The following is a 283,473-nucleotide window of genomic DNA, read 5'->3' on the forward strand; positions in this document are numbered from 1 at the left end:
ACTGAAGCAGTTGAGCTGAGCCAAAGTATTTTGGGGTCCAGGATGGGAAACCTAAGCAGCGCTCTTTTCTCCTGGTAGTTGATATGTGATACAATCACTGAGGAAATTCTTCCATGAAAAGTGGATTGCCGGTTTCAGCAGGGCTTGTGGAGAAGTTTAATTAAATGAATGAATTAAATGAATGAATTAAATGAATTAATGAATTGCATTTATACCCCACCTTTTCCTCCAAAGAGTTCCAGGTTGAGTACGTGGTTCTCCTCCTCCTCCTTTAATCTCCACAACAATAACTTCATGGCCGAGTGGACATTTGAACCCTGGCATCCCTAGTCCTAGTCTGGCATTGCACCACGCTGAATTATACCCCCCCAGTAAGGTTGTATCTGTCCCCCTCATTCTCCTGCTCTCAATTGTACCCCAAAACCTTATGGAGAGGTTTAGGCATGGGCAAACCTGTCCATTTTAGTTTCCCTCCATTTCTTATTTTCCCTGCTCTTTAAACTTCAGTTCTTTGCATCTCCATATCAGTTTGCAATTACAGTGGTACCTCGGGTTACAGACTCTGCTAACCCAGAAATATTACCTCGGGTTAAGAACTTGGCTTCAGGATGAGAACAGAAATCGTGCTCCAGAGGTGCGGCGGCAGCAGGAGGCCCTATTAGCTAAAGTGGTGCTTCAGGTTAAGAACAGTTTCAGGTTAAGAACGGACCTCCGGAATGAATTAAGTACGTTACCAGAGGTACCACTGTATTATTTTTTCATAGTCCTTCCTTGTGAAAATGCATCAACAATTTAATGCCAAGTTCTCCTAAAACATACATGCCTGTACACAGTTTGCCAAATGCATACATTTTTGCAAAGCAATTCTTGCAAGTCATTTTCACAAGCCCCCCCCCCCCAAAAAAAAACTTTTCGCACTTCACCCCAGCATATGCATTTTTACAAACATTTCTGGGCTGGAGAACCGCATTGCAACACTCAGGGTACTTTGAAGGAGTTTCAAAGTGCCAATTTCAAAAGGTGACTGTGTTTCGGTTCACACATTGTTTCTGAAAGTGCAAATTACCATAGGTGGGTCTGCCTTTAGGTGCAAACAACTGCAAATCCACCCCCCCCCCCCATCCCAACAAAATTACAATGCCATCAATCAAATTTCCCAACTTATGTGTTGGGAGTGAGGTGGGGGGAAAGCCACCAAACACCAAATCCCCAAATCCATTCCTACATATAGACCATGGGTAGGCAAACTAAGGCCCAGGGGCCAGATCCGGCCCAATTGCCTTCTAAATCCGGCCCACGGACGGTTGGGAATCAGCATGTTTTTACATGAGTAAAATGTATCCTTTTATTTAATATGCATCTCTGGGTTATTTCTGGGGCCTGCCTGGTGTTTTTAAATGAGCAGAATGTGTGCTCTTATTTAAAATGCATCTCTGGGTTACTTGTGGGGCATAGGAATTTGTTGTTTATTATTATTATTATTATTATTATTATTATTATTATTATTATTATTTTCAAAATATAGTCCGGCCCCCCACAAGGTTTGAGGGACAGTGGACCGGCCCCCTGCTGAAAAAGCTTGCTGACCCCTGATATATACATTCACACTGAGATAGATCTGGTTTATTCAACAGGCCTTGATTTCCCATTTGGGGAACTGGGGGCTATCTCGGCACAGAACCTGATTAAAAGGAGTCAGAAGAACCTCAAAGGGGGAGCTGCAGAGCTGGCGTGGACCAGCTGGGGGCACTGCTTTTCACCTCAAATAAACATCAAAATGCACAATGCTGTGTTCTGTGGTCGGCTGGTCCTTCTGGCACCCCACAGTCTGACCCCGTCCCAGTTTCAGCTGCTGCCGCCACTGCCTGACCCTCCCTCCACAAAGACAAGCGGGTGGGTGGGAATGAACCCTCTGAGGTGGGGCAGGGGCTTGGAGAGGGAGGCACACACATCAGCCAACTATTTCCTGACACAGCTAAAAATACATTTATATCTTTTCATTTTTCATTGTCAGGGTTTGGCATGAACACATAGGCTGTCAAAAGCCCTCTCTCGCCCCCTGTGGAGCCTGCAAACCCAGGGGAGATAAATTTGCCCCACACAGCCTGAACATTGGGGGTGGGAGGTGAGCAAGAAGGAGGCAGGCCCAAGATGCCAGGAGGAAACTTTGCCTCTCCACTCACCACAGCTGCCGCCTCTATGGTATGTCATCTCCTCCCACCCCCAAATCAAGTGAGCGTTTAAAGGTTATGAGGAAAACCAAATTATTGTTATCATTATTACATTTAGAAATTCCTGCCAATGTTTTCAAAATGCTTTGCTTAGAATTATTATTGAAAATGCCGGATAGGCCGGCATTTATGTGCCAAAAGGAATTGTTCTGTTGTTGGCATTGTTCTTTGTGGGCTTCTAAACAGATTGCTGCTGTTGTTTTCCCACTTTGTATATTCTTGGAGGGCAGGGGGTATTTTCCTGCTCGGGGGCCATATTCCCTCATGGGAAACCTTCTAGGGGCCAGTGGTGGGCAGAAGTGAAAGTGGGTAGAGACGGGCAAACCAGAGGGATTTAGCCATGTTTCCTGCATTGCAGGGGGTTGGACTAGATGACCCTGGGTCCCCATCTGAAGTTCTATGATAATCCCAATCCAAGGGCATATTCCAGGCAGGCAAAAACACTTGAGGAGGGGGTGCAGCAGGGCTGGCCTCAAGAGAGTCCCAGGGGCCAGATGGAGAGAACTGGAGGGCCACATTTGGCTTCTGGTTCCAGAGTTCACTTTTATCAACGCTGCTTTTCTTTCATGGAAAGGTGAACTTATTCCAATTGGATAACAAAACCAGCTCAGTTAGGGCTGGGCTTTGGGACAGGGCTGCACTCAGCAAAATGAGCAGGCTGGGTCCCTTTGAAACCAGTTGGAATGGCTTACCCAGTTCTGAAGTAAGTGAGGGGCTGTGGCTCAGAGCACCTGCTTTGCATGCAGAAGGTCCCGGGTTCACACCTGGTATCTCCAGGTAAAGATGGGAGAGACCCTTTTCCAAAATGCCAGAGAGCTGCTGCCAGTCAGTGCAGAGAACACTGATTTAGTATAAGACAGCTTCCTATGTTCCTAAGTAATAAACATAACTGCCTAAATAGGTGTGGAGGCTCAAAAACGCCATTGTATCCCCCCAAAATATCAATGTTCTCCCTCTGTTCTCCATACACTCTTTCACCAATGTGTCTTTTTAAGGGGGCGTCCAAGGACACATCCGCACCACACACAGAGAGCACTGCGATGCCACTTTAAACAGTCATGGCTCCCCCAAAGAATTCTGGGAGATGTAGTTTAAGGGAACTGAGAGTGTTAGACAATGGGCAAATCTGTCCTTTTCGGTTTCCTTCTGTTTCTTAGCTTCACTGCTCTTGCTAAAGTTGCTAAAGTTCCCTGTGAAGAGGGAGGGGTTGTTAAGCCACTTTGGGAATTGCAGCTCTGTGAGGGGAATAGGAGGTCTTCTTCACAACTCATAGCACCTTTCACAAACTACATCTCCCAGAATTCTTTGGGAGAAGCCATGCCTTTGTAAAGTGGTATTGTAGAGCTTTATATGTATAGGGCAAATGTGGCCTAAGATTGGGAGACTTTTTTTCCTCACTCCGGGATTTTTTATTTTTTATTTTGCTTTCTAATGGTTTCTGAGTTCCATACAGACTTTTGACTCATGTTTGGCTTGTTGGGAGGCCAGGATCTTGCACCCTTGACCAGAACACAAGGCCTCCTGTGGCCTCCAAGCAAAGACATAGCCTGTCTGCCCTCCTCTCCCACAGAATTCTCCCCCACTTCCCCATGGGACACAAAGGAAGAGTGCAGGAATTTCCTGTGTCAGTTTTTTTTTTAAAAAAAAAGCCGTTTGGGGTTAGCCGCTGACTCACCAGGGACTTGGCACATGAGCTGTTCTCCGGCTGCGCTTTTGTCTGGATGCTGGGGGGAGGTCAGCAGGCCACATAAAGTGGGTTCTGGGAAGTGCTTCTTTTGCCCACAGAACCCCCCATAATGACTCACAGGGGATCCCAGATGATGACCGGCCCATTTGGGAATTGTTGGTCGATTGAACTGGGAGTTTATTTCATTTAATGCAACACCTCATCAGCCCCAACTGATGCTCCAAAGGAGTGAGTGAGCAAGCTTCCGGGTTCCTCAGAATTCTTCTTCAGACTAGATATTGTGTAAAATAAAATGAGAAATGAACTACAGTGGTACCTCGGGTTAAGTACTTAGTTCGTTCCGGAGGTCCGTTCTTAACCTGAAACTGTTCTTAACCTGAAGCACCACTTTAGCTTATGGGGCCTCCTGCTGCTGCCGCGCCACTGGAGCACAATTTCTGTTCTTATCCTGAAGCAAAATTCTTAACCTGAAGCACTATTTCTGGGTTAGCAGAGTGTGTAACCTAAAGCGTATGTAACCTGAAGCATATGTAACCTGAGGTGCCACTGTATCAGAGTTTAGATTGATTTTTAAAATTATTTTCAGGCACGCGAGTTGAACATGTGTTAAGTAGGGAGACTCATGTACCGTATATGTGTAAATAAAGCCTTATAAAACCACAGCCTCTGCTGGCTTTCCTTCCAAGGAAACAGAACCCCGAGTAAGCGCTGGAACCCATTCAGAGACTGGGGTTGCGTGTAACAGCCTACACACGGCCCTGTTTACATTGGCAGATGAGGTCAATCTCTTGGAACAATCCCGTTGGAGAAGACGATTAGCAGGCAGGGCAGTTGCGACTCTCAGCACCTTCCGGATGGAAGCCTTGTTGCACGAGCGTAGGTGCGGCAGGGATCCGGGCCAGCTCCAGCTTCAAAGAGCGCGAGGCCGGCTTTGATGCAGCGCAGCACAAAATTGCACATGGACAGGAACAGGCGACTTCCAAGTAGGAAGGAAGGGTTCTGAAATCATCTGTCCGGCTATAATGCCTGTGGTTTTTCAATGACCCTGGAATAGGAAGCGTTGGTTTCTGAAGCATCCAACTTGGCAAGCAGCGCTCAGGATGGCCGGCAGCTGCTCACGTTGCTCCTAAGCATTGGGGTCATTGTTCTTCTTCAGCTGGCAGGTCACACAGTTGCTCATAATGCATTCTGCATTCCTGGTTGCATCACCCTGCTAGGTTGGCTGCACCTGGCATTGGGCGAAATCTGAACATCTCAGGCTGCCAACGCACCGCGCAGTTAAAGCACAATTTCAAACCCCAAAGAATCTTGCGAATTGCAGTTTGTGAAAGGTGCTGGGAAGTTCTGCTGTTGGGTGGCTGGGATCTCATCAGATCACTCTATTGGGGGAAAAGGAGAGAAAGATAAAGAGATTTGGGGCTCTGGATCATCCCATGACAAGGCTCCTGTCATTATATTCAAGGCAAGTATGTAAGCCACACAGCAAAAGTCCCTTCATAGGACAAACAGAACAAATGCTGGCTGGCGCTCATTGAAACTGGTGGGGCAGTAGGTGGAGCCAGGGCCAATGATAGGTGCAGACATCCCTTTTTGCAACTTGAGGCGAAACAGGAAGTGCTGTCCTGTGCTGTTGCCGCCTGCACCCCCATACCTGCCGCTGCCACTGTTGCCTCCACTGCTGATGGAGAAGCGGTGATTTTGGGCAAGATCTTGGAGGCGTCAGGGCAGAAGGAGTGCCTGCAGGGGTGCTGCCTTGGAGGTTTCCGCTGCCTGAGGCAGCACCCTCGCCACACCCAATAGCTGGATAGAATCATAGAGTTGTAGAGTTGGAAGGATCACTTAGTCAAGCCCCCTACAATGCAGGAATCTTTTGCCCAATGTGGGGCTTGAACCCAGAACCCTGAGATTAAGAGTCTCATGTTCTGCCGCATGTGCTATCCCAGAGCCAATGACAGGCGGAGTCAACTCATACTAGTTTCCTCCTCCTCCTCCTCCTCCTCCTCCTCCTCCTTGCTGAGTTTTAGATCAAGACTAAGGAAGAAGAAGCTGACAGGCATGGATACCCCTTGGACTACTTGTAAGAAAGCAGGCAGATGGAGGGTGGCCGAGAGTAGACCGAGGTTATTGCGGCAGTGCCCCATTTGCCCTAGTGGGCCAGCCTCCACTACAAATGGATTTTTAAAAAAATACCAGTGAGATACACAGACCACAGCAGGACTGTCAGGATAAAAGCAAGTTTTATTTTGTTCCTTTAAGAGATTTCTGGGCTCCCTTCTAAGGCCATGCCCACATTTGGATGTTTCCAAGAAATAGAACACAACACCTCATTGCACTCAAACACATTAACACACCATAAAACATCAGAAAGCAGCAAGAGAATCCAGCTACAAGCACTATAGCCTTAAAATCACAAAAACTATTTTCAAGCAGCTTTTGTTTTTAAAGGAAGAATCTAAACCCCAATCATTTTAGGGAAAATCCTTGTAGATCACACCAAAAGATCCACTCAGACTGCATTTGCTCCATACATTTAAAGCACCATGATACAGGTAAAGGTAAAGGGACCCCTGACCATTAGGTCCATTCATGGATGACTCTGGGGTTGCAGCGCACATCTCCACTTTAAATAGTCATGGCTTCCCCCAAAGAATCCTGGGATCTGTCATTTGTTAAGGGTGCTGAGAGCTCCTATTCCCCTCTACAATTTTCCGAGTGGCTTAACAATCAGTTCCTCTTGAATGTAATTGGAGCTCTGGGAGGGGAATATGTAGAGCTCTCCTATCAACTCTGGGAGACCAAGATTCAAATCCCCACTTGACCAAGAAGCTGACTGGTTGACTAGTTACTGCCTAGTCTACCTCACAAGGTTGTTGTGGGAATTAAATAAGGGGGATGATGACGACTGTGTATGCCACTTTGAGCTCCTTGGAGGAAATGTAATAACAAAAAGAAGAAAATTAAGAAAGAAGCTGTGATTTGAACATGTCAGTGGCTAGATGTTCACCCTGTATGCTTCTCCCACTGGGCTACAGTCATTGAGCAGATGCCCATCTTGGAAAAACAATTTAAAGGGCTATTTTCCTAAGCGAACTGGCGGTTTGAACTTAGCACCACAACCTACCACTTTCCCCCACTGGTCTACGGATGGTGTTGCCAAACCAACACAAGGAAACCCGTGCCCAAACAATGCTTCACTACTAAGACAAGGGAATGCTCTTAAACCCAGAGAAATTTGAAGTTGCTATTGTAGGTTTTACAGCAGGGGCCCACCCTACAATTACTGCTAGAGGACACTCCAGATCTCTAATCGAGGAAGACCAATTCAAAGTGGCTTTGTGAGGGCAAACCAAACCACTAAACAGAGCTGAACCCGCAAATGTTTCCTATCTAATATATTGGCTTCTTAACCAGAAAGATGAGGACTTTGCCACCACAAAAGAAATAATTAGGGGCACTGGTGCCCATTGGGATTGATAGGGCAAAAGGCAGGGAGCCCAACTGCAAGTAGAGCCAAAGACAGTAAGAACATAAGAACAGCCTGGTGGATTAGGCCAATGGCCTATCTAGTCCAGCATCCTGTTCTCACAGTGGCCAGCCAGAGCCCTGTGGGAAACCAGCAATCAAGACCTGAGCCAAGAGCCCTCTCCCTTCCTGTGGTTTCCAGCAACTGGCATTCAGGAGCATTGCTGCCTCCAACTGTGGAGGCAGAACACCACCATCATGGCTGGTAGCCATTGATAGCATTCTCCTCCATTATAGGCAGAGCCAGCTAGTTCCAGTCCTCCTCTCTGCAGAATTCTACAAAGGCAACAAGACAGAGTCTGGTAGGCAGAGGCCTGTGTTTCATATCTAGGACCCAAAGACCTGCGACATTTTCAGCAACAAGAAGGCTATCACATACTGCCACAATCTCCACAGCAGTGTGAGATTCCCGGGGTCCAGTTGCTTGAATCCAGATCCAGGCGTTTCCTTTGGAAATGAGGAGCTGCGGAGACTGTGGTGTCTTTGCGATATATGGTTTATTTATACATATATACAACCTGAGCTTATGATTGAGAGGTTTCAAAGCATTACACTCCAAGGGGCTCCCGTTTCTCCCATGGCCACGGTCCTGGATTCAAACTCTCAGCTCTGATCCTTCTGACCATTGCAGTTTGCCGCATTTAACAAACTGCAACCTCTTTTTCCTAGGTCACATAACCAGCACTGCAATCCTAAACTCAATTGGTTTGTTTTTGCTAACACCAACCCCTTGCTGTCTGGCACTGCCTATATAGGCATATGGCAGCCCATCTCAATAGTCCAAGCATTGATTAAATTCTAGCACTTACTAAATCAAGGCGACCAAAAACTTTGGCACCCAAGAACCCATAACATCACTCTGGCCTCCTAAACTGCGCCCTAATCCCATCTGCTAGCAGTGAAGGAGTATCAGGGATTGCTTAGTCAAAGGTAGACTGATGACTCAGGGTCCATCAACACACACTGTGCGGTTGATGGGTTTTTTTGAGGGGGGCTTCCTGATCCTCAACATCCGCAAACTGTGGGGTGTCCAGTTCTCCCTCTGAAGACTCCATGCCCAGTACCAGGGCCACATTCACACCATATATTTAGGGCATGATGATACCACTTTAAGCAGTCACACAGCACCGCCCCCCAAGAATTCTGGGAGATGTAGTCTGTTAAGAATGCTGAGAGTTGTTAGGAAGCCCCTGTTCCCCCCAGATCTACAATTTCCAAAGTTCCATGGGAAGAGGGGTTGACTGTTAAACTACTCTGGAACTTGTAGCTCTGTGAGGGGAAGGTGGGGTGTGTGTGTCTCCAAACAACTCTCAGCACCTTCACAAACTGCAGCTCCCAGAATTCTTTGGGGGTGGGGAGCCATGACTCTTTAATGTGGCACCACGGTGAGAATGTGGCACAGGTCAGGGCCAGACATGACATATATAGACTATGGAATATGTCTATTTATGAATATGCCCTGTGATAATATAAGGCCACTGGAAGCAGCATATGTCCTCTGAAACGCCAGTTGTGGCCTTTTTTGTTTAGTTGATCATTCCTACATTTGTTTGCTTCCTTTTCAATAAGCAGTTAAGAAGAAGGATGAGGTGGCCACTTCTATATCACCCAAAAAAGGAGGATATGTGTCATCAAAATAACAGAGGGCAAAAGAGGAGACAGATTGGCATAAAATTTGCACGGGCTAATTTATACATAGAGGTGCAAATTTAGAAATGATTGCTATAATTTAAGGAGAATGAAGGAATCTGCCTTCTACTGCGTCAGACCACTGGCTCACCCAGCAAATAAGAAATTCAGCACTTCTTACCAGTCTGGGGAAAGCTGTTACCGAGTGAACTGTGTGGCTGCTCAGTCTTGCAGTCCTGGGGCTAACAGTGGAGGCCCCTGCCTGCTCTCCCTTCTTGGGGTCAAGAACATAACAAGAGCCCTCTGGATCACGCCAGTGGTCCACCTAGCTGGGCATCCTGCTCTCCCAGTGGCCAAATGGATGCCTGTGGGAAACCCACAAGCAGGATCTGAGCCCAAGAACACTCTAGTGGGGTAAGAGAGCTGAAAATGATGCCAATATGTTTCACATCTGGCAACCAAAACGCCAACCTTTGGTTTCACTCCTCTAGTGGCTTATTTACCAGAAGTAATGCATTTAGCGTTAACTCTGATTCTGACCAAACTAAGCCTCCTAAAGCAAAATGTGCACTTGGTAGCTCGGTCTGAAGAGCAAGAGACTCTTAATCTCAGGGTTATTGGTTTGAGCCCCATGGGGGGCAAAATATTCCTTGCATTCCAGGGGTTGGACTAGATGACCCTTGTGGTCCCTTCTAACTTTACAGTTCTATGATTTTCAGGCTTAGTTTGGTCAGAATCAATTATACACTTCCAGAATTAGCACTAAATATATTACTTCTGGTAAATGAGCCACCATATTCATTAAGAGGGCTGTGAAAATTGGTCTCCCAGGCTTTTCAGACTCTTCTACCCGTGTACTATCCGAAACCTTAGGGGCAGATTGGTTGCCAGATGTGATCCCCCCCCCAGTCTCCTACCCCACTCCTCCCCTGCAGTTTCTAGCAACAGATGTTCAGAAGCATACTGCCTACAGCCATGGAGGTAGAGCTTCGCCACCAGGGCTAGCAGTCACCTGTAGCCTTGAGGGCCAGGTTCTTGATCTTTAAACTAGACAGATGCCTTGCAAGCAAGGACCGCCCTCTATGGGCACATGGGCAGCCTAAGAACATGAAGACTGCTGCAGCTGGATCAAGCCCAGCATTCTGTTCTCACAGTGGCCACTCAGAGGCCTCCAGGAAGCCCTCAAGCAAACCTGAGCACAGCAGTGCTCCCCCTCTTTGCTTGTGCAAATGGGACTCACCCCACTTCCTCCTTGAAATTTGTCTTGGAGGTACCCCCAACCTTCCAGAGTGGATCTGGGGAGGGTGTGGGGCACGGGCCTGAGGAGGTGAGGTGGGGGAAAATTGTGTTTTGCAAGCGGAAATCCTTGTGCTGACGTGATGGTTACTCAACGCCGCCTTGGATGCAAGCCAGACCCCAAACAGTTTACAAGAAAACAAAACAAACATTAAAATGATGGATAAAACACAACTTTAAAAGCAGGTGTTTGGTTTTGGGGTTTTTTTAAAAAGAAATCAAAATCTTAAACTAATAACCAAATAAAACACCTGTCAACTTCTACATGCCTGAACAGACTTGCTTGAACAAACATATTTTTAGCAGGTACTGAAGGGAACCTAGCGAAAGTCACAGCTTGATGTCAAGAGGAAGGAAGTTCCATAGTGTAGCTTTGAAAACCTGTGACAAAGTGTTGAGTTCAAGGCACCTTCAGAGTAGATATCTGAAGGTTTGGATAAAAATGGGGAGAGACTATTCCCACCCCTATGTTTTCTCTCTAATTTTGCAGAAACAAGTGGGAGGGACCCAAAAAAGAAAGAAAGAAAGAAAGAAAGAAAGAAAGAAAGAAAGAAAGAAAGAAAGAAAGAAAGAAAAGGAAGGGGGAACTGGTTTCCCCCTCATTCCCCGCTCCCACCAGCCTTGACATCTCTACCACAGAGTGCCACCAAACACTGTCCTACAATGGAGCGAAGGGAATGTCACTCCTCCATCACAATGTTCTGAAGGCGGGAATGAACAGAGAGCTGCCTGTTCTTACAGATGAACCACTAACAAGATGCAACACTGCCGACAGTTCAATCCCCTCTGCAGTTTTCCTTTCTATTCCAAGCCCTGTGCAATTCCCTGTGGAACAGAGACTTCATTGTTCATATCAAAGGGACAAAACGATTATGGGAGGAGATTCAAAAACTTGGGGTCTTTCTAGATAAACCTGCCTGTCCAAAACCCCACTGAGTAATCCCAGCTAGGAACCACTGCAGCTGCTAGACCACACAGTGGGTTGCAAAAGCCTTGGCTTATAAAACTGCAGAAAAAAAGGCAGCCTTCTTTGTTTGCTTGTTTACGAGTAGTTATACCCCAATCTTTAGCCAAAAAGGCCCTCAGTTTACAAAAACCACCTCTAAGAAGGTTCCTGGCCCCAGGCTTGTAATCTAAGCCTGCACCTGCACTATACATTTAAAACATCAATTTATCATGCCACTTTAAATAGCTATCATGGTTTCCCCCAAAGAACCGGGATCTGTAGTTTGTTGTGGGCTTGAGTTGTTAGGAGACCCCCTATTCATCTCAGATGATGGCTGCAGGGCCTGGGTCAGTTCATGTGGGGAGAGGCAGTGCTTGAGGTATAAGATGTTTCCCCACATACAGTGCATTTTTGTAACTTATTTTCTACAGGAAATGCATTTTTACGCACAATTTCCTTAATTTATGCATTTTCATCACACCCATTACTTGAGAACTGCGCTGGAGAAGTGTGGATTTCAGAGGACGGCTGTATGTTTTTTGGTGCATATTCTTTCAGGAAGGGCAAATTAGGAAACTTGCATTACAGAAATAAAAACTGGAAGCAATTGGGATTTCTTCCCCACCCGCTCACTCCAGGCGTGAGCAACTTGCAGCAGCTGGGACTGGAAAGCCCCGGAGGCATTTGTCTTGACTGCCTCTGTCCAATCAGTAGCGCTACTGTTAATTAACAACAGCCTTTTTACAGTCATTCTAAGGGTGACAAATTGCGCAAAAACAACCCTAATACCATTGCTTTCCCTCCTCTTCATTGTTTTGCCTCAGATCCTGCAATCAGAGTCAATTATGGAAACATCCATCAAGTCTCACAGCAAGAGAGAGTGGATTCTGATACATCTTGATGGTTTTTTGTGTTTTTTTTTGTCAATCTTGCCTCAACCCCCTATTGCTAGTGCAGAACAAATTGCTTAACATATGTTGAAGCTCCAGGGGCAGTGCATCATGTTTTGCCACCTGAGGAAAATTTTGCTGCACACCACCACAAATGCCACCCTTTCCTGGGTCACAGTGACAGTGGTTTCTGGTGATGATGCTGTCAGAGATTCTCCAACAATGGGGCAAGTGTGGCATCCATGGAGGCTCCCGCCACCTGAGGTGGCTTCTCCATCCTGCCTCATGGGAGGGCTGGCCCTGATAAGCTCCAGCAGAATCTGGTTCATTAAGGCAGATGGGGCCTGTTTTACTTACAGCTTTTCTGTAGGTAGCACTGTCTGTTGTGGGCTCTAGTGCCCCCTACTGTTGGTCTCCTTGCCTTCTGCCCTTTGATCAGGGTGAACCCGTCCATTTCAGCTTCTTTTGTTTTTCCACCCTCAAGTTCCATTTTCCAAATTTCAGTCAGCAGTTTTTAAAAATCAGCACGAATGCTCAATAAGAAAAAGGGTGTCTCTGGTTCTGCAGTGTTGGAAAGAGCTGGCCCTGTCTCAGCTAAGAGAGAGGGAGCAGTAGGACTTGGGTTAGTTGGGGGAACTTTGTTCCGTTGGTTTTCAACAGGGTGTCATCTGCAATCCTGTTCACATGGCCTTGGATCCATCCAGCAAAATGGGACATACACATCCTGGTGTGACTCCAGGTTTCAAGGGCTAGGGACTGGGCATAGTGCTCCCTGGTGTGCCCACTCCTTACATTGTTGAACTGCAACTCCCATCATCCTTCATCACTGACCATACTGGCTGGGGCTGATGGATGCTGGAGTCCAACAACATCTGGAGGGTCACAGGTCCTCCATCAGTGTATTAAAGCATCCACCAATGTTTATGTGCATGTTGTGTTGTTGTTGTTTAGTCGTTTAGTCGTGTCCGACTCTTTGTGACCCCCTGGACCAGAGCACGCCAGGCACCCCTGTCTTCCACTGCCTCCCGCAGTTTGGTCAAACTCGGTAGCTTCAAGAACACTGTCCAACCGTCTCGTCTTCTGTCGTCCCCTTCTCCTTGTGCCCTCCATCTTTCCCAACATCAGGGTCTTTTCCAGGGAGTCTTCTCTTCTCATGAGGTGGCCAAAGTATTGGAGCCTCAGCTTCAGGATCTGTCCTTCCAGTGAGCACTCAGGGCTGATTTCCTTCAGAATGGATAGGTTTGATCTTCTTGCAATCCATGGGACTCTCAAGAGTCTCCTCCAGCACCATAATTCAAAAGCATCAATTCTTTGGCGATCAGCCTTCTTTATGGCCCAGCTCTCACTTCCATACATGTGTATGTATGTGCATATGTGCTTTAATAAACCATGGTGATGATTTTAATGCATAGCAGGCAGAGAAAAGGCTTATGAAATCTACAAAGGAGCGGCAGAGGGAAGGTCAAGCGGTTTGCAACAAACTAGTAAAACTTCACAAAGTTCCCTGCTCAGTTCAGCAATCTTTGAGCTACACTTGAGAGAAGTTCCCACCATTGTTGAGCAGAGCGAATGTGAAATAAGTTTGTTTTGGGGGTATAAGTCGGAGCAATTTCTAGTTCATCTTCTGTTTCATTCCCTTCCATGGCTTTTCCGTGACTTAACAATCATAATTGTTGGGGAAACATAAATGATTTGCATCCTGCTGTGTGTTTTGATGTTCTCTTAGTCATCTTAAGTATCTTTTATACTTCGGCACAGAAGCTTGTAACATTCTGAATGCTGCCAGAGGAGTGGAGTTACAGACGGTCATTTGTATGAACTTGAATTGAACTGTGACCTGAACTAGTTTTGTTTTGTAACGGGACAAACATAAACTCGAATTTAGTTCCTTTGTGGACTTGTTGAACTTGAACTCATTCCTTTCCATGCTCTGGGCAGCAATTCTTACTGTGAGAAGAGGTGCAACGTACAACACAAGATCTGCTGGCACGTGAGAGGCTATGGCTCCTCACGCATCAGGGAACAGGTCATAGCTCAGTGACAGAGCATCCGCTTTGCACCCAGAAGGTCCCAAGTTCAAACCACAATGTCTCCAGGTAGGGCTGGGAGAGACTGTCTGAAATCCTTGAGAGCTGCTGCCAGTCAATGTTGACAACCCCTTGCGAAATGGACCAATTCAGTAAGTATGTGCGAACGTCCCTGCTGGAACAGGCCAGTGGCCCATTTAGTCCAGCATCCACTGTCCAACCAGATACCCGAGGGAAACCTGAAAGCAGGACTCGAACACAAGACCACCCTCCCCTCCTGCCATTTCCAGCAACTGATATTCTGAAGCATTCAGCCTTCAGGGAAGTAGAGCACAGCCACCCTGGTCAGCAGCCACTGATAACCTTCTCCCCCATGGGGTTGTCCCATCCTCTTTTAAAGACATCCATGTTGGTAGCCATCACTGCATCCTGCAGTAGTGAGTTCCATAGTTGAGCTATGCAGTGTGTGTTAAAGAAGTACTTTATTTTGCCCTGGATGTCCATGAGCTCTAGTTATTCGGGGGGGGGGGGGCGACCTCTGCTGCCTTTTTCCACAGCATGGATTTTACTTGCTTTTATGCTGTTGCCTTTTCTGGCCTCTTAAACTCCCTGTTTCACCTGCCCCTCTCTTGCAGTTCCCTTGCTCACTGAGTGCTCACTGATGCTCAGGTCGCCCACTGACAGCAGACGTTTTCTGTGTCCCTGATGATTTACAGCTGATCTCTCTCTCTCCCCTCTGCCCCACCCTGCTCCCACAGCCTTTTGGCAGCGGCATGGCAGATTGACAGATCCCCTGGGTCAGGACCAGCCAGCGCCTGCGTGGCCTAGAGGGGCCGTGACGTCTCCCAAGGCCCGCCAAGAACAGAGCCCGGGAGATTCTCGGAAGGGAATTGCGAAGAAGGGATTCTCTTCTGGAGCCCAGCCCTGAGAAAAGAAGGAAGTCCCCCTTTTCCCCATGTCAGGCCCTGTGAAATCTCGGTCATTCCCGGGCCTATCATCCCTCCCCACATCCTTCTGGTTCAGTTCTGTGCGCCACGATCCACAGCAGCTGTGCCGGGAAGAAATAATAAATCCCAGCCAGGCAGTACTTCTGACAGAAACACTTCAGGATCTTTCTGACTCAAGCCTCCATCATCCCTGTTCTGAACCTCATAAATTTGGCCAGCCTTGAGGAAGCCTAACTAGCTGGCAGGCTGACCCAAGATATTTGGGTGCTTGAGACAGAAACTCACACTGTGAGCCACTCTGAGACTCCTTGTGATGCTTTCATGCCAATTTGTGCTCCGGGTGGCATATATGTGATCCCGATTTCAAAATTTGTTTGTGCCTGCCGAAGCTTCAGGGCAAACAGAGAGCTTTATTTTGAATCGGTGTGTATCCTCTACTCCAGGGGTGCCCAAACCTATTTCAAAGAGGGCCAGATTTGATGAAGTGAACATGCATGAGGGCCAACCCCAGGACATATACTGCCACGGGGGCCGGATTAAATCGACCGGCAGGCCGGATTAGGCCCCCGAAATGAACTTTGGACATGCCTGCTCTATTCAGTAAGAGGCCTGAAGGATTAGGCCAGTAGCCCATCTAGTCAGTGGCGGACCCACATTTTGGGGGCCCTGAAGCTCAGACTGTTATGGGAGCCCCTTCGCAACCAGCCATGAGGTCTGGGTAACCCTTGTTATCTTCTTCAGTGGGATAGTTTGCAACATTTACAACATCTTGTTATGTATTGAAGTTCTCACCCTGGGCCAGCAGGGGGATACTGTAGATAGTTATGCAAATGAAGGATCGAAAGTGACGTTCAGTGATTGGATAGTTTGTATGCAAATGAAGGATCGAAAGTGACGTTCAGTGATTGGCTAGTTACAGAAAATGGTTACTGTTGCATTTTAGTGGAGCTCTATATAAGCAGGCTGACAGAGCTCCTCAGTTCAGTTCTGTTCCAGCTTACAAATAAAGAGCTGCTTTGGAAGAATTGCCGTGTCGTCTGGTATGTTCGCCCACAGCTTAACACAACTTAACATGCTACGGACTCTCAAGCTTTGGGATTGTTAAATAGATACAACAACAAAAATAATCAATTTGAGTTGTGCAACTCAAATTGGGTCTACTCAACCAATTTTTTGAAAAAATCAATGTGGACTAAATTCACTTCTGGGGCCCCTCCAGGATTAGGGGCTCTGAAGCTTAAGCTTCATTAGTTCTATTGCAGACATCTGCCTCTGCATCTATCCAGCATCCTGATCTCACAGGGGCCAACAAGATGGCTTTGCGAAACCTGCAGGCAGGACCCAAGTGCTCTCTGTTCTCCTACTGTTTCCCTTAATTGGCATTCAGAAGCATCACTGCCTCCTACAGTGAAGGTGGAACCCAGACATCAGGCCACCACACACAAAAGATGAGTAGACACAACCCCATCATGACTAATGCGCCACTCAAACCTTCAGGCAGCACAATTCAGAATTTGCCAATTGGGTTGTAAAACCTGGAACTGGCATAACGCATTCAGGCCACGGAATATGGAATTTGCACAACACATTCACGTCACAAGATCCAGAATCTTTGCAATGCATTCAGGCCACAGAATCCAGAATACAGTGTGATGTAGTGTTGGACTAGGACCTGGGAGAAGCCAGGGTTCAAATTCCTACTTGGCCAGGAAGCTCACTAGGTGATCTTGAGCCAGTCACTGCCTCTTAGCCTAATTTACCTTGCAGGGTTGCTGTGGGGATTAAATGAGGAGGGAGAGAACCATGTAAGCCACCTTGAGTTCCGTGGGGGAAATAGGTGGGATATAAATTCTATAAATAAATAATTTTGCATAATGCATGCAGGTTTCAGAATCCAGAATTCTTCGAAGTAGAAATTTGGGAGCAGATAGTTGGGTTTGTTCTATTTTATTCATTCAAAGCACATATGAGTCCTGGCTTTGTACATCCCCAAAGCTCCTTGCTGCTCTGCCTTTTTCAGTCCATGTGGTGGATCCAGATGTTCCCCACAAGGAAGCCATGTCAGGAATCTTGTCTCAAACCAAATCCAGATGGCCATTTCCAAATTAAGCCTCTACTTACTGTCGTTAAAACAGCCTGAGGCTAGCCCATGGGGGGCTGAATAAGGGGGTCTCCCCAGACTTGCGTGGCTGCCAAAAAGGTCTGGCATGATTTGCCCAATTACTTATCCAGAAGAGCAAGCCATCTGAAAGCCAAGTGTCTGGGGGAAGGGTTAATCTGAGCTCGCCTTCCCCAAACCCTCTTTTCATTGCCTGGACTCTGGAGGATCAATTGTGTGAATGTTAAGAGAGTTCCTGAGCATACACAGAGTACCTTGCCCAGGTACAGAATCATAACTAACCTATGAACATGACTGGAAATGATTTGCAAGCATATGGAGCTAAGAATTTTGAAGTATAGGATTGCAAGCAGTGGTGCTACCAGGGCAGAACTTGGGGGGCAGTGCCCCACTTAGCAAGATGAACAGGAGTCTCCAGCTCAACTCAAAGATACAGGGTTGGAAGCAAGCAAAGAATTACACAGTAGCATATAAAGAGAGGGAGGCCTCATTAAGACCATTAAGTCCAGAGTCTAAAACTTCCAAACTACAGCAATATTTATAGCAAATTTGGGGAAAGCATACAGGCAGTGGGGTCTGGCCCAGGAGGGCAAATAGGGTCACTGCCCCATCACCCTCAGCCTGCCTTCACCTGCCTGCCTTCTTCCTTCCAACCAACCATCAAGGGGTGGCTCTGCCTGCCATTGGCTCTGGCGCCACCTACTGTTGACCTCCCTGCCTTCCAGTCCCACTGGCCAACCGCATACAAGCTGTGGGGTCTCTCTGGGATGACTTCCCTTATGACTGCGCCCATGGGCATAGCCAGGATTTTTGTTGGGGGGGACAGGATTTGTTTGGGGGGGGCAGAACCAACGTAATTGGTCAATTAGTTAAGTATTTCTATTGTTTTACTTGATCTAGGGGGGCAGCTCCCCATGCCCCCCACAGCTACGTCAATGACTGTGCAACCTCATCCCCTGCAACATCCTCATCCATTTCTGGAAATTTCACCCGGATGCAATTTTTGATGGACGAATCCCAGACACGCCCGGGAAATTCTGGACGTATGGCAGTCCTACCGTTGGAATTAATGAGCATGAGGAACAGCCCTATGCTATGCATGTTTACCCTAAAGCTACATTTCATTGTGTTTAGTGGGGACTACTCACAGGTAAGTGTGCTCAGGATTGCATGCTAAGTTGGGTCTATTCGTATCAGTGGGCCTAGTTACATGCCACCCAGTATTATTGTCACACTTCCTACAAAGAACTCAAGGCTGTGTATATAAGTGTAGTGATCAGACTGTTGGACTAGGATCTGGGAGGCCAGAGTTTAAATCCTTGTTTAGCCATGAAACTCACTGGGTGACCTTCAGCCAATCATAGTCTCTCAGTGGAACCTACCTCACAGGGTTGTTGTGAGGATAAAACAGGGTGGGGTAGGTAATCGTGTATACCACCTTGAGCTCCCTGGAGGAAAGCGGGTATATAAATGCAATAAATAAAATAAAATAAGAAATGTTGTCCTCACAACAACCCTGTGAGGTAGGTTAGACAGAGGCTGGTCGAAGGTCACCCAGTTGTTTGTGAATTAGGATGCTAACTGGGGTTACCTGGTCCTAGTCCAATGCCTCTGATATGCTCCACACACCTCTACTTTTTTAAAGAGCCAGAATCAGCTTTCCTCTAGCACTGCAGATGGAGAAACGGTTAAGTGTTAGGCTGGAGAGAGAAAAAGTGTGCATTCCTTCCCAGGCCTTGTGCCTGCCAAGCTGGAAATGTTATATCCAAGTTCTTGGAACGCTTAGCAGGAGCAAAAGGAGAGCGGAACGGGGCCAAACACATCTCAGACCTCTGGCTGACAGCTCCCTCTCTTGCAGTGTAGTTTAGAGCTCGCCATTATTTTTATATTTTAACAGCTGGCAGCCTGGACAGAGTGTCTCTGAGCATATGCAGAGTGCCTTCGCCCTAAAATATGAAGGCAGGACAATTCTCACCCCTTTCCAACAGATGACTCCTGTGCTTTTAGATGGGCATTACAGAGACATTTGGGGAGAGCCAAATTGACTTGAACTGAGGTGTTCCCTCATCCATATTTGTTATCATCCTGATTCATTGTGGTGGAGAGAGTTTTGGCAGCCTTTTGGGTACAATATCGAGTCAAGTACATACTACATTTGAAATACTTAGATTGTTACATTCTTTAAAACTACATTTTGGATCAGAAAAGTACAGCATACTACAGCATTTCAGTAAAGATACATTCACAAATACATATTAAAAGGATATCTTCATGGAGAAAGAGGCACACTTTGTAGAGGAAAGATTCTTCAGACTCATTTCAGTGAGGCAGGAATTAAGATGATGCATTAAAATGGAAAAGGCACACATTATTTTACAATCAATGATACGTGAAAGGACACAGTAAGATGACATATTCCCAACAATGCGTTCTTCAAGGCACAGTTTATTATTGTTGTGGGGCTTTTGGGTAGGATGATGTCATTAGGATCATTTTTCATTTATTCCCCTCTCTGACCCTGATTCTCTTATGACAGCACTTTGGCCCTATCTCCTTTTTTTGACCAAAATTCTGATCTTATGGAGAAGTTGGGTTGTTAAGCAAAAGCCCTTGGTGAGCAGATGACTGTTATAGGGTCTTTTGAGGAGTAGAGGAAACTGACTGAAACTGGTTAGTGAATGGCTATTCCAGAGATTTTTGGGAGTGGGACAAATGGCCTTGAAATGCTTAAATGCCTTGATTTTTATCTACACTTTGTGCTGGGTTAACCAAGCAAGTTTTGACACTTTTATTGTTAAAGCCTCTCTTTTATTATGCAAGATTTTTACGGCCTTTTTTGCCATCTCGTATATTTTGCAAGACGTCTCCAAAGCTTGTTTAACAGAAGTGTGGGAGGGAAATGTCTCAATAAATGCACTCGGTTTCAGTTTAAGGATTTGGTATTCGGGAGGCGGGTGTCATGGGTGGGGAAGGGCCATAGATCAGTGTGAGAGCATCTGTCCTGCATGCAGAAGGTCCTAATCCCCATGACATCACCAGGGATGGTTGGGAGACAACCCTGGTTGAAATCCTGGAGAGCGGCTGCCAGCCAGGGTAGACCGTGGTGAACTAGATGGACCAGTGGTCTGACTCAATATATGGCAGTTTGTTATGTTTCTTGTCTTCATAAAGGTACCCAATGATTCAGTTGCACCGAGGATGGATGTGCTACCTGACATGGGAAGGGGGAGAAGCACATTTTCTTCCCTCCCCAGTGAACACGTTGAGTCATAGGCATAGCCAGGGGAGTGCAGGGGGGCAGCTGCCCCCCCTAAACAAAGAAAATAAAGGAAAATGCTTCACTAACTGACCAATTGTGTTGCAGATAACTCAGTTCTGTGCCCCCTAGCATAAAGCCTGCCCCCCTAAAAAAAATCCTATGCCCATGCATTGAGTATATTGAGTATCCTCCAAAACACTTAAAGTAGGGACACAAGGAATCAGCAATCTTCACCCTATCCTTGCAATTTGTGCTGTTTCAGTTCTGCTACAGTTTGGCTTCTGCTGAAATCGATATCATCTGACTCACTCTACGCTGCGGCGCAAACTAACGGAAATAATTATGAAATTAATCTCAGTTCATTTCTGTGGAAGGAAAACATCAAAAACAAAGCAGAAGTTGATGTAATTGTTTTACGTAATATTTGTGGGCTAAAGAAGAAGAGGAGGAGGAGGAGCAGGAGCAGCAGCAATATTGAGCACCACGCTTATTTGCTTGCATGTTCTCCATTCCTGACCTTGGACAAGCAGTCAAATTGTGGCCATTTCTTCCCCTGTTTCTGTTTCTGATAGGATTAACGTAAGAGCAGAAGAAGAACAGCTGGATCAGGCCAAAGGCCCATCTAGTTTAGCATCCTCTTCTCACGGTGGCCAAACAGATGCCTGTAGGAAGCCAGCAAGCAAGATTTGAGCACAAGAACACTCTCCCCTCCTTTGGTTTCCAGCAAATGGTATTCAGAAGCATTTCTGCCCCGACCACCATGGAGGCAGAATGCAGCCGTTCTGTCTAGTAGCCAGCCATAGCCCTCTCCTCCACAAATGGTTCAAATCCTCTTTTAAAGCCATCTAAGTTGTTGGCCATCCCTGCCTCCTGTGGGAGTAGGTGCCGTAGTTTAACTATGTATTGTGTGAAAATGCGTTCCTGGACTGGATAGCTCTGTTGGTTGGAGTGTGGTGCTGATAACACCAAGGCTGCAGGTTTGATTCCCATATTGGACCGCTACATATTCCTGCATTGCAGGGGGTTGGACTAGATGATCCTCGGTGTCTCTTCCAACCCTACGATTCTATGATTCTACCTTTGATGTGTCCTGAATCTTCCAACATTCATCTTCATTAGATGTCTCAAGTTATTATTAGAATAATAATTTATTATTTATACCCTGCCCATCTGGCTGGGCTTCCCCAGCCACTCTGGGCGGCTTCCAAAAAATATTAAAATACTGTAATACATCAAACATTAAAAGCTTCCCTAAAGCTTCCCTAATAAGAGGAGAAAAACTTTTATCTACTTTTTCTATTCCACAAACGATTTTGTAAGCTTCTATTGTATCACCTCTTACTCTCCTTTTCCCTAAACTGAAAAGTCCCAAACTTTTCTTTCTTAATAGGGGGGTTGCTCCATCGCCTCAGTCGTTTTGCTTGCCCTTTTCTGAAGCTTTTCCAACACTGCAATATCCTTTCTGAGGTGAGGCGACGAGAACGGTACGCAGTAAACTGTCCAACATCCCCACAAGATACAGCAGAGCCTTAGAACGGGATTTAACATGAGCCAGGGATAAGGGCTGGAAACTCTTTTTTATGCCAGGGTTGGCAGCGCTGCAGTCAGGGGTCACCATCCTCAAGGTTAAATCACAGCAGGACATTCTTTGTGTTGGCACCGCAATATGGAATTCCTTTCCCATGGAGATCAACAGAACGTCTTCTATTTTAACGACAAGGGGGAAGACTGAAGTATTCAGAAGGCCTGTCTTAAATTGCTCAGAAGAACATTATTGCTGGCTGATGAACTGGAATGAACCGGGACGTCTCTTACATTTCGTTTCGTTTTGCAGAAGACTTCTTTATTATTGTTCTTTTGTTCCTAGCATATCCATATGGATCTTAGATACTAATCTGCTTTGAGCTTCCACTTTGGACGGAAACACAGTAACCTAAATACAATAAATATGAATCATGGGGTGGGGGTGGGGGTGGGGGTGGGGAGGAGATTATTACTTGTTTTACAATTTGAGGAGGAAACAGAAGAAGGGAGAAGATAAGGAGTGAGAATCTCAGGGCAGAATTGGCGTAAGGTCATAGCCGCGCTATTAACTGAAAGCCCACAGCTTCCCCCAAAGAATCCTGGGAACTCTCCCTTGTTAAGGGTGCTGTGAGGGGTAAACTACAATTCCCAGACTCCTTTGAGGGAAGCCACGACTGTTAAAGGGATATCAATGTGCACTGCGGCTGTAGGGTTCTCCTCCGGATTTCCAGGAAACCTTCTGGGGGTCACATACCAGTGGTTGGTGCGGAGATAGGCAAAAGTGGGTGCAGCAATGTGTGTGACTTTTACTTTGTACAATAGCCAGCTTTCTACACATGCTCACAAGGGCCCCCATTTCTGTTATACAGTACATTTAAAGCAGTATCAGGCCAGTTTCAACAGTCATGGCTCCCCCCACCCACCCAAGAATCCTGGGTAGCATTGTTTGTTAAGGGTGCTGAGATTTGTGAGGAGACTCTGCTATTCCCCTCAGAGAACTACAATTCCCAGAGTTCCCTGGGAAGAGGGACTGGTTGTTAATCTACCCTGAGAATTGTAGTTCTCTGTGGGGAGTTGGGGTTTTGTTTGGTTCTCTGAACAGATCTCGGCACTGATAATAAGCCACAGGATTATTGGGGGGGGGGGAGCCATTATTTTTAAAGTATGGTGATACAGTGGTACCTCAGGTTAAGTACTTAATTCGTTCTGTAGGTCCATTCTTAACCTGAAACTGTTCTTAACCTGAAGCACCACTTTAGCTAATGGGGCCTCCTGCTGCCGCCGCGCCGCCGGAGCACAATTTCTGTTCTCATCCTGAAGCAAAGTTCTTAACCTGAAGCACTATTGCTGGGTTAGTGGAGTCTGTAACCTGAAGCGTATGTAACCTAAAGCGTATGTAACCCGAGGTACCACTGTACTTTAAAGGTATAGTGCAGATGGGGCCTAAAAACAAACAGAAAATAATGCCCTGAGGGGAATAAGCTGCTCTCTCAACAACTCTATAAGCACCCTTTGCAAACGACAGCTCCCAGAATCCTTTGGGGGAAGCCATGTAGCGCTTTACATGAATGGGTGTGAATGCGGCCTAAATCTAAGGCAGTATTATTTGTTCTTCTGTGGGTCCCAGCTCATCCAACTCCTCCTCCCACTTGTTGCGAAGCATATCTGGAGCCCAGCTGTCAACAGTGAGCACAGCCTGTGTGAAGTATTCCTTGGCCCATAGACGCTTGCCAAGAAGAGTCCCTTCTTTATGTCCCTCCAGGGGAAGAGGATTTACCACAGTACAATCCTGTTGCGTTACCCAACTGTCCTTACAGTTAGGACGTCCCGTTTTTCATCATTTGTGTACTCCGCTGAAAACCGCGGTTGCTTTTCAGCGCAACCAGTGAGTTTCCTCTTGGCTCACTCAGAAGGCGCTCCGTCACAATCTCCTCAGGCTGATTCACACACGTTCTTGCTCAGAGTTAGGGCCTCCAATCCAAAAGAGCCGCTAGCCTGAATTCTCCATGGGCTGCTTGACCGACTTCCTGAAATGTTGGGGTGAAAGGCACCTTATAAGGAAATGTGGGCCACCAACCATCCTTTCAGCACAGTCCATCTGCGCAATGCCTCCCCGGCAGATACTTATCTCACTTCTGTTTCCTTCAAAAAATTGCAAACGACCTCCTTGGCTTAATCTCCTCCATCGCCCCTGCTGCAGCTATGGTTAGAACATTGGTGCTGAAACTTCTCCAAGAACGTTCCTTCTTCCAGTTTAAGTCCATCTGCTCCGAGTCTTGACATCAATAAACACAAGAACCATAGCATTGTAAACAGTCATGGCTTCCCCCATAGACACTTGGGAAATTTTTAAGGATGCTGAGAGCTGTTAGAAGACCCTCACAGAGCTACAATTCCCAGAGTTCCCTGGTCCTCATCCCTGAAGTACAGGGTGATCATGTTGAGAATACATGTAGATAATTTTTGTCATTGATTCTGCTTGTAACAGAAGGTCTAGGTCAGAGAAGGCTGGAGAACCTGTGGTCCTACAGATGTCATTGGACTCCAACTCCCATCAGCATCAGCCAGCAATGCCAATGGTCAAGGATGATGGGAGTTGTAGTCTACAATATCTGGAGGGCAACTAGCTGGTGGTCTGGTGAGCCCTGCTGCTTGTTCCCTCAACTGTGATAATATTAGCTGTGGTCCAAAGCATACTCTGATTCCACATCAGGTGGGAAGCTGAAATGTGCAGCTGGGCCCCCTACGGGCTTAGCAGTCTAGCATCACTTCTTGTGCCAGCAACACACTGAGGGAAGCTTTGTCTGGGAACATCTTTAGCTTGCACTGCTCAGTAGCAGGCCCCCAGGCAGGCACTGAGGTCTTTTTGTTGTAGGATCTCGTAGCCTCCTTTGTTTTCCTCTTGAGAGGGCCGAGGTTTGTTTTTCATGTGTCCTCGGCCCTGAGGGTTTAGCGATGTCTCCTCTAGATACGTCCTGCCTTTGCTCCTCTTCACCTCTCTGGGCAAAGCCTTCATCCTCTGCAAGCAGGCAGTGTTGCTGGTGTGGGGGCTGGAGTGCAGAGGGGGATGGGCTTATGGCAGAAGGCATTCATTCTGTCAGGCCACATCCGCACCGTACACCCAAAGCGCTATTATACCACCTGTGTCAGTCACAGCTTCGCCCCAAAGAATTGTGGGAGATGTAGCTTGTTAAGGGTTCTGAGAGATGTTAAGAGGCCCCAATTTGTCTCACAGTTCTCAGAGTGGTTTAACTACCAATCTCTCTTCACTGGTAAGTGTGGAAATTGTAGCTTTGCAAGGGGAATAGGGCGTCTCCTTAACAACTCTCTGCACACTTGACAACCAACAGCTGAGTTCCCATGATTCTCTGGGGGAAGCCATGATGGTTTAAAGTTGTGTAAACATGGTTCATGGCATGTATGGGGTAGATGTGGCCTTAGTCTTTTATTTCTTCCCTCTTTAGAAAACTCATTGGTGAAAGAGTGTTTGGCGTGGAGAGGCACTTGAGGAGAACAGAATGAGCAAGGGGATATGTTTCTTGGGAGCCATGGTGTACTTAGGTAAGGGTGCTGAGGGTTGTATGGAGACCTCCTGTTGCCCTCACAGGACTGCAATTCTCAGAGCAGTTTAGCAATCAATTCCTCCTCCCAAGGAGGTTACATAACCAACGGCATGCACAGCCTGAACACTGGAAATAGATAGGAAACTGATATACATACTTAGTCCTCTTTTCCATACAGGATGAGGGTTGTACTCAAAGGCTCGTGGAAAAAGGTGTGTTTGGAGGAGGGATTTCAAGGGAAAGGGAGAGGAAGCACCCCGAAGGTGTTTTGGGGAGGAATTCCTGGCCTAGCAGAGCAACTGATGCGTCACAGTAACAGTACGAAGCCACCTTTCTCTGTCTCTCTGTAGGTGAGGAAGAGTAATTCCCGACAGCGCGGAAACCGAACCTATTAAAGCAGGAAATTTTCTGCTTCCTCCTGCTGCAGTCCAAGCCCTGCCTCTGTTTGCTCTTCTGACTGGATACCGAAAGTCTGGAAATTGGTTATCAGGGCTGAGGCAGGAAAATTGGAAGCAATGTGATCATCATATCCCAGCAGGAAATGGAGGGGAAAGAAGGCAAGAGGGAATCACCATTTCCTCTAGGACAGGCTTCACCAACCTGGAGTTGTCCATATGTTTTGGGATACAACTCCCATCAGCTCTAGCAAGCATGGAGCTCATGAATGCTCATGGTCATATAACAGGCCCACAAATAATATTGAGTATCTGTTCTGAGTGTTTATTTTTTATTGCTTCACAAACGCTTTGTACAAAATGCAATAAAGACTACTTTAAAACAGTTAAGAAAACAAGAGAAGACAAATTTAAAAGCATGGTAGATACCCATCCATTCAGCTGGGAAGGCTTGTTGGAACAAAAAGGTGATGTTTCCTGAAAACCCAATTTGTTATTGCAACAGTAATGCTTTTCCACAGAACGGGGCAGCCACACTGAAAGCCCTGCTCTAAGTTAGGTCCCATTTGCTCTATACATTTAAAGCAGTATCGTGCTACTTTAAACAGACATGGGTTTACTCGGTTAAGAGTGAGGAGAGTTCTAATAGGAGATGTCCCTATTCCCCTGACAGAGCTACAGTTCCCTAAGCGGTTTAACAGTCCATCTCTCTCCCCAGGAAACTCTGGGAACTGTAGCTCACAGCAGCTAAGCCAATATATGTGAAGGGATTCGCAGACAAGATAGTAATGCATTTGGCTGTTTCAGCATATATTTAAAACATAGCACATGCAAACTATTCAGCATTTTGTTTGCAGAAAAGTGCTTGGGGTTTTGTTTTTTTTTTAAAGTGTCCACATAAGCCCAAACTATTGTGTCAATGAGGCAAACTCTCAGATCAAATCCAGAGGCAACTCACAAATCATGGCTGGATGTATTCTTAGAAAGACGCTCGAAGGTCTGGCTGGCTTTCCCAGACCATGAGAAAATAAATTGCAAAGCTGGCTAGACCTTCCTATAGACTTCTCTCCCCCACCTCCATCTGCTTCCAACAGAGACAAAATATTTTAAAAAAAAAACAATAAAGGGGTGAAGGGGTAGACAAATAAACACAGACCATTAATCAGGCCTGGGTAAAATATTTCAGGGTTTTGAGAGCTGGTATTGATTATTTTTAAGAGGCGGACCTCATAAGCAGGGTTGGACCAATGTTACAGATTCCTAAATAGGAGGAGGACCACTACAAAACTCCTAGGTAATAATTCCACCCCCCACCCTGGCTTCCCCCAAAGAATCCTGGGAACTGTGGTTTGTTAATGGTGCTAAGGCATGTTTGAGGTATTCAAGGGTACGCAGTGCCGGCACCTTTTTCTCTCTGAAAGAAGAGCGCTGGATGTAGGGAAGGAGCGCAAAACAGGCCACAGAAGACTGAGCATGCTCAGTGGGCACAGCATACTGGCTGGTTGGATGTAGAGTTGGAAAAGATTCAGAAAAGGGCAATCAAAATGATCAAGGGAATGGAGCGACACCCCTACAAGGAAAGGCTGAAGCGTTTGGGACTTTGGAGAGCAGCGAAAAGGCAAGTAAGTGGTGACATGAGAGAAGTTTATAAAAGTATGCACGGAGAAAGTTGGATAAAGGTCTCCTCCTTCTCCTCTCATAGCGCTGGGACCCATGGATGTGTATGGAAGTCGCTCCCACAAGTGATGGAGATGAGGGTATTAATGGCGGCTAACCACAGTAGTGATGTACGGAAGTGAGAGCTGGACCATAAAGAAGGCTGATCGCCGAAGAATTGATGCTTTTGAATTATGGTGCTGGAGGAGACTCTTGAGAGTCCCATGGGCTGCAAGAAGATCCAACCTATCCATTCTTAAGGAAATCAGCCCTAGAAGGACAGATCGTGAAGCTGAGGCTCCAATACTTTGGCCACCTCATGAGAAGAGAAGACTCCCTGGAAAAGACCCTGATGCTGGGAAAGATGGAGGGCACAAGGAGAAGGGGAGGACAGAGGACGGGATGGTTGGACAGTGTTTTCGAAGCTACCAGCGTGAGTTTGACCAAACTGAGGGAGGCAGTGGAAGACAGGAGTGCCTGGCGTGCTCTGGTCCATGGGGTCACGAAGAGTCAGACACGACTAAACGACTAAACAACAACAAGAAGCCACAATGGCTGTGCTCTTCCTCCATGATGGGAAGCAGTGATCAGTGGCGTAGCGTGGGTTGTCAGCACCCGGGGCAAGGCAAGTAATTTGCGCCCCCTAACCCGGGGCAAGGCAAGTAATTTGCGCCCCTAACCCCTAACCTGCCGCCGCTGCCAGCTTCTTCTTGCTGCTGCCTGGGCTGGTCGGGTGTGGTTCTCTCCCGCGCTCAGCGCTGCGCTGGGCGGCCGCTGCACTGTCCCTCCCCCAGATAGTCCCTCCCTCGCTCTCTCTCCACTCCGCACTGCAACGCGCGCCTGGCACCCTCCCCCTCCACAGTGGGCGGCGACCCGGCAGCTCGGATCGGATTTGCACAGCCAGCACTGCAGTGAGATAGAGTGAGTGAGCCAGGTAGGGGCAGAGACCTGCTAGTGCGAGCGCCCCCCCCCAATGTTGCGCCCGGTGCGGCTGGCACCCCCTTCACCCCCCATGCTACGCCACTGGCAGTGATGCTTCTGAATACCAGTTGCTGGAAACCACAGGAGGGGAGAGTGCTCTCAGGCACGCATCCTTCTTGTGGGCTTCCCATTGGGGCATCTGGGGAGCCACTGTGAGAACAGGATGCTGGACTAGATGCGCCATTGGCCTGATTCAGTAGGCTTTTCTTACGGTCTTACAACTCTTTGTGTAGGACACAGAAAAAACAGGGTGGATGATGGAATGGATTAGCCTTGAAGGAGGCACGTCTGGTTGGCTGGAAACCTGAGACAGGATCACTTCACGCTGCAACATTTTGCTGCAGCATCCACTAATTATTTTGTTGTTTTTTCTCAATGCCTCTTAGTGTGAGCAACTCTCTTTCTCTTCTGCTGGACTCATCTGAGTCATGTTTTCCTGTATGCCTTTCTAAGGAGTGAAAAAGGTAACAGCAGCAGTGTGTGTGTGGTGCTGGGGGTGGAAATGGATGGAAGGGAGACTTTGTTCTGCAAGCGGATGGAGAGCACTTCCTTCCACAGCTGCCTGAGCAATCAGCCCCCGCCCCCTCCCCTTGCCCCATCCTTCCCCTTCCTACTACTGAGTCAAACACCCAGCACAAAAGAGGGTGGAAAATGGCTCTTCCAGTTCCAGGTCCGGTTTCCTTGACCAGGCTCCTGTTCCAAATATAGGCCAATAAAGAGGTATGGTGGATGACGAGTTCAGCCCGTTGGGTCAGTCAGCCAGAAACCTCAACCGAACAGAGAGTGGCAACAGTACAGAGCTGTGTGGTGCCGTTTGCCGAGAAAAAGAACCCCTCTCTCACACATGATGAACTCATACATTCCAGTGCACTGGTTAGCATATTATTTGGTAAAACAAAAGGAGCCCAGCTGCAGGATGGCTAAGCCACTGTGATGCCACAGAATGCTCACAGACATTCCAGCTTCTAAACGGGAGGGGAAAGGTCCGCTGCAGAGCGCTGCTGCTTTGCTGGCAGAAGTTCTCAGGTTAAATCCTGGGCACCTCCAGTCAAAAGGGTCAGGTAGTGGGCAATATGGAAGACCCTTCTGCGCCTGAGACCCTGGAGAGCTACTGCCAGTCAGAGTTCACAATATTGGGCAGGATGGACAAGTAGCCTGACCTGGGGTACTATAAAGCAGCTTGTTGTGAAAGGCAGCTTGGCCAGAAAACAAAACCCCAACCCTGTCCTGCACTTTTCTGATGTTGCTGTGCCCTTAGATTTGTTGTCTGGCCCAGAATTTGGGTTTCAGGTTATCTTGGTTTCCTCAAAGGACATAACAAGCACACATATGTTTGTAGTCCCTACACCTGCTGGAAAATCTCCAAACACGGCAAGTGCCTAACGCAAGCTATGTCCCGTAAACCAGCAATTTACGTGAGGATTATGTTCCAGGAATCACACCTAAGGCCAAAGTCGTGTATTGTCAAACCATATGGGGTTTGATGGTGAGTGGCCTTGCCAAAGTCTTTTTTTTCCTGGACACCTGCCTGCTTTTTTATTATTTATTTATTTTGCCAAGCACATAAATCTGAATGCGCACAACTTAAATGTCCATAAATTGTGGGCTTGCAGTAATGCAAAACTTAGCCAATGCATTATATTCAATGTACAGTGGTACCTTGGCTTAAGTACTTAATTTGTTCCGGAGGTCTGTTCTTAACCTGAAACTGTTCTTAACCTGAAGCACTACTTTAGCTAATGGGGCCTCCCGCTGCCGCCGCCACACGATTTCTGTTCTCATCCTGAAGCAAAGTTCTTAACCCAAGGTACTATTTCTGGGTTAGCTGAGTCTGTAACCTGAAGCGTATGTAACCTGAAGCGTATGTGACCCAAGGTACCACTGTATGTAGTTATTCCTTGCTGAAGCACTATCATTGCTACCTACCCTCCACCCCCAGGGCCCCAAGGCAGGTTACAATAATTTAAAATTCAGAAATTAAAAACAGTTATTACAAATGATAGTTAGAGGAATACAAAGCCCAGCCACTTGTCCACCCCTCAGGCCAGCTTGGAGGAGCACAGCAAATGGCTTCCCATATGCCTTTTGAAAAGCTGTAATGAATGGAAGCAATTTAAAATACCTGACCTAGTTTCCTCACCTTGATATTTGGCCCCCGTGTGAAGAAGGGCTGGGACTGTGATATCAGGAGATGGAACATTTGATTCAGGAAGAGGCAGGCGGGAGGGATATTCAGAGAAAGAAACCGCAGCCTTCCCAAACTTGCTTTGTACATTTTAAGTTCTACCGTTTCCATGATGCCAAGGTGGTAGAGATGGCAGGCCGCCAAGAAAATGAACCAGAGGATGAGGGTAGATTTTGTCGCCGCTTTGAAAGAACTAAGAATGGGCGAAAATTCGTATTTGTTTTGCCAGGTGATGGGTTTGCCAGGGTAGCTAAAAATTCCCCCCAGGGTTTTTGTTGCTCCTGACCTACAATAGTTGTGGACATTTCCAGGTTGGAGCTGCAGACTTTTTCATCTCCTGCAGCTCAGTGCTGCAGAGCTTGGAGGCGGGCGGAGGAGAGGGGGTGTAAGAAGGGACTGGGAGAGAAAAGGAAAAGATGAGAGTATATTTTTGGCCGCAAAAGGCTTCTGCACACGGGGCGGTGTGTGTGTGTGTGTGTGTGTGTGTGTGTGTTGGAGGGGGTGGAACAGATGTGAAAAGGGGGAGTGGGGAGAGATGGAACAAACCACACTAACATAAATTCAGGACCTACAGAGAGGGTGAATAAACGTGGTGAAAGAATGAAAATAATGCTAGGAGGTTGGAAAGAAAGACAAGAGGCGGGCAGTTAAAGGAGGGGGGTGAATGTACAATGCAGCTATAGGAGGCGGGGGTAAATAATTGGTGTTTTTTAACTGAGTTTATTCATAAAGGGGTCGCTTAGGTTTCAGCAGAGGGCCTGGTGAGCCAGAGGGATCTCCCCCTGCTACTTTGACGGAGCTGGAGGGGAGTCGATCCAAGGAAACCTGAATCCAAGAGAAAGAGAGAGAGAGAGAGAGAGGCTGAGAGATGGGGTTAGAGGAGGACAAAGAAAAATAAGAGAGGGGAGGGAGGAAAAGCGAGTGAGAGAATCAGATATAATTTGTTCATTGTGGTCATAACATTGTATAGACTGTGACAAGATACCAAATAGGTCTCTTGGTTTGTTTGTTTTTATATAAAAATACAACAAAGAATCCATTCTACTTATTTTTGAAACAGTGGGTCCTTGCAGATGACCTGTTTAGTGAACATTCAGTGCTGACTGACTTGCAAAAAGCTTACGTGGAGGTTAGACCAATGTTCTTCAACCCTGAATCCCCCTATTTTTATTGGACTACAACTCCCATCATCCGTAGCCACTTTAGCCAATGGGTAAAGTGATGGGAGTCATAGACAAATGACTTCTGGGGGCCCAAGTTTGCAGAATACCAGCATTAGACAGTCTGATCTATACTGAGCTGCGTTAGTTCTGATTTGTTTGCAGGGCTGGTTATATGACAATGAGCGTTTGTCTTGCATGCATTCTGATCCGCTTGCAGGGTGTATATAGGCTGTCCATTTAGTCATCCCCTATTACTTTCCAAACCGCAAGAAGTCAGTTGTTCTTTTTTTGAAAAGATCACACCCACACCATGCATTTCAAGCACCACCCATTAACGCCACTTTAACAGCCAAGGCTTTTCCCCCATTGTAGTTTGTTAGGAGTGCTGCTGAGAGTTGTTAGGAGAAACCCCTCACAGAGCTACAATTCCTAGCACCCTAAACAAACTACAGTTCCCAGGATTAGTTGGGAGAAGCTATGGCTGATAACATGGTTAGAAGTGCTCTGTAGGGATCGACAAATCTGTCAGTTTTGCTTTCTTTCCATTTCTCATCTTTCTAGTTTGAAGTTCAGATCTTCAAGTTTCTGAATTACCGTATTTTTTGCACCATAACACTCACTTTTTTACTCCTAGAAAGTAAGGGGAAATGTCTGTGCGTGTTATGGAGCCTGTGGGTGGCGGGGGGGATCTGCTGCAGTCGTGAGCAGAGGATCCATGGTTCCCCTTCCTTCCCTCCTCCATGGTTACAAAGCATGGATCCACATGGATCCTCAGGATTTTTGCATTGGGCTACTCCAAACTCACTGTCAGATCACATGTCTGTGGCCACAGCATGAACCTCAAAAATCATATCCACTATTTCGTTTAGAATATATTTTTTGTTTGTTTTCCTCCTCTAAAAACTATGTGCGTGTTATGGTCTGGTGCGTGTTATAGAGCGAAAAATACGGTAGTTTGCTTTTTTTTTTTTTAATCACATATCCAGCAGCATTTTAATGCCAATTTCTTTTGATATGCACTATAATTCTCAGAGTGGTTTAACAATTCATCTGTCTTCTAAGGGAACTCTGGAAACTGTAGCTCTGAGAAGGGAAGAAGGTCTCCTAACTTTTAGCACGCTTCACAAACTTCAGCTCCCAGAATTCTTTGAGGGAAGCCATGACCGTTTAAAGTGGTATCATAGTGCTTTCAATGTATGGTGCAAATGTGGTTGGTGTCTATATATAATTTTTAAAAACCACATTAAAATTCATAATCAATAGAAGAAAGAGCTCCTTCTTCTGTGGAAGGAAGGAAGGAAGGAAGGAGAGATAGAAAGAGAGAAAGAGAGAAAGAGAGAGAGAGAGAGAGAGAGAGAGAGATCACCGCCACAGGCTAAGGAAAGTATAATTGTAGTGCTCGGCTGCCAAGCCACGAGAAAGATTTCTCTCTCTGGAACTAAGCCCGATTTCCCCCTTCTTTCAAAAGCGCTGAGTTTTCCAAGGCCTTAACCCCTGCTACGTCTTGCTCTGCTTGGCCTCTCTCCTGGCTTTCCCAAAGGAGGCCCAAGGGACTGTGGGAAAGCTGGACAACATGTTCTCAGAAGAACTCTCTTGGTCTGGGAAGGGTAGGGAGGATGCCGTAAAATGGCACCCCTTGTCTGACTCCCTCAAGAGTGAGAGACTTATCTTGTACAAAGACATCATCACCACCATCATCACAAATAGCAAAATCATCTGGGAAGTCATGAACAAATGCAAAGCTGACTGTCCCAAAGGCCAACTCAGAGGCCTGTCATTTTGCTATGGGGATTACTCAGATGGGCACAGGGGGTCTTGGCCAGGCCTGGCTCTACCGTTGGGCAGAGGGAAGTGCTGCCTCAAATTATTTGGGATATCATGAATGGCGGCAAAGTGTTATTTATTCAGTGTAGATAGCTCAGCTGGTAGAGATAGAGTATGAGACTCTTAATCTCAGGGCTATGGGTTCAAGCCCCAGGTTGGGCAAAAGATGCCAGCATTTCAGGGGGTTGGACCAGCTATACAATTTTATGATTATTACTGATGTATGGTGGCCTGTGGTCATTGGGACTAGTAGGGTGGAAATCAACAATAGGTGGAGCCAGAACTAGGGAATCACAGGCTCAGCTAGAGAGCCAATCACAAGCAAAGGCACCCCTTGATTGGTGATGATGATGGTAATAATAATAATAATAATAATAATAATAATACTCTGCCAGCCACCCTGGGCATCTTCCAACAAATATGAAAGCATAATAAAACATCAAACTAAATGAAGATGGCTGGCTGAGGGCAGACTGAGGTTGGTAGGGCAGGGCCCTATTTGCCCCAATAGACCAGCCGCCCCTGTTTTTACTCCCAGTGGAATAAAACCTGTGGAATGGAAACTGATTTCCTATCAAAGGGCAAGGAGCGACTTCTCAAGTCTTGATGTGAAGTACACTTCCTATAATGATTTGTGGAAGGCTGTGGTAAGAGTTAATCCAGATTAATGGCTGTTTACATTGATCTTGTTCATGCGCTACTGGTGTCCTTGCCTGCCAATGTATTTGTAAAATATTTTCCCCTCTTTTTGATTTTTATTCATCAGTATTCCCAAATGTAGAACAGATAGACAGGAACAAGGGAGAATACTTACTGCACAAACAAATGTGGATGCAAACCTAATTGCTTTCTACTCCACCAAGATCACAAACAGCAATGTTTATTCCCTGTTTCGGTTCTTTCTAATGCCTAGAAAATAACTGTGTTTATAATTTTATATACATTGCTTTTTATATAATTATTATATATACATTATACTTTGTTATTATAAGTGTGTATGCACATATTTAAATAGACATGCATGTAATATGTATTGTCTATTTTATATGTACACATATAGGTAAAGGTAAAGGTACCCCTGCCCGTACGGGCCAGTCTTGACAGACTCTAGGGTTGTGCGCTCATCTCACTCTATAGGCCAGGAGCCAGCGCTGTCCACAGACACTTCCGGGTCACGTGGCCAGCGTGACAAGCTGCATCTGGCGAGCCAGCACAGCACACAGAACGCCGTTTACCTTCCTGCTGGTAAGTGGTCCCTATTTATCTACTTGCACCCGGGGGTGCTTTTGAACTGCTAGGTTGGCAGGCACTGGGACCGAACGACGGGAGCGCACCCCGCCGCGGGGATTCGAACCGCCGACCATGAGATCGGCAAGTTCTAGGCGCTGAGGTTTTACCCACAGCGCCACCCGCGTCCCATATGTACACATAAGTATATGTACACATAAGTATATATAAATATACACGTAATGCATCTCTGTCTTCCATTGTCCTAAACTTGGCCTCTTTCATGTGCATGTATGTAGCTGATACTTAGTAGATTATTATTGTTATAGACATCCAATATTATTCAATATAATATAAAAACAGCTTTTGATTGGGAATGTTAAAATATTACTTTACTCAATGGATGGACCAGTTTTTCCTCAATATATTTTGCTGTTGCTGTTGTCCTTATAAAAAACACCAGTTTTGACATCAAAACTCTTCCCAGATTTTATCTATCCATTTCTTAACTTTTGGTATGTCCTGTAACCTCCACCTGCTTCCTTGTATATTTATTTTGCCAGCCAAAGACTCCGCCATTTGCTTGAGAACTGACTTGGAAATGAGTCCCATACAGCTCAATGGAACTTACTTCCAGGTAAGTGTTTCTAGGATTAGGACAGGTGTTGAGGAATGTGTGGCCCTCCAGGTGTTGTTGAACTCCAGCTCCCATCAGCCCCAGCCAGTCATGTCCAATAGTTGGGGATGGGGGCCCTGAAGAAAGTACCTTAAAAAGGATCTGAAGTTTCTATGATACCATTTCCCACACTTTAAAAAGCATTCAGGGGTTCAAACCATGTGGACTAGTAGCAGTCAGAACAGAGAAGGCTCCCACCCTCCACTTAAAAGTAGTTGTGGGTTTTGGGTGATTTCAACTCTGAAGCAGCCAGCATGCTTTCACTCACTGTAGCAACATCTGTAATAATAATAATAATAATAATAATAATAATAATAATAATAATATCCTGTACACAGCCAGAGATAGCAAAAGGGATTCTACAAAAGAAAAGGTCCGGACGCTGTGTTTAAAGATGAAGAAAAAAGCTGTGTCAGAAATTGGCAATCTGTTGAGTCACAACTGCAATTCCCACCCTTAAATTGGCTTCTAGCCAATGGATGAACCATCATTTCCCTCTGCAACCCACTCCCCCCCTTACTTTGGACGGAAGAAAAAAGAAAAAAAAACCACATACAAACTGTTGTAATTTATGATCTCATCAAACGACTGCCTGCTTGCGTCTTTTGTACTTCAGCAAAATTGGAGGGGGGGCCAAGGAAGGCTATAAAAAAAATTACCTTGCTTCAGCCAATCAGCAGAAGCCAAAAACAGCTGTTAAAAGGAGCTGGATGCTTGAACGAGCAACTATAGCGCAATTTAATAAAGGAGGAGAGATTAATACACACATATAAATATATATATCACATACACACATTTTCTCTCTCTTGCGCTCTTTCAAACTCAAAAAGTTCCCAAGGATTCTTAGACAGACGCGAAGAAAAGAGAAAACGCCAACTGGAATTGACATCGATTTCTTGTGGTTTCTTTTCCTTTTCCCCCCTCTTCCACCGGCTTTTCATTCAAGCTCCTTTATTCAGAAGGAAGGAAGCCCCCTTTTTGAAGAGAGAGGTATATTTATATATTTGTATTTCTTTAAAAATTTGGAACAAAAGGAAAGGAAAACCTCAGCTCCATCCTGTTGCACAGGCTTCCAGATCGCTGCCGGGTTTTTTGTTTTAAAGAAGAGTGTGTGTGCTGAAAAGAAGACAGCTCAAAAAGACTTGGCATTGAGGTGGGGAAAGAGAGAGAGAGAGAGAAAGAGAAACCCCACAATTATGGAAAAGGGACTTCTTGATGGTCCATTTTTAAGAAATTTAAATAGGCAGTGAGGGACTTCATGCTGGGGTGTGTGAGGTGGTGACTGGAGGTGGATTTCAAAACCCAGAGGAGAGTGGATGATGCTCCTTGCTTAGGTGCTGTGAGCCACAGATAGGACAGAAGGAGCGACCTCAATTGCCTCCATTGACTGCTCACATCCTTTGTGTGCATCAGCCGAGTTGTTGATTTGTGTTTGTTTTTATTTTTGCTAATCTTAGGGGCTCCTCTTTTTCCTTAAAAGAATCTTCTCCCTCAAAGATCACCAAGCTTTGCCCTTTCTCCCGGCAAGGTTGCTTTTAGCAAAAAAAAAAAAAGTTCCAAATGTTTCTTCTTTGGTTTATCACCTGCTGCCACCTGGTCCTCGCTGTGGACGAACGGGCCCGTTTCGGCCAGTATCAAGAAGAAATCATTTTCCCCGAGAGACTCAATGCCACATTCCATCCTGCGGGTTGGGATGAGGGCGACATGCTAGACAACGGCCTGGGTAGCAGCGGCAGCTCGGATGTGCGGCTCTCCTACCGCCTTCGCGTGTTCGGTGAAGAACTGGTCCTAAATTTAGAGAAAGACCCCAGCTTCGTCGCAGAGGGCTTGACGGTCCAGTATTTGGGCAGGTCGGGACAAGCAGTGGACGGCTTGGCTGAGCAAGGGACCTACTTCACCGGCACAGTGAACTCTGACCCGGAATCGATTGCGGCGGTCAACTATGATGGGGCATCGCTGCTGGGAGTGCTTCAGTACCGTGGTACCGAGTACCACGTGCAGCCCCTGGAAGGGGGAGCCCCAAACACGGCAGGAGGAGCCGGCGCCCACGTGGTGAGGAAGAAGATGCCAGAGAAAGTGGACGGGCCAATGTGCGGCGTCGGGTCCCAGGCGCCAGAGAGCATGACAGCCCCTGCAGGCAAACCATTGCCGAAGGGCGAAGCATCTCCCAGGAGAGCAAAGGTAAGAGCGGGAGCATGCTGGGATGGGGGGGTGCGGCTGCCAAAAACACTTACCGGGAATACTTTGCACACGCCATTTAGTTCCACGTTGCACTCAGGGCCAGCTTTTGAGTCCTTGTTTTAGCATTTCTGTCTTGCTCTTAAAGGAAGCTGCATGATACAGGCTCAGACCACTTGTCCATCTAGTTCAGTGTTGTCCACAATGGCTGGTGGTAGCTCTCCGGGGTTTCAGGCATGGGATATGAACAGCCTGACCTGAAGGGCATCGCGATTGAACCTGGGTCCCTCTACATCCATTTTGGTAAGGCCCTTCTCCCCACCCAAAAGGTTCTTTGGAAGTTTCCGGTGGGAATGTTCTCAACTGCCCACTATGTCTCCATTTTCCTGGGAGCCCGTAGCAGTATCAGGTATCTAACAGAGGTTTGGTGCTCACTTCCGTGTTAATTGCTTCCGGGTGGGAAATCCATTTGCAACCCAGTTAACCCAGGAAATTGTGGGGCTTTTGCACTTTCCGCAGTTTTTGTACTTTCCGCAGTTTTCATGCATCATGCTACCGGCATTCACATGTATTTGGGGCGGTATTCCGGCTTACAGTTTGTTTCTGTCATTTCCATTGGCGAATCATGGGGGAACAGAGGCACGCATGCGCCTAAAGGCTGGCGATGTGTCCAGTGATAGGTCAGGTCACACCACGCCCACTTGTGTGAATGAAATTTAGTACGGCATGATGAGATGCCAATATGAAAGCCACTTTTCCATAATGCAACAGGCAATGCGGTGGAAAAGGAACTTTGGGAACCAGAACAGAAGCGCCTGCATTATAGCCAGGCAAACTACCGCAATAAACTCCATGTCTGAATGCCCCTTTAGTTGGATCCAAGAGAGGTGTTTACTGCTGTTGCTGCTTCTCCTGACAAGCTTGGAGAAAGCAAGTGAACAGATGGCAATGGTGAGGAGGAGGAGCAGAGCCAGGAGGCTCTGGGGCATCAAAAGTAGGGCCCCTTTTGGGAAGTGGGGCCACAGTAAATGCCCAGTGGGGTTGATCCCTGACACTGGCTGTGTACAGGGACTCTTGAACCAATGGCGCCTGGTCTTGCCATATAAGTTATGAATTGTTTCCTTATTGTGGTTCAACCTTCCCCGACCTCATGCCTTCCAAATGTCACTGGACACTAAACTCCCATCAGCCTCAGCCAGCATGGCTATTGCTCAGGCATGATGGGAGCTGTAGTCCAAAAGCATCTACAGGGGGTTAGGGAAGGCTGTCATTGTCAACAACACTGGCCTGGTGAATCCATCAAAGATATTGATTCCTGGCAGGATCGCAGACACAGCAAAGTGTCATTAGTAAGAACCATAGATACGAGGCAAAACTGCATACAGAGATATGAACATTAGGGGAGATTTACACTAAAGTGTTGATGAATTTTCGTGAGGACTTCCCTCCCCAGCCACCACCAGAAAAAATATGCAAACTGATGTGAAAATGCAGAAAGCCAAATGTATGTAAAGTTGGAAAAATGAGACATTGAGAGATGTTGAAACTGACAGGTTGACCCATCCCTATCCATACAGCACCTAGCATGCTGTTTCTGCCCAGCCCCATTGTTAACAAAGAAGTCTTCTTCTTCATGTTTTCATTTTGTTTGGGTCACATTTTCTAAAGGCATGTTAATTATGATATCTCTGTCACTCCCACTCAGTGGCAGGCGGGTGGTGGGGGATCTGGTTGCAGTGTCTGCATCCTTCAGATTCTTCCTTGGGGCCAAGTCTGAGAGATAATAATGGAACAGAGTGAAGCAGGGAACGCCCAGCCCCCAGACAGCGATTCTACACTTGCACCCACCACCCACCACAACCCTCCCCTCCTCTGACTGCTCTTTGCCCTGGCTGTGAGGTGTCATCAGTTGGGGTTGGGAAAGAGACAAGAAAAGTCTTGGCAAAGCTGTAGAAAGCCATCGGAGAGGCTGGGGAGAGAAAGCAGCTCCATGCAGATGCAAGCCATGGCCTCCCTGGTCTGGGTGCCATCTTGGAACAGCTGCCAAGATGTCTTGAGAAAGGAGGCCAGTGGTTAGAGGAAGGGAGGCTGAACGCAAAGGAGGACAGTGAAGGCTCCTGTCATAAGAACGCAGGAAGTTGCCTCATGCCAAGTCAGAGGACTGATCCATTTAGCTTAGCAGCTACCAGGGGCTCTCCAAGGTTTCTCCCAGCCCTAGTTGGACATGGTGGCTCTCCCTGGGATTGGCTATGGCGCCACCTACTGTTGGCCTCCTTGCCTTCTGCCCTGCTATTCCCAATGGTCACCAAGAACCCGTGCTGGCAGCTATGCAAATAATTTATCGTGTGCATTTTTGTGTGCAAATCTACATTATCATCTTCTTTCTTTTTGGGGGTGGGGGTGGGGGTGGTTTTCCTCTTTCTTTCGAGATGCACAGTTGGCCCCTTAAGTCTGATTGAGGCTCTACCTTTGCACACCAGCTTAAGCTCATTCAGTGCCACCAGCCAACCTGAACACATCTCTACTGTCGGGATGGAAATCTGCCTAGCAACTGTTGGGTGTTCAGGATGCTTGTAAGAAAGTTCGATTTCAAAGAGAAAGGGAGAGGCTCCTGGCAGTGGCTGGTGCCCACTGGGACCAGCAGGGCAGAAGAGAAGGAGGCTAACAGCAGGTGGCGCCGCAGCCAGCGGCAGGCAGAGCCAAGTGACTCTAGTTTTGAACCCATCCTCTTCCCTGTTGAGTTCTGCAAAGCCAACAATGAGACTGAAAAGGAGGAAGCCGACCCCACTGGCCCTCTCCTGCTTTGGTCCCGCCTCTAGTCCTGGAGGTATAATATAGCCGTGGCTGGTGACCCATTGGGATTGTCAGGGTGGAAGGTTGTGGATTTCAGTGAGAGCCATCCCACCTCCCATCGCCCCGTGATTTGAACAGTGGATGATACACACCAGCCCTTGAAGCAAGAGGAGAGCTCCTCTAGGCATGTGCAGAATTGCTCTTCCTCCGTACCGCTGAGTAAGCAAGCACAAGTTTAAAATTTGGGAGAGAGCGAGAGAGAGCTTTCAGATCTCAAAAAGAATGTGGCAGAGAGCATAAGAAAAGCTCTGCTGGATCAGGCCAAAGGCCCATCTATTTGCCATCCTGTTCTCACAGTGGCCAACCAGACGCCTCTCTGGGAAGCCCACAAGCAAGTCCTGAGTTTTCAACAACCCCCTCCATGAAGCAGAGGTAGTGTTTTATTATTTATTTCAATCATTTACAGACCACTTAATTACAATAGTCTCTAAGCATTTGTTCCAGAACCTCGGCACAATAAAAACGAGTTAAAGCTATAAAATCAGAATTCCTTTGAAATGCCTGCTAGAATAAAAGTCTGGCCTCAGCTGGAAGGGAGTTCCATAAAACAGGGTCCTCAATACTGAACACACAGTTCCTAATGGATAAGAGCCATTTATATTATAAGTAATATATTTCTTAAAAGCACTAGACTCCACTGTGCCTCAATCTTCCCAGAGGAAGCAATAACCCTGGGTAAGCACCTGGAACCCCTGGAATCTCACACCACTCTTGGAGATTGGGGTGGTGTATAACACTGTGCCTCTGAGAGAAGGGGGGGCTCTGAAAGTGACTACCCCAAATACCTCTATGACTGGGCAGGGATATAAGGAATGAGGTATCCTTGGCTCAAGTTGTCGCCAATTAAGCCTTGGCAATGAATACCAGAACCTTGAACCTGACCCTGACAGAGCAAGAGCAACTAGAACAAGCTTTTGAGCACCAGTGAAAGTCTGTCCCCATCAAATCTGACATCAACCCCGTTCGTATTTTGTCACCCCAACCCTTCACCTCTGGGTCTTCCTGACGCATGTAATGCAGCAAAGCCGTGGCAAGCTCTGACCTCACACGGTGGCGGAGATGTCTCAGCACCGCACAGGCCCCAAGAGACCTCGCCTCCTACTTAGCGGAAGGCAGGCACTGGTGCCTGGTCTCCTGCTGCACCGAAGGAGTCGAGGCTTGAGGCTCTGAGCCAACAGCAGAGACGGCCCTCAAAGTCTCCCTCCTTCCCTCCCTCAGGAATTTTGTCCAGCAGCCAGTCAAGAAAGCTACCCCACAAGCTCTCCGCTACTCATCTTCTTCCACGCTGCCTGGCTGGAGACATCAAGGCATTCAGACACATATGTTGTTTATTTGCTCAAATGGGGCCTGACAGATTAATCAACAGAAGCCCGGGGTTGATTAATCCATCCGTCAAAACTTTTGGGCCTTGTCGCCTAAGCCCCCTGACCATATCCAGCTAAAGAACTGTTTCCCCACCAAAACTGCTTAGTTTCAAATTCCCCAAGCCCTAAATCCTTTTTGGTGTCAGATATTTTACTTGCCACACATCCTTTGCATGCAATCATTTCAATAAAATCTATTTGATTTTAAAAGGTTGTTTTTTTAAAGTGTTCCCTGCCCTGCCTATTATTAACAGGAATCTAGGAAGCAGCCTAGTATAGCCCAGTATTGTCCACACCGACTGGCAGCAGCTCTCAAGAATCTCAGGCAGAGAAGAGTCTTTCCCATCACAATCTGTGGCAGGGTTGGGGAATCTAATACCAGGGGGCAAATGTGGCCCTTGGGTTTCTCCACAGGCCGCAGCCCATCTCACAAACCATATCCTCAAGTGCTTTTGGCTGGCTGAATGTGTCCTTGAAATGTGATAATACTTCTTGGCTGGAAGGAAGATGGAGAAATCTCTTTCTGTGTGTAGAAGCCCTTGGGGAAGTGCAATAGCTTAGAGGCAGAACGACTGCTTTGCTTGCAGAAGGTCACTGGTTCAATCCCCAGCATCTCCAGATACAGGACCCTGGAGAGCAACTGCCAATCAGTGTAGACAATACCAAGATAGATGGACAAATGGTCTGGCTCAGTACAAGACAGCTCCCTATGTTCCTGCATTTTGCATGGCTGGAATGGAACCTACCATACAAAGATAAGAGTCAGATCCACTGCTTCACCCACTTCTACATCTGCCTGCACCCAGCCCTGGTATGTGGCCCCTGGAAGATCACTCTGGAGGAAATGCAGCCCCCAGGCTGAAAATTAGGTTTTCTGTAGTGTACTTCTAACATGAAACAGCGTGGAAGTTCCTGCATTCAAAGCAGGTGCTCTGCCACTGAACTACAATCCTTCTTCAAATATAACTGGCTAGCAGACTTGTACCAGACGCTGCTCAGGAATTCTAAGAAACAGAAAAACCAGCGCAGTCTTGAAATCAGTCCTTAAAATCAGCGTAGTTTTGAAAGGTTCGTTCTGCCATCTTGATTCAAAATGGTGTCCAACTGTATCCAAAGGCAGACAAAAACCTGCTCCTCAAGCTCAGGAACTGCCACGAAAAAATCGGTTAAAATATGTGCAGTTTTGAACGGAACGGTCTGCCATCTTGATTCAAAATAGCATCCAAATGTTTTCAAAGATAAGACAAATACCTGCTCCTCAATTTCAGGAACTGCCATGCAAAAACTTGGGGTATCGTAAGAGGTGTCCAAATGCATAGACAACAAACAGCTTCTCAAAATATATAGCAGATAACATTAATTAAATTGATGGATCTGTCATTTCATGTATCCCCACCCAGTGTTCTGTCCCTGCCTAGGCACTTAGGGAAATGCTTGCTCCCCCATGGTGTGTGAGAATGAGGTTCACTTGCCCTCCTTCCAACTCACCTCTCTTCATCCCTTCTGTTCCCTGCAGCGGTTTGCTTCCATCCCACGCTATGTGGAGACTCTGGTGGTGGCTGATGAAGAGATGGCGCATTTCCACGGCGCAGGCCTCAAGCGTTACCTCCTCACCATCATGGCAGCGGCCGCTAAGTTCTTCCGACACCCCAGCCTGAAGAATCCAGTCAACTTGGTCGTGACCAGGCTGGTTGTGATTGGACAATCCGAGGACGGGTTGCGGGTGTCTTCCAACGCTGCCGAGACGCTGCGGAATTTCTGCACGTGGCAGAAAGGCCTCAACAAGGAGAGTGACGAGGATCCTGAGCATTTCGACACGGCCATTCTCTTCACTAGAGAGGTAAGTGAACTGCTGCCATGTATCCCCCTATATGCTGCGCAGAGAACTCGCACAACTAAAATTCTGCACCAAGGAAAGTGGCCAAATTCTGCATAAATTCTGCAAATTGGTCACACTGGCATTTAGCGATAGGCTTCTTACTTTCCTAATCTGCGAGATGTTCCAGGGATTGCAGCAAAATACAGGTTTGGTTTCCTTTGGGTGAAAAAGAGCCCCCAGAGGCTTAAGGGGTATTTGCAATAAGTAGCTAGTTGAGAGCCAGAGGGTAGATAAGACTAGGACCAGGAAGTTCTGGGTTCAAATTCCCTATTCAGCCATGAAGCTCACAAAAAAACAACAACCAAGGACAGATGATAGATATAGATAGATCAATAGATAGATAGATGATAGATAGATAGATAGATAGATGATAGATAGATAGATAGATAGATAGATAGATAGATAGATAGATATAGATAGATAGATATAGATAGATAGATAGATAGATAGATAGATAGATAGACAGACAGATATAGATAGGTGCCAACAAAAAGAAAATTAGAAGAAGGGGGGGACATTTTAAGAAGCTACTACATCCAGGTGGCGCTGTGGTCTAAAGCACAGAGCCTAGGGCTTGCCAATCAGAAGGTCGGTGGTTCGAATCCCCGCAATGGGATGAGCTCCCGTTGCTCGGTCCCTGCTCCTGCCAACCTAGCAGTTCAAAAGCATGTCAAAGTGCAAGTAGATAAATAGGTACCACTCCCGTGGGAAGGTAAATGGCGTTTCCATGTGCTGCTCTGGTTCGCCAGAAGCAGCTTAGTCATGCTGGCCACATGACCTGGAAGCTGTCTGTGGACAAACGGCAGCTCCCTTGGCCAGTAAAGCGAGATGAGTGCTGCAACCCCAGAGTTGTCCTTGACTGGACTTAACAGTCAGGGGTCCCTTTACTTTACCTACGAACTATTGTTCACTGGAGGTTGGCTATGATTCCTGTGTTGCAGGGAATCATAGCTAACTAGAACCTTCCAGCCCTACAGCTCTGTGATTCTATCAGTTCTAGCTTGGTCTGAATGCAAGTGTCTGACCATCTCTCCCCCTACAGACTTGCAGAGAGAGCTGATTTGGCAGCCAGTGGGTGCCTTCTCCTCCAGAAAGATACTGTAGACATTGCCTGCTGAGTCCTGCAGAGGGTGCCATCTCACATGTGGCCAGTGCCACCTTGGAGGCTCCTTCAGTGGCTGTTTCTGCCACACTGTGCATTGGTGGCCTTGATAATATGCATTTGTCTTTCCCTGGCAGGATCTCTGTGGGCGCTCTAGCTGTGGCACTCTCGGCATGGCAGACGTGGGCACTGTGTGTGACCCAGAACGCAGCTGCTCCATCGTGGAGGACGACGGGCTCCAGTCTGCTTTCACCGCAGCGCATGAGCTTGGTAAGTGGGGACTGGCACCTTGCACTCAACCAGCCATTTTGGGGGGCATTCCTATGGATCCACCCCTGTCGAAAAGCCAGGTAGTCTATTCCCAAGAGAGACAGAGGTTTGGAGTGCAAGCCTAGGCTTGTCTAGTCAGCAATATGAGTTTCATGAAGGATAATGTATCAATGACTATTAACCATCAGGGTTATGCTCTGCCTCGACTCTCGGATGCAGATTCTGTTCTTGAATGGCCGAGTAATTAATGCAAAATATCCTGCAGCTTCACAAGTTTATGGGGAGCTGGAGCTGAATTTTCTTTCTTTCTTTCTTTCTTTCTTTCTTTCTTTCTTTCTTTCTTTCTCTCTCTCTCTCTCTCTCTCTCTCTCTCTCTTTCCTTTCCCCCTTGGATAGGCCATGTCTTCAACATGCTCCATGACGATGACAAGCACTGCAGAGAACTGAACCGCCACTCAAACTCACGCCACATGATGGCCTCTATCATGTCCCCCGTGGACCCTGAAGAGATGTGGTCCCCGTGCAGTGCCCGCTTCATCACTGACTTCCTAGACAACGACCACGGTAAGACTTCACATTCCGATCTGCACATTCCTTGACTGTTCAGTTGGATCTTTTCAGCCCTGGTGGTCGAGCTTCCTTCCTCACCATCCTGGCCTCATGTGACAACTTAAGCACCTAGGGAGAAGGGGAAGCAATTCAATTCAGTTTGCATTGAAAGGAGAACCAAAACAATGCAAAGACGGAAAGCAGCCATTTTTTGAAATTCACACATCTCTAAACGTTGTAATGCTGTTGTCCGGCCAAGTGATGTGCAAAGAAACATAAAATGCATATGCAGTACTGGTGAATAGGGCATACCAAAGTGTATTTTTATTAGGGAACATTGTTTGGCAGAACTGTATACTCAGAATTGACAGATCTGCTTATTCCTAGGCCTAGAATTAACCAATCTTCTGGTTCCCCCTTCCTCATCCCTTTCCTTGCAGGTCGCTGCCTCTTAGACAAACCACGCGAACCCCTGCACCTCCCAGCTGCCTTCCCCGGCAGTGATTACGACGTGGACCAGCAGTGCCAGCTGAGCTTTGGGCCCGACTCGCGCCACTGCCCCAGCATGCGTCCCCCTTGTTCCTCACTGTGGTGCACGGGGCAGATCAACGGGCAATACATGTGCCAGACGAAATACTTCCCCTGGGCCGATGGGACACCTTGCGGTGAAGGCAAGAGTTGCATGAGTGGCCAGTGCATCAGCAAAGTCGACTTGAAGGCGTACAATGTGAGTAGACCCGCCAGCGGTATCTCTGCATTCCCAGGGCAGACATAAAGGACACAGTGCTCACTTTTTGAGCTGGGGAGGACGCATTGTACGGTATTGAATGCACTTCTTCTGTTAGCACAGGGAATTGTGCTTGCGTAATGGTGCTTTCCCTCTTCTCCTCCCCTGAATGGACACCATGCCCTCCCAAATCTGCTCCTGAGGGGAGCATCAGGACAGATTTAAGGGGTGCACAGGGGAAGGAGGGGAGAAGATCTTCTGCACAAGCACCAATTCTTACGCTAGTGGATCGAATTGCTTGGCACTACAGTGGATACAAGCCTTGGAAACCCAAGAACACAATAGGCACACACAAAGCACGTAAACTGATGTGGAAATGTAGGAAGTGAACTTAAGTTTAGAAAAGGAGAAACAGATACTGACAGATTCACCTGTCCCTACCATAGTGCTTGTGAAGTGCTTTGTACATTTGAAAACTCCATATGACCTATCAATTGTGTCACACAAAGCACCTTTTCACTCTCTCTTCCCTTTTCTCCTTTTTTGCAGATTCCAACCCACGGCGGCTGGGGACGTTGGGGCCCGTGGGGCGACTGCTCCCGCAGCTGTGGAGGGGGAGTACAGTACTCCACCCGTGAGTGCAACAAGCCTGTCCCACGCAATGGTGGCAAGTACTGCGAGGGGAAGCGCACCCAGTACCGCTCCTGCAACGTCCAGAATTGCCCCGATGGGAATGGTAAGATCATTTCCGCCGCTTTCCAACAACATTTCTCAGGTGGACCTGATTGCCACAGCCTGCCCTGGTGCTTCCTCGCTTGTGTTTCTTACTGTCTGAAACCATAGCTAGCCAACTGCCAGCGAGTGCAGGCAATAGTGAGCAAGAGGGACCAATTGTCTGACTCCACATAAGGCAGCTTCCTATGTTCCTGTGTGCTAACTGTGTTCATTATTCCAAGTGGCACACAGGGGTCTTGCTTAATTGTTTAATATGGAAGAGAAAACGTGAGACGGAAGCAATCGTCAAGAGGTTTAATATGAATGTTGATGCCCATTTCACACCCAAAATGCACCTGGGGCCATTTTATCCTTGTCACCCAGCCCTAGTTGCAGATCTTAACCCCTGTGTGTTAATTCCCCTCCAGCTCTGACCTACCGGGAACAGCAGTGTGCTGTCTACAATCACCGCACGGACATGTTTAAGGACTACCCTGCCCCCATGGACTGGGTGCCCCGCTACAGCGGTGTGGCTGAGCGTGACCAGTGCAAGTTGACCTGCCAATCCCATGCCCTGGGCTACTACTATGTCCTGGAACCGAAGGTAAGTGTTACCATGGCAACGTGGGCCTCCCGTCCCTCAGGACACCCTGAGGTTATTTTACACTTAAGAGAACAAGGCTTTCGGAAACAAAATGCAAAGCAATGGACAGCTATCTGAGAGTGTGTAGGCGGGAGATGGGGAATCTGGAAGGTGTCGTGGGGAAGGAAGTAGAGGACCGAAGAGTAAAGTGATTTTCCCATAAGCCCTTGGGGCAGCAAACTGACTCTTGCTTGGTTCTAGGTGGCTGATGGAACACCCTGCTCCCCCGACTCCACCTCAGTCTGCGTCCAGGGGCGTTGCGTCCATGCTGGCTGCGATCGTGTCATCGGCTCGAAGAAGAAGTTTGACAAATGCATGGTGTGCGGAGGGGACAACTCTGGATGCACCAAGATCTATGGCTCTTTCACCAACCCTCAGTGAGTGACATTTCTTTTGCAGGTGCTGCTTTGTGTGGCGCTAAGACATTAGGACTGCACAATGTGGTTCCCTCCTTCCCAACGCCAAGCATTTCTTTACAGATAGTTGAGACCTTGCTGATGCCATTACTTCAACAGTTAAATATAGGCCTACGCCAAAAGTATCCATAGAAACCCTAATTCAAGAGCCCAGATATAAATGATGAATAGTTCTTGCATTTATGAATTTCAGGATGTATCCAAGAGTATGCCTACTTGGAGCAGATCCATTGAAATGAATGGAGTTGACGCCGGGCTCTGAGTATAACTTAGATGGATACAAACAGTGCTTTTTTTCGGGGGGGGGGGGATGCAGGGATACGCATAGCCCTAAACATTTTGTGAATCTTTGTACTATTGTCCATTTACTGTATTTATTTTCCCTGATTTGAACTATAAAATGGTTATTTTCTTGAGTCAAAATGAGAGTACCTGTAAACATTTTTTTTAAAGAAAAAAAGCACTGGATACAAATACATATATATTCATACTTACATGATTTGCTCCAATTATAAAACCATCCTGTTCCCATTCCTAACAAAAAGGTGTAAGAACTTCCATGCATTTTGAAGGGAAAGCTATAAAGTGGCTTCCCCTGCATGCACGTAAGTACATAAATTAATTCCAACAGAACTGGGCGATTTTTAAGAGCACCTGATTCCTAGAAGACCATGGACTGCTGTCTGCAATGAATCATGTCCATGGGTACACAGTTCCTGTATGACTGGGATTAAGCAGTATACAAAGTGTTGAAACAAATAAATAATGTGGAAAGGGCGGGACCTCTCACTCCAATCCCATCCAGCCCTAAGACCTGGCCTTTCTCGGACCAAGAAAACTTGTTCTTCTGCGCGAAATCAGAACAGCAATCCGCAGGAAAACCGGATTGCCCTTTGTTCTGATTCAGCACTAAAATGCAAGTTTTCCTGGGGAGGAAAGTGGCAAGGAAAAGTGTGAATGAGCTCTGAGTCTTGTGGAGACCTGGCTACCCTGCCCTCAGAGGCAGGCCTTTTTCCACTCTCCATCCCAGCTGATCCCTGATCTTTCTCGTCCTTCCGCCCAATCAGGTACGGTTACAATGACGTGGTCAGCATCCCGGCGGGAGCCACCAACATCCTGATCCGCCAGAGCAGCGGCCCATCGTCCTCCAGCGACGGGATCTACCTGGCTCTCCGCCGGCAGGACGGCACTTACGCCCTCAACGGCAACTACATCCTGGCACCTTCCGAGCAGGACGTCCACCTGCCAGGCGGAGTGAACATGCGCTACAGCGGGGCCACCAAGGCCATGGAGACGATCCTGGGGCGTGGGCCCCTGAAAGAACCGCTCACCTTGCAAGCCTTGGTGGTGACCGACCAGAAGACCCCGCGCCTCAAGTACACCTTCTTCGTCCCCAAGGCTCCAAAGAGGTTGTCGAGCCAGTGGCTGAAGCAGAAGGCTCGCATCTTGGAGGTCCTAAGGAACCGGCGAGGCCGCAAATAGACATGCGCACCTCTCGCGGAGAGGTGGTTCCTGGCCAGGCCTCCTGACTTGCTCTGGCCCCTGCAACCCACAACGGAGGCAGGCGTCTGCATGGGAAGGGGGCTCAAAAGGCACGTCTTCTTAATGTCGCTTTCCCGAAGATGACCAAACTGCACCAGACCTTCCCCGCTGACCCCACAAACAAGAGACCCTAAGCAGCATAAGCTGGTGCTAGGTTTGCTTAATGGCTCAGGGACCTTCCAGGACCTTCTGCAGCGTGTTGCGGACTCTCTTTCTTGGCTCTGCCTGGACATTTGAAGACTCAGGACACAAACCAAGTTGTGGGGGAAAGGGGAAAGCACCCAGAGGTTGAAGGCCTTGTATGCCTGAAAAGGTTTGACCTCAAGTGTGGGGTTGTCAAGCCAAGCCGTTTCCTCCTCCCTGCGAGGGATCTGCTAAGTTATAGGGCAATGGTCAGACAGGCTTCAAAATGGAATCCAGGGTGAGGAAATGAAAAAAAAGCCCCTTGCTGTTTTTTTGTGGTTTTTCCGGGCGGGGGGTGGGGGTGGAGATGAGCGACAGGGAGAAGCAACAGAGCTGACTGAAGAGAACAGGCATCAATTCTGCAAAAGCAACATCTGGCTTAGCCCAGGCCGTCAACGGGCCTATTCTCCATTGTGCTTGTTCCCTCAGTTTTTTTATTCCTGTCCGCTCGTGTACTGTATTTATTATCCTTTTTATTTATTCACTACTCTGGATGCATAAAGAGTATTAATTGTGGGGAGGGTTTGTGTGTGTATATATATATATATATATATATTTGTTGTTGCTGCTGGGTTTTTGGGGTTTTTTTTTTAAGCAGAACAAAGGAGGCAGCAATGTTCCTCAGCCTCACCAAAACTTGGCAAGTTTACACCACACGTTTTTTCTGGGGGAGCCAGAAAATGTGCTCGAATCAGCAGCGTCTACCTCAGCCTCTTAGCGCCTCCTCCTTCCCCCACTCTCTGCTCTCAAATGGGCTTTTTTTTGGCCCACCCCACAGCTGTCTCTGGCTTTGGACAGACTCTTCTGCCAGGACAGGCGAGCCTCTCTTATTTTTTTGGCAGCACGTGCCTTTCTCCTTTTTCTTGCGGCAATGACAAGGCACCAGAGAAATTACAGGCCTTGGTTTGGGGGAAAAGCCGTCCCGAAGTGGTCAGGCTCTGGGGCTTTTTCCTCACAGTAGGCCGACCTCAGTCAGACCTCCCTTCTTCCATGGTGCTGAGGGAGTTGCAAAGGGACCAGGCCTTTGTGCCTCTCGCTGTTGTGGCCTGCAGAAGAGGCCACTTGAAGGATTTCCTCCCCTCAGCCCAGAAAATAATGTTGTGTCTGGGCTGGTTCCCAATTATCACAGGTTGCGAGGGGAGCTGACGGCCCTAACATTGTGGGCTAGGAGGCACTGCCGAGTGAGTGGCAAGGGAATAAGCAGCAGCTTAGCATGAGGAGGCCATTAAAAGGGAATTATTTTTCCCAACCTGGAAAAAAAAGTGAGGGAAAGCAGGTGATTTCATCGAGGTGGCAGGGAGAGAGAAGGTTGCATCCAATGCCTAATGAAATCAATGGTTCGGACTAGCTTAGGTCCACCAATTTCAGTGGGGCTACTCTGAGTAAAAGTCAGTTGGCTATCATCCCTAGATGCCGACGTTCAATTCTTCTAAAATGAGAGCAGAGGTTAGTGGTTGCAGCAGTGAAGTAGGGCGAAGGTGGGAAACAATGGGACTCCACCAGCTCTGAGAGCGAAAGGATGCCAAGCCAGGGTCTTCTCATTGTCTCTCCCCTCCCTGAGGAGTAGAAGCACGTGGGCCAAGAGGCAGCAAAAGGGAACAAGAAACTCATTCTGCACATTGCTGTGCCAGAAGCACCAGCCCTTACAACAGGGGTAGGGAACAATGGGCCCTCCAGATGCTGCTGAACTGCAATTCCCATCATCTCTGGCCATTGGCCATGCTTGCTGGGGCTGATGGGAGTTGTAGTTGAGCAACATGAGCTATGCCCATACCGAGGCTGATACACACTAAGTTTCCCCCTGGAGGGGGTGAATTATATTTAAAACCTCTGTAGAACCAGAGGGAATCCCCCCCCCCACAAACAACTCCCCAGTTTTGTCAGTGATAGCCCTTTCCCTCAACCACAGGGACTCTGATAGTTAATAATTTAATTAAATTATAAATCGAGGATAGCAGCAAAAGTCTTAACTGGCCCCGGGGCAAGTCCCCAGGGGTCATGAGGTTGGGTTTTATATTCGTTTTGTATAGAACAGTGTGTTTGATCTTAATAACTATTGTTGGGGATCTGGGGTTATTTTTTCCCGTTTTGAAATAATAAAAACTCCGCCAGGTTATTTAATGCTATTTATAAACCCGGTGTCTTGGTGTGACTCTTTTGGTGGGTACCGTTATACTGCCACCCCTGGTATTTAGCAGTGGCTTGGGAGAAAGAATTAAGAGGAGGGGTGAGGAACCTCAGGCCCAGCGGCCAAATGCAACTTTCCAGATATTTCTAGCTCAGCCCTGGGACTGAGTTATCTGTCCTAGGCAGTGCTTCAGTTTCACTTGGTGGCACATAGCTCAGCGGTAGGGTGTCCACTTCCCGAAGCAGAAGGTCCAAGGCTTCCCCTGATAGTGGAAAAAGATTCCTGCCCCAAATCCTGGGAGACCTACAGCCTGTCAGCTACACTGAGCTACATGGCGCAATGGCTCGACTCTGTCTAAGGCAGCTTCCTGTTGCAAAGTCTTATCTCTGACCCCATGAGCTCAGCTGGCCAAAATGCAGCCTGTTGACCAGATGCGACCCTGAAGCAATATCATCTGCATCTTTAAGGCGGTTTCATCAAGAAGCAGTGAAAAGCCGGACCTCAGCTTCCCTCGCTAGGGAAAGAAAAGCTTTCAAGCTGTAAATGAGAGAGGGAACATTCTATACTTTTGGGGTGGGGGAACCAGACACCCTTGGCCACTGGCCAAGCTGAATGCGGCCTGCTAGGAGAGGAGAGTGCAACAATATCGCCTTGTTAGATCTTGCTTTGGGCTTGGTATGCAGTGCCTCAGGAATTCCAGAGGGGACACACTTCAAAATTATATGAACGTTATGACACCCATACTATCTGTAAGGGGATGAGGTCGTGTGGCAGACTGTTGTCTATGGAGAACAGGCTGTGCCACAACCATCCAAATTTTGAGAAGGCAACTCTTTTGTCTGTTAATGACTTTGCTGAGTTTACTCGGTTATGGAGGCCACTTTCCAGGCAGATGGGGTTGGACCAGCCTTTAAATTTCCCAAAAGGCACCAATGGAGAAGTGAAGTCAAACTGTTGGAAGGTTGCAGCACCTGCTGTGACTGCAAAGACCGATACGGGAGAGACATGTTTTGTTGCAGGTGGGACAGATGAAGGTGTATGGTATCCCTCCCGACAAGGTTAGAACTGCTGCTTTCCACATTGTTTTTGCTGCATTTGTAGCACCAAAGTGACCTCTCTGGGGCACAAACCTGAGCAGTGTGTTATGGAGTTCCTGAGCTACCCAGATGACAAGCCATCCCCCCTCTCATCCTTGCCAATGTGATTCAAAGGAAAGCAGAGCAATATGTTTGGCACCAACTTGGCTGCAGGAGTTGCCGGAAGGAGGAATACCAGGCACCCTCCAACCGTCTTAGGGACTCCACTATGGATTTTTGTAGGCTTGACTCCTTAGCTTTTTCTTCTCCTGAAGATGTCTTGCAAGGCACCAATACAAAGCAGGGGATATTATGGGAAATCAGAAATAGTGACTAGATACAGGTATGTGGGGCTACTTGACATAGTAGGGACAGGGCTGGCATCAGCAGTGGTGCCCTGTCAAGTACTCAAGAATAGCAGAAGAATCCAACTGGATCAGGCCAGTGGCTCGTCTAGTCCAGCATCCTGTTCTCAGCAGACAAACCAGATGCTGGTGGGATACCCACAAGCAGGATCCAAGCGCAACAGCAGCTCTCTCCCCATTTGTGATTCCCGGCAACTGACACTCAAGAGGCATATTGTCTCCAACGGTAGTGGCTGAATACAGCCACAGTGGTTGGGAGCCATCAACAGCCTGATTCTGCAAGACTGTGTCCAATCCTCTTTTTAAAGCCATCCAAGTTGGTGGCCATCACTTCTTAAGGGAGCAAATTGCAAAGTTGCATTACGTGTTGTGTAAAGAAATGCTTTCATCTGTCCTGAATTTCCCAACGTTCACAAGTTGGCCATTCCCGTCACCTCCTAATGGCAAATTCCTCTTCCTTTAAGGCGTAGCCTCCCAATGCCTGCATGGCAGCTGTTTTTGTTACTCTGCTACTTGGACCTACGCACAGAGCAAAACATTGGGTTCCAGGCTTTAAAATAAAAAAGGAAGGAGTCCCCAAAGGTGAGGTCCAGAAGAAGGATCGTCGCTACATCTCCTCCTCCATGTTTTCCTGCTGCCTCTTCAAATCTTCTTTCCAGACGTTCACCTCCTCCGTTGCTTTTCTCTGACTCACCCAGGCGCTGAAAGGTTCCTGGGCCCATCTCCAACTCCCCAAATCTCCCAAGGCCATGGAGCTGCCGGCTCGGATTCCAGAGCCCGTACAGAGGCCGCAATTTCCACTTAGAAATGGTCTTAGAAGGGGGTGGGGAATCTGGGTGTGTGGGACGGGGAAGAACGCAAAAACAGTTAGCCTCTCCGGCTGAGATTTTAAAATTAAGATCGGATGAGGGCCAGGGGAACTGATTGTGCCTGCTGTGGGGGAACAACCGAGCCACAAAGAAGAATAATTCAAACAGAATTCAATGAGGAGGAAGGGGGGGAATGTTTTTATATATAAAAAATCCTTGCAGTAAATACAAAGAGCAAATACATACAGAGATGACCCGTTATGTTATAATACTGCTAGGCTGCAACAGGGTCAGGCTTCATAGCAGCACCCCCTTTCGGCCCCCAACCCCAAAACACACATTTTTTGAGTGTGGCAATGGCCCCTGTCTGTGGCCAACCCCCCCTCCCCTCAATCACAAATTTCTGTGGATCAGCCCTTAAATGACTGCATACTCAACAGGCAGCTGGACTCCAGCTAGCTAGCACTGCACTGGAGGTGTTATGGTCCCTCCAGTTGTCGAGTTAGACCTGCGACGGCTCATTCATACATGCCAGTGAGCGCTGGGGCGCTATGGCTGCTGAGCGTGCATGGATGAGCAAGTCTGTGGCGTCAGCGACTAGGGCAAGGTCGGCCCACCTCCCCTTTCCTACAGAGAGACCATTGTTGTTGTAGCTCCACCAATCTGCTGCTGCATTATTATGTTTAAAGGCATGTTTGCATCCCCACTGCCACAGCAAAATAAGAAGAGACAGGCCACTGGATCAATCAAAGGTCTCCTTGCCAGCGGCCTGCTCTTATGGTGGCCAGCCAGACACCTCGAGGGGAAGCCTGCAAACAGGACCTGAGTGCAATGTTCACATTCACAACTGAGAGAGCTAAGATGACTTCTTAAGAAAGCTAACTGCTCCTCTACAGACGGGGTAGTGGGGATTTCAGGAACAGGGCACCGAGCGTGAATGCACACGCTGCTCCTGGGACTCTGTTTTTGACATCAAGACTGAGCTCACAGCCCCCCTCCCCCCAACCCACTCCTAGTCTCCCCTTCTTTCTTTGTTTCAGCAGCTTAATTTGAGAAGGGAGAAGAGACTTCTCGGTTGTTGTCATTGTTAAACAGTCAGGAATCTGAAGCCCTTGCCAAATCATAGTCATCCAGAGAGCTACCCGCTGATCCCAGTCTACTTTCTGCCCGTCTCCCAGTTGTGCTTGGCCTCCATATAAGATGCCGTTCAAGCTGTGCGTAGTTAAGAGACCGGGGCCACGAGAGCTGTGTTAAGATTCCAACACCACTGCAAGACACAAGCAAAGGATTCTATATCCTGAAGATGCATGCTCTTTTAGGAAAAACAACAACACGTTTCTAGACAGCAGGGGGAGGACAGGGAGGGCTTTGCCTGCCAAAGTCTCACACTTGTCATCTATCAGAAGTTCAGGGTGTTGGATGGCTGGTTGAAGACTAGGCCCAGCAGAAGAAAAAAACAAAGGGATGCAAAAGCCTGGATCTTATACAGGCAACTGAAGGCAGCTTTTCCTCTGTGCCACCCAGCAGAAGAGAGCTCAGCGATGAGAGTCTGGAGTTTTGCACTAACAAAACAGAAGTTCCCAAACTGTGCGACTGGAATGAAATGATGTAACTGGAATGAAATGACCTACAATAATTTAGACTCCTAGAATCTTAAGAGTTGGAAGGGACCTTGGGGGTTATCTAGCCCGACCTCCTGCAATGCAGGAATGTTTGGAACGGCAATATATATTTTTCGGAGGGAATCATTGCACAGGTTTTGATCTGGGCAGTGGGTGGTGGAGAGACTGGAAGATTAAAGCTGCAAATCGCAATACTAGGGCAGATGAGCAAAAGTGGGGCAGGCAGCAAAGGCATACAAAAGGGGCAGAAGAGCAGCAGCAGTGATCTCCTGGCAGCGGCACCGTCCTTGCTGGGATGATGGCAAAGCCCGCTGCTGCCTTGCCCCAGTGTGCAGTAGTGCCACCACAACGCTGCCTCCTGTGCCCCTGCTAAGAACAGACTGACTAAATTTTACTCAAGACAGACCCACTGAAATTAATAGATCTAAGTCAGTTGTGTTCATTAATTCCAATGAGACTATTCTGAGAGTAGGGTTAGCAGAGTTTTAACTTTGGGAGCCCGATAACCGTGCAAAGAAATGAGGAGACTCTCCTTCAGAGCACTGGCTTCCCGAGTGAGAGATATTTTCTTTCTCTCTTTTAAGTCAGAAATTTGGCTATTCTCTGCAGCAATGAGGACCGGAACCTTGCTTTTTTAAAAAAGAAGCAGCAGCAAAATGTGCTCCAGTTGCCGGATTCCTTGCTCCTTGGCACCCTCTCGAGCGTGAAGATGTCAAGACCGATCATCTGTGGGGTTTGCAAAACAAGCCGCTCATCTTTGAGATGGGCGGGCATCACATTTGGTTCAAAGGGAACAAGTGGCATCCTGTTATTAAACGAAGCATCAGTGCAAACACATCCTGAGAAAATAAATAAAGCGGCAGAACACTTAAGACTTAATCCACAGCCAGAGCTGCTTTGTCCGCAGGGCACCGGGGGCAATCAATCACTCACCCTCCAGTTCCTGACACTTGCATCTGGGGCTGTCTAGACTTTCATTAGAGGGTAGGAAATTATCCCTATTAAATCCCAGAGACATTCTTCCCCTCCTCACCACACACACACACACCCCAATCGTGCCGCAGTTAGGTTCGCAGCTCAAAACTTGTTTGCCAAGTCTGAGCGAAAACCACCCCGCTTTTTTAAAAAGTTGGATGGATAGCAGAGTCAGGCATCAGGGAGATAGTGGTAGAAAAAAGCCTCATTCTAGCACAGACCAGAGCACAGGGAATTAACACAGCGTGTAGAAAGGACTGGGGGAATGAGAATGTTGCAGTATAGGGGTGTGGCTGGACTACTACCCCCATTATTCCTTGACCACGAGCCATGCTGGTTGGAGTGGACAGGATATGGAAACCAGCAACATCTGGGGGAGGGCGTCTCACACTGACTCCCCAGGTTGTAGCACTCTGCTGAAAGTAAGGCTGCAACCTGATTTATTTATTTTTTAAAACCAATTACTGTACGCTGTACGAGCCTGGCTAGATTTAGTTTGCCATTTAAACTTGCACATGGGTAAAAACACTTCTGAGACAGAAGGCATGCATTGTTTTCAGTCAATGCACAGGGCATTGTGTTAGAAGAGGCCTTCCTCTCTGCTTTTGGTTGCAGCGCTGCTGCTTAGTTGCTTTACCCGTTTAGCATACTTAAAAACATATTCTATTATAACATGATATATTTTTAGCCGCCTTGAGAAGTAGAATCGAAGCCTATAAGGCGCCATAATAAATAGATAAGTACCACCCAACCCAAGGGCAGCAGTGTAGGATTAGCAAGTCGGGGGTGTGGGGGAAACACATGACACAATGGGTATCAAATGCGACACACTTCTTGTGCTTTGAAAGGCAGTGGAGGCTGCTCCATTCAGGGGAATGGGGCACTGCCCCACAACCCTTAGTCCGCTCTCAGTCATCCCCAGCCTGCTTGCCTTCTTACTTACAGCCAGTCCAAGGGGGGGCCCTGCCTGTCACCCTCCTCCTCCTCAGTCTCGGGAGAAGGATGGGGACAAAACTAGACTCCATTGGCTCCGCCACTCATTGCTTGCAGCTCTGCCTGTCATTGCCTCTGGCTCCACCTCCTGCAGGGCTCCCAAATTCTGCCCTACAAACAATAATGGATACCAGCCACCATTTTAAGATGAGTTTCAGGGAATGATTATTTCAGAGGGGGCCGCCACCCTCTGCTGAAGTACTAGGGGCAGGAGAATCTGCCCCCTACTAAAAAGGGCTTCTCTGGTGCTCCCCCCCCCCCAAGAAAAATAGGTGCCAGAACTCACCATGAAGTTGCTACAGTAAGTCGCCAGGTGACTCGGGGCAGCCTTGAATAGACAGGTGCCTGCTTGACAACAGCAGTGTTCACCAGCCACGGAGGTAATAAAAACTACGGCAAGCTGTTTGGTTTGGGGGTCGCCCCTGGTTCTGGTACAGGTCAAATAAATGTGCCCCGCCGCCCACCCCATTCTTTTAGATTCAGGCAGATGGCTAGGGCAGCTTGGAAGGGCCCTCGTGCAAACACGCCCACGTGCAACAGAAGAGACCTAGCTGGAAAGCTTAAAGCCCACTGCCGCTATACGGGAATTGGATTGAAGAAATGGAAATACTAATTTGCCCTACCCAATAGCTTGACCAACTGTGGCTAGATCTAAAAAAAAGTAGACTCACACACTGGCGAGCTTCACTTTGGACTTGAAATGTTCATTTTGGGCCTCTCGGAAGTACGTAAAGGCAAGAAGCAGGTGGGAGGGTGCTGGCCTGCAAGGTCACCCACCAGAGCTCCGGTGTGCTCTGGCTGAAAAAAAGCCCTGGGCCTTCCTTTTCTCCAGTTATTGAGCAGCTCAAATGATGCTGGAAACCCAGCCTCTTAATTTCAAGGCCTCCGGGGAACCTTGGGGTGGGGGCCAATCCAGCAAAGGAAACAAGGAATCCCCCCAGCGATTATAGACACAAAAATGACAGAAACCTCCTGAACACCTCCCCAAGCGGAGGATGCAGCAAGTCCCTGTGCACCACAAAGCATGATGTTCCGACTCTTATGTTTCAAGAAGGCTCAAGGAAGTGCTGGGAATGTGCTGAAAGGCAACATATACACAACACTCACAGCAAACCAGAAGGATAAGCAGAAATCCTGGATGAGACTGGTGTAGCGTGGGGAGGTGCGTCTGTGTGCTCTTCACACCCACCTGAGTTATCCGTGGTCAAATCCACTGGAGGGCAGCCAGTCCCCGCCCTCTGAAAAAGGAAACCCCAAGGGGAGGCTAATACAAGGTACTCCCTCCTCTGGGACAGCTGTTCACCATCAGCCTCCGACATGCTTTCAGTCCACAGCAGAGCATCAGAGGCTGAAGCAAGTTGAAAGTGGAAGCATGTACCAAACACTGGCACCCTCGGGGCTGAAATCAGGTGAGCAAAAAGCAAGGCTGGGGTCCCTAGTGGGCAGAGGTCACAGCTCTCCAGAGTAGGAGGCTAATGCCCGCATTATTATTATTATTATTATTATTATTATTATTATTATTAGATAGGCCAGAGCTTGATCTCTTTGGACAGCCTGGTAAAGGACGCAGGGCTTAAATACGGCCTTCACAGGCAAGGTGAGGCAGGAAGGAAGGAAGGAAGGAAGGAAGGAAGGGGCTCAAATTCACATGCTTCACACCAGGGCCCAAGGCGCATTAAGGGTCGCTTCTGAGAGTGATCTCTGCGGTGTGCAGCACCCCAATTCTGAGTGTTACACAGGTTGAGCCAAGAGTTCGAAATACGAGGACGTCCTGCTGAGCTCCACTTCAAGGGAGAGCGTGCTCTGTTCCCATTGGGATGAAGAGCATCAACACTTATAGTACACACACAAACACACACACACACACACACACTCCCCACCCCCCTCCCGAGGAAACCGTTTCCCCACCAGGGGGAAAACGTTAGGAAACTGCAACCACCATTGCCTCCACAGAAGGTGGCCAATGAAACTGAACGGAACCTCTGCCTCCACCAATAGAAAGAGAGCACGAAGAGAGAGCAGTCCAGGAAGTCACACGTCGTAGTTGGGCAAGTAGCTGTAGGAGGGCCCGCTGGCTGACGGAGAGCTGCAGTTGCACGGGAAGAACCAGCAGATGACGAGACCTAGGGGGTGAGAGAGGGAAGGAAGGTTGGACGCACACAGCTCATCATGGACGCTTGCCTCTAATGCTGGGATGGGGAATCCAGCGCCCTCTGGCTGGGGATGGCCTCCGGCCCGCATCAGCCCCAACCAATATGGTCGATGGCACAGAACGATGGGAGCTGGAGTTCAGCATCTTCCAGATAGAGGTGTGTTTGGTCCCCCAGATGTTGCTGATTTACAGCCCCCAGCCTCGCTGGCCATGCCAGCTGAGGATGATGGGACTTGTAGCACAGCAACATCTGGAGGTTCTCTCTGCCTAATCTAGAGGGCCGCTGGCTTCCCGGCACTGCTTTAACAGACCAGCAAGAACATACGCCAGTCCTCACCACCCCAGACCTACCTCGGCCAAAGACTTCCCGCAGGAGGGCAATCTTGGGCTTCCGCGTATGCGAGACTTCCCGCCGTGCCTCTTTCAGGAGCCGGTTGCGCAGCTGCTCAATTGGGGTCTCGTCCGTGATAATGGAGACCAGCTGGGAGAAGTGATGCACATTAGGCAGTTAGGGGGTGGGCAGGATATGTTTTGAGACACACACACACACAAGCACTTGTGTCTGTCTTTTGATCCATGCGATACTAACATTCCCTTTCTCCTAATAGCAGCACCACCAGTGCATCTTTTGGGGGGGAAGGTTATCCTTGGCACCTCAGGAAGTGCTGGGCAAAATCTGAAAGCTTGCCCACCTGTCCCCCCTAGTACCTGAACAACACCCTGTGATAGCAGTGATGCTTCATTGCTCTATTTGTATGCCACCCTCCTACAGTTAAACCTCGTTCAAGGTGGCTTACAACTAGGGCCGGATGAGATATCAATAAATCGTCCAAAACCAGTTTGAAGTCCATATCGTGATAATGGTTTCATAATTTTTTTAAATTAAAAACAAACATTATTATTTACAATGCATGTACAACCACACAATTACACCAACTCAAATACCGACAATACAAAAATACAAACATAAATGCCATACCTATGTGACTCTCATAATTTTTGACCTGGCAATATATTGCAAATCCAGATTTGTGTGTGGGTGCTATGCAAAAATCACGATGCAGGAAAAATTGTGAAGCCAGCCAGTGCCTCTACATAGCTCCATCCTAATTTCAGACATTGTGATGTATCAATATATTGTGATGTTTAGCTGGTGATATATCACAATGCTGAAATCCAGATAGCGCTCAGCCCTACTTGCAACCTCAAAAAATGTACATAATTCACTGTAACAGTTACCAAAACGTAACAAAATTTAGCCACAAACAATAAAGCAATGGAAGCCTCTCAATAAATATGCAAGCCTGATGTGCATGATTCACAGTAAGATCTAACAAGACCTTGGGAAACCACTGCTGTTCACAGCAGAGAGGACCCAACCTGCAAAAAGCTGCACCCTATACTCAGCGGGGCTCATAGCTCAATGGTACAGCACACTGCTTGGCATGCAGAAGTCGCCCCCACCCTCCCCAGTTCCAATGTACAGCAACAACCCCTGCCAAGACCGTAGAGAGCCACTGCCAATTAAAAGAGGCCACCCTGGGCTGCGCAGTCCACTGATTGGACACTTTACAAGGCAGCTCCATGCAGCTGTTGATATTTGATAGTGTCTGTGCCATGGACATGGTTTCTCTTCTAGTCCTCTGCAGGAAAACCAGCACCAGCAACTGGAAGAAGCCTGGGGAAAAGGACTTGCCACTGTTGCCCTCCCCAGCATCTCCCTTCTGCTGCCGTTAAATCTTCTCCAGAGGAGAGATGAGGGAGCCAGCTGTACGCCTAGTGAGAAGACCCCTCCCTCTCTGAACTGTGTCTTAGTCAGGCTGCTGAGGTTCTTTAGAGTGGAATCAGCCCAGCGCCAGCAGCTGGAACTTAATTGCTTGTAAAATAAAATATTAAAAAATTGCTCCGTGCTGGCATATTCAAGTCTAGATTATTTCTAGTACTGAATCCATTCCAATGTTGTTAAATTGCTGCTTTCTTTAAACTTGCTTCAATTTATGGATGCATTTTGACAACAGCTTTCTTTCCCACCCTACAAATTTTTGTGTTTTGCTAATAAGTATTGTAGCCACACTGGGCCCAGCTCAGTGTGGAAAGGCGACATATAAATAAACTATTTTTAAAATCGATTAATTTGGAACAATTTGTAAAAAAATAATTGGTTGTGGGGGGCGTTGCTGTTGTTTTTAATAAATGGCTGACAAACTAAAAAGGTTGCCAAACAATTAAAAAACCAAGTGTCCCCCCCCCCCCCCGCTGCAAGCCTCAAAACCTACCTGGTCATAAAATATGACTGTGACAAAGAGGCCAAAGAGGATGGATTCTACCAGCAAGATGATGCGGTGAGCGCTGGAAGGAGGAAAGGGGAAAGTACAGTCAGTCTGTTAACTAGGAACACTACTACTCCAACTTGTGTTTCCGGAGGGGCAGCAGAGCGCACGGGACTATTTTTTAAAATAGGGCTGAGCTGTGCTTCACATGTGTAACAGGCACCTCCAAACAGCTATTCCCCTCACAGAACTACAATTCCCAGAGTTCCACGGGAAGAGGGATTACTTGTTAATCCACTCTGGGAACTGTAGCTCTGTGAGGGGGTGGAGAGGTGCCTTCAAACAGATCTCCGCACCCATAACAAATGAGTTCCCAGGATTCTTTGGGGGGAAGCGTGACTATTTAAAGTGGTATGATACTGCTCTAAATGCAGAGTGCAGATGGGGCCTACATTAAAGGTAGAGGTAAAGGTACCCCTGCCCGTACGGGCCAGTCGTGTCCGACTCTAGGGTTGTGCTCCCATCTCACTTAAGAGGCCGGGGGCCAGCGCCATCCGGAGACACTTCTGGGTCACGTGGCCAGCATGACAAGCTGCACCTGGCAAGCCAGCACCAGCACAGCACACGGAAACGCCGTTTACCTTCCCGCTATAAAGCAGTACCTATTTATCTACTTGCACTTAAGGGTGCTTTCGAACTGCTAGGTGGGCAGGAGCTGGGACCGAAAGACGGGAGCTCACCCCGCCGTGGGGATTTGAACCGCCGACCATGCGATCGGCAAGCCCTAGGCGCTGAGGTTTTACCCACAGCGCCACCCGCGTCCCTTGGGGCCTACATTAGGCATGCCTAATTAACTGGAGAACTCGAACATGGTACAACCCATTCTTTCCATTTCTTCTCCACATGAAATTGTTCTAACGTTGATGCCTTCGCTGCTTAAATTGCTTCGAGGTCACGTTCGCAGGAAGCGATTCAGAAGTGAAACGGAATAAATAAATAGCCCGTGGCAGCAGGGGAATGCGGCCCTCGACGGGAGGGGGGGAGCCTTCCCCCACCCCCACGATTGTGGACAGAGAGACCCTAAGCAGGAGGAAGCAGGCGAGGAGGCTGCGGGGGTTGGACAAAGGGACAACGCCCTACCCTCGGCTGCTCCCATTTTCCAAAGAGAGAGGGGGAGAGGGAGGGAGGGAGGGTGTGCTGCTCATTTATAGAAAAGCCAGCATGGAGCTTCCTCCCCTCCCCTTGGCATTCAGCCAAAGCTCTGGAGCTCCAGCTGTTCTTGGCAAGAACTGTGTGACATGGCAATTTCTTTTCTTTTCTTCGTCTTTCTTATTAATTTTTTTGTTTTTGCAAAAGGCCAAACTGAGGCATCTACAGGGTCTCTAGAACTCTCCCTGCGCCAGCAACCGGGGGGGGGGGGGGTGGAATTCTTAGCTTGGTGGCAGGAGGAGGAAGTGGGACTCACATTTGAATGCGATTGTTGGAAACGCCTCCTTCGGCTCCTTCGGCCTTCCCGGCTGAGCTCTTGTCCGTGGGCCAAAGCCAGGTGGTCAAGACCAGCCCCATGGCGTAAAGGCTGGCCAAGCCTGTGGCCGGGAGAACCAGGTCAGCGAAGGCCAAGAGGGAGAGGAAACACGAAAAGAAAAAAGGGTTATCAACGCAGGCATTGTGCATTTCATCATTCCCTCGGGGATACATGTCATAAATCCCCAAGTATGGTCAGGACAGAGCTGAAGCTTGAAAGGGTTTTTTGGGTGGGGAGGCAGGCTTTCTGCTCAACTTCCAGATGCCTTAGAACAGTGTTTCTCCCAACCTTGGGCCTCCAGCTGTTTTTGAACTACAATTCCCATCATCCCTGACCACTGGTCTTGCTAGCTAGGGATGATGGGAGTTGTAGTCCAAAAACAGCTGGAGGCCCAAGGTTGGGAAACACTGCCTTAGAAGACCAACTTTTGAAAAACTTCTAGCTTGCAAGAACAGGAGATAAAGGAGACAGTGAATAGGAATGAGGGGTTAATCCAAATCCTTTACAGCAGGGGTGGGGAGCGGGGGTTCATTTTATTTTGATCTGGAGTCACATTTTCCTGGGAGCAATCTGTCAGGGGCTGCATTCTGGTGGTGGGTGGGACCACTCCAACTTAATACAGTGGTACCTCTGGATGTGAACAGGATCCGTTCCGGAGCCCCGTTCGCATCCTGAAGCGAACGCAACCCGCGTCTGCACATGCTGCGATTCGCCGCTTCCGCATGCGACGGCATTTTGAGTGTCTGCACTTGCGGCGAAACCCGGAAGTAACGCTCTCCATTACTTCTGGGTCGCCGCGGAGCACAACCCAAAAATATTCATCCCAAAGCTACTTCAACCCAAGGTATGACTCTAACATTTTTTTTTTCTTTCTATGCCGCCCATCTGACTGGGTTGCCCCAGCCACTCTGGGTGGCTCGCAACAAAATATTAAAAACGCAATGAAACATCAAAAGTTAAAAATGTCCTCTCCCTCTGACTCCCCTGTCTCCTTCTCCTGACACCCATCTCCCTGCCCTCTCTTACACCATGCTCTTCCTCCCCAGCCAGAAGGGAGGAACAGGCTGCTATTGCCAGAGGTCTGAACTGATCCTTTGAAGAGGACTTCTGACATCAGGCCAAGGGTCAGGGTTGCTCTGGTCCAATATTGCTTATCCCTGCTCTACACAAAATGTTAAGTTTCGATAAGTCAAGAGAGGAAAGTGTTATTTTGTCTTGGAAGGGAGCTCTAGACCTAGATGGGTCAGGCATTGGCAGGGGTCAGCCTGGCAAAGGAGCAGAGGGGTAGGAAGGCAGAACCAGCAGAGTGGCTGAAGGCAGCAATGAACCTAGATGACCCTTCCAACTCTTCTATGATTAAGTGATTCTATGAACCACTCGGCTGGTGGGAGGTGAGTTGGGAGCAACGAAGGACATTAAAAGTTATGCAGGTAAACAAGCAAACAAGGACTCTCAACCCTCAAAGAGACAAAGAAACTTGTCAGACGCTGAGAACAATTCCAAGTTTTACAGAGAGCAGGAAGAGGAAGACTGTGTGCCTTGGAGAAGAGCAGCCCCTAGTGGGGAAATACAGGGATCGCTGCTTTGATTTCAGAGATTAACCAGAGGGGACATCTAATAAACTGGACTGGATCAACTTCAGTCAGCGCAATCCCTCAGTCCACAGTGCTCTTCGGACAGGAACGAGGGCAGCTCAGCCAACAAACACAACCTTAAACCCTCACTTTTTTGCCCTAGGTAGGCAAAGAAGGGGCCCATGGGGCAGTGGGGCATTAAGCAGAGAGGTAAATTGCTACCCACAATGCCCTGGGACCCACCCCACCCTCCACAGTAGCTCCTCCCCCAAACCACGGCCCGGTGGCATGTTCCCAACATACCTGTATAGAAGAGAAACTGGATGAAGTATTTCTGGTTCAGTTCCCCCACGCAGTTGTTGATCCTACCAAGAGAGCGTATGTGTGTGTTAGAAAGAAAACTGGACAACTAGGAATGAGATGAAGCTGTCAAGTCTGGCTTCTCTCAAGTTTCTCCAATCTTCAGTTCAGCTCTCTACATTTCCACATAAGTTTGCAATTAAAAATAAATAAATTCTCATGGAAATTCATCAGCGTTTTTCTGTGAATTTCTCCTACTATACACATTTGTATATGCAATTTCCCCCTAATACAGTCATTTCTGCAAAGCAATATTGACTAATATAATGTGTTCTGTATGTAATTTTCACTAACACGTGGATTTGCATGCACGCATTAGTACATTCATTTTTGCACATGTTACCCGGGTGAAAGAACTTTAAATGCCTGCTGGGCACTTTTCCATTCCGTTCAGTTTAGGTGGACAATTGAGCATCCATCTTTCCACAACAGCCAGCAGATTTCTGATTTTAACTTTTTATATGGAGTTTACTGTATGGTTTCATGGACAATTGTCATAAACCACTCTACTGCTGTTGCTTTTATTGAATAGTGGTAGATAAATATATTTCTAACAAATAGGTACTTAACCTGCATGCAAAATTTGGAGAAGTGTAGATTTCTTTTTTAATGGTTTTTTTAAAAAAAATATCTAGTGTGAGTTTCGAAGGATGGTTGTGTTTTGGTTCACAAATCATTTCAGAAAATGAGAATTGGGGAGATTCGCCTTCATATGCAAACTGAACCATATTCCTCCCCACCACCACCACCCCAGGGACAACAGCTCACATTAAAATTAAAAAGGGTGGTTCTTCTGGTTCCCAAAGATGAGATGGGGTTGGGGAGGCTGATGCTGTCTCACTGGGTCCCTCATACCACTGACTGAGATAGGAAGCCCTCTTCTCTGGGGAGGAAGCAAGGGGAGCGAAAGGCACCATCGAACCCTGACACACACAGATCAAGGCAGGATCCTCACCAAGGACAGTGGTGGTCCATGCGGCGTACACAGCGGTGGCAGACGCGGCAGTGGTGCGCCCGGGGCGGCCGGTATGTCTCACAGCGGTTACACACTGTCCAGTCCTCATTGTTCTAGGGAGGCAAAGAAGAAGATGGTAGAGGAACCAAAAGGTGTTTGTCACCTGCTCTGCTTCTGTTTCTGATTCTGGTGGTGCTTGAGCTTGCTTTCACCTCCTCCCTCCCATTCCATTTTTCCTTGCCTGACAGATCCTCTTTGTACAGAAGCCCATGGGCAGAGGCCACCTTCGTGCTGATTTTTGTAAGCCGCTCAGAGAGCCTTTTGGGTTAAAGTGCAGGGCGCAAATGCAAGAAACCATCAAATGGAATTAACACCGCCTCCCTCAGACTACAGTTCATCTGCACACAAGGGGTCTAAGTTCAGAGAGGTTAAACCTTTGTGTGGACTGGACTGCTGCAGACTGAACGTCATAAGAACCTATGAAGAGCCCTGCTGAATCAGGCTCAAATCCCATCTAGCCTAAAATCCTGTTCCCTCCCAGGGCTGACTCTGTCAGCCTTCCCCTGCCATGAAAGCACTGCTCCGAGAAGCACCAGGAGGCTGGATTCAGCCAACCTTTTAATTTCACACCATGCCCCCGAGCTAAAGCTGCACCTGGGGCATTGTGGGAAATTTAAAAGGTCAGCAAGCCACAGCCTCCCTGCACTGTTTGCAATTGTCTATAGAAAGCAATCCTGTGAGTTGTATATATAAAGCATAAACATGGGAGCTGCGTATATAAAGCAAGACTGTGGGATGCAGGGGTGATCTGACTCAGAGTCCCAGAAACTCTGCTCCGTTGGAGACCACAAGAGGAGAAGCAGCTGGAATCTATTACTGTTGCTCTTTGGTGCCATTCTACTGAAAATGTTGTTTCAGTAATTTTATATTTGTTGTTGATGTTGTTTTTCCACTGTGAACTGCTCCGTATATTACAGGAGACCTTGCCCTGGGTCTGTGAGCCACCATTTTGTGATTCCCACAATGCCCTTGGGGGCGTCGCCATTTTGAATTTCCGACAAATAATCCTGGGAGCTGTGGTTTGCTAAGGATGCTGTGAGTTGTTACAAGGCCCCTATCCCCCTCGCAGAGCTACCCTTCCTGGAGTGGCTTAACAGTCAATCCCTCTTCCCAAGGAACTCTAGGAATTGTAACTCTGTGGGCTGAATAGAAGCCTCCTAAGGACTTTCAGTTCCCTTAACAAACTACAATCCCCAGGATTCTTTGAGGGAAGCCGTGATAGTTTAGAGTGGTAGGATTTGAACACAGTGCTGATGGCGCCTCAGTCTGCATGCCTTGCATTTACAGCAGGCAAGGCACTTACCTCTCCGGCAGCTTGTCAGAATGCAAGGTAGCTGCAGAGAATTAAAGTAACTAGCTGCAGCTAGTTGGTGGTGAGCTTGACGGATCACTGGGCTAAGGCAGGTGTGAGGAGCGTGCAGCTGGAACACAGCATTGCTGTTCCATAACTCCTGCCATTCCTAACCCTGGTCATGCTGGTCGAGGCTGGTGGGAGTTGGGAATCCAGCCCCTATCTGGAGCGCCACAGGTTCCCCACCCTAGGCTACAGGCAAGGCAGCTTCACATTCCCCTCTCCCCAGGTACAGACTCCTTGCAACAACTCACCCGACTGTTCTTGTGCGATCCGCCACTGCCGCTACTCCGCAAGTCAGAGAAGTCAATGGCTGTATCTGGGAGCGGGACCATGCCTGAAAGAGAGCCACACGCAAGGCTGGGTGTGAGCATGTCAAATCTAATTGATTTTTCGATTATTTTTTTATGGTGGGGAGCTGTTTCATAAAGGACAAGGCTATTGGTGGCTACCAGACTTGATGGCTATGTTCTCCCATCACTGTCAGAGACAGTAAAGGCGGCGTCAGCGTCCCCCACACTTATGCAGGGGTTACGTTCCAGACCCCCGCACACGTAAGTGACATCATGTAAAGTGGGGGGAGCGCCCTCTAAACACCTTTTAAATGCCCTTTCTGCTGCTTTCTCTTCAATCCAGACCAAGAATACTGTGTCCAAAAATATCCACAAGAAGAACTGAAGTTCTGGGGTTGGCAGGAGGCTGCACAGGAAAGCTGCTGCAGCTGCTGTACTGCCCCACACACCGGCTGGTAGGGAGTTGTGACTGTTAAAGTGGTATAAGAGTGGTTTAAGTACAAGGTGTGAATGTGGCCTCAGGCTAACATTGTTGCTATGAGGATACAAGGTGTGGGGGGCCAAATGTGCCACCCTGAACTCCTTGGGTAAAAGAACAGATTAAAAAGTAATGAAAGAATGTTTTTCAAAAAAGGCTCAGAACAGACAGACAGACAGGAGACAGCCTGATGAAGAAATTAAGAAATTAACTTCACACCCATTTACTTATGCTCTTCCTCCAACCTCCCCCTGTTATCTACCATTCCTTTTCTCTTTGTACAGTGGGTGTAAATACATGATTGCACTAATTGCACCTACCCACCAATAGGCCTCAAGGGGATCCCACTGAGTTGTGCTGCAGGGCTGGGAGGCCTGCAGTCTTCTAGGTGTTGCTGGACTCCAGTTCCCATCATGTTGGCTGGGGCTGATGGAAACTGGAGTCCAGGTTCCCAGCCCTGGTGTACTAATTACTTCCAGCATGGCGTTTTTTTTCTGCAGAGAAAACAGTTAACTTTCTCGTTTCAGTTTTTGCGGTTCTTATCTCAGCAACAAAAAGCTGTTTAAAATGTCCAAAAAAATGCTTTTTGTGTGTGTGCTTCTCCACTGCCAGTTGACCAAGCCTGCATCAATCATTGGCTCCTTTTTTATCCCTTTAATAGCTGCCATATTTAGGAATGGAACCTCCATGTTTACCTCTGAGCATCTGATGCTTGGGACAAACAGGCAAAGGTGGCTTTTACCCCTCATGCCCTGCTTATGAGTTTTCCTGGAGTGAATGATTGCTCACTACTGGAGCGATGGACTAGATAGATCTTAGTTTTGACCCAGCAAGGAAATTCTTTTATTTCTAAGCAAACAAATCACAGAAAAATCTGAATGTGCATGGAAGGATCAAGAGAACAGAGCTGTTCTCCTTCTCCCTCCCACCCTGCAAAAGTATATCATGAACTAAATAAACTCCAAGAAACGGGAACAGAATGAACTTCTAACAATGATGCAGGCACATTACTCAATCGAGATGTTCCAGCTCTCAGTGACGCCAACAAAGGCACATTTGCTCAATAAATATTTTGATTTTGCATTTGGAGAGACAGAGAGAGAAAAGATGAAATGTGCAGAGCAGGCTGATTAATTTCAAATATGCCACTTCAGCTTTCTGTCCCAAATGCCACTGGCAAAAGATGATCAAGGACTTCGCTTTTGCTGATCCCATAATAAACACTCGCAAAGATCCACAGGCCCAAGGGCCCTCTTCCAGGGTAAGATGACACCTCCAAGGAAGCCAAGGCAACGACCTTCAGCAGGATCCGGGCAAGCAGTTGCGGAAAAACAACACCCGGCAAAGGAAAGCTGGGCAGCTCCAGTTTCTGCAGCTGCTTTGCTTGGATATGCTGAAAAGGCAGCATCACAGATTGGGGGGGGGGCAGCAGCCTGGCAATAGGTGTGGCCTAAAGTGTGCCCCACTGAGGATTAGAATACAGCTCCTAACACAGAGAGAGACCCAGGAATCTCCACTTTCATGGTTTCAAAAAGAATGACTCTAAAGCCCTTCTGTTTGCAAGGGTGGGGGACACCAAGCAGTTGTTTATTATTCTGCAAAAGGTACTGAAATAGGAAGGAGGGGCCGGGGAAGAAGGCACCTAATGGCGAATGTGACGCCTTGTTGAATCAGACACAGGTCCGTCTAGTCCAGCATTCTCTCTTTCACAGAGGCCAGCCAACTCGTAAACAGCACAATAAAAAGTGCTCCATCTAGTCCAGTACCCTGTTTCCACAGTGGCCAACCAGATGCCACTGGGAAGCCTGTAGCAGGACCTGAGCACAAAGACACTCTCCTCTCCTGGGGCTTCCAGCAACTGGTATTCGGAAGAGGAAGCCCATCCCTTGCTTTGTTCCCAGTATCAGATCAGAGGTGCTGCTGGTGTCACCGTTGCAGCTGACATCGGAGGCCAGGGGAGCACACAGTTCCCATCACTGCACTTGCCCTGCAGCCTTTATCAGTGTCCTCTGCCACCAGGAAGCTGCCCAGCTGTTTAGGTGAAGAGATGTTCCCTCCATCCTGCCCCCAAAGGCCTAAATGTAAGGTTCTACGTTCTCATTCAGGGGTGCCAGCCTGTCGCGCTTTGCCTGCCTGGGTACTCAGCACAGCAGCAACACAGGCTGGAGGGTCAGGGTGGGGTTGCAGTCATAAAATTCTGAAACCTGGGAAGTGATGCTGGGCTGCAGAGACAGAACAAAGATCTCCTGAAGCCCAACAACCTCCTTGTCTGAGCTGATATGGTCTTTAACCATAAAGACAGTAATTCTGGGGAGTCTCGATGTCAATGCCACATCCGCCTTATCTGGTCCAGCTCAGGAATTCATGGCTGCCATGGCAACCACGGGATGTCTCAAAACATTACGCAGCCAGTGTATGCTGCAAATCGTACTCTCGATCTGGTCTTTGCTAGAGTGGGTTGGGGGGGGGGGAGACATGGACACATCAGTCTCTAGTGAGATTTGGATTGACTGTGACTGGCATTCCCTCATTAGGAAGGTCTGCCTGCCCCCAGATACTTATGGGATCCAAGGGATTCCTGAAGGCTCAGGGGGATTTTCCAAACATGGCTGGCGCTCTGATTGAGGCCCTGGTCCTGTTATAGAATTGCAGAATGGCAAAGGCAAACAAGCACAGTGACTCCTGAGCCACGGGACATTCCTGCACTGCTGAGAAGTTGCCCGTTTATGAAATGCCTTCCCAAGGAAAGTATGTCATGTAGACACTGCATTCTTTTCAGACCAGGCTTTCCATTTGCACAGGTATTTTAAATGATTTTGTTCTTAGCTAGTTGGGTGATTTTATTCCTCTTAATCTTACTGCATTATTGGCTGCTTTCATTTTTTTTATTTTTATTTGCATACTGCTCCAAAATCCGATTTTGGATAAAAGGCGGCTTATTTTTTAAAAAATAAATAAATAAATCTCTTTCCTCCCTGTATTATTTGTCTGAAGCTGAAAGTGCACATATACTTGTGAGGGAATTCCTATTAGCCATAGTGGGGCATTATTTCCAAGCACACAGGATTGTACTTCAAATCATTTTTGAAATGCCATTTAAGCTTGTGGCCAATATTAACCCATTTTGGGACAGCGAGTCCCATAAGGTCACCGTGTACTGGTTAGAGAAAGTGTGCACAGCGGAGGCCGGTCCATCCAGGGCAGTTGGGACGAGGCTGGGCAGTGGGCGGGGGGGGAAGGCTGGGATGCCCAGACAACAAGACCCCCCTCTCAGGCCTTGCTGATGTGGTCCAAAGCAAAGCAAAACATTTGGCCCCAGCTTGACTGCAGGAGTTGCCAGGAGGAGGCATACAAGGCGCCATTCAACAGTATTAGGATTTCCACTCTGGATTTGCGTAGCTTTACTCTTCAGCCTTTCTTGGGCTCCATGATCACTGCAGATGGTGACAGCAGTCACGAAATTAAAAGACGCCTGCTTCTTGGGAGAAAAGCAATGACAAACCTAGACAGCATCCTAAAAAGCAGAGCCATCACCTTGCCAACAAAGGTCCAAATAGTTAAAGCTATGGTTTTCCCAGTAGTGATGTATGGAAGTTAGAGCTGGACCATAAAGAAGGCTGATCGCCGTAGAATTGATGCTTTTGAATTATGGTGCTGGAGGAGACTCTTGAGAGTCCCATGGACTGCAAGATCAAACCTCTCCATTCTTAAGGAATGGACTGCAGGATCAAACCTCTCCATTCTTAAGGAAATCAGCCCTGAGTGCTCACTGGAAGGGCAGATTGCGAAGCTGAGACTCCAATACTTTGGCCACCTCATGAGAAGAGAAGACTCCCTGGGAAAGACCCTGATGTTGGGAAAGATGGAGGGCACAAGGAGAAGGGGACAACAGAGGACAAGATGGTTGGACAATGTTCTCGAAGCTACCAGCATGAGTTTGACCAAACTGAGGGAGGCAGTGGAAGACAGAAGTGCCTGGTGTGCTCTGGTCCATGGGGTCACAAAGAGTCGGACACGACTAAACGACTAAACAACAACTCCTCAGCCTTTTCCTTTCGCATAGCTGGTTCCGCAAGGCAGCAGGTATGGATTGATCCTCAAGGCCCCACCAGCCTCAGCTTGTCCTCGTCCAGCTCCCACCGACCTGCCTACTTGCAGTCTAATGTGGCCAGTCAGCCCTCTCCTCCTTAGTCTCAATGTTGCCCTTCAAGAACTCAGGAAGGAGGAGGATGGGAGAAAACTAGAATCAACTGGCTCTGCCTGTCGCTGGCTCTAGCTCTGGCTGTTGTAGGACCCTCTGCCTTTTGTCCTACCAACCTCTACTGAGAGAGAGCATAACATGGAAGCTGATGACACAGACTGAGCCCAGGAAAAGGGTGAAGGTTATCTTACCTGGGTCGGCAAAGACAGCCCGCGTGTGACAGGCCAAGAGCATCACGACAATGAAGTTGAATGCCACGGCATGGAACGGACACCAGAGGCTGTGACAAATGGAAGCAGTGAGGTCATCAGCATCTCGCAAACTTTCTTTCTTTCCCCCCCCCTCCCCTTTCCCAACAGCTTTTCCAGGAGGCTAACTCAGTGAAATACGAGAGCCCATTCTATCCCTGCGTCATCCTAATCATCCCCAAAAACTCGTTATTATCCGGTTGCAAACAATGCATTCTGACAGCCAAGCAGGGATCATCTTACTAATGCAGCAAGTCTTGGATTACTTTGTGCATGAAAGGGAGCATATTCACATTTTATTACGGCTGGGACCCAAAAGGCCCCCCATGATTGGACATACTCAGTGGAGGTTTTTTATGTTGTTCCGTTGTGTTTTTGATACTTCCCACTTTCAAAGGGTGGCACTGGGGGTGTAAAGGGGAAGGAAAACACTATTGTAGAATTCCAAAGTCAAATGTTACTACTGATCCTGGCCTATAAATAACTGACTCTGAATGTTTCTTGGAAGTAAAAGCCCATGTTTTTCAATCTTTACTCCTTAGTGTGTGTGTTTAGGATCACAGCAGAATTTAGCTAAACTGCGGGAGATAAAAAAGGTGGGCACCAGGTAAGAAAAAAGGCATGCTCAGGACCTGTAAGAAAATCCATGTACCCAAACATAGCAGACACGCTGAACTGGACCAGGTGTATGTCTCTAGCCCAACATCCATTTACCAGCCAGGCAAATGCTTCATGAAGGACCACCACCAAGGTTTGAAGGATACAGCCTTTTCTCTGTTGTAATCTCCCAGTGACAAGTATTCAGTGGTAGACTTCCTCAAACATACAGGTTCTGCACAACCATTATTATGTCTATTTAACTAACAGAAATTAGAGGACTCCTCCTCCATGACTGTGCCCTGTGCTGGTGCCCTGAAAATACATGCACTAAAGGAAAAAATATACATCTATTAAGCAACAACAAAAAATAAGGCTGCAGTCTTCTACCTACTTATCCAGGAGCAAGTCCCACAAGGGCAGGGCTGCCTTATAATAATGATAATTTATTATTTGTACCCCACCCATCTGGCTGGGTTTCCCCAGCCACTCTGGGTGGCTTCCAACAAAAATTAAAAAATACATTAAAATGTCACACATTAAAAGCTTCCCTGGACAAGGCTGCCTTCAGATGTCTTCTAAATGTCAGGTAGTTGTTTATCTCTTTGACATCTGATGGGAGGGCATTCCAAAGGGTAAGGAATCCAGAATCCACTAAGAGACAATACTTATATTAGAATCAACCAAAATGTCACAAAAGAGTGAGCAAGGTTTTAGCCCACCAGATTTCTTCATCAGGCCAGTTGTTGCACAAAACAGAACTTGGGGAAGTGAGGGGGGGGGAGGCAATAAGGTTGGATGTTGGCTCCATGAGTATCCAGCCTCATTTTTGTAGTTGTTCACTACCCCATTCCTGGAATTACCGAAACCGATGCAGAGTTCTGGAGAAGCTGAAGGTTTGCTCACTGGCATTTTGTGTCGGCTGGGTTGATCCTAAGCAAAATACTGGTGAAGGGCAGGAAACACGTCCAATGACAGCAGCAGCAACATTATGGCTCGAGGTAGATTCCGAAACTTCCCCCTTTTTTCTGAGAAAGCACCTCTGAGCATGTGCAGAGTACAGAACCTGCGACCTCCTCCTGCCCCTGAGCTACGGCCCTTCTCCGGCTTCGCTTCTTTCCTTTCCCCCAACACCGTGGGGCAAGGAAACCGCTGACGGGAGGGGGAGGAACAAAACCGAGCCATCCCATCCCAAGGGCACCGTGCCCCTGAGCATGTGCAGAGCGAAGGAAGGGGACCTCCCTGCGGGGCTGGCGCGCCCTACCTGCCCCGGAAGCCCGGCTGGAGCAGGACATGCTCCAGGATGACGTAGTCGGCGTAGCCCACACTGAGGTACGTAAGCAGCAGGCAGAGGACCCCGCACGGGTCCGCCCGACACCGCCCCTTCCCGCAGCACCAGCACCGACACCGACCCCCGGCCGCCACCGCCGCACCCATGGCAACCCCCGGCAGGCACTTCCGGCGCCGCCTCCTCCCCGCCCGCCGGCCAATCGCAGATCGGGAGAGGGGAGGGGCCGCGGAAGCCGAGGGCGCCGCCGGGGCAGCGTCTGCCTCGCGCTCCTGTTGCCATGGAGACGCGGCCTGGCAGAGGCGGCAGCAGCCCTTTGTGCCGGGCGGGGGGGGGCGGCTCCGCCCGCACCTCAGTTTGGGGACGGGCGCGCGGCGGGCGGAGGGGCACCGAAGGCCGAGCAGGCCTCTGAGGTCCAAAAATCCGGGAAATGAAATCAGCAACAACAAGCAGAGGCTGCATGGCCATCTGTCATGGATGCTTCAGCTGAGATTCCTGCATTGCAGGGGGTTGGACTAGATGACCCTCGGGGTCCCTTCCGACTCTACAAGTCTCTAAGAAGAAGAAAAAACAGTGGTGTTGGAGGGTATGGAGTTATGTGACCCCGGAGCCAAGGGGATAAGTAACTATGCAAGCTTTAGGAGACATCTGAAGGAAGCCCTGTACAGGGAAGTTGTTTGATGTTTAATGTTTTATTATGCTTTGATATATGTGGGAAGCCACCCAGAATGGCTGGGGCAACCCAGTCAGATGGGTGGGGTATAAATAATAAAAGGATGATGATGATGGTATAGGACGTTCCCATTTTCAACAGAGAATTGTTGGAGGGTGTGCAGTGTGCCATGGCGTCCAGATTGTGGCTGGTGTCACCTGGTGTTCTTTTCACCCCATGTATTGCAGAGGCCTCCATTGTATAGCGTTTTTGGCAGCTTGTAGGAATTTCTGATTTTCAGTTTCCCTCGGAGAGGTTCCTTTTGCATTTAAGCATTTTTGTACACAATGCTTGGCTTGAGAACTGCATTGCAAACTTCAGAGAAGTGCCGATTTTGGAGGATGACCATTTTACAGTGCTCATACAGTGTTGGAAAGCATTAGTTAGGCTAGCCTTTAAAATCAAACCAAAACTCCCTGCATCCCAAATGCGGTCATATCTACACAGTTTAAACCACATGCTTCTCCCCCCTTCTCCCCAAGGATCCTGGGAACTGTAGCCTATCCTCTCTCACAAACTACTGTAGCCAAGATTCCATGGGGGGAGCCACAATTACTTAAAGTGGTGTGATACTATTTTAAATGTATAGTGCAGATGGGACCTGGGTGGTGGAGACAGACATTATATTGGTCACATGCACACCATACACTTAAAGCACATCTTCCTCATAGGAATCCTGGGAACTGTAGTTCACCCTTCACAGAGCTACTGTTCCCAGTCTAACAGTTCCCAGGGTTCTTGGGAGGTGGGAGGGAAGCAATTTATTTAAAATGTATTGTGTGGATATGACCCCAAGCCAGTTCAAACAGTGGCTTTTGTCAATAAATATGGATGCCTGGCGCTCCAATGTCAATAAGAACCTAAGGGTCTCCCATAAGGCTAGCCTCCCCCCCCCCATGTAAACTTGTTCCACAGGCTTACAGATGTTTCTCCTCATGTTCTCTCCTATCCCACTTTATCCCTCAGGGAATGGGGAAAGTATACTTTGAGAGTCTGCTTGGAGAGATCAGAGAGATGCTGGCTTTCATTAAGGAAAAGTGCAGATTGCAAACCATCATATTCATCTGCTCTCGTCTAAGTATATATCTACATCTGCCAACCTTCATATAAACCTTCACACATCTACTGAAGTGGACTCTGGTCCAGGAAGAGTTCTTTCCTCAATTTGCTAAGAGCCCATCCAGACGTCCCTTTTATTGTGCATTCATTATTATTTGTCCTCAATGTTCCCATTGAAGAGGAACTCTAAGAATTGTAGCTCTTTAACGCAAATAGGAATCTCCTAACAACTATCAGAACTCTTAACAAAGCGCAGCTCCCAGAATTCTAGGTGGGAGGGAGAACTAGGACTGTTTAAAGTGGTATCATAGTGCTTTAAAGGCATGGTGTGAATATGGCCCATGTCAGCCACCAAACTATTGCCTACCTGATTATTGGCTGATGAGAGTTCCCCATTTTGGTCCAAGTTAAACTTTTTGTTGTAAAATCAATAAAAAACAAAGATGATTGGCATATGCATCCATATTTCTTAAGTAAATTAAACATAGAGACATTAGTTATAAATTATTATCATGATCATCATGTTGGAGATATGACATAGGATCATTTATACACTTGTGGGGGACATGTCCATTTGTTTATTCCTTCTGGACAAAAATACTCCACAAAATTGGCCTGATCAGTTACCATAGAATCATAGAATTGTCGTGAAGGGACCCTGAGGATCATCTAGTCCACCACAGATCCTAAAAGAGCTTTATTTTCAGTCTTTACAGAAGATACACAAGGCCTTAAAGATAGACTTATTTGTTCCTTCTCATGATCCCTGCACACCTCACAATAACCAGATACTGGATATCATTGGATATGGACTTACTGAAGCTTGGTCTGCACAAATTTAAGAACTGTTTTTGATGGAAAAGCTGACCAATTGTTGGAGAAAAAAACACAATAAGAAACTATAAATTTTATGCTACTTGGCTTGATTTTATTTCCTGAGCTGCTGTTTAAAACATGCTTATAAATTTCCAAAGGCTCCCAGGAACACCATTAAACACAGTGTTTAGTCCTTCACTGACCATGATGTGTTATCAATCATACTTGGGGAACATGTGTTTTGAATTACTCATGTTGTTTTGGGGGGGGGGATGAAATGTATTTTCTGAAAACCCATAAATATAATTACATATTAGAAAAAGACAAAGATGGTCCATTCTGGGCTGGAGAACAGAAAAAAGTATTGTCAGTGGGACCACCCCTAACCTGCAGGAAAGGGAACCCATGGGGTCATCCAGATGTTGTTGGGCTCCACCTCCCATAAACACTGACCATTGGCTGAGCTGGCTGTGGCTGAAGGGAATAGGAGGCACCAGGTTGGCAAAAGCTGATATAAAGAGTAAACTCCATCACGGGAGTAATGTAATGCTCCTGGCATTTCTGGCTGTTCTGTTCAAGGATTATAGGCTGCAGTCCTATCGCCCTCTTACCCTGGGTTTAAAACCTGTTGACACCAGAAGGAGTTACTTCTGAGTAACATGCAGCGAATGGAGCATTTTTCTTCAAGAGTGGACAGACCCAAGGTGCTTATGTATTCCCTCCCAAAGCCCCACCCTGTTAGTAGGGTCTGATTCCTTTTTTATTAATAATATTTTATTAGAATTTCATTTATAAAAAGACAAGAGTGAGGGGGGAAAGAAAAAAAGTGAGTGATGATGGAAAAAGATACTGTTACATTACCTTACTTGCATATATTCTTATCCTAATACACACATAATTGTCAATAAACTAATATACTCTGTGTAAATTCATTCCAAATATCATTGTATTTTATCCAAAGAGAGGGTGCATCTACAGCTGTCCGTTCCTATGTTGCCAATGTTGCCGTGCAGTGGGGTCCGATTCCTGCTAGCGCGGTGGCAACAGGCGAGGAGGGAAACGGGCCCTCTGTGCATGCTTAGGGCTTCTCTCGCCTTTCGGACGCCGCCGTGCCTCGGACGTCCAAAGTCAACCAAATCCTGGAGCTTCCGCCGTGGGGGGAAAAAAGACTGCAAAAAAATCAAATCGGATCAAAATCTCTGCAGCCTCCGGTCTTTCTGCTTCCGCGCGCAGGGCGCTTTAAAGGGAGGAGTATCGGGGCCTGCCCTGTTATTCGACGTCACCGGCCCTTCTCTTAGCCCCCTCCCCAAAGCATCCCGCCCCTTAATTCCATTTTTCCCCTTCTTTTTTTTCCCTTTTACCTACTGAAGATGGCGGCGGCGGCGGCGGCGTTTCTGATTCTGGGGTGGGGTTAAGAGCCGGGCGTTCCTGGCGCGGAGGGCTCCCAGCACCCAGGTGAGCAAGGGCGGGGCAGGAGGTGCGGGGGGGGCAGGCGCGCACCCTGGGGGGCCGAGGGGGGTGCGCTCTTTGCAGGAAGGGTGGGCGCCGCTGGGAGAGGCTCTTCCACCCGGCGAGCAGGGGGCACCTGGGCTCCAGGGTGGCGCTGAGCCTTGCACCTGGGCGAGGGAGGCGGGGGGCGCCTCTTGCAAACCCCCGCGCCCTCCTCCCCCCCCCCGGCGTTTCTATGGGGAAAGGGATCCTGAAGGGGAGAGGGTGGGGGAGGGGCTCGGCTCGGGCTCCTTCCCCCTCCCTTGCCAACTGAGCTTTAGCCGTAGAGATCATCCCAGATTTTTAGCAGCAGGGTGGAACTGGTGCTTCCGTTGCGAAATAATTAGATGTGTGTGTGCGCGATATCCATATCTGTATCCCGCTGGGAGTTAAAAGGCGAGGCTTCTATAAGGAGGTAGTTGCTTAGAGCAGAGATTGGGAAGGGACCCGGTGGAGGACAGGTGAGTCAGTCGCGCCAGGATATATATACAGGTGAAAGCAGGTCAGGGAGGAAAGGAAAGTTGCTGGATGCAGCTGTGTTCAAATGGAAGTGTGCTCCCTTTTGAGTTACTCAGGGCTCTTTAATTTTCTGCGGGATGTCCGAGGGAAAGGGAGGGATGGGGATGGGAAAAGGAGCAAGGGGACCTAGGCAGCGCCAAAATGGAGAGTTCTTACTTGAACCTGCTGCATTCAAAATGAACCGCGCCAGCTTTTGAGTTACACAGGTCTATTCCTTTCTTGTTGGCTGTTCAAGTAAGGGGGTTAAGAAATGGGTGGTGGTGGTGGGTAAAAACAGTGCTAAGATGTTGCCATGCCTAGTTTCTCCTCTCCCTCAGCCAGTTTCCTAGGACCGAATACAGATGAAACTGTGTCTTTGTTGCACGACTTATTCTGACACTTTGAAGATGACGTATGACATATTATGCTTCCGATAATCTGGAGATTATGCAGGGAATGGAAGCCCTGCGCTCTGCCACTGACAACCTTATTTTGCCAGCTTTCGGACATTTCCCAAAGTGCTCTTCTCTGGAAGCATGCGGTCTAGAATCTTAGTTTCTTAACACACAAACACCCCTTTTTGAAATTGGATTTTGCACCCCAAACTGTTACGTGCATACGTGGAACTGTGATTTTTGTGTAGCTTTGCATGCAACTGTTTAAACCTTAAACTAAGCCTTCGGTGTGTGAATCGCTCAGGAACATTGCATGTGAGATGCCAGTTTATTTCTTAGGGCCAAAATGCAGGATGCGGTACAAAGTTAAACTATGGAACTGCTCCCTCAGCAGGTGTTGAAGGCTGCTAACCCTGGTGGCTTTAATAGGATGCTGGACCAGATAGGACATTGGCCTGATACACCAGGTGGTTCCTATGCAAACCTTTTTATTCATAAATATAGGGGTTGGACTTGGACCAGGGACAGCTGAACGCCACAACCCACCATGCCAGGTGACTTTGAACCAGTTGCACAACATTCATATTCTCTCTCTCGCTGCCTAACCTTCTTCACAAGGTCACAGTGAGGATAAAATGGGGGGTGATGGGCGAACCATGTGCACTGCCCCCAAGCTCCTGGGGCTCCCAGAGAAGAATGGGACTATCAATTTTTTGGCCTGTGCACTTTATCTGCTCCCCCTAATCGGTAAAAGTCGCAGGTTTCAGTTTGCAGGAAACTGAGACAGGTTTGGGCAGCATGCGGCCTCAGGGTTGGTCAGGTTCTCTTTGGGAATGCTGATGCACGCGTGTGTGTGTGAGAGAGAGAGCTCGCCAGTTCTCTTTTGTCCCTCTGCAAAGCCGTCTCTTGACGCTGCCTGTAAGGGGGAGAAAAGGAAACCTGATGCTTTGTTGCCAGTTACTATTGTTAAAATAAAAAATCATAACAATAGCAAATTACGTATAAAGTAACAGCGAGGCTGTGGGTCCATTGAAGATTTCTGAGGTTGGTTAATCATTTTTTTCATTCGGCCTTGCCAACAGGTTGCTAGTCCGTAATGTTATTTCACAGAAAAGAATTGTAGAGTTGGAAGGGACCCAAAGGGTCATCCAGCCCAACCCCTGCAATGCAAGAAGTTGGACTAAATGACCCTCAGGGTCTCTTCCAACTCTATTTATTTATTTCGATATTTTTTTTTGTCCCACCTCTCCTTCAAGAGGAGCGTACACGGTTCTCCCTCTCCCCATCTTAAGCTCACAACAACCCCGTGAGGTAAGTTAGGGCTGAGAGATGGTGACCGGCCTCAAGGTCACCCAGTGAACTTCATGGCTGAGTGTGACATACCCATCTGTCTCCCCAGCCACCCTGGGCAGCTTCCAACAAAGTATTAAAATACATTCTCACCAATCCACACGCCTATCCTCCCTACTTTGTTTCCATCATCTTCAGCAGGCCAAGAGCCTGAAAGCAAGAAGGAGAGGCAAGGACCTGGGACCTTCTACATGCCAAGCAGATGACCTGCCCCTGAGCTTCATCCCTCTCCCCCTGCTGCTCCCCAGGAACGGGTCTTCAGAGATGTGCTCTCCTACCTTCTTGCAGGTGTGACTGCTGTCCTTCTGAGGCCCAGGGAGAAGACCTTGCCCCCCACCCCACCATGCTCCGAAGGCTCCTGGATCGGCCCTGCACTTTGGCTCTCCTCATTGGCTTCCAGTTTGCCTTCATGGCTTATTTCTCCTTTGGTGGCTTCAGGAACTTGGCCTCAATATTTGGGCACGACACCAACCCGTCCTTCGACTACTCCCGGACCCACGACGTCTACACCAACCTCAGCCTCCTGCCTCAGCAGCCCCGCTATGGGAGCCCCACTCAGTCTCTGCCCTACTGCCCGGAGCGGTCGCCATACCTCAGTGAGTGGGGCCTGTGACCACGTTGCTCAGTGTGGAGGTCAAAACTCCAGGGTGAGGGGTGGTTCAGTGTAGGTTCCGACATACGAGGGGCTTGAGAGTCTCCCTTGTCCTAGAATACAGAGAATCATGATCGGCTTTGAAATGGCAATGGGGAATGTTGCGCCCAGGGGCTGAATGTGGCCCTTGATGTGTCTCTCGCTGGCCCTTGCTACTCTCTCCAAGTTGCACACCACACCAGCCCTGCCTGCTCCATGCCCTCCTTGCGTGCATTCGCTCTTGAACTGTAATAATGCCGCCTTCTTTCCTGCATGGAGAGAGGTTTGTGTGTGCGTGAGGAAAAATGCTGACTTTGGCCACTTCTGTGCTATACAGTGGTACTTCGTGTTACATACGCTTCAGGTTACAGACACTTCAGGTTACAGACTCCGCTAACCCAGAAATAGTACCTCGGGTTAAGAGCTTTGCTTCAGGATGAGAACAGAAATAGTGCTCTGGCGGCGTAGCGGCAGCAGGAGGCCCCATTAGCTAAAGTGGTGCTTCAGGTTAAGAACAGTTTCAGGTTAAGAACGGACCTCCAGAACAAATTAAGTACTTAACCCGAGGTGCCACTGTACATGTAAGGCACTATTAGGCCACTTTAAACAGTCATGGCTTCCCCCATTGCATCCTGGGATCTGCCGTTTGCTAAGCTAGCTGAGAATTGTTAGGAACCCCTCCTATTCCCCTCACGGAGCTACAGTTCCCAGAGTTTCCTGGGAACAGGAATTAAACCACTCTGGAAATTGTAGCTCTGGGTGGGTGGGGAACGGGGGTCTGCTAACAACTCTCAGCACCCTTAACAAACCACAGTTTTCAAGTTGTATTACGCTGCTTTAAATCCACAGTGCAGTGGAGGCCTTTTGCATGGCCTACAGTAGAAAATTAAGAGCTGCATCTGTTGCCCTGACACTTTTGCCTCTAGCTCTGTCCTGCACTGGCATGTGGCCTCCAGAATATTACCCACGAGGGAGCGTGGCCCTCAGGCTGGAAAAAGTCCTCCGCTTTGTTTTCCAAAATGTTTCAGGTTCTGCAAGGCCGCAGAGAACACTATTCCCATGAAAGCTCAGTATTTCCAGATTAAAACCCAGACGTATGCAAGATTACAAAGTCTCTCAAAGCCACTTAAAAAATAAATAAGATAAGGCGGTTATCACAGCTTAATGCCTGGCAGTCCCTTTGTCTGCTGCTTGGGCCTGGGTAAATGTTTAATTATTAGATCACATGGCACCCCATTAAGTGGCTGAGCCTTTTCAGAGTTGCTGAAGGAGCAGTTTTGTATTGCTGTGAATGAGCTTGATCACTTTTCCTGTGGAATCCCTATTGCAGGGGGGAAATCCCTCACTCGAGGCCAAATATGGCCCTTCGGGCCGCTGAACGGCCCTTGGAACTCTCCCCAGGCCACACCCCTCACCCACCCTGCTTTACACCTTCCTTGCAGTTTTGGTCCAGTTGAACTCTGCCTCTTGCTTATCTGGAGGGTGGATGGAGAAGGGCGTGAGAGAGCAGGTGCAGAAGCTAGCCTGTTGCACAAGGATGAAATTAATGTGTGTTGCTCCACCCACCACTGGCATGTGGCCCTCAAGAGGTAGCCAAGAACAGAATGTAGTCATTGGGCTACTCCCTTCCCAGTTGCAATGAACAGTTTAACCCTGTGTTTGTCTACTCATGTGTCAGTCCACTGAGTGTAGTGGGGCTGATCTTCCAGGGGTGTGTGGGCAGGATTTTCAAGCATGCCCCAGTACCTGTCCGTTATCTGCGATTTCCGTGCTACTCGTTGCTTCTCTTTCCCCCTTTGTTAGAGGTTGAGACTGTAAGCTCCTTGGGGCAGGGGCTTGTCCTTCTGCACTCTGTAAAAATGGCATGCAAACTGACAGCCCTGCCAGTACACAGTATAAAGGTAAAGGGACCCCTGACCATTAGGTCCAGTTGTGACCGACTCTGGGGTTGCGGTGCTCATCTCGCTTTATTGGCCGCTGGAGCCGGCGTACAGCTTCTGGGTCATGTGGCCAGCATGACTAAGCCGCTTCTGGCGAACCAGAGCAGTGCACGGAAACGCCGTTTACCTTCCCGCCGGAGCGGTACCTATTTACCTACTTGCACTTTGACATGCTTTCAAACTGCTAGGTTGGCAGGAGCAGGGACCGAGCAATGGGAGCTCACCCCGTCACGGGGATTCGAACCACCAACCTTCTGATCGGCAAGTCCTAGGCTCTGTGGTTTAACCCACAGCGCCACCCGCGTCCCTAGTACACAGTATAATTGTGTACTAATTACAACAGTAACTTGAGCAAACCAAAATTACCACTCCTCCAAGTGGGGTGGAGAACCTGTGGCCCTCTGGATGTTGCTGAACTATGAGTCCCATCATGCCTCACCATTGGCCATGCTGGCTTGGGCTGATGGGAGCTGGAGTCCAGCAACATCTGGAGGGCCCACAGGTTCCCTAGACGTGATTTAAGGCAAGGGTTCTGAAACTGTGGCTCACAGACTGCCAGCGGACAGCGAGTGTCAGTCGGGTGGCCCCCAGCATGTCAGTAAAAATGCATCATTTAGCACAGTGCATTACAATTTCCAGAACTCAGTCCTACTGGATTCAGCAGCACTTTCTCCTGGGGTGTGTATAGGATCGCAATCTATAATTTTTAACTTAGGCCAGGAATCCTCAACTTTTGGGGGCCCAGGGGCACATTTGGAAATCTAAGAAACTTCTGGCCACCACAAAGTACCCATTTCACAGGTGGAAAAACTGGTGAGTCTCTCGCACACATCCAAAGAGGCAAAATGCTTACATGCATAGCAAAATAAATGGACTGCAGACCAACAGATAAGCTGGCCACCCTCCCTTAATTTTTTTCATTTTTTATTTAAAGAGAATGGGAGGGGGGTTGGGGAAACTGAGGGCACCGTAATGGGTGCCTTGTTAGCTACCTCAGATCTAAGCTGACAGTGCAGTCTAATAGGAAAAAGATAATATAGCAACCCATTTACTTGTGCCAGGATGGTTTCAAGAAAAACACAACTTCCAAAAGTCAATAGAAAAGGAAAAGGCAGAAGTTATATTTTTCACCCCTGCCTTAAAGCAAAAGCCCAGAATATCCAGGAAAATAGTTTTAAGGTTAAATACAGAGCTAATGGTAAAAATGTTAATAGCGCCAAAATGATACCATGCATGATTATATATAGCAACAGTGTTTTGGTAGTGAAGATCTAGGAACGTAGAGTCGTATGAAGCTTATTTTTTTATTTTCTAAAGTTTATATACCTGAGGGTAAAAAAGTGTTTTTACCCTAAACAGCCAAGTTCTACTCAGAGTTTAGATCCATTGAAATCAATGGAGATGACCAACTTGGCTCCACGAATTTCAACGAGTCTACATGTTCATACATAAAACAATTTCGAGTCACTCCCAGAGCTACAATTCCAGGAGTAGTTTAACAACCAATTCCTTTCCCTAGGGAATTCAGGGTATTGTAGCTCTGGAGGGACTTGGGAGTGTCTCGTAACACACTTAACAAATGACAGTTTGTTTAGGATTCTTTGGGGGCAAGCCGTGACAGGTTAAAGTGGTGTCATAGTCCTTTATATTTATAGTATAGATGCGGAACAGAATGTAAGAGAGAGGACCTGGCCACCTCCCTCAGCTGAACGGCCTGGATTAGGAAGAGGGTGGCAGGCCTGGAACCCTTTTATAGCGGGTAGTGGCACAGGATTGGCTGCCCAGTGTCACATGACTTCTTTGGGCCCGGAGGATGCTGGGCTGTGGTGATGGTGCCTTGGCTTGAGATGCCCACAGATGCCTCTAGTGATGGCAGCTCCAGTGGCGCAGGGAGCCAGAAGGGCCATAGCTTGGTGGCAGGGCATCACTTTGCATGCAGCAGGTCCCAGGTTCAATCCCAGCCTCTCCAGACAGGGCTGGGAATGTCCACCATCTGAAACCCCAAAGAGCTGCTGCCAGCCAGTGCAGGCAGCGCTGAGGTAGATGGACCAGTGGGTCTGACTCAGTTTAAAGTGTGCTTCCCGTGCTCCTGACTCGTTGCACTGTCCACCTGGGGCTGCTACCGTCGTATTAAGAGCAGCAACTCCCAACCCAGATTGCTCTGACTTATTTTATTATAAAGGAAAGATGTCGAGGGTCCTTCTCTCCAGTCTTGTGGGATTATCCCTGACCCAGATGTCCTTGGCGTGAGGACAAAGCAACATTTGCTCCTAACAGCTTGTTATCCTTGTCTTTGCGTGCACATCTCTCGTTCCATTTTTCTGGGAAATCCTGCTTAAAACTTTGTCGCCACACCTGACACGCACAGAGTCTCCTTGCACCATGGAAGGAAAGGTTTGTTTAGCTCCCTGCCTCTGGGGTGAGAGAGATTTAGATAGAGGCCTTCGTGTCGGGTATTCATGCAGGCCTCATGAAGACTAGAAACTTGGGCAGATTCTTTGGGGTTTTTTGGAACGCTGCATCAGAGAGATGAGGCAAGCATCTCTTGCTGGAAGAGCCCAGTGCCTGCATGTGAATTTTTGATTCTGTTCTTGTTCTCCTCCTCTCACCCTACCGACTCTCATCTCAGTTGGCCCCCTGACAGTGAGCTTTAGCCAGGTGCCGAATCTGGAGCAGATCCAAGAGAAGAACCCGGCGGTGGGCCTTGGGGGCAGGTACCGCCCTTCCGCCTGCGAGCCACGCTCCCGGACAGCCGTCATCATCCCGCACCGCAACCGGGAGACACACCTGCGCCACTTGCTCTACTACTTGCACCCCTTTCTCCAGCGCCAGCAGCTGCAGTATGGGATCTATGTGGTCCATCAGGTGCGCTTGTTTGGGATTTGTGTGAAAGAGAGATTAATTCAGGGGTGGGGGCAGTGCCGGATTTACAGTGGTGCCTCGCAAGACGAAAATAATTCGTTCCGTGAGTCTCTTCGTCTTGCAGTTTTTTCGTCTTGCGAAGCACCCCTATTAGTGGATTAGCGGCTTAGAAAGGGGGGGGAGCGAAAAAACTCGCAAGACTCGCAAGATGTTTTCGTCTTGCGAAGCAAGCCCATAGGGAAATTCGTCTTGCGAAGTGCCTCGAAAAACAGAAAACCCTTTTGTCTAGCGGGTTTTTCGTCTTGCGAGGCATTCGTCTTGCGGGGCACCACTGTACATGTAACCTAAACAAGCTGTAGCTTAGGGCCCCATTCTCTTGGGGCCCCCCCAAAAAAGTTAAAGGGAAAAAATCTGGATGTACATTTCCAAAATATAAGATAAAAAACAAAATAAAACCTACATACAGCAACAGTGTTTTGTGTTGTGTAGGCTCCTATGATGTAAGTAATGGGTCCCGCCTGCTCCCTAAAATATAATATACAGTGGTACCTCGGGTTACAGACGCTTCAGGTTACAGACTCTGCTAACCCAGAAATAGTACCTCGGGTTAAGAAGTTTGCTTCAGGATGAGAACAGAAATCGTGCAGCGGTGGCAGCGGGAGGCCCCATTAGCTAAAGTGGTGTCCCAGGTTAAGAACAATTTCAGGTTAAGAACGGATCTCCAGAACGAATTAAGTACTTAACGCGAGGTACCACTGTAAATCATTTCAGATCCGCATTGCTCGGGGAGCGAAACAGTCCCCATAAGCAATCATCTTTGCTATACAGTGGTACATTGATCGTTGGAACTTGGCTGTTTTCAGGCACTAATACACCGCCCTGTGGAATTCTACCAGTTATATTTTATCTGCACAATCAGAATGAATTTCAGGAACAAAATGCTTTTTCTGGGCAGCCTGAGCAGGAGCAGTCACCTTTAAGAAAAGTTCAGAATAGGCCAATACTGTATATATGTGGACTCTCCCTAGATCAAGTGACTTTTCTTCTTTTAAGTTCTCAGAGCTCTTAACCTAGCTCAAGGTTGCCATCTGAACTAGCCAGATGTTTAACTGAGAATCAAACACAGTCCATCATTTGAAAAGTAAGACTTTAGAGCCGTCTCCCCTCACAAAATGGCAACTAAACCTTCTGTTCTGGTGACTGCAACCTTGTTTTAAGGAGCCATTTGGCACTGAGCTTTTATCTCTGAGTTTCTAGCACTGCTGACACCTGAGGCAATTGCCTTGTGACAGGGTTGGGCCTCGTGAGTCTTTCTCCTCGCCCTGTTGCCACTTCTTCCCACTCAACCCTGCTTCTCCGTAGGCTGGCAATGCGACTTTCAACCGGGCCAAGCTGCTGAATGTGGGCGTGAAGGAAGCCCTAAAGGATGAGGAGTGGAACTGCCTCTTCCTCCACGATGTTGACCTCATTCCCGAGAACGACCACAATCTCTACATCTGCGACCCGTGGAGTCCCAAGCACGTCTCTGTCGCCATGAACAAGTTTGGCTACAAGTGAGAAAGCAGGGATAAGGAGGCCAGGACTGATCGCACCATGCATTGTGGTGGGTGGGTGGTTGTCTTCAGGGCTGGCTCTGTGGTGTTAGTTTTTTTGAAAAATAAAGTATTAATTTTTATACAGCACGTAACAACCAAGAGCAGAACGAACGTATAAACATTAGAAAATGTAAAAACAAGTGCAGAATCCAACAGGTTTCCAAATAAAAAGAGAAAAAGTGAGTGCCAAATGCTGAAATTATCGTCTCTTCAGAGCTGGCCATGTTTGTGAGGTGGTTTCCTTGTTTGATTAGAACTATTAACATATTTTGAATCAGGGGAAACCAATCAATAAGGAAACTAATCAATAAGGAAATGATCCTTGCCTTGACTTTCATTGAGCCTTTTTAACCACACTGGTTGGTTTTTCCAGACAATGAAATTGGCCAAAATCTGTGCCGAATGTTCAGTGTTCTAGCTTTCTCCATTTCTGGGCTATTTCAAAACATGAGCAGAAAACATAATCAGGTCCTGATGCTCCTCCTCAAAAGGCTCTTGTGTTTTGAGGGCAGCACTCGGAGCGCACTCACTCCATTTCATTAAATTCATAGAATCAGTTAAAAAAAAAGAATAAATCCAAACTACACCCATAAGTAATTTCCCATCATTGCCAAGCCGACCAAATATGAATTAAGTTTGATTTGGGTTTGGACTTTCCATCTATGTGCAGTACACTAGCACATGCGAAACAGCAAATGCTTCGCAAATTTGTGTCAAGAGCCTTTCCCACCCCCACCCCCGTGTCTTTGAAATATCTAGTGCGGGGGATTCCCATTGTCACTTAAAACGACTTAACAATGCTGGCTTTTCTCTCCATTTTCCCACTCCAGCCTCCCATATTCGCAGTACTTTGGCGGTGTGTCGGCCCTTACCCCGGACCAGTACCTAAAGATCAACGGCTTCCCCAACGAGTACTGGGGCTGGGGAGGCGAGGACGACGACATCGCCACGAGGTCAGTGTCCCTTGTTCACCCCTCTCTTTCCGTGGTGGCCGTTGTCTCTTTGCCCTCTGCATTCCGACCTGCAACCATTTCTCCCACTCGCTTACAGCATGCATTGCTCTTTTCGTTTTGGCGCCTGACTCGGCGGGAACTGTAGCTGAGGGGTTGGCGGTGGTTCGTTCAGTTGTTTAGAGCATGGTGCTGATAACGCCAAGGTTGCAGGTTCGATCCCGGTATGGGACGACTGTATATTCCTGCATTGCAGCGGGGTCAGACTGGATGACCCTCAGGGTCCCTTCCAACTCTACAATTCTAGGTTTCTGTGGTTCAAACCCTGTTGGTGACCTTGCACACCAGTCTCCGGAAACCACAGGAGTGTGTAGTTAAATGATGGAGCTCTCTCCTGCAGGAGGCAGTGATGATTACCAACTTGGTGGCTTTAAAATAGGATTGGACAAAATTAATTGGGGGGGGGGTTAAGACTTGCTGTTGTACTCAGTTCCTGCTTGCAGGCTTCCTGTCGGCATTGGTTGGCTGCTGAGAGGACAGGATACTGGACTAGATGGGCCTTTGGCCTGATCCGGAAGAATTATTATCCTGTTGGCAATCTTACAGTGCCTGCGAAGAAGGCACTGACATGTGCATTTTTCAGAGGCAACTCTACCAACTTAAAAAGGACTAGAAACTTGTTGCTGTTTTTAAAAAAGAGAGAAAGAGAAAGAAATAAAAAGTGGTAGAAGCAGCTCAGATTCTTAAATTCCAGGCCAGATAATCATTCTTCCTGCTTTTTTTCCTGCAATTGTGAAGAACTGTGGCATAAGTGTAGCCATGGTTTTTAGGCTAAAAATGTGCAGTGGGAAGAGTAGCTGCAGCTGGTAGGTTTACGATCTTTGGTATTGTAGTTTTCCCTGCCTGTTGCAAGACTCGGAGATTATTGGAGCACTGATCTCCCCACCCAGCCTCTGTTTGTTCCACTCCCTACTTCCCACTCTGCAACTGGAGTGCTGTTTTCCTTCTCATCACCTTCATTATCATCTCTTTTTATCTCTTTCTTCCACCCTGCCTTGTGCACGCTGTCGGATCCTTGCATGCTCATTTTTCCCACGCAGGCTGTGGCGGTTTGGGCTGCAGCATTCAGGTAAGGTGAGAAAATTGCAGCAAGCCTGATGACGCGCCCAGCTCTGTAATCACATGTGTTTGTTGCATTAGGGTTTGAACTTGTTGGCGAATTGAACATCTGTGATGTCATGGGATGTTCACAAATACTACAACACTGGGGGGGGGTCTCTTGTGAGATGTTGTTGGGTCAGCTCAGCAACGGTTAGAGAAGGTGGAAAGGGAAACTGCACAGAACAATGAGATTTTAAATGGAAAGGCGGGGCTATAAATGTTTTCTGAGGGCTGTGCCCAACTTAGTTTTACTTGGGGTAAAAGTCATGGAGATTATCCATGTTTTTTAACTTCACTGGGTCTATTCTGAATAGAACCAGCTTTGGATATAGTCCAAAGATCTGTGCTCTTGTAAGGAACAGGTGTGAAGCTTTAATTTTGCGTATTTGATCCCAAAGAATGCATGTCCAGAATTTTTGAGGTGATAAAAGAATTATCTAATGGGGCACCAGAAGAGAAACTTAATCTACCCCTGCAGACATTAGAATCTGAGTACCTAACACCTCATCAACCTGGGTTTAGCACACTTGTGAGCTACTTACTAGGAATTGGACCACACCCACCCCATACATTTAAAACACTACTTTAAACTGTCAATTCCCAAAGAATCCTGGGAAGTGTAGTTTGTTAAGGGAGCTGAGAGTTGTTAGGAGAACCCTGTTCTCCGAGAACTACAGTTCCCAGAGTTCCCTGAGAAGAAAGATGGATTGCTAAATAACTTCAGAAATTGTAGCTTTATACAGTGGTACCTCGGGTTACAGACGCTTCAGGTTACAGATGCTTCAGGTTACAGACTCTGCTAACCCAGAAATAGTACCTTGGGTTAAGAACTTTGCTTCAGGATGAGAACAGAAATCGTGCTCCAGCGGTGCAGTGGCAGCGGGAGGCCCAATTAGCTAAAGTGGTACCTCAGGTTAAGAACAGTTTCAGGTTAAGAACGGACCTCCAGAACAAATTAAGTTCTTAACACAAGGTACCACTGTATTCATGGAGGGTGTAGAGCAGGGCAGTGAGGTGTAGTCTTTATTTATTTCATTTGTTAGTTGCTTTTCTCACAGGGGAACCCAAAGCAACTTACATTAAAACCGATTAGGAACATCTAATAAAAATCCAAAAAGTACCACTAAACAAATAAAGCAGAGCACGACTTAGCGATCCCACCTCATTCAAAGAGGCCACATTGCTATTCTTCAAATTAAGAGCCAAAAGTCTGGGTACCTGGCACCTAAAAATAAAGAGATGCCTCTCTGGAAAGAACATTCTGCAAGCAGGGGGCCACCACAAAAAAGGCCCAATATTGTGTTGCCACCTTCTGAACCTCCTGCGGAGGGGGCACATGAAGAAGGACTGCAGATGATGTTTGCAGGGTCTGGGTCAGTTCAGGTGGGAAGAGAGAGGCAGTCCTTGAGGTATTGGGGTCCTGAGCCACAGAAGTCTTTATAGGTCAAAACCTGCACTTTCAATTTTGCATGGAAACCAATTGGCAGCCAGGACGATCGTGCCAGAACTGGTGCTATTTGTTCAGACACAGTCAGCAATTTGGCTTCTGAATTCTGTACCAGCTGCAGTTTCCGAATGGTCTTCAAAGGAAGCTCCATGTGTAGCACATTGCAGTAGTCCAGCTCTGAGGTTACCAGAGCACAGGCGACAGAATTAGGCCATCCCTGTCCAGAGACGGATGCCAGCAGCTGAAGCTGATGGAAGGCACTCAGTGCCACTAAGGCCACTTGAACCTTGATGGATTCAGAAGTATTAAAAGACTATGCCTATTCCTTCAGAGAGAGTGTAACTGCAGCCAAGGTATGACCTGTGGAGAGAGTTCTGAGGGCCAAATAGAGAAACCTGGAGGGCCGCATTCACAACCACCCTGGGCCTGAGGTTCGCTATCAGCACTTTGCAAACACACACACATAAGCCCTGGGAAAGAGGCAGGATCCCAGCCCCAGGGAGGCTACAATCTTAAGATTTGCCAGTGAGGGGTGGCAGGAAGGAGGAGGAGGAGAGGGAACTAAGAGACACGGATAACAAAGGATTAATAAAATTGGTGCTTGGTTCCAACAGGCTCACCCAGGGAAGCATTTTGGCTCCCAAATTGTGCCTCTCTTCAATGGATTTGACTAGGACTGTGCGTCGCCATGGCAACTGTTCCACCTCCTGCTGTGAGGGAACAGCAGTGGAATGCTTAACCTTGAGCAAAGATAAAGGAAAAGCGAGAGAGAGAGAGAGAGACCCGAGTGGGTATGGGGAAGGAGGGAATTGGCTGTGAGGGCGTGCCTACGCTCTGCTTCTGGAAAATTCCCTGTGCAAAAGCGTTGGTGTTAAAAGAGAGGGGGGATGTTTAGCACAGCAATGCACATTACCCACCTCCTGATTGGTCAGGAGTCCATGACCTCAGAGCATGTTCGACATCTCTGTTAGGGAGCTCCCCAGGCAAGGTGCCTCTGGAGATGCCCAAGCCATCTGACTAAATCCTCAGCGCTGGCCCAAGATATTTTGCCACCTGAGGCAAAAAACAAAATGGCGTCCCCTCCTCTTTCTTCTCGCACTCCCCATTCTGTGTACAGAAGCTGGCAGGCCTAGCAGTTGACTCTTATCGAACATTGTCAATGAGACAGCGTCACCCACTGTTCCTAAGGCAGCATGCTGCGTGTGTCTGTACATTTATTTGGCCACATCTGCACCCTTAGGCATTCTTGTACCACGTCAACCATCATGGCTTCCCTCCTGACAAAGGATCTTGCGAACGGCAGTTTGTTAAGGGTGCTGAGAGTTGTTAGGAGACCACTGCTACAACTCAGAGTGATTTAATAGCCAATCCTGCTTCACAAGGAACTCTTGAGAACTGTGGCTCTGTCAGGGTAGCTGAGCACTCTTAACAAACCACACCTCCCAGAATTCTTTGGGGGAAGCCATGGCTGTTGAAAGGGTTGCCGTGGTGCTTTCAGTGGTCTAAGCTGGTAGTTAATGGACAGCCATTGCCATGCTTCCAGCAGCAGTGTAACATGATAGTGACAGTCTATCCCAGTGAGCAGTTTGGCTTGCTGTGTGACAGGCCTGTGGCAGACCTAGCTCTGGTCTCCAATGGAGAGGGGTTGGCGGTGGACATGCTGTTGCCACCACCACTCCCCGCACTCCTAAACATGTTGCCTGAGGCACCTGCTCCACTGTGGCTAACGACAGGGCCGGGCTAGCAAATCCTAATTCAGCCTCCTTGCTTCTGTGTCTCCAGGGTGCGCCTGGCCGGCATGAAGATCTCGCGGCCTCCTGTCTCTGTCGGCCACTACAAGATGGTGAAGCATAAGGGAGATAAAGGCAACGAGGAGAATCCACACAGGTGTGCTGCTTCCTCCCTCCTAACCCCCCAAAAAAACCCCTGCAGTTGGAGGAATAATCATTTTATTATTTGTACCCTGTCCATTGGGTTGCTCCAGCCACTCTAGGCAGCTTCCATCATATACAAAAACAAATTAAAACTTTAAATTTCAAAAAACTGCCTGAAGGGGGCTGCCTTCAGATGTCTTCTAAATGATGTGTAGTTGTTTATCTCCTTGACATCTGACAGGAGGGCATTCCACAGGTAGGGGGGCCACTACCGAGAAGGGCCTCTGCCTGGTTCTCTGTAACCTCACTTCTGCAGGGAGGGAACCAGCCCTCGGGGGTGGACCTCAGTGGGTGAACGATGGGAGTGGAGATGCTCCTTCAGGTATACTGGGCCGAGCCAGTTTAGGACTTCAAACATCATCAGCAGCAACACTTTGAATTGTGCTCAAAAACAGTCCTGGGAGCCAACATAGGTCTCCAGCGCCTAGGACTTGCCGATCGCATGGTCGGCGGTTCGAATCCCCGAAGCGGGGTGCGCTCCCGTCGTTCGGTCCCAGCGCCTGCCAACCTAGTAGTTTGAAAGCACCTCCGGGTGCAAGTAGATAAATAGGGACCGCTTACCAGCGGGAAGGTAAACGGTGTTCCGTGTGCTGCGCTGGCTCACCAGATGCAGCTTGTCATGCTGGCCACGTGACCCGGAAGTGTCTGCGGACAGCGCTGGCCCCCGGCCTATAGAGTGAGATGAGCGCACAACCCTAGAGTCTGGCAAGACTGGCCCGAACGGGCAGGGGTACCTTTACCTTTACTATCCTTATCTCCTGCCAACCTAGCAGTTTGAAAGCACGGCGGGCAGGTAAACGGCGTTTCCGTGCGCTGCTCTGGTTCACCAGAACCGGCTTAGTCATGCTGGCCACATGACCCGGAAGCTGTATGCCGGCTCCCTCGGCCAATAAAGCGAGATGAGCGCCGCAACCCCAGAGTCGGCCACGACTGGACCTAAGGTCAGGGGTCCCTTTACCTTTATCCTTTATTAGGCATAGCAAACCACACATTATCAAACAGACACCGTATACAAATTGTGCAAAATATGAGCTCAACATAATAAGGTTTGTCCTGGTCAGATCTTTAACTCCAGAGAAAATCAATTTGCATAAATAATACAATACAGCACTACCAAATCCCCGATCAATTAAGAACCACTAATTTATTATTATTCTGACTCCCTCCTTTGGCAATCCTCACAGAACTTCTAACCCAATGGTTGCCATTAATTTGATTGGAATTAATTTTATAATGAAATGATTTTAGAATGTTTTATCGTTTTACTGTTGTTAGCCGCTCTGAGCCTGGCTTTGGCTGGGGAGGGCGGGATATAAATAAAATTTATTATTATTTATTATTCTCTTTATAATGACTCAGTCTTTCTACATGGACAGCACTTTCAGGACCTGTGGCAGAAGAGTGCTTTAAATGTGTGGCAGAAATGGGACCTTGCACATACTCACTCTCTCTGTCTCTCCCCAACCCCGTAGGTTTGACCTGCTGATCAGGACGCATCGGGCTTGGACCCAGGACGGGATGAACTCCCTCTCGTACACACTCCTCTCCAAGGAGCTGCAACCTCTGTACACCAACATAACGGCCGACATCGGTACCAACCCTCGGGCCACCCGGGGTGGCAAGGGCTCGATCCCCAGCCTCGGCGGCAGGAACTATCCAAGTGGCAGCAACCACGACTTCCGCCAGGAGATGCTGCGCAAGACTCCGTTTGCCAAGCTCTCCCGGGCCATGGGTTGGGGGGAAGTGCCCTTTGGGACCATCCAGGCCTTGCTGGATTCGGCGACGGGAGAGCGGGGGGCTCCCAAACCGGAGAAGACGAAAACCAGCCCCACAGCGGGGAAGGCGGAGCGGGAGGTGGGGTCCCCCCGTGCGGCGGCTGGCAGCGCCAGGCCAGGAATCCTCAGAACGGTCGTCCTGGCGGCGGCACCCAGTGCGGAAGCTGCGAAGCGAGAAACAGAGGATGCTGAGAAGCATCTACCCGGGAGAGCGGAGGCAGAGTTTTTGAAGACCCCTGCCTCCCCGGTCCAGAAGCCCATGAGCAATCACACTGGCCCAGGAAGCGCCGGCTAGGGCGGGTGCTGCAGTCCAAGCCGGTGGGCACTAGGCACCACAGCCAAGCCTCAAGCCTCTAGAACCAATCGTAGGAGTTGCAATAATAATCAGGCTGTGGCCTAGAGCCCATCGGACTGCCTTCTCTGTGTCTGCTGGGTCACCAGGGCCCAACAAACCCGGACTGGACAATGGAGAGAGACCTGGGAGGGGCAATAAACGGTAGTTTAATTTCCACTGGGTGGGGGGAATACACTCCACATTCTGATTCCTTAGCGGTTGACTCCTGGTTCCACCTGCGGTGCCGTCTCCTCCCGAAGACTTTGGCCCTACCTCAGAGGTGCCACCAACTTTCTGCAGAAGAGTTAGGCCTCGCTGCTGCGCAGCCGTACCTCCTTGGATTTGGGGTGACTCTCATTATGGGGCCTGGGGGTCTTCTGCACCGTTAAAGGGGGTCATTAAGCTGCTGTGACATTTGCGTGCTGGTGGATTTTGTCTGAGGCAGTGGACAGAACGGGGAAGAGGTGGCTGCATACGATTGAAGTGAAGGAGGGCACATCCACTGAGCTCCGTCCTGTCGCTGGTGCCAGGCTTCCTGAGAAGCAAAGGCCTTTCCTGCAAAAGCCCTTGGCCTCATGCCGTCCCAGGGGAAAGATGCAGGCCTCTTCCCTGCCTGGTTTGGAGAAGGGGGCACTCCACAGCCTGGCGCTGCTGGGTGACTTCTTCAAAAGGCTGGCGAAGGCGGAGATCTCCTGCTTAGCCAGACTTTTTGAAAGAAATTTGTCCATATACAAACACTATTTTTCTGGCTCCCTCCTTCCTTAAAAGGAGGAACTGTGCTCAGTCGAGGTGCTGGTGGTAAACCTAACATTTGGTAGGAGAGAGGTCTGACCCCGTCGTCGTCCGTCTCCCCCCCCCCCCAAATCGAATTGAAACCTAGATGGCTGCTTCCTGCAGTTCTCTGAACCAACCCCTCTCACGTCTTCTAGAGCTGAACGCAGATGGATGCTGGAACCTATTTATTCATTCTGAGCCAAGCAAGAAATCCCTTTTTTTTAAATATCCAAGGATTAGGGCCACATTCACACCACACATTGAAAGCGTTACGATGCCACTTTTGTGGTCATGGCTTCTCCCAAAGAATTCTGGGAGATGCGGTTCATTTGGGGTGCTGAGAGTTGCTGTGGGGTCCCTAGTTCACCTCAAGAATGGGATTTAACGTTCAATCCCTCTTCACAGGGAACTGTGGATTTCAATTCCATGAGGAGAAGGGCAGGGGGTCATTTCCCACAACTCTCAGCACCTTATTAGCTCCCATGATTATCTGGGGGAAGCCATTTAAAATGGTATGATAGGCCTTTAAATGTATGGCATGAAGGTGGCCTAGGTTCATTTTTGGGTCAAAAGTGGGGCTACTTCTCAACTTTGGGCTGTCGTGCAATATATTCCTTCCCAAGGAGATCCCTTTTTAATGGTGTAGTGCCATTTTTTGTACCCTAATCCCCATCCCAAATAGGCTAAGGTGCCTGCTGGATGCCTCCCCTCCCAGGCTGTTTCTAGCACCTTGGGCCCCCTTCCTTGACTGAAAAAAGGCCTATGTGGACCATTGGAAATGGGGTTTGATCAGCCCTGTACTTTCTGTAGCTGCTGAATCATGGTGGTTTTTAAAATCAAAATAAGCTGGAAAGGGGATAGATTGTAAAACTTCCTGTGAACAGAAGTTATAGTGATATAGTTAACATTACACAGTGCCCTCTTCCAGCTCTACACATTCACACACACATTTTTCTCTCTCTCAGGGCTGGTCCCAGCCTGCAACCTGTGCCCCCCACCCCACCCCACCCCCCGGCCTCAGAAAAGGCCCTTTCCTCTTCCTCTCCGCAGGTGTGCGTCTCACAATCGCTCTAGCTGTTGGCAGTGGTGTGTAGTTATTTATTCTATTTATGGAGTCCTCGTTCTCTCTCGCTGTAGCTGCTGTCCCTTGCCTCAGTTTTTGATAAACCGATTTTTTTAATGAAATAAAAACATGGTCCGTGGATTAAAGAGGAAATGAGTGAGCTGTTTTCCCTGGTTAAGAGCGGCTGCCCTGGCCCTGGCCCTCTGCAGGCAGGAGTGGCCAACCTCTGGGCCAGAGCTCAGGTGTGGCCCTCGGGCCTTCTCTAGGTGGCCCTTGAGGACTGTCCCCTCCAGGCTCACTCACCTTGTGTGCCTTTGCTTGGGTTGGACTGTGCCCTTGTCCTTGAATAATGTTGCTAGGAGGGTGGAGAGATGTGTGGGTAGGGGTAGAATCCTCTGGCTTTTGTGTGGCTGGAATATAACCTCCAAATGCAGCCACTTTTGCCTCTGCCCTGCACCAAACCCCTAATGTGCAGCCCCTGGAAGGCTGCAATGAGGGAATGTGGGCTTCAGGCAATAAAAAGATCAGCTGTGGGACAGGTATAATAGGTGTGGCTCCCCCCTCCCAGTAGGGACCAGAAATAGGATGGGCATCACCTGGTGAACTTCTACCTGCACCAAAGAGGAAAGGGCACAGGGCATAGAGTTGGTTGTGGAATGCCTATGTCCATTGGAAGGCTAATAATTATTCCCAATACTAGTGTCCTATTGTGATTTCAAACTACATCTCCCAGCATTCTTTGAGGGAAGCTGCGACTGTTCAGAGTCACACCATATCGCTTTAAGTGCAAGTCTGCATGTGGTCCTAGTTTACATATTGAATTCCATATTCATTATGTTAGTCCATTCATTTCAATGCAAAGGAAGCACAAACCAGCTATGTGTCATTCGCAAACAAAGCAGCAACAGCAGCCGATGCTGATCTTACTTGCTAGAATAATTTCTGTCGCAGTCAGAACTTGGAAGTAAGCCCTGTTGCAAACATACACCTACTTCTGAGCAGGCACATGTATACCATTGCATTGCAAGTTAAAGCCGCAACTTAACACACATTTAACTAGTGCACATTCAGCTTTATGCATATGGCAACAATTTAAAAAAAAAATTAAAAGGGGGCAGGATTCCAGGAAAAGTGACTTTGGCAATTGACCTTCCAGCTGTTTGGGGACAACAATTCCCATCATCCCTGACCACTGGTCCTGTTAGCTAGGGAGTTGTAGTCCAAAAACAGCTGGAGGGCCAAGTTTGGCCACCACTGAGAGATTTGGGCTTCAGGCATGAGCCCAAGAACGTAACTCCAGTGTAACTTGCGGTCTTGCTGCACAGTGAATTCTAATGAATGCCTGCTATAGATCTCCTGCACAGGAGGAGACCTGCGTGGATTTCACAACTGCCTGAATCCTCAAGCTTTGCACTTTTATGTACGCAAATAATGGGAGCGATAAATCAGCCCAACCACCCCCAGCAGTAGGGCTGATAGATATATTTTTTTATTAGCAGACATTTATGAAATAGTCAGTTTTATGAAGAACTGAAGGATGGTGGGAAGGAAGCAGGCAGGGCCCACACAAACCCCACCATCCAACAGCAGAGCATCTCAGACACCTTCCCCATAATCTTCAGACAAAGCAACGAACACTTCCAAGCACCAGGGGAAACCTCAAATTGCAAGGGAGGGAGGAAAGCCAGGGACTAGACACCCGCTTTTCCAATTGCAGCAACGCATGCTCCTAGTCCTCAGCGAGGCCTTCTCCAGACAGTGCTGAGCACAGAGTGTGTGGTGCTTGCGGACCAGATAGATATAAGCTCAGAGGAGCAAATCCATTCCAAGCTGAACCAATGCAACCACCCCCTTCTGCGTTTCAGCGCGAGAGGCCTGGATCTTGTGCCAAGAGATTTGTCAACCCCACTTCCAGGCAGTTCGCTGGCAGCCTTGGTTCTTATCCTGCTGAGAGGAGCACTTTGGGGCAGGAGTCCCACAAGCTGAGGAAAGACGAAGTTCCCTCTGCCTTTCTCAGGAGACATGGCCGAGAAGCTTGGCTGTGGCAGAGTGGGCACTGGAGATGCAGTCGTTGACCGAGACGCCCTCGTAGGAAGCCCCAACCAGGCTGAGAGGCAGCTTTTGCTGGTCCAGGTAAGCCGCTGCGCTCTCTAAAGGAAAGAGCAAAGGGTTAGCAAGGAACATGTGTCGCTGCCTTCTTATACCGAGTCAGGCCATTGCTCCATCTAGCTCAGGACTGCCTGCACTGACTGGCAGTGGTTGTCCAGGGTTCTAGGTGGGAGCCTCTGCCAGCTGATTTCCTGCAGCCATCCCTTCCGCTGAGTTACCACCCTCCCGCATTCTGGTCCTCATCATTCAACTGTTCTGGGAGAAGTCGAGAGAGCCACACAAACAGACCAGAAAGCAAACAGTGTCACAGCTCCCTCACTACAGGAAGGCTATACACAGCTTGCCAGAAATATTCTTCTTATGGAAAAAGGCTCTAGCCTTTCAGTTTGCAGCACCTGTAGCAAAAATGAGTGTGTCTTCATAAGTATGCATCCTGGCCCAGACACCGCATGCACTGCGCTCCTTTGGTTTGGTCAGCTGTAGCTGGAGTTCAACATGGCAAGAAGAAAGAGCTGTGCTGCGACCCACCTGGGGGTCCCGACCCCCTGGCTGAAGACCTGTGCTCCTATATACAATATAGATAGAATATACATAGAAAGGTGTTGCTGCGCTAGGCTGTTTGTGTGTCTGCTTGCGCTCTCTCTCTCTCTCTCTCTCAGGGTGGAGCTACACACGGGGGGGAAACGCTATAAATAAGTCAGAAATTAAATCGTTATAACGAAAGAAAGAAAAAACGTTATGCAAAAATCACTTAGAATTTATTTTGCTCTCTGGCGCCATCCGGTGTTGTATTTTTATAATTAATTCAAAACATTATTTTTTGATTAATGAAGCTGAGGCCTAACTCTCTTTCTCTCTTTCTCTCTATCACACACACACACACACACACACACACACACACACACACACACTCATATTGGAAGGCTGCATAACATGAAAATAGCTGAATTAAATTGTCTTGATAGTTAAAAAAGAAAGGCCTACCTATGTGTTTCCAGTGGCCGAGTGTATACTGAGGAATGCAGGCCTGCAGAGACAGGAAGGGGCAAAGGGGTTTGCAGGTGGTCTTGAGTAACTCAAAATGTTTTCAAACAAATTGGAGTTATATATATAAAAAGAGATCCTGTACCCCTTTCTCTTCTCCCCTTCAATACCCCTCCCCGACTCTTTTTCTCTCTGCCACCCAATGCAGAGTCCTCTCCTCTGCTTCTTCCACACACAAGACACAGAAATTGAGGCTTGGATAGCAAAGAGCTGAGTTCAAATCCCCACAGCCTCCTCATGCCACCAATTCTCCATCTGTACCATGGGAACAACCAGCACAGTGGCTGTGTCATCACGAAAGCAACATAGACGGGGGATCAAAGCTTCCTGGGCCTTAACCTCCGCCCAAATTCTGCATTTTTAAAGCTCTCCATTTATGTCTTGCTGTACACCATCTTGGAAATCCTCACGACGGCCCTGTAAGGGAGGTGCAGCACTACCCTCCCCAAATTGCAGAAGCAAAGGAGCAGCTGAAAGAACAGCAGCTTTGTCTAAGGCTGCCCAGCCCATTCACCACCAGAAAAGTGAATGTAACCTTATTGTTGGTTTTCATTATTAAAAAAAAGTTTTAAATAGTTGTTTTTAACTTTTTTAAAAACACACACACACACACACTGATAATTTCATTTTCATTCTGTTTGTCAACCACTTAGAGGATTTCCTCTTTGCAAGTGGGGCCTGTAAGACAGAGCTATTCCGCCTGGCCTTTAATTTGAATTCAGCCTGATCTTTCATTTCCCTTCTCTTCCCTCCCTCTCCCCTTTTATGAAGATCACCCGCTCTGAGACCCCACAGCTAATTCTCCCCTGGCCTCCTCGCTGGCCCAAGTAGGACCAATTCAGCCAGCTAACTCTGGGGATTAACAAATTGATTTTTTATTTTTGAATTTTATTGTTATTCATGTTTTTATACTGTAGTTTATGCTGCTTTTATAATTAAGTGTTTTAAAGTGTTTTAAATTTGTTGTTAGCCTCCCTGAACCCAGTTTTTGAACTGGGAAGAGCAGGGTATAAATAATTTTTTTATTATTTATTATACATTTTGTGAAATAAAGGAAATCAACATCATCGAAATAAATCAGTTCCCTTTTCTCAGCTGGTTAGAGCATGGTGCTGAAAATGTCAAGGTTGCAGGTTTGATGCCTGCAGGGGACAGTTGCATATTCCTCCATTGCAGGGGGTTGGGCTAGATGATCCTCAGGGTCCCCTTCCAATTCTGTGATTCTATGATTCTTGAACTTAATGGGAGCTGTGCATCCAGCTGGAACACAGTAGGAGGTTTGTGGAATTAAGACTGACACTCTTCCTCCCCCATCTCTCTCTCTCTCTCCCTCTCTCTCTCTCTCTCTCTGTCTCTATCTCTATCTCTCTCTCTCTCTCTGCTCCAGGGTCTGTACCTTCTGCACCTTGACGATGCTGCGGGAGGGCTCGGCTGAGACCCCCAGGTGCTCCTTAACAGCTGCCTTGGCCCGGTCCAGCAGCACAGCGTGGGGGACGGTGTCTGGATTTCCGAGCCCCGATGTAAACCACGCACCGCCCAACATCACCTGGGCAAAAGGAGTGGAACGTTAAAAAGCTGGTTTCCCAGCCTGAAAACTGCATGGCCTTCTGGGACCCGTGGATCATTGGCACAGTACCCATTTTGAACGACAACTCCCAGACGATCTGAGGCTGATGGATGCCAGAGTGTCCAAAAGGGCTGGACTGAGGGAAGCTGGGCAGTGGTTTAGTGGCCAGGGTGGGTCAATTTCTGCAGGACAGTTCCCACTTCCAGCACCCTAGAGCTCCCCCCGATGAGCACAATTACAGGGGCAACATAGAGCCTAAGGAGGAGGAAGCTGCCAAGCAGTGCCACCCCCTGGACTGCTTGTAAGACAGCCAGGAAATAGCTCAGAGCCAGCTGAGGTTAGTGGGGCAGTGCCCCATCTGCCCTAATGGAGGAGCCTCAAAGGCAGGGATCAGCAAACATTTTCAGCAGGGGCCTGGTCCATTGTCTCTCAGACCTTGTCGGGGGCCGGACTATATTTGGGGGGGCGGGAATGAATGAATTCCTATGCCCCACAAATAACCCAAAGATGCAGTTTAAATAAAAGGACACATTCTACAGTGGTACCTCGGGTTACATACACTTCAGGTTACAGACGCCGCTAACCCAGAAATAGTACCTCGGATTAAGAACTTTGCATCAGGATGAGAACAGAAATCGTGCTCTGGCAGCAGCAGGAGGCCCCATTAGCTAAAGTGGTGCTTCAGGTTAAGAACAGTTTCAGGTTAAGAACGGACCTCCGGAACGAATTACCGTATTTTTTGCTCTATAAGACGCACCAGACCACAAGACGCACCTAGTTTTTGGAGGAGGAAAACAAGAAAAAAAAATATTCTGAATCCAGAAGCCAGATCAGCAAGAGGGATCGCTGTGCAGTGAAAGCAGCGATCCCTCTTGCTGTTCTGGCTTCTAGGATAGCTGCGCAGCCTGCATTTGCTCCATAAGACACACACACATTTCCCCTTACTTTTTAGGAGGGAAAAAGTGAGTCTTATAGAGCAAAAAATACGGTAAGTACGTAACCAGAGGTACCACTGTACTCATGTAAAAACAAGCTAATTCCCCGACCATCCACGGGCCTCATTTAGAAAGCGATTGGGCTGGATCCAGCCCCCGGGCCTTCGTTTGCCTACCAATGATCTAGGGGCACCAGGCTGACAAAGCCTGCATTAAGCCATATTTAGAACATGATCCTATAGTGGGGGTGGGAGGTTAGCCCCTCGCCTCCCACCGGCTCTTACTGTCAGGCGCATGCAAGGACCGCTGGATCCATCCTGCCCGGGGAAGGCGACAGAATCGTAGACGATGCCCAGCAATGAGCTGTCCTCGAAGGAGGGTACCAAGTGCCCAAATCCCTGGAAGAAAGAGATTGGCAGAAAATACACACAATCACACAAAGCGTAGGTTTCTTTATTTCTACTTCAACTCTGCCCTTAAGGTTCTGGGAAGAACCGTTCAAAAACAAAAACAAAAAACACAAACAAAACCCATTCAAACAAACACAGAGTGGTTGGGGCCACTCTGAAGAAGGCCCTGCCTGGGGTTCCCGGCCAATCTCACAGATCAAGGGGCAGGTGGGCACATGGGTGGGCACACCCCCTTGAGAAAATAGGGGGAGGGCTGATTACGGCCTTTTGCAAGGACATGCAAGGACCACTGATTGTAGCTGAAGTTAACATTACAAAAATGTACACTCCAGATGTCTCAAAATTTAAGGCTTAAGCCCCAGTCCTTGTCACATCACTCCATTTCTCTGTGGACATATAGAAATCTTTCCCGTGACAGCGCCCGGCAACTTTACCCGCTGAATTTCTAGCTGGCAAGGTGTCCCCACCCTCTCCTCCAACCGCTACATCTTCCTATGGGCATGTGGATGTTTTTGCCACATTCCCCTTTTCTTTGGTTTCAAAGCTGTTGCGCTCTGTGACAGGTAGAAATCCACCTGGTAAAGCTTCCAAGTTCCCAAAGCAATAGATCTCACTATGGGCATGTATGGATTTTCTCCTGTGTGACACAACAGGGACCCCCCCCCCCCGAGAGAAACGAGAGACATTATCCCTTCCTGATTACCCCTTAACGCTCCTTGCAATGGGAACCGGCAAGCTTTGCGTTTTGAGCAGGGGGCATCGAAAAAGCCTCTTACCGTGACGGGGAGATGCACATCTCTGTACTGTAGGTTCACCACCCCCACAGAAACAGCCCGGATGGCCAGTAGCTCTCGGGCAAGCGGTTCGGCCCAGCCGGGGAGTGACTCAGCAAGTGCTGGAGAGAGAGAAGAGGCAGGTTGGGTCTATTCAGGGTTGCCTAGGATGAAATGTGGTCCTTAGGCAAAAAAGGGTTTTGCGGTCCCTGTTCCTGGACAGAGGATTCTCCTACCTTGGGCAGGCAAAGCGCTGATGATGTGATCTGCCTTTATAACGCCGTCCTCAAGTGCTATCTAAGGGAGAAATGCAGAGCCAGCATCAATCAAAGCCATAGAAGGATCTCTAACACAAGTGCAGTGATCTACTGTTCCCATGGAAAAGATGGAGAATTGGTGGCTTGAGGAGGCTGTGGGGATTTGAACCCAGCTCTTTGCTGCCCAAGCCTCAATTTCTGTGTCTTGTGTGTGGAAGAAGCAAAGGAGAGGGCTCTGCATTGGGTGGCAGAGAGAAAAAGAGTCGGGGAGGGGTATTGAAGGGAAGAAGAGAAAGGGGTACAGGATCTCTTTTTTATATATAACTCCAATTTGTTTGAAAACATTTTGAGTTGCTCAAGACCACCTGAAGTCCAGCCCTCCTACCACCACCACAAATGACCACTACCCAACACGTTGGACTAGGACCTGGGGGACCAGGGTTCGAATCCCCACTCGGTCACGAAGATCACTGGGTGACCCTGGGCCAACCATTCTCTCTCAGCCTGACCTACCTCACAGGGTTGTTGTGAGGTTAAAATGGAGAAGGTGAGGGCCATGCATGCCCCCGCTGTGAGCTCCTTGGTGGAAGTGGCGGGATAAAATGCAATTAATAAAAAAGTAGGTCGACTCTTGAGTATGCTTCAGTTGGATACAGTTCAATTTATAGTTAGGGGCAGCCGGCTAAGGCCCACACATGGTTACAGGTGCTTCCGCAAGGAGATGATGGCTTTTTTCTTTATATCACTTCGATTTATTATCGTTCACCATCCCACTTCAGTCCCACCTTTTTTCCAAGACTCTCAAAGTGGAGCATGTGGATCTCGCCCTCCTCACAACAACCCTGTGAGGCAGGTTAAATAATAATAATAATGAATAATTAGTTATTATTTATACCCTGCCCATCTGGCTGGGTTTCCAACAAAATACAGTGGTACCTCGGGTTAAGAACTTAAGTCGTTCTGGAGGTCTGTTCTTTTTTTAAAATTATTTTTTATTCATTTTACAATACAAAAATATAAAAACACATAACACAATTTTTCACAAATACATTTTTTTGAGTTCCCTCAGCTCTTCTGCAAATCCTCCGTTTTAGTCCTTCTTCTGCATTTCTTAATCTGATATTGCCTTTTATTAAAAACCTCCTTCCTCTTATTCCCTTTTTTACAATATTTCTGATATTATTTTCACAGAGCCTCTTGCAAACCTACAAACGTTAATTGTTCATCGCAAACACTTTTTTAATAGTCTACAAATTTACTCCAGTCTTCAGTGAATCTGTGGTCTCGTAGGCCTCAGATCCTTCCTGTTAGTTTATCATTGGAGGTCTGTTCTTAACCTGAAACTATTCTTAACCTGAAGCACCACTTTAGCTGATGGGGCCTCCCACTGCTGTTGCGCTGCCGGAGCATGATTTCTGTTCTCCTCCTGAAGTAAAGTTCTTAACCTGAGGTACTATTTCTGGGTTAGCGGAGTCTGTAACCTGAAGCGTATGTAACCTGAAGCGTATGTAACCCGAGGTACCACTGTATTAAAATACAATAGTCTATTAAACATTAAAAGCTTCCCTGAACAGGGCTGCCTTCAGATGTCTTCTAAAAGTCAGGTAGTTGTTTATTTCCTTGACATCTGGTGGGAGGGTGTTCCACAGGGCAGGTGCCACTACCAAGAAGGCCCTTTGCCTGCTTCCCTGTAACTTGGCTTCTCGCAGTGAGGGAACCACCAGAAGGCCCTTGGAGCTGGGCCTCAGGGTCCAGGCAGGTTAAGCTGAGAGATAGTGACTGGGCCCAGGGTTGCCCACAGTGACCTTCCCCACATCTCCCAGGTCTTTGAGCCCAACACTTTAACCACGTGACTTGAACAGGCCTCTGTGGAAATAGCGCAAGAGGAACGGGGCAAAATTTCCCCAGAGCAGCTGAAGGGAGATTCCTAGAGAGGAAGCCACCTTACGCTCCTTTCTCACTCCCCAATGGCCCTTTTCTTACCTTCCAGGAGCCGGATGCCGCCCTCTCCAGCCGCTTCACAGGGGTGCCGCAGTGAATCTCCACCCCACGCTGCTTCACAAAGCCCTCCAAGGCTTCGGGGAGAGTCTGCATGCCTCCACGCAGCGACCACTGGCTCCATCGCTCGTCTCGAGCTCTGCGGATCAGAGGAGAATCCACAGGGGGGCCTTTCCCTACAAGATAAGGAAGTTTGATATCAGAAACTATGTGTCCTTTCCTTCTGAAATTACAAAACATGCAATCCAAAAGCCTCCTTCTTTTTCTCCGGCTCCCCACGGCCCCTCACCTCCGCCAAGGGCCATGCCCAAGATGACAGAACGGTGGCTTCGCTCGGCCTGGAACAGCGCCGGGAAGCAGGAGCGCACGCTGAGGGTCCGGCAGTCTCCGGCAAACACCCCCCGGCAGAGGCTGTCAATGACAATGTCGGCCAGCTGTGGAGATCAAGGATGCAGCACTCAAGGCAAGAAAGTGGCAACCTGCCCTGATGTTGGGTGATTTAAAAATCAAGGGTGGGGAATCTCAGACCCTGGGGCCAAATGTGGCCCCTTAAGGCTTTCTATCTGGCCCTTTGGAATCTCCCACAAGCAACATCCCTCTCGCTGGTCCTTGGGTGTTTTCGCCTGGCTGGAATGTGTCTTTGAATTTGGATCAGGCCTATTACTTGCCTGGATGGAGGATAATAAATAATAATATTAGGGACGTGGGTGGTGCTGTGAGTTAAACCACAGAGCCTAGGATTTGCCAATCAGAAGCTTGGCGGTTCAAATCCCCGCAACAGGGTGAGCTCCCATTGCTCGGTCCCTGATCCTGCCAACCTAGCAGTTCGAAAGCATGTCAAAGTGCAAGTAGATAAATAGGTACCACTCCAGCAGGAAGGTAAACAGCGTTTCCGTGCGCTGCTCTGGTTCTCCAGAAGCAGCTGTCATGCTGGCCACATGACCCAGAAGCTGTACGCTGGCTCCCTTGGCCAGTAAAGTGAGATAAGTGCCACAACTCCAGAGTCGGCCACGGCTGGCCCTAATGGTCAGGGGCCCCTTTACCTTTACCTTAATAATAATAATACCCCACCCATTGGGGCGGCTTCCAACACATATAAAAACATAATGAAACAGCAAACATTAAAAACTTCCCGATACAGGGCAGAGAGAGGCAAATGAGTGTTATGTACAAACTACTTTTCTGCACAACGGTAAAATTCACATTCACTGCTCTGCTCACTTTTGCCTCTGACTCATGTGGCTTCTGGAAAGTTCTCCTGAAGCGAATGTGGCCCTTCGCCTGAAGGGTGGCGGGAGACGGGGAAAGTACCCTTCCCTTTAAGCAGACAGTAGCCCTGTTCTTTTATGGATATCTTTGAGAACAGCTTACCCTGACTCTGTTGGGAGGCTTTGTGTGAGAGAAACAGGCAGGGCAGGGAGAGCAGTGGGACCCACCCTTCTCTCAGGCCCTGTGTGGAGCTGATAAGACAGACGGCCCCCCGCCCCACCCTTGGTCCGCTTCTCCTTTCCCCCCTGCCCTGTGCCAGCCAAAACAAAACGCCCCTCCGTAAGAAAACCTTCCTGGCTCACTCCCCCAAATGAGCGTTGCCACATTTCCCCTCTGGGCACGTACCTCCTGGCCAAAGCGACGCCTCACGAAGGCGTGGATGGTCTCGTCCGTTTCGGAGCCGCGGGGGGACAGGAGCTCTTTCAGGCCACTCCAGACCAGAGGGCGGGTGAAAGGAGGAACAGTCCGCACGACGCCACTGGACATCGCCACCCACAAAACACAGTGGAGAAAGTATCACCTTCCGGGTTCAGATAGGAAGGACGGGTTGATCTCAGGGCTCCCGAGAGCCATCCCCAGGGTTTCTGGAAAGTACCTGATACTCGAGGGGAGTTTATGGAGGGCTCCGCGGACATAGAGGAAGCGGTTCTTGGCTGCTGGGTGGTCACCGGGGACAGGAAGGACATCTGCGTCAAGACCGAGTTCAGAGACCTAGAAAGGAATCGCAACCCTTTTAACCCCAGTGCAGATGCTCGACTTCAAAATAGTGTACAGTGGTACTTCTGGTTATGAATGGGATCCGTTTCGGAGGCCCATTCACAACATGAAAAGCCCGCAACCTGAAGTGCTGTATCTGTGCAGGTGCGTGGCACAATTTGGCGCTTGTGCGCATGTGCGAAGCGTGATTTAGCGCTTGTGCGCATGCGCGAGCAACGAAATCCGGAAGTAACCCTTTCTGGTACTTCTGGGTCACTGCAGGACGCAACTGGAAACAACATATCATGAAGCAAACGTAACATGAGGTATGACTGTACAGTGGTACCTCGCAAGACGAATGCCTCGTAAGACAAAAAACGCACAAGACGAAAGGGTTTTTTGTTTTTTGAGTTGCTTCGCAAGACGAATTTCCCTATGGGCTTGCTTCGCAAGACGAAAACGTCTTGCGAGTTTGTTTCCTTTTTCTTACAACCGTTAATACCCAGGGAATCTGCGCTCCGCAAGACGAAAAAATCGCAAGACGAAACAACTCGCAGAACGAATTAATTTCGTCTTGTGAGGCACCACTGTATTATAGTGGCAGCTCGGGTTGCAAACCCTTCAGGTTACAGACTCCGCTAACCCAGAAATAGTACCTCAGGTTAAGAACTTTACCTCAGGATGAGAACAGAAATCGTGTGGCAGCGGTGCAGCAGCAGCAGCGGGAGGCCCCATTGGCTAAAGCGGTACCTCAGGTTAAGAACAGTTTCAAGTTAAGAACGGACCTCCAGAACGAATTGAGTTCTTAACCTGAGGTACCACTGTATAGCAAACATGATTGCTTATGGGGGCTGTTTCGCTCCCCGAGCAATGCGGATCTGAAATGATTTGCAGTCTGTGGGACTTAGAAAGTCGACACCGAACTTTCTAAAGATAAAACGACCCATGACCATTTGTAGATGATGATGCATGGATAAGAGCAGCCAATGCCGCCCAGATCAGGAGCTGCTTTGGGGAAGTGTCATCGCTGAGCAGCAGAGCATCCACTCCCAGGTTCAAACCCCGGTGGCCTCGCAATTCCCACCATGCTTGCTGGGGGCTGATGGGAACTGTAGTTCAGCAGCATCTGGAAAGCCAAAGGGTTCTGGCACCTGACCTATGGCTTGAGGCAAACCAATTCTGTTTTGAGAACGGGCAAGCGGGTCCTTCTCTTCCCAATTCTCAAAACGGAAGAGAATTCAAGAGAAGGATTAAGAGGAGATTAAAGAAGAATGAAGTGGCTGCACGGGGAAGTAATGGACATATGTTTGCAACAGGAGTGGGAAACCTGATTTTTTTTAAAAAAAAGAGCAATTGTATTAAATTAAAGGAATTCGGACTGATTTGTAATAATTTGGAAAACTAGTAATGAGAGAGAATAGGCAAGCAGGTGATTTCAGAAGCAGTCCACTAGGTTTAAGTATCATCTGTCTCTGGGTCAAGTGGCCATGTTTCCAGTGACCGGCTAGCACAGCTGGGAGTATCTTGCCAGGGATATATCATAGAATTGTGGAGTCGAAGGGGACCCCAAGGGTCATCTAGTCCAACCCCCTGCAATGCAGGAATCTTTTGCCCAATGAGGAGCTCGAACCCACGGCCCTGAGATTAATAGTCTCATGCTCTACCAACTGAGCTATCAAGGGCCTCAACTTCTCAATTTATTTTATTTCATACAACTGATATACTGCTTGATTGTAAAGGGCTTCCGATTTACAAAATACATACCATAAGGAGGGTGTTCTTTCCCACGGCCCCAGCAGGGCGGATCCCCCTGGGCCCATGTTCAAAAACCGCCCCATCTTCTGTACGGGTGGAATGGATCCATCCTCCCAGACGGCTGCTGCTTTCTAAAAGGATTACCTGGACAGAGAAAGGGTGGGGTGGGTGTCAGTGTTAAAAAAACCTCAGATATATAAGCTAATTGTCAAATGGCAATTATTTTTACAATGTAATTTAATTATTATCATTATTATTATTGTTGTTTCTGCACTGGAAAGCAATTCTCTCACCAATTTTGCTGCTGCGCAGGTGCTATGGCAGCAGAATTTTTTTCTGTGTGCCAGCCAGAAGATGGAGATGTCAAGCGCCAAGTTGGCAACGGGACATCTCCATTTGGTCGCAAGTGGACTGTTTGCAGTCGCAAAATGCGCTTGGGGAATTTTGAACACTAGTGTGCGCATGAGAATGTGACCAAATAGTATCAAATGGGACCCGTGTTTATCAGGATGCTGGGCTGATTATTATCAGAACCATCTTCCTTGTTTCCTATGGGCCAGATCCAACGAATGGGTTCTGTTATAGAAACCCATACAAGAGCTTCCACAACAACAACAACTTTATTATTTGTACCCTGGGTTGCCCCAGCCACCCTGGGCAGCTTCCAGCATATACCAAAATGTAATAAAACGTTAACTGTTCAAAACCTCCTGATGCAGGGCTGCCTTCAGATGTCTTCTATAAGTCACACATCTGACAGGAGGGCGTTCCACAGGGCAGGTGCCCCTACCGAGAAGGTCCTCTGCCTGCTTCCCTTCACTTCTCACAGTGAGGGAACTGGTGGAAGTCCCTCGGAGATGGACCTCAGTGTCCGGGCTGGACGATGGGAGTGGAGACGCTCCTTCAGATATACAGCGCTGAGGCTGTTTAGGGCTTTAAAGGTCCATGCCAACACTTTGAATTGTGCTCGGAAATGTACAATGGGGCCTTTCCTTTCCCTGCTCTGCTCCCCTTGAATCCCCCACATTAGGTGTTGAGAGAAACTCCAGAACAGCACCCAGGAAGAGGATAGTTTGTTATGCGGACAGTCATACCTCGGGTTAAAGACGCTTCAGGTTGCGTTTTTTCAGGTTATGGAAGTACCGGAATGGGTTACTTCCAGGTTTCGAGGGTTGCGCATGCACAAAGCGCTAAATTGCACTTTGTGCATGCGCAGAAGCGCCGAATCACAACCTGCACGTGCGCAGATGCGCCGCTGCAGGTTGTGAACCCTGCGGGTTGCGAACATGCATCCCACACGAATCACACTTGCAACTTGAGCGTCCACTGTACTGAGAACTATTAGCACATCCGCAATTCCCCTCACAGAGCTGCATTTGTGAGTTTAACGCTCAGCCCTTCTTCCCAGGGAACTGTAGCTCCGTGAGGGGAACAAGAGGCTCCTAACAACTCTCAGCACTTTTAACAAATGGCAGCTCCCAGAATCCTTTGGGGGGAAGCCATGCTTGCCTAAAGCTGTGCCCTTGGTCACCCGCACACACAAAATGGCCAACTTAAGCAGCAAATGCAGTGCTGTTTCACTCCAGGCCTTGCCCTCCAGAGAGCAACAGTACCTCACAGACAGTCCCACACTCACCTTGGGGGCCTGGGGGCTTCTGGCGAGGTAGTAGCAGGTTGCAAGGCCGCTCACCCCCCCACCAAGGACAGCCACGGTCCTCTGCATTGGGATTCTAGAGAGAGTCGGGCAAAGGATCCGATTATGTACAGGGGGTCACCCACAACACCATGCCCCCCAAATTATTATTGTTACATTTATTATTCCACAACATTCATATGCTGCTTGGCTGCAATGAAAACCTCAAAGCGGTTTACATCTCTTCCTCCAAGGAGCTCACAGTGGCATTCATACTGACAGCCGTCTTCAGTTCTCACAACAAACCTGTGAGGTTGGCTGGGCCGAGAGATAACAAGTGGGCTGGCTGAAGGTATCCATGCCACCTCTAACACCATATATTTAAAGCACTTGGCTTCCTCCAAGAGAATCCCAGGAAGTGTAGTTTACTCGTCACAGAGCTATAATTCCCAGCATCCTTAACAAACTACAGTTCCCAGGATTCTTTAAAGGCAAGGCATGTCCTTTTGTACTGTTTTATTGTTGTTAGCCGCCCTGAGCCCGGCTTCGGCTGGGGAGGGCGGGATATAAATAAAATTTATTATTATTATTATGTGACCCCAGTCAAACTGGAGAGGGAAATGTGTACACTTTGAGTGCCTCAGAGAAAAGGTGGGGGGGCGTGTGTATAGTAAATAAATTAGATTTAATATAAATATAATAATAAAAATTAATATAAATATATGGGTTAACGTGATATTTAGAATACTTATGTGTTTTTAGCTAATTGCTGGTTTTTATTTTTAGGTGTGTGTTGTTTTTTTTTTTGTTTTTTTTTTACTACCTTATTTGCACCTAGCCAGCCACACCCACTCCATGCCCCCTGTAAAGACCAGGGATTATTTGTGATCACAATGAAAGCCTTCGGTGGCATAGTGGTGAAAGTGTTGGACTATGACCTGGGAGGCTAGGGTTCAAATCCCCCCTCTGCCACAAAATTCACTGTGGGTGACTCCCTCCAGTCACCAGCTCTCTCTGCCTTACCTCGCAGGGTTGTTGCGAGGATAACATGGACACCACACTTCAGCTCCTTGGAGGATATAAATGCAGTAATTGATGAGTTAGGTACATCACAGAAACTCTTCCCAATTGCTCCAGAACCTCACCAGCAAATATGCCTTCCAACCCGTCATTTGATGACATTTCTCTTCCTGTCTGTAACGTGCACCCTCCCCTCCATATCCTACCCTTGGAACAATTTCCCCAATTTGCCCTTCTGTTACCCCCCAACCACCCCCTAACCCTAGTTCAAGGCCTTCTTTAGTTGCCACCGATATAATTTCTCTCTACCATAATAAGCACACACTCCAGACCGACCCACCTCGATTTACAGAGACTGACTCCTCCTACACCAATATGTCCTCTACTCCACTCTCTGGCTGCATTCACACGAACACAAAACACACGTGTACCACCCACCCCTAGTCCTCGGGCGACGTCCGGCCCCCTTACTCTGATGGCTGCACGTTGCATCCACTTCCCTCTTTCTTTCTCTCCTTCTCATCCCCCGCAGCTGAGCTCAGGGCTCCTCCCCTCCGCCCAGGATTGGCTAATAGGGACAATGACGTAAGGGTTCGGGCGACTCGCTCGGCTGCAAAGGGAGGGGAGGCGGGGCGAGTGGAACGTTGAGCATTCTGTAGCGATTCCTATTTACGCGCACCGCCTGGTGGGCGGGGCCTGGGGCGCTTTTATAAGTGATTGATAGACATCAGAATTTAAAATACTGAGAGCTACCCGTTCGCAAAGGTCCGTATAGTTAAAGCCATGGTTTTCCCAGTAGTGATGTATGGAAGTGAGAGCTGGACCCTAAAGAAGGCTGATCGCCGAAGAATTGATGCTTTTGAATTATGGTGCTGGAGGAGACTCTTGAGCAGGGGTAGGCAACCTAAGGCCCGTGGGCCAGATCCGGCCCAATCCCCTTCTCAAGGCCCACAGACGGTCCGGGAATCAGCGTGTTTTTACATGAGTAGAATGTGTCCTTTTATTTAAAATGCATCTCTGGGTTATTTGTGGGGCATAGGAATTCGTTCATTCCCTCCCCCCCCCCCAAAAAATAGTCCGGTCAACCACATGGTCTGAGAGACGGTGGACGGGCCCATGGCTGAAAAAGGTTGCTGACCCCTGCTCTCCCATGGACTGCAAGAAGATCAAACCTATCCATTCTGAAGGAAATCAGCCCTGAGTGCTCACTGGAAGGACAGATCCTGAAGCTGAGGCTCCAATACTTTGGCCACCTCATGAGAAGAGAAGACTCCCTGGAAAAGACCCTGATGTTGGGAAAGATGGAGGGCACAAGGAGAAGGGGACGACAGAGGACGAGATGGATGGACAGTGTTCTCAAAGCTACTAACATGAGTTTGACCAAACTGCGGGAGGCAGTGGAAGACAGGAGTGCCTGGCGTCCTCTGGTCCATGGGGTCACGAAGAGTTGGACACAACTAAACAACAACAGCAACATAAGTGATTGATTGACATCAGAATTTAAAATGCTCAGAGCTACCTGTCTCTGTGCGACTCAAGAGGAGGTATCAAGGTCAAGGATTCACAAGGTGGCATTAAGCAAAACACACTCAGCCTCAGTGTTCCCCATCTGCAATATGGGCACAACAACAGCCTACTTTACAAAGTTGTTGTAAGGACAGCAACTAGATAATGCATGGGAAGTGGCTTTGAGTATGGCACGTTGAAGATTAAATCTCCCAGGGTTGTAGCTAACTAACTGTACTAAGAGTAAACCCACTGAAGTGAATTCATCTTTGGGTTTCCCTGGGCAAAGCAACTAACAAAGTTACTTATTATTAATAATAATCTACTGTCCATCAACTAGCATTGGCAATCGTGTCTTTTTCATGGTGTGGAAAAGCCATAATTCACTGTTACAAAATATAACAAAATTTAAACAATAAAAAACAAGTTAACAAAAACAGTTCATTAAGAAATATACAATAAAATTAAGCAATCCCCTTGTAATTCATAAGGTATAATAATAAAATACACAGTCCCAGTAACAGTGAAAATAATGCACTTCAAAATTAAATCTTGACCTGAACAGAAGCCCCTAAACACCACTGCCATTCTGATAATCTCTAGGATACAATTCTCTCTCTCTCTCTCTCTCTCTCTCTCTCTCACATTTCCTTTGTCTCCTGTGTTAAAGACAATTATATTTTAGTTCACAGAAGTCTCAAATAAAGACAAATGACACTCTCAGGGCTAGGGAGAGAAAAACTTTTTATAAACACACCAGAGAATTTTAGAAAGAAAAAGTAACCCAGAGAGAGATGCACGCCCCTTCTCTGGGGCTTCCTGTATCCCAAATGAGTAGAGATACTAATTGGACTCTGGTGGGGTCACCCCAGCAACCAACTAATGCTTCTAACAGTTTTGCCCAGGAATCAGTCAGGCTTCATGATGCTAGCACAAAAAGTACCACTGTTTTTTGTCTTGCAACAAGAAAATAATGTGCCTGCTTCTAGATTGCACAGAACTCTGTGCCAAGATGTAAGCATTGTTACAAACACACACACACACAAAATGAACACACTCACACCTATAAACCATTTCACAATTGGAAATAAAAATGATAATTAAGTACCTGAATCCTTTCTCATCCAAAGGGACCAGTGCCTGAGTTTCCACAGCCTAAAGGTCACCCAGTGAGCATAATGGCCGAGTGAGGAGTTGAACCCTGATCCCTCCTGGGTCCTTGTCCGACACTCTAAACCAAGCTTCCTCAACCTCGGCCCTCCAGATGTTTTTGGCCTACAATTCCCATGATCCCTAGCTAGGACCAGTGGTCAGGGCTGATGGAAATTGTAGTCTCAAAACACCTGGAGGGCTGAGGTTGAGGAAGCCTGCTCTAAACCAATACCCCAAAAGGACCCCTTCCCCCAAATAGAAGTGAGACAAACACCATTTTTGTTATTATTTTTTTAGTAAATTTATTCACAAAAAAAGTTTCAACCTCTTCATTTTTCTCTTGTCATCTATGTACAAACCCATCATTATATATACAAAGTCACATAGTCGTTTAAAATCAGTAGTGGCTGCCACAGTCGGACTGAGGGGTAAGCGCATGTTATTTCCCCTGAGGGCTTGGGGGGGGGGGCAAGCGGACGGACAATGGAGGCTCTGTGCATTCTTCCTGCCACACACACATCCCTTCACAAGCTCCCACACATACACTCTCTCTTTCTCTGCCAGGCCTTGCCCTGCAACCACTTCGCTCCCATCCCGCCTTAAGACCTGGTGATTTTTATTTTATTTAAAAAAAAGAACAAATGAGGGGAAAAAAATAGAATAAAAAGGAAACCTGGGAACGTATATGGAGAAGTGGATGACCTGGGTCACTCGTAGAAACAAACCCCACACAGTGTCGTTTGTTTTTTTATTGTTGTTGTTTTTTTGTCGTCGTCGCTTTTTTAAAATGATTTTTTTAAAAAAAGACCCGAGCACCAGTCTCTATGAGGTAAGAGGGGCGGCAGGGCCGAAAGTGCTGGGTTCCAATACTATTACTGCTTCTTCCAGTGCATGTCTTCCAGCTCATAGAAAAGGACGTAGCCCTCGCTGGACGGGACCTGGTTCTCGCTGATGGGAGACACACTGCAAAAGGGGCGGGGGGGGGGGGAGAGAGAAAGGATGGCACATTAGCAGAGAAACCTTACTTGCCTGCTCATCTTACTCGCCTGGGATACTCCTCCAGATGTTGCAGAACTACAACTCCCATCAGAGGTGGATTTAGGCAGAGTGACCAGTTCTGCCACACTGGGCGCTGAGCAGCGCACCACAACTCTAATGTACTGAACTGAGCGGATTGGAAGGCAAGAGGTGGATCCACAAAGGGCGCTGGTGAAATTTGAAAGTCTGCCCCTGCTCCCATCATCCTTGCCCACTGATCACATCTGCTGGGGCTCATAGGGAGCTGCAGTTCAGGTTCCCCACATCTGTCTTACAGTAAAGGAACATCTTAAGATGAACTTCAGACTTGGTCACACGGGAGACGGCAGCCCTTATGGTGCGCTGGTTCTAGGAAGTTAATACCAGCACTTTGAATTTAGTCTAGAAACCAGTAAATAACCAAAGCTGATGGTATTGAGATCACATCTCCTCCCAGTGATATGATCTCCTCCCAGTGTCAAATAAGCAATTGCATTTTGAACCAACTGGAAATTTGGAGTCGCCTGTACTGCCGCCCCACTGCCGCCCCTCCCTGCCCAGTACTTTTGTAAACTTTCATGTGTGTAAGGTAAAGGGACCCCTGACCGTTAGGTACAGTTTGAATGACTCTGGGGTTGCGACGCTCATCTCGCTTTATTGGCCGAGGGAGCCGGCGTACAGCTTCCGGGTCATGTGGCCAGCATGACTAAGCCGCTTCTGGTGAACCAGAGCAGTGCACGGAAACGCCGTTTACCTTCCCGCCGGAGCAGTACCTATTTATCTACTTGCACTTTGACGTGCTTTCGAACTGCTAGGTTGGCAGGAGCAGGGACCGAGCAATGGGAGCTCACCCTGTCGCAGGGATTCAAACCGCTGACCTTCAATCGGCAAGCCCTAGGCTCAGTGGTTTAGACCACAGCGCTATCCGCGTCCCTTCCATGTGTGTAGAGGATACTAAATAAAATTAATAACCACTGCCAAGTGTATAGAAGAAAGCCAAAGTCACAGGGTGTAGCATGGGCCAGATAATTTATCAATCTAATTGCCAGGTTCTTATTTTTCTGTAGCCATTTTGATTTTGTGGTGATACATGAGCTATGGTAGATGAAATCTTAGAAAGCACTGTGACGGCCAAAGAAGACTCCGAGAGGTTGGAGGGCAGGGCACCAATGTCCAGCATCCCATAATGAGCAGGAGAGGATTGTATCATGCTAAAGAGCAGGGGGGGGGGGAACATGCCAGTGAGGAAAACCAGAGATTTTGGTTGCTCACTCTTGCTCAGAGTCAGCTAATTAAAACAATGAACTTTAGTCAGTCATGCCTGTTGAATTCAATGGGTCTACTCTACGTTGGATACAACCCTCTTGCTGTTGTTTTGCATTGGTTGCAAAACTGAGCTGTTGACACTGCAGAATTTGGGTTCTAGGGCAGCCGGGTTTGAATGGCTTTGCAGTTGACTGCAAGGCTGCATCAAGGGTGTTCAGGCAGCAGCCTGGCCTACTTTAAACCCTTGCCAAGCAGGGCACACATTAGGAACAGGTGTCTTAAGCTACTTAGTTAGTACAGCTACCCAATTATATTAGCATCCTGGTCCAGAGCAGAGCACAGGATTTATGGTGCAAGGAAGCAGGCCACAGGCAGGAAGGGTTCAGGAAGTGACTTCTGACCCATAAAAGAGCTGGCCTGGGTGAGCGCCACAGTCCCACAGCGGGTGCGGAATCACAGAATTGTAGAGCTGGAAAATGCTGACACAGGGTGCAGTTTTCAGCTTCCTGCCCTTCACGGTTTGATTTAAGAAAAAAAAAGGACTTTTCTACTCCGTATGCCTACAAAACAGCTGAAAGTGAATGAGTGAATGAGAGTGTGTGTGTGTGAAACCTCAACAAGTGCGGCTGAATGAGAGTGGGAGAGGATCTGCCTTGCATGCAGAAGGTCCCAGGTTCAATCCCTGGCGTCTCTAGGTAGGGCTGGGAGAGACAGACCCCTGCCTGAAACCCTGGAGGGCTGCTGCCAGTCAGAGCAGACAGCACTGAGCTAGGTGAACCAACAGTCTGATTCAATACAAGGCAGCTTCCTATATATCCCAGGTTCCTTTTTTGGGAGGATGGGCCACAGCTCAGTGCGTGTTTTACATGCACAAGGTTCCAGGCTCAATCCTTTGCATCCAACCCCAGGCAGGCCCTGGAGAGAGCACCTTCCTGACTCCATAGTAGACAGACGCAGCAATATTGAGCGATCTGGACCAACGGTCTTACTCCCTATCTCCCTATGAGATGCATGGAAGAGCCTTCAGTGTCCGGGGAATTCTCCTCCCCAGAATTACTCAACAAGGAAATTACGCATTTCGAACCCGGGTTGCAGAATTTGGATCGCCCGACCAGCATCGTTTGGCTGCAAAACCCTGGAGAGTGTTTACACCCTTGCTTCTGATCTAGGAAAGCTTCCTTAGAACTAGACTAGAATCAGCGCAGTGGAGATTTGGAAAGGAAAGGAAAGCCATCGTCTTCTCTTTGCTCACCGGGAGTCGTTGTAAACCCGCCAGCCAGACTGGTCCTTGCAGAAGGCTGTGTAGTGGCCGTAGTGGACGCTGCCAGAATGATTGCACAGGGCATAGAGGTTGTACACAGGGGTGCCTGGAACAGGGAGAGAGAACAGGAGGAGCTCAGACTTCCCCTTCTCCAGCAAGCAGGCCCCGAGACGGCACAGGAGGGATTGGCCCAGACCTGGCACGCCAACTCACCGGCCTTTTCGCTGGCAAACTCTTTCAGGTTGAGCTGCTGGAGGGGGAAATCCACAAACACGGAGCATTTCTTAATGGAGTAACGGGTGGTAGAGAACCGGTTCAGGTCTGGGATAGGGTGAGTTAAAGAATTTTGTTTATTCAAAACTGATATCCTGCTTTTCACCGTCTGTTTCTCAAAACACATGAACCAATATAACTGGCTATAACTTGAAGTACTCAAGCTTGTTTTTTCCTCCTCCCATCCTTTCTTCCTCGTGTGTCATGTCCTTTAAGAATGTGAGCCACACGGCAGGGATAGTATTTGGTTTTTGTAAGCTGCTCTGAAAACCTTTTTGGCTAAAGGTGGTATAAATAAATGATTAATAAAAAATAAGTTAAACTCATCCTTCCAATTCTACACCTGATGGCAGGTGTGCATCTAAGTGAATCTCACGGGTTTAGCCTGCTTTTTAAGCACCATCCTTATATGTTTGTTTTGAGCCTGTGATGGCGAAGCAATTAAAAGTGCTGGGAGACTTGGGTTCAAATCCCCACTCGGTCATTAAACTCACTGAGTGACCTTAGAGGCCAGTCACTGCCTCTCAGCTTAACCTACCTTGCAGGGTTGTTGTGGGGATAAAACGGGGTCAGGAGAGAAGAAGAAGAAGAAGAAGAAGAAGAAGAAGAAGAAGAGGAGTTTGAATTTGATATCCCGCTTTATCACTACCCTAAGGAGTCTCAAAGTGGCTAGCATTCTCCTTTCCCATCCTCCCCCACAACAAACACTCTGTGAGGTGAGTGGGGCTGAGAGACTTCAGAGAAGTGTGACTAGCCCAAGGTCACCCAGCAGCTGCATGTGGAGGAGCGGGGAATCGAACCCGGTTCACCAGATTACGAGTTCACCACTCTTAACCACGACACCACACTGGCGTACAACCAGGCACACCACCTTGAGCTCCTTGGAGCAAAGGTGGGATATAAATGAAATGAAATATATATTATATAAATTTGTCTCTTCATGCGTCAAGCCGTTCTAGGGGACTAGGTGGGCTTCAGCAGCTTTCTGGCATCCACCTTGTATTGCAAAACCTTGCACAAGCCACTTTATTATACAGTGGTGCCTCGCAAGACGAAATTAATCCGTTCCGTGAGGCTCTTCGCATAGCGGTTTTTTCGTCTTGCGAAGCAAGCCCATTGACAGTTTAGCGGATTAGCGCTATTAGCGGTTTAGCGGCTTTTAGCGATCAGCTGTTAAGCGGCTTATCAGCAGATTAGCTGATAAGCGGCTTAGCGCCTTAGGAAAAGGGGGGGAAAAGGGAAAAAAACCAGCAGGAACTCGCAAGACATTTCGTCTTGCGAAGCAAGCCCATAGGGAAATTCGTTTTGCGAAGCGCCTCCAAAACGGAAAACCCTTTCGTCTAGCGGGTTTTCCGTCTTGCGAGGCGTTCGTCTTGCGGGGCACCACTGTATACAGTTTTCTCCAGGACTCAACCTGGAGGAGGACTGTAATGCTTGTGCAGAGGGCAGCGAGGGCACTTTGACCATTGGTCCCACTGCTCTAGAATGCACCTCCTGCCTTCCCCCCTAAACTCAGCAGGACTGGAAAGGAGCAAGATCCCGAGTATCACACACATCAGTGCAGCATAACCTGAGGCTTCATCATAAAAGAAAACCCAGGCCAGAATAGCCTTGGCGGCGGCGGCGTATTTAGAGGCCAGAAGAAGCCAATCCCGAATTCCTTAGGAAACCCAGGAAAGCATCCGATTTCGATTTACAGCAGTACCTCTACTTATGAACGTGATCCGTTTCGGGGTGCCATTCACACCCTGAAAAGTCCGTAAGGAGAGTGCCGCTACTGGGTGTGCGCGAAGCGTGATAGTGTGCTTCTGCAAATTGTGGAAAGAAAATCTAAAATTTGCTGCATGCATGGCATTGAAGGAAAACGTGATGAAAATGTTTTATAGATGGTACATCACACCAGTAAAATTAGCAAAGATGTATAAGACATGTAATAAGTGTTGGAAATGTAAAGAAAAAGAAGGAACGTTTTATCATATGTGGTGGGAGTGTAAGAAAGTGAAGAGTTTCTGGGAAGCGATATATAATGAATTGAAAAAGATGTTAAAATATACTTTTGTAAAGAAACCAGAAGCTTTTCTTTTAGGGATTACAGGAAAAGAAATAAGAAGAAAGGACTGTAAACTTTTTCAGTATGCAGCTACAGCAGCAAGAATTTTATTGGCCCAGAAATGGAAACAAGAGGAAATACCGACGATACAAGAATGGACAATGAAACTGACAGACTATGCTGAATTGGATAAACTAACTGGGAAAGTAAGATATGTGAGAGACCAAAAGTTTACAGAAGACTGGGGAAAGTTTGTGGAATATCTGAAAAATGTGTGTGATGTGCAAACAACGCTAGTGGGGTTTCAAAAAGCACTGTAAAAGTTAAGATGTATTGTCAAAAAGAAATAGAAGGGGGAGGGAAGATAAATGGCAATACAACGAAGGGAATGCGTACTGAAGAATAACTATGGATGATTACCAGAGAAGCTGAAGGAAGTCCAAAATGTTTTTTTTTATTTGTTAAAATTTGGATAAAATTGTCTAATTTTGTTGGAAAAGTAATAAAAATGTATTTTTAAAAAAAGATAGTGTGCTTCTGCACATGCACAAAGTGCGCAGATCGCTTCTACGCGTGCGGCGAAGCCGGAAATAAACACTTCCGGGTTTGCAGCATTCGTAACCTGAAAAGCCACAACGTGAAACAAACATAACATGAGGTATGACTGTATGTATCGCTTATTCCAAGTACTTTGTGTAATTCTGCAGAACCAGCCTGAAAAGTAGGCCAGTTTGACCATCTTAACATTTTTCACAGACTGTTCTAAGCAGCCACTTTCTCCCTGCAGTGTGGCGCAGTCATACTACAGGACAACAATTGTACAACTGTAGAAATTGCTATTGTTCCTTGTAGTTTACTGAGTTGGGATTTCAACTTGATATTTTTCTGTACGCCACTTTGGTAACCTTTGGTTGCAAAGTGGCTTCTACACCTGCAGATAAAATACAAACAGAATACTTTGGGCGCTCTGCCGCCAGCTGCAGCCCTGACTGGCTCCCAATTCTTGGGGGAAGTTGGGCCGGGGGGGGGGGAGAGGGAGAATGCAGAAAGGATACGTAGCACAAGGATGCGAGGAAAGCGCTGGATGGTCAACTTCTTGGTGCTTCGGGTCCTCTGCCGGCATTTGTCACACACCTGCTCAGAGAGAGAGAGAGAGAGAGAGAGAAAAGAAGAAGAAGAAGAAGAAGAAGAAGAAGAAGAAGAAGGGGAAGAAGAAGGGGAAGAAGAAGATGCTTATACTTCATTTTATTTCTGTAAAAGCTTTTATAAACCACTGGAGATTTTTTTATTTAAAAAACCTCTTAAACAGTGAGACAATTATCATTTAAACAAATAGACACCACAAATTCAATAAAACAGGTGCTACTGCTAATGCCATCACCCACGTGGCAGAAAAGGACGATGAACTTACTGGTGCGTTTTCAGAATCCAGCTCCTCCTCCTTGGTGAAGAGGCTGAAGCAGTCTAGCAGAGATACCTTCCCACCGGTGAAGCCTTTCTGTGAAATCAGGGCAAGGGTTTGGTTGGAAAGATCATCTTTACCACCACCCTATCCATTAGGCTGAACGTTCGAGGAGGCTTACAAACATCGGTGCTCACAGGTAAAAAACAAACGCAGGGATGAAGATCTCCACTTCTGGCAGCCCCTCTGCCCCACTGCCAGGCCAGCAAGTGCCAAAATTTACCCAGAAGCTGGGTGCAGGAACCTCTCCTCCCCCAGCTCCGTCTACCTCCCCTGCTCAAGGGGGTGTCAAGTCCCTTTGCTCAGATGGCCAAACCCCTCCCTTTTCCTTCTTGCTGCTTCTGAGCCACTGGAAAATTATAGGAAAGGTCCACAGTCCAGTAGTTTGCAAGAAGAAGAAGAGTTTGGATTTGATATCCCGCTTTATCACTACCCTAAGGAGTCTCAAAGCGGCTAACATTCTCCTTTCCCTTCCTCCCCCACAACAAACACTCTGTGAGGTGAGTGGGGCTGAGAGACTTCAGAGAAGTGTGACTGGGCCAAGGTCACCCAGAGGCTGCATGTGGAGGAGCAGGGAAGCGAACCTGGTTCACCAGATTACAAGTCTACCGCTCTTAACCACTACACCACACCAAACGTGGGGGGCTTTGAAAGCCCTACGGTTCATTTCAAAGTCCTGACAACTGGGGCTTCAAAAGGAAGCATCGCCTGATGTCAGTGTAGCAACAGGGGACTGACAGGTGGGCGGCCCATTTCTGACATTGCTCATGAGTAGATAAACACAAAATGACAACTAGGAATCTTAATTTTTAAATCACCACCTTTTCTTTTTTTTATAAAAAAACCCTCTCTCTTGAAGTGGTTCACAGCAGCAATTGGGAAGCTGTAGCCCTCCAGAGCTCAAAGGACTCCAACTCCCACCATCCCCAGCCAGCATAAAGTCATCAGGGATGATGGAAACTGGAGTTCAGCAACATATGGAAAGTCCCACCTTCCCTACTCCTGGCTTACAGGATAGGGGGGAAACCCCAATACTTTGACCAGTTAACCAGTTAAGAGAGAAAACACTCCAGAGGATTCCCAGATTAACTCTCCAGTTAAAAAGGATCCCTTAAGCTACCAGTCATATTAGTGGACAGGTCTGAGCTAGCCAGGCTAGCTATCTGACTTGCTGTAGGGAAGCTTCATCAGTCACTTAACAGCATCTGCCCTGAAGCCTGCCGTGACGACACTAGGAGCCTACCTTTGGGATAGGCAGGGAGAGGTCACAGAAAACTTCAAACGTGGTCGACCGGTAGCCACACGCTTGACACTTGAGGCAGCTTTTCAACTGGCCGACAAAGAGATCTAGCGCAGAGAGAGAAAGAAATGCTTCTGTTACTGTGTGGGCCAGCTTAAAAACAGCGTTTGACTTGCACATTCTGCTACAGCTCATGCGTCCTGGCTCCAAGGGAGCATTTCAAGCTGATACTAGATGGAATCAAAAGCACCCTGTAGGAGTTGCACACTGGCATTTAAATTTGGGTCTACCCTCGAGTGGCCCTCATGTTCCTGTGTGACCAGGTGGGCGATTCTTAGACTGGCTTAGTCACAGGCAAATCATTTCGACCTTATGGCTCAGCTCAGACCATTCCCATGCTGTAGGGCAGGGATGGGGGAAACCTGTGGCCCGGCAGGGATTGCCGGACTCCATCTCCCATCAGTCCCTGGCTAACTGTCAGGGATGATGATGGGAGCTGGCAGTCCAAGGTTGTGCAAGAAACAACACCTGCTCACCTACTATCTTGCTGTCTTCTCGCTCCAGGTAGCGCTTCCACATCTGGTTGGCTTGTTCGTCATCACTGGGGGGGGGGGGGAGGAAAGAAACCCAAGAGGAGAATGTGAGCAACATGAGCAGGAAGTGGAAGAGGGTTGGATGGAGGTGGGGCATTGGTTACCGGGGCAGAGAACAGGAGGAAGCAGAGCCCACCTGCAAAACGATTATTATTTTAATTCAGCAACCTCAGTACCAATGCATCACTGCAGAAGAAAGCCAAAACAGGCCCCTGATGAGCTTACAATCCCAGGCACTGATGGTGAACTGGAGGCCTATCAACCCCTGAAATTTGGAAGCTCAGTGGCAGCAAGTTGATAGCTGGCATGGGGGAAAGAGACTGAGCTGGGAACCTGTAAGCTCCTGGTTCAAATCTTGCCTCAGGAGCAACCTCGCTAGATGGTCTTTGGCAAGCCAGTCTCAGACTCCATCTGAAACGTGGGTGTGACGATACCAGTCCAGGTTACGGGGGTGTTGTAAAAATTACCTGAGAGTGTCTGCAATGTCACTTGAAAACTGGAGTGCTACAGAACGGCTAGTTATTATTATTAAGTAAGCAACAACCAGTCACCGCAGGGAAGATTTCATCAAACACCTCCTCCACACACAAACGCTTTCCAAGCATGGCAATTCTCACATCCAAGCTCTGCACTGAGCAATGGAGATGCAAGTATGAATCAGGCTTCAAGCGGTGACTAGAAACCCAGCCTCCAGCGTTTATGTGCTCAGACACACTCTGAGCGCTGCTAGTAGTTCAGCTACACTGGGAGGTCAGGCCCAACTGTTCACCACATTAGCCCAGGTAGGTCAGAAACACCCTGCACTAGGACAGGCCACTGGACCGAGAAATATGAGCCCATTGTAAGAACATAAGAAAAGCCCTGCAGGACCAGAAGGCCCATCAAGGCCTGCTCTCACTGTAGGGAAGCCTGCAAGTGGCAGCACTCTCCTCAGTTGCGCTTCCCAGCAACTGCCTCTGACGGTGGAGGGAGAACACAGACACCGTGGCCAGCAACTATTGAGAGCCTTCTCCTCTATGAACTTGCCTACTTTTCTTTTAAAGCCATCCAAGTTGCTGGCCACCGCTCGTCTTGTGGGAGTGAGTTCCACGGGTTAACTCTCTGTACTGAGTGAAGGACTTTCCTTTGTCTGTCCTGAATCTTCCAACATTCAGCTTCCTTGGGAAGCCCCTTCTAGCATTATCTCCTCTCTCTTCTGAGGTGGTGTTTAGGGGAGGGGGCCATAAAGCAGTAGCAGAGCCTGTGCTTTGCATATACAGTGGTACCTCGGGTTACATACGCTTCAGGTTACATACGCTTCAGGTTACAGACTCCGCTAACCCAGAAATAGTGCTTCAGGTTAAGAACTTTGCTTTAGGATGAGAACAGAAATAGTGCTCTGGCGGTGTAGCGGCAGCAGGAGGCCCCATTAGCTAAAATGGTGCTTCAGGTTAAGGACAGTTTCGGGTTAAGAACGGACCTCCAAAACAAATTAAGTACTTAACCCAAGGTACCACTGTAGCAGTTCCCGATCCAATTCCAAGGATCTCTAGCCATGGGAAAGACTCCTGGAATCAACCCGGGCAAGCTTTTCCACCTGCCTTGCCCCCTAACTGGGACTCTTATAAGGAGGAGCCGCTGCTTAAAGATTTGATCTTGCTCTCAATTTTGTGTGTGTAGGGAATGCTCTTTGCCTCTTTGGCAGGAAAACGAACGTAGTCAAACACTCTTCAAATGTTAATTATTTTGAATTTTTATCATTTGTGTTGGCATTTGTCTATCTATTCTTTTGTGAGCGGACTTGCGGGTCTCTTTTGGCTGAAAAGCGGCATATATTGTGTCAACAGTAGAAACTGGCATCATTCAAACAATCACTTTACATACAGTGGTACCTCTGGATGCGAATTGGATCCGTTCCGGAGCCCCGTTCGTATCCTGAAGCGAACGCAACCCGCGACCCCGCGTCTGTGTGGGTTGCGATTCATCGCTTCCGCGCATGACATCATTTTGAGCGTCTGTGCATGCGTGAGCGGCGAAACCCGGAAGTAACACGCTCCGTTACTTCCGGGTCGCCACCAAGTGCAACCCGAAAAGCCTTAACCTGAAGCGACTTCAACCCGCGATATGACTGTAAACAGTAACAAAACATAAGAGCTCTTAGATAGCAGAGTTGCCCAAAACCTGAGGCTGTGGAGAGCCACTAGCAGCAGACATCGCAGTCAAGTTGCATCAAATGCAAGGGTTTAGTTCCAGGTGTTGCATATATATGTGAAAACCATGCATAGCCAAAGTTACTTTTCATTTGGCTGCTGCTGGTGGTGAAGTCCCATGGGGAGGCCTCCCCCATGTTTCTGCTACCTCCCCTCACTCCCCCATGTGAAAGTGAGCAGCAGAAGGGAGGGGGGGGAGGTGAGTAAGAGAGAGAGAAAAATGGAGGCAGAAGAAAAAGGCTGGAATGGAGCCGCAGCTGGGCATGTAAAGCTGAATTTGTGTAAGTAAATTCCCAGATGATGCAACTTGACTGTACTGGGATAGATGACCTGGTATACATCAGCCTGACACATTCAGGGAGGAACTGTAGCTGTGTGGTAGAGCACCCGCCTCACAAGCCAAAGGTCTCAGGTTCAATCCCTGCCCTCTCCCTTTTAAAAAATAGAAGCATGCTCCGATTTGTGGTACAGAGCAGTTTCTTCTGTACAGCTCACAAGACGGCACCACATTTTCTGCACTCACCTCAAGGCGTCCGTGTCCTCTAGTACTGAGGGTCGCTTGGCGTCAGAGAGGATGCTGGGAGTCTTGCGCCCTTTCCTATTAATCTCCACATGCAACCGATCCATGAGAAATTTTAAGAACTCCTGAGCATCCTGCTGGCTAGAAAGGGAAGAAAGGCAGAAGCGTTGGGCAGGCCGGGGTGGGGGAAATGTTGGGGTGGGTAAGAAATGTGCAGCCGCACTGGGGCAGGGATAAGGCAATGGGCACCCCAACTTGCCTCACCTGTATCCTGTGAAAGATGGCACGTATTTCTGAAAGACGGCTTTGAAGCGGCTGGGGTTGGCGGCCTCCGTGGAATCGGGGTGCCATAAAGTGGCAATGACATCTGCAAAGGCTGGAGAATGAAGAGCCACAAAAAAAGAAAATAAAGGAGTTGTTCCCTTTCTCCTTCTCCATTTTTACACTGGGGAAAACACTCAGCAAATTTCATCTTGCTTCCTCTTCCTCAAAACACGGCAAATATGCTACCATTCCTGGTTTTGTCTTACAAATGAGGAATTGGGGCTTGGAGTTAGGTAGGTGGCCTGTCCAAGGCCGCACAGGGAAGACTGTGGCAGAGGCAGAACTCATACCTAGACCCTCTCCCTCCCAACAGGACAGGCTCAAAGATACTGCTGGTGGAAAACTATCAAGGGGGTCAGAGGAGGGCCTGGAGCAATGGAAAAAGATGTGCAAACACAATGCAATATCAAACGCCCGCTCCTTTAGGAGTGACTTTCATAATCCTCTCCCTGTCCCACCATTCCACCCCCCTACACCTCAAAATTGTGGATTACAAGCCTGGTCAGTTTGTCCCACAATATTTATTTAGGTGTTTCCTGTAATATGTTTGCAAGCTGAAGGCCAGAGACGGTGGCCTATGAATACCTCGCAGGTGAGAAAGGGACAGGACAGGACAGTGCTGGAATTAGGTCCTCTAATTATATAATACTTTGTTCAAGGCAGAGGTACTTATATAATAGTGGTCAACCGGGATTGGATTAAGGCCCTCCAGAGACCAATTTAGATTGCTGGCTCACTACAAGGATCCTTTTTAGCTGAAGCTCGTTCAGACAGTGATCTGGTTACATAACCGACTCTGCCGACAGGAAGAAAAACAACAACAGAAAAAGCAGGGCAGGGTCCTTCTGCTTCCCCCCTTTACCTTCGGTCAGCTCCTGCTGGGTCCGCAGAGCGCTGGGCTGTTCCTGCCGGAATTCCCGACGGAGGCAGTAGTCCCGCAGGGACTTGGTGCTACTCAGGCACTGAAGCACAGCATTCATGAAGCACTGGAGGGGGAGATTCAGTGGGGGTATCATCATGGCCTGCAGCATTCCCGTTCCCCCAAAAGGGATGGTGTGTAGACATACAGGATGCAGCTACCTGAAAGGTCACCTGCCCCTGCATAGTCCCAGGAGAACCTTTAAATCAGCTGGGGAAATTCTACCTCCAGCACAGCACTCTGCAGAACATCACAGGGTGGGGACTTGAAAACGAGACATTTTCTGTCCTTACCCTTGTATTACAGAATGCCGTTACTTTGTCTTTGCCATCAATTTCAACGGGTCTACTCTGAGAAAAAACAAGTTGAATAAACCCCCCTCCCATTGGGGTGTATCCAATGTTGGTCCAACTCAGAGCGGGGGGGAAACCAACAGGGCAGGAGATTTAGTTTTGTTTCATTTAGTTAGTTTGTTACAAAGGCTCTGCGAATGGTTGTTTGCTGACTGAGGGAAGTACAATTGTGTAATGCAATTGTATCAACATACCGTATTTTTCCATCTATAAGATGCCCCCATGTATAAGATGCCCCCTTTTGGGGACTCAGGTTTAAGAAAATGGGGGTGGGGTGCCCCACAGTTGTTGAGGGGTTTTTTGCGGACAGTTGTCCTCAGTTGTTCAGCTTTTTTTGGAGCGGATTGCCCAGTTTTTGAGGGGTTTTTTGGGGGGGGCAAAAACAATCACCCGCCATCAACTGCCATTCAACTGGCCACTTGCCACAGCAGCAGCCTATCAGCAGCAGCCCTCACCGCATACACAAATCAACATCCCTATCGCCAATGAAACATTCCTGCTCGCGGCAACAACCAATCACCAGTACACCCTCGGCACTATCCGTGTATAAGACGCCCCATAAATTTTGACATTATTTTTTTGGAAAAACAAATTGTCTTATACATGGATATATACGATAGTTTACTCAACAGGTAACTTCCTCCACTGATGTATTTCTTTATTCTTGAAAACACAGTAAGAAATATTTCAAAAACCAACACACCTAATTTAGGTCCATTAATTTCAATAGGTCTACTCTGAATAGGATTTGCATTGGCTACAACCCATTGTTTTTATGTTGCACACTGTTTAGTGAATAATAATACAGTCGTACCCTGGAAGTCGAAAAGAATCCGTTCCGGAAGTCCATTCAACTTCCAAAACAGATGGAAATCAAAGCACGGCTTCTGATTGGATTGGCTGCAGGAAGCTCCTGTAACCAATCAGAGGCTGCGGAAGCCCCATCGGACATTTGGCTTCCAAAAATAGTTTGCAAACAGGAACAGTCACTTCCGGGTTTGCGGCGTTTGGGAGCCAAAATGTTTGACTTGCAAGGCGTTCGGGATCCAAGGTACGACTGTAATAAAAAAGCTGTTTTTAAATGCCTTTAAATAAATAAAACCTTGCTGGAGCAAAGAAGGCCTGGGGTGAGTCAGTGCCTGGACAGGAGGGGGAACAACTGTGAACTGCACATCAGCTACCTAGTGCTCCAGTGCAGAATGCAATAAAACACCCATATTCCTAGCCAGCAATCCTGCTCTCCCCTTTTCCCCTCCTGGTGGTGGTGGGAAACAGGAGTGTGCTGCCATTTTGGAGCAACCAACCACAGCGTATGCTCTTAGTTATGCTGGGGTTGGCACAGCTGCTGGGTGTCTGTGTCCTTGTTGCTAGGCTCCCACAACTTCCAGAAGGGGATCAAGGGTTAGGAACGGGGACTGAAGCGGCAGGGTTGCAAGCTGCCTTCAGGCAGCACCTAAAATCCCACCGAGTTTCCAAAGATGCTGGGTCCTGCGTCTGATTTTGGTGCTTAGTGCAGAACATTTGTGGAGCCTACCACCCAACCTCACCTCCCTCAGCAACACCTGGATGCAGAATTCCAAACTTGTTTTCTGTACACGGCACAGAGCGGTTGTGCAGAATATGCACACATCATACAAGCTGAAAGGTCAAAATCATCTGCGGTGGGGAACCCACAGGCCGATCTTGGCCTACCAGGTTGTCAAATGTGGCCTCTGGAGTTTTAAAGAGCAGCTGGGGCCGTTTGCAAAAGGGCTTTCAAACAGCCCCACGCTACGCTTTCAAGTCCCAACAGTCACGGCTTCAAAGCGCTGCATCGCAAGATGCCACTGCGGATCCAGGCAACTGGCAGGTGGGCAACGCCACCCCCCTGTCAAATGTGGCCTTCCAGGGGTGGGAAAGATGCAGATCTCACCCACCAACCCAGAAAAGATTTGCCACCTTTGCAACACATGCACAACAAACTCAATAAGAGACATCACTTCTGCTGCTCTCATTGTGGCAAGTCTGACACGGCTACCTCGCCTCCTACCAAGTTTGACTTCTCAATGCCGGTTATTTTAAGGCATCTTTTGAATAACAAAAATTGCACATTGTTGGGGCCTTTCAAAAGAAACCTTTGTGACAAGTCCCTTATGCGGGGGGGGAGGGGGGAGTTCTCTTCACCTGGGGCTGGGGAGGCTAAGCGCCCACTTCTTACCGTGTTGCCAAGGTTGCGGAGACCTATGTGCCCAGAGCCCAGCAGGAGAGTGTGATGCGTCTGGAAAAAACAAAAACAACAGACAGAGTGAACGAGAGAGACAGAGAGGGAGGGATGGTTTGTGTGCTGTGACAGCGGGAATAATAGGCTTGTCTCGTCTCACGTCTCCACATGCAGGATGGACAGATACATCCGTACTTAAGTACACATACAGAGTGAGCATCCCAACCCAAAGACTGGCACAGGTCTCTTTTGTGGCATTGCCAGAGCTCCCCACCCCCCAGTATGAATCCTCTCAATGGTCTAAGGGTCGTTCCACTGCAGTTTCTGGCCAAGCTGCCTTTTGCAGGCTTCTCAAATCAATCCACCTCTCCCTTCCAGCTGTGGAGGAGTTCCAGCTCCCCTACCTAGTCATCTCGAGCAGAGAAGGAGTGAGCAAATCACAGCGGCTCTGAAGCAGGTTAGCTTGAGCGGTAACCGCTGAGGATTTAAATACACGCAATTATATTGTGCGACTTGCCGTGACAGGAAGGAAATCTGAACACAATCAAGAGGGGGAGGGAGGGAGGCACCCTTGGGGCATTTTTTTAAGACTGCAACCAAGAAGTTCTGAAACAGGAGCTGCATGCCCCCAAACGAGTCTGGATACCAATCCTTCCTTAGCTCCAGGGGGAGGGAATCAGGCATCCTTCAGACCTTTTTGGGATCAGACATTGTTGGAATCCAACTCCCTAACATTGGTCCTGCTGTCTGGGGCTGATGGGAGGCAGCTGAGCAACATCCAGAGGACCCAAAAGGCTCCACACCAACTGCCATGCCTTTCTAGAGCTTCAGAATCTTTTCCACTTAAAGATGCCAGGGACTGAAGGGCTTGATCAACTGAACTATGGACTTTTCCAATGTAAGAGAACTGTATGAGCATATGAAGTTGTTGCTGTATCCGCTGAAGGGGGACACCGTGGCCCTGCAGATGTTGCTGGCCAGGGCTGATGGGAGTCCAGCAGCGTCTGGAATTGGAGTCCAGCAGCCCCACAGATCCTGCCAACCCCTTCTTTAGACCACTGGCCCTTGACAGGAAGGTTGTGCCCTGATCTACAGCCATTTCATCCCAGCAACATCACTAACTGGTTGCTTTTCTCAGTTTCCTTTTTTTGTGGTGGAGGGAAGGAAGAGCTTGAGATCAGGGAGACCAACTGCAAAAGAAGACCAAGCCTCTTCATTTTTAAATAGCTGTGTGGTGCAATAAAAGCAGGCCTGCATCTGTACTGGAGTGGTGTTTTTAAGATGTTCAGATTGTTTTCTTGCTTGTGTGTTTTCCACTCTGGACAACTTTGGGAGGAAAAAGTGGGGTATGAATTTAGTAATACAGAAGGGAACTGCAGCAAATGCAGGTTTCTCTCACAGGGTAGATCCTCCAAGAAAAAACTCTTTCAAACAGCTATTAAAAATGTCCTCTCCTCTTCTTGCAGTGGGCGGAAGAGGAGAAGGAGGGAAACATCTCATCACAAACATTGTAACTGGGTCCCTAGTCGCTGGCCAGAATTAAAGGCAACTACTGGGTCAGAAACAAATAATTCAACAAGCGCTGCTCTCATCCACTATGAAATCAAGGAAAAGCATTTTCCACGCTCTTCTCAGCTGCAGCCTTGTCCCATAGGCCAAAGCTCCCTGTTCCTCAAATTCTCCCAGCAAACAGCAGGGGTTTTTTAATAGCCAAGTTTCTTAATCACCCTTCATTACAATGAAAACTGTCCCATATGGAACGGAATGGTATAAATCCAGCCAAAGAACCAAAAAGGTAAAAGGTAAAGGATACGGAGAAAGAGGCTCAGGGCACCTCTGTACAATAAAGCCACGCAATGAAGCCGCGTCAGACATTATCAACTTAGTGGCAGCAACGGGGAGAGATTGGGGGAGGGGGTTACCTCACTGGTCATCAGCAGCAGCCCCATCACCGCCGTGTGGACCACGGACTCAGAGATGTCCGCCGCTCGGCCATGAAGCTCCCGCTTGGTGGCCAACGTGCGGTGCAGCTTCCGGGGCAGCTCTACCAGAGTGGCCCCCTGGAGCCCCGGCATGGCTCCCCCGCTGCCTGTTCCCGCTTGAAGAGCCGGCGAGAAAGAGGCGCAGCCCTCGTCCTGCGCGGCGCCAAGCGGGGAAAAGGACTGGCGGGCCCTCCCTCACGTCCCTATAAGCCAGCAGCTCATTAGCTGATCCGATTTCCCCTGGCTATTCTTGGCTCCTCCTGGAGGCTCATCTCGGCGGGATTAATTAGCAGGAAGAGCTACTTTGGGGAGCAGCAACACTTTCGGAGAACTGCGGAGCCAGGGAGGGAACGGCGCGGCACAATAAAAACACAACCAAAGCAAATATACACAGCTCAGGGTGACCAGGGTTACGGCTAGCAGCCTTCCCAAGAGGCCCCTGCAGAGTCCTCGAGAAAAGCCCCAAGACCCAGCGGGCAACTGCTTCGGGCGACTTCTCAGTGGGCCAACCCACCTTGGCACAATGGGACGTTCCCCAAAAGCTACCTTGGGCAGGGCAAGTCGGATAGTTACACAGACCTATAAAAACTGCGCAAGAGAATCCCTGCCGCAGGGAATTAATTAGCCGTTACAACTCTGGAAGATGTCAGCACCTGAGTCGACCAGAGTCACTAGCAGGGGAAACTGGGTGCAGACAGTGCGCTAGGAGCTGGGCGTGGACATTTTACCCCTAAATCAGTCCAGGTTCAGCAAAAGGGTGCCAGCTTGGGACAGCAGTGGAAGAAAATGGGCACATTTGAGAATGTGCCTTCCCCTAAGCCATCACCACCCTCTCCAATAAAAGACCGTCCCTGCCTGCACTCAGAAAAGATTTAGGGGAGACATCTGCTAACTCTATACATTTTGTTCCATGCATCTGTTTCTATGGAAACAAATGTGATTTTCGATAGGCCATCACCAAAGAAAAGTCTCCTTTCCCTCCCTCCCATCTGCCTCCTGCTTTCAAGTGTTGGAGAGGCCACAAGGAGGCATCTCCTGAGATGGCTCCAACAGGGGCAGATGGACCAGTGGAAGCCGCTTGCAATGCAACTGTGCAGAGGCTGCTCCTTGAAACGACGTTTGTCCACAAAAAGCTTCACTGATTTTCACCAGGCAATAAACAGAAAGAAGAAAAGAAAACCATGTGTGTGGGTGACAGCACAATGAACAGCCATCACCCCTTGGGGACGGGGCATAGCTCAATGGGAAAAGCGTCTGCCTTGCAAAAGGTCCCAGGTTCAATCCCAGCAGCATCTTCAGGTGGGACTGGGAGAGATCCCTGCCTGAAATCCTGGAGTCAGTATATGCAATACTGAGCAGCTAGGTGGCCCAATGGTCTGACTCAAGAGAAGGCAGCTTCTTATGCCCTCCTCTCTGTCTGGACCACTGCTGAGAGTGAGGAGGGCTGCAGCTGAGTGGCAAAGCATCTGCCTTGCCTGCAGAAGGTTGCAGGCTCAATCTCTGGCCTCTCCAAGAAGACCTGGGGATGTCAACCGCCTGAAACCCTCAAGAGTCAGTTCCGATAAAACTCAACTCTGTATACAGAGGCTTCCTAAGTTTCTCACTGCCGCCCAAACGACACCCAAAGCGCCTTGCTGTAAGAAGCCATGCCTGTGCTGTCTCACTTCCCAGCAGCTGGCATGTGGTGGGAGTCAGGCCAGAACTCCACCCTCCTGCCTTGGGGAACCAGATCCATGCTGGCCATCTGCCAGTATTTACAGGACTGTAAGTAATTGATATGAAGGATACAGAGGCAGCCTGTTTGCAAAGGGGAAAGCAAACAGCTAGGGGCAGATCTACAGGAACCCATTCAATGGTTATTATTCTTTTGGAGGGATAGTTCAGTGGCGTAGAGCATCTGCTTTTATACACAGATGGTCCTGACATCTCCAGGTAGGGATGGAAAATCCCAAAGAGCTGCTGCCCGTTACTGCAGACAATACTGAACTAGAAGGGCCAGTATTCTGCCTTAGTAGTATAAGGGAAGTTCAAATCTAAACCAGGCAAACTACCACAAGTCCCCCTAAACTTCCTTTGGTGGTGGCTTCCTGCGAATTCTCAGAGAAGGATCTCTGTCCGACTCGCCGAAGCACAACCTGCAAGGTTCCATGGCCGATAAACCCACTTAAGTGTGTCTAATGCAGCTGAGCCACTTAAAACCAGCTTAACGACTACAGTGCTCTCCCCCCCCCCCCAGACTCACCCCCAAGGAATGCTGGGAACTCTTGTGGCTGTCTATTCTGTTAGAGATACTTAGCCGCCTGCCAAGGAGAGTCCTGCGTGCGTGCATGTCTGCCTGGGAGGAACATGAAACAAAGCAGTTAAAAACTAGCGGGAGCGGACAGGATAAACATCAAGAGAAATCCAGCGAGCGTGAGTTTCTGCTCACGCAACCCTCTGGGGCAATTATTTTGGGGGGTTAGGGGGGATGCACCAGGAGAGGAGAGAAAGAAGTCCTGGTATGCAAGCAGAGGTTGAGTCGGCTCAGGCTGGGGCACCCACAAACAGATTGTGAAGGCAACAGCCTGTCCCCAGCATTTGATATTCAGCGGTATACTGCTACTGAACATGGGAGCTTTATCAGGCGATCAAGAGATGAACAAAAGCAATCCACCAATTTGTCTTATCTCCTCCCTTTAAAGGAGGGAGTGGGAACCTCTGGCTCTCCAGATGTTGCTGGACTCCGGTAGGCCCCAGCCAGCATGGCCAATGGTCAGGGAGAGTGGAAGCTGGAGCTCAGCAGCATTTGCAGGGCCACAGGTTACACCAATCCTGCTTTAAGACAAACCAAAATGGCAACTGTGACTGCACTTCACGGCAACGTACCCCCCATAGTGCCACAAAAGTTATAGCTTTTAAACGTGTTTCTTGGGGTGGGGGTTATTGTTTCATTTTGGTTTTAACTATCTATTTTGTCCTTTTATCCTGTATTTTTATCTTATGAACTGCCCTGACATCTTTGGATAAAGGGCGGAATATAAATTGAATAAATAGTAAGTATCCCACACTTTGTTTTCTAAGCACTATCTTGCTAAGAGGTTGGTCCTCCATGTCTAGTATGGAAACCCAGGATGCGGGATTCTTAGCAGCCAGGGAGGAAGGGAGGAGGAAGGGGAAAGCATTCTGCAAAGTATTTTGGCTGAGGAGGGACAAATGTGAGGGGTGCAGGACGGAAGAGGAATCCAGGACCCTTCTGCCACAGGGAATTCCTTCATGCCTACAACTCCCAGGCAACTGCTTAAATACAGAGATGCCAAAAGTGAATCTACATGTGCTGCAGAGAATTACTTTCTTCAGTTTGCCCCTGGATCTACTGCCAATCAGTTTTCTAGACAGCCCTGGATTCTAAGGTTAATAAAATTCCTTCTATCTACTTTCTTCACACCGTGTACCCTACTGTAAAGCCTGGGGCCCTCCATTCCCCCAAAGATTATCATTGCTGGGCACCCCTTGCCAGTCCCTTACAGCAGTGGCCTTCTCCTCCAGCCTGCTCGGAACAGGGCCCTTGCTCTGGGGTGGGCTGGTGGATACCGGGACGTCTTGGGAGCGAGCGTATTCCGTGGCCTGCGGGTCGAGGGCGCGAGTCCTGGGGCAGCCCTCCGTGCGGACGGACAGCAGCGTGGGTGACGGCCTCCCATCTGCCCCGGGGGTGACATTGACTCTCCGCAGAGACGAGCTCCTCTTCAGGGCCAGGGCGCCCAGGCCGTGTTTGTGGCTACACGACGGGCTGCGGTCCCGGAGAGCAAGCCGGTTCAGCACGGCACTCAGCTGCTCCTCCCCGCGGCTGCCGGACTGGCTCAGGTCGCCGATGCTGATCGACTTGGAGCGCAGCAGGTTGCCGCTCCAGCGGTCTGAGTCCGGCCCGCCCAGGAGGACGCCGGGTGGCATGGTGAAGGAGGCGCTGCCAGAGATGGTGCCGGCCTGCGGGCAGCTGGGCACCTTGAGGGCGTGGTCTGCCTTGACGGGGCCGCGGCGGGAGGCAGAGGCGCGCAGTGTGTCGCTGCGCTTGGAGGCCCGGCCTCGGTCGAGCTCCAGCTTCTTGCCCCTGTCATCCAGAGGGCTCGGCCTGGGTGGCAACGGGCGCAATTTGGACGCCACGGAAAGTCCATTGGAGGCGGCGGAGGAGCAGCCACGGTGCTCTTGGCTCGGGGCTCGGTGTCCATTGGGGAGCTTGGAGGTGGCTTTCGGCTGAGAGGTGATGACCGACTGCTCTCTCGCCCGGCTCATGCGGTGCTCGGAGGCTTGCGGCATTGCGGAGAGGAGATAGAGGAGGGCCCTGGGGAGAAAAGCAACAAAAGCGGGAAGTGGGGAAACGGTCAGGTCTGTTTCTTCACCTTACGTTTTTGAAATACAGTGGTACCTTGGTTTACAAACTTAATCTGTTCCTGAAGTCCATTCTTAAACCAAAGTGTTCTGAAACCAAGGCCTGCTTTCCCATAGCAGCGGGGGACTCAATTTACGAATGGAACACACTCAACATGTTCTATTTCCAAGGCAAAGTTCACAAACCAAAACATCTCCTTCTGGGTTTGCAGCGTTCTTAATCCAAGTTGTTCATAAACTAAGCTGTTCTTAAAACAAGGTACCACTGTATGTTTGTTGGCTGTGCATTCGGATACCTGCTAAGATATCATAACCAAATTTGGCATAATGGTTCCTCCAGAGCTCAAGGACCAGGCTTTTGTCTTTGTTTGGATACAGCTGGGCATCATTTGGAATCAAGATGGCAGACTGAACCTTTCAGAGCTGCACTGGTTTTTTGGTTCCTTATCATTCCAGAGCAATGCCAAATATGAGGCTACTGGTTATTAATACTGGGTTGGAGCCAACTGAGAAATAAATAGCTATTACTAATTTGTCCATTGACTTAAGTACATCTGCTCTGAGTAGGATTTAGCTGGATAGAATCAGTTATTAACAACTTTATATACCACTTAACGTTCAGGATAGGCTTCTGTGCTTTTTACTGTGTATAAAGGAAACAAAACACTGAAGTAGAAACATTCCTAATTAAACTACACAATCACCTTACAATATAGACACCCTTAAGTGAAATATACATTAAAACAATGCAGCAATTAATCCAGGAGACTGTGGGAAAAGGTCAGTTCAGAGGACTGAGCACACAGACTCTTGGGAAATCCCAGTTTCCAATTTAATAAAGGCATGGAGATTTTTTAGCCCCTCAAAACAGGCACTCAACAGAAATGGACAGCACAAAGCCAAGCAGCACAAAGACCCCAGCCCAGCAAGCTGGAAACGCACCTCTCAAGAAGTGCTAGACTCTCACCCCCGCCGGCCCCTGGCTCACACCTCACAGAGGTGGCTGACTGCAGGAGGGCTCCTCTTGGCAGATGCCCTGCAAGACAAAAAAACAGCAAAGGAAAACTGGTAAAATTCTCCGCCTTTACTCAGAGATGCTCCCCACAGCCAGATTCCAGGATAGGTGGTCCCAATGGAAAGGGAAGCGCTTCCCTGCATCTCAGGGGGAACCGAGGCCACATCTTAACTCCAATTCCTCAGAAACAAGGGTGAGCATAGTCTGTAAACACAATGCAGGATTCAGCTCAGCTTCTGGCTTCCTGAGAACCTTGGCTTTATTTCTGCGATACAGGTTTAATAGTTCTCGTCATTCCAAGGACGGAGTGAAAGGAGCTCTGGAGGTACGCAGATTGTCAAAACCTTGGAAACCGAAGCCTAAGGCCACCTGGCTGGGAGTACCTGTAACATAATGGGTGTTTCCTTCACATTTTTATTCATTTGCTTAGACATTTTATATAGCTCTCCATTATATCATCTCTGTGCAGCACACAAAAATCTCAATACAATGACATCAAAACCCAATTAAAATTACAAAATCAGAATTAAATTAAAATGCCTGCTGGATTATTATTTTTTTAACCCAATTCAGAAAGCACAGAAGTTCAGCAGGGAGGGGGCCTGTCAGACCTTGGCTAGAAGGAGGTTCCACTGGGCCCACATTACCAAATGCTGCGCATCTGAGCCATGGGGGGGGGGGGGACTAAAACTAACAGTGACCAGTGACTCCCCTGAATACTTCTCTGATCGGCAGGGATACAAGGGAGAGGTGGACCCTGAGGTGTCCAAGTTGTTAAGAGCCTTGAACCTGGCCCAGTATGGCCAGTCAGTGCAAGCTTTTGAGCACCAGAGACTCTGTGGCCCTTCCATCAGCCAAAGGCAGCATGGCCAGTGGTCAGGGATGAGGGCGGTTGTAGTTCTGCAAAATCAGGAAGGCCACAGTCTTCCCATTTCTGGGGTACAGTAAATCACAGAGGGGTGTACAGAGAGTTGCCCGTCTGCAAGGAGCTTCCAATCCAAAAGAGACAATGGGAGAAATGAAGAAGGGGGGAGAAATTGTGGACAGATGCAGTTACATCGGCCTAAAACTTGGTTAAAGTTGGAAAGAAGAATTCAGGAGGTAAAATCCCTTAGAAAAGGATTAATTTTGAGAAGTGATTCAAAGGAAGGGAGGCGAGGTGGCGCCATGTACATATTTAGGAGGGAGTTCCAAGCTTCGAGAGCAGCAAGGGGGAATAGGCAGCATCGCTGCTCACTCGCATTTGCATCTCAATTATTTCATGAATTAAGCTTCATGTGCGTCTACTTACCTAAATGGTTTTATTCCAATAACCAGGACACCTAAAGGTTGGCCAAAAAATCACAAACACTCCATAGGGCAGGGAGGTCAGGCATTTTTTTCAGCCCAAGGGCCGCATTCTCTCATGGGGCATCTTCCAGGGGCCACATGCCAGTGTCAGGGCAGAGTCAGTGGTAAACTGGGCAGGGCAATGGGTGCAACTCTTACTTTGTATAGTAGGCCACGCAAAGGTCACACATCTTTCCATCCTGGCAAGCCAGAGGCAACCTGGCCCAGTCAGAGAAGCCTGAAGGGCCGCATTCGGCCCCCAGTCCCAAAGTTCTGCCACAGTGGTATCAGCCAAACAGCTTTAGGGAATTGTGTAGTTATATGACTTTAGGTGGTACTGCAAGGCATTTACACACATTCGTGAAGGACCAGTCTATGAATGGGTAGCAGCCACGAAGGCTAGTGGAGTTCAGAGGCTGTATACCTCTGAATACCAGCTGCTGAAGAAGCGGAGAACAGGAAAGGGCTATTGCCTCTTTGAGCTGCTTGTGAGCTTCAGAGAGCTGCTGGCTAGCCATTCTCCATCAGAGGTTCTCCTTCAGTTTCCTTTGCTACCATTGGCCAAAGGGGTTTTCTTCTGCATTCCGGGCGCGATTCTTTTAGAAATCACAATTCTTTGGAAATCAAAACTCAAGGAGGTCTTTACAGAGGCAACAAGATTCTGAGCGACATATTTAAAAACAAGGGAAAACCCATTTTCTGTGCCAAATTCAAAAGGCCTGCTTAAGCAGAACTATGGGAATTACATGAATTATGCAGACTTGAGGAACAAAATAAGCAGCAGAGGACCGATGCCTTCATGCTCCGACTGTGGAGCATTTGGCAGGTCACTAGGAAAGGCAGGGTACTGGACTCAAAGATGAAAGCTGCAGTCCAACAACATGTAGAGGTCATAAGGTCCTGGCCCCCGCCCCAGCTTTAGTGCAATCTAACAGGGCTCTTCTTATGAGAGACAGAGCTATGCCCACTGAGACCTCAAGAGCCACATAGGAAACAGGCTGGGACACACAAATTCCACCCAACCACAGAATAGGGGATCAAAGTAAAGAGCTAGCCTTCAGAAAAACCTTTCCTTTTTTGCAAAGTAAGACTTGAAAGCAAGCAGGAGAAGAGAAGATTCTGTAACCGGTATAGTTACGGTATTTGTCACTACACAGCAGAAGCAAGAGAAAGTAGATGAAAAAAGAATATGCAAATGTATTATCAGCATAATTTCTGCCGTGGTTATAGAATCTAGCTTTTCTCGGCACACAGAATTTCGACACATTCTCATTTACTTATATACAGAGAGTCCCATTTATATAAATGACACTGAAGAAGCCTGAGTGGTCCTTTGCTTATATTCTAAAATATTCATAGGAACACAGAGGAAAGAGGAATGAATAGAGACAGACACAGGAGATGCAACAGAAGAACAAAAATTGTGTAGGTCCCTCAGAAGGTGGTGGACTCTCCTTCCTTGGGGTTTTTGAAGCAAAGGTTGAATGGCCATCTAATGATGCTTCAGTTGAGATTCCTGCATTGCAGGGGGTTGGACTAGATGACTCCCAGGGTCCCTTCCAACTCTACAATTCTATGAAAAACAAAAGAAGAACAAAAGAAGAGCCTGCTGGATCAGGCCAAAACCTAGTCAAGCATCTTGTTCTCGCAGTGGCCAGCCAATTGCCTGCGGGAAACCCACAAGCAGGCTTCAAGCTTCAAGCCAAGGTTTCTAGAAGCTTATTATTTACATACACAAAAATCCCAGAGTTCTCTTTATTATCAGCCAGTCTACATCTGTGTCTCCCTCCCCCACAACTTAACTGGAATCCAACTCTTAGCATGGCCAATGGCCAGGGAAGATGGGAGTTGGAGTCTAACATCTGGAGGATCACAGATGTGCTCCTTGAGGACAACCACCACTGGTCCTCATATCTTCCCTTTGCTCTATTGCTTCTTTTCACCGTGGCTGAAATGGAAAACAAGACATCCCCTGGGAGTTCCAAAGCTTCATTGACATGCAAAACGTTATTGGGAGAGATAGAGCACGCCCACCAATGTCAGGCATAAACTTGGATTACTGTACAAACTTTGTCCAGCCAGGTCCCTCCAGAAAGCTTCCATCATCCAGGGCTAAAGCAGCAACAATCTTCCCCTCATGTTTGTCCTCAGCATTGGGGAATTCAAAGGTAGTCTCAACCTGTACACCAGTGATGGGGAATCTGTGGCCCTCCAGATGCTGCTGGGCTCCAATTTCCGTCTACCCCAGCAAGCATGGACAATGATCAGGGATGATGGAAGTTGTAGTCTAATGACATATGGAGGGCCTAACAGGTTCTCCACCTCTACTGGATATGGAAGTTCAACAGCCTTCTCCTCTCCTATGTCTAACCCTGTTTGAAGCCATGACACCTAGCGGCCTCCACCTCACCATTAAAAAAAAATCCTTCAAATCTTTACTACTGCCATATCTTGCAGCAGCAAAGAGACACTCAGAGCTCTATCCTTTTCTGTGAATTTGACCAAATCTTCAGAAACACCATAAAGCCAGATAATGACACTGCCATATACACCATTTAAATACTAGGTTTTTATCCAACTTCTACTCAGAGTAAATTCATCGAAATGGAACTGAATTAGCCATGCCTATTCATTTCTATGGGTAGAACTAGCCCTGGATACAACCCAATAATATATCTAAACACCTAAAGCACATCTATTATCTAAACACCTAAAACACATCTAAACACCTAAAACACAAATCCATCTTCTGATTTGGGGTGCATCTTCCCATTTAAAAAGACAGTCCATACCTTCCCTATTTTAAAACCTATATTATCATCATTATCAAAGCTCCTAAATTTCTCTAAGCACTGTTTGTAAATTAAAGGATAAGACAATATCTGCCCACTAGCTCACAATTCAATAGACACAATGTGAAAGGAAAATGGAATGAGGAGGGAAGAGGAAAATCAAGGACTGGAGCAGCTGATCCTCCACTGGCAGATAGATGAAGTTGGTTTTGCCCTCGCCAGGATGTCCTTCTCAAGAGGCAGCTTCCTAGTAGCCCTTGTCCATGCATCTCATAAAACAGTAGTTATCAACCTTTTCACTCCCAGAACCCACTTTCAACACATCCATACATTTTGGGACCCATTCCCTAATATTTTCACCGTGTATCTGCATGATGTCTGTGCTCCTGCTGCAACCCACCTTGGAACAAGCCGTGACCCACTAGCGGGGTCCCCGAACCCACCAGCTGAAGACCAGTGCCATAAAAAGCATACTGACACCCAGAACAGCCCCCCCCAATTGTTTTACTTCCAAGCCACACTTTAGACCCACTTACTCCATAGTGGTTGGGGGTCTTCCTGCTGTCACCAAGAGCCCACCCCAACTCCTAGGCGGCACAGCCTCATCGGCCGACCTCTAGAGCCCCCCTTCTCCTTCGCAGTCCAGAGCCCCCATGAGAAGCCCATTCCCCACCCCCTTCACCGAGGACCCTGGGGAGAGACGTCCCCCCGCCCGAATAAAAACCACAAACCCCACCCCGTCAAGACTCACCCCACATATTATTATGCCGCGATTACATAATAATGTCAAATTGTGCTCCCTGCCCTCCCCCTCCCCTCGCGTTATACAGGCACAGCGTGCGAATGTCGCCTGCGCTAGACAGCATCTAGGCAGGTGGGCCTTACCTATGTCGCGTTGTGCCCCCCATGCAGACCCACAGCCGGCCCCACGACTCAAATAAGGAGAGGAGCCCCCACAGCATCCTTTTAACCGAGCCTTTAGAGCCCCCCTCTTCTTAAGCCTTCGTGCTACACGGCCCACGGCCCTCACCCCCCCCCAGCCCTCAAACCCCACCCCGTCCCGCAACAGACCCCCGGTGCCGCAAAGGAGTTCAGGTGTGTGGGCCTCACCTCCTGCAGGACGCCATGGCAACAACAACTCCTGCAGCACGGGCCGCCATCTTTGTTCCTCCCCCCTCCCCGCCGCACTCCGCGCTTTTGCCCGGCCGAGGCCGGCTTCGCGCGGCTCCAACGCGCAGGCGCTGGCACGCCTTTCGGGCCCCGCGCGCGCAGACGACGGACTGACGGGACCTGCGCGTGCGCAGCTCATCCTCCCTAGGCTCCTTTTGTTGTTTTGGTAGCGTCACAGTCAGCTTTTGCTTTGCCCGACCTGCCACTCTCACCTTTTCCGTCGCCGTGGAAACGGCGGGAAGCGTCCCAGGAAATTTAAAGGCGCAGTAGCCTTAAAAAAGAAAAGAAAAAAAAAGAGGCTAGACGCTTTGCAAGTCGGATCCGGTCTATGTATTGTATAGTTCTTGGGAGTCGTTCGCTGTGATTTATTCGCAAGCTGCAACCAGATCCTATGAATGTTTATTCAGGAGTAATTCGCACCACTTAAGAGATTTTTGAAATATTAAGCAGAATAGAAATGCTTTTAAATTTAAATTTTAAACTGTTGTTCAGAATGAATTTAACTATTTCCAGGTTGGGGGGTGTGTGTGTGTGTGTGTGTGTTTTAATGTTTATTGTTGATGTCTGCAGTCTTGAACTCCTTTGTTCAGGAGGAAAGGTGAAATGTCACTTAAGAAATAAGAGATGATAATAAACAAATGGGGCTTACTTCCATGTTAAGTGTGCATAGGAATTGCAGTTGCAGGATATTTAATCATACGTAATTATATCCACTTTGTTTGACAGGAGTTAATTCAAATGTAACAAGAACTTCCAGATCTTGGCTGCACCTTGAAGGCTAACAAATAGATACTTGTTACATTAGTCTTTTTAAAATGCTACAAGACTGCATTGCTGGTAGAACATTCTTCAGTCCTATGCACACTTACATGACAATAAGCCCCATTGAACGGGGAAGGGCTTACTTCTGAGCAGAGCAAGGCAAGGAGTTTGTTGTAACACTGAAGTAAACATTTTTCCTTGCAAGTAAGCATGCATTACTGTTCTTACATCAACCACTAACAAATCAAATAGGGCTGAACCCCCTAAGCAAAAGTGTATAGGGGACGAAACCTGCCCTGAAAGCTATTTTTAATTAAAATTGAATACTTTGGGGGGGGGCACACACCCATGTTTCCTTGAATCATATACTGTAATCGAAAAACATTAAACATTAGCATTTGTATGCAAACTAACCATATGTGAGATATCCCGTTAATCTCATAATGAGCCTGTGAGGATGCTTATGTGCTTATTGTTGCCTCTGATCCAATTCACTCCTCTTTCCCAGGGAGGAGGAGAATTGTTTCCTTGTGATGGTGGTAAACTAACCCTCCTAGATCAGCTTCCAAAAATCTGCTCATCTCAGTACTCACGTTCCTCTGTATTAATTACTCACTTCATATCAGTTTACTGAGAAGATTAAGGGGAGAGGATACTGGACATATTAACTGGATGCTACCTTCCACCCATTCATTAATGGCTCAGCAAATATCAAATGAGGGGAAAGGCAGTGTTGCTTGTACGGAATTAAACTCACACAGGGCCTCATCCAGTCACACTGAGGAAGCCCCCAGACTGGTGTTTTTTCATGGGCGTATTCTGCAACATGTCACTGATGGAATAATAGAGCACTCAATGGTGGATCATCTAGACCATCCACACTAGGGCTAGGCAATATCTGGTTTTCAACATCATGATATATCACCATGCCATCATTGATGCCGAAATCCAGCATCGTCTGAGCTCTGCGAGTGCGGCTTTCTCCCGATTGAAGTGCAGAGTGCTTTAGGACTGGGACATTCGCAAGGAAACCAAAATGCTTGTTTACAAAGCTAACTCCTCGAAAGATTCCATAAACTGTGTCACTGAAAATTTTTACACATCACTAGGGAAGACAGGTGAACTAATGTCAGTGTACTGGAAGAAGCAAAGCTCACCAGTGTCAAAGCAATGATTCTTCAACATCAACTTTGTTGGACTGGTCATGTTGTGTGGATGCCCGATGATCGTCTTCCAAAGCAACTACTCTATTCCAAACTTAAAAATGGAAAGTGTAATGCTGGTGGTCAACAAAAGAGGTTTAAAGACTGTCTCAAGGCAAATTTTTAAAAAATGTAGTATAAACACCAACAATTGGGAAACACTTGCCCGCAAGCACTCCAGTTGGAGAACAGCCTTTACCAAAGGTGTCATGGGCTTTGAAGACACTTGAACTCAAGACACAAGGGAGAAACATGCTAAAAGGAAGGCACACTTGGCAAATCCACACAGTGATCAACTCCCACCCAGGAACCAATGTCCCCTCTGTGGAAGGACGTGTGAATCCAGAATTGGCCTCCACAATCACTTACGGACTCATTGTTAAAACTGTGTCTATGGAAGACAATCTTACTCTGCTACGAGTGATCACCAAAGAAGAAAAAGAAGAAGATATCACCATGCGAAACATCACAATATTCTGATATATCATGATGTCTGAAATAAGGATGGAGCTATGTAGAGACACTGGCTGGCTTCACGGTTTTCCCCCGCATTCTGATTTTTGCCAGCACCAGCTTTTCTAATTTGCCGCCCCCTGTAGGACGCAGGGGAGAGTTGAGCCAGCAGAGTTAACAGGGGCTGCAGAAATCAAGAGAAGCGTTGTCTGGCTCCACATTGTGATTTATATTGATATATCGCTGAGCCCTAACCCACACACCATTCTAATTTATTAGTTTTTCTGTGGTGCATTCATGCTTTCTGGAGGGACACAGTTGTTGCTATGTAAACCAACAAAAATATAACAATCCACCCACCTCCCTGAACATTTATAGTAGGGTCTCCATATCTCGAAAAGGGAAAATCCAGAGAAAATTCACCAAAACCTACACTTCCAACATGGGTTGCTATATGTCCGGATTTTTCCAGACATTACAGCCAAAGCCATATGGCAACCCTAATTTATGGTATGAAAATGAATCTGTCCAATCCTCTTTCAAAGCCATCCAATTTGGTGGCCACCACAACATATTGTGGGAGCAAATCACATGGCTCGAATCTTCCAACATCAATCTAGCTCAGTATAGTCTACCCTGACTGGCAGCAGCTCCCCAGGATTTCAGGCTGAGGTCTGTCCCAGCAGCACAGAGAGATGGAAGATGTTCCACCCTGAGCTAGTCTTTCCTCATAGCTTATTCCCCTCTTCCTGCACACATACCTATCCCTCCTAGGTAGCAGAGATAGAATGCTGCTCCCTGCAAAACCATAGCTATACTATGTATTTGGAAAGAAGTTTGTCAGTTTGTAATGCATTTGGATACCTCTTAAGATATCATAACCAAATTTTCCTTGATGGTTCTAGAGATCAAGGAGCAGGTTTTTCTCTATGGCTGCATACAATCGAATACCATTTTGAATCAAGATTGCGGACTGAACCTTTCAAAACTGTGCCAATATTTGCCACCGATTTCAGAACCAATTTTTTGGGGGGTTTCTTAGAATGCATGAGCACTCCTTCATGGATCACTGCCTTGCCATGGTGAAGGGGCTTGAATAACTCAGAGAAGCTATGAGCTATGCCGTGCAGGGCCACCCAAGATGGACAGGTCATAGTGGAGAGTTTTGACCAAACGTGATCCACCTGGAGCAGGAACCGGCAAGCCACTCCAGTATCCCTGCCAAGAAAACTCCATGGACAAAGGCAACAGGCATATAAAAGTTATGACGCTGGAAGATGAGCCTCTCAGGTCGGAAGGCGTCCAACATGCTACTGAGGAAGAGCGGAGGACAAGTACAAGTAGATTCAGAGCTGATGAAGCGGCTGGGCCAAAGCCGAAAGGACGCTCAGTTGCGGATATGCCTGGAAGTGAAAGGAAAGTCCAATGTTGTAAAGAAAAATACTGCATAGGAACCTGGAATGTAAGAACTATGAACCTTGGTAAGTTGGATGTGGTCAAAAATGAGATGGCAAGAATAAATATTGACATCTTGGGCATCAGTGAACTAAAATGGATGGGAATGGGCGAATTCAGTTCGGATGACTATCATATCTACTACTGTGGGCAAGAATCCCGTAAAAGAAATGGTGTGGCCTTCATAGTCAACAAAAGAGTGGCGAAAGCTGTACTGGGATGCAATTTCAAAAATGATAGAATGATCTCGATACGAATCCAAGGCAGACCTTTTAACATCACAGTAATCCAAGTTTATGCACCAACCACTGGTGCTGAAGAAACTGAAATTGACCAGTTCTATGAAGACTTACACCTTATAGAAATGACACCAAAGAAGGATGTTCTTCTCATTATAGGGGATTGGAATGCTAAAGTAGGGAGTCAAGAGATAAAAGGAACAACTGGCAAGTTTGGCCTTGGAGTTCAAAACGAAGCAGGGCAAAGGCTAATAGAGTTCTGCCAAGAGAACAAGCTGGTCATCACAAACACGCTTTTCCAACAACACAGGAGACGACTCTACACATGGACATCACCAGATGGGCAGCATCGAAATCAGATTGATTATATTCTCTGCAGCCAAAGATGGAGAAGCTCTATACAGTCAGCAAAAACAAGACCTGGAGCTGACTGTGGCTCAGATCATCAGCTTCTTATAGCATAATTCAAGCTTAAACTGAAGAAAGTAGGAAAAACCACTGGGCCAGTAAAATACAATCTAAGTCAAATCCCTTATGAATACACAGTGGAAGTGAGGAACAGGTTTCAGGATTTAGATTTGGTGGACAGAGTGCCTGAAGAACTATGGATGGAGGCTCATAACATTATACAGGAGGCAGCAACTAAAACCATCCCAATGAAAAGGAAATGCAAGAAAGTAAAGTGGCTGTCTAACGAGGCCTTACAAATAGCAGGGGAGAGAAGGCAAGCAAAATGCGAGGGAGATAGTGAAAGATACAGGAAATTGAATGCAGATTTCCAAAAAAATAGCAAGGAGAGACAAGAAGGCCTTCTTAAACGAGCAATGCAAAGAAATAGAGGAAAACAATAGAATGGGAAAAACCAGAGATCTGTTCAAGAAAATTGGAGATATGAAAGGAACATTTCGTACAAAGATTACCATAATAAAAGACAAAAGTGGAAAGGACCTAACAGAAGCAGAAGACATCAAGAAGAGGTGGCAAGAATACACAGAGGAATTATACCAGAAAGATATGGATGTCTCGTACACCCCAGGTAGTGTGGCTGCTGACCTTGAGCCAGACATACTGGAGAGTGAAGTCAAATGGGCCTTAGAAAGCACTGCTAATAACAAGGCCAGTGGAAGTGATGATATTCCAGCTGAGCTATTTAAAATTTTAAACGATGATGCTGTTAAGGTGCTACACTCAATATGCCAGAAAATTTGGAAAACTCAGCAGTGGCCAGAGGATTGGAGAAGATCAGTCTACATCCCAATCCCAAAGAAGGGCAGTGCCAAAGAATGCTCCAACTACCGCACAATTGCAGTCATTTCACATGCTAGCAAGGTTATGCTTAAAATTCTGCAAGGCAGGCTTAAGCAGTATGTGGACCGAGAACTCCCAGAAGTGCAAGCTGGATTTCAAAGGGGCAGAGGAACCAGAGACCAAATTGCAAACATGCGCTGGATTATGGAGAAAGCTAGAGAGTTCCAGAAAGACATCTACTTCTGCTTCATTGACTATGCCGACCACAGCAAACTATGGCAAGTTCTTAAAGAAATGGGAGTGCCTGATCATCTCATCTGTCTCCTGAGAAATCTCTATGTGGGACAAGAAGCTACAGTTAGAACTGGATATGGAACAACTGATTGGTTCAAAATTGGGAAAGGAGTACGGCAAGGCTGTATATTGTCTCCCTACTTATTTAACTTATATGCAGAATTCATCATGCGAAAGGCTGGGCTGGATGAATCCCAAGCTGGAATTAAGATCGCCGGAAGAAATATCAACAACCTCAGATATGCAGATGACACAACCTTGATAGCGGAAACTGAGGAGGAATTAAAGAACCTTTTAATGAGGGTGAAAGAGGAGAGCGCAAAATATGGTCTGAAGCTCAACATCAAAAAAACGAAGATCATGGCCACCGGTCCCATCACCTCCTGGCAAATAGAAGGGGAAGAATTGGAGGCAGTGAGAGATTTTACTTTCTTCGGCTCCATGATCACTGCAGATGGTGATAGCAGTCACGAAATTAAAAGACGCCTGCTCCTTGGGAGAAAGGCGATGGCAAACCTAGACAGCATATTAAAAAGCAGAGACATCACCTTGCCAACAAAGGTCCGTATAGTTAAAGCCATGATTTTCCCAGTAGTAATGTATGGAAGTGAGAGCTGGACCATAAAGAAGGCTGATCGCTGAAGAATTGATGCTTTTGAATTATGGTGCTGGAGGAGACTCTTGAGAGTCCCATGGACTGCAAGAAGATCAAACGCATCCCTTCTTAAGGAAATTAGCCCTGGGTGCTCACTGGAAGGAGAGATCGTGAAGCTGAGGCTCCAATACTTTGGCCACCTCATGAGAAGAGAAGACTCCCTGGAAAAGACCCTGATGGTGGGAAAGATGGAGGGCACAAGGAGAAGGGGACAACAGAGGACGAGATGGTTGGACAGTGTTCTCGAAGCTACAAACATGAGTCTGACCAAGCTGCGGGAGGCAGGGGAAGACAGGGGTGCCTGGCGTGCTCTGGTCCATGGGGTCACGAAGAGTTGGACACGACTAAACAACTAAACAACAACAACAACAGAATGCATGAGCAGCACTAGGTACAAGACTGCTGAGCAATGCAGACATTTGCCTTCAACGCCTCTTGGTTTTCACCTTTGTTTCAGTTTTATTACGTTTTTAAAGGGTTGTATCCAGTGCCTACTCAGAGAAGACCCACTAAAGTTAATGGACAGCATTAACTTAGCTCTATTAATTTCACTGGTTCTACTATGAGTAAAACATAGTTGGTTACAACCCAAGGTCTGCTTTTATTGCTATTTTTAAATAAATATTTCCTATCATTTTATGTAAACCATCTAAAGTTTTTTTCCTGATGAAGTGGTATATAAATAAGATTTGCCACAACAGTGCGTTCAGGTGGCTTTTCAAGAGACAAGCAAAACAGCAACTCTTAGGAAAGGCTTGCTTTTCCTTCTTTTAATTAGTGAGTCATGTTCTGTGGATCAGTCGGAAGTCCGGGGTTCAGAAGTTACACAGAGAAGCACAAAACAAAGTCACTGGCACATGTTTGAGTCTGCAGCTGTTGATGGTTGAGGCCTAGGAGAGCAGCCGAGGCCTAGCCTCCACCCGCAGGCCGCACAGCCTGCCTCATTTCTCCTTGTGCTCAATCTGGCCTTTCGATATCAAGTCTGGGATCTCCACAGCCAGCCAGGGTCCCAGCTGCAAGACAAAAAGAGGACCATCAGGAGGCTACCAGGGCCGCTTCCTTTCCCACATCTGGTAAGAGTGGCCATGTGACATACTTGACATTTTTAGGATTGCTACAACAATATTTCCAATTACAAGGCTTCCCAGTTCACATCCAACATATGAAGTTGCCTATCTAGGCTCAGTATTATCTACAATAGAGGTGAAGAACCCATTTTTCAGCCTGAGGGCTACATTCCCTTCTGGATGACTTTCTGATTCTAGCCTGCCAGCTGATGGGGAATTAAAGATCTGGCCTACAGACCAGAATAAGTTCCCCACCCCTGATGTATCATGGATACAACTGACACGGGCTCTAGTCCACAAAAACCAATGCAATGCATTTCTTAAACTTTAAGAAACCGGAAGACTCCCGTGTTGTTTCCATGCTTTGATACTTATTTGGAGGACACAGTTTTTCAATCGGAAGGTTTGCTGCCAATGCAATTTACTCATTTGACAAGAGCAGCCCTTTGGGGCTTACTAAATGATGTCCCAAGCAGCCCAGTCAAACACATGTGTCTGTGCGCACACACACTCTCACACCTACTACTCACCCCCAAGGCCATGAGATGAGCCAGCCCAAATTTAGGTACATTCCTGGCCCACAAAGGTTTGAAGTGGTCCGTCAGACATATTTTACCGCCCCTGCAAGAAGACACACAGAGGTATTAAGATGGGGCATTAACAGGACAGATACAAGGAGAAATTGTGATCTAGACCACACCATACAAACTGGCTAAAATATAGAGGAGGAGAACATCTGACCTGTACATTTTTGCTGTTTTCCCATCCAGCTCTGGGATGGCGATTTCCGGCGCGGTGGATGGATATGTTACCGGAATCTGCAAATGAGGTTTAAGCAGAGCTTAATACTTAGAAATCCTGCATAGGTTGACCTAATTAGCCCTCACCAAAATCCATCCATTCACCAGAAACCATCCGACGGTTTCTGAAAACTATTTCATTCCAGCCGGCTTTTTAATTGAACTCTGATTGTATAGCTTTAACTCATTTTCAGTCACATTGCATTGGGTTTCTCGTTCACTGCTTACAGGCAACTGTGATTAAACAATATACAAATTGTTGAAATAAAACATATAAAAGTAAAGGAAGCAGCTCTCACACAGAAAGTGAGGAATGAAAAGCAGGAGGGTCAGGAAGCCCAGAGGAGGGCATGGGGCAAGGACTCACATCAAACTCAACAGCAAACTCATACTTCAGGAGGTTGTGAATGTACCAGCATTTCCCAAACCACCTGGCAAGGAAAGAAAAAAAGATATGACAAAGTTACATCTCCTGTCGCACTAAAGTCACATCCACATAATAATGAATATTAATATTACTATTATTGCTACTATCATCCCACCCTTCACCTCAAGGTCCCAGGGTGGGTTAATGGCAACTAAAACAGTGTTAAAAACAGTTTAAACAACTTACAGAAATAAAAATATACATCCCAATTGCCAAAAGCCAGGGTAAAAATGTGTGTCTTCAACATTCTCCAAGTGCTGTAGAATATATTCACAATACATGTAAAGCACTATTGTGCCACTTTAACAGTCATGAAGAATCCCAGGAACTGTAGTTTGTTCAGGGTGCAGACCTCACAAAGCTATAATTCCCAGCACCCAAAACAAACTACAGTTCCCAGGATTTCCCACAAAGTTTTGGGGTCTCCCTTGTACTCACCTTGTGCCTTCCTTGTTGGACTCTAGCCTGAACCAGTCATTATCAGCATTCTTGTTGTTTTCCACATACTACAGAAAGAATCCATAAAATAAAATAAAACAGACAGCAAGGTAACCTCCATAGCATGATGTCTGTAATGAACATTTTTTGAAAATCCAACAGAGGCAGGTTACGGATTATTCCTGCAGCCATATACAGTATTTAAAATTACCCCACCCCCACCCAGCACACATACAAAGATTCCTGGGAACTGTAGCTTGTTAAGAGTGCTGCGAATCATAGCTCTGTGAGCGGTAAGCAACAGTTCTCAGGGTTCTTTAGGAGGGTGGATTTATTTATTTATTAAATTTAAATCCTAGCCTTCCCCCCAAAGGAGTCCAGGGCAGCAAACACACCCACTTATTATTTTAAAAGTAAAACTGTTAAAATGTTACAAAAGTAGTTACAGTTAAAAATATAGTCCCCCCCACAAAGATTTCATCTCAGTAAGCTTCCAAAAAACAATTGGGGTGGGAGCGGGGAGAGAGAAAAAAAGAAAGGTGAACTCAGACACAGGTCCTAGGTGTGTTTACTCAGCAGTGCCATGCGCACCGAGCAGCGTGCGGACATGGCTCTTAGGCTGGCAGCTTTCCTGGGCACAAACCCTCCTGAATCACAGTACAGTGGTACTTAATTCGTTCCGGAGGTCTGTTCTTAACCTGAAAGTGTTCTTAAACTGAAGCACCACTTTAACTAATGGGGCCTCCTGCTGCCGCGGTACCGCCGGAGCACGATTTCTGTTCTCATCCTGAAGCAAAGTTCTTAACCTGAAGCACTATTTCTGGGTTAGCGGAGTCTGTGACCTGAAGCGTATGTAACTTGAGGTACCACTGTACAACCATCAGGCCGGGGACCATCTGTACAGGACGTTTCGCACTACAGCTCCCATCAGCCCCAGGAAACAGCCAAAGGCCCTGCACGGTGGGAGCCCTAGTCCGAAACAACTGGTAGGCGTCAGAGTGGGTGGAGGCTGGTCTCCTCAGAAGCAAGGCCCACTGATTTTCAATGGGGCAACAGCCCTGCAGCCTCAGGCCCCGCAAGTTTCTCCTATTGCAGCAGCACGAAACTTGACCCTCTGAAGCCACCGTAGTGCAGCGGAGCCACGTCAGCCTCCCGGCACATAGCTCCCTCTCCTCACCGGGAAGGACCACGTACCTTAATGAGCGCCTGGTATTCCTCCTTCAGCCGCTGAATCCACAGCTCCTTGTCCCGCGGACCCGCGTTCGTCTTCAGCAAAGGCAGCTCGGCCACTACCCGCCGAGTAGCCTCGTCTGCCATCTTTGTTGAGGTACGCTAACCGGAAATGGCTTCCCGTTGGGCAGGGCGAGGAAACGTCGCGCGTTGTTGTCATCCTTGCCTAGCACGTGAGCAGTTGGGCGGAAATGGATCACGTGACGCTTTCCCCAACATGATTGTTGAGGGCGGAAATAGAGTGTGGGGGGGGGGAGGCAGAATCATAGAGCTGGGAGAAAAGAGTAGAGGCTACATGTCGGCTGTTGGTGGAAGTTGTTTCTTGTGTGGCTTAACTAGGGCGCTGTGGTTTCCTTGGATTCCACTTTTAGTCATATTGTATTGTTTTAATTAGTGTTTCTACAGTTGTTCTGATTTTGTGTGGAGTGCCCTACCTGGGTGGATGGAGCAGCCAAGTAATTTTCGTTGTCCCCGAGAGGGGGCAATGACAATAAAGATATCTATCTATCTATCTTTTACCCGACACCAAAGGATTGGGAGAGCGGACGGATTCCTCTCCGCCTCATGAGCTTGGAGCAGCCAGCCTCACCCTAATGCCCGCCAGATCTTTTGGACTACAATTCCCATCAAGCCCCAGTTGTCGTTTGCTGGTTGGGGCTCATGGGAGTCGTAGTCCAAAACTGTAAGCTCTCTGAAATCTGCCGTAAAGGTAAAGGGAGCTCACCCCGTCGCAGGGATTCGAACCGCTGACCTTCTGATCGGCAAGTCCTAGGCTCTGTGGTTTAACCCACAGCGCCACCTGCATCCCCAAAATCTGACTTAAGTAGACCGTTAAAGCAGCCTAATTGCTGAAGCCATCGTGGCAAATGCCAGACCTCTCCCAGCTTGCGGAGCGAAGCCTTGGAGAGTTTGAGCATTAAGCTTCAAACCTGCTGATTTATTTAGAGCATTTGTACTCTTGGTGGGACGCGGGTGGCGCTGTGGGTTAAATCACAGAGCCTAGGGCTTGCCGATCAGAAGGTCGGTGGCCCGAATCCCCGCGACGGGGTGAGCTCCCATTGCTCAGTCCCTGCTCCTGCCAACCTAGCAGTTCGAAAGCACGCCAGTGCAAGTAGATAAATAGGTACCGCTCCCGATGGGAAGGGAAATGGCGTTTCCGTGCACTGCTCTGATTTCACCAGAAGTGGCTTAGTCATGCTGGCCACATGACCTGGAAGCTGTACGCCAGCTCCCTCAGCCAGTAAAGCAAGATGAGCGCCACAACCCCAGATTCATCCATGACTGGACCTAATGTTCAGGAGTCCCTTTACCTTTACTCTGCTTTTCAGCCAAAAAGGCTCCCAGAGTAGCTTGCATACAGTCAAAACAAGACAGTCTTACCATGTAAACAAAAACAACAAGAACAAGAACCCTACGACACACAAGGGGCAAGGAGGGAAGAGGAAAATCAAAATCAAAACTCAGGCAACAATTTCTGAATGGTTGTTTCCAGTTGGCACATGGAGCTGGGCTTCCAGCAGAGCAGGTGGGGTGAGTTTTGTATTTCTCCCATTGAGGCAGCCTGATGGACTGGCTGCCCCCAAGTGACAGTTGAGGAGAGGCCAGATGGAGCTGGCCTCTCGCAGCAGAGCCCATGGCATCAGCTCTGTTTACAGGATGATTGCCTCCCTTAGTACCATTAGGCACACATTCGTCTTTTCTATGTGTTTGGTTTGACATTTTTCTTGCAGTGATTACTATGACCTATAGCTAACAAGTAATATTCATTTTATTTTATTTTTAACCCATTAACCTCCCTCCCTCTGTTAAATAGTTCACCTGGGTTGCTTGTCACTTTTGCCACCTCCTCACTGGCCTGCCTGCTTTTCATCAAGCTGCAGTTGCCATGGCCACCTATTGGCATCCACAAGAACCGCAGCGTGATGACAGCCTTACATTTTTACATATACTGTATAGCAGTGGTTTTCAACTAGGGTACCGTGGCACCCTGGGGTGCCTTAAATGATGGTCAGGCATGCCGCGGGCAACACTGGCCTCTGTCCCTCTTTCCTTCCCTCCCTCCTCTGATTCCTTCTTGCGTCTCTGCCTCCCAAAGGCTTGCACAGCTGTTTGTTGCAGAGGCCCTGGCTACAAGCTCCACAGGCAAATGATGCCTGTGGGGCTGGCCAGGGGGTGCTGGTTGCCAGAAGCTGAGGCAGCCTCGGAGTAAGCAAGCAAGCAGGCAAGGGAGCCCAGGCAGCCAGTCCTCCAGCCCTTGTTGTCGGGAATGGACAGTGTAAGGAGCCACATCTCTATTGGGGCAGGGGGCAGCTCAAACACTGGGGTGGGCAGCAATAGAGGACTCCCAAGGAGAGGGGAGATACGATACGATACGATACGATACGATACGATACGATACGATACGATACGATACGATACGATATCTTTATTGTCATTGTCCCTTGCGGAACAATGAAATTGAAAAACTACATAAAACTACATAAAAACTACCTAAAACTACCACAAAACTACATAAAAACTACATAAAACATTCAAAAAACCCTAAAAAAACCTATAAAACCCCATTTTAAAATACACTATACTACAGAGACCCCTTATGCTGCATTTAGAACCAGAATTGCATTAGCGTAGAAACTGTTTTTTAAGGCGGCTAGTCCTGGCCTTTATAACCCTATACCTTCTTCCAGAAGGCAGAAGCTGAAAGAGATCATTTCCGAGAGGAGAAATGAGAGGAGAGGAGGCTGAAGGAACACCCCACAAGGGAGGGTGTTCGAAAAAAAGTGAGAGGCTGCCAGCCCCACAGGGGTGCCGCAGAAAGAATGTAATTGGCCAAGGAAGCCGTGGACTCAAAAAAGTTGAAAACCTCTGCTGTGCAGGAATATACATAGAGAATTATAGAGTTGGAAGGACCACGAGGGTCATTTAGTTCAACCCCCTGCAATGCAGGAATCTTCTGCACAATGTGGGGCTCAAATTAATGACTCTTAGGGCTGCCATACGTCCGAAAAATCCCAGACATCGCCGGGATTTGGCTTCCAAAAACGGTGTCCTGGTGGAATTTTCAATGTCCATTGTAAATGTCCGCAAAAACCTGGACATATGGCAATCCATATTGTAAGTGGGTTTCTTTGCTGATTTTTATTTTTTGCCAAAAAAAAAAAAGCTTAACAACTTTGAACCACACCCCCCCTCACTTTTGTGACCAGATTTTCACTTTCTGAAATACAGCAAACCTAAGGACTCTGAGATTAAGAGCCTTATGCTCTACTAACTGAGCTATCCTTCCCAGCGGTGTATTTAAAAGATGTTGCTTAATCCCCTGTTTGTAAACCACACTGGGTGCTTCCAATTTAAATAGAGTGTGTTTTATATTAAACAAAAGGAGCGTTTGCTGGATCAGAGCAAACTCTACCTTAGTGAACAATATCGGCAGAGGGCAGTTGCAGTGGCGAAGCTGCATGCTCTGCTACCGGGGGCGGGGAGCAGGCGGGGGGCGTGGCACACGTTCTGGGGGTATGGCGTGCCGGGGGGGCGCAGCGCATGTCGGGGGGGGGCGCTGCGATGGCACCCTACTGGAATAGTGGTGCCAGGGATGGTCTGCTCCCTCCGCACCCGTGTTCCTCCGCCAGTAGGCAGTTGTCTTCAAGTCCTGCTTGCAGGCTTTCCAGAGGGACCTGCCTGACCACTGTGGGAAAGAGGAAGCTGGAGGAAACAGCCCTTTCCTCTGTTTGGCGGGGGGCTCTTGTAGCATTGTTCAGAATAGAACCTTCAGTGTACAGTGCCAGTCTACCTTGGGATGTGTGTTAAATGTACTGTATTTTTTCGTGTATAAGACGCCCCCTACTTTTGGGGACCCCAAATTTAGAAAATCGGCATATGCACTATCTATGTATAAGATGCCCCCAGATTTCTAACCTTATTTTAAAGAAAGAAAAAAAAACACCCTAGTATTATACACAGAAAAGTACAGTACTTTAAATTTACAGTGCGGTTTTTAATCAAGTGTTGTTGTTGTTGTTTAAATAGTTGACGCCCATTACAGCAGCTTGAGGAACAGCAAACTGGGATGACGTACCAGTGAGGCAGGGAACTGTGCATGGTATACAAGAAAAAGATGAACATGGAGGGGGCTTCGGGGTCCCCATTTGGCACCCACCCCATTGCTGGCCATTTTAAGTGGAGTGGACATGCAGTATCTTGGATGCTCTGCCTGTATCAAAACCCAGACACATGTACACATGCACACACTTAGAGAATAAGGCGCCTTTATTACAACCAGAGTGAGATCCAGCCAGTCTTTGGATTACAAGAAGGTGCTAGATTTCCCCTAGTTTCCTTTTCAGCAGATGATGAGGACGGAGCCTCTCTGAACGCAGCTTCCACTACTTTACTTGGTCTTTTTCTGGATGGTACTCAAAAGGCTGGTGAAGAACTGGGTAGCCTGGTCCCTGAGTTGTTCAGCCACAGGAGTCACATGCTCTTGTGCCCGCTGCACGTAAGCCCTGTCAGAATGAATAAATGGACGAATAAAAGAATCAATAAATGGATCAGGCCAAGGGCTTCCCTCTAATCCAAGCATCCCCATACTCGGCCCTCCAGATGTTTTGGGACTACAACTCCCATCACCTTTAGCTAACAGGACCAGTGGTCAGGGATGATGGGAGTTGTAGTCCCAAAACATCTGGAGGGTTGGATTTGGGGGTGCCTGCTCTAATCCTATCCATTTCCAACAGTGATATGACAGACACTTTTGGGAAGCCAACAAGCAGAGCATGAAGGCAAATGGTTCTCCCCTTTTTGGGTAGTCCTCAGCAGCTGTTCTTTGGAGAGACTGCCCCAGTGCATGGGGGTTCCATTCCTAGCCATATTACCGATTATGAGTTAATTAATTACATATATATGCAACTGGTTAATGCCCAGATTGCTTCTAAGCAGTTTACAAAACGTAAGAACCAACTGCACAGTACAGTACATGCAGTTTTCAGAATGCAATGCGTTCCTCAGGAAATCGTTCATTAGGCAAGAGTTTGCATAACGACAATTTCCATTATTTCCCATGGGAACATTTCTGATCCGTGATTTGTCCAATCTGTCTTCTCTCTCACTCCATGGTTTCATCCTGAAATGGCCGCAGCCAACCAGCAAAAGAGAGACAAAGGAAAAACTGATTTCTCCCTTCTCTCTGCCTGTTCCCCTTTTCCATGCTTTCTGCCCCAAAATGGCTGCGACTGACCAGCAAAGCACAAACAAGTAAGGAAGTGGGCAAACTCCAGATGTTCCGATATTTGAATCAGCTGTTGTTTGGGCATAATTTTTTATGTTTGGAATCTGTAGATAAGGAGCATTCTGATAGCGGGACCTGTGTGTATTGTTAAAATACAGACTAATTGTTTAAAATTCGGTGTAATTTAAATGCATGGTAAAACAATCCAGCTGAAACATTAATATATAAATGACTGTAACTAACATGTGCAATGAAACAATCCCATTAAAATGAAATTGCAATTAAAACAAGAGGCTCGGGCTGAGAGAATAAGGGAATGCCTGTATAAATAAGTGACTTCAAAAGCCGGCAGCATGCCAATGCAGATGGGGCATCTCATATATCAGCAGGGAGATTGCATTCCACAACACTGGTGCTAGCAGGGAAAAAGCCAGTCTCTGATTCACCACCAGCCAATAACCATCAGGCCTTGGTAAAAGTAACCAGGTGCCATGTGTAGAATTTGGTGCCTTTATTGGGCAGTGGAGGAGAAGGTTACCTGATCCAGAGGTTTTTTTTTTAGGATTGTATAAAAAGGGTCCTCACCCCATTTCAGTTGAAATGCGATTGGATCTGGCGCTGTTTCATTTATATGTGTATTTGATCCGCTGTTTTTGCCTTGAATCAAAATATTGCCTCTTTTGTACAAGTTATGTTTTTAATGCTTCATCTCCTTACCTGACCATGCTCAATCGCCTTTCGTTCTGTCTGTCTTTCTGAATTGTTGGAATTTTAATAAAAATACATTTAAAAAGAAAGAAAGATGTGAGTGGGGGAAGGAGCTCTTACATTGTCTGGGCCTTGAATTCCTCTATCTTCTCTTGTGGCACGAATTCCTTTTTGAAGTAGTCAGATAAGCTATTAAGGTAGTTCTGCACTTGCTGCACGACATCAGAAGCCTCGGCTGGAGCCTGTTCCGCCTGCCGTCTGACCACAGTCCCTGCAAGGACAGGGGGAGACTCGTAAATAGGGGGTCACTCGACAGTACAAAGGGGAAAAGCCATTAACCAGTACACCCTCTTAGTTCATAGGGAGCTGCCTCATACTGAATCAGACCAACTAGCTCAGCATCATCTTCAGTGACGCTCCAGGGGTTCCTCCCAGCCCTACCTGAACGACAGGAGCGAGCCAGCAGTAAATCACACAGAGCATGTTGGAGTTAAAGCTTTATTAGCAAGAATAGGATCTGCAAAGACTTGGCTGAGTAACAGGCCTAATGAACATAGGAACCCACCTCCAGGTGTTTCATCCCCATGAATCATTTGCCGAAACTAAAGGTCCCTGCCTCCCCACAATTGTGTAGGTCTCCTCCTTTCCAGGGTTTGCCCCCCGAAGCAATCGGAGACTGAGCCGGCATGCAGTCTGTCTTTGCTCCTTCCACTTCATGCCTCTTCTGGTTCTAGGAGAACAGAGCTTGTTGCAGCAAGAGGGGGAGTCACCCATGACTCTTCAACAGCCTGATTCATCTTGGCCTCTCTCCTCCATCTCTCCTGCTTCTGCCTCTGATTCTGGACTTCTGTCTGCCACAGACTCTCCCAGCTCACTAAGCCCTGTTACCCCTTCAGTTCCCAGCACCTTCTCTTCCTGGTCTTTTCCCTCTACTCCTTCTCACCACTCATTGTCGTCCCGCCACCACTCCCTGAGCTCTCAGCGATGTCCTTGGGGACTGAACCAGGGACCTTCTGCATGCAAGGCAAGTGCTCTACCTAGAGAGCTTCTGCTCTGCTCCTCACGCAAGCAGTATCCCCTCTCCTGTGTCCACATTGTGCCATTGGAAGTTCAGTCCAGATGGAAGAAAACTGGAGAAAATTGAGTAAGTGGAAAACAAACACCCACCCTCAATGGTTGCCAGTGAGCTGAAGGAGCATCTCCACCCCCATTGTTCAGCCTGGACACTGAGGTCCCAGCTCTGAGGGCCTTCTGGTGGTTCCCTCATTGCGAGAAGTGAGGTTACAGGGAACCAGACAGAGGGCCTTCTCGGTAGTGGCACCTGCCCTGTGGAACGCCCTCCCTTCAGATGTGAAGGAAATAAGCAGCTATCTTATCTTTAAAAGACATCTGAAGGCAGCCCTGTTTAGGGAAGTTTTTAATATTTAATGCTGTATTGTTTTTAACACTCGATTGGGAGCTGCCCAGAGTGGCTGGGGAAACTCAGCCAGATGGGCAGGGTATAAATATTATTATTATTATTATTATTATTATTATTATTATTATTATTATGTTTTCAAATTAAGTTCCACCTGGAAGCACTCTTTGATTCCCTCACGGTTTGCAATGAAGAACGCTGCCCAGAGTGGCTGGGGAAACTTAGCCAGATGGGCAGGGTATAAATAATATATTATTATTATTATTATTATTATTATTATTATTATTATTATTATTATTATTTTATTATGTTTTCAAATTAAGTTCCACCTGGAAGCACTCTTTGATTCCCTCATGGTTTGCAATGAAGAACGCTGTCAGCTCCCTTGCCCCACAGTACCTTCCATGCAGCAGACGCTGACCAACAGGATTGCGAGAGCGAACACCTTCATTTTGGGACGCTTGGAGCACTCCTTTACTTTCTGGGGGGAAGGGAGGACGAGGAGAGGTTGTGAGAAAAGAGGTGAGGAAGCAAGACCAAGCCCACACACTCTACGGCTTGATTTGTACGCACTATACCTTTTAAGCACATTCAAAGCACATTTCCCCCCCTCAAATAATTCTGGGCACTGTAGTTTGTTAAGGGAATTGCTGGGAATTCTGTGAGGGGTGAAGTCATAGCTGTCAACTTTTCCCTTTTCTTGCGAGGAATCCTATTCGGAATAACGGAATTTCCCTTTAAAAAAGGGAAACTTGACAGCTATGGGTGAAGTCCTGTGCCCACAGCTCAGGTTGGGTAGGAAGCTTCAGAGACCAAATATGGTGCCAGCCCCTGGCACTATGAGGCTGAGGGGGAAATGATGGCCCACCATATCAGATAGTTTGATAGAAGCATTGCTTTAATGGTATAGTGAGGGTTTCCCAAACTTGGGTCTCCAGATGTTTTTGGACTACGATTCCCATCATCCCTGACCACTGGTCCTGCTAGCTAGGGATGATAGGAGTTGTAGTCCAAAAGCAGCTGGTGACCCAAATTTGGGAAACCCTGGTATAGACTTAGTTGGCCAAGTGAATTCTCAGGTTTTTCGTGAGGCAGTTTTTTTGTTTGCTTGCTTGTTAAATACTTTACTGCTTTAAAAACAAAGAATATAGTAAATATGTGAACTTCGTGAACAATTCCCCCCCTCCCTCCCAAAAAAAAACACTTCACGTTTTCTGCCCAACCGCATGGCACACTTTAAAAAAACCCAAAACTTTTCATGAGGACTAGAAACTATTGTATCCCTCCTTTTTGGTCAGTAGGGAGCAGCCATTCTTGAAGGCTGCAATGCCTGTGTTAGTGAGGAGGCTGAACAGCTAAAGGGAGGGGGGAACAAAGGGATGAGAGAGCTGTACCCGTCTACGTCTACCACCCAGACGTAATAAAAGTGATTTAGAAATCCCAAACTCAGAAAGGTGGCACAGAATCTTTCTAAATCAAAAATTAAAATGTGGTGTTGATTATCGAACAATAGTAATTTCACTTCCCTTAGTTCAGGTGCTTATGAAGCCAAGTTGGGACTAGTGTAGAGGGTTTTTTTGAGCTTTTTTTAAAAAAGGAAATTCGCCAAAATCTACATTTCCGACATGGGTTGTAGTATGTCTGGATTTTCTCGGATATTTAAGCGATTTTCGCCCAGACACTGTTTCTGATTGCCAAATCCCATCTATGTCCGGGAAATTCAGGACGTATGGCAACCCTAGCACTAGGGGGTAATATCAGCAGGCTGGGGGAGCCCCCAAGGTTTGCAGAAATAAAGAAAACATTGTGTGTGTGGAGGGGGGAAAGCCTACAGGAAACACCAGTAGCAGCAGTTGAGGACTGAGAATGCAGACTGACTGTTGGGAATGGAACGGATCCGGTTTATCCCAAATCAGAGCACTTCATGCTGCAACCCTTTGTTGCAGCCTAGCAGTAGCCAAACAACAACTATTGTCAGGGACAACCGCTCCGTTTCACATTTGTCACCAGCTTCCTTTTAGATTTTCTACTTTCCCATCCTTCTACCGCTCCACCCTTGACACCTTCTTCCCCTCTTGAGAACAGGCTAAAATTAAACTGGGGCAGTTACCCCCAGCACCACAGCAGGGCTTAATTCTGTGCTTTGACATCCGTTGCACAACTGCCACACCTCAGACCCATATGAACACCCAGGAGAGTGTTTTTTTCACCTGCCCACTGAAAGAACAAGTGCCCCCACACACACCAAGGTTTCAAGAGCAGGGCTTGTGGATTCACTTGAATTCTGCCGTAATCCATAAAAAAAGTCAAGCTCTATTAGCAGAAGCTCCACCGGTTGGATTTCTGCCTGTGTCACATAGCTGGTAAAGTTTCAGTATTTCTGCTGGGGGGGGGGGTAAAGTGACAATTCCATTGCTCCACCCCACCCCAAACCCTTTCTTCTTAAATAAAATAAAGTCAATTCATTCTTACCCAAAAGATCAATTACAAGGAGCCAGTCAGCATAGAAGTGATTGTTAGTTTGAGGTTGTAGGCTCTTATATAGGGTATCAAAAGACCAGCCTGTTTCACCCGATCTATTCTTCCTGTTGATTGGTGCTTGTGTCCCATCCCGTCCCTCCTCCTCCCCTTCAACCTGCCACCACATCGACTGTCCCTCTTGGAAGTGCAATGTGCGATTTCTGCAACTGCTAACTAAGGCAATTCCCATGTCAACAGCTTCGGGGTCTAAGGGTTAAGTACACACAGAGGCCCACACTTACTTCAGTGATAACATTTAGTGTGGGCAAGGGAATCGTGGCCATATCAGAGTTAATGCAGAATGCAAGCCCTGCCTTGAGGCAAGCGCCCTCATATAAACCTTTGGTGCAGTCACATCTAGAGTAACGATTGCAGTTTTGGCTTCCTCCTTTTTCATGATCTTGGCCTACCTTACAAGGACGTTGTGTAGGGATAGTAAGAACAGAGGAAGAGCCCGGCTGCAGTGGATCAGGCCAAAAGCTGAACGATTGGTATTCAGAAACGTTACTGTCTAATAGCCACAAACATCCATGATTTTTTCTAACCCCCTTGTACAGTCAGGGAATCACAAGAGTTTTAACTATGTGCTTCAATTTGTCCACTCCTTAATCTTCCAACTTTCAGCTCCATTGCATGATTCTGAGTTCTAGTACTACACAAGAAGGAGAAAAACTACCCAGGCCCATAGCTGTCAAGCGTCCATTATTTGGCGGGACAGTCCCTTATCCCAGCGCCATGTCCCACTGCTGTCCCTTATTGGCTGCTGGCTGGGCTTTCTGCCTTTGGCTCGGAAGGGCTCAGAAGTTGAACATACCTGTGCCCGGAAAATCCCTTATTTTGGCTGCTGATCCCTTATTTTCGAGGCTGCTGGTCCCTTATTTTCAAATCTGTAAGTTGACAGCTATGCCCAGGCCCCATCTGCACCAAACATTTAAAGGAGTATTCAAAGAGTATTTAAACAGTCATGTCTCCCCCCCCCCCCAAAGAATCCTGGGAACTGTAGATTGCAAAATACACAGAGAGTTATTAGGAGATCCCCTCACAACGCTACAGTTCCCAGAGTTTCTCCTGAAGAGGGGTTGATTATTAAACCACTCTGGAACAGTAGCTCTGTGAAAGGAGCAGGGGTCTCTGAAAAACTCCCAGCATCCTTAACAAACTGCAGACAGTTCCCAGCATTCCTTGGTTGGGGGGGGGAGGGAGCCATGCTTGTTTAAAGTAATACAATACGGCTTTAAATGTAAAGTGCAGATGGAGCCTGGCCTCACCTTGATTCCCCCTCAATACAGGAATGTTATACATCTTTTCTAAGCTAAAAAACCCCCCCCAAACCCAAATGTTGTCATCGTTCCTCACAGAGTGGCGGCTCCAGCCCCCTGAGCATTTTGGCTGTGCTTTTCTGAACCGTTTATAAAAACCACTGAGGTGGGGTGACCAAAATTGAACAAAGTGTTTTGTGTACATAGTAAGTTTGTCACATGACAGATAAAAATGATGCTTCGATAACTTTCCTAAGGTTAACGACTTAAAAATAAATAAATGGTCCCGACAATAAAAAGAAACAAATTCTGCATCTTTCCCCTCAACTCCCCCCATTCATTTCCATGCCAGGAAAAGTTTTATATTGCTGAATTTGCCAAGTGTGACTGCTGTTAAAGGCATGGGAGCTTTGCTGGGGGTGGGAAGGTGGCAACCCTAGCATCTCCTGCAGCCGACCTGCAGCAAGCTCTGCTAAACAATTCTTCATTTAAATCCTCTCATGTTAGAATCTTCCTCCTCAACTGATGAGGGGGGAAAGGGGCCTAGCCTGCTCTTGTGCATTTTAAAATAAAGTGGCTCTCCAGAAATCAACAGGAGGAAGTTTTGTGCCCCTTCACCTGCAAACATAATTGGTACATTCTGCACCAACATTTAAGGCACTATGATGCCACTTTTAACAGTCATGGCTTCCCCCAAAGAATCCTGGGATCTGTAGTTTGTGAAGGAGGCCACAAGTTGTGAGGAGACCCCTACTCCCCTCTCAAAGCTAGCTACCATTCCCAGAGTTCCCATGATTCTTTGCAGGATGGCGTGACTGCTAAAGTGGCATAAGAATGTTATACAGTGGTGCCCCGCAAGACGAATGCCTCGCAAGACGGAAAACTCACTAGACGAAAGAGTTTTCCGTTTTGGAGGTGCTTCGCAAAACGAATTTCCTATGGGCTTGCTTTGCAAGACGAAAATGTCTTGCGAGTTCCTGCGGGTTCCCCCCCCCCTTTTTCTAAGCCGCTTATCCACTTATCCGCTAAGCTGATAAGCCGCTAAAAGCCGCTAAAAGCCGCTAAACCACTAATAGCGCTAATCCGCTAAGCCGTCAATGGGCTTGCTTCGCAAGACGAAAAAACCGCTAGACGAAGAGACTCGCGGAACGGATTCTTTTCGTCTTGCGAGGCACCACTGTAAATGCATCCTGTGGATGTGACCATTGGCTGCCCACATTTGGAGACTGATATGAAGTAGGCAGCACACGAAACACTACCAAACCATTCTACGTTCTAAATTTTATATTAATAATCCAAAAACTGAGAGAACAAGGTACAAGATCTACTACAAAAGCCACAAACAGAAAACTCATTCAAATTGTCTCCAAAAGGGAGATTCCGTCTTTAAAGTTTCTTTATCCAGGCTCCTGTAGATTTCAGTCTACAACGAGAATTGGCAGCATAAAAGGTCTGGTCAGCTCACATGAGGCTGGCCAGGGTTTAATGGCTGGGAGGTGAAGGACAGAGTTTGGCTCTAATCTTATCGCTGGACATTAACCTCCAACATGTCAGGTTGACTAATAGGGGCAGATGTGGAAGTAGACAAAGGGGGAAAAACAGTGTCAGCAGAAAAGGAAGCCGGGAGTCCAGGAAGTGTAAAGAGGTCCTTAAGAAACTCAGTAGACCTGGTCTGTGGGGGAAACCTGTCAGGCAAACAACTCCCTCCCCATTAAAAAGGTAGACAACAACAACCGAAATCCAAATCTTTGCGTCTTTCCCTTTGACCTCACATGGAATGTGCAACCGTAATTTTGCTTGAAGTTGCAAATCAAGGTTTTATGGAGGAATGGTTTAAGCCAGTGATTCTTAAGCCCCCCCCCCCCCGGGCCACACTTTCGGAATAAGAATTAGCTTGTGGCACACTGAATTTTTTATTGGTAGCAAATACGTTGGGAAACAAAAAGAAAGAGCAACTAGCAGTGCTTGATTTAGAACATACGGTAGAACACAAACTACCTTTATACAGTGGTGCCTCGGGTTAAGTACTTAATTCATTCTAGAGGTCTGTTCTTAACCTGAAACTGTTCTTAACCTGAAGCACCACTTTAGCTAATGAGGCCTCCTGCTGCCGCCTCGCCGCCAGAGCACGATTTCTGTTCTCATCCTGAAGCAAAGTTCTTAACCCGAAGTACCATTTCTGGGTTAGCGGAGTCTGTAACCTGAAGCGTATGTAACCTGAAGCGTATGTAACCCGAGGTACCACTATAATAGGATCGTGGGACAGCCAGAAAATATGAAACAATGCAGCTACATAAGGTTCACTCCCAAAATATAATTATAAACAAGCCTCTTACATGTGTACCTTAAGTATGTATACAAACTCAGTGAGAGGTGTGAGCTTGCAGTTTAACTTGATGCTCCTGCTATTTTGAAAAGATATCTATCCATTTCCTGCAAATAAAAACAATTATTTTGGTACTATGCTATGTTGAAATGTTTCTTTGCTTGTCCTTGAACCTTCCCACCACCTCTCCTGCCACACCAGTGTGGAACACCAAACCCTTTGAGAACCACAGGTTTAAGTAATTTGCTGTTCGCAAAGCTGGCCTCCCTTAATTCCCCCTCATTCTTACAGTGTTTTCCTCCAACTACTGCTGCCCTAGACTTTTCTCCTCTTCAAGTCCAGAGATTTCCCTTTGCAATGGATGTGGCTTTGCCCTTCAGATTTTTCAGGATACAGGGAATCTCTGGGTTTTTGCAGGAGTGGTTCACAATCCACATTAGGTATGGACAGGCCCTAAGACTCAGGCAGGCTTGGGGAATAATACACGACTCTCAAACTGGCACAGCCTGTGTGCTTGCTTCTGTGCTCTTTCATCTTGGTCAGCTTGTGTACGTTTGCAAAACAAGCAATTTTTCAAAAAAGACCATGCCCAAAGTTCCTCTTCTACCTGGGGGTGGGGGTGGGGAGCTGCCCACTTAAAAGAGTGAGCATTTGTGCTCAGAGCACATGAAGGCTGTAGCCCAACGGGCAGGCCATCTGCTTTGCGTGCAGAAGGTCCTGGTTTCCATCCTCTAGGTAAGGCTGGGATAAATCCCCTACTGGATAGATGCTGCCAGTAGACAAGACTGAGCTACACAAAGCAATGGTCTGACTCCAAAAAATACTGCTTCTTACATCCCAATGAGCTTGGCTATCTGTGTGTGCGCCCTCTCCGATTGCATGGAGCCCGGACAGCTCCGTGGTTTTCTTCGGAGCTGAGGGCGATGAAACAATCGCTGAGACGGCTAGAGCGTCGGTGGCAAAAAACTCACTCCGAATCTGACCGGACACAGGTTAGAGCTCAACGTCGAGCCTACCAAGTGGCGATAGCGACGGCGAAGAAGACTTTCTTCACCGCCTCTATTGCATCTGCAGAAAATAGTAGCAGGAGACTTTTTCAGGTGGTTCGTAATTTAACGGAACCACCTTTACCACCGGGGCTTTGTAAAGACCCCAAGATCTCCTGCAACGATTTTGCAAAGTTTTTTGCAGATAAAATCACTCATATTCGGAAGGAGCTAGACACCACCGTGGGAGCAGGGCTGGGGCGGGAGAGTGCTAGAGCTCTGTCTGGTCAAGTTCCATGGAATCAATTTCAATCCATTACCCCCGAGGATGTGGACAGGCTGCTTGGACGCGTAAAACCAACCACCTGTCTCCTGGATCCTTGCCCATCCTGGCTAATAAAAGCAAGCCGGGAAGGGCTGGGAGATGGGCTCTGCGGGGTGGTGAATGCTTCCCTCTGTGAGGGAACATTCCCAGATCCGCTGAAAGAGGCAGTCATTAAACCGCTTCTTAAAAAACCATCTTTAGACCCGGCCAGTATGGCCAACTATCGCCCAGTCTCAAATCTTCCATTCTTGGGCAAGGTGATTGAGCGCGTGGTTGCTGAACAACTCCAGGCACGCCTGGAGGATGCGGACCATTTGGATCCCTTCCAATCGGGATTCAGGCCTCATCATGGGACTGAAACTGCCTTGGTCGCGCTGGTTGATGATCTCCGGCGAGCTAGGGACAAAGGTGAGAGTTGTTTCCTAGTTCTGCTGGATCTCTCAGCGGCCTTTGATACAATCGACCATAACATCCTTCTGGACCGTCTAGAGGGGCTGGGAGCTGGGGGCACTGTTATACAGTGGTTTCGCTCCTTCCTCCTGGGCCGTGTTCAGAAAGTGGTGGTGGGGGATGAGTGTTCAGACCCCTGGGCCCTCACTTGTGGGGTGCCTCAGGGTTCTGTCCTCTCCCCCATGCTTTTTAACATCTATATGAAGCCGCTGGGAGAGATCATCAGGGGGTTTGGACTGGGTGTCCATCAATATGCAGATGATACCCAGCTCTACCTCTCTTTCAGATCAGAACCAGCAAAGGCGGTGAAGGTCCTGTGTGAGTTCCTGGAGGCAGTTGGAGGATGGATGGCGGCTAATGGATTGAGGTTGAATCCTGACAAGACAGAAGTACTGTTTTTGGGGGACAGGGGGCGGGCTGGTGTGGAGGACTCCCTGGTCCTGAATAGGGTAACTGTGCCCCTGAATGACCAGGTGCGCAGCCTGGGAGTCATTTTGGACTCACAGCTGTCCATGGAGGCGCAGGTCAATTCTGTATCCAGGGCAGCTGTTTACCAACTCCACCTGGTACGCAGGCTGAGACCCTACCTGCCCGCGGACTGTCTCGCCAGAGTGGTCCATGCTCTAGTTATCTCCCGCTTGGACTACTGCAATGCGCTCTACGTGGGGCTACCTTTGAAGGTGACTCGGAAACTACAACTAATCCAGAATGCAGCAGCTAGACTGGTGACTGGGGGCGCCCGCCGAGACCACATAACACCGGTCTTGAAAGACCTACATTGGCTCCCAGTACGTTTCCGAGCACAATTCAAAGTGCTGGTGTTGACCTTTAAAGCCCTAAACGGCCTTGGCCCAGTATACCTGAAGGAGCGTCTCCACCCCCATCGTTCTGCCCGGACGCTGAGGTCCAGCGCCGAGGGCCTTCTGGCGGTTCCCTCATTGCGAGAAGCAAAGCTACAGGGAACCAGGCAGAGGGCCTTCTCGGTAGTGGCACCCGCCCTGTGGAATGCCCTCCCATCAGATGTCAAAGCGATAAATAACTACCTGACATTCAGAAGACATCTTAAGGCAGCCCTGTTCAGGGAAGTTTTTAATCTGTGATATTTTAGTGTATTTCTGGTTTTTATGGAAGCCGCCCAGAGTGGCTGGGGAAACCCAGCCAGATGGGCGGGGTACAAATAATAAATTATTATTATTATTATATTATTATAAACAAACAGGAGACATCAGCGCATAACTATGAAAACTATTAAACACATCAGGATTTCAACTCTCCCTCCCTGCAGAAGGGCTCCTTCAACACCTGATGATCAACAGCACCTTCCATCTCGAACTCTACGATCGACAGGTGAAGCCCCAAGTTAGTGGCTAAATATCTCTATTTGGTTTTTTGTCGTTGAAATACACTGCAGATGTCTGATCTCCCTGGAGACCAAGAGATATGACGATAGACTGCTCTGCCTCCTTTCTTTTAGCAAGTGTTTTGTGCCAATGGGGAAGTGGTAATTCTGTATTGATTTGTTTTGGATGTTGTATGTGATGCCAATAAAGGTTTTATGATACGATATGACAGGGGAGGCCTTGCTGCACACTGAAGAATACTGTCCCTGGCGGAAGAATGTTTTTAATTGAGGAACCCGTTTGCATGATCCAAATATTCTTATTAGCATAAACAAGAGGGTAATGAACCTGAATCAAGCGGGTGGGGGGGGAAGGAACGAGGGAGAAGAGGGGGGCGGGAACCCTTTTTGCTTCATCCCCAGCATCGAAAATTCTGGGAAATTGTCCATTACAAACCATTGGGTTGGCAGGCACCTGGGCTATTGTACATAAACTTGGTGGGCACATTCGGCCTGCTTCTTCCGTCACCGCTGCACATCATGTGCCCCTCTGTTTGAAGAGTCGCTGTGTGCTCTTCAGTCCAAAGGCTCAGTTAAGCAATCTTCACCCCTGCTGTATTTGACAAAAATAAAATAAATAGATCACCCTGATCCAAGCTGAAATAATTGGAAAGCATTTTTCTGAAAGCTCCAAGTAGCTCCAGGAAAAAAGTCTTATTTTATTTTGGAGGAAAACACAGAAAAACCTAATTTCCAAAAGAAAACCACGTGGGTTAACAAATCCCAAGCACCACACAATATTAAACATCCTAATTCCATGCAGAATATTAACGTCAACGAAACAGAATCAGTCATCAAAAAACAGCCATCAAAAATAATGCACAGCTGAAGGTGGATCCCAGGAGGGGATAAAAGGAATTAAATAATAAAGGAGATGGAGCTACTCCCATAAGGAAAGGTTGATTTCTTTGGAACTTTTTAGTTTAGTGAAAAGGTGAGCAGGTGGTGGCATAGAATCATAGATCTGTAGTGTTGGAAGGGACCCCCAAGGGTCATCTAGTCCAACCCCCTGAAATGCTTGAACCACCGACCTTCTGGTTAACAGCCAGGTGCACTGACCCCTTGCGCCACAAGATTGAAGTTTATAAAATTTATGCCTGGCATGGAGAAAGTGGATAGCAAAAAGCTTCACTCTCACTCTCACTCTCTCTCCTTACTAGAACTTGCGGATATCCAATGAAATTGAATGTTGAAAAATGCAGGGCAGAGTCACCCAGCACATAGTTAAACTATTGGAATTCGCTCCCAGGAGAGGCGGTGATGGGCACCAACCGAGAAGGTTTTTTTTTTATATATATATATAAATATTTATTGAGATTTTTAAATATAAATGCACACATAATAAACAATCTTACTTCTATCACAACAATTTCATCACTTCTTTGGACTTCCTCACGTCCCCCGCTCCCATTTACATCGTTAACCAACCAAGAAGGTTTTAAAAGAAGATTGGGCTGCATGAATACTTGTAGCCAGAAGTTGGAAATGCGAAAAAAACACCAACAATAACAGATTGGCAAACACTCATGATAGAGTATTTCCAATTAGCAAAGCTGACCTGAAAAACCAGGGGAGCCTTAAATCAAAAAGTATACGGAGAATGGAAAATATTTAAGGAATATATAAGACTATATTGTAAAAATGATACCATCCTGGCAGAATTGAATGAAATTTGTGTACAACAAATAAATGGAATAAACAGCTTAGAGGAATATATGGGAAAAGATATAAAACAAACTGTGCGACAAAATCAAGACAATAGAAAAAGAATGATGATTGGAAGTTTTTCACAGAAAACTTTATTGGATAAGACATGTTGTGTAAATATATGGTTCTTTTAATTGTCTTGTTTTGGTCACTTTTAAACCTTTTTTCGACCTTTTTGAGGTGACAAATCCTTTTTCCTTTTTTGTGCTTAATTTTGTTATACTTACCTTTACTGTATGATTGTATTTTAAACTAATAAAGATTTATATTTAAAAAGAAGAAGATTGGGCAAAATGATGCAGGCAGCTATTGATGGCTGCTAGCCTTGGTGGCTCTGTGGTCAGAAGGCAGATGCTTCTTGTGCTCTGGTCCTGCTTGCAGGCTTCCCTTCGAGGCATCTGTTTGGCCACTGTAAGAACAGGATGCTCGACTAGATGGGCCATTGGCCTGATCCAGCAGGCTCTCCTTGTGTTCTAAGGAACCAGAACTTGGTTCCGAAATTCTGGTTCCTTATTTGACACAGCAGGGCACGAATGTACTCTATTTTGTGCTCTATAAGACTTTTTCCCTCCTAAAAAGTAAGGGGAAATGTGTGTGCATCTTATGGAGCGAATGCAGGCTGCGCAGCTATCCCAGAAGCCAGAACAGCAAGAGGGATTGCTGCTTTCACTGCGCAGCCATCCCTCTTGCTGTTCTGGCTTCTGAGATTCAGAATATTTTTTTTCTTGTTTTCCCCCTCCAAAAACTAGGTGCGTCTTGTGGTCTGGTGCGTCTTATAGAGCGAAAAATAAGTTTCTTTGCCCTTGCACCCCAAAATAAATACTGGGTTACTTTGCAATCTGAATGTGGCCCTCAAAGTCTCTCCGTCTGCTTCCTATGACTTTATTTAAGCAACACCTCCTGGCCTCACCATCTCGCAGCTCCCTCACTAATTGCTTGTGATTGCCTGGAATGTATCTTTGGTGATATCACCACACTTAACATGGACACCACCTTGAGCTTCTTGGAAGAAAAAGGTGGTAGAATCATAGAATTGTAGTGCTGGAAGGGACCCCTCCTTAAGGGTCATTTAGTTCAACCCCCTGCAATGCAGGAATATAAGGTAAAGGTAAAGGGACCCCTGACCATTAGGTCCAGTCGTGGCCGACTCTGGGGTTGCGGCACTCATCTTGCTTTATTGGCCGAGGGAGCCGGCGTACAGCTTCCGGGTCATGTGGCCAGCATGACTAAGCCGCTTCTGGCGAACCAGAGCAGCGCACGGAAACGCCATTTACCTTCCTGCCAGAGTGGTGCCTATTTATCTACTTGCACTTTGACGTGCTTTCGAACTGCTAGGTTGGCAGGAGCAGGGACCAAGCAATGGGAGTTCACCCCGTCGCAGGGATTCGAACAGCCGACCTTCTGATCGGCAAGTCCTAGGCTCTGTGGTTTAACCCACAGAGCAACCCGCGTCCCATAATGCAGGAATATAAATGTCAATAAATAAAATTACTAAGATTCGCCCCCGCCCCAACTTTTCTTTTTTAAAAGCATACAATACCAAATTAAAATCCACCAAAAGATTAAAAGGCACTTTTAACTAAAAGCGCTCATCCTGCAATCGCATAAAAAGGACACGTTGTGTCCTACTCAGCTAAAAGATGAACACCAATTAGGAGCAAAATCTCTGGGTAAACATTTACTTCGAAGGGAACCCGTTGCGCTTAGTGTGTGCAGAAGTTTGCAGCCCGATCCAGAAGGGATCAGAAGGGATCCCAAGTAAGATTCCAAAGTAAGCATCGATTTTAGCCTTCCTCCCCAAGGAGCCCAGATGGAAGAACATCTGGAGAGCCACAGATGTCCCTAATTTAGGGGCTTGAAGCGAGAGCGGCGGTTTCGGAATGTTGAATGGAAGGAAGAAGGAGGCTGCAACATTTTCACCCAATCACAGAACAGTTCAGGGCGGGGGAGAAGGAAACAACAACATCGATTGCAACATTCCTATCCAATCACAGCCCTTGTTTGCTTCCTCTCCTCCCCGCGCGCGTGTGTGCGTGTTGCGTGCCCGTTTCAAACATGGCCGCTGAAAGCACATGTTAGGCTTCAACCGCTGAAATTCGCTTCCTGGAAGAGGGCGGGTGGGGTCAAGGGGGGCCCAAGATGGCTGCCCCCATCAAGATCACAGAGTGGGTTTCTTCCTAGAGTCTAGTTTCTGGCTGATACCCCTTATTTCTCCACCACCACAAGCTTCCCCCCGCTTTTTGCCAGGACGCTGCCTGCTGTTTTGTGTGCGTGTATGCGCCCAGTTATCCGAGCTTCTCCTCCTTCTTCTGTGCATGCTCCAGATCTTGCTTTAGAAGCCTCTCGTGAGCATCCAAAGCATGCACTGACAGGTTTCCCCCTGCTCAGAACCCTCATATCCTTTGTCTTCCTTTGCAAACTCCGCAAACCAGGTCCCGCTTTATGTCTCTGACCTGGCAAGCTTCTTGTGAAACTTCGTTAACTCGTTGGCAATAAATATCCGAAGAAGCGAGTTGTCCTGGGATGTTGGGAGTGGTTATCATGGCTGCGGCTGCTGGTGTTAAAGCGCTCCTCCGCTTAAAACCTGGCGTTACTGTAGTCTTTTCTTTAAACTGAGAGGCAGGAAGTGGGACGCAAGAGTTCGTATAAATAGATTTCTACCTTAAAAAGCAAACGAACGCCAAACCAATGGGCCGAAGCTAAGCTTCTTAGCCTGGTTCTAGAGGGCCATGGGGAACATGCTGTCCCCTCTGCCCGGGCTGCGCAGGGGGTCGCATCGGAAGGAGCCGCTTGCTAACCCGGGCAGCTTCGATGAGCTCCATCGGAAATGCAAAGGTAAGCCGTCGTTTGCTCTTCCTCCTCATCCCTCCTCAAAGCTCTCACCTTTCTCATGAAGCCTTTGGTGCAGGCAGCCCCCTAGTCCTCATGACGGTCTATTGCTGGGGTGGGGAACCTCAGAGCTGGGGCTGGGGGCAAGTGCTGCCCTCCAGGCTGCTCTGTTTGGCCCTCGGACTTCTCTGCTGGCCCTCACCCTGCTCTACACCCTCCCTGAGTAGTTTTGTGTGGCTGCGGAAGGGCCATAGCTCTGTAGGTGGAGCATCTGCTTCGCATGAAGGAGACTCCTGGTTCAGTCCCTGGCATCTCCAGTTAAAAAGGACCAGTAGGGGAGAGGAAAGGAAAGACCCATCCTGAGACCCCAGAGAGCTGCTGCCAGTCAGAGCAGGAGTCGCTGCACACTACCAGACCCCAAGAAGCTTTCCCTGTTGCCTGCATGATCTCCCTCTTCATTCCTTCCCCGCGGCTGAAATTCATGAGAAACTCATTCATACCGAACCACAAGGATCACAATGACTACTTATAAGGAAGATTCCTATGTTCCATGTGGAAGGTCCCCAGATTCAGCCCCCCAGCACTTCCGCATAGAGCCGGGAGATGTTAATCTGCACAGAATACTGACTCTACACAAGGCAGCTTCCTACCTTTGAAGGTGACTCGGAAACTACAACTAATCCAGAATGCTGCAGCTAGACTGGTGACTGGGAGCAGCCGCTGGGACCACATAACACTGGTCCTGAAAGAACTACAATGGCTCCCAATATGTTTCCAAGCACAATTCAAAGTGTTGGTACAGAACTTTAAAGACCGAAATAGCCTCAGCCCGGTATACCTGAAGGAGTGCCTCCATTGTTCAGCCTGGACACTGAGGTCCACCTCCGAGGAGCTTCTGGTGGTTCCCTCACTGTGAGAAGTGAGGTTACAGGGAACCAGGCAGAGGGCCTTCTTGGTAGTGGCGCCTGCCCTGTGGAACGCCCTCCCATCAGATGTCAAGGAAATAAACACTATCTGACTTTTAAAAGACATCTAAAGGCAGCCCTTTATAGGGAAGGTTCCCCCCCCCCCCTTATAATGTTTTGTATATATGCTGGAAGACACCCAGAGTGGCTGGTGCAGCCCGGTCAGATGGGCAGGGTACTACTACTACTAGTAGTAGTAGTAATCCTCTAGAAATGTGTCCTTCAGCTATGATCATTCCTCTTGCTTGCTGGGTGGAGGTTGGAGAGAGATGTGCATGCAGAAACCTTTCACTTTATGTGGCTGCAAAACAGTTTTGCCTTTGGACAATTGACTAGCTTCTCCATGTGCTCACACACACACTTCTATCACCCACCCAGGCATGTAGGAGCCATAAAGTGAGTTCAAGGATGCATTCCAGTCAGGCAAAAACGCTCAAGGAGGGGGTGAAGCAGGACTCAAGAGGGGTGTGGCCTGGGAAGAGGGCCCAAGGGCCAGGTAGAGAGGATTGGGGGGCCGCATCTGGCCCTTGGGGCTGACGTTCTCCATCTCTGGTCTAGGAATTCCTGGATTATTCATATTCTTCATTTTGTAAGCTTAAATACAGCTTCTGTCTCTCTTCTCCCTCCCTACTTCTGTTCCAGAAGTCTTCCCCCAGCAGACAGAAGGAGTCAAGCTTATCATTAATAAATCCCTCACCAGCCATTTTCAGGTTCGTACCCTTGCCGCTATTAATCATGCTGGCTATTTTTAGTCATATAAAGTGGAGAAATGGGTCCAGCTCCCAAGGGAAGCGCTGTGGCGCAGCGGAACAGTGTCTGGTTTGCAGGCAAAAGGGGGAAGCGGGAAATACTGTTCAATATTTACCATATTGCTCCCTGCAAGGTGTAAGGGGAGGGGTAGTGCCTGCCTCTGGTGGGGGAAGAGACACGTCATGCTCTTTCTGGAGCAGTTTTTGTCCACCTTTGGTCCCCAGCCTGCACTCAAATCTTACCTGTGGCTCCCAGAAGCTGTCAGCATGCGACAGCGGCCACACCCTGGCAACTAAAGCAAGTGAGGGGAGCCGATGGGTTTCAAACCCTCAGTGAGTTAGGGGCTTCCCCTGCATGCGAAGACAGGCTCTGAAGGATTGAGTGGACCGGACAAAAAGTGGGTCCAATGGGAGAAGGAAACCTCTGATCCTAAACCTCCACTATCTTTGGGAGAAAAAAAGCGATGGGGTAAACCCTACGGAAATCCGGAATAGCATCCCTAAGAGGGTTGGATGGCGCCTTTTACGCCTCCCTCCAGCAACTCCTGCAGCCAAGCTGGTGCCAGACGTCTCGTTCTGCTTTCTTTTGGACCACATCAGCAAGGCAGAGAGGAGGGTCTACCTGACATTCAGAAGACATCTTAAGGCAGCCCTGTTCAGGGAAGTTTTTAATGTGTGATATTTTAGTGTATTTTTGGTTTCTATGGAAGCCACCCAGAGTGGCTGGGGAAACCCAGCCAGATGGGCGGGGTACAAATAATAAATTATTATTATTATTATTATTATTATTATTATTATTATTATTATTATTATTATTATTACTATTATTACTATTATATTTTATTATTATTATCTGGGCAGCCCAGGACCCCCATACACACTGCAGAGACTTACACCCTGGGAGACCACTTCAGTGCTGCTAACGCAGTGCTTAGATTTCACCCCTGGAGGTCCACTCCATTGTCTCTCGAGACAGATGGATGCCAACAAAAAATAATTCGCCTAGGGATGGATTCCTCAAAGGAATTCTCCAGAGAGTTTCTTTTTGGAATAATAGGAAGGGGGGGATCTGTTTTTTGCTGATGGATGGGGATCTATACACTCCATATAAGGTTTCTATGTTTTCCATTGCAACCCAACAAATCAGATAAAACTTTACTGTACAATAGGTTCTGTGTGATGGGACCACCTATGCTAAAACATACTTCTGTGCTACCTGTATTTTTGTGCTGACCAGCAACTATCTTGGTATCTGCAAACACCCTGGCACCCAGCCTTACAGATCCCAGAGCTCCCAAACCTGGAGTATGAGCTGTCTGCTGGATCATGGTGTTCATTTCTCAAAGACAATAAGACTCTCTTCCATCAACGGAGTGCATCTTTTTTCCTTCTTCCAGGTGACCCATACTATTCACATGAGCACAATTGGACAATCAAGTTATCATCTCAATACAACATATGTGGGAGACCAGCAGTTGAGCCCCACGGAAGTGAGCAAAGCATTAATTTTTTTCCTGGGGGGTTGGGTTGTGACAAGTGGGGAAAGAGCTGAAAACAGCAACATGGTTCTAGATATGTGGTCTTAGGGGGCTTGTGAAAAGTGTTAATAAAAGTTTATTTTTTAAAATGATCTAGGAGTTGGAGCAACTCCCCCGTGAGGAAAGATGACAAAATTTGGGCCTTTTTCCTGATTTAGAGGAATCTTTTGCCCAAGGTGGAACTTGAACCCAGGGTCATTCCTTGAAGCCACAGGTTGCCCAGTCCCCCAATTTTATATTTAATTATTATTTGCTGGTGTTTTGAGAATTAATTTTATTGTGTGCTATTATATTCTAATCGATTCTTTAATATTACTTTTGAAGTTATGTTTCATTATGACTTTCTGTATTGGATAAGATTCCTATAAGGTGTGTATATTTTGTTGCTGTAAGCCTCCTTGTGTATAGAAAGGCAATATACAAGTTAAAAGTGAAATAAATATGTTCTACCCAAAATTCCCACTCCCCCAAAGAAAAAGCTGCATCTCTTTCCTTCCTTCCATCCTGCTGCTTAGTCACCACCTCTGCAGAGGCAGAGATGCTTCCAGAATGATACCTTTGCTCACCCTGACGCCATCTTGAATAAGGTTGAAGGGGGGGAAATGGCGGCATCTATGCACCATCTTCTCTCTTGAGCATGGGTTTCTAACTCATTCAGTCTTCCTTCCTTTGAATGCCAGTTGCTGGAGCACACAGGTGGGGAGACTGTTCTTTAGCTCAGGTGCTGCTTTGGTGCTAAATTTCAGTGCTTGGCCATGGCGAGACGAGATGGGCCATTGGGTCTCCTTACCTTTTCCCTGCTTCCATCATAGGCCTTCCCAACGCTCATTGGAGACATTAATAATGCAGGGAGCCTCAACGCTCAGGTGCTCCACCTACTGGCTGAGCGGATACGGACAAAAGCTGTATTCCAGGTAAAAACTACACAGGGAGTGTTTGGGTCTGAGGCCAATGGGCTTGAAGGCAGGATCTTAATGCTTTCGGTATTGCCAGGCTGAAAACTCGTCAGCGTATATTTTTTTTGAGTGTTCGATGGCAAGCAACAGGACTATGCAACGGTTAATTTTTTAAAAAAACATCCTATCTCCCCCCCCCCCCAGGGATGCGGGGGGCGCTGTGGGTTAAACCACAGAGCCTATGACTTGCTGATCGGAAGGTCGGTTGTTCGAATTCCCGTGACAGGGTGAGCTCCCGTTGCTCGGTCCCAGCTCCTGCCAACCTAGCAGTTCAAAAGCACGTCAAAGTGCAAGTAGATAAATAGGTACCACTCCGGCAGGAAGGTAAACAGTGTTTCGGTGCGCTGCTCTGGTTCGCCAGAAGTGGCTTAGTCATGCTGGCCACATGACCCGGAAGCTGTACGCTGGCTCCTTCGGCCAATAAAGCGAGATGAGCGCCGCAACCCCAGAGTCGGCCACGACTGGACCTAATGGTCAGGGGTCCCTTTACCTTTTTATCTCCCCCCACCCCGTTTTTAATGGCGTTTTACACTATGTATATTGTTTATGAATTGGTAGTATGCAAATATTTTTCTAAATAAAAATGAATCCTAAATAAAGAAAGAAAGAGGTAGCATCTCACACGCCTGTGAGGCTTTGTCACATTAACAACGGCATCTTGTCTGAGAGGTGGAAGAGGCTGTAAATAAGGGGACTGCGAACCTGGGGCCCTCCAGATATTGTGGATTGGGATTGATGGTACCTGTTGGGGCTGGTAGGGCGGAAGCCATGGAGCCCAACAGTGGGTGGCGCCAGAGCTAAAGACAGGCAGAACCAAATAATTCTAGTTTTGCCACCACCCTCCTCCTTGCTGTTGAGTTCTGTAAGTGCCAACACTGAGACTAAGGAGAGGGGAAGCTGGCAGGCCATACAGTGGTACCTCGGGTTACAGACGCTTCAGGTTACAGATGCTTCAGTTTACAGACTCTGCTAACCCAGAAATAGTACCTCAGGTTAAGAACTTTGCTTCAGGATGAGAACAGAAATCTTGCTCCGGCGGCGCGGCGGCAGCAGGAGGCCCCATTAGCTAAAGTGGTGCTTCGGGTTAAGAACAGTTTCAGGTTAAGAACAGACCTCCGGAACGAATTAAGTACATAACCAGAGGTACCACTGTACTGTCACCTCCTGGACTGATGGTTGGTAAGGCAGGCAGGTGAGAGCTGGGGGGACAGACGAGATGGGTGGGGCAGTGCCCCATTTGCCCTAATGGATCAGCCTCCGCTAACATGTGCCCTCTACCCCTGCAGCCCTGACCTACAGCCCCTTGGGAGCTTTTGCATCTCTGAGAACTAGGCTGTAAACTCGTTTTGAGAAATAGTCCATGCCCAACCCTGTTCCTGTCCCCCCCCCCAACTTTTTTGTGTTCCAGACTCAGCAGTCCAAATTCGTGACTTGGCAGTTTGATACCGAGTACCGGGGAGATGACTACACTGCCACCCTGACGCTGGGCAACCCTGACTTGATCAGCGAGTCGAGTGAGTGAGTGCCCGTCTGCCATCTTGGCAACCTTTTGCAATTGCCGCAGGCTTGTTTGCATCCTGCCTGCCCCTCTCTGGGGGGAAAAATATCTTAGTTCTTTGGTTGGCAGCTTGTCCAGGAAAATATACAAATGTGTGTGTGTGTGCGCACATGTGCATAGATAGATACAGGCAACTCTCCGTTTACGCAGTGGTTACGTTTTGAAGCACCACACATTTAAGTGAAATCACATAGATTGGGAACACAATTGGAAAAAGCCTGCAAGCGCCACAGTTGCTATCTCCCAGCCTCCTTCCTCAGACTCCCAACTCTCCATGGGCCTCAACGGTCAGTGCAAAGGCTCATGGGATTGCACTTGCAAAGGCTTGTGGGATTGCTAGGCGCTGTTTTTGAGCCATTTTGGGGCTCTTTTGGGGGCCGTTTTTGCCCCTTCCAGGTTCACGCGATGCACATGTTTGTGGTCACGTGTGCCTTGAATGTGCACAAATGGAGAGTTGCCTGTACAAATGTAGAGAAGCAGACAGAGAGAGAGGCTGACATGATGGGGAGTGAGGCAGGCAGGCAGGCAGGCAGGCAGTGAGAGGGAGCCAGACTCTGGATGAATGCAGAATAAATAGGACACCATGCAGGGTTTCCCAAATGTGCATCTCCAGCTGTTTTTGGACTACAATTCCCATCATCCCTAGCTTGCACGGCCACTAGTCAGGGATGATGGGAACTGTAGTCCAAAGACAGCTGGAGACCCTAGTTTGGGAAACCCTGGTGTGGTGGTTAAGAGTGTTGGACTAAGACTTGGGAGGTCAGGGTTTGAATCCCCACTGGGCACAAAGCTCACTTACGATACAATAATCTTTATTGTCATTGTCCCATACAGAACAACGAAATTGAAAAAAATTTACACCAGACATTCAAAAACCAACAAACCTGCTATCCCAACTATCCCAGCCTGGTTAGCCCCTAAAAATTCTGATACCCCATAATTGAATACAGTATGCTCACATAGAGACTACCTTACACTGTGTTTAAAACCAAAATTGCATGTGGATAGAAACTGTTTCTCAGGTGGCTAGCCCTAGTCTTGTAGGTCACCTTGGACCAGTCAGTGTCTTTCAACCTAACTTACCTCACAGGGGTTGTTGTGAGGTTATGATGGGGAAAAGAGAGCCATATAAACCATCAGTGTGACGCAGCCAACAGTGTGACGCGGCAGCTAAAAAAGCCAATGCAATTCTGGGCTGCATCAATAGGAGTATAGCATCTAGATCAAGGGAGGTAATAGTGCCACTGTATTCTGCTCTGGTCAGACCTCACCTGGAGTACTGTGTCCAGTTCTGGGCACCACAGTTCAAGAAGGACACTGAGAAACTGGAACGTGTCCAGAGGGCAACCAAAATGGTCAAAGTCCTGGAAATGATGCCTTATGAGGAACGGCTAAGGGAGCTGGGCATGTTTAGCCTGGAGAAGAGGAGGTTAAGGGGTGATATGATAGCCATGTTCAAATATATAAAAGGATGTCACATAGAGGAGGGAGAAAGGTTGTTTTCTGCTGCTCCAGAGAAGCGGACACGGAGCAATGGCTCCAAACTACAAGAAAGAAGATTCCACCTAAACATTAGGAAGAACCTCCTGACAGTAAGAGCTGTTCGACAGTGGAATTTGCTGCCAAGGAGTGTGGTGGAGTCTCCTTCTTTGGAGGTCTTTAAGCAGAGGCTTGACAACCATATGTCAGGAGTGCTCTGATGGTGTTTCCTGCTTGGCAGGGGGTTGGACTCGATGGCCCTTGTGGTCTCTTCCAACTCTGATTCTATGATTCATCTTGGAGGAAAAGGTGGTAAATAAATGTAGTTAAAAAAAAGAAAGAAAAGACATTTGGAGGCCTAGAATGGGAGGGAGCCCCCAAGACCAATGTTTCCCTCGAATGACCACTAGAGGGGGCGACTCTCCCACAGCTGCTGTGTTGCTTAGCAACCAACCCTAGAGAAGGATGGAGTTTCTACCATGTAATGTAGGGCCTGCTAGACAGTGAGAGGCCCTATGTCTCCTGGTGGCAGCTTCTAACATGGGGCAAGAACATAATGGCTTCTTTGTGGCCCACAGCGATGCCTGGAGAGGGGTAGAGTAGCAGTCTAGCAGTTGCCCCCCTGGGTGGGACAAATTTGCTTCCGTCCTCAACTCCTGACTAGTGTGTTATTTTATTTCTTTATTGAATTCCTGTCCCACTCTTCCTCTCCCAAGGAGCCGAGGCAAATGGATTTGCACAATTTAAAAATGGATTAATATTCTACAGCCTTTTGAATCCGTCTGTGGGAAAGGGGGAGGTTATTGTTTTGCTGTTTCGTTTTACTTATTTTTCATGTTTTTATCCTGTATTTTTACTCTGTGAACCGCCCTGAGATCTTAATTAGGGTATAGATCTAATAAATAAATCTAATAAACGAATAAAAACAAAAATCAATCAAAAACATTCTGGAAGAAAGTAAAACGTTCTTAAAAACAGCAACAGTTGAAAACCTCTCAAAGCAGTTCCAGGTAAAAGCATTGTAAAAGCAGCCACAATTAAAAACACCTTAAGTTTCCATTAAATTTCAGCATGGCTGCTTGTAGCATTTTGAATACTGGGTGTGGGAACAGGGAAATTGCCCTTGATCACTTGGTTAAACTACTGAATGTTGTTGAAGGTTGCTTCATTAAGGGACAGACATAAACTGGAATTAGGTTCCTTTTCAGACATTTTGAAATTGAACTAGTTCCTTTTTAAAACGAGCTTCCCAGGCTCTGCTCAAAACTCTGCCCAGACCACAGCCCTCTCTGGCCCTGCTGTCCCCCCACCCAGGTCTTTTTGCCTAGCTAGATCATGCCCTTGAACTCAGATAATGCCTCTTGGCTTGCCTGGGTGGAAGAGGTAGAGAGGTGTTTGTGTGTTTAGAAGGTTGCCTCCTGTGCAAAGTACAAATTTGCATGCATTGCTTTGTCTACTTTGGCCTCTGGCCTGCCCGTCGTTGGCATGTGACAGCTCGCGGGAGGTTGTCTTCGGACTAGAAAAAGTTCCCTCTGTCCATGCTGATGGACCAAGGTTGGTGTGACCTACAGAGCAGGCATGTGGAACCTTTGGTGCTGGACTACAACTCCCATCAGCCCCAGCTTCTTTTCCAACCCTTCTTTGCTGCTCACAGTAAAATACGTTTTTCTTGATTTATAATACTTGCCCATCCATTGCTATTTCCATTGACTCTGCATGTTCAATTCCTGCTTAGACTTTTTTCTATTTTCCCACTTAAGCAAGTAGAGCTAATCTGTCCATATAAATCATTAAACGTAATTTTAAATCATATTTCCTCAATAATATCTTCTCATTCATAATATCCAAGTTTTACAAACCTCACAAGCATCCAGAAAAAAATCTCCTAGTCTCCCTTGTTTTCAGTTCCCTTTTCACAAAACAGACCGGTCACTATCTACTTCCCTAGGTTTAATACACTTCCCTCCCATTATTCACAGATTTTATTTGTTTCTACTTCCATCGGCCCTGGCCAGCATGGCTAGCGATAAGGGGAAAATTGGAAGCTCAGCAAGATCTGGAGGCCAAGAGGTTGCCCATCTCTGCTGTAGCTGCCCCAACACTTGGTTAGCTCAGTCTGGAAGGGGACACAGGAAGCTGGCTGATACTGAGTCAGGCCACAGGTCCATCTAGCTCCATACTGCCTGCACTGACTGGCAGTGGCTCTCCAGGGTTCCAGGCAGTGATTTCTCCCAGTCCTGCTCTGCCTGGAGATCCTGGGGATTGGATCTGTATGCAAAGCAGATGTGCTACCACTAAGCCACAGCTCTTCTCCAAAGGGTGTTGGTTATTTTGCAGCTGCGTGCGAGTCTTTTTTGGGGAGGGGGCACTGACTTGCTCTTCCTTCGTTGCAGTCATTGTTGTGGCACACTTCCTGCAGAGCATCACTTCGCGGTTAGTCCTTGGCGGGGAAATGGTGTACCACCGGCGGCCGGGGGAAGAGGGGGCCATTGTCACGCTTGCTGGGAAGTACACAGGTTGGTTTCCTTTTGCTGAAGGTTTGGGGTGTGACTTGAGGAGCAGGCGCTGGTCCCCCACATACTTGGCCTCTATTTTCCATCATGATTCTTCAAAAAGCAGCTTCTTGATATTGCCCAATTCGGCATCAGATGCGATCGGCATGAAAAACCTTCAGCCCTCCAGGTGTTGCTGAACTACAGCACCCATCATCCCTGGTCCTTGGCCATGCTGACTGGGGCTGATGGGAGTTGTAGTCCAGCCAACATCGGGATGGCTAAAGGTTCCCCACACCAGAGCTGATTGAAACACTTGCAGAAAGGCTCATTTCTCAGTTGCCCTCAGACTTTCCTGTTTCAGGATGTGGCAGGAGGAAGCCTGCATGTCCAAATGTTTCTCTGTGTCCGAGTCTTAGTATTAAGGGCAGAATCAGTTTATGGCTGCTAAATTTTTCCCTTCTTCCTTTGCGTCTGGGAGATACTGTGAATAATCCAGCTTCAGACATACATACATACATACATACATACATACATACATACATACATACATATATGAGAATGAATATGAGAGCAGAGATGAAGAAACCTGTGGCCTCCCAGTTGATGGCCACATCCACACCATACCTTTAAAACACTTTTGTACCTCTTCCAAACAGTCATGTTTAATTACTGGCACCCAAAGGAATCTTGGGAACTGTAGTTTGCTAAGGGAGCTGAGAGCTATTCCCCTCACAGAGCCATAAATTCCAAGATGGCTTAATAATCAATTCCTCTTCCCAGGGAATTCTGGGATGTAGCTCTGTGAGGGGAACACCAGGGGGGTGGCATCTAACAATTCTCCACACCCTTAGTGAAATAAATGTGTTTTACTTTCTGAAGGAAGGTGGAAGGAGAAGCAAGGAAAAGGATTTACCCTCCCTCCTTTTTTTCTAAGGATTCTACTCTCCCTTCCTCAAAACAGCAGCCCAGTCTGACAGCAGATATTTTGATTTCCCTGGAAAACTGTATAACGGTTCAAGTGGAATCTTGCAGCCAGGAAAACTGTGTTAAGAAGTGTCTGCGTAGTCTTAACACTCTCTAATCTGGCACACTCTAGAATAGAGACAGGATAGAGGTGTTGTTACAAAGATGTCATTAAGCCACACAAATCTGCTCCCCCCAAAAAACCCTCATAGGGGTCCATGAATTTCAATGTGTTCCTTTGTGCTGTGTGTATTCCCCCCCCCCTTTTCTGTAGCCCTCAAATGGATAGCCACCCTGAACCTTGGCTATGGCGGGGCTCACGCCAGCTATTATCACCGTGCCAATGACCAGGTGAGTCAAAAAGGAGTTTCTTCGGCGCCCCCACCCATTGCCCACTTTTTCTTTGGCCAAGTTTGACCTCTTGACTTCTGCCCCTCAACAGATCCAGGTCGGGGTAGAATTTGAGGCCAACACTCGGCTGCAAGACACGAACTTTGCCTTTGGATATCAGCTCACGCTGCCACAGGCCAACATGGTTTTCAGAGGTGAGTGAGGGGCTGGGACCCCCTCCCTGTGCGAGGCCAGAGTGTGATCAAATGCCTGAACCTTCCTGCCACAGGCCCTGCTTCCCATAAGCCCTTCCTTCATCCGCCATTGCCTGTCTTCCTGTGGCAGGAAATGATTTTGGCAGGGATAGGGAACCTGAGTTCCCGCCTGTCGTGAGCCCTGTGGAGGTGTCATGGGGGGTACAGGAACGGGACAGGAACATCCTGAGGAGGTGAGGGGACAAGAGATTAGGAGGTTGCAGCTAGATGACTCCAAGCAACATGAAGAGGGCAAAATCGCCCCTCAAGAAATGTCTGAGCTGGAGGAGAAGGGCTGGTGATTGAGGAAGCCAGGAGCTGAATCCCGGGAAAGGTTTAAGCGGATTTTCAGAGAGATGCCTCATCTTGGACGTCTTCCCTGAGTGTGAGGCTCTCCTGAAGCCTAGCTTGGGGGCTCTCAAGGCCATCCAGCGGAGTCTGAGAAAAACTGGCCAGACTGCATCTCAGCAGCTTGCTTGAGAAGTTCTGGCAGTGGGGAATTGTAAACTGGGTGGCTGCTATTGGCATCTTAACTTGGGGGTCCCCCACTCCCCTGAGGTTCAGGTGGCCTTTACCAGGAGCTGAGTCCCTAGTGTGACAGGACCTCCCCTGTGAAGGCCGGCAGAAGTCCACCCTGCTTTCTTTGAGGCACCTTTTAAAAACCATACAGTTGAGACATAGTTCTCTCTCTCTCACTCTCTCTCTCTCACTCTCTCTCTGTGTGTGTGTGTGTGTGTGTGTGCGTTTTACCGCCCAATCTTTATTGATGTTCTAGTTAATAGGGTTGCCATATTTCCAAAATCTCACCACCAACAAAATGAAGTTTCTGAGCTATTTTTAAGGAAATCCGCCAAATTCGACACTTCCAACACGGGTTGCCTAAGTCCGGATTTCCCCAGACATTGCAGTGATTTCCACCCGGACACTGTTTCCGAGTACCATACTATATCTGGGAAATTCCATACGTATGGCAACCCTATTGTAGTAATACTATATTTTCCCATAGGGCCCTGCTGCCTTATTATCCTTTTTTAAAATATATATATATCAAATTACAGTTTGTAAATATTTAAACCTACACAAATAGGTCCCCTCTTTCCCTTTCTAGGCTTCCTGGACAGTAGCTGGTGTGTGGGGGCTGTCCTGGAGAAGAAGCTCCCCCCTCTGCCCGTCACCCTGGCCTTGGGCGCCTTCCTCAACCACTGGAAGAACCGGTTCCATTGCGGCTTCAGCATCATCGTGGGCTGAGCGCCCTGAAGATCCATCTCTCTCGACTGCGCCAGGCAGTAGGACTTGATTTTGCAAAGCTGCTTGGTCAGAGGGGACCCCCATTCTGTCTGTGTGTCTGTGTGTTTTGTGTGGGCAGAGCGGGGCACTTCACCACAGACTTCTGCAGTGGGGCAGCGATGATTTGGGGGGCCCAGCATCCTCTCAGTGTGCCTGCATCAAAGCCCTGCCTTGAGGAGGTCCACGGATTTTTATTTTATTTTTATTTTTTTTGGTCTCTAGAAGGACATTTAATGTTATTGGTGTGGCAGGGAGGGAGATGTGCTCTCCTCCGAAAACATGACCATGTATTGTTTTCTTCCAGATCGTGCAAGGCATAAACTCCATGGCAGGTGTTATGGTGTGGGTGACGGGGCAGGGGGCTCGTGGAAGGACGGATGCCTTCATTTGCTGGGGCTTGGAGGATCATGGTGTTCCCTTGAGGAACTGGGAATCAATGCCATCACTACGTCAGTTCTGGCCCCAAACTCTGAATTTTGAAGAGGGTGGCATGCATGTGGGCATTGTGCCACTCCCCTTGCCTGGGACTGTGACGAGGGCAAGGGCTGTGGCTTCTGTGTAGTGATGGCATGGAATATAATTAAAATCATGCTGGGGACACCCCACCCCACCTCAAAAATGTGTCTTGTTGGTGCTTATTTGGGGGACCTGCAGGAAGGTTTGCCTGTGATGTACAGTGGTACCTCGGGTTAAGAACTTAATTAGTTCTGGAGGTCCGTTCTTAACCTGAAACTGTTCTTAACCTAAAGCACCACTTTAGCTAATGGGGCCTCCTGCTGCCGCTGCACGATTTCTGTTCTCATCCTGAAGCAACGTTCTTAACCTGAGGTACTATTTCTGGGTTAGCGGAGTCTGTAACCCGAAGTGTATGTAACCTGAAGCTTATGTAACCCAAGGTACCACTGTACTTTGCCCACCTAGTCGCCAGGCAGAAGAAAACTAAGGCTCTTGCATCCAATATGTTAGCTGACTTCTTCTAAAGCAGGGTTTTCCAAACTTGGGTCTCCAGCTGTTTTTAGACTATTTTTTAAGACTACTATTCCCATCATCCCTGACCTGTTAGCTAGGGATGATGGGAGTTGTAGTCCAAAAGCATTCACGTCCTCAAAGCCATTGGAAGGGAAACAGAATTTTCGACTTGACCCTGGGGGTGATCCAGCAGGGCTGCTGTTCTGTTAAAATTCCTTGGGGGTGTTGGAAGAGCTCAGCCTAGGAATGAAGGAAAAAAACAGGAGACCTCAAAGGTGTACTAGGAGCAAATTTTATCAAGGCTTCAAGCCTTTGAGCTGCAGTTCAATTCACTTGCCCCTGAAGAAATCTCACAAAGAGCTAGCTGGAAGCCTCTTGTGCGCTGTCTATTAGTAACTAATTCTGGCTAGCTTGAGGGCCTTCTGGTAGTTCCCTCACTGCTAGAAGTGCCGTTACAGGGAACCAGGCAGTGGGCCTTCTCGGTAGTGGCGCCCACCCTGTGGAACGCCCTCCCATCAGATGTCAAGGAGATAAATAACGATACGACTTTCAGAAGACATTGGAAGGCAACCCTGTATCGGGAAGTTTTTAATGTCCGATGTTTTGTTGTGCTTATTCTGTTGGAAGCCACCCAGAGTCACTGGGGCAACCCAGTCACATGGGTAGGGCATAAGTAATAAATTATTATCATCATCACATTTTCTTACTCGAAAGTCACTCGGAAAAGTGTGTGCTGCAGCAAAAATGGCACTGCCTCATTTTTAAAGTGCTGCCGAAAGAGTCTAGGGGCAGAGTAGGGGGGACAAGATAGCTTTCCATACTCTGAAGCCTGCTGCGTTTAGGTGCCTGTACTGATTCTGTTCTGGCCCTGGCCTTGCATTTGATGTGCCCCCGGAAATCCTTCTCAAGCTGTAAATAAACACATTAAAACAAACAAACACACACACACAAATATGCCATCACTTTTTTGGGGGAGCTCTTTTCATCCCACAGGATACCAGCTTGATATGCAAAAGCTGCCCTGAAATTCTCTCTGTCTGGGGGCGGGGCCCTGGAAGCCGGGCTTTGCTTTCACGATCTCAGAAGCCTAAAGAGGGTTTTGAGGGGCAGCGCAGAGGGAGCTTAGAGAGGATCAGTGGATCAGACAAGGTTGGCTGCAAGGAGGCTCATGATGATGCTTGGCTAAGCCAGGATCAGCTTGGGGGTGAGGATGGGAGGAACAGAGTTGGCTGCTATTGGATTAGCTGTGGAAGGAAGATTAGATTGTTTGTGGGGGAGCGGGGGACGGGAAATATGGGTTTGCAGCAGATGGAGGGGGAAGAGACTACAGGTCTGCAAAAGTAACCAGCCCTTGCTCAGGGTAGCAGCAGAAGGGAGCAAAGCCTGGCTTTCCAGCAGATCCCTAAAACTACTGGATCTCGAGGGAAGTCTTGGAAAACTTCTGGATCCGGTCTTCCAGCACATATGTTCCATTTTACACCGGAAGCAAAACGTGAACGAAAGATGCAGCACTCTCCTGGTGCAAGCTTTCAGCTGATAATTTCCGAAAGCAGTGGCGTCATGGTGGTGAGGTCCTGGGTGTCGTGGATATGGAGGATCTGCCGCGTATTTTCGACTTTCAGCGTCCTCAGCTCTGTCAACAACAAGAGAAGTTTGGCGTAGAGGAACCTGGAGAAGTGGAAGGGAGAAGGAGGCAGCCATCAGTCCTTGCCGTTCCTGATCGTTTGAGTGGGTGCTCTCTATTACACACACCAAATTTCCCTTGGCTCCTTGCCTAGGACCCCATCAGCACCACACATTCAAGTTAGGTTGCTTTAAGCAGCTACGGCTTCCCCCCCAGTCACCCTGGGGACCGTTAACTTGCTAAGGGCGCTCAGAGTTGTTTAGGAGACCCCCTCGCAGAGCTCCAGTTCCCAGAGGGATTTAACAATATCCATTCCTCTTCCCAGGGAACTCTGGGAATTGTAGCCCTGTGAGGGGAATAGGGGGTCTCCTAACAATTCTCAACACCCTTAAAAAGCCACAGTTCCCAGGATTCATTGGGGGAAGCAAAGGCTGCTGAAGGGATCTTAAAAGACTAAGGCCTCCATCCACACTGTACATTTAAAGCAGTATCATACCACTTTAAGACATCATGGCTTCCTCCAAAGAATCCTGGGAAATGTAGTTTGTGCTGAGCAGGGGTGCCAACTTGAATAAAATATGGGGAGGGCCCCAGATAAGTCACACCCTACAAAATCAATCACAGAACGTGATGCACACACACCATTTGAATGGCAACACCTGCCAACTTTGGGTGGGCGGCCCCTTCAAATGTTTTATTGGGGGGGGGGCGAAGGGACCTCAGCCCCTAGGAGTTGGCTCCTATGGTGCTGAGAGTTGTTCAGGGACCCCTATTCCTCTCACAGAACTACAGTTCCCAGAGTCCCCTGGGAAGATGGATTGATTGGTAAACCACTCTGGGAATTGCAGCACAAACACACAAACGGCACAAACCTTCATTTTGCCCATTGCACGATAACTAGGGGCTGGAAAGTTGGGTTTGTGAGAGAGTGGAGAAGTAGTAACTGTTGGGACAGGTCAGAAAATATGTAACAGAAATGTTCTGTGAAAAACTGACTACAGCAGAACACCCATGGCAATCCTAAAAACCAGGGAATGTGGTCAGTTGCATATCGGTTGCAAGAAAACGATCACATTTGCAAAATAAAGAACCCGTCTGGAAGCCCCCAAGCAACATCGGGATGGCCACAGGTTCCCCACCCCTTGTAGAGAGCACCCACCCCCCCCCCCGCCGCCACAAAGCACTTTCCCTGCTCACCTCCCTTCGGGCAGAGCATGTCGCTGGTCAATGTAGTTTTTTAAAGTCAGAGCGATTTTCTCTTGGGTCTGGTCAATCACTTCTCGCTGCGTGACGTCCATGTGGTCTGCAAAGTCGCAGGCTTGGGCAGTGAGAGACAAGGCAGAGGAGATATGGGGCAAAGGGTGAGGAATTCCCCTCTTACCCAACGGGAGCGCTGGCAAAAAACAACCCACCCACCCAAATGGGTTGCTACTTAGTGCATGCTCAGAGGCACATAGAAAAACGTCCCCCTCTTGAGGAAGATGTACTCTGCATGCACCCAGAGGCCCTTGTCTGGAAATGCCGGACTTCTTGACATAAAGAATGAGGTCGACATACTGTGCTCTCTCTGTGTGTGTGTGTGTGTGTGCGTGAGTGCGCACGCACGCACGTGCGCGCGCACACACACACACACACGCATATATGAGCAAACAGCACTTCACCCACGTTTTCTCTGGAAACGGGAATAATCACGGGAATAAGAGATACAGGCCACTCCCCATTTATTAAGGGGTTATGTAACGAGGCACCACGTTTAACTGAAACTACGTATATTGGGAACACCATTGGGGAAGCCTGCAAACACCCCCATCGCTCCCTCCCAACCTCCTCGCTCAAACTCCCAATTCTCCACGGGCCTCAACAGTCAGTGCAAAGGCTCATGGGATTGCACTTGCAAAGGCTTGTAGGATTGCTAAGCGCCTTTCCCCCTTTTCTGGGCTCTTTTAGGGCCATTTTTAAAGACACTTCCAGGTTTGGTGCGGTCACACACCAATGGGACGTGTATTGACTGGCCGTTGCCTGTATGATACTGCGGTTAACAAAAAATATTTATTTATTTTTAATCACGGATATATAAGCACACCCGCATACAGACAGGCATTTTTTATTCCACCTCTCCTTCCAACAAGCTCTAGGTGGCATATACGGTTCTATTGTTGTCCTCTGAACAACCCTGTGAGGCAGGCCAGGCTGAGAGGCTGTGACTAGGTCACCCAGTGAGCTTCCTGACTGAGTGGGGATTTGAACCTTGGTCTGCCAGGTCTTGGAGGGATGCGGGTGGCGCTGTGGGTTAAACCACAGAGCCTAGGACTTGCCGATCAGAAGGTTGGCGGTTCGAATCCCCGCGAGGGGGTGAGCTCCCCTTGCTCGGTCCCTGCTCCTGCCAACCTAGCAGTTCGAAAGCACGTCAAAGTGCAAGTAGATAAATAGGTACCACTCCAGCGGGAAGGTAAACGGCGTTTCCGTGTGCTGCTCTGGTTTGCCAGAAGCGGCTTAGTCATGCTGGCCACATGACCCGGAAGCTGTACGCCGGCTCCCTTGGCCAATAAAGTGAGATGAGCGCCGCAACCCCAGAGGCGGTCACAACTGGACCTAATGGTCAGGGGTCCCTTTACCTTTTCACCTGCCAGGTCTTAGTCCAATACTCTAACCGAGCAGGCGTGGAAACCTCCTGCTTTTTAGAAAGGGTGGCGATGGTGCTGTCTGCCACTACTGGGATGCGGAGGACTTACCCGGGTAGAACAACACCAGGGCTTGGAGCAGAACGTATTCAGCCTCGTGCAGCCTCAGCTTCTTCAAGCTGATGTGGAACTTCAGCAATGGCTCCAGGTAGACCTGCTGGAATCCAGCTGGAGGAAGACAGGGATGTTGATAAAGTGGGTCTCTGTGTATTGTGGGCCTGTGATGCTTATGGCATGTAGCATAGTGGAACAGTTTGCCCACAGTAGGAACCAATCTGAGGTCACAGGACTGGCCCCTCCAGGATCCTCTGCTGTGCTAAATACTTCCCTCTGACCACAGGAGGGAGCATTCACACAACGTAATCCAATTATGGGTCTCTTGCTAGATTGGTTGTATGAACCCCATGAGCAAAATTGGTTCCAGAAGGCAACCAGGTCAGGAAAGAACCCAGGAAGGAATTCAGCACCCCAAAAGGGCTCTTGTTCCCACTTTGCATCATTTGCCTCAAAAAACAGGAGCGTATTAGTAGTAGTAGCAGTAGCAGCAGCAGCAGCAGCAGTAGTAGTAGTATTTCTAGACCGCCCTTCATCAGAGGATTGCAAGACAGTTTCCAATATAAAAACACAAAAATGCATAGCATAATAACAAACAAAAAACAATAGCTCATGTGAATTCTCCATGAATTCATCTACCCACACTGCTGCTTACAGGGTAATCTCTCTAGCCTTGCCCAGGAAGCATAATCACGGCAGCCATAAATTGTGCTCCATACATTCTGTTTGGTGGGAATGCTAACAACTGGATTGTACAGACTGAATACTAAATTTATGGAAGTACTAGCGCCTGGAAACTGCAAAACAAGACAGCTTTCCTTTGTACAATTAGCAAAGAGGCTAGGAAATTGAGATTTGGAAGTTTAAAAAATGCTAATGGGCTGGGCCAGTCGTGGCCCACAGTGACAGCCACCAACTTGGATGGTTTTGCAAAACAATTGAACATATCCATGGAGGAAGAAGCTATCAATGTCTACTAGCCATGATGATGATGACTGTGTCCTGTCTCCATGCTTGGAAGGTGGCCTGCCTCAGGATACCAAAGGAGGGGAATCACAAGTGAGGAGAGTGCTTTTCCACTCAGATCTCATTTGTGGGCTTTCATTAGGGATCTGGTTGGCCAGTGTGAGAACACGATGCTAGACAGGTTGGACGGTGGCCCTAATCCAGCAGGGCGCTCTTATAGTCAAGCCTGAGAGAGCCCATGAACAGTGTCCTGCTCCCAGTCCCATGGCAGCTGTGGGACTCTCCAGACTTCCTGTGACTTACTCAGGGCGCCATCTTGGATGGTGTAGCAGTGTTGGCCGCATTCCCAAGCTTTGGTCTCCTCATTGAAGACTGTGTTGAACCGGATCTGACAGATCTCCAGGGTGGCGCCTTTGAGGAGTGAGATTTGATCATCGATTGGCAAACTTCTGGTTGGGGGAGAGAGAAAAAACATGTTAAGCAGTAAGACAGGCTCAAAGTTTCTGAACCAATCCTTAGCCTTGAGGTGGGAACCTTGTGACCCTCTAGATGTTGTTGAACTCCATCACCCTTGACTTAGAGGTTCATCTGTCAGTTCTGGTTTCTCTCAGTTTCTCGTCCTTCCAACGTCCTCCACATTTCTGCATCAGTATTGCAAAATTATAACAACGGTGCAAACTTCTCCTAATATAAGTGTTTGTATGCAATTTTGCCTCATATACAGTGGTACATCTGGTTGCGAATGGGATCCGTTCCAGAGGCCCGTTTGCAACATTAAAAGAACGCAACCCGCAGCGACGCATCTGCACATGCCCGGGTTGCAATTCTCTGCTTCTGCACATGCGCGTGACATCATTTTGAGCCTCTGCGCATGTGCGAGCGGTGAAACCCGGAAGTAACCCTTTCCGGTACTTCCAGGTTGCCGCGGGATGTAGCCTGAAAGAATGTAACATGAATAATAATAATAACAATTTATTATTTATACCCTGCCCATCTGGCTGAGTTTCCCCAGCCACTCTGGGCGGCTCCCAATCAAGTGTTAAAAACAATACAACATTAAATATTAATTAAATATAAAGCGGATGTAACATGAGGGATGACTGTACATAATGTTGCAGAGCAATTTTTCCTAACAGAATGCATTTTTGCCTGTTGCATTCCCCCCCCCCTTTTTTTTAAAGCTCGATTTATTAAACCTTTAAGGTCAGGCTTTTCGTACATGTGACTTGGCAGGAGAACTGTGTTGCAAAACTTGGAGAAGTGCAAATTTCAAAGGCCAGCTGCATTTTGGTCTGCAGACTGTTTTGGAAAGTTCTAACCACAGAACTGTAGAGTTGGAAGGGACACCAAGGGTCACCTAAGTCCAACCCCCTGCATGCAGGAACCTCAGCTAAAGCATCCACGACAGATGACCATCCAGCCTCTTCTCAAGAACCTCCAAGGAAGGAGAGCCCACCACTTCTTGAGGGAGTCCGTTCCACTGGCAAAGAGCTCTTACTGTCAGAAAGTTCTTCCTGATACAGTATTTAGTTGGAATCTCCTTTCTTGTAACTGGGACTGAGCATGTGCTCAGAACAAAATAAAAAAATTCCTTCCAGTAGCACCTTAAAGACCAACTAAGTTAGTTCTAGGTATGAGCTTTTGTGTGCATGCACACTTCTTCAGATACACTTCTGTGTATCTGAAGAAGTGTGCATGCACACGAAAGCTCATACCTAGAACTAACTTAGTTGGTCTTTAAGGTGCTACTGGAAGGAATTTTTTTACTTTGTTTTAACTATGGCAGACCAACACGGCTACTTATCTATAACATATGCTCAGAGGCACCCTGTTCACAGAGTGGCTATTTTGCACCAGGTTCTGGTAGGCAGAACTCAGTTCTAGATGAAAGCAAGAAGGCAGGGCAGGTGGGGACTGGCTGAGGATGGTGGGGAAACTATTATTATTTTATTACAGTCATGTTGTTGTTGTTTAGTCGTTTAGTTGTGTCCGACTCTTTGTGACCCTCTGGACCAGAGCACGCCAGGCACTCCTGTCGTGCGTGAAATACTCTGAGCACATGAAAAGCAGACTTTTGTTGTTGTTGTTTAGTCGTTTAGTCGTGTCCTACTCTTTGTGACCCCATGGACCAAAGCACGCCAGACACTCCTGTCTTCCACTGCCTCCGGCGGTTTGGTCAAACTCATGTTTGTATCTTCGAAACCACTGTCCCACCATCTCGTCCTCTGTTGTCCTCTTCTCCTTGTGCCCTCCATCTTTCCCAACATCAGGGTCTTTTCCAGGGAGTCTTCTCTTCTCATGAGGTGGCCAAAGTATTGGAGTCTCAGCTTCAGGATCTGTCCTTCCAGTGAGCACTCAGGGCTGATTTCCTTCAGAATGGATAGGTTTGATCTTCTTGCAGTCCATGGGACTCTCAAGAGTCTCCTCCAGCAACATAATTCAAAAGCATCAATTCTTCGGCGGTCAGCCTTCTTTATGGTCCAGCTCTCACTTCCATACATCACTACTGGGAAAACCATAGCTTTAACTATATGGACCTTTGTTGGCAAGATGATGTCTCTGCTTTTAAAGATTCTATTAGAATCATACCTCTTGTTAAGTTCAGTTCAGGTTACGTTCTTTCAGGATACGTCCCACGGTGACCCGGAAGTAACGGAACGGGTTACTTCCGTGTTTTGCTGCTCGCACATGCACAGTCACTCAAAATGACATCACGTGCATGCGCAGAAGCGGCAAATCGCGACCTACGCACGCGCAGACACGGGTTGCGTTCTGCTCATGTTGTGAACAGGGCTCCGGAATGGATCCCGTTCGCAACCAGAGGTACAACTGTATTTATTAAATTTCTATACCGCCCTTCATCCAAGGATCACAGGGTGGTTTACAATGTGAAAACCCAAAAATGCATAACACAGTAGCAAACAAACATTCCCCCCCCCCAGTATTTTGTTGTTTATTATAAATCCCCCTGTATCCATTATTCAAGCCATCAATCACTGACTGCTGAGCTATAAACAACCTCTTTCCCCTTCCCCAAGACAGGGAACGCCCTCCAGTAACTGATCCTTACCTCAAACCTTTTAAAATCAGTTCCATAATTAATTGATAATTAGTTTTAGATTAATTTCATTGTCTTACAGCGGAGCCGCCTGCCTTACACACACTTTTTCGGCATTCATCACCTATGAGTTATCAGCAGGCAACATGGGACAGAGGTCACCTCTGGGTGACTGGTTTATTGAGCACCCACCCTGATCTGTTTGCACAACCTTCGTGGAGAGTTCAGACAACATTGCGTCAAGCAATTGCCTCCCTACACTTTCCAGCATGTTTCTGCAATGCTTTTTCTTATTGCAAAAAACGAGAAGGATTTTTTTTGGGGGGGGGGGGAATGAAGCAGGTCTGATGCACAGGAGCGACTTTAATCATATGACCTAAATATGTCCATATGTGATTGAATCTCCCGCACGAAAAAAGCAACAGTCTGGAAGCTTCCTTAATTTAGATCAGAGTTCCCCATTAGTAGTCACATACTGACTCCTGGAGGGACGCGGGTGGCGCTGTGGGTTAAACCATAAAGCCTAGGACTTGCCAATCAGAAGGTCAGCGGTTCGAATCCCCGCAACGGGGTGAGCTGCGGTTGCTCGGTCCCTGCTCCTGCCAACCTAGCAGTTCGAAAGCACGTCAAAGTGCAAGTAGATAAATAGGTACCGCTCTGGCAGGTGACCCGGAACCTGTACCCGGAAGCTGTACGCTGGCTCCCTCGGCTAATAAAGCGAGATGAGCGCCGCAACCCCAGAGTTGGCCACGACTGGACCTAATGGTCAGGGGTCCCTTTACCTTTATTGACTCCCGGAGGACGATAGGACTTTGCAGGGGGTGAATAAAGACCCTTTGATTCAGAGCAAGGCGCTCACCTGAAAGATGGTATGGCCTTGGCAAACTGGATCACTTGCTGGATCATGTAGGTGCTGATGTCGGCAAAGAGCGGCAAGAGGTTGAAGACATCGGGGAGGACCTCCTCCGGAAAGCTCTCCATGTGGTCTTGAGGACTGTAGGGACACATGGGAGGGACGGCAGCATCCTGGGGGCTTTGAGATCTCTGGCTGTGGATGTAGAGACGCACCGCTGGCTGGAGGGGAGACGCTGGTTAAGTGGGGCTCACAATAAATTTCCCCTCATTGAACCCCAAGACCATCTCAGCTTGCTTTCTTTCTCCCACCAACCTCTGATCCTAAGCATCTAGTCCTCATGAGAAATGCATGAAAACTGGTCAAGCAGCCATTCGCCTGATCAATCGCAGTGAGTTAAGGATCATTATTTGTTTATTTGTTTGTTTATTTAACGCCACCCATCTGACCGGGTTGCCCCACAGTGAAGCCACAGTAAAACATCAAAACTTCCCTATACAGGGCTGCCTTCAGATGTCTTCTAAAAGTTGTGTAGTTCTTTATCTCCTTGACATCTGATGGGAGGGCGTTCCACAGGGCTAACCTCGGGTTAAGAACTTAATTCGTTCTGGAGGTCCGTTCTTAACCTGAAACTGTTCTTAACCTGAGGTACCACTTTAGCTAATGGGGCCTCCTGCTGCCGCCACGCAGTTTCTGTTCTCATCCTGAAGCAACGTTCCTAACCTGAGGTACTATTTCTGGGTTAGCAGAGTCTGTAACCTGAAGCATCTGTAACCTGAGGTACCACTGTAGATATTTTAGGACCGGTGATATTTTATTTCCAGCAACATCTGCAAAGCATCGTGTAGGTCTCTCCTGGTACATTAATCAATTCAGGGATGAGGGACCCCTCTCTAGAAGACGCTGAGCTCCAGTTCCCATCACCCCTGACCATTGGCCAGACTGGCTGGGAGCTGGGGTCCAACAGCAGCAGAACCTGGGGGCCACAGGGTGTTCCTCCCCCCTCATTCCTGAAACAACCCGTCTGGAACTCCTGCAAAGCTCACCTGGTAGTGGTTGAACTGAGAGAAGCTGGAGTCAAAGGTTTTCTTGTGGGCTTCGGTGAGGAGTTCAATCAGTTGTTCCTGCTCTTCTGTGAGGCTGCTTTCCTCCGGTGGCTCCACTGAGGCCAGACTCTGTCCTTGGTGCTTCTTCTGCCACCTCAGCGCACGCCGCACATGCAAAGCTTCCTCTGACATTATCACTGTGTCAGAAACGAAAAGGAAGCAGTGCTCAAAGGAGAAGCTTTGTGGACCCTGCTGCCAAGCTGAGTGCGGACCTTGGGCAGGGAGCTACCAGGGACCTGATAAACCAAACGCTCCACCAGTAAGGGTGGGTATAGGGGTGACGGAGGGATTTGATTAACGTCTCCTCTGAAGCCGAATCTTTCCAATCTACACTTTCCGAATGGACCATAACACAGCCATCCTCTGAAATTCACACTTCCCTGAATTTTACTATTTTACTGAATTTTACTACGCGGGTTATCAACCAAAAAATGGATCTATTAGGTGAAAGGAAGCATGAATATATTGGTGAAAATGGCACACGCACAAAAACATTATATTAGGGGGAATTGCTGGCAAAGATGTGTACGTTAATCAAAACTCCATATAAATACGTGCGCGTTGGGAGACATTTGCACTAAAATGCTGGTGAATATTCATGAGAATTTAAACAAACAAACAAACCCCGCAAATTGCTGCAAAATGTGGCAAACGGAATTTAAAACGGGAAAAATGAGAAAACAGAGAGAATCGGAATGAACGGATCCTTCCATCCCTGAGCGAGTGGGACGCGTTTGGTTTCTCTCAGTTTCTCATTTTCCCAGTTTCAAGTACAGTTCTCCACATTTCCATAGCAGTGTGTGGGGTTTTTTTTAAGTCCTCAGGAAAATTCACCAGCATTTTAGTGCAAATTTCTCCTAACAGACACATGTTTATATGGATGTTTGCCCTATATACTTTTTTTTTTGCAAAGTTCCCTAGTAAAATGCATTCCTGTACACACTTTAGGGACGACTCCAGTAGCTTCCTGTGATTAAATGTGTAGTCTGGGAGCATCCTGAGGGCCAGACAGAGAGGCGTGGAGGGCCACAATTTGCCCCTGGCCGGTGGTTCCCTACCCCAGCTCCTAACCACGGCGCCATGCCGACTCTGTTATTACACACTCTCCATTATTATTAATACAGTGGTACCTCGGGTTAAGTACTTAATTCGTTCCGAAGGTCCGTTCTTAACCTGAAACTGTTCTTAACCTGAAGCACCACTTTAGCTAATGGGGCCTCCTGCTGCCGCCGTGCCGCCGGAGCACAATTTCTGTTCTCATCCTGAAGCAAAGTTCTTAACCTGAAGCACTATTTCTGGGTTAGCGGAGTCTGTAACCTGAAGCATATGTAACCTGAAGCGTCTGTAACCTGAGGTACCACTGTATTACGCATTCCATGGCTGAGTTGTAGCTCTGGAAACCCCCATGGGCTTCGCCACTGTCCAAATTAGGCCCTGTTGCATCATCCCTGGGCTTGGGGGTCAGCCGCCTGTGGCAGGCAGGGCACAACACTGTCAGAAAGGTTTTGCCGCTCTATCGGCCTCTTTGCAATGCTGCCTTCTTTCTTCCCCCACTGTCAGTGTCCAGCTGAACTTGCTTAAGATTCTGCAGAGAGAAACCCCAATTGATTTGCAGCAACCCCCCCCTTCTCGATTCACTTTACAGGGGGTGCCTCTCGCTAGAAGCTCCTTAATGGATTTCTGCAGAGAGGGTCAGGTGCAATCCGAAGCTGTTTGCGGGCAGATCGAGGCGGTATTTCTTTTCTTAAAACACACACGCACACAACGACGACGTGTGTGTGCCCACGGCTACATCACAGTCCGACTGCAGCGCGGAACACCCTCTTGTGTAAGGAGACTGCAATGCATCACCCTCTGACAGTCTCTCGCACAGCGCTGATGCTCCTCTCTCCTTCCTCTCTCCACAAAGCCCCGGGGTGTGCAGCAGGATTCATCCTGGACCAGATTATTGTCTGCCCACACACACACCTCATCCCACCCCACTGCCCCCATCAGATTAATCTGTGCTCAGGCAGAGGCCCGTTTTGTTTTGTTATTGGTTTGGCTGCCAGCCTGCTCTCAGAAGATCTTTTTTGCTTTTAAGTGTCTTGCTTTTGCAGCTGGAGGAGGGAGATGACTCTATTCTTGCTCCTCTCTGGCGTTTCTTTTAATGAAATCTGACCCTTTGGGCCAGTCGATGCGGAGGAAAAGCTGGCTGGGCGGCCTCAAATCCACCCTGCTTTCCAGCGCAGTGTATCGTTCCCTGGAGAGAGGATGCGGCTTTGCTGACAGCCTCCTCCTCCTCCTCACCCCTCCCTCTCCGCACAACCCTACAGCTGCTTCCAATCCTTCTTCTTTACTGAGGATGGCTTTGCAGAAGCAAACAAGCTGAAGGCTTCTTCTGCTCAGGATGACACTGAAAGATCCTTTGAGAGGGCCCATCTTGTGCTGTTTACGTCTCTCTCTCTCTCTCTCTCTCTCTCTCTCTCTCTGTGTGTGTGTGTGTGTGTGTGTATGAATGTTGTTGCTATCATTATAGAGCTGGGAAGTTTCCCGAAAGGACCACCAAAATAATCAACAAGGGGCTGGAGAAACTGGGGACTTTTTGGTTTCAAGAATAGGCAAGGAAGAGCAGGCACGACAGGGGTGTGTGTGAAACAAGGCTTGGTGGGGGTGGTGAGGATGGACAGAGAGGTCTCTCTCATAATATTTAAACTCGGGGACAAACTATGAAGCCTGAATGTTGAAAAATCCGGAACGGGCAAAGGAAAGTACAGTGGAACCTTGGTTCCCGAATGGCTTAGTTAACAAACAAATCGGTTCCCGGATGCTGAAAACCCAGAAGTAAGTGTTCTGGTTTTCTAACTTTTTTGGAAGCCGAACGTCCGAAGCGGCTTCTGCTTGAGTGCAGGGAGTTCCTGCAACCGATAGCAAGCCGCGCCTTGGTTTCTGAAAGTTTTGGAAGTCGAACGGACTTCCGGAACGGATTGCGTTTGAGAACCAAGGTAGCACTGTAGCCAAACTGTGGTAGCTGCATCTGCAAGAGGAAGTGACGGCCACTAGGTTGGACAGCTTTAAAAGAGGATTGGACAAATTCACAAAGGACAGGGCTACCAATGTGACCCCCCCCCACCGGTTATATTTTACATCTGCTGGGAATCTGATTTAGCAGGGGTCTTTTTATACTATTATTTATTAAATTATGAACCACCTTTTACAAGGCGATTTGCAAACGTGCCATGAAAAACAGCTGGGAATAGCTTTAAAAGCAGAACATTGACAACAACAACTAAGGATGAGTTTTGAAACTATACAAAATGAACCCCTAAGGCCAGAGACCTTTCCATCCTGCTGGAAAAGCCTATCAAAACAAACATGCCTTCAGCTGTTTCCTGAAAGTGCAGATAGTGGACTGCCTGTCATTTCTCTATATGGGACAGTGTCCCACAAATGGAGGCAGCCCTGCTTGGAGCAGCCATCTGATTATTTTTGGGACTTCAAAGAGAAATTCTACTGCAGAACGCAGGGAACCTCTCTTGCCGAATGTAGTTAAGTTCAGGACAAAAGGACCAGGCCGAAAGAATTGGGGGGTGGGGAAAGGGAGAGAGGCTTCCTGGGTCATATAGTAGTAGGAATGAAAAAGAACTCCACAAGCCAGGGCACAAAGGCAGAAGCCATCCAGTCTGTTTCTTCCCCACAACCCCTTCCAGGTCTAGTATGACTTTTGCGTTTGACCAGACAGCTTCATTAACGCTAATAGCTATTGATAGGCAAATATATGGAGGATGGGTATCACAAATGGGATCTGGTAGGAAAATTCAAATCCACCACAGCTGAACTTGTTTAGGCCATAGGATGTAATTAGGGTTTGGTGAATGTGTCAATTTCAGTTTCTCTCTGTCGTTTTTCCAATCTTAAGTTTGGTTCCCCAGAGTTCCACATCAGTTTGAAATTATTATTATTATTATTATTATTATTATTACTACTACTACTACTACTCAGAATCCTCATGAAAATTCATTAGCATTTAGTGCAAAATTTAGCCTAAAATACACATTTCTGTGCAACCCAGTTAGATGGGTGGCATATCTGTAAATAATCAAATTATTATTACAGACTTTTTTCAAAGCATATTTCTACACACACACACATTTTTACATGTTAATTTCACTAATATATGCATTTACATGCACACTTTCCCTTAACACATAGCAATGCAAAATTCAGAGATGCGCAAATTTCTAAGGATGGCTCTGTTCCGCACGCCTTAGAGTTTTCAGAAGGTGCAAATGACATGGGTTTGCGTTTAAAAGCAATCTGAAGCAAATTTCTCCCTCATCCCTGGGTGTAAGGCAGGGAACAGTTGGCCTCTGTACCATCAGCCATTTTTAGAATTCAATCAATTCTAATGTTTTTTTCATTATGCAGCCACAGGAGTGGAGGAGTGGCAAGAGGGGCTGTCAGTGTCCAAAGATGCGACCAGGCAACCATATGTTTTCTCTCTCTCTCTCTCTCTCTCTCTCTCTGTGTGTGTGTGTGTGTGTGTGTGTGTGTGTCGGCCCCACTTCCTTGCCTCAGAAGACCTTACTGGGAGAACCTAAGAACATAAGCTTGTGGAATGCTCTCCCCAAGGAGGCACGCCAGACGCCATCTTTAACTATTTTTAGATGTCAAGCAAAGCCTTTTCTCTTTACCCAAGCTTTTGGCCTTTCATTTGAGGGGGGGGGGCACTGGGGCTGCTTTTAATGGGGGGGGGTTACTCCTGCCTTTTATCTGTATAGCCGTGTTGTTGGGGTTTTACTCGCTTGTTCTGAATCCATTTTAATGTACGTCCCTTTGCGTCAGTCTGTGGGGAAAGTGACTTAACAAATTCATAAGATTAGGAGTAGTAACAGTCCAACTGCAGGATCAGGCCAAAGGCCTTCACAGTCCAGGATCCTTTTCTCACAGTGGCCAAACAGGTGCAGATGGGAGCTGTTGCCTAGCAACCGCCAATAGGGAAAGCCAGGCCTCCATGAGGACCTGAGTGAGGCCCAGCTGCTAAACATCACTCCTTTGCCTCAGAGGATCTCAGTGGGAGTTTTGTTTTTGTTTTTTGCCTTGCACGCAAAAGCACCCTAGGGACGTCGCTTGATTTCTTTTCCTGATACTAGCCTTGAATGTGATTTTTTTAATATAGAAAATTGTGATAATCTGCTGTAAGTCCCTATAAAACAGGGTAGAAGTTTTCTGAATGAGTAAATAAATAAATAAATAAATAAATAAATAGATAAATAAATAAATAAAATCCAGTTGCATACCCTTCAACATTTCTCCAATGAAAATAGGGGTGTCCCGTTCCATCATGATAATTTTACTTATTTATACCCCACACATCTTACTGGGTTGCCCCAGCCACTTTGGGGCAGCTTCCAACATACAGAAAAACATAATAAAACATTTTTAAAAAATTCCTATACAGGATTGCCTTCAGATGGCTCTGGGGTCGGATAACTCCATACCCTCCAACATTTCTGCAATGAAAATCGGGACATCCTAAGGGAAAGTGGGACATTCCAGGATCAAATCAGAAACCAGGATGGTTTCTGCATTGAAAAGGTTGAAAAGGTTCTGCATTGCCTGGTACAGTAATTTGCCTGTCAGGGACTGGGCGGAGAAGGAGGAGGAGTGGTGGAGACCGCAGACCACGTCCCCATCCTGACCCTTGCAGGGAGGAGGAAGAGGAAGACAGTATAGATTTATAACAGGGGTTTGAGGGAGGTCACAGCTCAGAGGCAGATGAGGGGAAAAGTTAGGAAATACAGTGGTACCTCGGGTTAAGTACTTAATTTGTTCCGGAGGTCCGTTCTTAACCTGAAACTGTTCTTAACCTGAAGCACCACTTTAGCTAATGGGGCCTCCTGCTGCTGGCGCGCCGCCGGAGCACAATTTCTGTTCTCATCCTGAAGCAAAGTTCTTAACCTGAGGTAATATTTCTGGGTTAGCAGAGTCTGTTACCTGAAGCGTATGTAACCTGAAGCATATGTAACCCGAGGTACCACTGTAATGGGAGAGGAGGAGCAAGCGGAGCCAGAACAGCAGCTGGCTGACACATTGTCACTTGAAAGCATTCCAGACCCTCCATCTCCCAGAACCTGGCGAGCCTTAAAAGTAGGAGAGCAAAATGCTCGAAGACAGAGGGCATTTAGCGGCAGCCGTAGAAGTGACGAATGAGGAAGTGGGAGAGACTGGGTGGGGTGGAGAATCACGCGGGACAACACCATTATCCAAGAGGCTGGGTTCGATAGCCTCTCTCTGCAAAGTTTGAAATAAAAAAGGCCCGTAATAAACTTTTCCTTGCCTTTATACTTTCCTGGGCAACCAGCCGGGAGCCGCTGACATTGCCTGGGGCCAAAACCAAGCAAGGAAGAACACTGGCCAGCCACACTTACTGTCTTTCCTCATGCCCGCAACGAGGCATTTCTGGTAGCGGCACGCCTGGCACTGCCGCCTCTTGGCTTTGGTGATGGCGCAGCTTCGGGTGAAGGGGCACGTGAACTGGATGCCCTTGATGACAGTCCGCCTGCAAGACAAGGGGGCGGGAACAGAAATTACCTCACAGTCGCACCGGGGCGTTTCTCTGACTTCTGCAGCCAGCTAATGTGTGTAAAAATGTGTAGACTACAGTGTGCCTATAAATGCCACATGTTAGCGACGACTACACACAAAAACATCTCTCTAATGTCTCTCTAGGGGACGCGGGTGGTGCTGTGGGTTAAACCACAGAACCTAGGACTTGCTGATCAGAAGGTCGGCGGTTCGAATCCCCACAACGGGGTGAGCTCATGTTGCTCGGTCCCAGCTCCTGCCAACCTAGCAGTTCGAAAGCACCTCAAAGTGCAAGCACACAAATAGGTACTGCTCCGGTGGGAAAGTAAACGGCGTTTCCGTGTGCTGCTCTGGTTTGCCAGAAGCGGCTTAGTCATGCTGGCCACATGACCCGGAAGCTGTATGCCGGCTCCCTTGGCCAATAAAGCAAGATGAGCGACTGGACCTAATGGTCAGGGGTCCCTTTACCTTTAATAATAATAATAATAATAATAATAATAATAATAATAATAATAATAATAAATTTTATTTATATCCCACCCTCCCCAGCCGAAGCCAGGCTCAGAGCGGCTAACATCAAATGTATAACACATTAACATAATATCAGACAATCAATTAAAATACATCCTCAAATACTAATGTCTCTCTAAGCACAGTAACCTCAGTCGCGAAAAATTTGGGGGGAACCCAAACATTGAGTCTCTGCATGCAGGGAAAATGCCCCCTGGATCATTTTCAGAAGTGGGGTTACAGAAGTGGGGGGAGGAGTGGAAACAAGACGGGGAACTGTACCGAAAGAAACCCTTGCAGCCTTCGCAGGTCATGACGTGGAAATGGTAGCCTGTGGCCCGGTCCCCACACACGGCGCAAGTTTTCTCCTCCCCGTCGAGGTCTGTGTCGCTGCGACTGGAGGCAGTGGTGGCTGGGCTGCCTCCGCTGCAGCTGCTCTCACCGTCGGAGGGGCACTGCACGGCGACGCCACGCACCGATGCCATGGGAGCTGCGGTCCTGGTGTGAAGGGAGGAAAACCGGTGACAGGCAGACCCACATCAGTGCCTGAGGCTGAAATTCCAAACAAGCATTTTGGAATATGGCTGCATTTCCTGCATTGTAGCGGAGTGGACTCCAGTATGTTTCGGAGAACAATTCAAAGTGTTGGTGCTGACCTTTAAAGCCCTAAATGGCCTCGGTCCAATATACCGGAAGGAGCGTCTCCACCCCCATCGTCCAGCCCGGACACTGAGGTCCAGTGCTGAGGGCCTTCTGGCGGTTCCCTCACTGCAAGAAGCCAAGTTACAGGGAATCAGGCAGAGGGCCTTCTCGGTGGTGGCACCCGCCCTGTGGAACACCCTCTCACCAGATGTCAAAGAGAACAACAACTACCAGACTTTTAGATGACATCTGAAGGTAGTCCTGTTTAGGGAAGCTTTTAACTTTTGATGCATTACAGTACTGTATTTTAATATTGTGTTGGAAACTGCCCAGAGTGGCTGGGGAAACCTAGCCAAATGGGTGGGGTATAAATAATAAATTATTATTATTATTATTATTATTATTATTAAGCATATCCCCACATTTCACTAAGGTTTGAGAGGGTTTGCCCTGGGCAAAGCGCCCTCTACTGAAGCCCACCTTCTGTCGATGGGTCTGCCGACCATTTTAATTTCCCATAATGCCCTGTGGGACATTAAAATGGTGGCTAGACTAGCCCATCCAGTTCTGCTCAGAGTGCCATGCAGAGGTTTGGTTTTTTAAAAAGGTGGGCTCAGAACAGGCACGGGTGGTCAATCTGACGTCCCATTCCATAATGATAATCTTACTATTTATACCCCACACAACTTATTGGGTTGCCCCAGCCACTCTGGGCAGCTTCCAACCTATATAAAAACATAAATAAAACAGTAAACATTATAAAAAAAAAAACTTCCCTATACAGGATTGCCTTCAGACAGCTCGGGGGTCAGATAACTCCATACCCTCCAACATTTCTGTAGTGAAAATAGAGGCATCCTAAGGAAAAGTGGGACATTCTGGGATCAAATCAGAAACTGGGATGGCTTCTTTAAATCAGGGACGTCCCTGGAAAATAGGGACACTTGGAGGGTTTTCCCTAGTTGGTGCTGGTTGCTGAGGCTGGCCCTGCATACAGTCCAGCTGCCCCTGGTTTTGGGCCGGATGTGGCCAACTCTGAATTCTTGAATGCCTCTCTCTATTCGTCGAACATGGCTCTGCAGTGTTCAGGCTCCATAAGAGACCTGGCATTGTCTTAAATTTGTCCATTTGGCCATATCTGCACCATACATTTAAAGCACTACCACACCACTTCTAAAATCCATGTTGTGTGACTTAATCCCAAAGAATCCTAGGAATTGTAGTTCCTAGTTAAGGGTGCTCTCCCACTTCAAAGCAAGTAAAGGGGCATTACCGGAGTTCAAGGAGACATCACAGGCAGGTGAAAACACTACGGAAGGTGTGGAGCAGGTGAGGGGTGTGGCCTCAGGAAGAGGGGGTGTGGCCTGGGGGTTGTTCCGAGAGTCAGCGAGAGAAGCTTAGCAGGGGGCATATAAGACTCTCAGGCCTGAAGTGCCCCATCCTTGCTGTAAGCAGCGGCCCCAATAGTGGGAATTGAGTGACACCTCTTTGGGGCAGCTGGGGGGTGTTTGTGGCTGCCCCAAGAACCTACAGTGTCTCATGAATGTGCATGAAGGCACCTTGAGTTTACCACCTGTGCGAATGTCACGTCCAGCTCCTTGCAAGCGCCTGCGCCTTTGGGTGTAGATAAAAGGGCAGCCGTTACGCAACCTGGAAAGGAAAGAGAACGAGGGAGGGGAGAGAGAGAAAAGGAAAGGAAAGGTCAAGAGAAGAAAGCAACTCTCTCCTGAGTGTCTGGCTCGGCTGGAGGAGAAAAACAAAGAGCTGCGAAGAAGAAAGCAATAAAAAGGCATACCCCGTTTGCGGTCCTGGTTCATTCTGCCAATTCTTCCCAAAAACGGCCGACCTTCCTTACTTACTTTTGGTATATACCTGTTGTGTACTGAGGAAGGGGGGCTTTGGGGAGAAGCAGCTGTTCCTGACCTCTGACCTTTCCTAGGTCCTCTTTCCCCCTGTCCTGCTCTTCTTCCTCACCGTGCCTTCCCCCACTCTTCCAAAGCCACCCCACTCCCAAAAATGTCCACCACATAAAGGCGAGCTTACCAGTTGAGTTTCCAGCAGCGTGTGTGTTGGTGAGTGGGTGTAAACAAGGGGGGGCAGCTGGGAAGGTGGAGGGTGAGGGTCTTCCCACAGGGCTGCCACTCGGCACCGGACTTCTTGTTTGCCTCCCCACTGGCGTTTGTTTCTCCGGTGGGGAGAGAGAAAAGGATCTGGATTCTGATAAGGCTAAGTGAAATTTGTACTTTGGCCTCATGCACAGCTGGCGTCCGCAGGGCGGAGGCAAGAAAAACCAGGGGGGCACAAGGTGAGGGAGGTTAGGAGCCAATACAAAAAGAGAGGGAGCAAAAATGAGGGCTGGGTGGAATCATAAATGGGGTCAGTGGGTGGGTGCTCCAAACAGGGTCCTGGCACCGCCGGCTCCACTTCTGTCTTGCTTTTGTAGCTGCATCTGTTGGAGTTCGGCCTGTCACACAGCTGCTACACAAGTACTGGAGCCTGATGTACGGTGGTGGCAGCAGGGGGGAAATCTAGGGTGAGTGGGAAGAAAAGGGGCGAGGGTGAGTTGTGTCCCACATGTTAAAGCTCTGTGAAAGGGGAAAATATCAATTTATGTTACTGGCAGGAGCTCAGCAGTGGGGGAAGGAGTTGGGGGTGAGCTTCTTGTTGGGGGGTGCTTGCCTCCCCCTCCTCTGGTACCACCCACATTGATAGTAAGGTAAGAAAATGGGGGGGGGGGAGAGAAGAGTATACTTGTCCTTAAGTGTGTGTGTTCAGTTCATTCCTTGTGAGCGCTGAGTGAGTCGTCCTAGGAGCTATGAGAGCCATTTTTAGGGTTCCTTTATGTGCTTTTCTTCCTGGGAAGATGAGCAATTCCAGTTTCCATTGTCCCCCCCCCCCCGAATTTCTCACCTCGCTCATCTTGCAAATTAAGAGTTTGAAAGACTCCCATCCTAGTGGGCTGTGACTGAACTGGTTATCTTTCGACTCCTCTTTCCCTTCAGATTATCCTAACATTATCTTGATGGTCTCCATTCAAGGGCTGAATAGACTGTACTCAGGCAACTAAATTTGCATGTGCTGACCTTTCTGCAAGGTGTGAGGAGCTCAAGATATCCCCGAATGCCTTTCAGGAGACAAGAGGCTGGGATCAGACTGGTACCAGCATCACCAAAGGTCAAGATGAAGTATCTCTTGTTATATTAGGTTATATCAACCTTTCAAACTTATGCTATAAACCAGGGTTTCCCAAACGGGCGCCTCCTGCTAGCTAGGGATGATGGGAGCTGTAGTCCAAAAACAGCTGGAGACCCACATTTGGGAAACCCTGACATAAACCAGTTCAGATTGACAAACGTCTGTTCACAACTGCATGGATCTGATTGGATGACTTGGAGTTGAACGTGTGACCAGGCTTGAATTTTGGGTGGCGAGGTCTGGTTGTGGCTTTTCATTTCTTTTGGAGAGGCAGAAGATTCCTGTATTGATCAGGGGGTAGGGGGTTGGAATGGATGACCTTTAAGGTCCCTTCCAATTCTGTGATTCTGGAGCAATGGGGAAACTGTGGCTCTTCAGATCCTGTTGAACACCCAACTCCCACCGGCCCCAGCCAATATTCAGGGTGATGGGAGTTGTAGTTCAATAATGTGTTTTGACTCCAGTTCCCAACCACCACAGCCACCAAGGCCAGTGGAGGGGATAATGGGAGGTATAGTCTGGCAACATCTGGAAGGTCACAGCTTCCCAATCCATGCTACAGTGGGTTTTCAGGAAATATGCTCCTATCTCCCTTTATTTATCTGTAAAGGTAAAGGGACCCCTGACCATTAGGTCCACTCGCAGACAACTCTGGGGTTGCGGCGCTCATCTCGCTTTATTGGCCGAGGGAGCCGGCGTTTGTCCGCAGACAGCTTCCGGGTCATGTGGCCAGCATGACTAAGCTGCTTCTGGCGAACCAGAGCAGCTCATGGAAACACTGTTTACATTCCCACTGGAGTGGTACCTATTTATCTACTTGCACTTTGACGTGCTTTCGAACTGCTAGGTTGGCAAGAGCAGGGACCGAGCAACGGGAGCTCACCCCGTCGCGGGGATTCGAAACACCGACCTTCTGATCGACAAGTCCTAGGCTCTGTGGTTTAACCCACAGCGCCACCCGCGTTATTTATCTGAGATGGTCTCTATTTCCTAGTCCCTGGTAAATCATTTCCCCCATATGTTTTTTTTTGGGGGGGTGCATCTAGCTCATATTTTCAGATGGGCATACAGTGGTACCTCGGGTTAAGTACTTAATTCGTTCTGGAGATCCGTTGTTAACCTGAAACTGTTCTTAACCTGAAACACCACTTTAGCTAATGGGGCCTCCTGCTGCTGCTGCGCCGCCGGAGCACGATTCCTGTTCTCATCCTGAAGCAAAGTTCTTAACCCGAGGTACTATTTCTGGGTTAGCGGAGTCTGTAACCTGAAGCATATGTAACCTGAAGCGTGTGTAACCTGAGGTACCACTGTATATTGCTCTCATTGCCATCCTTTGAGGTTCCGCTGTACCCCCAACCCTGGGTTTCCCGAAGTAAAATAATGCCTCTTGGCTCTATAGCACATGCACCTCAATCCATGCGCTTGAGCCAGGCAATGCACAACCTGCTGTTTTACACCTTGCTCTGGCTCAAAGTGTGCTTTGAAGTGTCCTGCTTATGGTGGCGCCTTTTCAGGAATCAGGAGCAGAACACGTGTCTGAATGTGTGCAGTGTATATTTTTATTCATTACAGACCAGACCTCACAATTTATGGGATTAAGGGGTGAGCATTTCAATCTGGCATCTGAGCTGGCTTAAGCAACTGCACTAATAGATGCACATCCGGCAAAAACTCAGAAGGGGAAGCCTTTGCCTGTATAAAGGCAATATTTACATTTTTTTGCTCCACCCACTTTTGCTTCTGGCCCTGCCCAGCACTGGCATTCGGCCCCTAGAAAGTTGCCCAGAAGGGCATGTGGCCCTCAGGCTCTTTAAGGCTGATCCGTAGGCCTCAAAATCTGTTCTCATCCCCATTGTGGATTTCCTTTCCCCACGGCCATCTCTCCTTTCTTCCTGGGCCAGGCACATTTTCCCAGCCAGCACCTGCCTCCTCAGGGTTGCCACTTTCTCTCCCTGCCCCTGCTCCTCTGCCTTTAGTCAACTGCCTGACACGCAGACACTTGCCAGATAATGTCCCAACCCCACCCCTCTGCCAATTTTAACCTTCCTCTCCAGGCCAATGCAAAGGTTCACCCACAAAATTCCGGCTAAAGGCTAATTAAAGAGGTGGCAATCCTGAGAGGAGCAGGGCAGAACGAAAAATGAACCAGATCCCATCCTTTCATTCCCCAGCGTCTGATTAATCCCCCAATCCCCCGGCAATGAAGACCAATTTCCTGCTAATGAAACTTTGAAGAGCTTGATTAATCTGCACTGAGGCAAGCCGGGCAGATCCATCTTCCCACCGCTGTCTCTCCCTCCCCACCCCACCCCCATCTCGCCGGTGGTGGTTGAGGCGGAGACGATAATTATATTTGAACAGGATGTCTTCATTTTCTGATGACAGCTCCCTCACACCCTAGCTTCCCACCCACCCTGCCCTCTCCTCCCTCCACAGCCACACAGACCCCTGGGATGCGGTTGGCACAGGAGCAAAGTCAGATAGAGAGAGATGGCAAAGTCAGAAGAGGTTCTGCAAATTCGCTGATCAACACACACACACACACCCTTATTCTCCATGGACCGAACTCAGTGGCAGAGCACATGCTTGCATTTAATAATAATAATAATAATAATAATAATAATTTTATACCCTGCCACTCTGGGCGGCTCCCAACAGAATATTAAAAACACGATAAAACATCAAACATTAAAAACTTCCCTAGACAGTGCTGCCTTCAGATGTCTTATAAAAGTCTTATAAAAGTCATGTACAGTGGTACCTCAGGTTAAGAACTTAATTCGTTCCGGAGGTCCGTACTTAACCTGAAACTGTTCTTAACCTGAAGCACCACTTTAGCTAATGGGGCCTCCTGCTGCTGCTGTGCCGCTGGAGCACAATTTCTGTTCTCATCCTGAAGCAAAGTTCTTAACCTGAGGTACTATTTCTGGGTTAGTGGAGTCTGTAACCTGAAGCGTATGTAACCTGAAGCATATGTAACCCGAGGTACCACTGTAGTTGTTTATTTCCTTGACATCTGGTGGGAGGGCGTTCCACAGGGCGGGTGCCACTACCGAGAAGGCCCTCTGCCTGGTTCCCTGCAACCTCACTTCTCGCAGTGAGGGAACCGTCAGAAGGCCCTCGGAGCTGGACCTCAGTGTCCGGGGCTGAGTGATGGGAGGCAGGGCTGGCTCATCTCCAGGAAGTCCCACCCCCTCAGCCCTGGAGTCAGTGGTGCCTTCAGCCCACCTTCCTTCCTGGACCACGCCTGGAGCGCTGCAGGGCAGAGATGGGCGGAGCAACGAATGCGATGTTTACCTTTGCGCGGGGTGCTAATTTCTCAACGCGCACTCCCTCTCCATCCTCTGCCTGGAGTACGAGGGCCAAACAAAGAGGACCAGAGGGCCACACACCCCTGTGGCACATGCCCCTTTGCCTGTTGCTGAAATCATTATACCTGCTAAAGGCACAGAAGTCCCCCCCCCCAGTAATCTTATGAAAACTACACATTCTTTGGCGAGGTGACGCACTTACCTGTTGCACTGAAGCCTGAGCAAAGCTTCGTCCCAGATCCCTTACTGCTCCTGTTGGTGGGGTGGGGGTGCTGCCCCCCTGCCCCCCTCCCTTAATGGTTGTGGGCCTTGTCCGCTCCAGGAAGGCCAAATCTCTGCTGGGTTCTCAGCCTGGTGGCGGTGGCGGTCAGCCTACGGAGCCGTCCATCCCATGCCTTAGGGGATCACAGGCGCAGCCAGCGTTCCTCCGCAGTTCTGCTCCAGGGCCCACTTGCCAGGAAATGCCTCCCATAACAAGCTGGGAATGAGACCGGACTGGTTCAGGTCCGGCAAGACACAGGCGGAAACTGGACAGTTGACACCTGACTCTTGCTTAGGATGGGGCCAGAGTGGGGGGAGGAAGATGAATGGGAGGTTGCCTGCTCTTGATGGGGTTAGACTCTCTCTGAAGGAGCAGGTACTTCTGGATCCTTTGCTGTCACTTGAGGTTCAGGTGGCCCAGCTGTGCCCCCATCTAGACAGGGCTAGCCCAACTACAGTGGTACCTCGGGTTACAAATGCTTCAGGTTACAAACTCCTGTAACGTGGAAGTAGTACCTCAGCTTAAGAACTTTACCTCAGGATGAGAAAGAAGAGAAATTGTGCGGCCGCATGGCAGCAGCAGGAGGCCCCATTAGCTAAAATGGTACCTCAGGTTAAGAACGGTTTCAGGTTAAGAATGGACCTCAGGAATGAATTAAGTTCTTAACCCGAGGTACCACTGTATATAAAAACATAACAAAACATTAAGCATTCAAAAACTTCCCTATACCGGGCTGCCTTCAGATGTCTTCTAAAGATTATATAGCTACTTATCTTCTTGGCTCACAGGTCGCATAACTCCATACCCTCCAACATTTCCCCTATGAAAATAAGAACAGTTTCAGGTTAAGAACAGACCTCTGGAACGAATTAAGTTCTTAACCAGAGGTACCACTGTACTGCTGCCTAGGCTCTGATAACCTCTAGGTTAGATTACTGCAACATTTTATACTAGGACTGCCTCTGACCACAGTTCGCAAGCTTCAGCTGGTGCAATATTCGACAAACAGGTTGCTCACAGGGGCAAGACGCTTTGAGTATATTACAGTGGTGCCTCGCAAGACGAAATTAATCCGTTCCGCGAGTCTCTTCGTTTTGCAGTTTTTTCGTCTTGCAAAGCACGGCTATTAGCAGCATAGCGGCTTTAAGAAAAAGGAAACAAACTCGCAAGAACTCGCAAGACGTTTCGTCTTGCGAAGCAAGCCCATAGGGAAATTCGTCTTGCGGAACGACTCAAAAAACGGAAAACTATTTCGTCTTGCACGTTTTTCGTCTTGCGAGGCATTCGTCTTGCCACTGTATACTGATCCTGGCCCGGCTGCACTGGTTACTGATTAGCATCCAAGCCCGATTCAATGTGCTGTTTTTGACCCATAAAGCCTTAAATGACTCAGGACTACAAAATCTCAAGGACCACCTCTCCCCAAATGAGCTGACCAAGATCCTACGATCTTCCTCTGAGGCCCTTCTTCATGTGCCTCCTCCACGTGAGGTCTGGAGGGTGGCAACACGAGAACGGGCCTTTTCTGTGGTGGCTCCCCATTTGTGGAATTGCTCTCCTCAGGGAGGTTCGACTGAAACCTTCATTATACATCTTTACAGTGGTGTGCAGTGAAAGTTTTGCAGGGGAACAGTTAGGGCTAGAGGCACCAGTTTGTGAGGGTGATTGCGGGGCGTGGGGACATCGGGACGTCACTCACGTGAGCATCATCCCTCCCTAAACCAGGCAGAAGCTCCCCTAGCTTTGGGGAGGAAGGAGGTGCTAGACTTTAATACTTTAATACTCTAATTTACTGGGAACATTTAGGGGACTAGCCTAGCCCCTTAGTCCACTGACCTCACGACACTGCATCTTTAGGCGCCAGCTCCTCTTTGGCTGATTAATATTCCATGGCCTTTAAATGTGTTGGGTGTGTGTTATTGTGAATATATGGAGACTTGAAATTAAGATTGGAAAAATTAGAAACTGAGGCACATTACCAGCTTAAAATGCAGCTGGGTCACCCTGTTTCTCAGTTTGGATTGCAGCTTCTTTGGTGGGAAACGTATCAAAATGAAGTATTTCCTCAGAAATGACCAGCTAGATATGGATTGCGGCTGGTGTCATGAATGTGTCTGCACCTGAGAGAAACCAAAATTGATGGATTTGTTCCTCCATCCCTGAGGAGACGTTTCCCTCCCTCAGGCTGACACTGTTTTGCTCAGATTTTTATCCCCTGGGGCTTCAATCCATTCTCTTCTTCCTTCCAATTGAGGGGAGAGAAAAAGAGAGATCTCTCCCTGTAAATCTCTTCCTCCCTTGTCACCTTGGAGGCCCTGTTCTCCTTTTCCAGGTTTTCTACCTCTGCAGCGAGTGTGTTTGCTTTCCTGATAAGGCGGTGCATCCTGGATTCGGATATGGTGTTAAGTTTGGTACCACACTGGAAATACTTCAGCAGGGAAAAAGAGGGGAGGGGGGGAATTGGATACATAACACTAGAACTTGGGGCCTGTCAATAAAACTAAATGTTTGAAGATTGAGGACAGACAAAATAACTTTATTTACGCAAAGCCTAGTTAAACTGCAGAATTTGCTCCCACAAGAGGTAGAGACGGCCACCGACTTGGGCCACATCCACACCATATATTTAAAACACATCTACTCCACTTTAACAGTCATGGCTCCCCCAATGAATTATGGGAAATGTAGTTTGCCCCTCAAAGAGCTACACTGTACAGTGTGGATGTGACCATAGGTAAAGGTAACGGGACCCCTGACCATTAGGTCCAGTCGCGAATGACTCTGGGGTTGCGGTGCTCATCTCGCTTTATTGGCCGAGGGAGCCGGCATACAGCTTCCGGGTCATGTGGCCAGCATGACTAAGCCATTTCTGGCAAACCAGAGCAGCACACGGAAACACTGTTTACCTTCCCACCGGAGTGGTACCTATTTATCTACTTGCACTTTGACATGCTTTCGAACTGCTAGGTTGGCAGGAACAGGGACCGAGCAACGGGAGCTCACTCCGTCATGGGGATTCGAACCGCCGACCTTCTGATCGGCAAGTCCTAGGCTCTGTGGTTTAACCCACAGCGCCACCCGCGTCCCTGGATGTGACCATAAATGTCTTTAAAAGAGGATTGAATTAACAGAGGACAAGACTGTCCACGGCTAGCAGCCATGAGGGCTACATTCTTCCTTATCTGCCTCAGAATCACAAATGGGGAGAGTTGCGAGGCCCAACATTGCTTGCCACCAATGCAGGGAGGCTGGTGAGGCCCAGCCCCTCAAGACTGGGGGAGGGGCTCAGCCCCAGCTTACTTTGGGGGTGGGGAGGCTGAGGTGTCCTCAGCCCCATAGAGTTGGCACCTTCATCAAGGGGAAGTTTGCGTGAACCCACCAAGGTTACGAAAGTCTCTCTTGGTTCATGTATCACCCATATAACTCTCCCTGACCCCCAAAATGCCAAGTCAGACCACTAGTCCACCTAGCTCAGAATAGCCAACACTGGCTGGCAGCAGCTCTTCAGGGATCCATGTCTCTCCCAGCCCTGCCAGGAGATGCTGTGAATTGAGGGCCTTCTCGGTAGTGGCTCCTGCCCTGTGGAACGCCCTCCTATCAGATGTCAAGGCAATAAGCAACTCTCTTACTTTTAAATGACATCTGAAGGCAGCCCTGTTTAGGGAAGTTTTTAATGTTTAATGCTAAATTGTGTTTTTAATATTCAGTTGGGAGCCACTCAGAGTGGCTTGGGGAAACCCAGCCAGATGGGCGGGCTCTAAATAATAAATTTTTATTATTATTAACGTGGGGGCCTTTTTTGCTCTACCACTAAGCTATGTCCCAAATATTGGTGGTTTGGAGAGAGAGAGAGAGAGAGAGAGAGAGAGAGAGAGAGAGGTGCAGCCTACAGCCAACAGGGGGCAGTATTCCCACGTTGTTCATCCATCCTAACCACAGCTGCCTCACTATATCTAAGGTTGCTGGCTTTGTAGCTCCGTAAGGGATAAACTACAATTCCCAGGATTCTCTGGGGGAAGCAACACACTTTAAATGTATGGTTCTGTCATTGTGGCCAAAGAGCAATTCCAGATGGCGCTGGTGATAATCCTGCTCAGCATTTCCCCACACCATCTGGGTGCCTAACCTTCCGCCCGGAACAAGCTACACACTTTCAGGGCTTTATCTTAAGGACTAGAAACTTGTTTCATTTTAAAGACGACTCTCAAGATCCTGGCTCTTACTTCCTTGTTCAATGCTGCATGAGACTGCAACGTTGCAGAACATGCACATACGGATTTGTGGATCTCTTGTCTTGACAAATAGATGAGCAAGAGGTGGCTTACTCCTCCCCAATTTCTCTTAGACTGCCTAGTGCAAATGGCATGATCAGAGTTCGAGGACACATTTCAACCAGGCCAAAGCGCCTGAGTAAGGTGCTGTAGCAGGGCTGGTAAACGATGTGGTCTGGGGAGAGTCCTGGGGGCCAAGCAGGGAGGCTTGGAGGGCCACATTCAGGCCCTCAGACCTGAGGTTCCCCAGTAGAAGCGGATTTAGAGGAGCACAACTGGTTCACCCGCACTGAGTGCTGTGCTGAGAGGGTGCCGCGTAGGGGACATGGAAAGAAAGACGAACAACGGAATACAAGAGGCAGGGAGTGCCTAATTTTTGCATTGCACAGGGTGCTATTGAAATTTTAAAGCCCAAGGGTTGCCGCTGTCCTCACCCCTGACCTAACAGTTGCTGGAACCTCTGCAAAGAATCCTGCAATAGGGCCTGGTCACTTGAGAAAATCTGCACCTTCTGGAGAAAGGTGCTAAACTGAGCATTGCCTCTGCATAGATGACTTATGCTTCAACTGGGTGTGAACTTTTGCTTTGCAAGTTTAAAAGGCTCTGATGGGCCACAGGGATTCGTGTGTGTGTGTGTGTGTGTGTGTGTGTGCGCGCGCGCGCGCACACACACACACACACACACACACACACACACAAATGCTCACACACAAACACCATCTAGTCCAGCCATTCTCACAGTGGCCCACCAGATACGACCGGGAAGCCTGAACGCATAGCAACACTGCCCATTTGCGATTCCCAGAAACAGGTATTCAGACCAGAGGCATAGGGCTTCCGACACGGGAGGTAGCTGTGTTCTCCTCCGTGAATTTGTCCAACCCTCTTTTCAAGCCATCCAGGCTGGTGGCCATCGCTAACCCGAGGTTTGACTGTATGTGTCTTTCCCCCTTCCATACTGAAAAAGCCCAAATGTTGAAACTTTTCCCCACTAGAGAATTGCTCCATTAGGGAGCATTGCTTTCCCCATTAGGGAATTGCTCCATCCTTTTCCAGCTCTGTGATAGGTACCCTTTTTTGGGATGAGGCAACCAGAACGGCACGTGGTTTTCCAAGTGTGGTCTCGCCATAAATTTCAGAGCCAGCCTCTATCTCTCTCTGTGTGTCTCTGAGCGTATGAGCAGGGCCTGCCTATATGGGGGTGTGAGTGCATCGCTGCGAGCTCACCAGTGGGAGTATAATTGAAGCTGCTGATGCATGCCAGCTGGGTAGGCTGCAATCGGAGAAGGACGTGTAGATCCGCACTGCTCTGTCCCCATCAGATCTGAAGCATGCGCCCCGAGTGAGAAAGAGGGAGCCTTTCCAGAGGAGCAGAAGAAGGAAGCCCAAGACAGCTCCGTGTTTGCTTCCTGATGCTTGGAGAGGGACCCAAAACCTGGGCAAGATCATGATTTCAGTCCACCTTCGCCAACCCAACGCCCTTCAGGCATTTTCAACTATGGTTAGCAGGGGCTGATGGGAATTATAGTTACGGATGGGGAAGGCATTCGATGCAGCTTGCATTTAAACCCAGACCTGTCTGACACTTTCTGAAAGAAGTTGCAAACCAAAACGCGGCTGTTCTTCGAAATCAGCGCTTCTCCGCATGTCAGGAGGTTAAACGAGCTCCAGTGCCAGTGACGTTAACTGGGAAAACACAGCCAGATATGTGGGGTATAAGGATGGTGCTGTGGGTTGAACCACAGAGCCTAGGACTTGCTGATCAGAAGGTCGGCGGTTCGAATCCCCACGACGGGGTGAGCTCATGTTGCTCGGTCCCTGCTCCTGCCAACCTAGCAGTTCGAAAGCACGTCAAAGTGCAAGTAGATAAATAGGTACCGCTCCGATGGGAAGGTAAACAGCGTTTCCGTGCGCTGCTCTGGTTCGCCAGAAGCAGCTTAGTCATGCTGGCCACATGACCCGGAAGCTGTACGCTGGCTCCCTCGGCCAATAAAGCGAGATGAGCGCCGCAACCCCAGAGTCGGCCACGACTGGACCTAATGGTCAGGGGTCCCTTTACCTTATTATAACTGGTTATTCAAAGAAACCCAAACAGCCTAGGGATTCCAGGAACTCCTCCCAGTAGGTCTTGACCCAATGAGGCAATGGCAAGGACTGAAGTTGCCTAAATCCTCTCCAGGGTTTTTCCCAAGCAATCAGAGACTGCGTCTGCACACAACCAATCTGGTCCTTTCATTTCTCTGCATGTTCTGGAAACCACTAGAAGGGGAGACTCCCTGGCTGTTTCGGCAGCCTGCCTCATCTCTGTCTCCTGGCCCATGCTCCTCTCCAGCCTCCGCTTCAGCCTCTGATTCTGAACTGCCTTCTGCCCCAGCTGCTTCCTGCTCACTAAACCCTGTTGCCTATTAAGCTTCCAACGCCTGCCCTCCTCCCACTCATTGTCTTCTCACCACCAGTCCCCTAGCTCTGAGCCTTCTTCCCCCAGGGGTTCCCTCCCACCGCACCTCTGCATTCATCTAGTCCGTGACACTGAACTTTGCACTGCAAATTGCTCAGCCCAGCAGCTTGTGCACACACAAAAAAGGGCATATATTAGGCTGAAGTGCGTATTAAAATGCATACTTGTTAGAAAACATAATGTACTAAAATGCATTGCATTGGTGGAAGTCGCTTTGCAAAATAAAAAAAAAGAGGAGGGGGGAGAGGAGAGATTCATATAGGCAGTGCTGGCGAATTTTCAATAGGGCTTGGGGTTTTTTTTAGAGCCAAACCAATGAATCACAAGCTGATGTGAAAATGTATAGAACTGAACTTGAGAGTAGGAAAACAAGAAACCGAGAGACCCCAAAATTTGCCCATCCCAAGTTACAGTCTGAAGGGCACTAGGTTGGCGAAGGTTGATTTAAGGCTGATCTGCTGGGTCCATTTAGTCTCCAAGTGGCCCAGCCACAGATGCTTCTGAGAAGCCCAAGAACTGTGGGGGGGGGGAGGGTAAGCAAAAGTCCCTCCCTCCCTGGTTCTCCAGCAACAGAATTCGGAAGCAGGCTGCCTCATCATCACACAAATTCACGAATTTGAGTTCTGCACTAACTGAATCTTGAACATCAACCACTCACAGTTCCATATGCGCAGCCACTCGCAGAGCTGACTTCCCAGAGTTCCCAGGGAAGGGTGATCAGTTGTTAAACCACTCTGGGGATTGTAGTTCTGGTGGATGGGGTCTGCAACCAGCTCCCTGGTTCCCATGATCCTTTGGGGGAAGCCAGGACTGTTTAGAAGTGGCGTGACAGTGCTGTAAACATGTAGTGTGGATTTGATGTAAGGTTGTTCATGCTTCTTCTTCTTCTTCTTCTTCTTCTTCTTCTTCTTCTTCTTCTCCTTCTTCTTCTTCTTCTCCTTCTCCTTCTCCTTCTCCTTCTCCTTCTCCTTCTCCTTCTCCTTCTCCTTCTCCTTCTCCTTCTTCTTTGTACCCCACCCATCTGACTGGGTTGACCCAGCCACTTATTGTGAAAACATAATAAAACTTTACAGTGGTACCTTGGGTTAAGTACAGTGGTACCTCAGGTTACGTACGCTTCAGGTTACTGACTCCGCTAACCCAGAAATAGTGCTTCAGGTTAAGAACTTTGCTTCAGGATGAGAACAGAAATCGTGCAGCAGCGGCACAGCAGCAGGAGGAGGCCCCATTAGCTAAAGTGGTGCTTCAGGTTAAGAACAGTTTCAGGTTAAGAACAGACCTCTGGAACAAATTAAGTACTTAACCCGAGGTACCACTGTACTTAATTCGTTCCGGAGGTCCATTCTTAACCTGAAACTGTTCTTAACCTGAAACACCACTTTAGCTAATGGGGCCTCCTGCTGCTGCTGCACTGCCAGAGAACGATTTATATTCTCATCCTGAAGCAAAGTTCTTAACCTGAGGTACTATTTCTGGGTTAGCGGAGTCTGTAACCTGAAGCGTATGTAACCTGAAGCATATGAAACCTGAGGGGAGCCAACTCTTGCCTCCTCTGGTTCAAGGACCATTGATTTGGGGAGGTGAGCTTTGCTGGATGAGGAGAGTTAGTGACAGAGTCAGCGTTTCCCATCTCGGCCTGTTCCCTGTCTCTCCCCCCCGCCCACAGGGTCTGGCTGTGCCACATTAATCTTTTATCACCTGCTTCTTGGGCTTTAAATTAAACATGAGGAGAAAACAGAAAGGGAAAGCCACCAAAAATAAAGGCCTTTAATCAGCTCTAAATGGGCCACGGTGGGTGACGGCAGCTGGCACACGCCGCCTCTCTCTGACATCTGATGTGCTGGGAGTGGGATGGAAGGCAGTAGCAAGGAAGCAACCGAGAAGTGTCTGGCTCACCGGCTCACCCAGGGTCGCCTACTCTGACTGGCAGAAGCTTTCGAAGGTTTCAGGCAGGATTCTCTCCCAGGCCTACCCAGAGATGCCAGGGATTGAACTTGGCACCTTCTGCAGGCGAAGCAGATACTCTACCACTGAGCTATGACCTGTCCTTGTGCTCCGGGTCAAAACCAGGACCTCGGCCATGCTGCTTCTGCACGTTCAGCAGCAATAGTTGGCATTAGGTCCGTATAGTTAAAGCCATGGTGTTCCCAGTAGTGATGTATGGAAGTGAGAGCTGGACCATAAAGAAGGCTGATCGCCAAAGAGTTGATGCTTTTGAATTATGGTGCTGGAGGAGACTCTTGAGAGTCCCATGGACTGCATGAAGATCAAACCTATCCATTCTGAAGGAAATCAGCCCAGAGTGCTCACTAGAAGGACAGATCGTGAAGCTGAGGCTCCAATACTTTGGCCACATCATGAGAAGAGAAGACTCCCTGGAAAAGACCCTGATGTTGGGAAAGATGGAGGGCACAAGGAGAAGGGGACGACAGAGGACGAGATTGTTGGACAGTGTTCTCGAAGCTACCAGCATGAGTTTGACCAAACTGCGGGAGGCAGTGGAGGACAGAAGTGCCTGGTGTGCTCTGGTCCATGGGGTCACGAAGAGTCGGACACGACTAAATGACTAAACAACAACAACAACAACAAAAGCCCGCTTTTCAAGTACTCACAGTAATTCACGCAAGTTATCTCTGGATTCCTTGCAAGAACCCTTTAAGGCGGACCAACAGCAAGTTGCAGACAGGAGGCCAAGAGAGTTGCGGCTTTGCAAATACCATTCAGTGAGCCTTTGTTACGGTATATAAATAATTGCTGTGGTTTATTTAAAAAAAAAAAAACTGCTGGGATAGCTCAGTTGTTAGAGCACGGGTCTCTTAATCTCAGGGTTGTAGGTTCAAGCTTTACGGTAGGCAAAAAATTCCTCAATTGAAGGGGGTTGGACTAGGTGATCCTCATGGTCCCTTCCAACTCTAGAATTCTCTGATTCTACATGGGTGTGCTTACTGCTTGTTAATATTTCACTGAATTCCACAGGAGATGAACAAAGACGTTAATAGTACAATTACCAGAGTCGAGAAAGGATAACAATTTTGGCAACGCGGGTGGCGCTGTGGGTTAAACCACAGAGCCTAGGGCTTGCTGATCAGAAGGTCGGCGGTTTGAATCCCTGCGACGGGGTGAGCTCCCGTTGCTCGGTCCCAGCTCCTGCCAACCTAGCAGTTCGAAAGCATGTCAGAGGGCAAGTAGATAAATAGGTACCGCTCCGGCGGGAAGGTAAACGGCGTTTCCGTGCGCTGCTCTGGTTCGCCAGGAGCAGCTTAGTCATGCTGGCCACATGACCTGGAAGCTGTACGCCGGCTCCCTTGGCCAATAAAGCGAGATGAGCACCGCAACCCCAGAGTCGGTCACGACTGGACCTAATGGTCAGGGGCCCCTTTACCTTTACCTATTGCGTGAAGGCCATTTGCCCTTGGGTCACCTACCTAATTAACATTACTGCATTAAATCGTTTGTGTTTTTTTAAAAAAGGATTGGACAATACAATATTAGTTTAAAGGAGGGGAAGTGCGTATGTGTGTCTATTCTGTTGTGCGTTCATGATGAATTGTGCACCTGATGTTATCGGGAGAGTAATACGTGGTTCTGCTTTCAGTACTGTTCGCAACTGCAAAAGTTTCAGGGCAGACAGAATGCTTTGCTTCTAACCCGTTCAGTGCCCTGTAACTTCCTGCTGAAATACAGTAGCTTTTCACGCCACAAACGTTCCAGGGCCTTTTCTTCTTTTTAATCCCGCTTTTGACGCACTGTAAAACAAAAGCCCCTTTTCCAGATGGCAGTAACGCAGCAACACTGGGGAAGCACAGCAGGACAACTAAGGAAGCAGAATGATGTGTGGCTGGTCCATTATAAATCCATCGCTAATGCACTATTATTACAGCAATGACATTTTTATTATCACCTCTACTAGTATTCCATTTATAGCCCACATTTTCTGCAAGGTTTTCAAGGCAGCACGCCTGGTCCTTCCCATTTTATCCAAACAACCACCCTGTAAGATAGCCTAGGAGACAATGACTGGGCCAGAGACTTTCAGGGCTGAGTCAGGATGAGAACTTGGGTCTCCCAGGTCCTAGTCCAGTGGGACTAACCAGTGGGAGTTGTCTTCCTGCTCCTAGCGTGACATTCAAACCCAGGCTTCCTCAGCCTCTGCCTTCCAGATGTTTTGAGACTACAGTTCCCATCATCCCTGACCACCGGTCCTGCTAGCTAGGGATCATGAGAGTTGTAGGCCAAAAACATCTGGAGGGTTGAGGTTGAGGAAGCCTGTTCTAACCATTACACCACACTGCCTTAGTAAGATAAGCAAGAGAGAAAGGACCACATTTCCCTGTAGGAGCCTGCCCGGGCTTTGAGATCTTCAGGGGACAACTTTCTTTTGGCTCCACCAACCTTGCAGGCACATTTGGTGAGGGCACAAGACAGGGCCTTCTCGGTGGTTGCTCCCAGATTGTGGGACTCCCTTCCATGGAAGTGTAGGCTGGTCCTCTCTCTGCCTTCCTTTCGCCAGCAGGCAAACCCTTTTTTGTTGGACTGTTGGGGCAGGGTCTTTTTAACGGTGGGCTGTTGTGCGTTTTCTTCTCTTTCTGCTGTGTTTTAAATGGCTTTAAGTTGCTTTGGTTCAGTGCTGTTTTTTTCAAATGGAAACCTTTTTTTTAAATTTAAAACTGATTGGTGGGGGGTGTCAATTTTTAAAAATTGCATCTGTTTTTAATTCGTGTTGTAAGCTGCTTTGGATCCTGCACTGGGGGGGGGGGAGTGGGATAAACATAATAAAATAAAATAAAAAGTCTCTCTTCCCAAGTGTTTACAGCGTATGTTTCAAGATTGCCTGTGGCAGGAAAGGAAGGAAGGACAGGAGGAGGCAGATTAATGTCAGGTTGAGGAGACAGACGCAGAAATGAGAATCTTGCTGCTCCCTATAAATACAGGCTTGTGTACATTGTGGGAAGGGCTGCCTGTCTTGGCTGTCTTCCTGTATTTTGGATCTGCTAGAAGTTACTATGGTCCCTTTGCATTCCGAGGATTAGTTTATACAGCACTGACTTTTTCTCTCTCCTTAAGAGGATATCTTATCTAATTGTTTTGTGCCTCTTTCCAATGGGGGTCTTTTTATTCCACGTTTGTGTTTGTGCTTTTTTACGATATTGCAAGCAGCTCAGAGATTTCTTTGAAAAATGGAGCAATATATACGTGTGCGTGCGTGTTAAATAAATAAAACAAGGGTTTTCTCGCTTTTCCTCGGGGAAATTCTCCCGCGACAGAGGGGTTATATTCAAAACACAGACTAGAGCAACTTCAAATTCAGTGATGACCTGTTCCTTCAGATCAGCGGCACAGCAATGGGCACCCGCATGGCCCCACAGTATGCCAACATCTTCATGGCAGATTTAGAACAACGTTTCCTAAACTCCTACCCACTCAAACCTCTCTTGTACCTGCGATACATTGACAATATTTTTATCATCTGGACACATGGTCAACAGACCCTGAACACCTTCCACCAGAAATTCAATGATTTTCACCCCACAATCAACCTAACAATGAATCAATCTATGCAAGAAATACATTTTTTGGACACTACTATAAAAATACAGGATGGGCACATAGACACCACCTTATACCGTAAACCAACTGACCGACAAACATATCTACATGCCTCTAGCTACCATCCCAAACATACCAAACAGTCCATTGTATATAGCCAGGCACTACGTTACAGCCGCATCTGTTCCAATTCTACAGACAGAGACTCTCACCTAAGAGATCTACAGCAAACCTTTTTAGAACTAAAATACCCAACAGATGAAGTTAGGCAACAGATCAACAGAGCCAGACTGATACCCAGAGAGAACTTGCTGCAAGACAGACCCAAAAAAGAAAATAACAGAACACCTCTAGTCATCACATACAGCTCCCAAGTTAAAACAGTACAACGCATCATCAGAGATCTGCAACCTCTCCTGGACAATGACAGTTCTCTTTCTCAAGCTCTGGGAGGAAGACCTTTCATTGCCTACAGACAGCCACCCAGTCTTAAACAACTCCTAACCCACAATAATACTACAACCAGACCTAACACGGACACTGGCACCAGAGCCTGCAATAAACCCAGATGCCAACTTTGCTGCCACATACACCCAGACAACACCATTACTGGCCCCAACAACATCACACATACCATCTCGGGACTATTTAATTGCTCATCGTCTAACATTGTGTATGCCATAAAATGCCAACAGTGTCCTTCAGCTCTCTATATTGGACAAACAGGCCAGACCTTACGCCAAAGAATAAACGGACATAAATCGGACATCAGGAATCACAAGACAGAGAAACCAGTAGGAGAACACTTCAATCTCCCAGGACATTCTATACAAGATCTCAAAGTAGCTGTTTTACTACAAAGGAATTTCAGAAATAGACTGGAAAGAGAAGCTGCTGAATTACAACTTATCACCAAACTTAAAACCATGGAGAAACCTGGTCTGAACAAAGACCTTGGATTCTTATCTCATTATACATGACAAAGCCATTTTTCACCTTTTCACCCCTTGCTTTTTCCTGTAAGACCTATTGCAGTCGTTAAGAGTCGTCAACAGGCTCATCACAGCTATCTGCCAATCACCCATTCCCACCACCCTTCTGAGTAATACCCCTCCCCACCTTCTCACTATATAGAAGGGTCTGGAAACTTCTGTTTCAGTGTATCTGAAGAAGTGTGCATGCACACGAAAGCTCATACCAAGAACTGACTTAGTTGGTCTTTAAGGTGCTACTGGAAGGAATTTGTTTTGTTTAGAGCTATTGTAGTCATTAAAGGACTGGACTTAACATCGCATGTTTATTGGTGCAATTTCAACCCTTGAAAACATTGTGTAGCCGGTGGCACAGGCTAAAAACCTAATCCCACATACCTGGGAGTAAACCCCAACGAATTTGAAAGGACATCTGAGTAGAGAGGGTTAGGGTTTTGCCATCAGTTGGGTAATCCTGACTCTGGATTCTTTCCAGGGGTGGTTGGGGCCCATTGGGGCTGATAGGGGAGAAGGCAGGGAGCCCAACAGTAGATGGCGCCAGAGACAAGGACAGGCGGGTCCAGCTCATTTGACTTTGTTTTTTTTTTTAAATGATATTTATTCAAGTTTAACAATAATAACATACACAAACAAAAAACAACAACAACAAAAAACACGTATAATTTCCATCCTTATTTTCTTAAACCTAATTTCCCCGACCTCCTCATACCTCCCCCTTCTGTATTCTAATTTCATTATCTAATCAGCAAATCCATTCCCTTATTTCCCAAAATCTTTAATAATTCTGTTCTTTTTCCATAATCAACACCCCTGAAAACCACATAATTTTTAAACCCATGTCAATTCTAGCCTTCATTAATTTTTATAATATTTGTTAAGATAGTCTTTAAATTTCTTCCAGTCTTCTTCCACTGTCTCTTTCTCCTGGTGTCGGATTCTGCCAGTCATCTCTGCCAATCCCATGTAGTCTGTCATCTTCATCTGCCATTCTTTCAGAGCCAGCTCATTTGACTTTGGTCCCTATAGGAGCCCACTCCTAGGCACCAAGGTCCCTTCAGCCCCCCCAATAAAATATTTGAAGGGGCTGCCCCCACCAGTTGATGGGCATTGCCATGGTGTGTGTATTTGTTCTAATGGGTCACCCTGGAAGGAAGGGGAGCTGTTTAGACTATAATGTCATAAATGACATAATCGTAGAGTTGGGAGGGACCCTGAGGGTCATCTAGTCCAACCCCCTGCAATGCAGAAACCTTTTGCCCAACCTGGGGCTCAAACCCCTAAGATTAAAAGTCTCTAAGATTAAACCCCTAAGATTAAAAGAAGGGCAGTGCCAAAGAATGCTCCAACTACCGCACAATTGCACTCATTTCACACGCTAGCAATGTTATGCTTAAAATTCTACAAGGAAGGCTCAAGCAGTATGTGGACCGAAAACTCCCAGAAGTGCAAGCTGGATTTAGAAGAGGCAGAGGAACCAGAGACCAAATTGCAAACATGCGCTGGATTATGGAGAAAGCTAGAGAGTTCCAGAAAGACATCTACTTCTGCTTCATTGACTATGCAAAAGCCTTTGACTGTGTCGACCACAGCAAACTATGGCAAGTTCTTAAAGAAAAGGGAGTGCCTGATCACCTCATCTGTCTCCTGAGAAATCTCTATGTGGGACAAGAAGCTACAGTTAGAACTGGATATGGAACAACTGATTGGTTCAAAATTGGGAAAGGAGTACGACAAGGCTGTATATTGTCTCCCTGCTTATTTAACTTATATGCAGAATTCATCGTGCGAAAAGCTGGGCTGGATGAATCCCTAGCCGGAATTAAGATTGCTGGAAGAAATATCAACAACCTCAGATATGCAGATGCCACAACCTTGATGGCAGAAAGTGAGGAGGAATTAAAGAACCTTTTATTGAGGGTGAAAGAGGAGAGCACAAAATATGGTCTGAAGCTCAACATCAAAAAAACGAAGATCATGGCCGCTGGTCCCATCACCTCCTGGCAAATAGAAGGAGAAGAAATGGAGGCAGTGAGAGATTTTACTTTCTTGGGCTCCATGATCACTGCAGATGGTGACAGCAGCCACGAAATTAAGAGATGCCTGCTTCTTGGGAGGAAAGCAATGACAAACCTAGACAGCATCTTAAAAAGTAGAGACATCACCTTGCCAACAAAGGTCCGTATAATAAAAGCTATGGTTTTCCCAGTAGTGATGTATGGAAGTGAGAGCTGGACCATAAAGAACGCTGATTGCCGAAGAATTGATGCTTTTGAATTATGGTGCTGGAGGAGACTCTTGAGAGTCCCATGGACTGCAAGAAGATCAAACCTCTCCATTCTGAAGGAAATCAGCCCTGAGTGCCCACTGGAAGGACAGATCGTGAAGCTGAGGCTCCAATACTTTGGCCACCTCATGAGAAGAGAAGACTCCCTGGAAAAGACCCTGATGTTGGGAAAGATGGAGGGCACAAGGAGAAGGGGACGACAGAGGACGAGATGGTTGGATAGTGTCTTCGAAGCTACAAACATGAGTCTGACCAAACTGCGGGAGGCAGTGGAAGACAGAAGTGCCTGGCGTGCTCTGGTCCATGGGGTCACGAAGAGTCGGACACGACTAGATGACTAAACAACAACAACAAGCCCACCCTGCTGCATTTGGGGTCTCCCCCAAGTCCTGCCACTGAGAGTAGTCACTATTTTAAACTGAGCGATCTGACATAAAAGTAGAATTTATTGTATGTGTCCCTTTGAGACAAAGGTAGCCAATGCCGTAAACTGCAGATTTAATAGATTCCAGTTCCTTTCACCCCCAGCATGGTGAGGGGCCATGGGAATTACCTTCCGAAAATGGCTGGAGGGCACAACATCAGCTGCCCCTGCCTTAAATTATCTGAAAAGGATGCAATTTGATTTGGGTAGGAGAAACTTCCCCCTTTCCCAATTAACGGGGCCCCCATCCCCAAACTTGCAGCCTCTGTGATCATCATCTCCTATGGGAAAATCACATACAGAATTGCTTTTCCTATTTTTTAACTGTCTTTATTCATTTTTAACATGTCTGAAGATTTGCAACTGCCCAGCATTCAGCTCTGGATTTCAGAAAGAAGAAATAAATAAATGTCAGGTTGGTGGAAGTTGGGGGGGGGGGAGAGAGAGAGAGAGAGAGAGAGAGAGAGAGAGAGAACCACGTTGATAGTTTAGAATCAACAAGGTGGCAATTCTCTCCTCAGCGTCTGTTTACTACCACCATCCCGCTGTATTAACCCAGTTTGCAAATGCAGCAGAAACCACGGGCCTCTCCCATTGGCTCCCTTCACCTGCCACTCAAAGTGCCGGGCATCTTTGAGTCCGGCAATATGCTATATATGCGAGTGAGCCGGAGACAGAGGGGGGCAGTGTGTGAATGAGAGCGAGCGAGAGAGAGTGAGAGAGCGCAGAAGAGAGGAGAGAGGACCAGAGCATCTTTCTTGGAGCATCCTTAGGGTACCATCCCGGCGCCATGAGTAAGGTGAGGGGATGCGGGAATTTGGAAGGAGATGGGATGGAGAGCGTATTCTGAGGAGGGTTTGTGCCAGGAGGGGGTTTTTTGGGGGGTGCCTGCCCCCCAAGGGATGCCCATTTGGAGGAGGAGGCTTCTCGCCGCTCGCTCGGCATCCCCTGGGCAGATTGCGTGGCGGAGGTGATCCCCGGGCACTGGAGGGTGGGGGTGGGGAGCGTGGACCAAAGTGGAGAGAGACAGACAGACAGACAGCTTCACTGTGTGATGCATTTGGGGTGCAGGGAGGAAGGAGGGGGGTATATACAGAGAGAGGAAGACAGGCTCTGCTGTCACCCTCTAATCCATCTGGCTGCGTGTGACCCGCACACTCTATCCTCTTGTGCAAACAGCTGATTGCGTCTGGAAAGAAAAGGAGAGAGTGTGTTTGTTCAGAAAGGTTAGCAACCTGCATGGCTAAGGTGTGTGTGTGTGTGTGTGTGTGTGTGAGAGAGAGAGAGAGAGAGAGAGAGAGAGAGAGAGAGAGAGAGAGAGAGAGAGAGAGAGATGAGTAGTGCGTGTTTAAGAGAGAGACAACTCACTTGTATCAGTTACAGATAGGTAGCCGTGTTGGTCTGCCATGGTCAAAACAAAATAAAAAAATTCCTTCCAGTAGCACCTTAAAGACCAACTGAGTTAGTTCTAGGTATGAGCTTTCGTGTGCATGCACACTTCTTCAGATACCTGATATCTGAAGAAGTGTGCATGCACACGAAAGCTCATACCTAGAACTAACTCAGTTGGTCTTTAAGGTGCTACTGGAAGGAACTCACTTGTATGTTGATTTTTGTAAGTTTTGTCTGTTTGGGGTGTGTGTGTGTATGGGATGCCTCTTCTGCCTCCTCCTCCTCCTCCTCCTCTTCTTCTTCTTCTTCTTCTTCTTCTTCTTCTTCTTCTTCTTCTTCTTCTTCTTCTCTTGCAACCTGCTCAGATAGGGACAAACCGCTAAAATAAACAGAGAAGTAAGCAAACGGTTCTCCAGCAGAGGGAATTTCAGAGAGTGCAGCTTTTTTAATCCACCCTGAATGAAAAGATGGGGGGAATCTCCTCTTCCACACAACAGTCAGAGATACAGCAAACAACCCATTCCCGTTTTGCATCTGGTTGGCCATATAGAAGGGTGCCTATGTGAGAGAGTGACAGGGGTGCAAAGAAGACCCCTATCCTGTATTTATGCTAAAGTGAGATACAGCTCTGTGCATGCAGGAAATTGTGCGTGTGTATATATATATGAGAGAAGACTATAAAGTGTGTGTCTAATACAACCCCATGTCTGTTAATCCACAAATTCTATCTCTGGGTGGAACAAAGGAAGCTGCCTTATACCGAGTCAGACTGTTGATCCATCTGTCTAGCTTTGCATTGCTTACACTGACTGGCAGAGTCTCTCTAGGGTTTCCGACCGGGGAAATTCCCAGCCCCACCTGGAGAGGCCAGGATTGAACCCGGGACTGTGTGCATGCAAAGCCGATCCTCCAAGCACTGGGCTACCACTTCCCCCAACCCATCTCTCTCTTTCTCTGCACACATATACAAACACACACAGAGAGATCCGAATGCATGTGCATGTGTTAACTCTGAAGCCTGCATTAGTACCTACCGTGTGTGTAAGATCCAAATCTGGCAGGAGAAATCCCCAGGTGTGGAGTGGGGTTGGTGGGAACCCTGACAAAAGCCATGGGATTGTGCGCGATGCGTAAACACACTGTGAGCTGTGCGGTGTGAGAAGTGGGCATTTGCTTATTTATTTCCTCCCTCCTTCTGTGATATAAGGACTCGGGGTGGGGTGGGGTGGTCACCCCACAAAACTGATGAGCAATACTAGGACCAGGCATTGTCTGACAAGGAGCCACTTCTCTCCAGCAATCTGGCATTCATGTAGGGAATTCTCTGCCCTGAGAAGCGCTGATGGCTTAATAAATAAATTAGGCAGATTTAGGAAGGCTCGCTCCCTCGACAATCCTCAAGGGTATTTACTTGGAAACAAGCCCCAGCTGCATTCAACCAGGCTTACTCCCCAGCGGATGCATTTGGGATTTGCTGCCTCGAGGTGGTGGCTAACCTGGGTAGCCTCCACGTTCAGGAATAGCCTATCTGTGATTAGCAGTCGTTGGGGGAGCTAATGACTGTTTGCCTCTGTTGCTCATGGGCGTGTGGAAGACAACCATTTGCCCTTATCTAGACCTTTGGCCTTACCTAGCTTCTCTTATATTTGTGTCAGCTACGATAGAGTGCCTCTGTCTATGGAGTTTCCATTTAGCCGTTGCATACATTGTGTAAATAATTTTTGTATTCAGAAAGAACTGCCTTGCAGGATCAAACCAAAGGTAGCCCAGCCTCGTGACTGCAGTGCCAGAGAGGGTGTTGATGTTGTGGTTAGAGTTGGACTGGGGACAAGGGTTCAGATCCCCACTCAAGCCATTAACCTCCCTTGGGGTGTGTGTGACCTTGGGAAGGGGGAGGCAATCATACTCTCTCGGTGTGGCCTACCTTACAAGGCTGTTATGCGGATGAAATGAGGGAAATGGGGAGCATTGCGTGCCCCCCTTGAACTCCTTGGGATAGAATTATAATCATAAAGAACATTAATAATCCAGGTGCCTCTGGAAAGCCCACAAGCGGGGCAGGGAAGGAGGCGGCGAGCGGCACCTGATATCAGTAGACAGACTGTCAATCTCTTTAAGCTGTCTCTGAAGGCATCACAAGTGCGCACCAGAGGAGCGATGGGCCAGACAGACTGTGAGCCTCATCCTGCGAGCTTCTCTCCTTAGCAAACTTATTCTGCAAGCACCACTTGTGAAGACCTCCCAGCTGTTATGGGGCACTCTGGGCTACAACCCCTGTTGGAGGCAGTACGTTTGGGAACACCAATTTCTGGAACCCCCGGGAATGGAGATAAGTCCTGTTTGTGAGCTTCCCATAAGCACCTGGGTGGCCGCTGTGAGAAACAGGATGCTGGTCTAGATTGGCCACTGTCCTGATTCTGATGTTCCCTTCTTTGTGTGATCGCCAGGGCAAGGCCTCTGGCTAGCCCGGGTGCTTGCAATACTTGCCTCCAGCCACGGACCTCTTTTCCTGATGAGGAAGAGGAGCAGGAGGAGGAAGAAGAAGGCGCAGTTCGTGGAGAGAGCCGTTGAGGCGGTCTGTGCCTAAGCGGGGTTGACAGGAGCTATTTAGGCGTGAGCAGGCAAGGGCTGATTCTCTTAATCATGGTTAATTGCCTCGGAGAGCCCGGCAAGAACCGTAGCTGGTGCTTTGGGCTCAAGGCCGGGAATTGGCACCGCCACCCCATCCATCCAGATGGACACAGCCGATTAAACCGGCTCACTCCGGGCTCTGCCAACTCCTCACACCCTCCCACAGCCTGATCGTCCTCGGGTGGGAATGCGTCTTCCACCACTGCAGTTCCTGCTGTAGACCAGTTCATTTCACACCAGCAAGGCGACAGGCCCAGGCTTGGAACTCGCCGGTCGCCTGTGGCGAGTCGGAATCTCCTCGTGGCGACTAGGGAAGAAAGCTTTTTTTATTTTTTCCCCTTTTACCAAACAAGAGTTCTTCCTTTCTGCCTTGAAGGCTGTGACTATGTCACAACTGACTGGTGTGTGTGTGTGTAAGCAATAACCTTTTTGTGTAGGTGTATGCACTAGTGGCTCAGCCGACTTAACTGCAGGAGTGCACCAGGTGCTGTGCAACGCGTACAGAATTAATGCATTTAAGTTGGGGGGGGGCTAGTAATCTATTCTGATGAACACAGCTAAGGGGAAGAGAATGGGTTAGGCTTTGGTAAAGGACTAGATTTGGTAAAGGCAGAGATATGCAGAAGTTCCCTCCACCACAAGCAACATCTACAGTTGTAATTTCTCAGCTGTGCACGAGACCTTGATCCCCTACTACCCTGTGACCAGGTGGTTTGTAATCCTGTTAAGGGAGTCCCTCCTCGACTTTCCCGTTGAGGGTTCACAACTTGGAGGCCCTCCAGATCTGTACTGAACTACAACTCCCATCAGCCCCCAACCCACATGGTCAACAGTCAGGGAGGATGGGAGTTGTAGTCCAGCAACATCAGGAAGTGCACAAGTTTCCCTCCCCCTGGAAAGAACAAACAAGCAGATGAACACTCAACCAGAGTATAAAGCATTGCTGGCATGCTGGCAGTTTTGCACAATGGTTAGCGTGCTAGGGTTCATTGTGGGAAACTCAGAGTCCATTCCCTGCTCAATTTTGGAGCTCACAGGGTAGCCTTTGGAGAGATGTCGTTCCCAGACTTAGTTGCCCCTTAAGGTTGCTATTGAGATGAAATAGTTGAGGAGGAGCAGGATATAAAGATGGAGACATGAAGACAGAGGCAACTCTCTCTTTTGAGATGAGAGATATTGGCTGCATACAGACCATACATCTAAAGTACATTCTCCCATCCCAAGGAAGCCTGAGAACAGTAGTTTGTCAAGGGTGATGGGAATCGTAGCTCTGTGAGGGATAAACTACAATTCCCAGGATTCCTTTTTAAGAGTGTGTGTGCTTTAAATGTGTTCTGTGCACGCAGCCTAAGTGCATCTAGAGAAGAGTTATGCGTAAACTGTAAGTCCACTATAAGCCTCTGTCCATTTCCCTCACTTCCTCCTCCTTCTAACTAGAAGGTTGGTTTATTTTATTGCCTCAGCAAGTGCTGGATTTGCAGAATTAATTGTCCTTCAGCATCCATGCATGTCCCAGGAAACTGGATCCACATTGCGAAACTCAAACACTAAAGCGGTTCTGCTCCCCCCCCCCCAAAAAAACCCCGTCCCAACAACATGTAGGATTGAGAAGATTGAGGGAGAGAGAGGAAGAATACAGTACAAAGGCAAATACAAAAAGGCACAATTTTGTTTATCTGCAGAGAAAGTAGCAGATGAAATTTGCAAAGGTATAAATATTCAGTTTTGAGGGAGGCGGGTGGAAAGAAACAAGCAGCGTGAGACAATATCGGAGAGGAGGGACAATGAGAAATCTCTTTTCAGACCAGAATAGAAAGCTCATATCTTTTGAATGACTTCTCAGATTTTGCACAAGTAGAGCTTTCTCCAGTCTTGGTGCCACTCCAGATGTTTTGGGCTACAATTCCCATCATCCCTAACCATTGGCCAGGCAGGCTGGGCCTGATGGGAATTAGAGTCCAGCAACATCTAGCAGTTGGGGAGCCATTTGGGGGAAACTGCCCTGGGGACTGAGCACAAACTAGGATGTATCACATGGTGGTTTTGGGAAATGTCAATCCTATTAAAACCTGCCAGGTGATACCTGTGTACAGCTCTCCCCACTTTTGATTCCCAGAAACTCTTATTAGAACAGGGTAGAGTTGATAATACCAATAATTTTTGCAGCATTTATGCAGTGATTTTCTTTATCGTTCTAAAGTATTCATGGACATATAATGTTTCAATATAGCCTCACAATAAATCTGAACTGAGGACTTCATATTTCCACCAGGCAAAGAACATCAGTCATTTCAAGTCAGAGTTGTCTATAGGGGTAGTAGTAGTAGTAGTAGTAATAATAATAATAATAATAATTTTTATTTATACCCCGCCCTCCCCAGCCAAGGCTCCTCAGGGCGGCTAACAAGCAATAATAAAAACAAGTTGAATGAATACAGTACAACTTAAAAACAAGATTAACATACAATTAAAATATTGAAACATTAAAATATTAAAATGCAGCCTCATCACAGGAGGAGAAAGGAAAAAGAAAAAAGAAAGAGGGGGAGGGAATCAAATTGGCTCCAAGCCAAAGGCCAGGCGGAACAACTCTGTCTTAAAGACCCTGCGGAAAGAAATCAGATCCTGCAGGGCCCTCGTCTCATGAGGCAGAGCGTTCCACCAGGCCGGAGCCAGAGTTGAAAAGGCCCTGGCTCTGGGTGAGGCTAATCTAAGTTCCTTAGGGCCTGGGACCACTAGGGTGTTGCTATTTATGGACCTTGAGGCTCTCCGTGAGGCATACTGGGAGAGGCGGTCCCGTAGGTACTGGGTCGATGTGAGATTGTGTCCAAGCAAGACTTTCATTTGTGGGGTAGAGTTGGTTATTGTTATGTTTTTGCCTTATTAGGTGTTGAGAAAGAATTATCTCTGCCTTACCTCCATCTCCATTCCAATTGGAACACGCAGCTTGGCTTACTTGCCCGAGTTGCCTGGAGAGGATCCCCTAAGCACTTTGGTTACAGCACAGTTTCCCAAACTGCTAGCTAGGGATGATGGGAGTTGTAGTCGAAAAACAGCCAGAGAACCAAGTTTTGTAAACTCTGGTATGGGGTGAGGAACCCGTGACCCTCCCAGTGTTGATTGACTACAACTCCCATCATTCCTGACCACTGGCTGTGCTGACTGGGGCTGATGGGAAATGGAGTCCAAATGTCCAGAGGACCACAGGAGTCTCTGGTTTAGGAGCTTCCATTGGGTTCACACTTGGCCTCCTGTTAGCTTCCTGCAATTTCATGCAGTGCCTGTTTTGTTCTCAGTGGCTAATCTTGTAGCCATCTTAGTATTTTACAACCCTTTTCCATCTCTACCCCTCAGGCTGACTGGTTGAATATTAATAGACTTGTTTATGTGGCCCTATTATTCCTTTCAGTCCCTTTTTAAGGCTTGTGTATAAGATTTGGACACAGTGCTGCTTCTGTTTTAATCAAGGCCTGGAGGGGCCTGACCTTGAACAGTAGTTATCTGGCCCTGCAAAGCAGTGTGTGTGTAAAACAGGGGTGGTTAACCTCCAGGTGGTGGACTACAACTCCCATCAGCCTCAGCTATCATGGCCAATGGCCAGGGATGATGGGGGTTGTAGTTCAGCAACATCTGGAGGACCATAGTTTCCCCATCCCTGGTTTATGAACTGGGTTCTTACCTCAGGCATTGTAGGACCATGGAGAGCTCCCAACAAAGGCAGATGTTGCTCCAAGGTGGCCTCTGGCTCAACTGAGCCCCTTTTATACCTTGAGCAGCATCACATGACTAGCAGAGATCCACCCCTCATGCAAAGTTGCAGAGAATTTGTGTTGTGGTTTGCAGAGATTGTGTTGTGGTTTGGATCTTCTCAAGTGGTAGGACCATTGAGGAAACAAGCTTGGATGATGTATGGATTGCTCCTGGCTCCTCACTCTGGAGACATCCTTTTTATTGGGCATTTGTGATTATTTGTGCTCATGATGGTACAAAGGCAATTATATGCAAATTTTTCAATACTTGCTTGTGTCTGCAGTAGTTCTGGGGTGGTTATACTGCTTTGTTTTATGTCAGTGCATGTTTCTGTAACTTCTTGCTGAAGTCTTGTAACTTTTTATATCCTCAATGTTCTCTGGGGAGGGAGAGATTATCCTGGTTTTGATGTGCTATAAGTTCAAAGGTGCCCCCCACCCGATGGAAATAATGCAGCAACACTGAGGTAGTCTTACAGAACAACGAATACAGAAGAATGATGTGTGGACAGTCCAGCATAAATGCATCCCCCAAATGTGCTGCTATTACATCAGTGACATGTTGCAGAGTACGCCTGCAACACACCTGCAAAAAGCCCTGAGATCTGGAGACTTCAAACTCCTCCTCCTCTGACAACCTTTGCAGGACACCTCACTGAATTCCCGTGGATTTCAGGGCCAGGGCAAATTTAGTTCTACATTTTCAAAGCTGCCTCCTGGAAGGTGCTGGCCTTATTTTTTAAAATACTGATAGCACTATAAATCCAACCTGACCTCCTGTGTGCCTGTTCCTGCGCTGCTCTAAAATTGCACAGCTGAGGGAAGGAAAGGTTAAAAAAAATGAGTCTGTTTTCTTAGTCGGAAGTTAGGAGGTCTTGTGGCAAAGCTTGTGTTCCCTGTATATATCCTTATTTCTTTTGCCCTGGTGTCATGTCTGTTCAAGGTATTGAAAGCTTAATTTTCCTATTATCTATCTATCTATCTATCTATCTATCTATCTATCTATCTATCTATCTATCATCTATCTATCTATCATCTATCTATCATCTATCTATCTATCTATCTATCTATCTATCTATCTATCTATCTATCATCTATCTATCTATCATCTATCATCTGTCTGTCTATATCTATCTATCTATCTATCTATCTATCTATCTATCTATCTATCTATCTATCTCTATCATCTCTTTATCTATCTCTATCTATCATCTATCTATCTATCTACTGTATCTATCTTTTCTGGAACTGCCTAGCAGAAGCTGTTTGCGTGTTGCTGACCTGGTTACCAATAATTTCTACTGTTTACTTGTTGCTGTGCAATATCCCCCTTGTAAAATCAGCTAAATTGTGCAGCTGTAAATAAATAGATTTTTTTTAAACCCAAAACCCTAGCCTTCCCCAAAATCAACACTCTGCAGTGCTCCGTCATCCAAAACGAAGACGACACTGTAAGCGGCTGGGCTGGAATTTCCCACGGCCCAGAGGGAGCGAGGAGGGAGGAATCTGCGCCACTTTGCTTGAAGGCTCTGGTGCTGGATCGCTCTCTTACGTTTTGAGAGGGAAACGACCGCATTTTGTGTGAGGCAGAAAGATTGGCAGCGATTCCGGAACACAAAGGAAAGAGAGAGGTGTTGTTGTTTTTCCTTGCGGTGGAGGTGCACCCTGCGAAGTGAAGGGGTCAAAGAGTCTTGTTTATGCCAGAGGGCCATGAGCAAAGAAGCAGGTGAGCCTCTGGCTGCCATTGGCTGGGCTGCTGTGATGCAAGAGAGGGTGATGGCAGAGCAGCCTGCAGGAACAAGGGAAGAAGAAGGGGAGGAAGGAGATGTGGAGGAGCAGGGCTATGAGAACTTTTTTCAGCTCAAGGGCTGTACAGTGGTACCTCAGGTTACATACGCTTCAGGTTACATACGCTTCAGGTTACAGACTCTGCTAACCCAGAAATAGTGCTTCAGGTTAAGAACTTTGCTTCAGGATGAGAACAGAAATTGTGCTCCGGCAGCGCGGCAGCAGCAGGAGGCCCCATTAGCTAAAGTGGTGCTTCAGGTTAAGAACAGTTTCAGCTTAATAATGGACCTCTGGAACGAATTAAGTACTTAACCCGAGGTACCACTGTATTCTCTCATGGGGACCTTACAGGAGCCCCATGTCAACTGGGGCTGGGGCCAGAAGTTAAAGTTGTGGGGCAACAAATGTAATACTCATTTGGACATTCCAACCACACAGCAGTCAGAGGTGTCTACACACACCAGGGCCGGATTTAGGTTTGACGAGCCCCTAAGCTACTGAAGGTAATGGGGCCCTTTATATGTCCAGCTGTCCTTTGTCAACAACAATTTTGTCGCTGTTTTTGTTGTTGACTATGTGCTATATGGTAATTTATGGACCTAATAATTATCTAAAACCATTTGCACATGTTGCCCTGCAACCAGTCCATGCAAAATCTAGGCACCCTATATATAGAAATGAGCAAACCAGTGATATTTTAGGGAGCAGGCCAGCAGGCGGGGCCCATTACTTACATCATAGGAGCCTACACAACACAAAACACTGTTGCTGCATGTAGGTTTTATTTTATTTGGTTTTTTTATCCTATATTTTAGAAATGTACATCCAGGTGTTTTCTTCCTTTAATTTTTTTGGGGGGCCCCCAAAAGAGTGGGGCCCTAAGCTATAGTTTGTTTAGCTTATACGTAAATCCGGCACTCACTCACTCACACACACACACACCCTTCTGTCATGGACATGTTGGATGCAGAGGGTGCGAGGCATCAGCTGGGGAATCCCAAAGGGAAAAAGGCTCAGAGCCCAGGGATTGGTGGTGGGACAACCATGAATGGGCAGAGGGAGAAGATTGGGAGAAGGTGTCAGGAGAGGAAGAGGCAACAGGATTTAGTGAGCAGGAAGCGGCTGTGGCAAAATCCAGAAGCTGAAGCTGAAGCAAGAGAGAAAGGAGACCAGGAGGCAGAGATAAGTCAGGCTGATGAGGAAGCCAGGTCTCTCCCTCTCCTGCCGCAACAAGCTCCCAGGACCAGAAGAGGTATGAAGAGAAAGGAGCAGAGACAGGCAAGTAGGCTGAGTGTCAGATTGCAGGGGAGATATAGGCAGCTGTGGGAAGGTGATCTTCAGCCTCTGCAACTGCCTCATAGGGTGAAATATACTCGGAGTCGGTGACATATACTCGGAGTCGAGAGTGAATTTCATGCTCTTTATTCAGCTCATAGTGGTGAGGAGGAATGGAATTTCCCCCAGAATGTCTGCCTTATATACATTATTTACACAATGGGCCCCATGTGATTGGCTAATTCCGGGATTCTCCTGTAGGCCAATCAGGTTACTGATTCCCTTCCACCTGGAGCTGGATTGGGTGGCTCCTGTGGACCAATCAACTGCTGCATTCTGGATCCTATTGTTCTAGGACCAATCAGACTGCTACATTCTGAATCCTATTGTTCTAGGACCAATCAGACTGCTGCCTTTTGGATCCTATTCAGCTCAGTACATAACATAGGGGCAAGACCTACCGAGAAGAGTCGCTGTGCTCATTAGGCCTGCCTTCCCTGAGCAGGCCTTGTTTCTTCTAACAAAGAAGTGGTTTATTCCTGACATCCACTCCTGGCCCTCTCCCTCCTCCATCCAGACGAGCATGAGGCGTTGTCACAGTTCAAGGACACTTTGCAATCAAGGAAAATCACTTGAGGAGAAGGAGGTGGTCAGGGCTGGCGAGGGTCGTGATGCCAGGCAGTGGAGTCTGGGAAGAAAGATGTTATTTATGAAGGTTATATTTTGACTTTCCTCCAAGAAGCTCAAAGCTGTAGCCCCCACGCAATGCTGAATCTTCCCAACAACCCTGTAAGGTGGGTTAAAGAAGGAGGGTCCAGGCTGCCCAGTAAACACTGATGGCCAAATGTCAGTCTGGGTCTCCCCAGTTATTAATTCAAGGCCAGGTACCTCACTGCACTGGCTCTCTGAAATAGTCCTAAGATAGAAGCAGAGGAGAGACCTCCAAGGACAAACGAGAGAGAAAATGAGAGAGTGAGGATGGATGCATACACACCATACATTTAAAGTGCACTGCCTCCCACCCCAATAATATTGAGAACTGTAGTTTGTTGTGTGTGTTTTTTTAAGGGTGCTGAGAACTGTAGCTCTGTGAGAATTGAATTACTGTTCCGGGGATTGTTTTGGATGGCATATGCTTTAAATGTGCTGTAAAAGTACAGTATGTACGCAGGCTGGATGAATGAATGGAAGCGCACAAAGTCGACAGCTGCAGACGACTTAAGTTCCATATATTGATCAGGAATAACCAGCCGCATTTTTGGCTGCCAGCCCTCCGAGACTGCAAGATCATGCATATTTATCTGGGAGTCTAAGCCCCACTGAAGTCAACGGGACCTGGGACAGCTCCAGGCTGGGGGTGGGGGGCTGAGGCAAAGTGCCCTCTGCTGGGGGGCTGGCTGAGAAGTAGCCGTAATTCAGGAGTTACTGAGCTTCTGAGCCATTGTCAGTTCCCACCTTGTTACAGTGGTACCTCAGGTTAGGTACTTAATTTGTTCCGGAGATCCGTTCTTAACCTGAAACTGTTCTTAACCTGAAGCACCACTTTAGCTAATGGGGCCTCCTGCTGCTGCTTAGAGGGCCTGGATTAGTGGTAGGCACTGCCAAGGCCCCGTCCGTTGCCCACGGGTGCCAGGGCTTGGTGCAGGCCCTAAATTAACTTTACCTCCTAAACCATTTGGGTAGAACCAGGGTGTCTGTCAGCTTGAACGGCAAATGCAGTCACCTGACAGGCTCCTTTGCTTTTAACAGGTAGAAATCCACCAGGTGCAGTTCCCTTATCACCGCTTCTCCGTGGTAGAGGGGAAGAAATGTGCCGGCACCTGTTGAATTTCTGTTATGCAGCAGCTCAGAGCACAAGATCCCTACTCTGGGTGGGGAAAAGTCAAGTTGGACAACGACTCGTAAATTGTAGACCTTTGTGTACTCTCCTCTTTCCTGTCCCACCTTTTTGTCTGCACCACCTTTTTATTTATTTTTTGGTTCCATGAGCTCCGATTCCTATTGAATTCTCTGAGTTATATATATATATATTGCTATGCTGATCCAATCCTTGTGAACAAAAACGGGAAAAAGCTTCTCAGCCCCCTAATAGCTTTCTATTATATTATCTCCCCCCGCTGCCTGCTGTTTCTTCCTTGGGAGATTACCCAGAGCATATGCCTCTTCTTCTTCGTCTTCGTGTGTGTCTGCATGCAATTGAGATCATTATGGGATGGGCTGCAGTTGCCTCGGCAACGGCAAATGCAGAAGACCCACAGCCCCAAGCAGAAATATTCAAAACAGCGCAGCTTCCAAGACAATTGGTGCGTGTGGGGAGGAGAGAGGGAGCGTGGCACAACTGCAGTCTTGCCACCTGGGGGCGCTACAGAGAGCAAGCAGAAGGGGGGCAAAGGAGGAGTTTTGGCTGTGATCATTTCCAGGTAGGGATGAGTGAACGACCAGGTCCATTGTGTTTCCGTTCCTTTTCTCATTCTTCCAGTCTGAAGGTCTGTCATCCATGTTTCCACAGTTCGTGAGATCTAATCCTCATAGAAATTCATCGCCATTTAAGTGTAAACTTCTAAAATACACATTTTGGGGGTGCAGTTTTGCCTAATACATTTTTGCAAAGCATGTTTTCCCTGATTCTTATATTTCCCCTAACATAATGCTATTTTCACTAATAGATGTGTTTTTACGCACATTTTGTTTGCAATTTTGCCCGTTAGATGCATTTTCTGCAAAGCTACTTTCCCTCACACGATACATTTTTTTGCCTGTTATTTTCACTAACCTATGCTTCTATGCACAGTTTATTCTAGTATATATATTTTTGTCCATGTTACTTGACGGGAAAACTGCATTGCAGAATCCGGAGATGTGCAGATTGCGAAGGATGAAACTGCATTTCAGTTCTCATATTGATTCAGAGAATGAGAATTTGTCAGGTTTGCCTTTAAATGCAAACTTAAATTGATTTCTCCCCATCCCTAGCGGGAATCCCAACATCTGGAAGGTTGCAGGTTCCCCACCTCTGCTCTCAGTTCCTGGCAAAAACACAATTTGTGGATACCTTGTTAAAGTGTCACTTGTAGGAGTTCATGGACTTGGGTTCTTTTTTTTTTTTTAAAAAAAATGTTTTTTATTACATTTATATCCCACCTTTTCTCCAAAGAGCTCAGTATGACATACACACTTCTTTCCAATACTATTTTTATAGAAATAGAGGGGCCTGAACTCACCATGAACACCTCCCTTGTTCTCTTAGAATAGCAATGGTGCCCACCTGAGATGTGCCGGAACTGAGTTCTGGCAAATTCTGCCTTGGAAAAAAGCCCTGTGTATGAAGGAGTCCTCCCTCCTGTCTGTCCCAGATCTTCCAGATTTCATTGGCTGACCCCTCTGGGAGTTTTAGTTCAGGTGGCGGCCATTTTGTGTGCGTTCAAATGACACATGACAGCTGATGTCCTGGTCCTTTTGGACCTGGAAGAGGGCAAAGCAGGGGCGTAGTGGGGCATTGTGGGCTTCTGCACGCTCCGCCAACATGTGCGGGGGCCAGGAATGGGATACTACAGTGGTGCCCCGCAAGACGAATGCCTTGCAAGACGGAAAACCCGCTAGACGAAAGGGTTTTCCGTTTTGGAGATGCTTCGCAAAACGAATTTCCTATGGGCTTGCTTCGCAAGACGAAAATGTCTTGCGAGTTCCTGCGGGTTTTTTTCCCTCCCCCCCCCCTTTTTCTAAGCCGCCAAGCCGCTTATCTGCTTATCCACTAAGACGATAAGCCGCTAAAAGCCGCTAATAGCGCTAATAGCGCTAATCCGCTAAGCCGTCAATGGGCTTGCTTCGCAAGACGAAAGAACCGCTAAAGAGACTCACGGAACGGATTAATTTCATCTTGCGAGGCACCACTGTACTAGTATCCTACTACCTGCATACTACTAGTATCCTCCCTTGTGCCTGGGAAAATTTAGGGGCCTGGATCAGTCTGTGTGGCATTGTGGGGGGACCTCGTCGAATACACATGACATCACATTACACATGTGATGTCACATTGCATGAGTGATGTCACATCGCACGTGTGACATCACACATGTTGGAAGGAGGCTGCAAGGGGCCCAGCCTCTCAAGAATGGGGGTGGGACCTCAGCCCCATCCCTGAATACTTTGGGAGGCTGAGATGTCCTCAGCCCCATAGAGTTGGCACATGTGGATGGGAGTTGGAGTCTCCCAATGTTGGGAGGAGCCTACAGATTTCCCACCCCTCTGGGTTAACTGGACAGCCATCCAGTCCCCTGGCTAGCCAACCCCCAGGTCCCTTCACATCTTCTAGTGATGAGAAAGCATCTTTGGGGCCCCAACTCTTAGTGTATGTGCTGCCGAAGCAAGCACATGACCCAAACTCTTTATTCCTTGAGTGCGTCTCCCTCATGCCTGGTGCAGAAAAGCGGAGCGAGGGAGTTTTAGCAAAACCACTTCCCTCTCTGCTTTCCGTTTCTCTGCACAGGCTCCAGCACTCTTTGTCTGCGCAGGGGCCCCCAGGCACCGCTGCCTGTCAAGCGGAAGATAATTTATTTTTCCGCAAGATGGAGTGCTCCAGTTGTACACTGCGCTCTCTCTCTCGCTCTCTCTCTCATACACAAAAGCCACACACACAGAAGCACACCATAGCAGCCTCTCAACCCCCTTTCCTTTCTGGCATTTCCCACTTTGAGTTCAACTTTGTTCTCCTGAGCATAGTGGAAGGACAGTATCAAGATGGAGAGGTCAACTCCACACACCCAAGCCTTGTCTCCACCTGTATCCTTTTTCCCTTGGCTGCTTATCTCCTAATTGTGCTAATCTCTCAATTTCAGTTTTCACCAGTTTCTAAATTTTCCCGAGTCTTAAGACTATTCTTCCACATTATTGCATCAGTTTGTGATTTATTTTTTTAAGTCCTTGGAAGTATTGACCAGAATTTTAGTGCAAATTTCACTTAGTATTCAAATCTTCGTGTGCTGTGTTGCCAGATATATGCATTTTTGCAATGCAGTTTCCCCCGAAATAATGCATTCTTGTTATGCTGTTTTTCACGAATACATGGTTTTTTTTTAATGCATTCTTTAACTCCAGTAGATGCATTTTTGTCCACAATACTTGACTTGGAGATCTTGCGTGGCAAAATTCAGAGTAGTGCAAATTCCGAAGCATATGCCTGGTTTTCAATTTGCACATTGTTCCGAAAAGTGCAAAATGAATCATATTTCTCCCCCTTGGCTCCTCCGAAGGCTGCAGTCTGACACACACTTCCCTGGTGAAAGGAAATCCCATGAATACAAGGGGTCTTATCCCACGGAGCTCAGCTGGAAGACCACAGCCATTGCACACTGATGCGATTTGCTCCATCATACAGATGTTTCAGCCCGAGGGCCACATTCCCTCCCAGGGGCCACAGGTCATCAGGGGGCAGAGCCAGAGGCAAAAGTGGGAACAGCTAATTGCATGAGTTTTAGTTGCCTGGTTGATTCAATCAGCACAAACGTACTTATAATCTGAATTTGCACTCATGGTGGTATTGGTGTAACTGTTTGAGATCAGGGTTAGGGTTTGTTTCCAATTGATGTGTGTCCTGTAACTTTGTTTTGCAGTCCTGTAACTTCTTCTGCCACACATGTTCTGGTAGGATGGGTGGGTGTTGTCCTGTCTTTGCGGCAAGTGCCTCCTCCAGTTGCAGTAAATCTTGAGGACACATCGCAATGAATAAAGTAAACCGTCTATTATAAATGCACCACTTATGCACTATTATTGCATCAATGATACTATTGCATCAATGACAGGATACACCTGTTAAACAAACACACACAAGTCGGGGGGGGGAATGTTCTTTAAAATGCTTCTCTGCTAGCATCACTCTTCTGTGGAAATGGGATTTTCTCACAAACCCAAAGAGTGCTCCCTCCTAGTACCTCGCCATCCTGAAGAAAAATGACAAATGGAGTGCCACAGGGCCCATTGTTGTTCAACGTCTTTATAAACAACTTGGATGAAGGAATTGAGGTGATGCTCATTATATTTGCAGATTACACCAAACTGGGAGGGGTAGGTACAGTGGTACCTCTGGTTACGAACTTAATTCATTCCGGAGGTCTGTTCTTAACCTGAAACCATTCTTAACCTGAGGTATCACTTTAGCTAATGGGGCCTTCCGCTGCCACCACACATTTTCTGTTCTCATCCTGAGGTAAAGTTCTTCACCTGAGGTACTACTTCCGGGTTAGCAGAGTCTGTAACCTGAAGTGTTTGTAACCCGAGGTGTTTGTAACCCGAGGTACCACTGTAATGCAGCAGGAGACAGAATCAGATTGGAGAAAGGTGCCAAAACCAACAAAATGAATTTCAGAAGTGACAGGTGTAAGGTTCTGCACTTAGGCAGGAAGAACCAGCCGCACAAATATAAGACGGGGGACACCTGGCATGGGGTCTTAATGGACCACATAAGTCAATAGTATGATGCAGCAACAACAACAAAAAGGCCAAGGCTATTCTAGGCTGCATCAACAGAAGTACAGTGTCCAAATCAAGGGAAGTAATAGTACCACTCTATTCTGCCTTGGTCAGACCACACATGGAATACTGTGTCCAGTTCTGGGGGCCACAATTTAAGAAGGATGTTGACAAGATTCCTGCATTGCAGGGGGTTGGACTAGATGACCCTCGGAACCCTAGGGGTCCCTTCCAACTTTACAAAGCTATGCTCATGTCCTATTTTATTTTTCTGCCGAAGGACAGTCATAGTTACAGTGGTGCCCTGCAAGACGAATGCCTCGCAAGACGAAAAACCCGCTAGACGAAAGGGTTTTCCGTTTTTCGAGGCGCTCCGCAAGACGAATTTCCCTATGGGCTTGCTTCGCAAGACGAAAACGTCTTGCGAGTCTTTCCCCTCCCCCCCCTTTTTCTAAGCCGCTAATAGCCGCTTAGCCGCTAATAGCCGCTAAGCCGCTAATAGCGCTAATCCGCTAAGCCGCTAATAGGGATGCTTCGCATGACGAAAAAACTGCTAGACGAAGAGACTCGCGGAACGGATTATTTTCGTCTTGCGAGGCACCACTGTATATAATGAAATATTTAGCACTGTTTGGTTCTGGCCAGTTGTGATTTCATGGCTGTAGTTGCATTACAGGGTTGGGGGAATCTGTGGTCCTCCATACACTGTTGGACTACAGTTCCCATCAACCCCCAGCAGTAGGCTGTCCAAGTTGACACTGATGTGAGTTGGAAATTCAAAACATCTGAAGGCCCCATCTCTGCTGTATTCTATTCTATTTAATTTATAGGCCACCCTGAGAGGCCTTCACCCTCTCAAGGCAGCCTAGAAGCAAATAATAATAATAATAATAATAATAATAATAATAATAATAATGGCAGCAATGTTGGCTGCCTATGGCTGCAGCAAGTCAGGCAGAAATTAAGAGAAGTTCCAGCTACTATCTGCGGGGTGCGGAGATGGAGGCAATGGCCCATGTTTCCCCCTCCCTCTCCATCGCTAAGCCCTCTCCTTCCCTTCAGCCCACGGCTCGCCTGTCCTTGACTGACGGCTACAGGATGATGGGTGATGTTATCGCAGCAGGGGTCCAGCCTCTGCAACAGTCAAACAGACACACAAAAAAAGTGAAGAGAAAACAGCTGGTTCTCGGTGCTGCGTACAGCCCATGGGTGACCCAGTGGGGAGAAAACACATTGTGGCAGAATGAAAACTAAGATGATAATACGAGCTATTTCTGGAAAGGAGCAGGCATGGAAAACAAGACGTGTTTGGAAAACAAAAGGGAGACCCTTTGCTCAACAGAGAAAAGCAGGGGAACTCTTTCCTGTGGGGCTGTGGTTTCGCTCCCTCCCCCAGTTGCGTGCTGAGGAATTATTGGGGTTCCTTGCTAGGATGTCCAGGGGTTCCACAATTAATAGTGCTGCCAGGGATTCCTAAACAAGCAGTTGGCAGCAGAGCCTGTGGCCCTGTGGAAGTACAGTGGTACCTCGGGTTACAAACACCTCGGGTTACAGACTCCACTAACCCAGAAACAGTACCTCAGGTTAAGAACTTTACCTCAGGATGAGAAGAGAAATTGTGCGGTGGTGGTGCAGTGGTAGCGGGAGGCCCCATTAGCTAAAGTGGTTCCTCAGGTTAAGAACAGTTTCAGGTTAAGAACGGACCTCCAGAACAAATTAAGTTCGTAACCCAATGTACCACTGTAATTGGACCACAACTCCCATCATCCTTGCCCCTTCACCAGACTGTCTGGGGATGCTGGAAGCTGGAGTTGTCCAGAGGACCACACGCTTCTGTTGGAGTGACAGATAGCCTGAAGTTCCTTTCCATTAAGACTGGAAAGACAGTCTGGGCCTGAATGCTGAACGGGTAAGATGTCCTTTGGCATCTTAGTGCTGAAACTTTGCGATCATTGTTGTGCTTAAAAAAAAATTTTTTTTTTGTCGTTTCCCCTACAGAATGGTTACTGACATAAGCAGACACAAAGTGCAGTGAGAATGACGAGTGTAACAAATAAACTTAAAAAATTAAAAAGTGGGAATGCAACAGAAAGGACACAGCATGGAGGACTGCTGCTAAGGATCCCAGCGGCTCTGTTTCATTTCCCCTCAGCCACCCTTCTAAATGTGAACTTCTCCAAACTTTTGCAATGTAGTCCTCCAGCCAGACTGCTGGGTTAGCCCAACAAACTCTTCTGACTTTCTTAAGTGTTCAGGAACATGCCTGACATGGAGGAATACAAATCAGGCCCTCACTATTTTCAAAACAAGCTGGGCCTGCAACAAAAGGTTGCAACGCAAAGTGCCCCTCTTCTGGATTTGGCCACGCCACCTCCTCACTTACACCATTCTGTTCCCCCTCCTCTACAGTTAGAATTTAGCGAATTGTAGAGTTGGAAGGGAACTTGAGGGTCATCTAGTCCACTCAGCTCCTGTTCCTGAGGTTCTGGCCCAGCTGATATGGAGCTCGATGGAGCACTGGCCTGACTCCTAAGGGTGCCGTGAGGAGGCTTGGCCAGGCATAGCCTTTGGGTGCCAGCTGGAACGGGAAGACGGGATCCTGGGCAGATAACGAGATTTGCGAGGTTCGGCTGAGCAATAGCAAGGCAAAGTTAAGCAGATTAAGAGATTGCTGATCTGCCTTGGAATAATGGAGAGTTTCTGCGTGACCTCGGAAAGTAGTGCTCGGAGTGGTATGCAATGGAGGAACCTGTGGTTGTGGACTCCATAACAGCTCCAGGTACGGGAATGCTTTTTTGCAGCTCTTCTCAGAGAGCTGTGGTCCAGATCTGTGGTCAGCAGACGTGCCCAGCCCCTTGGAAGCCTCTTTGACTGAGCTCCCTGGGGTCAGTGTGGGTGGCTGCTTAGCTGTAGGGAGTCAGCCCTGCAGCTATAAATATGCAGCTTTGAATTATATGTGCATATATGCCTTTACTTATTAAAGCACTTTATTTTATTTTTTTGCCTGCTCTGGAGCCAAAAAGGTTTCCAGAGCTGCTTGCAAAATACAGTGGCACCTCGGGTTACATATGCTTCAGGATACAGACTCCGCTAACCCAGAAATAGTGCTTAAGGTTAAGAATTTTGCTTAAGGATAAGAACACAAATATTGCTCTGGCAGTGCAGCAGCAGCAGGAGGCCCCATTAGCTAAAGTGGTGCTTCAGCTTAAGAACAGTTTCAGGTTAAGAACGGACCTCCCAAACTAATTAAGTACTTAACCCGAGGTACCACTGTATGATAGTCTCTGCCAGCAAGCTTACGAGCCAGAAGATGTGACACAAACAGAAGTCTAGTGTCCAGGTCAAGGGAAGTTATGGTACCACTCTATTCTGCCTTGGTCAGGCCACACACCTGGAATATTGTGTCCGGTTCTGGGCACCACAATTTAAGAAGGATGTTGCCAAGCTGGAAGCTGTGCAGAGGAGGGCAACCAAGATGATCAAGATGGTCTGGAAACCAAGCCAGATGAGGAACGGCTGAAGGAGCTGGTTATGTTTGACCAGGAAGAGACTGAGAGGAGATATGATAGAGAGGAACGTGTCCAGAGGAGGGCAACCAAAATGGTCAAAGGCCTAGAAACGATGCCTTATGAGGAACGGCTAAGGGAGCTGGGCATGTTTAGCCTGGAGAAGAGGAGGTTAAGGGGTGATATGATAGCCATGTTCAAATGTATAAAAGGATGTCACATAGAGGAGGGAGAAAGGTTGTTTTCTGCTGCTCCAGAGAAGCGGACACGGAGCAATGGATCCAAACTACAAGAAAGAAGATTCCACCTAAACATTAGGAAGAACTTCCTGACAGTAAGAGCTGTTCGACAGTGGAATTTGCTGCCAAGGACTGTGGTGGAGTCTCCTTCTTTGGAGGTCTTTAAGCAGAGGCTTGACAACCATATGTCAGGAGTGCTCTGATGGTGTTTCCTGCTTGGCAGGGGGTTGGACTCGATGGCCCTTGTGGTCTCTTCCAACTCTATGATTCTATGATTCTATGATCTTCAAATATTTGAAGGGCTGCCACACGGACGATGTAGCCAGCTTGTTTTCTCCTGCTCTGAAGGGTAGGACTCGAACCAACGGCTTGCAAGAGAGGAGACTTTGACTAAACATCTGGAAGAACTTTCAGGCAGCAAGAGCTGTTCAGCAGTGGAACAGGCTCCTGTGGAAGGTGGTGGACTCTCCTTCCTTGGAGGTTTCCAAGCAGAGGTTGGGTGGCCATCTGTCATGGACAGGGCCATCTTAAGTATATCCGGCACCGTGGTGCAAAGATCCCTCCGGTACCCCCCCCCCATTTCCTAGAGTTGCTGACCTTTCTACAGCGTTGCCAGCAGCTTTGCAGGGCTGGGGGAGGTGGGCAGCTCCTCCAGTGGGGAAGAGGCGGACGCTCCGGTCGTGGCGCCACTTCAGCGAGGCGGGCGAGGACGGCAAGCTGATGCCGGGAGGCGTCGCGCCCAGTCTCTGCCTCGTCCCTGGCGCCCGTGCCACAGTGGCCACGACAGTCAGAGTCTCCAGGCACGGCACTGCTTTGGTGTGGCATGGCGGAGGCGGGCGAGGGCAGTGAGCTGATGCCGGGAGGCGCCGCGTCCAGCTTCTACCTCTTCCCTGGGGCCGTCCAGAACTTGGCGCCCTGCGCCACTTGCGTCTATGGGCAAGACGCCCCTGGTCATGGATGCCTTAGCTGAGATTCCTGCATTGAAGTGGGTTGGACTAGATGACCCTTGGGGTCCGTTTCCAACTCTATGATTCTATGATTCTAAAACACTATTAACAAAGGAGCAACTAAAAAAAAATAAGCTGTCCATTGTGTGTTTGTATCCTTGTTGGAGACAATGGAGGAGTGGACCTTTGAGGGTGAAGTCAAACTGTTGGAAGGTTGCAGCATCTGATCAGCTTTAACGCCACATACACTGCGTCAGGAAGGTTTGGGGGGGTCACATGGCAGGACAGCGTTTCCAAGACAGGCCACATTCCCAGCATGTTTGCATACACACATCACAAAGGATTTGCTTAGGAAGGAACGTTGCTCAGAGGCACGACACAGGTTGCAAATGCACATGGTCCAGCTTTCAATCTCTTGCATATCCGGTTAAGAGTTGAATGATGCTCCAAAGAGGGATGCATAGTCAGAGCAATCAGCACCATGCTCAACAGACCAATGGTATATCCCAGGGGTGTGGGACTTCCTACCCATGGGGTTATATTTGGTCTACCAGACCTCTGCATGTGGCCCGCCAGCCATCATACGTGACATCAGATCTGGGGCAGGAGGAGGCATGTAGCCACTTTCTCCACAGAAAGCAGGGCTGATCTCTCTGTGCATCAGCTGATAAGATGAGGATTTGGTTCTGCGGGGAGAGCTCAGTTCATATTCCCAAACCCTGCAGCAGTGGCATAGCATGGGGGCGGGGTGCACAGGGGCGGTTGCCCCGGGCACAAAATTGTTAGGGGCGTAGAATTTCTGCACCCAGTGCTATCTCAAAACAGCTGCATGCTTCCGTCGCTGGGCACTGTTGAAAACTTGAAAACCAGGAAGTGACCTCTCCAGACAATGGAACAATTCTTATTTTCTTATTTCTGAGGCTGCGATCTCCTGGGTTAGGCAGCTGAATGTGCATGCATACTCTGGCCATTTCCCTCCCTCCGTGCCTTGGGCTCTGGCAACCTCCGCAATGCCACTGTCTTGCAGGAGCCGGACTGAACAGGCCACGCACCACCCACCAATTGATGCATGGGGGAGCTCAGTCTGGTTTGGTGACCATCTCCCTACACCCACCTGTGAAAGCTGACTCCCCTCCCTGGGTCCTTCCACCTGTCAGTTTCCCCAGAGGGTGTGGGAAGATAGGGATCTGGCCTCACCCCTGGAATAGCCACCAATGGCTTGTCTCATTTGGGGAGGCCTCATTATATCAGCCACAGAGTAGAGGCTTAAGGCAGAGCAGCTGGGACAATAATGCCATTATATAAATCCAACAAGTTGCGGCTATAACCTAGATTACAGCATGACCCCTTCTTTAAAAGGGGACACAACAGAGCTCGGAAAGGGGCAGGCGAGGACATCCAGAACCATCAAGGGGTGGAGGAAAATCTCTTCCTTGCGAGGAAAGGATAATGTTTCTTTCTTGTAGCTATTTGTCTAGAGTGGGTTTTGGGAAGAGGGAGGTTTGTAAAATTATGGATGATGGATAGAGAGCAGATAGAGATCAATTCCCTCTCACGTTACACTACAATGTGGGCCTGCCAATTATAAGTAACTGGTCGGCAGCAGATTCAGGAACATGCAACAAACTGGACTTTTTCACACCGACATAATAATGTGCGGGATTTGATGCCGCACAACTGTGACTGTCACAGGCTTTATTAGACGGCTCTCAAAATGGGACTGGATATGTTTGTGGAGGAGGGAGATAAATCGAGAGTTAGCAGCCAAGGTTGTGAAATGGATCCTGCATGGTCAGGGGCAGTCTATAGTATACTATGGGTAGGCAAACTAAGGGCCGGGGGCCTCATCTGGCCCAACCGCCTTCTAAATCCGGTCCAGGGACGGTCCGGGAATCAGCGTGTTTTTACATGAGTAGAATGTGTCCTTTGATTTAAAATTGGTCTCTGGGTTATTTGTGGGGCCTGCCTGGTGTTTTTACATGAGCAGAATGTGTGCTTTATTTAAAAAGCATCTCTGGGTTATTTATGGGGCATAGGAATTCATTCATATATTTTTTTCAAAATATAGTCCGGCCCCCCCCACAAGGTCTGAGGGACACTGGACCGGCCCCCTGCTGAAAAAGTTTGCTGACCCCAATCAGTGGGGAGGCAGCCACAGGGGAGAGCTGTTGGTTTCCTGGCCTTGCCTTTGAAAGCAGGATGCTGAGATGGACTAGAAACCTCTGGAGGGCCCCAGGTTGCCAAAGCTTGCTTTGTGGAGATGTCCCTGAAGAGCAGAAGACTTGCAGGGTCCTGGAAACCCGACAGCTGCCCTTCCGTGAACCATTTCCCCCTCCCTCGCCCCCCCTTACTAGTTGTCCCTTGTCCTGCAGCCTTCTAGTCTCTCCACCCCTCCACCCCCCAGTTCATCTCCCTGCTGCGATTCTCCCCAGGACTGCTGAGGTTTGCATAGCAGGGGCTTAATTGCTGCTTGAGAGTTTAATCACCCACTAGGGTGTAATAAAGAAGCAGATGCTGCAATGCTGCAACCTCCCCGCACGCACAACCGCAATCCCTCCACAAGCCATGCAAAAAAAAGGGGGGGGGATGAAAAAGAGTTGCCAGCTTGCATTGTAATGCTCAGTCCCAGCCAAAGAGCTGCCCAGCCTGGGACACGGACTCTTCCTCTTCCCTCTCCCCAAAGCTGCACCCTCGGGCTCAAACGCCTCGTCTTCTCATTCATTTCCTTCCTTAGTTACAATTCTGTCTATTGCTGATGTTTGGTTGGCGAGCGCCAGTGTTTTACATAGCCAAAACCGCACCATCTGCGCTCAGGAGGGACATTATCAGCAGACTCAGAGGTGGGATCCCTGGGTTTGCAAAAGCACACATAAAATCCCCAAGGGGGAAGGGGGGAACCCCAAAACAGCCCAGTGAGGACTGAGCATGAACAGTCACCCACAGAATGCAGATTTACTGGGGGTCTTTTGGAGGAGGGGAAGCAGAGACATGAATGGGACGTGGCTGAACGGGAACGCTCCACACACCAACACATCACTGCGAGTCCCACTTCTTTCCCATGTTCTATGAATGTGCTTCATTATTATTATTATTATTATTATTATTATTAGCTGCCTAAACTAGGGTAAGGGACACGGGTGGCGCTGTGGGTTAAACCACAGAGCCTAGGACTTGCTGATCAGAAGGTCAGCGGTACGAATCCCCGCAACGGGGTGAGCTCCCGTTGCTCGGTCCCTGCTCCTGCCAACCTAGCAGTTCGAAAGCACGTCAAAGTGCAAGTAGATAAATAGGTACCCCTCCAGCGGGAAGGTAAACGGCATTTCCGTGCGCTGCTCTGGTTTGCTAGAAGCGGCTTAGTCATGCTGGCCGGAAGCTGTACGCCGGCTCCCTCGGCCAGTAAAGCAAGATGAGCGCCGCAACCCCAGAGTCGGCCATGACTGGACCTAATGGTCAGGGGTCCCTTTACCTTTACCTAAACTAGGGTTACAGGCTCACAGCCATGCTGTACGTTCAAATGACATGAATTTTCTCCAAAGCATCCTTTGAAGCTGCGGTCTACCCCTCACAAAGCTACAATTCTCAGCCTCGTTTTGTGAACTAGTGCTCCCAGGATTCTTGGTGGGGAAAGCTATGTGCTTTAAAAGTGTGTTAAATGTGCAGGTGTCACTTGTGGCCACATCTTGTGGCAGTGAGCTCCACAGGCTAAGTGACACATGGAATGAAAAACCACTGGCTTTTTGCCCATGCCAGCTCAATTTCCCAACCTTTGGCTTGGGCAAGTCTTGGTATTTCAAGGCCCGAACTACACATTACATGCCAATGTGTGCAAGAGTTGCCCAACAGCCCATTCAGATCTGCTTTTGTTTGGGGCAGTCAAATGTGGAGAAGATGCAGCACCTTGCCCTTTCTGCTATTTTCCAGCTCAAAATCACCCCCCCCCCCCAGTGACTTTCTCTTGTCCTCCCACTGTGGAGATTTGAAAGCATCCCCGTCAGGGAGGATTAATTTAAGTTGAGGCAATTGAACTAATAATTTAGAACACCAGAGGGGAGGGAAACCAATGATTAAATCAGGTTCCGTATTTTGTAAACTATGCGTTTTCTGAAATAAAGACTGCATACCCGTCGGCTGCGATGACAAATTCAAGAGATAATGGTTTGCAACCAGATTAAGTAGCTGGATTTCTCTGGAGCCAAATGCAAAACCACTCCAATCAATGCAGCTCACAAGTCTGTTGAGCAACCCAGTTTTGTCTGTTTTGAGACACCCAAGGCAATTGTGAGATTAACAGATTTGTGCCATTTCACTAAACAAATGCAAGGACAGTGAGCAAGATCACTTACGTGAAGACAAAAGAACCTGAAGAAGTGTGCATGCACACGAAAGCTCATACCAATAACAAACTTAGTTGGTCTCTAAAGGTGCTACTGGAATTTTTTTATTTTGTGAAGACAAAAAACAGCAAAGTATTACATCACCTCAAAGCAGCAGTGGGGGACCTGTGGGCCTCCAGACACTGTGGGCCTCCAGTTCCCATCAGCCCCAGCCAGCAATGATCAGGAATGAAGGGAGTTGAGGTCCAACAATTTATGGAGGTTGTCCACCCCTGTCTTAAAGTCTAACAAATATATTTTCCTAAAGACAAGGGCCATAATCAATAACAGACTGTACTGTACAGACCGATTTTCTCAGAGGCAAAGCTGGTAATTGGTGGAGAAAAACAACTTTTCTCCAGGAGATGAAATGAAAATAACCACGTGGTTTACGGAGCCACGGGTATTCACTCTTTGCTACAGCTCTCAACACGTGGGGCTGTTTCCAATGTTAGACATACTCAGACCCATTGGAATTAGGGAACATGACTAAGGCTGTGAACACATCTGCTTAAAATGCAGCTAAGTCGTTATTTTTATCAATTCAGATTGAAGCTGGCTTGGGGATAATGCATCAAAACATTGCATTTCTTAAGAAAAAATACAGGATAGATGTGGATTTTGGCTAATGTTGTGTGAATGGTACTACTCGAAGTAGGTGGTGGTGGGAACACACTGGATGCAGAGTAAACAGGTGTTCTTTCAGAGCCTAACCTAGACACATTAATTTCAACGAGTCAGCTATGAGTAGGACTTAGTTGGATCCTTGGTTTATAATTTAACTTGCTTATCAGTTTTCAAATTCAGACTTTATTTATTTATTTATTTATTAATTATTATTATTATACCCAGCCCATCTGGCTGTGTTTCCCCAGCCATTCTGGGCAGCTTACAGCCTCGGTCCAGTATACCTGAAGGAGCGTCTCCACCCCCATCGTTCTTCCCAGACACTGAGGTCCAGCTCAGTGGCGGTTCCTTTCCTGCGAGAAGTGAGGTTACTGGGAACCAGGCAGAGGGCCTTCTCAGTAGTGGCTCCCACCCATCAGATGTCAAGGAAATAAACAACTATCTGACTTTTAGAAATCATCTGAAGGCAGCCCTGTTTAGGGAAGTTTTTAATGTTTGATGTTTTATCACTTTATTATAATTCTGTTGGGAGCCACCCAGAGTGGCTGGAGAAACCCCGTCAGATGGGTGGGGTATAAATAATAAATTTGTTGTTGTTGTTGTTGTTAAATCAAAACATAATAAAACATTAATAACTTCCAGATACGGGGCTGCCTGTATTTAAGCAACATCACATTTTTAAAAGTGGCATTTAATATAGCTGTTTTTTTAAAAAAACTGATTTAACTGAAAACTATTTCGAGCATTTAATTTAATTTCACTTAAAATAACTTTTATCCAGCTGTCTGTGGAGTGTGGAGAGGATTTGGAATGGGGAAATGGCAGGAAGCGAAAGCACGGAGGGCACCTTCCTTGTTCCAGCTTCATCTAATGAAGCTGAACATTGGAAAATTCGGGACCAATAAGAGAAGGTCCTTCTTCACAAAGTGAATAGTTAAACTATGGAACTCGCTCCCACAGGAGGCAATGAGGGCCACCAACATGGCTTGCTTTGGAAGAGGACTGGGTAAATTCACAAAGGGTATGCTTTGGCCGCAATAATGCTTCTGAATACCAGTTGCTGGAACCATAGGATGAGAAGGTGCTCTTGTTCTCAGGTCCTGCTTGCGAATTTCCCACAGACTTCTGGTTGGCCACTGTGAGTACAGGATGCTGGACCCTGGGGGGCCACGGGCCAGATCCAGCAAGCTCTTGTCACATTCTCATCTTTCGAAACCACCCAAAGAGACTTTGCCTGGTGTAGGTCACCTGCTGGACTTTTATATTACACGCATTTGCGGAACAGGCCGCAACAAAATGATCGAGGGGCTGAAGCAAATCCCATACAAGGAAGAAAGGTTTGGGATTTTTCATCGGGACGAATTTGGCGCACAACAGAAAAGTGTTTCAGGGTTAAATCATTTCAAAGAGGAACAAAAGATGTACAGAGAGAGGTCGGCACATCCCTAGCGGTGCCTGTGAGACACCCACCCTATATAAAGTTCCTCTCTTTCCCTGGTAGCTATTCCGGAAGCTTCTCCTTGCGTGACGTTGACAGGCAAACACGCACACAGGGATGTCTGAATGACAAGGGAGCTTGGAGGCAAATGAGGCCATGTGCCCGAAAATACAGTATGTTCTAATGGAGTGCCCTTCTCTCTCTCTCTCTCTCTCTCTCTCTCTCTCTCTCTCTCTGCAGCTCAGCTCCAATGAGTCACCGTCCCCCAGTGAGATTCCAGGCCAGGAAGAAAAAGGTGAGTGAAAGCAGCTGGCGTGCACACACACACACTCTCTTCATCGTCTCCTCCTCTTTGTTCCAGGCTGCCAACTTCTCTGCCAGTCTCAGGGGCATCATCCCCACGCAGCCCCATCCTGGGAAAAACCAAGGCTATTTATTTATGTCGCCTTCCACACACGTTTCAAGGCAATGCAAAACATGCAATTAAAAACAGCTGGAAAATAGTTTGGGTTTTTTTAAATGATGCGGAAAATAACAGCAGATAAATCTGAAAACAATAGCAAGTAGAAACCCATGGAAGAGACCTAGACCTCCAGCTGGGAAAGTTTATAGGAACAAAAAATGTCTTCTGTTGTTTCTGGAGAGCACAGATAGTGAGGCACTTATGGTATCTGGACAGGAATGGTGTTCTATGGTACGGGGGGAGGGAGTCCCATTAGTTTAGTATAGGGTGGGCTTCTGAGATATTTGGGTCTCGAAGGCGACTTGCAGCTCTTTGGGTATCAAACATTAGTCCTATTTTGAGCAGAGCCACTGAAAATAATGGACATGACTCACTTAGGTCGCATTCATGCCATGCATTTAAAGCAGCAAAATCAAAAGCAACCCGATGGCCAGAAACAATTACAGTATAGAAAACTTTATGGAATAGTGCAAAACATCAAAACTATCAAACTGAAGTCTCTGGAAGTCCTTGAATAAATCATGGTGCCAGACTTTACCCTGCAGAGATCAAGCTTGTAAAGGTTTGTAGAATCGGCAAATGTCCAATTCTGATGTCCAACTCTGAACTCGGCTAAACAGTGTTTCCGGATAGCAACTACTGTTTCGTTCAGTTCTTCATCAGTAAATTAGTTCAACAAACACTCGTAAGTAGAAAGATGTGTAATTTCTTCATTAAGAGCAGTAGACTCGTAATCTGGTGAATCGGGTTCACTTCCCCGCTCCTCCACATGCAGCTGCTGGGTGACCTTGGGCTAGTCACACTTCTTTGACGTCTTTCAGCCCCACTCACCTCACAGAGTGTTTGTTGTGGGGGAGGAAGGGAAAGGAGAATGTTAGCCGCTTTGAGACTCCTTCGGGTAGTGATAAAGCGGGATATCAAATCCAAACTCCCTCTTTCTCTCTCTCTCTCTCTCTCTCTGAAAAGTACTCTGGAACAGTGTTCATGCGATTATGTAGTCTCCGCCGTGTAAAGTCTGGCGCAGTGACTTCAGTCTGATAGTTTTGGTGTTTTGCATTATTCCATAAAGTTTTCTGTACTGTAATTGTTTCTGGCCAACGTGTTGCTTTCGATTTTGCTGAGTCATATTTTGCAACAGGGGTTTGTTGTTTGGTTTGTTTATACATTTAAAGCAGTCATGACTTCCCACAAATAATGTTGTTGTTTTGATTTATATAGTGCCTTTCATCACAAGATCTCAAGGCAGTTCACAGGATAAAAATTCAAGGTGAAAACACAAGTAAATAGTTAAAACAACAAAAAACAAAACCCTCCCCACACATTTAAAGAGCTGTAGAATTAGTTAACGGTGCTGAGAGTCATTAGGAGACACACACACACAAACTATTCTGCTCACAGGGCTACAATTCCCAGAGTGGTTTAACACCCACTCCCAGATAATTTTGGGAATAGTAGTTCTGTGAGGAGAGTTGGGGTCTCCTAACACCTCTCTGCATCCATAACAAACTACAGCTCCCAGCATTTTGGGGAGAAGCCATGGCTGCTTGAAGTGGCGCGATAATGCTTTAAATGTATGGTGTGAATGTGGCCTTAGCCTCATTATTATGAATGGGTCTACTCTGTGTATAACAGGAGACAACCCATAAGACAGGCTCCGTAGAAGGCAGCTTCCTCTGTTCTGATGAGTCTCCATTAAGCCTTCATTAAAGGGAGCTGCTGCTGCTCTAACCATGGAAATGCGACTCGACAAGGTCTGACCGAGGGCACTCAATGCCACTTGGGCAAATTGCTGTAACGAGAGAGCAGACAAAAAAGGGCAGGCAATGGCATCCCGGAGTGCTGGAGAGGAAGGGAAGGCTCAGAGGAGAATGACACTCTGCAGCTGCTAACAGATCCCCTTTGCTGAGCATGACAGCTTATTCCTCTAGGATGCTCTTGCCAAGACACTCGGCTGCAAAGGAGAAGGGCCTTGATCGCTTGGGGGCGGAACATCTGCTTTGCAGAAGGTCGCAGGATCAATCCCAGGCATCACTGTGTAGAGTTTATCATTGCCCCTGTTTGAAACCCTAGAGAGCTGTTGCCAGTCAGAGTAGACAATACTGAGCTGCATACTGGTCCTGGGGCCTTTCCATTTTTCAGTTTTTTTATCGTCACTCTTATTTCCTCTATGTCTATCGGGGTGTTCAGCCTTTCTTGTGCTTCTGTCGGGATCTTTCGCACCTCTTTCTCTTTTAAATATCTTTCTATTTTCCTCATATTATTCTTTTCTTTCTTTTTATATAATTGTCTGTAATATTCCAAGAATCCTTTCCTAATATCTTTGGGGTTATTTATCTCCGTTCCTCCCACTTCAATTTTATTTATTGTATTTTGCTCCTTCCTTTTCTTAGTCTGCCAGGCAAGCCATTTTCCTGACTTGTTTGCGAATTCGAAATTCTTTTGTCTCAGTTTTTTTATATTCCATTCCACCTCCTTGTTTATCATCATTGCAAATTTAGTTTGTAAAACCTTGATACTTTGCTTAATTCTTTCATTGTTTGGTTTCCTGATTAGTTTTTGTTCGTTTTCCATAATTTGTTTTAAAATTTCTTTCTTTTCTTTCTCTCGATTTTTCTTCTTGATCGAATTCTGCTGTATAAAAAAGCCTCTCATCACCGCCTTGCTTGCGTCCCACACGGTGTTCATCCTCGTTCCTTTATTGCAATTGTCTTCAAAATATTCTTTCAATTTCTTCTGTGCGTCTTGCACAATTTTCCGATCATCCAATAAATAATCATTCAGTTTCCATCTGAAAGTTCTTTCTTCAAATCCTTTGATTTCTAGTTTGATGGGACTATGATCTGAGATAACTCTCGGTTGAATTTCTACTTGGAGGATTCTTGGCGTTAATTCATTTGATATCCAAATTTGATCGATTCTAGACATTGACTGGTTTGGTTCCGAATAAAAAGTAAACTGTTTCTCCATTGGGTGTCGTAGCCTCCAGATATCTATTAAATTGCAGTTTTTGACCATTTCAAAAAAAGTTTTAGGTAATTTTCCTTCTTTTGATCCATTATTTCTCAATCTATCCATCTCTGCTGATACCACTCCGTTCATATCTCCCATCACAATTATCTTCTGGTCTGCGTATTCCAACAGTTTTTCTTCCAAATTCTTGTAAAAATCAGTCTTATTTCCGTTAGGTGCGTATAAGGCAGATTCTCCTGTTGGGGAAGGGTCGCAGTTCCACAACTGATCATCTGCTTAAGTAAAGGTAAAGGGACCCCTGACCATTAGGTCCAGTCGTGACCGACTCTGGGGTTGCGGCGCTCATCTCACTTTATTGGCCGAGGGAGCCGGCGTACAGCTTCCGGGTCATGTGGCCAGCATGACTAAACCACTTCTGGCGAACCAGAGCAGCGCACGGAAACACCGTTTACCTTCCCGCTGGAGCGGTACCTATTTATCTACTTGCACTTTGAGGTGCTTTCGAACTGCTAGGTTGGCAGGAGCAGGGACCGAGCAACGGGAGCTCACCCCGTTGCGACCTTCTGATCGGCAAGTCCTAGGCTCTGTGTTTTAACCCAGAACACCACCCGTATCATCAGGTAGACCCGGGAGAAGGCTCCTTTCTGAAACCTTGGAGAGCTGCTGCCAGTCAGTGCTGAGCTAGATGGACCAATCGTCTGTCTTGGTATAAAAGGACCAAGAAGGAGCTGCCATTAACTCTCCCTCCCCTTCTCTACTGGCTTGTTGCTTGAGAGTTAGTTCTCTAAGCTCCTACCTTTTCTCCAGGGCACTCAAGGGGCTGCGTGTGGTTCTCCCTCTTCCCATGTCATCCACACATCAATCCTGCAAGGTGCTTCATGGCTGAATGAGGCATTTGAACCCTGGTCTCCATCTCTTGCTCCAGACCGGCAGTCAGGTCTGGCAAAATGTAGAGCAAATGTAATCAGGACCATGGAAATTTCCTTAAAGGGCCAGGTGCAGGAAGAGGCGGCTCAGTACTGAGAAGCGGGAAGTTTGGGACATTGTTGCTCCAACATTTGAAATTCTGAATGTTCTGCAAAAATTTGAGAGGTGGGGGTTACATCAGAACAAGGAGGGGGAGAAAGCACCCCTCTTTTGTATTTTATTTCGAGTGGGGAGCAGGAGTCGGAGGAGTATGTGTGAAACTTGTTGGTGGTCTTCTTCCTTGCACGATGGGGAATTAGACGTGGCAGCAAGAATAGCAGTAAGGAATGCTGGCAAAATCTGCACCCCCAAAAAATCTCCCCTCCAACTTTCCACAGAGATCCAGCTTCCTTTTGTCATTCATTTGCATTAGAGGCCTGTGTATATCATCATCATCATCATCATCATCATCATCATCATCATCATCATCTTATTTGTTTCCACCTTTCCATAGCTAAAACCATGATCTAGGTGGCTTTGTTGTTGTTTAGTCGTGTCCGCCTCTTCGTGACCCCCATGGACCAGAGCACGCCAGGCCCTCCTGTCTTCCACTGCCTCCCGCCGTTTGGTCAAACTCATGCTGGTAGCTTCGAGAACACTGTCCAACCATCTCACCCTCTGTTGTCCCCTTCTCCTTGTGCCCTCCATCTTTCCCAACATCAGGGTCTTTTCCAGGGAGTCTTCTCTTCTCATGAGGTGGCCAAAGTATTGGAGCCTCAGCTTCAGGATCTGTCCTTCCAGTGAGCACCCAGGGCTGATTTCCTTAAGAATGGATAGGTTTGATCTTCTTGCAGTCCATGGGACTCTCAAGAGTCTCCTCCAGCACCAGAATTCAAAAGCATCAGTTCTTCGGCGATCAGCCTTCTTTATGGTCCAGCTCTCACTTCCATACATCACTACTCAGAAATCTAGGCGGCTTACAACATGTAAAAAAAGTTTACATATTTACAGACATAACAAAAGTAGTCATGAACAATAAATAAAGCATATCAGGAAGCGCACAACCAAACTGAATAATTTCAACAGAAATCATATGTATGGCATTGTAAGATCTAAAAATAAAGATGCAAAAAATTAAAATCAGTAACACAAAACCACATAAACAATGCCCCAGCCCAAGAGTGTGTTCAGTGACCTCACCTTTTCCAGGTGGAGTGGGTTGTCTTCCTTTCCATCACACTTCCATTTACTCTGAATTCAGTGCTCTCCCATCGCAGGTTTGGAAGTACGTAGTGCACAGAAAACATGAGCCAAAATCCATATCGATCCTGTCATTTTTTAAAAATGAAATATTGCATACTGGTGTGTTTCCGCCCAGACTGGCTTTGATCCAAATTGAGAAAAAGAACAACCCAGATGCATGCTAAGCCTGTAATATGTTCTCAGACTTAATTAAGGGCAGGAGAGTTAATGACTAAGCAGCCCATAAGAACTTAAGAACTTACAACTGATTTTTTCATTATTAAACTTGACCACATGCCTTTGCTTTGGGTCAGGTAACATAATCAAAACAATGTTTTTCCTACATGCACGCACACTCTTTTTAATCAAACATGAATTACCTCAGGAACATAGGGAGACGCTTTATACGAAGTGAAAACATCAGCCCACCTGGCTTTGTATTGTCCACACTGACTGGCAGCAACTGACTGGGTTTCAGAGATGGTTCTCTCAGTCCTACCTGCAGATTCTGAGGATTGAACCAGGGACCCTTTTCTACTTGAGAGTTGACAGCATTAGTATTATTATTAATTATTATTATTATTATTATTATTATTATAATAGATATTCACAACAGTGTGAATATCTATTATTATAATTATAATTAATAATAATACTAAAATCCTTAATATGAAATGATGGTGGGGTTTTTGTTATTCATATATTAGCTCCCTTTCATTCCTTTTTTTTTTTAATGTTATATATATTGTCCTTACCCTCCCCCCACTTAGTTATATTTGTGAATGTAAGATTATTATTTTTAAAAAAAGGTTCTATCAACTGAAAGCGGGGGGTGGAATTATGTTCAACTAGAAGGGAGAAGAACCTGTGACCCTCTAGAATCCTAGAGTTGGAAGAGACCACAAGGGCCATCGAGTCCAACCCCCTGCCAAGCAGGAAACACCATCAGAGCACTCCTGACATATGGTTGTCAAGCCTCTGCTTAAAGACCTCCAAAGAAGGAGACTCCACCACACTCCTTGGCAGCAAATTCCACTGTCAAACAGCTCTTACTGTCAGGAAGTTCTTCCTAATGTTTAGGTGGAATCTTCTTTCTTGTAGTTTGGAACCACTGCTCCGTGTCCGCTTCTCTGGAGCAGCAGAAAACAACCTTTCTCCCTCCTCTATGTGACATCCTTTTATATATTTGAACATGGCTATCATATCACCCCTTAACCTCCTCTTCTAGATGTTGCTGGACTTAAGACTCCTATCCTCCCACACATTTGGAGCTAATGGGACAGATAAAAATGTGGGGAAGTTAATGTGTGAGCACACACCTCCCTTCCAACTTCCACGCCCACCCTCCACACACTTTGTCCCCGTTCTAGACAGTGATTGTGGCCTGAGTAAGGCGGGCTGTCATTCACAGAACTGCAAAGAAAGAAAGGGTGGGAGGAATAGAGGCAGTGGTACTTAGACCCCCCCCCCCCCGGTCAGCTAACGGTTGCTAGGCAACCTGGAGGCTGCGATGCTTTCTGCCCTTGCAGCTCTCTGCCTGTGGTTGCTAGGCAACCCAATATCCATGCTGCCCTGCCCACCTCTAGGGCAGGGCAGGGCTAGGCCGTGAAGGTCAGCGCACTCACAGGGCCTACTCAAAGAGTAGACTGTGCTCTGGCACCGATGTCCCGAGTTCAAAATGCAGGCAGGCCGCATCCCTGGTGGAGGGCAGGCATAAATGGCTACTTCAAATGTCCTGAAGAGTGTTGCTCCTTTTTTGGCTTCCCATTTGGATGCTTTTTTAAAAAGTGCTTTTTTATTTTATTTTTTATGTGCTGGAAGCCACCCAGAATGGCTGAGGAAACCCAGATAGGCGGGATATAAATAATAAAATTTTTATTTTATTTTTACAACTGACAATTGGCACATGTACATGTTCTCCTAAATCAGGGGACACCAATGTGGTGCCCTCCTGGACGCTAACTCCCATTACCCAGCCAGCATGGCCAGTGGTCAGGGATGATGGGAATTGTAGTCCACCAATATCTGAGGGCATCACATTCAATACCCTCATCCAGGTTTCTGCCTAACAGCAGCTGGGCCAGATTAAGGCCCTAAGCACTGAAAAGATATGGTTCCCCCCATAGGTAATTCAAAATGAAAGCAATGCTGAACCATACAATAAAAAATTGTTTTTCAAAATCTCACAAAACTGAGATGCATGCTGAAATGAAAGCAGCTACTTCTAGATGACGACTTTGATGCTTTTTTAAATATCAAATGTCAAATTCTTCAATAATTTTTTCTTTCACTGCTGCTCTTAGCTGACACCCTAAGCACGTGCCAAGCCTGTTTATTGGGTAATTCGGCACTCTCTGTCGATTTGATTTAAATATACTGACCCTGTGGAGTGGGAGGAGGAGCAGATCTAGGGCAGGATTTGGGTGGTTGGGACGGATCATCAAAAATGGGAGCAGAGTGAAGACTGAACATGACAGCTTATGTGGGTGAAGGCTGGCAGCATCCTGAGTTTATTGGCTCTTAAGAACCAAAACTACCTAGCAGCTGCCAAATGATTGTTATATTGTTCGGGCCTGTGAAACAGGGGCAGGATAACCTGTGGTCCTTCAGATTCTGTAGGACTGCAGCTCCCTCCATCCCTAGCCAATGGGCCATACTTGTTGGGTTAATGGGAGCTGCAGTCTGACACGCTGACCTAACCAATGGCTGATTGGCTGAGGGATCTGTAGTCCTCTTTGTAGTGGTGTCTGCTGCCGGGGGACACAGAAGCCATGGCCCTCTGTCTCCTTCAAACAACAGTTGCTGAGTTATACCGTGCTGAACAGGGTCATTTCAGTCATGTCAGGGGTCGCCAATGTGGTGACCTCCAGCTGTTGTTGAACTCCGATCCCCATCAGCCTCAGCCAGCGTGACCAATGTTCAGCGTTGATGGGAGTTGTAGTCCAGCGAGAAGCTTGTTAGCATCCATTTCTCTTGAAAGACCATGGAGCACACCTCTGGGGGCCAAGTCAAACTGTTGTAAGCCAAAAATAGCTTATCTCCTGAGATTTCTGGCTTACAACAAAACCGCTTGATAACCACAGTGCCAGCTGTGACCGTAACTCATAACTGCTGCCTTCTACATGGTTTTTGCTGCATTAGACGCACCAAAATGACCTCTCTGGGGCACATGTCTGGGCAGTGTGTGTGGAGGTCCTGAGCTGCCCAGATGACAAGACCCCCTTCTTAGCATCGCTGATATGGTCCAAAGGAAAGAAGAGCAAAATATTTGGCACTAGCTTGGCTGCAGGAGTTGCCGGAAGGAGGTATACAGTGGTACCTTGGGTTAAGTACAGTGGTGCCTCGCAAGACGAAATTAATCCGTTCCGTGAGGCTCTTCGTATAGTGGTTTTTTCGTCTTGCGAAGCAAGCCCATTGACACCTTAGCAGATTAGCGCTATTAACGGTTTAGCGGCTTTTAGCGGATCAGCTGATAAGCGGCTTAGGAAAAGGGGGGGGGAAGGGGGAAAAACCCGCAGGAACTCGCAAGACATTTCGTCTTGCGAAGCAAGCCCATAGGGAAATTTGTTTTGCGAAGCGCTTCCAAAACGGAAAACCCTTTCGTCTAGCGGGTTTTCCGTCTTGCGAGGCATTCGTCTTGCAGGGCACCACTGTACTTAATTTGTTCCAGAGGTCCGTTCTGAACCTGAAACTGTTCTTAACCTGAAGCACCACTTTAGCTAATGGGCCCTCCCGCTGCCACCGCGCCGCCGGAGCACGATTTCTGTTCTCATCCTGAAGCAAAGTTCTTAACCCGAGGTACTATTTCTGGGTTAGCAGAGTCTGTAACCTGAAGCGTATGTAACCAGAGGTACCACTGTACAAGGCTCCAGCCAACCATCTTAGGGACTCCACTCTGTTTTTGTCTAGGGTTTGCTCCTTCTCTTTTCCCAAAGATGCCCCGCTCAGTGTTTACTCCCGAAGCCTTCCTCACGGATTAGTACAGCCGCAAGGCAGTGAAGGTTTAGGATGAAAGTTTTCCTCCCCCTAGATGAGCTACCTTCCCAGGTGACAAGTCCCACCTGCCCTCACTTCCCTCTACAGCATGTTCAGAAACTGCCTTCTGGACCCACTATTGGTCTTGCCCACTCAACTCTCCAGAACCTGTCTTCGCATGCAGGGGAAGCCCCTAACTCATTGAGGGTTTGAGACCCATCGGCTCCCCTCACCTGGTTTATTCTTTTATCTGCCTGAACCATCCGTTTTCTTGGATGTCCATAAATTCAATAATAATAATAATAATAATAATAATGGTAGTAGTAGTAGTAAATTTATTTATACCCTGCCCTCCCCAGCCAAGACCGGGCTCAGGGCGGCTAACGACCAATAATAAAAACAAGTTGACTGAAATACAACTTAAAAAACAAGATTAAAATACAGCATTAAAACAATTAAAACATTAAAATGCAGCCTCATCACAGGAGGAGAGGGGGGGGAAGGGGGGGGATCAAATTGATTCTAAGCCAAAGGCCAGGTGGAATAACTCTGTCTTACAGGCCCTGCAGAAAGAATCAGATCCTGCAGGGCCCAAGCCGGAGCCAGTGTTGAAAAGGCCCTGGCTCTGGTTGAGGCTAATCTAACTTCCTTAGGGCCCGGGACCTCTAGGGTGTTGCTATTTATGGACCTTAAGGTCCTCCGTGGGGCATACCAGGAGAATATCCTGCCCTCCCCAGCCGAAGCCGGGCTCAGAGTGGCCAACAACAATAAGGGAGGGAGAAAAACTCTATATCCACTTTCTCCTTGCCTGGAATAACTTTATAAACGTCTATCATGTTGCTGCTTATTTGCCTTTTCTCTGAGCTAAGAAGTCCGAAACGCTGCAACCTTCCCTTGCAGCAGAGTCGCTCCACCCTCTCGATCACTTTTGTGCCAATGTCCGCTACAGTGCCAATCCTTACTCTGTGTTCAATGCGTGCACCTGTTGATTCTCCACACAGACAAAGCGGGGAGTGCCAAGAAGGTGGTAGAAGCAGAAGAAGAGGAAGTAGACATTGACCTGAATGCGCCCGAGACGGAGAAGGCCGCCCTCGCCATCCAGGGGAAGTTCCGGCGCTTCCAGAAACGGAAAAAGGACCCCAGTCCCTGAACGGCAGCAGCTGCAGCGGCACCAAACCCACCTCTCCCGTCTCCCATGCCACCCCCCACCCCTCCGCCACGACACACAGCCTGCCTTACCCTAACGTCCCCTTATCCTACCCGTATTAGGTGGGGCTAGTGATATTTATTTTTTTGCACGTACTGTAATATATTCAAAGCAAGCGTGGGGCTTGGACCCTCTCCGGAGTTTGGGGAGGGGGGTAACAAACAAAACAGGGGGCTACCCTCAAGCTCACGTGCCACTCACCCACGGGAGGGCGCTCCCACTTTCCAATAGCCATGATGATAGCCGCGTAGCCAACGTCCCTTCACTGAAAGCCATTGAGAAAGCGCTAGATTGCAGTGGGCAGGGTGGGGAGAGGCAGGGAAGAGAAGGGGGCAGGCCAGCCTTGGAACAGAGGTAGAGAAGATAGCCGTTGCTAGACTTGTAATATTTTAATGCGTTTTTTAAAAATGTCTGCACTTTGAAAAATTAGCCTGCTGCTACACCCCACTGTGGTTTGGCAGGTCAGGTCAGACTTGCCCACTGCCCAATTCAGGGTTTGTTTGCTAGTAAATAAAATGAAAAGCCTTATAGCTGCTCTTCCCCCACCCCCTCCAATATATAGATATATATAGATATATAATTATAATAATAGTTTTTTATTTATATGCTACCCATCTGACTCTGGGTGGCTTCCAGCAAAGTATAAAAACACCATAAAACATTAAAAACTTCCATATACAGGGCTGCCTTCTAAAAATCATGTATGTGTTTATCTGTTTGGCATCTGATGAGAGGGCATTCCACATATATTTGGGATCAGGAAAGAAATTCCTATTAGAAATGGCAAATTAAAAAGCCATTCTGAGAACATTCATAGGGGGAAAAGATAAGTTATTTATAGGTTTTGTGCTCCGAACCTGAACACCATAGTATTAGATCCAAACATGAATGGCATGAGCGCCACCATTGAGACACGATCCACAAGTCTCTCCGCCCCCGCCACCAGCCCCGGTGTGCAAAACACACCTCACATGAAATCCTTAAGAGCAAATGTTCAGATTTCAAAATCATCAATACTGAGATAGCCAAACTTGTCAGGTTTTAAATCTCTCATTTAAAAAATATTATTGCGTATTTATCCCACCTGTTCCTCCAGAGAGCTCAAGGTGGCTTAACATGGCTCTCCCCTTCTCCATATTATCCTCACGACAACCCAGAGAATTTTAACATACGCAATTAAGATATGATCTGCCAGAGGTCAGCTGCAAGCCAGTGAAAGAATCTGCCAAGAGAGCAAATTCCATTGAGCTTTGTGCTACCTGAGCGTTCCCCAAAACTCTAATAGACTTAATAGGCATCTGATCTCTTGCATACTATATCTCCCCCCCCCCCCCAGAATATACTCAATTCCTGCAGACGTGACAAAAAACAACACCCTTCATGGATTCCTTAACCACTGCCACAACAGTTACTAATTCAGAGCCATTTGCTAAGACTCAGAAGTAGTGAGAAGGGAGTAAAAGATCTGAACTAAGAATGGGAATTTACTGGTCCAGATAATTGGATTAAAACTGGGGCTGCATATTCATCATACATTTAAACACCCTCCCAAAAGAATCCTGGGAACTGTAGTTTGCAGAACTCACCCCAAGCTACAATTCCCAGCACCCTTAAACTACAGTTCCCAGGATTATTTGAGGAAAGCAATATGCTTTAAAACTATGGTGCATAATGCAGCCTGGGCTACAGAAAACTGAAACAGATCTGCTCCCACAAGACGGGGAGAGGGAAGGGGCAAATCCTTAAACCATCACCAATTTTTAATTCCAGCGGGTCTCATTTCCCTATTACCAAGCCCTGAGCTAAACCTACAGCCCAATGACAAGGGCCCCGCAATCCCACCGACGGGAAAGGACTGTCCTTGGCGAGATCCACGCGCCCTCTGCTCCAGGGCCAGCCTGCTGTTGGGCCAGAACCCGCTACAAAGATGGCTGCCACATAACTCTCGAGCACTGGCAAGCCGCTCCACCACCCCTACTCTGGTTGCGGAAAACCTCCAACGGGCCCCTCTGCAAATGGCAATCAGCGTCACCACGGGGCACTGACAGAAGCTGCTTTGTGGACTGACTTTTAGCATGTTAATAAAATAATCAGGGGGAAAATGGTTGTGCCTGGTTTTTATCCTATCTATATCTATCTATCTATCTATCTATCTATCTATCTATCTATCTATCTATACACACGCACATTCTCTCTCTCTCTCTCATTTGTGGAGTCCATTTGAGTCCAAAGATGGGCTGCTATGTGGAGCACCCCAAAACCTTATCAGGTCCACAAGGACAGATGATCTCAAGAACCTTTTGCAGAAGCCAGGCAGTTATCACATGACCTGCTCTGGCCTGGTGTTGGCCAGACTCCAAACCTATTTGACCCCCACCCCCAGCCTGAGGTTCCCCACCTCTGCCCTATATTGGGCCAAACAGTAGTACAGTCAAACCTCGGTTGTCAAACGTAATCCATTCCAGAAGACTGCTTGACTTCCGAAACGTTCTGACAACCAAAAGCAGAAGCCTTGATACAATAGGGAAACTCAAAACGGAAGGTGCACAGTATGTTCGGCTTCCGAAAATCGTTCAAAAACTGGAGCAGTTACTTTCGGCATTCAGGAACCAAGGTTTGACTGTAGAGGCCCAGAATTTAAAGCCCTCCATCCCACTCTTCCCCGCCACTTTAAAATTGCTGAGGGCCTCGGCAAGTCACTTAATGGTTTTCCTCTCCCTGTTGTAGCCTCTGATTTACTGCGCTAGACACCACGTAGTTTTTAATTGCATTTGTAGCGCTTCCTTTCCTACACTGCATTTTGTGGCATAAACATTCAAATCCCATAGAAAACAACCTGAGACGCAATAAACAAATGATCAGATGCAATATGAGAAATTGAAAGAAGCAATGCAAATATAATTGAAAAACAGGATCTGACTATTTCATGAACTGTGCCCATTCCCAACCTCTGCTCCCCTACCTGCTGACCCCTAGCCTGTTGCTGACAGGATTAGCACAACCTGCTTCTCAGCATGCTTTGGGCAAAGGACTTTAAAGCAACCCCTGCACTTGTTTGAGGCTGAAACCCAGCACTAAGGATCTCCCGCCCCCATTGGCTGATGTGACAGGATGGTGATCCTGCTGGTTGTGGGTGTGCAAGAGCGCTATCCTGCGCATCTGAAACTGCTCAGTTCAACCACACAGGGCAGACAGCAAGAAGCTGATAATGAAGAGGCTCTTTCCTTTGAAAGGAAGCAAAAAAAAAAAATCTCTTCCCATTATCAGCATCTTGCTGCCTGCTGTGAGCTTTGAAGTCCTGACACATGGAGCCAAAAAAATCTACTCTGCTGATGTATAAAGATACATGGTGCGCTGTGCTATAATCAGGAACGAGGCGTAACTCAGTGGCAGAGCACAGGATGGCAGAAGGTCCCAGATTCAATCCCCAGCGTCTCCCTCCAGGTAGGGCTGAGAATATCCAATTTGAAACCTGTGGCAGCTGCTGCCAGCCAGTGTAGTAACACTGTGCCAGGTGGACCAATTGTCTGATTCAGTATAAAAAAGCTCCCTGTTTCAAGGGCTGCTAACGCAGTGGCAGAGCATCTGCTCTGAACCTGGGACCTTCTGCATGCAATAATTGCTAGGACCAGGAATTATGCTTGCCTGCAACCTTGGGAAGCTGCTGCCAGTCTGAGTCAACATTACTGAGAATGATGGGCCAACAGTCCCAACTCCACACGAGGCAGCTTCCTAATCATGTGAGACTGCAGTGCTCAATACAGAGTGCTCATAAAGCAAGTGAGAGACAGAATTTTAAAATTATCATTGGCAGAAATGCTACTGAAACAGCAATGCACACTGGTTTGGACCAGGCGTCTCCCTTGGCTCCAATGAAAATTCATTTTTTCACTGTATTTTCTTCTCTTTCTTTGGCCCCCACCCCAAGATACAGCCCCCCTCTCCACAAGCGTGCTAATTTAAATATGCAACATCAGAGCAACTGATATGAACAACTTTGGCTGTGATGTTATTCCAAAGGAAAGACTTAAATTTGGTTGTCGCAACAATACCCTCCACAGTTCACGAATGACACAAGTAGCCGGCTGGTTTGTGCTTGCAGATCCGCAGCTCTTCTGAAGAAGCACTTCATGTGACAGAGAAAATTAAGGCAAGCCATCTCTTCTGCGGCCCCCTCTGGGACACAGCCCTGCTCCAGAACACATGCTCTGCAAAACCCCAAACCCCCTTTGCCAATCTGCTCTCGCAGATGGGTATTTTTGCTCGGGAAGGAGAAAACATCAAAATATTGTCAAGGCCCGCCTGGCGCATTCAGCAGAATGCCAGCCATCTTGATACTGCAATGCGAGGAGAATCTCCCACCAGAGGACCAGAGCCAAGGAATAATACAGAAGCATATGGGTACCCCTACCTCACAAAAACAGTTAGTGTGGGTTAACAAAAACTATAAGGGGTGTTCAGTGTTGGTTCTACTCAAAGTAGCCATTGACTAACCAGTAAAAAGGTAAAGGGACCCCTGACCATTAGGTTCAGTCGTGGCCGACTCTGGGGTTGCGGCACTCATCTCGCTTTATTGGCCGAGGGAGCCGGCGTACAGCTTCCGGGTCATGTGGCCAGCGGGACTAAGCCACTTCTGGCGAACGCCGTTTACCTTCCCACTGGAGCAGTACCTATTTATCTACTTGCACATTGACGTGCTTTCGAACTGCTAGGTTGGCAGGAGCAGGGAGTGAGCAATGGGAGCTCACCCCGTCGCCGACCTTCTGATCAGCAAGTCCTAGACTCTGTGGTTTAACCCACAGCGCCACCCACATCCCAGTAACTGGCCACTAATCATTTGCAATCACCTTGGCTAATATTACTAATAATATTATCACAACTTGGAAGACAACCAGCCCCTCCCTCCTCCCTGCGTTATCTCAAGCAAACCAAATAATCTCTGCCTCTGCAGGGACACCCCCACAGGTCTTGTCTTGTAGCGTCAACGTGCTGGCTTGTAAACAATTGCTTGTTGATTAATACTCTGATTAAACTACGTGACTTTAAAAACAACGACTGACGTTTCTAGTCCTTATGGCATTTCCGTCCTGGGTGGCGGTGAATCAATTAGCTTCCCAGCTACTGTACTGGGGGAAATGTCCCTGTGCCTGTCAGCCAGGGGGTTTCATCTGAACTAACGAAGCCTAAATCCTGGGAACTATTTTGGGTACCAGCGATCGTCAGCCCTGCAGCATAGGAAATGAGTGTATCTGAGCAAATACAGTGTTTATCCTTCAATGGAAATAGGCAGTTACTGCACAGTAACTTCCAGACAAGCTTAAAGGAAAGTAGCCCTCGATCTGGTGCGGATCATAATAACCCCAATGCCTTTATAGCTTACAGTGCTTGCATTGTGCACATTTGTTTCTAAAATCTGTTTATTTGATCTATAATTCGATAATTATGATATACTGTTCTCAAAAGTCTCTTTTTAATGCTTTTTAATGGCTATTTTATATCATCTATGCTAACCCGCTTACAGTTTGTTTTTATTAAACGGCATACAGGCCTCGCTAAAAAAACGTAATAAATATCGCCACCCTGTACAGCTCTTCCAAAGGCGGCGGCCACAACCCTAGACAGCCCCAAATCCCCAGGAGGCTGCAGTGCAACTCTAGACAGCAATTTCTCCAGGAGCGAAATCGATCACGGGCTCTGACACGTCTTACAAATATCCCAAGCCGATCGATGGCGCCCTATTCCGGAGGAGTGATAAATCCCGTCGGGATCGATAGGCGGGAGTAAACAGGGCCTGGATCCAGCCGCAAAACCGAGACTTGCAGGCTCGGTAAATCCAAGATCCTCTTCATGCGATGCCCTTGCCTGCCTCCGCCCTCTACAAGCCTGGCGCGCTTTTTCAAACTTCCCGTCTCCAAACCGAGCACCCAGAGCGCTAGATCGCTTGCTTGGCATGCAGAAATCGCCGGCATCTCCGGGCAGGGCAGGGAGAAGACCCCCGCCTGAAACCCCGGAGAACGCTGCTGCTGCTGCTGCTGCTGCTGCTGCCAGTCAGTGTGGACAATACTAGACCAGATGCAGCAACAGTGCGACTCGGTACAAATCCACCTTCCTAATCCACACGGCGCACGATGTGCACAGCTGCGTCCCGTGGCGCACAATTCGGGGAAGAAAGACACCCCCCCCAAAAAAAGCTCATAGATATTGCATTGGGGTGTCAGCAGGGGCTGGGGGAAACCAGCTTACCTTGCATGGCTCTTTTAGCCAAGCTGAGAACGCAGAGTGGGCACAAGCGACCTCTCCAAAATCCCCCTGCACTAAAAAAAACCCCAGCGATCGTAGCAAGGACTCTCCGGGACAAGAAATAAGGGCGAAGGCCGGATGTGGGGCGGGAGGGTGGAGGTGAAGGGGGCCTCGCCTGGGCCGCTTAGCAAGGCGGAGCAGGGTGGGATCTGAGTTGGCAAGGTGATCAGCGAGCGGAGGAAGCCCCAAACGCTAAACGTGATCCAGCCTTTTAAAGCTGGGGTCTTCCTCAGTTTGCAGCTGTGTTGGAAATTGTTTGGGGTTTTTTTTCGTATGTATAAAAATTGACTTTATTCAAACAATTTGTTAACAATTAGAGGAATATACATTTTTACAATTAACGCCCCCCACAAAATCCTACTTTGAACATCGCCACAAGCATGTTGCAACCGAGTATTCAGGCAAACTGGCACCACCAGACCGTTCAACTGTCAAAATGCCACGAAACTGTGGAGAATTGCAGGGGCTCCCTTTTCAGGCATGCTCCATCAGGTCTGCTCCATGCATGGCAGCCTCCAGAGGCATGGCTCGGTCTGGAAAGGACGTGGTTGGCTCCTGTCTCCTATATGCTTCACACAGCAGGAGGTTGTTGCTGTCACACAGACTGTAGCCGGAAGAGTAATATTCTTCTTCCAGCACATAGAGGTCTATGGAGATCTGATCACGCAGGGCAATAAGTTTCTTGTCACATTCCTCCTGAAGGCTGCGCAACTGCTGGTTCCCATTGTTGATGGCTTCATTGATGGAAGGGAAGTCATTGAGGATCAGGAACTGTTTTAGGTCAGAGACAAGCTTCATAAGAGACTCACCAGCCCGAACAATATTTGCAGCTCTGACATGCATCTCATAGTTGTCCTGCTCGCCTTGGGTTGCCCGAGAAACTTGGGTTTCTTCCTCAATCTTTGCAGCTTTGATTATCTCTCTGAAGTTATCCATGACCGACTTGATGTCATCTTTCAGCCTCTTGTTGTAAGACTGAAGGAAGGTTTCCTTGCTCTGGGGGAGCACACGCTGCTGCAACATTGTGGTAGCAAGGAGACAATCTTGTTATAGGAAAAAACGCTCCTTTTCGCTTATGGGGTATCCAAGAGCCCGTATAGAGTCCTTGAGTAGGTTCCCTGAGCAATGGTGTGCAAGCCCTTATATAGACTTTTGAAATTGCCCGTCCTGTAGCTCTGGACCACCACCCCCCAAACATCATACATGCATCACAGGAGGAGGCGGTCCCCAACAGAAATACATCACAAGGAGGCAGTCTACAACAGAAATCCTGAAGCTGCTGAATTACAACTTATCACCAAACTTAAAACCATGGAGAAACCTGGTCTGAACAAAGACCTTGGATTCTTATCTCATTATACATGAACAAGCCATTTTTCACCTTTTCACCCCTTGCTTTTTCCTGTAAGACCTATTGCAGTCGTTAAGAGTCGTCAACAGGCTCATCACAGCTATCTGCCAATCACCCATTCCCACCACCCTTCTGAGTAATACCCCTCCCCACCTTCTCACTATATAGAAGGGTCTGGAAACTTCTGTTTCAGTGTATCTGAAGAAGTGTGCATGCACACGAAAGCTCATACCAAGAACTGACTTAGTTGGTCTTTAAGGTGCTACTGGAAGGAATTTGTTTTGTTTTGACTATGGCAGACCAACACGGCTACCTATCTGTAACAGAAATCCTGTTTATCAAGATAGCTGACAGTCGTCACTGATTGCTCCACCTGGGCATGGCGGCCATGCCTTTTGAGATGCTAAATGCTTAGTTCCTGAATCCAGGTCACAGGCTCACCCTATTCATACACAAATACACCCTCAAGACAGGATTTGAGTAAAGAGGCTTTCCCATTTCCTTCCTCACTGCAGAGGAACATTTGAGGTCACTGGCAGAGTCAAACTGGCTTCAGGATTGCTCTCCTGTACTATTACAGACGGGACGCGGGTGGCGCTGTGGGTAAAACCTCAGCGCCTAGGACTTGCCGATTGCATGGTCGGAGGTTCGAATCCCCGCGGCGGGGTGCGCTCCCGTCGTTCGGTCCCAGCGCCTGCCAACCTAGCAGTTCGAAAGCACCTCCGGGTGCAAGTAGATAAATAGGGACCGCTTACTGGCGGGAAGGTAAACGGCATTCCGTGTGCTGCGCTGGCTCGCCAGATGCAGCTTCGTCACGCTGGCCACGTGACCCGGAAGTGTCTACGGACAGCGCTGGCTCCCGGCCTATAGAATGAGATGAGCGCACAACCCTAGAGTCTGGCAAGACTGGCCCAAACGGGCAGGGGTACCTTTACCTTTACCTTTACTATTACAGACACATGGTTTATATACTTATGTGTTTGCCTTGTACATTTATGAATGTTTATTTTATATTTGGGACCTTAGAATTCTTATAACATTCACTTACTCAATACATGCAATCCTCTTGAAGACAGGTGGCCATTTTTCCTTTTATTCTTCGAAATAAGTCCTCCTTCATTGGCTACGTCCAGTCCATGGGGCGGAAAAAGGAAAAGAAAAAAAAAGAAAGATGGCCAGTAAACAGGAGTGAAAAGGATTGGGAACACCATGCAGGTGTTAGAATTGTAGAATTGAAAGGGACCCTGCGGACCATGTAGCCCAAGCCCTGCAATGCAGGAATATGCAGCTGTCCCATACAAGGATTGAACCTGCAACCTTGGCATTTATCAGTGCCATGCTCTAGCCAGATAAGCTATCCAGTCTTATGCTGCTCAAAAAATAATAATTCATTTTTAGTGTGTGAGACCCCAGAAGCAGAGACTGGTCTTTTAGCTCTTCATACTTGGGATTCTTAAAAAGCAGAGACATCACCTTGCCAACAAAGGTCCGTATAGTTAAAGCTATGGTTTTCCCAGTAGTGATGTATGGAAGTGAGAGCTGGACCATAAAGAAGGCTGATCGCCAAAGAATTGATGCTTTTGAATTATGGTGCTGGAGGAGACTCTTGAGAGTCCCATGGACTGCAAGAAGATCAAATCTATCCATTCTTAAGGAAATCAACCCTGAGTGCTCACTGGAAGGACAGATCCTGAAGCTGAGACTCTAATATTTTGGCCACCTCATGAGAAGAGAATACTCCCTGGAAAAGACCCTGATGTTGGGAAAGATGGAGGGCACAAGGAGAAGGGGACGACAGAGGGTGAGATGGTTGGACTGTGTTCTCGAAGCTACCAGCATGAGTTTGATCAAATGGGGGGAGGCAGTGGAAGACAGGAGTGCCTGGCGTGCTCTGGTCCATGGGGTCACGAAGAGTCGGATACAACTAAACGACTAACGGATTGGTTTTCCCCTTGGGTGTTGGTACTGTCAGAACCCCAAGGAAATGCTGTTTGGGTTTGGGGATAGGGTTTACTGGTTTACATACCTGGTGGGGTGTGTCGGAATTTTGATAATCTGTACAGTACTTCTTTCCAGTCAAGTTGGATTCTGGCACATAAGAAGTAATGACATCATCAGGAGCAGACTTTAGGGCAGAAGTCTAAACCCCCTTGCAGGAGAGCAAGCAGGAGTGACCCCCAGACATCGCAGGGCTGAAGTACCACAAGTAAAGTTATACAAACTGTAGCAGGAAACCCCCCCCCCCATCATTCAGTTTGTACAAACTTCACACACACTCACACACTACATACGCTACGCTTCTGTTATAAATTCATAGAAAATCAACCATACATCGGATTTGTACTGTTCCACTTTTATTTTACTCCATGAAGGAAGGACTACAAAATGGGGAAGGTTTGATACAGGGCAGCCATAATCCCTTGAGCATACCAGCACATACACAGGAGCCCTGCCCAGTTGCTATGCCAACCCTGATGGTCCTAGACAGAAGACCATCAAGATCACAAAGAACTTGCATATGGGAGTGGATTCAGCACAGACTGGAACAAAGGACAATAATCAGCTCTTCCCTCTGGGGGCAGGAAACTGCAAACTCCCCTCTGTCACCTGGAAAGTACTCATGGGGAGGGGGAAAGGGGGAACCAGCCAGGTGACAGGACACTCAGGTTACCACCGCAACTCCTCCCTCAGCCCCTCCTTTCTGTGATGTATGCATGATGTTTCTGGGGGTGGGCTTGATCTACAGGATGGGAATTTCAAAAGTCTTTATAAGACCTTGCACACCATTATTTTTTCTGTGTCTTTCCTCTCTCCTGCAAGTGAGGGGAGCACCCTGTTGCAACAGTTCAATAAAGTCCAAGCCTACAGGCTGCTGTTTTGCTCCAAGTAATCCTGGTTGGTGTCTTTGTTTTTGTCCAAGGGAGCCCTCAGATTTTTCCGTTAACACATTATAATCTAAATTTTGGGGTTCCGCTAAGACCAGGTGTTGCCTAAAGCATCACCAATTAGTAGCAGACTAAGGTCAGGAGAACATGATTGAATACCTTTTATCTCCCTGCTTTCTCCTGACAGGCTGCTGAGATAGTAAGAGTGCAGTGCCTCTTATCTCCTGGTTCCTTTGAAATGAAAAGTAAAAAAACAAACAAATGGAGAGTGCCAGACAGGCTCTTTTGACCACTTTACATTTCCAGCTAGGAGAGAGCAAAAAAAAAACCCCAATCAGCCTCTGTAGATGTTATGCCCTGATCTTAAGTGAGTCAAAATGAAGGATGAATAAAATAAGAAAATTGTCCAGTAGCACCTTAGAGACCAACTAAGTTTGTTCTGGGTATAAGCTTTCGTATGCATGCACGCTTCTTCAGATACACTGAATGAAGGATGTTTCAGATTGTTGCTATTCTGCAGATCAATCACATACAGAACCAGTTAGTTAATTAAAGTGGATTTTTTTGCTGCTGTGCAACAAACCTCCTTCCAGTCCCCCCCCCCTTTTGCATGCAGGATGTCCCAGTTTCAATCCCCACCATCTCCAGGTATGTCTGGGAATGTCGGCTGGCTGAAGCCGTGGAGAAGCCACTGCCAGTCAGTGTAGACAGTACTGAGCTAGAATAATAGAATCGTAGAGTTGGAAGGGACCCCAAGGGTCATCTAGTTCAACCCACTTCAATGCAGGAATCTCAGCTAAAGCATCCATGACAGATGGCCATCCAACCTCTGCTTGGAAACCTCCAAGGAAGGAGAGTCCACCACGTTCCAAGGAAGTCTGTTCCGCTGCTGAACAGCTCTTGCTGTCTGAAAGTTCTTCCTGACGTTTAGTCAAAGTCTCCTCTCTTGTAACTTGAAGCCATTGGCGTGAGTGCCTACTCTCAAGAGCAGGAGATAACAAGTTTGCTCCAACTTCCATGTGACAGCCATTAAGATATTTGTAAATGGCTATCATATCTCCTCTCAGTCTCCTCTTTTCCAGGCTAAACATACCCAGCTCCTTCAAGCGTTCCTCACAAGGCTACATGGGCCAGCTTCCTATAAAGTGGTACCTCGTGTTACAGACGCTTCAGGTTACAGATGCTTCAGGTTAACTCCGCTAACCCAGAAATAGTACCTCGGGTTAAGAACTTTACTTCAGGATGAGAACAGAAATCTCGCAGCAGGAGGCCCCGTTAGCTAAAGTGGTACCTCAGGTTAAGAACAGTTTCAGGTTAAGAACGGACCTCCAGAACGAATTAAGTACTTAACTCGAGGTACCACTGTATTCTTATTTGTATCAGGCATTCATGTGGAACCATGAAACCTGGAATCATACTTTATGTTAGGAGAAGGACCCTAACTCAACAGAAGAGCATCTGCCCTGCATGCAGAAAGTTCCAGGCTCAATCTCCAGCATCTCCATGTAGGCCTGGGAAAATATTTCAGTCTGCAATGCTGGAGAAGCGCTGCCATTCAAGTCTAATACCGAGCTGAGAGGACCAATCCTCTGGCTTGCTATAAGGCAGCTTCCCATGCATAGCTTCATGGCTTGTTAGAAGAAAAGTTGGTGTCTCTGGCTGGAATCGTTCCAGCTCCCAGGAGCGAGAGGATCTCCCCTTCTTGCTGAGCTTGTTTTCCGGTGACTGCCTTCCGACTGAAGCCAGCTAGCAAACGCATTTAGATGTGCTAATAGGACGCTCTTGGGGGTTGCAATGTAATCAAGTTGGTGTCCGTAATTGCATTAACTAGCCTGAGCTAATTGGACAGGCCCCTAGTTGGTGATGATGTAGGAGTGACTCAACCCGGGTTTCCATTTCTTAAGCGGAGAGCTTGCATTGCAGCTAGGAGAGTGTAGAACAGCACCAACTGTTTCCAGTCCCCTGTAGAAAATCTTTACATTTTTGTGTCACTGATCAAAATGTTCTGACAGCCCTCCCTTAAGTCCTCTTCTTTCACCTGTCAGTTCTTCCTGGGTCTTGTTTCAGCCTGTTGCCCCTTTCCTATACAACGTTTGACAATCTGCTGTGGGTCAATCACACAAGCTTAACTGCTATTTTCTAGCCCTTGTGTCAAGATTATGCTTACCAGGCAACACTGAGTGCAGTATTTGCTGGGAGATGGAGGGACAGCTGTCCCAATGATGGGCTTCAGCCAACATCTGATATAGCCCTTTACCACTCTGACTTTTAAAGTGGAGAGATAAAAATTGCTTTGTTGGAAGACTAAAGCCTTAACCCTATTCAGCTGTCCCCAGACCACACCCCCTCTTGCTAAATTGCACCCCTCACCAGCTCTCCACCACACCTTGAATGATTTAGCATGACTGGAATATGTTATAATAATTCCAAGGGGCCATAAATAAAATGAATGTTCAGAAGTGCACACAAAAACCACATGCCTGAAATAGTACAGGAGAGCAATAGTGAAGCCATATTGACTCTTAATGAACCCAAATATTTCTTCTGCAGAAATGGTTCATTTGCAAATCCTGTTTTAAGGGTATATTTTGTGTATGAATAGGGTAGTCCTATGACCTGGATTCAAGAACTAAGGTATTAGCATTTCAAAAGAATGGCCCAGACTGCCCAGTAATGCAATCTGTGACCATTATCAAGTATCTTGACAGGAGATAAGCCACTCTCTTAAATGTCTCTTTCTGTGATATATGCATGATGCTTTAGGGTGGTCTTTGGCTAAGGGGTTGGGCAATTTCTGAAGTTTTAAAAGTTATGCACACCTTTGTTCTGGGTCCTCACCTCCTTGCAAGGGGTGGGGAACTCTTTTGCAACAGAAAAATAAAGATCTGCCTTGCTTTCACGAAATCCTGTCTCTATCCATTCTTGTCTGACTGATAATGGACTTAGGGGACACTGAGTCCCTTGATGGAAAGCTGGGCTGTAAAAGCAAACCCTATTTTTTTCCTATAACATCTTGACTTTTGCAACCTAAAGGCACGCTCCATTGTCTTCCGAGACATGAAAGCCAGCACTTTTGCCTTTGGATCTGCCCCTGCTGGCATGCAACCCCTGGAAGGGAATGTGGCCCTTAGTCTGAAAATAGTTCCCGACCCTAACCCACCTACCCCCAATTGCATAGGATAGATCTTTCTTGGCCTGGGGCACTAGAGAGCTACTGCCAGTCACAGGTCCAGCCCTACCATTAGGCAAAGTGAGGCGGTCAGC

General features: G+C 47.7%; 9 protein-coding genes, 1 long non-coding RNA gene and 1 pseudogene across 27 annotated transcripts; 3 read left to right on the forward strand and 8 right to left on the reverse strand.

Moving 5' to 3' along the window:
• Positions 1-35,671: 35,671 nt before the first annotated feature.
• ADAMTS4 (ADAM metallopeptidase with thrombospondin type 1 motif 4) lies at positions 35,672-52,301 on the forward strand. Of its 3 annotated transcripts, none has more exons than XM_081840929.1 (10): positions 35,672-35,708; positions 37,276-37,928; positions 43,659-43,982; positions 45,261-45,393; positions 45,790-45,957; positions 46,383-46,669; positions 47,219-47,405; positions 47,812-47,987; positions 48,228-48,403; positions 49,510-52,301. In XM_081840929.1, exons 2-10 carry the CDS (start codon positions 37,308-37,310, stop codon positions 49,922-49,924), a joined length of 2,487 nt encoding a protein of 828 aa, XP_081697055.1. In that variant the 5' UTR covers positions 35,672-35,708; positions 37,276-37,307; the 3' UTR covers positions 49,925-52,301. The 3 variants fall into 3 exon arrangements, with proteins under 3 accessions (XP_081697055.1, XP_081697053.1, XP_081697054.1); XM_081840927.1 differs by lacking the exon at positions 35,672-35,708 and adding an exon at positions 36,086-36,737 and having other exon boundaries at positions 37,205-37,928; XM_081840928.1 differs by lacking the exon at positions 35,672-35,708 and adding an exon at positions 36,086-36,737.
• A 2,926-nt stretch (positions 52,302-55,227) lies between these two features.
• Positions 55,228-75,652, reverse strand: LOC309329975 (palmitoyltransferase ZDHHC3-like). The gene is made up of 9 exons (XM_081841329.1): positions 75,464-75,652; positions 73,546-73,634; positions 68,637-68,719; positions 66,972-67,084; positions 65,960-66,021; positions 64,023-64,143; positions 62,564-62,636; positions 60,639-60,768; positions 55,228-60,258 (listed from the first exon to the last, which is right to left on the reverse strand). Exons 1-9 carry the CDS (start codon positions 75,634-75,636, stop codon positions 60,167-60,169), a joined length of 936 nt encoding a protein of 311 aa, XP_081697455.1. The 5' UTR covers positions 75,637-75,652; the 3' UTR covers positions 55,228-60,166.
• Positions 75,653-79,423: 3,771 nt separating this feature from the next.
• B4GALT3 (beta-1,4-galactosyltransferase 3) lies at positions 79,424-98,424 on the forward strand. 4 transcript variants are annotated; one of them, XM_081841098.1, is made up of 7 exons: positions 79,424-79,529; positions 82,094-82,401; positions 87,006-87,241; positions 88,601-88,791; positions 89,664-89,786; positions 94,174-94,278; positions 95,798-98,424. In XM_081841098.1, the coding sequence occupies exons 2-7, from the start codon at positions 82,149-82,151 to the stop codon at positions 96,393-96,395; spliced, it is 1,506 nt and encodes a 501-aa protein (XP_081697224.1). In that variant the 5' UTR covers positions 79,424-79,529; positions 82,094-82,148; the 3' UTR covers positions 96,396-98,424. The 4 variants fall into 4 exon arrangements, with proteins under 4 accessions (XP_081697224.1, XP_081697222.1, XP_081697221.1 ...); XM_081841096.1 differs by having other exon boundaries at positions 79,451-79,529; positions 81,944-82,401; XM_081841095.1 differs by lacking the exon at positions 79,424-79,529 and adding an exon at positions 79,758-80,023 and having other exon boundaries at positions 81,944-82,401.
• Positions 90,251-94,166, reverse strand: LOC309330173. Its single transcript, XR_014151342.1, has 2 exons — positions 91,922-94,166; positions 90,251-91,677 (listed from the first exon to the last, which is right to left on the reverse strand). It is a non-coding gene; the product is annotated as an uncharacterized lncRNA (long non-coding RNA).
• A 1,725-nt stretch (positions 98,425-100,149) lies between the features above and the next one.
• On the reverse strand, positions 100,150-114,289 carry PPOX (protoporphyrinogen oxidase). Of its 7 annotated transcripts, none has more exons than XM_081841076.1 (14): positions 114,078-114,279; positions 113,741-113,786; positions 112,721-112,814; positions 111,094-111,228; positions 109,229-109,344; positions 108,979-109,111; positions 107,654-107,798; positions 107,350-107,540; positions 105,346-105,406; positions 105,113-105,231; positions 104,211-104,324; positions 102,821-102,970; positions 101,365-101,407; positions 100,150-100,421 (listed from the first exon to the last, which is right to left on the reverse strand). In XM_081841076.1, the coding sequence occupies exons 3-14, from the start codon at positions 112,805-112,807 to the stop codon at positions 100,285-100,287; spliced, it is 1,431 nt and encodes a 476-aa protein (XP_081697202.1). In that variant the 5' UTR covers positions 112,808-112,814; positions 113,741-113,786; positions 114,078-114,279; the 3' UTR covers positions 100,150-100,284. The 7 variants fall into 7 exon arrangements, with proteins under 7 accessions (XP_081697202.1, XP_081697201.1, XP_081697200.1 ...); XM_081841075.1 differs by having other exon boundaries at positions 114,209-114,275; XM_081841074.1 differs by having other exon boundaries at positions 114,176-114,275.
• A 2,840-nt stretch (positions 114,290-117,129) lies between these two features.
• Positions 117,130-144,851, reverse strand: USP21 (ubiquitin specific peptidase 21; the record flags this gene model as incomplete). 4 transcript variants are annotated; one of them, XM_081840955.1, is made up of 15 exons in its annotated part: positions 117,130-117,358; positions 119,931-120,045; positions 120,153-120,260; positions 123,318-123,396; positions 123,674-123,760; positions 124,968-125,071; positions 125,501-125,565; positions 128,270-128,407; positions 128,531-128,642; positions 129,453-129,576; positions 132,060-132,119; positions 136,287-136,379; positions 137,549-138,359; positions 139,349-139,442; positions 144,653-144,851. In XM_081840955.1, the coding sequence occupies 15 exons, from the start codon at positions 144,849-144,851 to the stop codon at positions 117,268-117,270; spliced, it is 2,280 nt and encodes a 759-aa protein (XP_081697081.1). In that variant the 3' UTR covers positions 117,130-117,267. The 4 variants fall into 4 exon arrangements, with proteins under 4 accessions (XP_081697081.1, XP_081697084.1, XP_081697082.1 ...); XM_081840958.1 differs by lacking the exon at positions 144,653-144,851 and adding an exon at positions 144,079-144,221; XM_081840956.1 differs by lacking the exon at positions 136,287-136,379.
• A 6,937-nt stretch (positions 144,852-151,788) lies between these two features.
• UFC1 (ubiquitin-fold modifier conjugating enzyme 1) lies at positions 151,789-155,114 on the reverse strand. Its single transcript, XM_081841435.1, has 6 exons — positions 154,947-155,114; positions 153,753-153,820; positions 153,255-153,318; positions 152,829-152,905; positions 152,618-152,708; positions 151,789-152,033 (listed from the first exon to the last, which is right to left on the reverse strand). Exons 1-6 carry the CDS (start codon positions 155,067-155,069, stop codon positions 151,962-151,964), a joined length of 495 nt encoding a protein of 164 aa, XP_081697561.1. The 5' UTR covers positions 155,070-155,114; the 3' UTR covers positions 151,789-151,961.
• A 4,116-nt stretch (positions 155,115-159,230) lies between these two features.
• Positions 159,231-164,877, reverse strand: APOA2 (apolipoprotein A2). The gene is made up of 4 exons (XM_081842630.1): positions 164,804-164,877; positions 162,731-162,812; positions 161,035-161,185; positions 159,231-159,484 (listed from the first exon to the last, which is right to left on the reverse strand). The coding sequence occupies exons 2-4, from the start codon at positions 162,780-162,782 to the stop codon at positions 159,370-159,372; spliced, it is 318 nt and encodes a 105-aa protein (XP_081698756.1). The 5' UTR covers positions 162,783-162,812; positions 164,804-164,877; the 3' UTR covers positions 159,231-159,369.
• Positions 164,878-175,399: 10,522 nt separating this feature from the next.
• On the forward strand, positions 175,400-189,325 carry TOMM40L (translocase of outer mitochondrial membrane 40 like). Its single transcript, XM_081841331.1, has 9 exons — positions 175,400-176,138; positions 177,740-177,807; positions 179,244-179,336; positions 180,197-180,298; positions 181,749-181,854; positions 185,771-185,893; positions 187,110-187,186; positions 187,278-187,380; positions 188,528-189,325. Exons 1-9 carry the CDS (start codon positions 176,033-176,035, stop codon positions 188,665-188,667), a joined length of 918 nt encoding a protein of 305 aa, XP_081697457.1. The 5' UTR covers positions 175,400-176,032; the 3' UTR covers positions 188,668-189,325.
• A 628-nt stretch (positions 189,326-189,953) lies between these two features.
• NR1I3 (nuclear receptor subfamily 1 group I member 3) lies at positions 189,954-209,982 on the reverse strand. Of its 3 annotated transcripts, none has more exons than XM_081841136.1 (10): positions 209,780-209,982; positions 209,296-209,386; positions 207,377-207,592; positions 206,428-206,558; positions 199,958-200,154; positions 198,918-199,132; positions 195,304-195,449; positions 194,032-194,148; positions 192,497-192,602; positions 189,954-191,343 (listed from the first exon to the last, which is right to left on the reverse strand). In XM_081841136.1, the coding sequence occupies exons 3-10, from the start codon at positions 207,577-207,579 to the stop codon at positions 191,205-191,207; spliced, it is 1,254 nt and encodes a 417-aa protein (XP_081697262.1). In that variant the 5' UTR covers positions 207,580-207,592; positions 209,296-209,386; positions 209,780-209,982; the 3' UTR covers positions 189,954-191,204. The 3 variants fall into 3 exon arrangements, with proteins under 3 accessions (XP_081697262.1, XP_081697261.1, XP_081697260.1); XM_081841135.1 differs by having other exon boundaries at positions 192,497-192,617; positions 209,310-209,386; positions 209,780-209,942; XM_081841134.1 differs by having other exon boundaries at positions 192,497-192,617; positions 209,780-209,942.
• Positions 209,983-276,070: 66,088 nt separating this feature from the next.
• On the reverse strand, positions 276,071-277,037 carry LOC309330033 (mediator of RNA polymerase II transcription subunit 22 pseudogene; annotated as a pseudogene). The gene has a single exon. The product of its transcript is annotated as a mediator of RNA polymerase II transcription subunit 22 pseudogene (transcript).
• Positions 277,038-283,473: the final 6,436 nt, after the last annotated feature.

Source organism: Podarcis erhardii, assembly GCF_964252035.2.
Source record: "Podarcis erhardii genome assembly, chromosome: 15".
In the NCBI taxonomy this organism is placed as follows: domain Eukaryota; kingdom Metazoa; phylum Chordata; class Lepidosauria; order Squamata; family Lacertidae; genus Podarcis; species Podarcis erhardii.

Coding starts and splice junctions, on each gene's coding strand:
- ADAMTS4 (XM_081840929.1), top strand. CDS start 37,308: ATGTTTCTTCTTTGGTTTATCACCTGCTGCCACCTGGTCCTCGCTGTG. Junction 37,929..43,658: donor CATCTCCCAGGAGAGCAAAG/GTAAGAGCGGGA, acceptor TGTTCCCTGCAG/CGGTTTGCTTCCATCCCACG. Junction 45,394..45,789: donor CACCGCAGCGCATGAGCTTG/GTAAGTGGGGAC, acceptor CCCCTTGGATAG/GCCATGTCTTCAACATGCTC.
- LOC309329975 (XM_081841329.1), bottom strand. CDS start 75,636: ATGGGTGCGGCGGTGGCGGCCGGGGGTCGGTGTCGGTGCTGGTGCTGC. Junction 66,022..66,971: donor ATGGACCACCACTGTCCTTG/GTGAGGATCCTG, acceptor CTCTCTTGGTAG/GATCAACAACTGCGTGGGGG. Junction 64,144..65,959: donor CCAGTTTCTCTTCTATACAG/GTATGTTGGGAA, acceptor TCCCGGCCACAG/GCTTGGCCAGCCTTTACGCC.
- B4GALT3 (XM_081841098.1), top strand. CDS start 82,149: ATGCTCCGAAGGCTCCTGGATCGGCCCTGCACTTTGGCTCTCCTCATT. Junction 82,402..87,005: donor GGAGCGGTCGCCATACCTCA/GTGAGTGGGGCC, acceptor CTCTCATCTCAG/TTGGCCCCCTGACAGTGAGC. Junction 87,242..88,600: donor GGATCTATGTGGTCCATCAG/GTGCGCTTGTTT, acceptor GCTTCTCCGTAG/GCTGGCAATGCGACTTTCAA.
- PPOX (XM_081841073.1), bottom strand. CDS start 114,229: ATGCAACGTGCAGCCATCAGAGTAAGGGGGCCGGACGTCGCCCGAGGA. Junction 107,541..107,653: donor GGGCATGGCCCTTGGCGGAG/GTGAGGGGCCGT, acceptor CTTATCTTGTAG/GGAAAGGCCCCCCTGTGGAT. Junction 105,232..105,345: donor CAGCGCTTTGCCTGCCCAAG/GTAGGAGAATCC, acceptor CTCTCTCTCCAG/CACTTGCTGAGTCACTCCCC.
- UFC1 (XM_081841435.1), bottom strand. CDS start 155,069: ATGGCAGACGAGGCTACTCGGCGGGTAGTGGCCGAGCTGCCTTTGCTG. Junction 153,821..154,946: donor AATACCAGGCGCTCATTAAG/GTACGTGGTCCT, acceptor TTCTTTCTGTAG/TATGTGGAAAACAACAAGAA. Junction 152,034..152,617: donor CTCATCTCATGGCCTTGGGG/GTGAGTAGTAGG, acceptor TTTGTCTTGCAG/CTGGGACCCTGGCTGGCTGT.
- APOA2 (XM_081842630.1), bottom strand. CDS start 162,782: ATGAAGGTGTTCGCTCTCGCAATCCTGTTGGTCAGCGTCTGCTGCATG. Junction 161,186..162,730: donor CAGCGTCTGCTGCATGGAAG/GTACTGTGGGGC, acceptor CTGTCCTTGCAG/GGACTGTGGTCAGACGGCAG. Junction 159,485..161,034: donor GAATTCAAGGCCCAGACAAT/GTAAGAGCTCCT, acceptor TCATTCTGACAG/GGCTTACGTGCAGCGGGCAC.
- TOMM40L (XM_081841331.1), top strand. CDS start 176,033: ATGGGGAACATGCTGTCCCCTCTGCCCGGGCTGCGCAGGGGGTCGCAT. Junction 180,299..181,748: donor GGACAAAAGCTGTATTCCAG/GTAAAAACTACA, acceptor TTTGTGTTCCAG/ACTCAGCAGTCCAAATTCGT. Junction 185,894..187,109: donor GCTTGCTGGGAAGTACACAG/GTTGGTTTCCTT, acceptor CCTTTTCTGTAG/CCCTCAAATGGATAGCCACC.
- NR1I3 (XM_081841135.1), bottom strand. CDS start 207,579: ATGGCATCGGTGCGTGGCGTCGCCGTGCAGTGCCCCTCCGACGGTGAG. Junction 194,149..195,303: donor CATCCAAGATGGCGCCCTGA/GTAAGTCACAGG, acceptor GTCTTCCTCCAG/CTGGATTCCAGCAGGTCTAC. Junction 192,618..194,031: donor CCTGGTGTTGTTCTACCCGG/GTAAGTCCTCCG, acceptor TCACTGCCCAAG/CCTGCGACTTTGCAGACCAC.